At 44.8% G+C, this 243,793-nt stretch overlaps 1 protein-coding gene across 2 annotated transcripts; it reads right to left on the bottom strand.

Annotated features, from left to right (window-relative positions):
* Positions 1 to 16,192: 16,192 nt before the first annotated feature.
* GFRA1 (GDNF family receptor alpha 1) lies at positions 16,193 to 235,256 on the bottom strand (the record flags this gene model as incomplete). 2 transcript variants are annotated; one of them, XM_081231365.1, is made up of 10 exons in its annotated part: positions 16,193 to 16,348; positions 17,296 to 17,349; positions 42,394 to 42,575; positions 52,220 to 52,354; positions 55,284 to 55,393; positions 83,186 to 83,522; positions 176,666 to 176,680; positions 232,785 to 232,868; positions 234,032 to 234,325; positions 235,202 to 235,256. In XM_081231365.1, 10 exons carry the CDS (start codon positions 235,239 to 235,241, stop codon positions 16,193 to 16,195), a joined length of 1,407 nt encoding a protein of 468 aa, XP_081087491.1. The 2 variants fall into 2 exon arrangements, with proteins under 2 accessions (XP_081087491.1, XP_081087492.1); XM_081231366.1 differs by lacking the exon at positions 176,666 to 176,680 and having other exon boundaries at positions 235,202 to 235,241.
* Positions 235,257 to 243,793: the final 8,537 nt, after the last annotated feature.

Genomic DNA, 243,793 nt, shown 5'->3' with positions numbered 1-243,793 from the left:
CATAAGGTTTTTTACAGTGTGCATCATTTCAATCATCATAAAAGGCAAATAAACTAGTTTTGAGTTTGACTAGATTTGAAACTCTTTTAACTCTTCACAAAAGATTAAGGGAACATCAATGAACTCCTATACAATGTCGATTAAGTGACAGGAAATGAGTAGATGTGTAAGTGGCTCTTTTCTATCAAGTCCTGGAGCAATGCCATCCAACTGGCTGGGTAAACGTGCAGACACGTCACTAGGGTAGGACCCTGTCTCAGAAGAATCTAGTGTATGGTAGGAAAGGACTCAGATGTCCTTTGAAGACTTCACCCTCTCCTAGCAAGATAAATGGAGGGGATATATGAGGCATTGTAACCCAGAAGACTCTAAATCCCATTAATAAGAACCAGCTGTCCATTGGATGTCATAGACTCTGTTGCGTGTTCCAAATGTCGATCTGATGGAATGGCCTCCCTGTTGTGAACCAGGCTCTCTCCTGCCTCTGTGAAGTCTGCATGCTTCAGGCCAGGACAGAGGGAAGAAAGAAAAGAACGTAAACACCCAGGAGGGGAGGGATTATATTTCTTTGTTTCCCAAAGATAGTGTCTACCACATGGCAGGCTGCCAGTGAATTTGATAAGGGTAGGAAGGAAGGAGCCTGGGGGAAACTCCGTTCATACATCCTTTCAAGACCAAGTCTACATGGGCTCAGATCCCCACTCTGTGCCTAGCCTGGGTCCCAGTGTCACCTTCATTTTTGACTGTCAGTGTCATCACTAATTTTTGTTGTCATGATCTTTATGGCAGGAGCCATTGCCAACACGGGAACTTGACAGCAACCCCCTGAGGTAGGTTCTATTATTTATCCCACTTGACAACTGGGGAAACCAAGGCTCAGAGAGGTCAAGAACTTTATTTCTAGAGTTTATACTCTTCAGCACCCATTCGTGATACAAGAGGAGCCTATCCTCACTTTTGGGGGGTGTTTAAAGCCTTGCTGGGGAGGGGAGGTTCATGTACACAGAACTAAGAGACAATGCAAGGTCACATGTGAGCACAGGAGTGAGTGAGGTGGGCTGTGAGAGCTGTGGGCGCCCCAAAGGTGGAGAACTCCTTGTAAATTGGAGTGACTTGGAAGGTTTCCCGGGGGAGTGGTGGGATGGGTAAGAGGCGGCAGTAGGTGAAGGTGGGAGGTGGATGGATAGAAGGCAGTGAGGGGGCTCTGCTTAGTCAGGACAGCAGGGGAGAAAATTGAGAGGTAGCTGGAGCCAGAGGCTGGTTACCGTGGAGTTTCGGAGAAACTGTCCAGGCTGGACAGGGAACAGCTGGAGGCTCAAGGCAAGTGAGATCCCTCCCCTGGGGTGGGGGTGGGGGGCAGGGGTTGGGTGGCGGGGAGGCAGCGGGAACAGAACAGCAGGGTGGACAAAGGGAAGGCAAAGCTGGGCTGGCCAATCAGGTATGGAGCCCGGGGGGGAAGGAGAGGGACAGCCATCACCAAGAGTGCTGGGGTTTGAGGCCAGTCACTGGTCGGGGGTGTGCAGGCACCACACATAACACAAGAAGTTTGGATGCCTTTCTCCCCACCCTCTGGGAACCTGTGACTCCCTCACATGTCCTCTGCAAAGGGGCCACCATTCACCCCACTGCTTAAGCCCAACCTGGGAGCTATGCTTGTTCACCTTTCACCGCAGGCATCGAGGCCCATCACTCCTACATCCCAATCCCTTCCACTTGTCTTACCCACTGAACGTGCCCCACCCTCTCTTGCACAGGCCCTGTACCAGCCCTGACTGTTCTCTCTGTCCCTTTGCTGGCCACGTGGGTATGGGGAGCCCTCCTGCCTACAGCACTGTGCCCTCTCCCGGTGCATGGGGTCCCTACCCCTCTCCAGCCTCCCCATCTCTCCACAGTCCCTCCACGCCAGCCTCCAGCCTCCAGCCTCCCTGGACTGACTTTTCTTGAATGAATGAATGCATCACATTCATCCCCACCTCCCGACCTTGACACCACTGTTGCCCTGCCTGGAGCACTCCTTCCTCACTTCTGGTGCCTTCTTAACATTTAGGCTTTATATCTGAGGACACCTCCTCAAAGAGCCATCCTCTGGTCACCCAGGTTAAAGCCACGTCCCAGTTCCTTTCATCATCACACCCTATTTATTTCAAAGTAATAACCACTTCCCATGTATTTAGTGCTTTACTGCATGCCCACACCACAGGCACCTTGCCTGAATTAGCTCACATAGTCCTCAGACCCACCCTGTGACGTACATGCCATTATCATCCTTATTTTACAGATGAGGAGACCGAGAGCACTGGCCAGCTCACATTTTATTTGTTCACCGTCATAAATTCTCCTCCCACGACTGTGTAAGTAAGCCCAAAGAGAAGAAAGGCATGTCCTCTCCCATCCTCCACCCCATCCCCTCTGCTGGGAAGGATGCTTGGCACAGAGTAAGTGCTGACCTATGTTAGGAAACCCAGTGGGTCAGAGGAGGTGGAGGGAGGAGGACTCCTTTGTGGTCAGGCTGGTTCGAGGGGGGTGCTGGTTCTTCCCAGGGAGGTGGGAAATACTGGAAGCGAGCGGGGATGTAGGGAAGACAGCCCTGGGTCGTCACTGCAGGTGGCAACTGAAGCCCAGCAATGAAGGGGCTCTCCAAAGAGGGCAGGGCAGCAAGAAAGAGCAGAGGCACAGAGACCGAGCCTTCCCGGGCAGGGGAGCCACTTGTGAAGATACACAGGCAATTTGGAGTCAGAACTCAAGAAAATGTCACCATTTCATTCATTGCCTAAAAGACATTCTGTTTCATTGTCGGTAAATCCCAAATTAAGACAAAAAATCCAAACACATACATTGATTTTTCACATTACAAGAGGATCACCAGTTTAAAACCTCAGGTTTCCTTAAAGACCTGATCCCTCTGTGGCTTTGCAAAATGATGTGATTTGCAGGAAGCCACTTCTGGAGCCAGGCGGTTGCAGGATAACACCTGGGTTATAAGGCAGACCCTCGAGCTGAGCTGCTGGGGTTTGAATTCTGGGGTCTTCTGGACCTAGGGCACTTTGCCAAGTTACCTAACCCCTAAGTTGATCTCCTCATCGGCAAAACTGGGACAGCGGCACCTGTCTCAGCGCTGCTGCAAAGATCCAAAGGGGTGGTCAGCATTACCTAGAAGAGTAAGTACTCAGTGAATGAAGGATGCAGGGAAATACAGGTCTTCTACTGGAGATGTGCAAAGGCAAGGGGCAAACAGGGACCAAACTAGAAATGGAGTCGATACGGGGGGTGGTGCTTGGGTAGTGGGGTGCTGTGGCAGCCCTGGAGGTCCCGGTTGGCGCCTGAGCTATCTGGGCTTTGCGGGTTTTGTGTGAGCGCTGAGTTCTGAGGGTGAGGCCATGCTGAACGCAGGGGCTCCCTGCAGGGTGGGGCAAGGCCAGCTCATCAGTACCTAGAGGTAACCGGGTCCACCGGAGGACAGCACAGGCACTGCCCTCGTCACCCCCCACCCCAAAAACACACCTTGGTCTTGGTGTGCAACCTTGAGGCATTTTATTGAGGTTGCCACCATCCCCAGCAGGGAAGCCACCATCCCCTCTGCTGCATTTGTTCGTCCATCACAGCTGAGGCTTCTGAACAAGTGAACAGCACAGAGCAAGATCGCCTAGCAGACAGGCGCTAAGGGTCTGGATCTGGCTATCCCTAGATTACAGAAGGCGTTATTCAAAGAACACTTAATACCCTCTAAAAACTGCCTTGAAAAAATCAGTGGAATTAAAAAAAAAGACACTCTAGATGTGCTCGGCGAAAGCTGAGAGTCCATTAAAATAGTTTGCAATTCCCCAGTGAGCGGGAAGATGCTGGCAAAGAGACAGGAAACTAAGGAGGTCACACGGTGGGGGGATGAATGAGAGCTGCCGAGCTGCAGGGACTCCTCTGCCACTCACTCAATAAGGGCCTTTCTGGGCCTCCATTTCCACATCCATAAAATGGGGGTGATCAACTAGTTCCCCACACGCCAGTGGGAGAATGGAAAGAGAACGTGTGTGAAGGAGCTTGGCAAACTGTAAAGCCCTTGCAAGTTAAGGAGATATTGTCTGAATACCCTAGGGATCTTCCAGGGACAGAAATGTTTTGGAAGAATGAAAACAAAGGGGCTTTGCATCAGAGTGCGGCCGCTTTCCTGTTCTGATACTGGTACCCGCAGACAGAGGGAGGGGGTCAGGGATTTGTCCTCAACGGACTGGAAGGGAAGCAAACTTAGATGAGGAACATGCATTGCAGGAACCACCTTTTTCTTTCTGCCTGTTGTCCATTTTCTTCTCAATTTGGTAACATTTTCTTTCTGAAGATCCTTTCCTGGAGTTTGGAATGAAATCCTGGCAAACCAAGGAATAAAACCCACTTTCCATCACAGATCTTCGTCTGTCCACTTCAAAAGTAGTCGCCCCGGTCCTGAGATGAGAGCAACAGTTTGATAGAAGTGCTCCAGGTGAGGGCTGCCAAAGCGATGTGCTCTCTTCCCCTACATCTTCCAGCTGTCGGGCAGAAGTGGGAGAGGTCAGCATTGAGGGCAACATGGGTACGAAGGACTACATGGTTTTCCTGAGCCAACCCCCCTGCCAGGGGTCTGCTTCCTGCCCTCACCATGTCCCCAGTGGCAAGAGTTCCGGTTCTCTGGGGCCACCATCACTGTACTGAAGACAGAGGAGGTCCAGGAGTGACAGCTGCCGGGGCGGGGGGAGGTTCTGAGGAGGGTAACTGGACGCCCCTCAGAGTTGGAGCTGAGTCAAGTGCTTCCAAAGTTGCACAGTAACAGGCCAGCCATGTTTTTCTGGGCACAGTCTGTGGGTAAATTAGATCTTTAAAGCAGTTAGGCAGGCTTTTGTCACTTGGTGTTAACTGCGTATGTTGCAACGACTTTAATTGGTTTCATGTCTAGAGTGAGGGACCGAGATGGAAGTGGGACTCTCAGGGGAGCAGTCCTGGCACTCAGATGGCTTGTCACATTTCTTTTTTAATCTGCTGTTCTTTTCCTTAAGGCGAGGGAGGTAATGTAATTATCTTTTGAAGACAAACGCACGCTGCAATATGCCAGCTTGGGCTGCTCTCATAACACAGCCCCAAGTGTGGGTAGAGGGAAATGAAGTGGGGATGCGGGTGGGTCTGTGAGCTTCCAACTCAGAAGCCAGGAGAGTTTTCCCCACAAGGCTGCAGGGCAGAGTTTGAATGGGCACTGGCATCAAAAAACTGAATTCTGGGCTTCCCTGGTGGCGCAGTGGTTGAGAGTCCGCCTGCCGATGCAGGGGACATGGGTTTGTGCCCCGGTACGGGAAGATCCCACGTGCCGCGGAGCGGCTGGGCCCTTGAGCCATGGCCACTGAGCCTGCGCGTCCGGAGCCTGTGCTCCGCAACGGGAGAGGCCACAACAGTGAGAGGCCCGCGTACCGGGAAAAAAAAAAAAAAAAACCAAAACCAAAAAAACCCTGAATTCCAGTCCCGCTCTGCCGCCCTTAGCTGTATGACTTTGCATCAGTCACTTGCCCTCTCTTGCCTCAGTTGCTTTCATTGCAAAATTAGATTAATTCTACCTGGGAGTTGTGAGGGCTGAATGAGATCATGGATGCAGAGCCCATCCATCCTGGTGTGGGGGGAATGTAGTGAGCACCCAGTACCACCAGCTGTTATTGTCATGAGTGTTCTGAGGGCACTATCCACAGGGTGGGCTAACCCTTGACACACCTGCCACCAAAGGAGCTGACCCAGTCTCCCCTTGGGCTGTGTGAGCCCTGCGCAGAGAGGACTCATCCTGTGTCACCAACCACAGAGTAAGCAATTATTTAAAAATCCTCCTATGCACACAGTGTACACAGAGCCCGTGAGGTGCTTCTTCCCCATATTGCAGCAATTAATCTCTGAAGAGGTTCTGCGGGGCAGACACTCACCCTGCGGGGCTTTGCTGGACTCAGTAGGAAACTTTAGTCCTGAGCCTGCACTGAGCCACGGCCGTATCTGCCTCTTTCTTCCAAAGAGCAGGGGCCAAACCCTGAGCTGGGTTCCAGCCATTGCACAGTTCAGCTTACTTTATTTTTTATTCTTTAAAATGATTGGTAAAAAAAAAATCCAGACATGGTAAAAAAAACTGTTTCTAGATAGTATCTATCCATCCATTCGTCTCTTCATCCATTCATTGTCTATCTATCCACACATCTATATCTCCTATCTATCTATCTATCTATCATCTATATATCTATCTACATCTATCATCTAGATATGTTTTTTAAATGTATACAAGTAGGACTATATTTTTCATTGTTCTGTACCTTGCCTTTTTTTTTTTTTTTTCGGTACGCGGGCCTCTCACTGCTGTGGCCTCTCCCGCTGTGGAGCACAGGCTCCGGACGCGCAGGCTCAGTGGCCATGGCTCACGGGCCCAGCTGCTCTGCGGCACACGGGATCCTCCCGGACCGGGGAACGAACCCGCGCCCCCTGCATCGGCAGGCGGATTCACAACCACTGCGCCACCAGGGAAGCCCTTTGCCTTTTCACTTAATATACCATAGACCACTATCTGTTTCAGTGGATGTACATCTACTTTTTAAAATAGTTGCATAGGGCTTCCCTGGTGGTGCAGTGGTTGAGAGTCCGCCTGCCGATGCAGGGGACACGGGTTCGTGCCCCGGTCCGAGAAGATCCCACGTGCCGCGGAGCGGCTGGGCCCGTGAGCCATGGCCGCTGAGCCTGCGCGTCCCGAGCCTGTGCTCCGCAACGGGAGAGGCCCGCGTACCGCAAAAAAAAAAAAAAGAAAAGAAAAGGTTGCATAATATTCCCTTATCCAGATGCACCATGAGTTCTTTCACCAGTTCGCTGTGGATGGACATTCAAGTCGTTTCAAGTGTTTTGCTATTGCAAACTATTCTGCCATGAAAATCCTTTTGCATGGATCTTGCCACACTGTGTAAGAATGCAGGGTAAATTCCTTACAGTGGAATTGTTGGCTCAAAAGGGATGAAAATTTAAAATTATGATACATATTGTCAAACAGTTTTCTAAAAAAGATTGCCCCTTTTTTTGTGTGTGTGTGCGTGTATGTGGTACGCAGGCCTCTCACTGTTGTGGCCTCTCCCGTTGTGGAGCACAGGCTCCGGATGCGCAGGCTCAGCGGCCACGGCTCACGGGCCCAGCCGCTCCACGGCATGTGGGATCCTCCCGGACCGGGGCACGAACCCGTGTCCCCTGCATCAGCAGGCGGACTCTCAACCACTACGCCACCAGGGAAGCCCAAGATTGCCCTTTTAAATGTACCCACCCAAGGTTTTCTCAGGACAAGCGCTCACTTTATCTTTGAAAAATGGTGAATTGTCTACCGGCCTGGATGGGAGAACTCTTCACGAGGGTAAAACCCATCAGTGCAGCCAGCACTGCCAGTTTATGTGACATTTATGGATACTCCTGCTCGTATCTTTCACATCATTGTGTTTTTGTTTATGCTTTATTTATATCACCAAACACAAGCAGTCTTGTATCTGGTTTCTGTCACAGTTTTTATTCACTTTCTTGGCATTTCTCTCAGGGTTTTATTAGTCATTTCTTGTTCCAGCTCCTAAAATTTCTATCACCTGCACGCTGAGGTTTGGTTGTATTAGGGAGACGCTCAGAATACTAAGCACTGTGGGAGGAAATTTCAGGTCCCCAGAGCACTGCTCCCTCCCCCTTTCTGTTTGATGGTTCAGGGGACATCAGAGTCCGTCCCTTCCTGGGGCCAGCCCACTGCTGCTGGCATGAGAGTTTCACTTCCCTGCGACTGAGCTTAGAGATTTCGGCTCAGCAACCCAGAGCCGGGTAAGATGTTGGGATCCAGGTTTTGCTGTACCTTTGAAATACCAAGCCCAGCTCCAAAGGCTCACAAACTTTGGATCCAAGCTGTGGAGTCTGGCAGAAGTCATCCTAAACTTGGTCAATTGAAAGCAGCTCAGAAAGCAAGGGAGTAGGAAAACCCAGTTGAATGAAAAATCACAAAGAACAAAAATGTTCTACAGAATCTCTAGTGAAACACAGGCTTCTGTCCTACAAAGCAAGGTCTTCTTGGGGTCGAGTGGGCTGCAATTTTCAGTCTGAAGCAAACGACAATGGTGACGTTAATTACGGTGATTTGGGTTTTAATAATTGGCCTTAAAAATCCTGGAGGTGATAAGGTGCCAGAAATGATAATTTCCCCAGGGAAGTGGGGGAGTCATATTTTGAGCAACCACGATCATGATGTTAATTCTAAAAGAGAAAATCTGGCCTCATGTGATATAAAGTGATTCTTCCTTGCCAGGCACTGAGCTGGATGCCGGAAATAAGAAAATGGCTTAATCTGTCTTTACTTTTTATCAAAACACTTACTATTTCTAAGTTTATACAAATAATTCAATACACATATGACAGTAACTAGAGAACCCACCCACTCTATCCTCTCAATATAAAATTGCATGTTGAAGACATGAGATAAATATCAGCCGTGGCCCTACACTAGAACCTAGTTCCTTTTGGTATTGCACATACGAGCTGTTGGGCTGGGTCTAAAGCAGTGGCTTCAACAAGGCGGGCCTTGTTGCGGCCTCCCCCTCCTAGGGATTTGACTTTGTCTTTGGCAGAGGGGAGAAGTTGCCACTGGTATCTAGTGGGTAGAGACCAGGGATGCTGCTAAACATCCTACACCCACAGGACCAGACACCCCTCAATGTCTTGACACTGGGGATTTCTAGTATTTGGAGATTTCAATATCACTTTCCAGTGAATTAAGATGAAAGAAGAAGACACAATAATCATTTTTTTAAGAAAGAAAACAATGTTTATTAGGATATTCTGGGGTGAGGGAGACGTTTGAAGGGACTACGTACGTACATTCTGTAATGCTTAGGCAATATGCTAACAGAAAATTTAAACATCACAAAACTACTTCCAAAGTCCAAAGAACAAAACGTGTACTTCTGCATGGAGACGGTCTTCCGTGGGTGATGGCAATAAAGCACTTTGCAAAACAGCTGCGTGAGGAAGCCGCGAGGGAGGGACCCCAGGAGAACGTCCAGGGTCCTCAGGAAGCAGACACACGAGATGATGAAATAAACGCGTTATCTTCTCCATGTGGAAAACTCAGGAAACACACAATATAAAATGGCGACCGGAAAGAAAGCTGCTCATCCGTATCCTCCCCTAACTGGGGGCTTCAGCGGGGCTCACTCCACCCCTCACCCCAGCTCTGGCGAGGCTGAGGGTCTGAACCCCTCTCGCAGGACGGAAATCTAAAATGATCCTAAACACCAGAATCCTTCTTCTCTTCCACCCGTATTGTTAACTTGCATAAAACAGAACAAACAGAACTGAGACGTACCCTCGGGTTAAGAGTAAGAATGCAACACCGTCCAAAAGATACAGCAAAACAACCCCACTTCCTACAGCTCACACAGCTTCTCAGCAGGAGCTGGATTAAACAAGAGAAAATAATTTCAATATCAAGGGAAAATGAACAGAGGATGAGAAAACTCTGTAAAGCAAACTCTGGTAAAAAGCGTTTCCCCACCTCCCTTGGGGGAGAGAAGGGAGAAAAAGAGAAAAGGCAGATAATTAGGAGAACTATAAGGCCCTGCATTTCGGGTTTCTGAAACCATTTCTTCAACCCTCTGAGGACAATCAGCTATTTCTGAATCCAGAAAAGCACATCAGAAGTGTCTGATTACTAGAAGACCACAACCAAATAAGGCAGGGCAACCTGTGATTTGGTTCTATGGCTTCCATTCTCCTTCCTCCCCACGCCCCCCCTTTCAGAAATGCCTTCAGCTAAAGCTAAAAAATAAAAAAAACCAAATTCTGGATCAAGCATGCTTTGCATGCCAGGAAGGTAAAGCTGGATCATACAGCCCTGAAGCAGTTGCGACACAGAAAGAGAGAGGGAGCTTTATCGATAGAGCTTTAAGCGCCATTGGTGCCAAGAAAGCCGAGTACCTTCCCCTGGACCTGCAGACGCCCGGCCGGCTTGCTGACAGACGACAGGCCTTTACCGACTTCTAACAGCCTGCGTTTCCTACACCCGGGGCATCTACTGGGTGTTCCAATTCCTCATCCTACTTTACTCTGGTTCTAAGATCTATGTTATGTTTGGTGGACAGCTCTGCTGTCTCCCATTCCCACTAGCACCATGGCTGGTCCCTGACAGCTGGGACTTTCACTGGCCTACGGGCCTGGCTGTGCTCACGACCCTCTGAGGATCAGAGGGGTGACCCCACTGGGTTCTCCATGATGGCCTTGCGGGCACAGGCTGAGGGTGGGTGTATCTGCCTGCTTCACGATGGGTAGGCTGGGTGGGTTGTACGCATGTGGACTGGGACTTCCCTCTTAGAGACTGAGTCTGAAAAACAGCTTCACGGACTATTTATAAAGAGAATTTAGATTCTCCGAAGGATATCAAAGTGAAGGATTCTGCCAACCTGGAAACGACGGTTGTTCCCCTAAGCTGCTGTCAAAGGGCCCTAGATTCTCAAGTTACTCGTGCGGGAGCTTCGGCTCCAAATGGAGCTTCATTCAAGTACAGTAGGTGTTCCGTAAGTGTGCTGAATTGTTAAGCACCTGAGTTCACTTCTCAGGATGCTGGCAGAGGCTGCATCCCTGGGGCTGGTCAGGACTGGTAGGGTGGTCCATCTTTCCTGCCAGCATCCTGCACTTGAGGCAGATTAAAACATCAGCAGACTCACTGGCTAATCTCCCACAAAGTCTACCCCATTTGGGGTCCCGTCCTTTCTGGTGGATGCCGTGAGCCTGCTGGAACTGGCTGGTCATGCTCAGCTCTTCTGGGAACAAATGCTAGTTTTCCATCTCTTGGCAGGGAATGCATCAGACAAAGCCGCTTTGATCCTAACACTTTTTTTCACCCTTTCTCCCAGGTCACCCTCAATAACCTCAGGAGGACACCTTCAGCATCGATGCATAACAGCTCAGCGCCGTTAAGATGATGCAAATGGGCCAGTCTTTGCTACTGTATTTCAGAATGAAACCCTTCAATGTCCTAAAGTTTTTCATTCACCCGGAAGTGTTTAATTTCCTACTATGGGTCATGCTTTCTGCTAGGGAAGCTGTTAGGGTGAGCGGGAAGAGAGGTTCAAAAGAAGAAAGGGACTGATGGTCTCCGGCCAGTCTCTTGGCACGTCCCGCAAAACGAAAAGTGGGGATTGGTAAGACAGCCGGACCTGGGATGAAGAGAAGAAAATCAGAGAAAACCTTCTATCGATGCTGGTGCTGGGTTTGGCAGCTGCCCTTGAGCAAAAATAAATTCCCTGTGGCAGTGGAACAAGATGCTGCTATGGGCACCTGCCAGAGGCAGACCGCCGAAGTCGCAGCTGCGCTGGTCAAATGAGCCTGGAGTCCTCAGGGGGCTGGGAGCTCGATGACTGTTACAGGCTGCGGTTCTCTGCAGGCAGTTTATTGAAACAGGGCTGGCGTGCCTTCCCCACCCCTCTGGGCTGGGTCTCAGAACAATCAGACGTGCAGGTGGTGCATCCCGCTGAAAGACCCAGGCTGTCTCTGGGAGGGAGGAGAAGCTCGTCAGAGAGCTCTGGAACTACAAAGGGATGCTTGGCGAGTATGCAGGAGACAAGACAATCCCAGAGCTAAGAAGGGGGAGCTCAGGGGAGGGCTGGCTGGATGAACTTTCTACTCTGGGATTAGCATCATCTTCAGATCGCCTGGCTCCTCAGAGACTTCTCTGTCTTCAAAAAGCCAGGGTTACGTGTAGGATGCGCATCTGACAGAACAAGAATTAATTTGGGTAGGACTAAATTTAGAATGATTCCGATGAAGAATTGATGGGAAGGGACTCTGTTAAATACTTGGGCAATAAGAAACAAGGGTGGGGACTGGGGTTATCAATAACTGATATACGAGAGAAGGGAATCCGCCAATGTCTTAAGATAACGACCCTTGGGAAATGAAATGTCCCACTGAATACATCCCAGGATGGAGGCACTGGCAAACCCCACAGATTTAAGGCCTCTGCAATGAGAATATATTTCAGAGGTACAGTCGTCTTGAAGAATTCTAGACAACAGAGTTCAAATAAATGGTCACTTGAGAATAAAAGCTGTGTCAAAGTCAAGAGGCATCAGATCTACACACGAGATGCTTATCTTAGGGATGAGAGAAAAACATAGCTTGTAAGGATATCTAACCAAATTCCCAGCTGTTTTGCTGTTTTAGAATTTCTAAAAAGAACCTCCTTCCTCTGCCCTCCAGATATTAGCTCTGGCACACTTCCTCCAAAGGCACTGGTGTCTAATTCAAGGACCTCTGGATGTTTGGTTGGGACAAGTTTTCTGTTCGGATCAGACTGCATGCTCCATTCACCAATGGCACATGGTCTCTTGTGGTACCTTGATTTTGCTTCATCTCTTCAAACTCCCCGAACTCAGTGCAGACAGGCACTTTGGCCAACATCATGTTCAGGCCCTTGGTAACTGACTCGTGTGTGCTGTCATTGGTTTTTGGTCTTTCTTGAAACGATGGGTCTGGCATGGTCTCATTTGTTTTATCAAAGAGCAGAAGCAACAAAGATCGCGGGGCTATGAATCCAAGAGCTCAAGAACAGCTTGAAAGAGAATGAGAAAATGTGCATGCATTTAAGCAGGTCATTTTCTGGCCCACAGTTTGACTCCAATAAGTCGTGCACGCCTGACTACATGAATGAAAACTTACTTTCCAAAAGACAGCTCCTCCGAGGCCACTGTTTTGTAAATAATAACAACAGAAATACATTTTTGCTGGATTCTAAGAACAGAACTTGCTAATTATATAAACTCGCACTGCTCTGACATGTCTTTTCCCAAGCACTTAACACTGATTTAGAAATGCTTCCTCTCTCCCACTTTCCTAGCTCAGCAGATGGAGTGTTTGGGAGGGTCTGATTCAGAGTACAAAGAGGCAGGTGGGAAATGGGGATGCAGCTGGAGACAACCCATCCTTGGAGCATGTGCAAGAGAGAAGCAATCTTAATATAGACTAGATCAAAGGCCACAGCAGTTCTGGAGGAGCCCTGTCCTATATTTGTTTTCCTTGAAGAAGTAGCTTCTACAACATTTTTTACTACAGGATAAAGAATCGTTAAAAAAAATTTTTTTTAATGGAAACCACACTCCTTTCACACTTTGGATACAGTTTGCTATACTTAATGAAAAATAATCTATGTCATTCTCAACTTACACTTTTTTTTTACTAGAGGCTTGAAAAAAACCAGATATGGAAAAATATATTCAGGTGGCATTCTGCATTCCCTCTCTTTACTGCACCCTTCTCCCTTCATGTGCTCTATATAAAAAGATACTCCAACACCTCTCGGTCAAAGATATCCAACATCAAGGGGACTGACTGTGCTTCTAATCGGTTTGGCAATCTTGCCTTTTTTTCTCTGAAATGAGTAGAGCACAACTAGACTTGATTTGGGAGCCATGGTCTCCATGGATGTAAGTTACTGTTTTTGTGCCCAAATCAACTACAGTGAGATGCCTTCTCCAACAGGCCCAAACCTCAGCAGACAGCCCTTGTATTTTGGTGGCACCTTCCATGCAGGGCCTGTAGGACAGGAAGTCGTGAACCATGTTTTGCTTTTAGCACTGCCAGAGGAAGCTGGATAGGTACAAGGTTTTGCCTGCTCCAGTACTGGGGCAAACGATGGTGTTTCTGGGGCACCGTGTTAAACTGAGATCACCCCGAATGGCAGGAACACTTGCTTGGCATGGTTTAATAAGAATCTCCCTAACAAGTTGTCATGGAACATCCTTCCCGCTGTTTACTTAAGCAGTAATTTATTTTCAAATCGACGATTTGGTAACTCTCATATGCTTCTATCTCTGAAGAAAAATGAGATCTGTGTTGGTGAAAGATGAGGCTTTTCAAAATTTAATTTATGTGCTGCGCATCCATGTGTTCTGCACTGAAGGCTACTCTTGTTAGCGCTGATAACTCCTATTTTCTCTTTGGTCATCTGAAGCTAATTAGAGCTGCTGTTTATTACAGAAGTACTCAATAGCTTTCTACAGTAGATTACATAGAATCAGACCTCTATGCAATTAGTCCCATGTAGACACACAGAGATACCTTAATTAAAACAAAATATGCTCTGTAAGAGATATGCTTTCACAGATGACTGGAATTCCAAGTATTTTGACATGTTTAATGTGTTTATTCAAAGGAAGACGTCTTTAGGAAACCTTTCACTAATTGAATTTGTTTGATGAGTTCCCCTTGAAAACATTTTGAAGTGAAAAAACTCGGTACTTAGTATATACATTTATGTTTATTAACATTGGGATATAAATGTACTTCAAACACCAATAGAGCTAAAAGGCTATGCCTTCATCTTGGGTTTAATAGATTTCCCACCCTAGCAATTTGATTAATTCTTACAAGGCAAACATCCGTGGGCAAAGGGAATCAGGATGAAATGTGCACTGTGGGTCTCCCCACTCCACCCCTCTACTGATATGGGAAGAAGGCGAATGCTTCCAATACTCTATTGAGTGCAATCTCCCCACCTCCATTCAGTTTCAAAGAAACATGGCTACTAGCACTCGATCCTTGTAGATTTCAAATCTCACCATTTCAACCAGACTTCAAAAGTGCACTTTTGAGTCTATTCGTTTAAGGAAAAGAACGATAGAAGAGGACGTGCAGTAACAAGCCAAATGCCTTATAGCCAGAGCCCTGTTTTGCTCTGTGTCTCTGTGCCAATCAACTCAGCTCCACAGACCTAATGGTGACCCTCTGGATCCACAAACCTTTTTTCTTTTTTGCAGGGTCAGTCACAGTCTGTCATGGAGGACACAGAACACGGTGCAAGCAGACTCCCCATGACCTTCAGACCAAACTGCTCTACACAGCAGCCAAGCCATGAAAGATGGGAGTCAAGACAATCCTTAGGAAAAGAACTGGGTACCCTGGCATGGATCTGCTTCAGAAGAAAGGGCAGCAAGTCCCAACCCCCATCCCAGTCAAGGCTGCGTATATCAAATAACATGAACACCAAGGTACTGGTCTGTGTCAACTGGCAAGGGTGCCATTGGACATTGTAGAACATTTACGAGTGGCTGCTGGTTTCCTCACAGGTATGCACGCTTGCGTTTCAAGAAATGATAAAAGACAATGCTTGGCTGCTCTGTTTCCTCCTGCCTGTCCACAACAACATGATGCAGAGGCTGCTTTGGAAGAGCTGTCTTCGTGAGCATCGGAGCTAACACTACTTACGACAGGAAAACAAGCTCCATGTATTTTGTATTAAACCACCAGTAAAAAAAAATGAAGACAATGTCATTACTTTCAAAATATAGAAAGCCAGTAGTTGAAATCATTTAGTAGTAAAACTTTTTTCTACATATAACCTCATACTTGTAAAGAGTATTGGAATGATGTTTCAGCTATATTTGACTCTTGTTAGTTTAAGGGCTTCTCACTCAGGTAAGGCTTAGGAAAATGTCTCAGTGATCAAGGTTCTGTGAAGTCTCATGCCCACTCTCACTCTCTATTTTGACTAGAAGACAGACACTACACTGGGATGTGACAGGTATTTTTTTGTTTTTGTAGGAGAGTGCAGAACTGTTTACAGTACATAAACTTAGCGCAGAAAATACTAGTACATATAGAAAAGTGAACATTGGTACAAGCTTGTTTGCACAAAGTCCATCAAGATTGTCTTGATGAGGATCTTCACTTTGTGACCAAAAAAACCTGGCATCCATGTACCGCGGCAATCATGTCATCAGAAATAAAACCTATTACATGAGATATGGAAGATTCTTTAGAAATACTAACTCCTTCTCTAGCTAGTGAAGGCCAGAGTTAAATTGTTAAAATCAACATCCTCATCGTCCTCTTGAAAAACATGGCCCCAGTTTGCTTTACAGCCAAATCAACAAACTGTCCCTTTACAATACAGCATGCCCCAAAGCCTTCTGGGTTTGGAATGTAGCATTGTATCGGGCATCCCATATAAGCCCTAAGGATCACAAGAAGCTTTCTTAGAGGAAAAAAAAAAAAAGAAAAGAAAAGAAAAAAGTTCCAGTTGGATGAAACTGTTTTAGCAGTGTCTCAACTGAGTTCCTAAAACTGGAATTTCAGATATACAAGAGGACAGGAAACAGATAACTTGTTTTTTGTCTTTTTACATGTCCATATTGTTTTTTAAATGCAGCTACGATGTGTCAGCCAAAGATAAAGATAATAGGGTGGACAGGGCAGTTACCACCAGGACCAGCAGTGGGCTCAGACTGCAGCTTGGAGGAGCAGCCATTGATTTTGTGGTTATGTGGCTGGAAGCCCCAGCAAGACCATCCTTTTCGTAATCACGCTGTAAGAAAGAATGTTTTCATTATCACCCACTGCGTGTGTTCGTTCTATCAAGGCATATTTTAACCGCACTCTTTCTCTCTCACTGCTCACCAAAGCTGACCCGAGATTTTACCCCCACTCCCAAGGTCCCCCAGCAACTGTGCAACATGGAACCATTCTCCTTCTGGGTACCAATGACTGAGGAGGGATGCTTGCTGTCTCTCTCCGTCATGAAGGAGGGCAGGAAGAATCATCTTGGGAAACTTGCCCAAGCAAGTGTGAGTTCATGTAGAGATGGGTCACAAATCGCATTGGAGACTGGCAGAGAAGGCAGTAGCCATTCCCTCCATCGGCTGGTTCAACCATGGACTTCATAGATGAAGGATCTCGCCCTGCTTGTCAGAGAGTCCTGACCAAAACCCAGGCTCCCAAATTCCCAGTCAGCACAGCTGTCCTTCCCCAGGATTGATTCCTTCATCTCCATCCCTAGCACCTGCTCAATCCCATAATGCCACAGCCCGCCACAATGAGCTAGGATTGTGACAGAATCATCCACCCTCTCACTTGTAGATTGGGGAATGTAATGTGGCCTGCCTTGGCTACTTCTGGGTTGCTGTGGAGGGCAAAGGACATCTGGTAAGGAGTGAGAGTGGTTATGTATCTTCTCTGTGCCAGATGAATTTATGTGACTGTGACCACAGAGATTATCATGGTACTGGGACAATGGTATCTGTGCTGGTCCAGTTCTGAGATGAGGATCCTGGGGTCCACACTTGGTTCTCACTTTGGGCACTACCATCTGAAGACTGCACCTGGCTCAAACGGCAGAGGGACACTGAGGGTGACTTAGACTTTTTCTGGACCTGAAACCTTCTTGTCTTTGAGCCCTTCACATCATATCCTGTTCCAGGGTCCCAAAGGCTCTGTTTCTATAAGTGCAGGGAGACTCAGAAAGAAACAACTTACGTCAGAAAGACAGAGGTGTGGACTGCCCGACATATTGGATTTCAGCTTCTGTGCCTGGAAAGAGACAAAAACGCACACACACAAAATCACTCATACGTACTATGGAAGAGTAATTACTGATGATTAACTGCCTAGGGCCGTGCCATTTACCGAAATATGTGAGCCACAACTGTGAGCCCCATATAGAACTTAAATTTTTCTCCTAACCACGTAAGTGATAACAGGTGAAGAAAATTTTAATCACATTTTCTTTAACTCAATATATTGCCATTTCAACATGTAATCAATATAAAAGATGATTAATGAGATACTTTACATTCTGTTATTTTCATACTACTAAGTCTTCCAAATTTGGTGTGTTTGACATAGTACGTCTCAGTTTGTACCCACCTCATTTCAAAGTCACTGCACAGATTACAAAAGAAAAAATTTTGAAGTCATTTACATTTTGAACTCATTTATAGTTCTGAAAGTTAATGTTTAGGAACTGCCTTCTAGGTAAAAATGGTACAATAAAAATCCACATTTATTAGTAATATAAAGATAGGTCTTCCTGAAGCGTGTGTGTTTATTCACTTGTTTATTAGTTGTTCCAGTCCACAAACACTTACCAAGCTATTTTCCAGGGCTGGGCATACAGTGATATGACAAAAAAGGATGTGGTCCTGGGCTCATGTGGCTGCCCTCTAGTGGGAAAACCACTCAGTGCTTGGGGGCTAAGGCACAGGGCAGGGACTCTTTCAGACAGGTCCCCTTCCGGAATCGTGAAGGGCATTACGGACCCCAGATCCATCCATCTTAAAACTGCTTTAGGTGGTCACAAAGCAGCGAGCTGATCTCCCTGTGCTATGGGGCTGCTTCCCACTGGCTATCTGTTTTACATTTGGTAGTGTATATATGTCCATGCCACTCTCTCATTTTGTCCCAGCTTACCCTTCCCCCTCCCCGTACCCTCAAGTCCATTCTCTAGTAGGTCTGTGTCTTTATTCCCGTCTTGCCCCTAGGTTCTTCATGACCTTTTTTTCCCTTAGATTCCATATATATGTGTTAGCATACGGTATTTGTTTTTCTCTTTCTGACTTACTTCACTCTGTAGGACAGACTCTAGGTCCATCCACCTAACTACAAATAACTCAATTTCGTTTCTTTTTATGGCTGAGTAATACTCCATTGTATATATGTGCCACATCTTCTTTATCCATTCATCTGTTGATGGACACTCAGGTTGCTTCTATGTCCTGGCTATTAAATTGAGCTGCAATGAACATTTTGGTATATGACTCTTTTTGAATTATGGTTTTCTCAGGATATATGCCCAGTAGTGGGATTTCTGGGTTGTATGGTAGTTCTATTTTTAGTTTTTTAAGGAACCTCCATACTGTTCACCTAAAGGGGTGGGATAGGGAGGTGGGAGGGAGGGAGGCTCAAGAGGGAAGAGATATGGGGACATATGTATATGTATAGCTGATTCACTTTGTTATAAAGCAGAAACTAACACACCATTGTAAAGCAATTATACGCCAATAAAGATGTTTAAAAAAATACATGTACATTACCTATGCAATACAAATAAATACATATTTTATTGAAAACTGCTTTAGGGCAGTTACAAGTTCCTGAGCTGTGAGGGCTTTAAGCCCCCTATTTCCTCACAAATGAAGCAAGTTTCCACTGGGTTTCTACCTGAGAACTGAGGTGGAGGGAAGGTTCCATTGCTCAAACAATTACAATAAAAAAATGCTAACCCAGTGCAGCTCTCTTGTTTTGTAAAGGAAAACAAATTAGAGTGCACGGAAGTTAAGTGACTTATCCAAGGGCACACAGTGAACTACTTTAGAGTCAAGATTTAGATAAGTCTCTGAAACTCCTGAATGGAACTGTGCTCTTTCCTGCTTTACAGTTTCTCCCAGGCAACCCTGGCATGCTTGAGTCTTCATGCTCCCCCTGCCCCCAAAATCCACACAAATAATCCCTCCCGTAACCCCCTGCCCCTGAAACTAGGAGCCCTTTGGCATAGAAAGACCAAGAACTCATCTGTCGACAGGATGACCCTGGTTAAGCAAAACACCTGAACCTAGGAGTATCTGGGCAACCAGCTCTGTGGGAATGCCCTGGCAGGCTGCCTACTGCAGGACAACGTTTGCAACTTGTTGAAGACGTGCTAGCCTGAAATGATAGCATGTTCACCCAAGGAGTAATTTATTGACCATAATGCTATGTTGGAGGCGTCATAACCTTTACCTCTATTTGCACATGCCCACCGTGAATGTGAAATAGAAACATTTAAACAGGCGTCAAGAAAAAGACACTGTGAAGCATCCCTGGGCTGTTCAAAGGCCACTAAATGTTATGTATAAGAAGATCAGAGAGCAAATCAGAAGAGGAATTGAGCCTTACTCAAAAGCCTACTTTTAATCTATATTAATAGCAAATCTGGTCCATTGCACTGTAACCTGTAGAGAATAATATGTAGAACTTTGCACATTTTATTTCTGTTCAAGGTTGGAATTGTGCCAGACACCAAAATGGCCCTAAAACATCACATTCTGTCTTTTCTAGGCAGTCATCTACAAAAGACAACCCTTATTAAGGGCCTTTGCCTAACTAAGAAGTTCACTAAAACGTGCAGAGAAGGCAGCCCGACTTCTCGTCTGGGACACATTTATTTCTTCAAGTTGTTTCTGTGCTGTGGTCACAGCTAAGCTCCACCCCAGTGTCCTAGACTGCAGTGACCTCTAAGAGATCCAAGGGCTGGTAGGCCTCCTCTTACTTTGTTCTATATGATTAGCACCAGCATGCAGTGTATCACTCATCATCTATACCATCTGAGACACTCACTAGCTACACTTAGTCACTTCAGGAACCTGTTAATGTACTAGTAAAATGCCCATCTATTACATGATTGTAAAGGGGGCTTCCACCAATGGACTAGAAAAGGTCTCTATCTGAACCAATTTTCTTAAGTGGACTCTACATCAACATAGGTAGATTCTGGTCCTCAGTGGTCAGTGAGAGTTCAACTTTGTACAGGATTAGAGTCATACAACCGGGTAGACATGCTCTTGCCTCCCATCTGAGAATGGCTGGGATGACTGTTGGATCACACAAGAAAATACACTGAGACCATCTCCAAGTCTGTGAAGGCTCTGGGATCTTCTTCCCCCAAAGCAGGCATCTTGTTGGCCTCTATCTAAAGCAAATAATCAACCCCTCTGGTTTTGTCTCCCTGTATCTCCACTGGCTTTACTTAAGGTGGAGGCGGCAGCTCCAAGCTCATCTGGCCTTGAGAACCATTCTGGTGGGCAGAACTGGATGAACCGCTGAGTGAATGTAACCGTGCACCACCAGGCCTCTGCCAAGGCTCTGAGAAGACGCCTCCTCTCCTGTCAAACCTTTTCCTAACCCAGCAGAAGCACCTAGCACTCCAGAGGCTTAGCGGTCCATGCACACTGGCCTCAAAAGCCTCTGCCTACATAGCGTATTAACACTGCTTCCCATTGAGAGGTCTGGGGGGCCGGGAAACCCCCCAGAACTGCAGAGGCAAAGAAGAGCAGCCCCCCAGTTCCGCCAGAACTTTGCATGAACCACACTAACATCTGTGAGTGTGATTAGAAGGCAAAGAACAGATGTTATTGGTTGTTGGAATAGCAGGCAGCACCTGGGGAAAAGAATCGAAGGGTTGCACATAGACATGAGATCTTTTAAAATCCCACACCAAACCTGGGGTATATATTACAGAATGAGGGCCAGTGGGTCTGCTGCTTGGACCGAGTGGCATTAACTGGGTGTCCAGTGACTCTAAGGGTTCGTAAGCTGCAGATGGAGGGGCAGAGCCTGGGGATCCAGACCTACGTATGTCTAGCTGGTGGCATGCTTGTAAGTCCTGTATTCAGTCTGAACCCCTCGCATGACCACCGAGGGTCAGAAATCTACCTATGCAGATCCAAAGTCCACTTAGGGAAATCTGGCTCTTAAAGCCCCTTGTAGAAGCCTGAGCAACCTGCTGTTTCCACATTTTAAAGGCTTTTATCCTGAACGTTTTTTAAAACATCAAGCTATCGCTGTCTTGCTAGTCAGGTCTGATAAACGCAAGAAGATAAAATTATAGGGCATCTCTCACCTTCAACTATTGCAAAGAGTATTTACATATTTTAAACATTGCCTCCGTTGAAGAAAATTGGGACTGTCCCAGGAAAATTAAAAAAACAAAAAGAAAACAAAAACTTCTGAGACCTTGCAAGGTATAAGGCAAGTTAGAAACTGGAAGAGCACCATTGCCGAGCCCCAAACGGGTAAAACCAGGGGTGTAATAACGGAACAAGTCCTGTCTACACGCTCTACAGCCCTGCTCGTTAAGAGGATAGGCAGGGGTCCAACATAGAGCCTGGCCAGCCCAGACCTATCTAGGCACCAACCCTTACAGTTTGTGGCTTTAAAATATCATATCTCCTAAAAAGGAGAGAGGGATAAAGAAGAAGAGAAGAGAATGGATTTCAATTTTTCTAAAAGTCAATTTTAACCATTGTTACAGCATGTTGAAAAATGAATTATTTAGTCCCTTTTATGAAAGCGGGTTTCATGACAGCTAACTCATAGTTATGCGGTTATGGGAGAAGCTGCCTGACTCCGAGTTGGGGGAAACACCACCACCAAAACACAGTACCACAAGGTTTTCATCTTGAGAACGTGAAGAGGATACTGGAGAAACCATCCACAAACCAGTAGCTTTGCTGTCATTCTGGAAAACCAGGGAACTTGTTCTTTAGGCTCTTCATAAGCCTTGTCCCTGCAGCAGTCTTATAAAACTGTCACTGGCAGGAATCCCCAAGTCTAGGGATGTTGCATAACAGAATTTCCATGGCACTGTAACTGTGGCCAGACCTCCCCAGTCCCTGGCACTAAAGGGTTAATAAATGCATTAGATGCCGTGAACCTCTGTTACTCCCTTGCTTTTTTACCCCTGTGATTAGCATTTGGAAAGCCTGCCTGGTGCCCACTGCTCTCCGGTACAGAATGCCCAGGCACACATACAGTTCATAGCTCTCAGTCCAGCCCACTCATCGGGCACCGTGTACACAACACGTTCTGCCCACGGTGGGTTCTCCCCAAGCCTCGGGTCAGATCAGGCTTTGGAGCTGCACACTTGCTCTCTCTCTGCTTATGGAATTGGAGACTTAATAGCATACCCACGTGCAGTCTGGCCTTTGCTGCCCCAGGACTCCATTTCTGTAGAGAAGCCAGTGTTTCATCTTGGGTTTTTAGGCAGCTGTCAGCCAGCAGGGCATGGAACGTTTCACTACTCTCCTCCATGTAAAAGAAAAGCCAGTTTCTGCTCTCTACCTCCAGAAAACAAAACCAGAGGAAGTTGCTCAATCCAACAGCAACAGATTGTTCAGGCCGCAGCCAAATGGTCACAATTAATGATGCTTCTGGTTCTCTTCTCTCTTGCTTTACTGATTAGAGAGATTTGCTATATTAAGAACCTGTTTGCTTAATGACAGAATACAAGCAATAAACAGAAATACACAGACTGTAAAACGCAATCAACTCTGCTCTCCAGTACTAAGTACCGAGCTGCATCCATCACACTTGTCAATATCAGTTTATCAGCATATGAGCCTCTTCTGTAGCATAAATGGGACCTTTGCTAGGGAAAACCATTGCATGAGTTCTTTCCAAAATAGTCGAGAACTCAAAGCCATTTCTCCGTTTAAATCTACGCATCTTACATTTTCTTGTAAGGCAAAACATAAGAAGGCTGTGTACCTGATTTGAAGGATAACTGAGCAGAGTAATCCGTTGTTACTTTCTCATTTTTCACTTTGCATTTTAATAAAATGGATTCACCAGATTATAGACTTTTATAAGTAGAACTTATTATATAACAATTCTGTTGTGCACTAGACACATATTTGCCCAAATTAATTTCTACGTACGCAAAAAAGACAGAAAAAAGAAGTTGCCTGCTTAGTGAATCCAAGCTAAGGAATGGTTGTGTGCTCAGTGCACTGTAGTCTTATACTGTTTTCAGCTTTTTGGATTTCGCCTGTTGGATTTGGGACAGCCAGGGGAGGTTTTATTTCTGGTCTGGTCACAAGCAATTGGCCAGTCTTTCTAAAATCCTTGTCACTGTCTATTTTGAAACTCACCTTCCCGGTGAGTTTTGCTTTTCCTGTGAACTTGGTAGCAACCACTGGTCTGAATAATGTGTAGTCAAGTCAGTGCTTAAAACAAGTGGATACATAAATGAGGTGTACTTTGAGCCGCTGGGCGTGGGTGTTTGTCTCTCAGAGCCTGTGTTCGGCTCTGTTTCCTCTAAGCCAATTTCTGCCAGCCCCATGGGCTCTGGCACAGGCTGGGGAGGGGCTGAGGGGCTATGAGGAGGGACAGAGTGAGACGTGGGTGGTGATAATTCCTGGGCAGCTTTCCTACCATGTCTCATCTACCTTCTCCCTCCAAGACACTGTGACTACATATTACCTGAACCTCAGGCAAAAGGCTTTCATTACATTAAGCTCTAAGAAGACCTTGTAAAGATGTTTCACCCTGCACAGGTTTAGGAAGGCCCACTGGGTACCAAGTTTAGTTAGTCTGGCAGTCTCTGGGCAGGTCGAGCCTGGTCATAAAAAGGGGTGGGGAGAGGACTGGAGGCCTGAAGTCACGCTTCCTTAGCCCCAGGAAGCACAGGCTCAGATCTCAGATGTGCTGTTTAGACAAGGCCTCCATGAAGTGAGGCCAGATTGTGTGTGTGTGTGTGCGTGTGTGTGTGTGTGTGGTGGTCATAGTCTTAAAGGTGATATGGATTCCTGTTCTAGAGTCTAGAAGGTCTTGGATTCCTGGCACCTGTGAGTTGTTCCAAGTTTAACAGTGCAATTTAGGTTGAGCTTAGGGCTAACCCTAGAGTAGAAACTTTTTTACCTGACAACACTGGGGGCTGGGCCCTTAGGTCACTGGTCAATTGAGAAATGATGTTAAAGAGAAAAATCATTAAATCACTTAAATATTACACATTTGTATCCAGTTTTTTCATTTAGAAGCTTCTTTTTTTAATTATTCTGGTAAGAACACTTAACATGAGGTCTACCCTCTTCAATTTTTAAGTGTACAACACAGCCCTATTATCTACAGGCAGAATGTTGTACAGCAGATCTAGAACTTACTCATGTTGCATAACTGAACCTACATACCTCCTCGTGTCCCCCTCCCCCAGCCCCTGGAAACCAAAATTCTGTTCTTTGCTTCCATGAGTTTGACTATTTAAAATACCTCATACGAATGGAATCATGCAGTGCTGGTCCCTGTGACTGGATTATTTCACTAAACATAATGTCCTCCAGATTCATTCATGTTGTTGCATATTACAGGATTTTCTCTTTTTCAAGGTGAATAATATTCCATTGTATGTATTGTATCAAACACTTTAATTTAGAATTTGAACGTCATTCACTGATTTTTGGATACGTGATCAAGGCCACTTTCTTAAAAAGGTCTTTTTTTTTTTTTTTGCGGTACACGGGCCTCTCACTGTTATGGCCTCTCCCGTTGCAGAGCACAGGCTCCGGACGCGCAGGCTCAGCGGCCACGGCTCACGGGCCCAGCCGCTCTGCGGCACATGGGATATTCCCGGACCGGGGCACGAACCCGTGTCCCCTGCATCGGCAGGCGGACTCTCAACCACTGCGCCACCAGGGAAGCCCTTAAAAAGGTTTTCTAAAGAAAGAGTTTGCTGATTGGAATTCCCTGGCTTATGTCCTGCACGAGCTACACCTATCATTTACAATCTAAAATTTCCAGTTTTTGTTTCATTAAAACAGGAATGGCATTTGTTTGACACCCACTGAGGAATCTCAGTGCAGAATCTTTCTACATTTTTACAATTTTTCTCAGTCTTTTAGAGTTGTCTGGGCCACACCTAATCAAAGGTATTTTTTAAAAGGAATTTGAACTTTTCTAATGTATTCAACCTAGTTTTCATTGAAACAACTTTCTTACTTTTGTGCTCCTATTTCAATCATTCATGTAATATTTAATTAAATTATGTAAGCAAAATACCAAATACAACAGCACCCAAAGGTCTGAGAACAAATGCTCCTGAATCTTTTAAACCTGTGCCTCCACTGGAGAGAGCAAGGGGCCCAGGTAAGCAGGAGGAGAGAGCCCACTAGCTTGGGGCATTCAGCCTGCCTTGGGCATTGGATGTTTACAGGGGAATGGCAGAGAGGCTGGCTTCTGTGGTGAGTTGGTGGAATGAGGGTCAGTTAAGAGAGCTTCTACTATGATGTAGAACTTGCTCTTGGTACCAGATTGACTGATAAGGTATGTTAAAAAGACCACAGGGTTAGGAAGGTCCTGGTCCTAGCTTTTCAACCATCACCTAGAATGACAATAACCCCGGCCCTACTACTGCCTACCTCACGGAGTTGTGCGAATCAAACGTGATACTCGGGGCGGAAGTCCTTTTAAAATCCAAGTGGCTGTTGATGATCTCTTAGCCTCTCTGCGGTCCCTATACTGGATGTTCTTGGATTCAGGCAGGGGTGTGAAAAATACAAAAGATTAAGCTAATTTGGCTTGTGATAATGTGATACTGAATAGAACTGGCTCATGATCTTCTTTCCTCGGATTTAAAAATGAATGCAATGAAAGAGATACAGTCCTGTAAGATACATCAGCGGTCCTCCATTAGCTAAGCAGTCCCTCGGGCATGCCTGTCAGTCTCCCGCACACCATAAAAGGATGTCTGCAGCCCTGTGCTTGTAATTTAACACTAATAGCAGGATGGCAAGTAGCGTTGTGCGCAGACACTGTCTACAGCAGGGAGCTTAACAGGGCGCTTGGGCTGGCCTTTCTTCTTTCCCTAACTCCACAGGATCATCTTACATCTATTTTGCTTTTCCCCAAGTTGGGGCGAACACAGGTTGCCAACTACATTAGAGAACTGTGTGTTTTCGTTCATGGTTAACTTGCTTGATTAGTAAACGATTCAGACAAGAAGCAATTATGAGCTGCGTTTTAGAAAATTATGCCCAATTAACAATAAGATCATGCCAAACACTGTGTGAAAGATATTTTAGGTTGGGGTGGGGGAGGGGTTTTGTAGAGCAAGCATTCAGTGATCATGGTGTAATGGTAACTAGGGGGATGGCCCTAAAAAGAAACGTTTGTTTTCTCAAAATGTGCATCTGGAAACGCAAGTGTGCAGAGAGCAGCAGAAGAGATTCATCGTGGTCCCTGACGAGAAGTGCACGAAGCTGATCTCATCAGACACGCGCCCTCATCACCATCAGATAATATTTATTAAGCCTCTCATTCTCTTGTGCATTTATGTGCAGCTGAGAGCAGCCCTGTAATGGCTCTGTGACTTATGGTGGTAACTAAGGTTTGATATAAAATGCCAGGTCTGGAGACAGCACGGACCCAGGGCTTTTGTTCACTCTCTGGGTGGGAAGATGGAGCACTTGTGGTGCTGCAAGAAACAAGGGGAAAGCAAAAAATTTAAAAACTTAAAAAAAATGTACTTTTAGTAGACAGAGAAAAATATTCAAGAAAATAGAGGAAAACCAAATAGACTAATAATGATCATGACTGTGCCGATTACTCTTAAGAATAGCCTCCATTGGTAATGATCCCATCCGCATTTTACTGAATACTCCCCAAGGACTCATATGACTTTCTGGGGGGGGGCGGTACTCCCCTTTTGTACAGATCAGGAAGCAGGGGTTTCAGAGAGGTCGGGACCTGCCCAAGTTTCCACAGCCCAGAGTGGCTGCGCTGAGATTTGAATCTCTTTGACCTCAGTCTCTTCGACTCTAAAGCCCATGCATACTGACTCTGCCAGATACGGTACCATTATCTCTCATAAACCTTAGATCAACCCTTAGAATAATAAGGGTAATCAGCCTGGGGTCACACAGCCAGCAAGGACAGAGCCAGCCGAGGCAGCCTAGAATCAACCAAGGAGTCAGAGGTCAAGCCAGGGCTGGTGATTTTCACTGCCCCGACAGCCTCCACAGATGAGCACCCCGCATGTCGTATCTGAGGTCCCTGCAGCCCTCAGGGTGGCAGGGGACGGCCACCCTGGGGAGAATTCCCGCAATGTCTTCTCAGTGCTCACCATCCTACACTTCCTCTCTAGCCTTGTCCACGACGTGACTCCCCTTGGGCCTCAAACCTGAGGAGCACATGGGAGGGGAGCCCTTCACTGAACCTCACCCCCAAGAGGACCAGAGCCATTTTCCTCCCACAGTTGTGCTCCACGGCTCAAGTGCAGAGCAGAGTCTATTATTCAGGGAAGCACGGTTGGTTAGAAGTCCTAAGGATACAAGGTCAGTAGGGGATACAAGAGATTGGATTTATTTATAGTATGTGACCTACGTGTGCTCAGAGGTATTCTCGTAGGTTGCCCAGAACGAGAGCATGTTTATAGCCAAGATGGTGCAGACGTCCTATTCCTTTTTATTAAGCATGTTTATTATGCAGCAGTTGGGTTAAGCAATTGTCCAACTGCTGAATTACGATCCCTCTGATGGGCCAGCCTCACTACCCTCTGGACCACAGGGGCGGGTGGCCTAATGGCTTTTCCCGAAATGCACTGAGGGGGCCTGGTCTTCCCGTCCCCATCCTTAAGTGGTTATTCTCACTTTTTGAGAAAAGTAGAAGAAAAAAAAAAGTTTAGGAGAAGACATCATAAAAGGGTGATCATAAAAATTGTTTCAACCACAGGGTCCACACCCTATACAGCACCCAAGTTCATTTTCCAGATGAATTTTGGGATAAAAGTCACCAAATTGTCCCTCAGTACTCAGGCTCCTTCTGTCTCATGGTCAGCAGAGACGAACCAGGAGGATAAAATAATGATAAAAAGTTACCGTACTGGAGGCTCAGTTACTATGCTGAAGAATTTTAATTCGTTTAATTATCACAACCCTCCCAGGTGGTTGTGCTCATCATTCCCACATTACAGACAACAAACCCAAGGATTAAGGAGATGAAACTACTCTCCATTGTAGTCCACAGGAAGGCTTGATTTTATTGTAGAGAGAAGTCTGGTCCTTCAGTATTTTCTACTCTTAAGCACAACAGCCTTTTTCCTAAAAAAGCAACTTTGAGAAATAACCATGCCACTGTTTGCCTACTGTCTGCATGATCCCTTGTCAAGCATCGGAACAGCAAGGCTTGAGTTATATTACCTGAAAGTGAGCTTGGTTTTGGAGTAAAACAAATGATGGTGCTGCCTTGACTCTCCAAAGGAACTCAAAATCACTAAGTGCTACCCTCACCCTGATATAATGTAGGGGGTGCCGTGTGCTGGGGCCGGGAATAGGTGCAGACAACAGCTGAAGCCTGGAGCAAATGCCTGTCCCTGGCCAGCAAGAATACCCTCCAGCTGTGGCCTCACTGCTGAGATGACCGTGACCTGGCAAAAGATACCCACATGCTGCTGGGACGGACAGCCTTATGCTGTTCTCAAGCAACACCACACTTCGACTAGAAATTCTCTGGAGCTGACTAAGAACGGTGAGGCAACTAGAACACTGAGTGCGAGACAGAAAAGGAGGGAAGCTCGTGTCATCTCGGGGTGATGCAGGAGAGGGGCTGCAGCCCCTGCCGGTGACCTCTCCCGTGCTTCCTTCTCAGGCGGGCAGCTCAGAGCCAGCCTCCCCGCCACCCACATCACAGACACAGCTGCATGTAACACAAAGCAGAAACAGACTGTGGGCCCCAAGTCCCAGGACTGCACCTTAAAGAGGAAGGAGCCCAGCCACATGGGACTTCCTCTGACTGTTGCCATTTCTCTGTAACAGAAACGGGGCTCTGAGCCAGAGCTGACTCGCTCAAGAATCTCACTGCACCCAAGGATCCTGGGACCGCATCCCCAAGGTATGCTCCGTATGTTCCATGGTTACCGTGTTTGTGTACCTGGCTCAGGGCCTCCTATTTATTGATTTTAGTGGTAGGACAATACACCCCGGAAAATCCCAGAAATATAATAACGTGAATTACGATTCCAGTGACAAGATGACACAGTGCCTTCTCCCTGATGCTATATGCCAACACTTTTATTTAAGCGTAATGATAGTGTACAATTATATGATAACGTAGGTCTCCCCATTTTGCCACTTACTTCACAGAATGGTGAAGTAGGGGTTATTTGGAGGCATAGGTAAGAGACCTGATTAGAGTTAAGAGTTGGGGTTGAAGTGGTGAGATCAAAGGGCCATTTGTAAAATAAAGAACCTTCTTAAGAGAAAACCAATTCACTCCCTGTTCCTACTGAAACTCTTCTGGCCTGGTTGCTGTTCACCCTGTGGGGGCAGTAGGCTTATTCCAGCTCTAGGAGATTAGGGATAAAAGAGGAAAAAAGAAAAATTATAACTCAGAGATACTGCACTCTACGTGCTTAATTTGCAGGGCTTTGTGGTTGAGAAAAATAGATGCCGCGATCTGCCTTTGTTGAAAAGGTGACATTTGGGTTCATTAAAGGTGTACAATAGATTTTCATAAAGGCTATTTTTCTAAGCCATTAAATTGGTTTTTAGGGACTTTACACTCTCCTTCATTTGAACAATTATTAAACTATAAAATAGAATTGTACAATTGCTAAAACCGTAATCTGAAATTTTACAGCCAGGTATAAAATGCTATATTATTAAACTATAATGAAGATGCTCAAGCCCATTACAACTTTTTAAATGAATTATAAAACCCTTTGCTGCTGGTAAAATATCTTAAATTACAGTATTGTGTATTCTAACAATATGTTGAACCAAAGTTTGCTACAATGCAAATATGCCACTCACAAAGAAACCGTTACTTGAATTAAGTTTGCAGAAGCCCGAAACCTGATAGCATCTGATTCAGCAAGGCAGACAACACCTGATGTTTGCAGTCTGGGTGAGATAGCTGGTCCCCTGAGGGAGGTGCCTTTCCCCACATTCCTTCGACCACAGAACCAGCCAACAGTCAGAGCCTCTCATATTCAAAGGCTGTACAGGTGACACTTAGCAGGGCCCTGGGGATTGAGGAAATGCTTGTGGTAATAGCAATCTTCTCCCCTTCAAGTCACCCCATAGGTGAGATTTTTTAAATGTCAGATGTTTAGTTGCTGAGTACCTGCCACTTACATGTATGTTACAGGCTGTCTGGTGTCCCTCAAAAATTCATATGCTGAAGTCCTAACCTTTAGCACCTCAGGGTGTGACTGACTATGGATGGAGACAGGGTCTTTAAAGAGGTGATTAAGTTATAATGAGGTCATTAGGGCGGGCCCTCATCCAATCTGACTGGTATCCTTACACAGAGAGGAAATTTGGACACACAGACACCAGGGTGCACACACACAGAAGAAAGGCCATGTGAGGGCACAGCAAGAAGGCAGCCATCTGCAAGCCAAGGAGAGAGGCCTCAGGAGAAACCAAACCTCTTGACACCTTGACCTTGGACTTCCAGCCTCCAAAACTGTGAGAAATACATTTCTGTTGTTTTAGCCACCCAGCCTATGGTACTTTGTTATGGCAGCCCCAGCAAACGAATACAATGTATGACACTGCACTCTGTGATATAGGGTGATATGCAGATGTACCTACTAGGAAGCCTGGCCTCCGAGATGAAATTCCTGGTTTTTGGTACCAGTTATACCCTGCAAGTTTCCGTTTCCAACAGGGTTTGAATACACAGCTGAAAATGCCTCTTGGCATCCTGGATTGTATGGCAGCCTTCACAGAGTAATACCCAATTTTGAGCTCTGAACTCAAGCACTCTCCTGGATGAAGGGCTTTGAAAACACTCTATAAGCAGTTATTTCAAAAAGTGTTTTTACAACAGCCTATTTCCTCCCAGGGCTAACATGGGTGGATTCTGGGACGTAGCTTCCCTCCGAGCTCATCTGCTGGCACCTAAAGCCAGGAAGATTAAATCCCAGGAGGCCACTGTCAGTCTCTCCATTGCTGCGAGGAGCCAGGCCCATCACACAGGGCCCCAGGGCCACTTGGCAGTCTGGTCCTGAGCTCCGTCAGGAGGCTGCCAGGGGAGCCCAGAAGCAGCCTGGGTGGTGTGCCCTGTGGCTTCGCACTTCTGCTAAGGTAAGACCCTCCCACAGCTCATTTCTCCCAGGACTTAAACTCGCTCTAAGCAGGAGAGCATTATGTGAAGGAAATGCTAGGTATAGCCAAGATTTGGAATTTTTTTTATGAAACGAAAACAACAGTGGGTGCTAGAAAACACTGTGTATTACACAGAAATGATGGCAACCTCACAAAAACCATAAACAAAATGCCACAAAAAACACGCTGCACCAAGACCGTTTTCTTAAACAAAAGGCCCAGGAAATGGCATCTGGAAGCCACAATCATTTAGATTCAGTGCATGTGCTGAAGGCTCAGTGTTGACCTGTCTGGTCAGCAGTCAATCTCAGCCCCTCCTAAAACTCCCCCATCCTCAAAGTCCATGCATGAGAAACCCAGCTGTGGTTTGGTATAAGCACTTCCATCTACTGTGGTCGTCCAGCAAAAGTCTCCTTTGACATGTCACCTGCAGGGTACTCATCTGGGATGCCGGATGGGGGAAAACATCACTCAGACAGGGTGAGGGTGGGAGGTCCCGAAGGCCGCGGGCTCCTGCGGGCCCCTGGATGATGAGAACCAGGTCAAGAGCCTCGGTTTACACCACGTATGTGTCTACCCCGGGTGTCACTCTGAGGGGAGTGTTGCCTTGGGGAAATTAATTTAAGTGTCCCCAGTTGGGCATCACGTGCTCACCAGAGCCCCATTTCATTGTTCGTGCTGGCATGAATTAGGAAAGATTTGGTCCGATGCACCCGTCTACTCTTCAATCTCCTGAAGCTCCTCATCACACAGGAGAAGGAAACCTGAAAAGACCCTTACATGCCTCCATTTTCCACGTTAGCAGAAAGAAAAGGGGGTTTTTGAGGCAGCCCTTGTTTCCCAGGCAGTGGTCTTCAACCAGGGGCGATTTTGTCCTGCAGGGGACGTTTGCTGTGTGGCGGGACATCTTTGGTTATCACAGTCGGGGAAAGGGGCTCCTGGCATCTAGAGGGCAGAGGCCGGGGTGCTGCTCAACATCCTACAAGGCACAGGGCAGCCCCACAACAAAGAATTACCAGGCCAAAGGGCAGTGGGGCTGAGACTGAGTAAGCCTGACCTGGAGAACCGTTCAGTTCATAGCCAGGAAGTCACTAAGCAACCTTTATTGAAGTTTCCACGATTGGTAGTGAGGTGTGTAGCCCATCTTCAGCAAAGATGCCAGGGAAGCAAGTGACTTCCCCGGGAGAGGCATCTGACACTAAACTATATTTCAAAACCATCACTGTGACAAGGCCTCACATTTTCTCATTTAGTCTATAGGTACAAAGCCCTATAGCCCTATAGGTACATAGGCCACCAATATCAAAAAAAGCCATTGGAAAACAGGACTCACAAGCAATGCATAGTTTAGCCTGGCCCCTTGGAGCACTTCTCTGTTACTAAAGGTGGGACAAAGGGGGCCAGCGATACCCAAGTACTAAAAGCCCTTTGAAGCTTACAGCTAATAAAACTTCCTTAGGGCGGAGCACTGCCCTGAGAATGCATGACAAGTAGGATCACAGTTAATCCTCATAATACCCGAGGAGGCGCTCTTACTGCCGTCCTCATTTCACAGGCGATAAAACTGAGGCAGAGAGGATAAGTAATTTGCCCCAGGTTTCGTGGCTGGTAAGTGGTGAAGTGAGCCCATGCTCAAAATTTCAACTCCAGCTTCCTTGTGAGAAGTTTCACGGTGTGTCCCTAGAATTAAAATTAAAATCCTGCTAACTTTTATTCCCGGTTCCTAGGAGATAAGTTCTAAATCCTTGGAAGTTCATGAATGATAGGAGTGTTTTGATTATGGTTATGGTTATGGTTCTGTTTAGACCAACCGTGGGTCAAGGGGTTGGGGCTTTGCGCCACATGAGGTCAGCCTGATCTCCTGACCTCCAGGGAGAAAAGAGGAACCAAATATTGCGTTCAATCACATGCCCAGTGGATCAATCAACCATGCCTAGATAATGAACCCCAATAAAAACTGGTCACTGAGGCTCAGTGGAGCATCCTGGTTGATGAACACACTGATGTGCTGGGAGGGTGGCATGCCTGAATTCCATAGGAATTCCACAGGGAGAGGGCATGGAAGCTCTCCTCCCAGGCTTCAGCTTAAGTGTCTCTCATTTGGCTTACCCTGATTTGTATCCTTTAAAATAAAACTGTACTTGTAAGTATAGTGCTTTCCTGAGTTCTGAGCCATTCTAGTGAATTGAACCTGAGGGCATCATGGGAACACCTAAATTTGTAGCCAGTTTGTCAGAAGAGCCTGGGGACTCCTGAAGTATAGCTGGCATCTGAAGTGGGCAGTCTTGTTGGGGACCGTGCCCTTAACCTGCGGTATCTGTGCTAACCAGGGGGCCAGTGTCAGAAGTGAGTTGTACTGCAGGAGGCCAGCTGGTGTTAGAATAGGCATCATTCGCTTCCTTTATGCTCGTTTATGAACCGGCCGGGCACCTCAATCTGCCAGATGTTTGACAAGAATTTAGGGACTGATTTCGTCTCTATTGAATGAATAATGTTATCCAGAAACAAAACAGTAAAATGCTCTGATTTAGGTATTACAGTGTAGCCAGTTAAAATGCATAGAGGAAAAACATGCTGCTGTTCTCTTTCTCTTCTGATCAAGCCTCTCTGTGTCTCAGGTCTATTGTCGGAGAAATGGGAATAATAATAGTACTGACCTCATGAAGCTACTGTCAAAATTAGTTTATATGTATACGTATATATGCACACATACACATATATATGTATATATATAATGTGCTTACAATAGTACTTGACCCATGGAAAGTACTATTTGCATATTTGCTTTATCAATACAAAACCACAAAAAGCAGAGGTGATGCAAGTTACTGAAGAAAATAGCTCTAGGATCTGTCATACGATTAGATTGTTTGTAATGTTTCCCAAGGTGGGGTTTGGGAACCAGTGGTGTATATGACGTTATTTAGGTGGCATAAAAACATTTTTATTGCTTTCATTTTAATATTTATATAATGACTTTTTAACATAGAGAGAGCTATTACATTGATTCACGTTTCACAAATGTTATTAACAGTATATTTCGATACTGAGTTTAAAGATGAATATTAAGCAAACAATAGCACTGGTGGAATGCAATATGGGAAAGCCTGCAAGTTCCTGGTCTTTGAGGCTAAGAGGCGGGGCTAGCTCTCAAATACCATCTTTTCTGCAAGTAAGAGTGTTTCCCATTTACAATTGTGTCACCTCTTCCCACTGTCAGCACTAGCTAAAGAGATATGGCAATGGCCTCTGGCAGGTGGTCATACTCTGACACCCAGGCTGGACCGAGACCTGACTATTGTCACAGCTCCAAGTTCATGGCACCAAGAATCTGATTGTTAGGAGGATCTCTTGAGAGACTCCTGGGCATGGAGAGATGGAATCTGAAACAGTTCTAAGCCCAGTTCAAGACCTGATCCTTTCTTTATTGTCTTGTGGTTTCCTTTTCTTCTTGGCCTGGTGTCCATAGAATATCCCACCCCTTCCCCTCCTTCCTTGGGACTTTCTACAATGATCACATCTTAGAACCAGCAGGATATCACTCGGTTCAAAGCCTTCTTACAAATGAAGGAAGCCAAACCTAAAGAGCTCCATCTTTTCCATCCATGTGCCCCTACCCCACCCCCCATCCCTGGGAACAACCTTCCTATATGGCCCCAGGGTCCACAGTTAAAGCTCTAACGTGTGTCACCAACCACGATAACAGTGGTGTCCACTTCCAAGTGCAGAGGGCTGGCCAGTCATGCTAGGCCCTCTGCATACTGGCACTCGTTCTTTAATCCTCACAACAAACCCCAGAGGTGGGTGATAGCTTAAAGGAGACATTCAGAGACGGTAAGAAACGTGACCCAGGTCACTGAGCAATAGGAAGTGAGCTGGGAACCTCAGTCAAGTTCAACCAACTGCAAAGCTCATGCTCCCCCCCCCCGCAAAGCAACTCCTAGGCTGTCAGCCACAGGGTGAAATGGAGGTACTGGAGGGTGGCTTTAACCACTGGCAAGGGTGGCGTGAGTACAGGGGATGAGAATCTCCGCGCTAGGGGCCTGGTGTGGAAGTAAGCGCCTCGCCCCATCTCCTCCCAGCTTCCCACCTTCCCACCAGTCAGCCTGTGCAAAACCCCACCACCCTGGCCTGGCTCTCAAGTACTCTTGTCCGGAGCCAGAGCTCCCCATTGGTCTGCTAGCGTAAATTGCAAGAAAAACATCTAGAATATTGATTAAGTGCTTCACGCTAGAAGATTTAAATTCACCTCCTGTATTTCCAGGATTAGCTGACGAATGGGGTCAGCCTGCTGGCACAAATGATTTACAAAAACACCCACGGGCAGCTTTCCTTTTTAAACTCAACACTGAAAATTTTCACTTGGTCACAGCCAGTGGAGTCCTGGGTATTCAGCAGGTTTGGATAATCACCTTCTTGCCACATGGAGGCTTGTGGGGTTTGGCCCTGGGAAGAGCTTCAAAATCATTTCCAGTCTGGTCTGGCCCTATCCAGTACAGATGGACTCTGCTTAGGTCTGATGAGGTACCGGGGCAGTGAGGGGGTAACACATGCTGTTCCTCCAGGATGGAAGGTCTTGTTTCAGATAGAGATTTTTGCAGTATTCTAATATTCAGTGTTCTAATTCAATATTCAAATATTCTTCATATGTAGGAGTTAAACAGGTTATAAGCAGGTGTTAAGGAGCCAAAGTGCCTCTGCCCCCTGCCCCTGCTACCAACCTGTAAACGTTGTGCTACAACATACAAGTGCCCAGTGCATTTCTATAAGCTTCAGACTGTACTTGGCCAAGAGAGGGATCGTACTGAGGCTTTCCTGGGAGGCCAGGGAGGTACAGACCTAGACTGAAATCCACTGAATCCAGGTTCTCTGCTCCAGGAAAGATGCCCACCTCGAGGCGTTTGCCCCCATGGCCCACAGATGGCCAGCACTGTTCCTCTTAGGGCTAGCACAGTCTGACTGCCAAAGTAGGTGACATGATTAAGGCGGGTAAAGGGACAGGGAGCCTTTGCATCGCTAACTTTAGCAGTAAGCATTCTTGTAAAAGCTATTCATTTGGACCCTGCTCACATCTCTTTTATGACTGAGAAAGCTGCTTTGCGAATTCCTTTTTCTATAGAACGCTGCTTAAAAGTCCCATTAAGATGAGGGGAGGAGACTTAAACTTGAGATCCACAATTGCTGTACCTCCATGTCTCACTCATAGATATGTTTTATTTGGTTCACAAAAACACTGACTTTGGATGTGGCTCCCCCTGTTCCCTGGAGCCCCCAGTAAGTGCTCACAGCTACCTACACCCTTCTGCCAGCCCTGCTCTGAGTCCATCAGACTTTCTCCTCTCGGTCACACGTCACGTCTCTTCCTGAGGCAAAGCACAGAGACAGTGAAAACTTCTCAGGCGTCCTCAGCCTTATTCCCAAGGCTGTATTCCCCAAGTTTCTACAACCCTATTTGAGCATGGAAATCAAGGGCCTAAAGTCCACTTTAAGAGGTCTTCACTTTAAGCCACCAGAGTTAAGTGATGTATAATAATGCAAAATAGAGATTTTTCCAACACCTACACTTCCCAGATTTACTTTAAATAAGTGACAAGTACAGTCCATTTGATTTAAATATCCTGGGCTTTCTCCAGCTACCAGACCACTCAAGTGCACAGAAGATGAAATAATTGGTAGGATTCTTAATGTTTCTTTGTCTTGTGACCACTTTGTGCAAGTCAAAGGGCTATGCCAGCAATAGCACAGCCTGCGTCATGCTTGTTACTAATATGCCTGCCAATTAATCCTGACATGGGAGCTTGGCTGGTTACCCCAAACCTGGTATTTTATCATCTCAGGGGGTTAGCTCTTGGACTTTTCTATGACATTTTATACTAATCAACCAACTTTCCTTTTTTTAAAGCTGAGCCTTTCACAGGAACTGCAGATGAGTCCTATATACACCACACGCAAGGCCACTCATTTTCCCCAAACAGAATTGTGTTTGGTTTGTTGATAATTACACTTTGAAGCCGATTTTTGAAAATGTTTATTCTTATTTCTTCCCTTCCAAGGGGAAATCTATCTCAAATGTTAAGACAGAAACCCAAGTCCCTCAGAGTTTTCTCATATTATTGTATATTTAAAAATATTACAAGAGGGTGCTTCTCGAGGGTAGTGAACTTTAGAGCTGCCAAAGGTCGTTGACTTGCTCCAAATCTGTTACCAATGGATCCCAAGCTGGTTTAACTCAGTTCTATTCTGAGTAATGACACATATGGCTGGGACAAACGCCACTCTAAGATATTTCTAGGACCCCCTGGTAAATAGTAATTTATCTGAAGATAGCCAGGCAGGCAAAGGAAGGACAGATGGGAAGAATAAGTCTCCTGGGAGCCCTACGTTGAAGCAAGAGTCCTAAATCAATGCCAGGGACCACGTTCTCATAGGCTAAGTCCACTCTCATCACTCACCCACTCACCCCAATCTTCTGGCTTCCAATGATTCTTTCAACCATTCTTAATATAGGTCATTCTAAAGAGATAATCAAGCTGCAACAAGTTTTAGTGGCAAACTTTCAGTCTTTCCCCTATACCCTGTCTGCTGGGATTTCATCATGAAGCATCCCAGCCTACAAGCTTTCTGTTTTTCCCATCAGTCGAAGCACCCCCTTCAGGAAGCACTGGGACATATGGGTCTCTCAAATCCAGCTTCTCCCTTCCTCTTTTACTATTATTCCCCGCCCCCAGATTTATTGAGGTATAATTGACAAGTAAAAATTGTATTTACTTAAGGTATACAACTTGATGTTTTTGTTTTGTTTTGTTTTTTTGCGGTACGTGGGCCTCTCACCACTGTGGCCTCTCCCGTTGCGGAGCACAGGCTCCGGACGCGCAGGCTCAGCGGCCATGGCTCATGGGCCCAGCTGCTCTGCGCCATGTGGGATCTTCCCAGACCGGGGCACGAACCCGTGTCCCCTGCATCGGCAGGTGGACTCTCAACCACTGCGCCACCAGGGAAGCCCTAACTTGATGTTTTGATATATGTATACATTGTGGCAGGTTTACCGCAATCAAGCTAATTAACATATTCATCACCTCACATAGTTACCATTTTGGGGGGTGGGGTAAGAACAACTAAGATGTACTCTCTTGGTGAATTTCAAGTATATAATATGGTACTGCTAACTATAGTCACCGTGCTATATGTATCCAGATCTTGTTCAACTTGCATGTCTGAAAGTTTGTACCCTATAACATCTCCCCATTTCCCCACCCCCAGCCCCTGGTAACCACCATTCTAGTCTCTGCTTTAAAAAGTTCAACTTTTTTAGAATCCACATATAAATAAGATCAGAAACCTGGAGGACATTACACAAAGTGAAATAAGCCAGACACAGAAAGACAAATACTGCATGACCTCCTTTACTATTCTTTTACTTCTTTCTCTCTGTCCAGTCCTAATTCAAAGAAAGAGCCCACGTTGTCCAAGGTCATGGAACAAGGCAAAAAGTACACTGGCCTCAGAGTCAGAAATCCTAGCCCCACTACAGAATTACTGTGTGATCTCAGTTATGTTCCTAGCCTGTCCCTACCTCATTTGCTTCATCTGTAAGAGAGAAGGATGTTTATCATACCTGACTCGTGGGCTGTTATGAGGACTAAAGGGCACATTGCATGCGAAATGTTTTGCAAAATGAAACACACTATATACCTGTTAGTGCAACTCACACCAATGTTCCCTAGTGTAACACCCCAAGCAAGGCACAACACCACCATCCATCTCTTGCAAAGGGCCAAATGGCCAACTGACTTGGGATTAAGCATCACATGTGACATTCTGGAGCATTCACTCTGCCCCAAGCACTGAAACATACCCCCATTTAATCCTCTTAATCTAGCAGCAAGGCAGTCGTAACATTTTGTAGATGAGGAAGCGGAGGCTTGGAGAGGTCATGATGCTGGTAAGGGCAAGAGCCTGGGTCTGCACACAGGCTTCGCTGTAAAACCCAAGCCCTCATCCCCTGCCTCATGTGTGCAAAAATGAGCTCAGATAGGTAGTCATCTTAGGAGGTAAGGTGAGGTTTTGTGGAACCCTTAAGAGCTCCCTAGAAGTAAAATGCTGTTTAGCTCCAAGATGATACTAACAGATGGAGAGATATACCATGTTCTTGGATTGGAAGAATCAATATTGTGAAAATGACTATACTACCCAAAGCAATCTACAGATTCAATGCAATCCCTATCAAATTAACAATGGCATTTTTTACAGAACTAGAACAAAAAAATCTTAAAATTTGTATGGAGACACAAAGGCCCATAGCCAAAGCAGTCTTGAGGGAAAAAAACGGAGGTAGAAGAATCAGACTCCCTGACTTCAGACTATACTACAAATCTACAGTAATCAAGACAATACGGTTCTGGCACAAAAACAGAAATATTGATCAATGCAACAGGATAGAAAGCTCAGAGATAAACCCACGCACCTATGGTCAACTAATCTATGACAAAGGAGGAAAGGATATACAACGGAGAAAAGACAGTCTCTTCAATAAGTGGTGCTGGGAAAACTGGACAGTTACATGTACAAGAATGAAATTAGAACACTCCCTATCACCATATACAAAAATAAACTCAAAATGGATTAGAGACCTAAATGTAAGACCAGACACTATAAAACTCTTAGAGGAAAACATAGGAAGGACACTCTTTGACATAACTCACAGCAAGATCTTCTTTGATCCACCTCCTAGAGTAATGGAAATAAAAACAAAAATAAACAAATGGGACCTAATGAAACTTAAAAGCTTTTGCACAGCAAAGGAAACCATAAACAAGACCAAAAGACAACCCTCAGAATGGGAGAAAATATTTGCAAAGGATTAATCTCCAAAATGTATAAATAGCTCATGCAGCTCAATATTAAAAAAACAAATAACCCAATCAAAAAATGGGCAGAAATCCTAAACAGACATTTCTCCAAAGAAGATATACAGACTGCCAAGAAGCTCATGAAAAGCTGCTCAACATCACTAATTGTTAGAGAAATGCAAATCAGGACTACAATGAGGTATCACCTCACGCCAGTTAGAATGGGCATCAGCACTGTTGGTGGGAATGTAAATTGATACAGCCACGATGGAGAACAGTATGGAGGTTCCTTAAAAAACTAAAAATAGAACTACCATATGACCCAGCAATCCCACTACTGGGCATATATCCAGAGAAGACCATAATTCAAAAAGACACATGTACCCCAATGTTCACTGCAGCACTATTTACAATAGCCAGGTCATGGAAGCAACCTAAATGCCCATCCACAGACGAATGGATAAAGAAGATGTGGTACATACATACAATGGAATATTACTCAGCCATAAAAAGGAGCGAAATTGGGTCATTTGTAGATACGTGGATGAATCTAGAGACTGTCACACAGAGTGAAGTAAGTCAGAAAGAGAAAAACATATATCACATATTAACGCATATATTTGGAACCTAGAAATATGGTAGAGATGAACCAGTTTGCAGGGCAGAAATTGATACCCAGATGTAGAGAACAAACGTTTGGACACCAAGGGGGGAAAGCAGCAGTGGGTGGGGGTGGGGGTGTGATGAATTGGGAAATTGGGATTGACATGTATCCAGTGATGTGTATAAAGTGGATGACTAATAAGATCTTGCTGTATAAAAAAATAAATAAAATTAAATTAAAAAATTTAAAAAAAATGGGCAGAAGAACTGAATACACATTTTTCCAAAGAAGAAATGCAGATGGCCAACAGGCCATGACAAGATGCCAACATCACTAATCATCAAGGAAACGCAAATCAAACCCACAATGAGATATCACCTCACACCTGTCAGAATGTCTATCGTCAACAAGAACACAGATACCAAATGTTTTTGAGGATGTGGAGGAAAGGGAATTCTTGTACACTGTTGGTGGGAATGTAAATTGGTGCAGCCACTGTGGAAAACATTATGGAGGTTTCTCAAAAAAAATGAAAAACAGAACTATCACATGACTCTGCAATTCCACTCCTGGGTATATATATGAGAAAAACAAAGACACTAATTTGAAAAGATACATGCACCCCAATGTTCATAGCAGCATTATTTACAATTGCCAAGATGTGGAAACAACCTACGTGTCCATCAACAGATGAATGGATAAAGAAGATGTATATATATGTACAATGGAATACTACTCAGCCATAAAATAGAATGAAATTTTTCCATTTGCAGCAACATGGATGGCCTTGGAGGGCATTATGCTAAGTGAAGTAAGTCAGACAGAGAAAGAAAAATACTGTATGATATCACTTACATGTGTAATCTACGAAGTACAGCAAACTAGTGAACATAACAAAAAAGAAACAGACTCACAGATATGGAGAACAAGCTAGTGGTTACCAATGGGGAGAAAGAAGGGGGGAGGAGCAATACAGGGATGGGGGAGGGGCAGGCGCAAACTACTGGGTGTAAGATGCTCTCAAGGATGTATTGTACAACACAGAGAATATAGTTAATATTTTGTAATAACTGTAAATGGAAAGTAACCTTTAAAAATTATATGCAAAATTTTTTTGAATTTAAAAATTAAAAAGAAAAAGCCAAGAGCTCCTTCCTTTTCTATATGTTGCTGCTTTGTACAGAACACTGAAAAAGCATAATAAATAAATATAGCTAACTCAACTCCACCACCCTGCAAACAGAAAGCTTAAGGATTCATCTGCCCAGCCCCCTCATTTTATAGGTGAAGACACCAAGGCCAATACAAGTACCTTGACCAAAGCCCCAGCCCTTGGCAATGGCAGAGTCAGTTCCGGAGCCCATCCTTCTCTCCACTCTAGACAACATCACGGTGTCCATCTCTCATGGTTAAAATGCACTTTGGAGACTCAAACCTGAGCAGCATTCTATCATTCTCCCTCCATCTCTAAATGCATTTCAGAAAATGAATGTGTTCCCCTCAGAAGTAAGCACCGACAGGAAGTTCAGGCCCCTGCTCTTACCTGTAAATTTGCACAAGGTGGTAAAACATGAGTGGGGATTTCATTCTCAGAGCCTGCTGGCCCCAGGGGCTTGTTCTTGACCCGGAAGGCTGTGGTGGTGGTGGCAGTGGTGGTCTGAACTGGGAGGGCTGGCTGCCACACGGTCACATCTGAGCCATTGCCAAAGGCTTGAATTGCATTTTCTGCAGTAAAACAGGAGGAAATCCAATTTTAAAGTCAAGCAGCAAATGTAACAGACAGTCTACATGAAGGCAGAGAGGCACACTAGAAATTCTGATGAGAGCACTGGACTCTGTGAACAAAACCCATCCATCCATCCACCCTCCACATGCTGAAAGCCAGCCATGGGTCAGGTGCTCAAAAATTAATTCATTCATTAAACCCTGAGCTGGACACATAGCTATGCTCTAAGTGCAACAAATATGTATTGTGTCCCTATTCACGTATCAGGTGTGGAGCAAGATCCTTAACCTGAAACACCCATCAGTCGAGCCTTTTGAAAGCCAGACTCAGACCTGTTATTTGGGATCAAAGTCACTGTTCCATCTTCCAAGAAAATGCTTGGGTCAAAATTCTATACTAAAAGCAAACTATTTCGTGTTTTTTTGTTTGTTTTTTGTATTTTCTTTTTTTAATTTAATTTATTCTTTTATACAGCAGGCTCTTATTAGTCATCCATTTTATACACATCAGTATATACATGTCAATCCCAATCTCCCAATTCATCACACCCCCACCCCCACCCCAGCTGCTTTCACCCCTTGGTGTCCATGCGTTTTTTTCTCTACTTCTGTGTCTCAATTTCTGCTCTGCATACCAGTTCATCTGTACCATTTTCTAGGTTCCACATATATGTGTTAATATACGATATTTGTTTTTCTCTTTCTGACTTACTTCATTCTGTATGACAGTCTATAGATGCATCCACGTCTCTACAAATGACCCAGTTTCGTTCCTTTTTATGGCTGAGTAATATTCCATTGTATATATGTACCACATCTTCTTTATCCATTCGTCTGTCGATGGGCATTAGGTTGCTTCCATGACCTGGCTATTGTAAATAGTGCTGCAATGAACATTGGGGTGCATGTATCTTTTTGAATTACGGTTTTCTCTGGGTATATGCCCAGTAGTGGGATTGCTGGGTCATATGGTAATTCAATTTTTAGGTTTTAAGGAAACTCCATACTGTTCTCCATCGTGGCTGTATCAATTTACATTCCCACCAACAGTGCAGGAGGGTTCCCTTTTCTCCACACCCTCTCCAGGATTTGTTGTTTGTAGATTTTCTGATGATACCCATTCTAACTTGTGTGAGCTGATTGCTCATTGTAGTTTTGATTTGCATTTCTCTAACAATTAGTGATGTTGAGCATCCTTTCATGTGTTTGTTGGCAATCTGTATATCTTCTTTGGAGAAATGGCTATTTAGGATTTCTGCCCATTTTTGGATTGGGTTGTTTGTTTTTTTAATATTGAGCTACATGAGCTGTTTATATATTTTGGAGATTAATCCTTTGTCCGTTGATTCCTTTGCAAATATTTTCCCCCATTCTGAGGGTTGTCCTTTTGTCTTCTTTATGGTTTCCTTTGCTGCGCAAAAGTTTTTAAGCTTTATTAGGTCCCATTTGTTTATTTTTGTTTTTATTTCCATTACTCTAGGAGGTGGATCAAAAAAGATCTTGCTGTGATTTATGTCAAAGAGTGTTCTTCCTATGTTTCCTCTAAGTGTTTTATAGTGTCCGGTCTTACATTTAGGTCTCAAATCCATTTTGAGTTTATTTTTGTGTATAGTGTTAGGGAGTGTTCTAATTTCATTCTTTTACATGTAGCTATCCAGTTTTCCCAGCAGCACTTATTGAAGAGACTGTCTTTTCTCCATTTTATATCCTTGCCTCCTTTGTCATAGATTAGTTGACCATAGGTGCGTGGGTTTATCTCTGGGCTTTCTATCTTGTTCCATTGATCTATATTTCTGTTTTTGTGCCAGCATCATATTGCCTTGATTACTGTAGCTTTGTAGTATAGTCTGAAGTCAGGGAGTCTGATTCCTCCAGCTCCATTTTTTTCCCTCAAGACTGCTTTGGCTATTCGGGGTCTTTTGTGTCTCCATACAAATTTTAAGAATTTTTTGTTCTAGTTCTGTAAAAAATGCCATTGTTAATTTGATAGGGATTGCATTGAATCTGTAGATTGCTTTGGGTAGTATAGTCATTTTCACAATATTGATTCTTCCAATCCAAGAACATAGTATATCCCTCCCTCTGTTGGTATCATCTTTAATTTCTTTCATCAGCGTCTTATAGTTTTCTGCATACAGGTCTTTTATCTCCCTAGGTAGGTTTATTCCTAGGTATTTTATTCTTTTGTTGCAATGGTAAATGGGAGTGTTTCCTTAATTTCTCTTTCAGATTTTTCATCATTAGTGTATAGGAATGCAAAAGATTTCTGTGCATTAATTTTGTATCCTGCAACTTTACCAAATTCTTTGATTAGCTCTAGTAGTTTTCTGGTGGCACCTTTAGGATTCTCTATGTATAGTATCATGTCATCTGCAAACAGTGACAGTTTTCCTTCTTTTTTTCCAATTTGTATTCCTTTTATTTCTTTTTCTTGTCTGATTGCTGTGGCTAGGACTTCCAAAACTATGTTGAATAACAGTAGCAAGAGTGGACATCCTTGTCTTGTTCCTGATCTTCGAGGAAATGCTTTCAGTTTTTCACCATTGAGAATGATGTTTGCTGTGGGTTTGTCGTATATGGCCTTTATTATGTTGAGGTAGCTTCTCTCTATGCCCACTTTCTGGAGAGTTTTTATCATAAATGGGTGTTGAATTTTGTCAAAAGCTTTTTCTGCATCTATTGAGATGATCATATGGTTTTTCTCCTTCAATTTGTTAATATGGTGTATCACATTGATTGTTTTGCCTATATTGAAGAATCCTTGCATTCCTGGAGTAAACCCCACTTGATCATGGTATATAATCCTTTTAATGTGCTGTTGGATTCTGTTTGCTAGTATTTTGTTGAGGATTTTTGCATCTATGTTCATCAGTGATATTGGCCTGTAGTTTTCTTTCTTTGTGACATCCTTGCCTGGTTTTGGTATCAGGGTGATGGTGGCCTCGTAGAATGAGTTTGGGAGTGCTCCTCCCTCTGCTATATTTTGGAAGAGTTTGAGAAGGATAGGTGTTAGCTCTTCTCTAAATGCTTGATAGAATTCGCCTGTGAAGCCATCTGGTCCTGCACTTTTGTTTGTTGGAAACTTTTTAATCACAGTTTCAATTTCAGTGCTTGTGATTGGTCTGTTCATATTTTCTATTTCTTCCTGGTTCAGTCTTGGAAGTTTATACCTTCCTAAGAATTTGTCCATTTCTTCCAAGTTTTCCTTTTTATTGGCATAGAGTTGCTTCTGTGGTGTCTGTTGTAACTTCTCCTTTTTCATTTCTAATTTTACTGATTTGAGTCCTCTCCCTCTTTTTCTTGATGAGTTTGGCTAATGATTTATCAATTTTGTTTATCTTCTCAAAGAAGCAGCTTTTAGTTTTATTGATCTTTGCTATTGTTTTCTTTGTTTCTATTTCATTTATTTCTGCTCTGATCTTGATGATTTCTTTCCTTCTGTTAAGTTTGGGTTTTGTTTGTTCGTCTTTCTCTAGTTCTGCTAGGTGTAACATTAGATTGTTTATTTGAGATTTTTCTTGTTTCTTGAGGTAGGCTTGAATAGCTATAAACTTCCCTCTTAGAACTGCTTTTGCTGCATCCCATAGGTTTTGGATCATCGTGTTTTCATTACCATTTGTCTCTAGGTATTTTTTGATTTCCTCTTTGATTTCTTCAGTGATCTCTTGGTTATTTAGTAACGTATTGTTTAGCCTCCATGTGTTTGTGTTTTCTACATTTTTTTCCCCAGTAATTGATTTCTAATCTCATAGCATTGTGGTCAGAAAAGGTGCTTGATATGATTTCAATTTTCTTAAATTTACTGAGGCTTGATTTGTGACCCAAGATGTGATCTATCCTGCAGAATGTGCCATGCGCACTGGAGAAGAAAGTATAATCTGCTGTTTCTCGATGGAGTCTCCTATAAATATCAATTAAATCTATCTGGTCTATTGTGTTATTTAAAGCTTGTGTTTCCTTATTTATTTTCATTTTGGATGACCTGTCCATTGGTGTAAGTGAGGTGTTCAAGTCCCCCACTATTATTGTGTTACTGTCCATTTCCTCTTTTAGAGCTGTTAGCAGTTGCCTTACGTATTGAGGTGCTCCTATGTTGGGTGCATATATATTTATAATTGTTATACCTTCTTCTTGGATTGATCCCTTGATCATTAAGCAGTGTCCTTCCTTGTCTCTTGTAACATTCTTTATTTTAAGGTCTATTTTATCTGATATGAGTATTGCTACTCCAGCTTTCTTTTGATTTCCATTTGCATGGAATATCTTTTTCCATCCCCTCACTTTCAGTCTGTATGTGTCCCTAGGTCTGAAGTGGGTCTCTTGTAGACAGCATATATATGGGTCTTGTTTTTGTATCCATTCAGCAAGCCTGTGTCTTGTGGTTGCAGCATTTAATCCATTCACGGTTAAGGTAATTATCGATATGTATGTTCCTATTACCACTTTCTTAATTGTTTTGGGTTTGTTTTTGTAGGTCCTTTTCTTCTCTTGTGTTTCCCACTTAGAGAAGTTCCTTTAGCATTTGTTGTAGAGCTGGTTTGGTGGTGCTGAATTCTCTTAGCTTTTCCTTGTCTGTAAAGCTTTTGATTTCTCTGTCGAATCTGAGTGAGATCCTTGCTGGGTAATTTGGTTGTAGGGTCTTCCCTTTCATCACTTTAAGTGTATCATGCCACTCCCTTCTGGCTTGCAGAGTTTCTGCTGAGAAATCAGCCGTTAACCTTATGGGAGTTCCCTTGTATATTGTCATTTTTCCCTTGCTGCTTTCAATAATTTTTCTTTTATTTTTGCCAGTTTGATTACTATGTGTCTTGGTGAGTTTCTCCTTGGGTTTATCCTGTATGGGGGACTCTCTGTGCTTCCTGGACTTGGGTGGCTATTTCCTTTTCCATGTTAGGGAAGTTTTCGACTATAATCTCTTCAAATATTTTCTCGGGTCCTCTCTCTCTCTCTTCTCCTACTGGGACCCCTACAACGCGAATGTTGTTGTGTTTAAGATTGTCCCAGAGGTCTCTTATGCTGTCTTCATTTCTTTTCATTCTTTTTTCTTTATTCTGTTCAGTGGCAGTGAATCCCACCATTCTGTCTTCCAGGTCACTTATCCGTTCTTCTTCCTCAGTTATTCTACTATTGATTCCTTCTAGTGTATTTTTCATTTCAGTTATTGTATTGTTCATCTCTGTTTGTTCTTTAATTCTTCTAGATCTTTGTTAAACATTTCTTGCATCTTCTCGATCTTTGCTTCCATTTTTTTTTCCGAGGTCCTGGGTCATCTTTACTATCATTGTTCTGAATTCTCCTTCTGGAAGATTGCCTATCTCCGTTTCATTTAGTTGTTTTTCTGGGTTTTATCTTGTTCCTTCATCTGGTACATAGCCCTTTGTCTTTTCATCTCATCTTTCTGTGAATGTGGTTTTTGTTCCACAGGCTGCAGGACTGTAGTTCTTCTTGCTTCTGCTTTTTGCCCTGTGGTGTATGAGGCTATCCAAGAGGCTTGTGGAAGTTTCTTGATGGGAGGGACTGGTGGTGGGTAGAGCTGGCTGTTGCTCTGGTGGGCAGAGCTCAGTAAAACTTTAATCCACTTGTCTGCTGATGGGTGGGGCTGGGTTCCCTCCCTGTTGGTTGCTTGGCCTGAGGCGACCCAAGATTGGAGCCTACCTGTGCTCTTTGGTGGGGCTAATGGTGGACTCTGGGAGGGCTCACGTGACGGAGTACTTCCCAGAACTTTTGCTGCCAGTGTCCTTGTCCTCACGGTGAGGCACAGCCACCCCCCACCTCTGCAGGAGACCCTCCAGCATTAGCAGGTAGGTCTGCTTCAGTCTCCTATGGGATCACTGTTCCTTCCCCTGGGTCCCAATGCACATACTACTTTGTGTGTGCCCTCCAAGAGTGGAGTCTCTGTTTCCCCCAGTCCTGTCAAAGTTCTGCAATCAAAGCCCACTAGCCTTCGAAGTCTGACTCTCTAGGAATTCCTCGTCCCGCTTCCAGACCCCCAGGGTTGGAAGCCTGATGTGGGGCTGAGAACCTTCACTCCAGTGGGTGGACTTCTGTGGTATAAGTGTTCTCCAGTTTGTGAGTCACCCACCCAGCAGTTATGGGATTTGATTTTATTGTGATTGCTCCCCTCCTACCGTCTCATTGTGGCTTCTCCTTTGTCTTTGCATGTGGGGTATCTTTTCTGGTGAGTTCCAGTGTCGTCGTGCCGATGATTGTTCAGCAGTTAGTTGTGATTCTGGTGTTCTTGAAAGAGGGAGTCTATTTAGTGTTTTTTTAGGTACCACATCCCTAATTATGATACTGGGGTAACTCAGTGGCATTCATAGAAATTTGTCAGCCAGTAAAATCAAACAGCAAAAAAGTGTGATTCACTACCACAGAGCACCTACTATGAGCCCAGCATTGCTCAAGGTACAAACGCAACCAGTTTCTTTAAAAGAAAAATCTATCCCCAACCTCATCAATGATATATAGTGAAAGTTTAAGATTATTTTTTCCCTTTTTGCTCCCAGTCGTCCAAACAAAATCTACATAATTAGGAAGGAGCCCCCCTGTTAAATGAAAAGTTTAAAATGTAAAACTTTAAAATCCTATTACAATTTCATGGGATTAGATTGTTTTTATGACACAAGTAAATTGGTTGTGTGTTGTTCTCCTCCCTAAGATGAATAAAAAACAGTTTTTAATCAGGTCTTCGGGGATTTGGCATGGATTTAGGAATTTTTTATTTCATATTCATTGTGTAAGATATCAAACTCTTCCATTTGGGACCTGAATGTGTAAATTTTTAATATATGACTCTTAGCTGGCATTTTTCGATATACAAGACAGAATAATTTAAGCCTAGTCTTCCTCTTAGAAGGGACATTTTGTTCTAAAATTGTTGTCCTTTAAGTTCAGCAAATTGGAAGCTTGTTTTCTGAAACTACATTTTTTAGGCTGTAAGAAACTGCTTCAAATTAATATCAATGCTTCTAATGCTCCCATCCATGTTACATGGCTTAACGGGTGGGAGGATGGTAAAGAAAGAGGTACTTGGGGGACCAGTTTCCTTAAATGACCCAGGATAACAACAAGAAAACAGCAAAACCTTTTTTTTTTTCTTGTTAAGGCATGTAGATTCAGGAAACCCATGTCATTTGTTGAAACTGTCTGTGATTTCCAGCGTGTTTGCCTTGCCATTTGGGAAGACTGTTTGTCCACTTGCTCATTCATTTGTTCAAGTGTCAGTGGAACATCTATTGAGTGCCAGTCACTGCTCTGTGCTGGGAATCGGCAGAGGACAACAATGACAGCAACGAGAGACACAAGTCCCTGTCCTCGTGGAGGTCACATTCTGGTTGGGGAGGCAAATAAGTAAAGTATATAATACATTAGGCGGTGAGAAATGCTTGGAGGAAGATGATGCAGAGGTGGGGTTCAGGGAGCACCAGGATGGGAACGGGGAACTGGAGTTTCGATGGAGTGGCCCAGGAAGGCGAAGGTGGCACCTGAAAAAAGACTTGAGTGACAGTAAGTGATGTCTCATCTCTGCCCCCAGACCATTCTGCTCTCTTCCCTTCACCTCGGCCATGCACTTTGGCTTGAAAATAACTGTCTCCTCCCCAATTACCAGAAGTAAACAGCAGGCTGGAATCATGCTCACGATAGGGGAATTGGAGGGTTTTGGTTAATTTGAAGGGAGCAGAACTGGGTTATTGCGTTTGGGTTGGAATCTACATATTCCAATTCCTTCTCCTCTAGGGCTGTTGCAAGAGACTGAATTTACAGCCCTGTGTCTTTGATAGGCTGTGCTCCATCTAATCAAAGTATAAATGGAATGACTATGAAAAATTCTGGCTGGCTTTGGTCACTGGTGAAGACCAAACGCATTTATTTTTATTGAAAAGTCGTTAGCAATAAGATACCATTATCCCCTTCACCAAAATGTTATTAAGCGGGGACAACTTTAATTTCTCTATGAGGCAGTGGTTTTCCAGCCCAAGTGAGTATAATCTTTGTTCTCACACTGACCTCTATTGTCATTGCTTTATCTTCATTAAAACTTGGATTCTGCCAGAAGAGTGTGCAGGATGTGAAAAAGAGGATGTGTGTGTGTGTGTGTGTGTGTGCATGCGTACGCTTATATATATTTCTTTTTTTTTTAGTCAAGACCAAATAAAAGGCTTAAGGTGTAGTTCCACGGTATGCCCAATGTCTTCGCAAATGTCTCCATACTTTAGACTAGTTTTATGGGTTTAAATTTCACTTAAGTGTCCAAAAGCTTGTTTCAGTTTTAAGATGATCAAAGCATTTGGTTATAGCCAAGTACCTACTGAGCAAATCACTAAGGTTTGTCTTTTCAGCAAAAGAAACAGTTGAGGAGGTTTTAGAAGTAACACTAAAAAGCTTTCCCATGTGCGTGCAGTAAATAGTTTGCTAATTCTTCAGAAATCACTCAGAGCACCATGGAGAAATTGTCACCTGAGGGCACAGTGCTCAGAGGGGTAGGTGAACCTTGGTCCACACTTCCCACTGGGAAGTCATACCTGGTCCCTGATGTGCAGGCACGTGTTCTTGTCCATCAGGCCCTTCAATATCTGGCCTGACACAGAAGCCCTCAGGGCACAGGGGGCTGCAGAGGAAGGAACTTGGGCTTTGGATCCTATCTCTGGCACGGCTGGCTTAGGCAAATACCAGCCATTTATTCAACTGTGAAATGGAGATAACACCTGCATCTCCTAGGTGCAGGTTACAGTCAGTGCGACAATGTATACGGTACAATTCTCACAGACTGAATTTGCACATAGAGCAGGCACCTGATAAATTAATGGTGGCTGCCACCGCAAAATGCGAGTAAGGTATTCAAGCATCTCAGCTGGATCATCGCCTAGAGCGTGCACATCTCGGTGGACAGAAGGGAGACCTGGCACAGTGCTTACAGAGTTCATCTGATGAGGCCCATCGCTCACACCCGTACATTTCTCTCTATCCCTCTCCCTTTGGGAAACATGTTTCCAAGTTGCCTAAAGGACCCTGCAATAATAACCAGTACTGTTCCCAAGCAGAGCCCACCACCACCCGCCCCCCCCCATCCCCTGCTCAGCTCATCTCATCTCCGGAGATAACCGACCTCCTGAAGCTCCTGGCTGCATCACCAGCCAATCTCACTCAAGAACCGTTGCTTCTTCTCGGAGCCAACCCTGAACATCCCGGGGGCTATTGATGTTAATATTCTAATTTTTCTCAGAGAGCCCTTGGAGGCCTACCCCCATCTAACTTGTCTGAGCTTCTCACATTGTATATTCTGACCAGGTTTTAAGAACTGCTGGAACTGACTTGGGGTTGCTTGCCAAGATCAAAATCTCATCTGTGGGTAGAAATGTTCTTTCCCACACAATGTACCCTCGGTTATTTCCATCTCTCACTCTCCTGGGCCTCTGGACTCGCCATCTTAGCAGCACCTAGTTCATCACTTGCTCTGGCCCTGCTGCATTACGTAGTGAGGCCACAAGGAGCTGGATGCACCGGCAGCGATCAGGAAAACAAGGGACACACACAGAGAGAGAGAGAGAGAGAGAGAAGGCAGACACAAGAAACACAAAGGGCCAGCTTGAACTTAGAGGGGAAAACATGTTTGTGTGTTTGTTGCCTGTTTTTTTGAAACTCACTAAGACATGTGTTGTCCTTGAAGAAATTCAGAAATTTCAAGCACTCCTCCAGGTCGTTTCCACTGTTGTTGCAGTCACACCAGGGGGCCACGCTGAGGCTACTGGAGTCTATGTAGTTGGGGGTCATGACTGTACCTAGAAGAGTAAAAAACAAGGCGTTTTATTCTTGTGTGATGGTATAAACTTTCCTAGAGCCTAAAAAGAAACGAATGTTCCTCTGACAGTGGATGCACCGTGGATAATTACAAACATTGTGTTTGCTGAGTGGAAAATTAGGTTAAGCAGTGCTTTTTCTTGGCAATTTATCTTGAGCACATAAAATAATTTACACATTTACTTAAAAAATTCTAACAGAACTCCTTGAGCTGCACTTAGGGTGTTTTTCGCTGCACAAATGGTATGGATGTCATGGAATATGGGAGAAGTAACTTAGAATGCATGAGCTGCCAAATCCCTTGCGTTTTCTTGAAAATGTCATTAATCTTCATAAATAGATAGAGCTGGTTTTACACACCTTAAAAAATCCTTTTAGGGCTTTGCCTCTACTTCCCTCGGAAGCAATAGGCTCCTTCAGAGTAACCCAGAGAAGCTTAGAAGCTATCCTTATGGGTTACCCCACATTCTGGATGTATACAAGGAGGCCTCTGCTCACTAGACTCTCAACTGATTTCGTGTTCCAAGTTGTGATGGAATTGTAAATAAACAATGGAAACTCTCTAAGCCAATGGCTCCTACAGTATTGTCTTAAGAGCCCTCAAAAGTCTTCAAAGAAATGCTTGGTGGTTGCTCTTGCCTACATCTTCCTGTGTATTCATTGTTCTTCTGATGAGTTCTGTACTAGCACAAATAAACAATGTGTTTATACTTAACACGACCCAAATGTCTTCTCCTGGGTGGCTCACACCAGGCAACGCCTACTCATGCCAAGAAGCCTTCTGTTTTTATACAGTTTGTGGAATTAAGAAGTAATAGGCAGTCCAGTGAGCCACAGGATATATTTGGTTCAGAAACAGAAAAAAAATTCTTTTTAAGCTCTTCTGGGTCAAGGGCATATCTTCTTTGTCCTACATTCCTTACTGACTTGAACTAAATAATGTCCCATTATACTTTGGGATGAAAACATCAACCCACGGCAGAGAGAAGCTTCTAACTTTGGGTGAGAAAGAAACGGGCACCCCAAACGCTGAGTGAAGAGGTTAGAGTATGTCTACTAAGCACCCACTGTATGCCTGGCACCAGAATGGATCCCTGACATTTGGAAGAAGTAGGAACAAGCTTTGTCCTGAGAGAAGTTAGAACCCAGTGACCAGAGTGGAGGGAAAGAGCTGGACCCAAGAGAGAAATAAATTTTGGTGCATAGAATGCATTGTCTCAACCAGTTATTCCCTTAAATAATGAGGATTTCATCATCCTCAGGCCAGAAACACCTGGCAGCCCTGAGGCTTGGCGCCGTATGGAGTGTTTCATGAGCATGTGCACCTAGAAGGTATGGACTGAGGTGTAAATAGTGATTATATCCTGGAGTGGGGTTGTACATCTTTAACATTGTCTCCTTTGGGTTTGCTGTATTTTTTTAAAAAAAAAAAAACTCTTTACAGGGCTTCCCTGGTGGCACAGTGGTTGAGAGTCCGCCTGCCGATGCAGGGGACACGGGTTCGTGCCCTGGTCCGGGAAGATCCCACATGCCGCGGAGTGGCTGGGCCCGTGAGCCATGGCCGCTGAGCCTGCGCGTCCGGAGCCTGTGCTCCTCAACGGGAGAGGCCACAACAGTGAGAGGCCCGCGTACCACAAAAAAAAAAAAAAAAAGAAACTCTTTACAATGAGCACTCCTTACTTAATTCAGTTATTTCTTAAACCTGTAATTCCACAGTTGACAAATAATCCTACTAGGGACTACTTTATTTAAGAAAAGGGGAGAGTGAATGCAAATTTGGAGGGCTGACTTAAGGAAGATAAGCTCATGGGACCCATCCATGAGAATGATCAATAGCTGGTGAATGGTATTACCCAAGACAGCACAGGTATCCTTGCAAAAAAACAGGTGGGATGCGTGTGCAGGCGCCTGCAATATCCCTGCATTAAGTACAGTCAGTGATTTTCCCAGTGGCTCTTACTGAAGACACTGTGGTGACAAAGAATTTGGTCTGTTCTGTCACTCTTGGTGGGACTTTCTTTCTGCCTGGTGACTTGTGTGACCCTGGCAGGTGCTCACACCGTGGCTGAGCCATCAGGCTTCTGACAACCGTGATTTCCCTCATCCTTCCCCAGCCTTCATTACGTGTTCCTTCTCAAATGACAATCGTGAGAGAGCCCCGCCAGCGAGGCTTCTGCAGCCCTGGCACCCAGAGCCCTTCCTTTCCTCCTGCTGCCCCCGCTTATCCTTGGGTACAGATCTGCCTCTTTCTGTCCCTCTTCCGACTTGCACTGGTGCCTTGTTTATTTGCACTGTTCCCCTGAAGGCCAAGAACCTGGTTCCTCTAACGCCTTAGGTCTTGAAAGACGGAAAACGCTATTTCTGCTATGTCTGTTCTCAGGGGGAAAAATTAGGCGAAACACTCCCTACCCACCAGGAGCTGAATTACCCAGAATATTAATGGCGAACAGGACCCCCGGTATTCAAGGATTTTCTTTCCTAAGGGCCATTTCTGGAAAACAGCCTCTCTGACTTCCCCAGACTGAATGACTTCCAAGTTCCCTCTCTCCAAAGTTCCCGAATTCAATTAACTTGGTTTGACTTGCTCTTCTCTTCCATAACCACGCTTTCCCCCCTACTTTGTTCTGTGCCGTCAGTTCTCCAACTGAGACGCTTCCCAGGTCTTCACACTTGCTGCCTTCCAGTTCTTTAATAATCCCTGCTTCCTGCCTTTGCGCATCCATTGCATCCACTTTCCTCCTTTTTCTTCCCTCCTTCTTCAGAGGCGAGTCCTAAAGGACCCAACATCAAAACACCAGCACAGAGCATTCCTAGATTTTTACCTCCACAGGGAGCGGCAGGCTACAATGGAAGGAGTCTGAGTATTTGTAAACCAGCATGTTCTCCCATCCCATGTCTCCCCAGTCTTACCAATAAGCCCCGAGTAGGCGAGGAGGCAGTCAGCGTAGTTTTCCTTTAGACAGCTGCTGACAGACCTTGACTCCGGCTGGCAGTTGGTAAAAAAATCCGCCAGGCGAGATCTGCAACAGGAAGAAAGTAGGGGGTGGGGAATAGGTTTTAAAATAGCCTAAGCTTCTGGACAGACATAACTTTTCTTTACTCCTTTCTTGATAGACCTTTTTCCACACCAAAAAATACAGAGAATGTGAACTCTTAACATATTAGCATCCTCTCTTATACGTGCCCCTAACCGTCCCCTTGCCCACCTGTGTGGGCGTCTTGCAGAGATGTCTTCAGGGCCTATAACTGGAGAAATCGAGATGCTTTGAAGTTTCCATTCAATATTTATTTCTGACTAGACTTATTTGCATCTTTAGGAAATATGCTTCTCCACACACTCACCGGAGATCCACTCTGGGGAAATATTTACTTTATACAGAAACATGTCCCTGGCATCAAAATAGGATCCTATAGCCCAACTGCTCCTGTAATTACTAGTGGCTTTAAAAATACGTGTATCTGTCATCTAAGTCATCTCTCATCCACCACCCCAGGGAGGAGGCGGTGGTTTATTCCAGCCAAGTGGTACTGAGGAAGAGCTCGCCTTTCCAGAACTGAAGGGAAAGGCGCAAGGGACAGGGTGACGCTGGCTCAGGGTGCAACTCCACTGTCTGACTGGGTGTAGGGGGTCCGCTGATCAAAGCGAAGCATCTGTCTGCAGTTTGCTAAGCCTCCAGGGGCCAGCGCAGTGCACCCAGAAGGCCTGGGTGGTGGTGAAGGTGCAGAAATGAAGACAGGGCCATAGACAGCACCGGTCTGGGGAGGAAAAGGGCTCTTTGTGGCCAACTGGCTGTTTTTCAGTCTAAAGAGGATATTGTTGGAGAAATCCTGAATGAGAGCTGGGGCACCTCTGAGGTCATCCAAGCAGACCACAGCTCTGTTTCTATGTGAATAACACAATGGACTTCAAGAGAATTTAAATTATCTGGCAATTATGGGAGACAATGGACGTTTGTCTTAGCTTTCTTCCCTTTAGCTCACCAGAGTTGCCAGCCAACATATCCAGGGCTGTTTTCACTTCTATCCACCCAAGAAACTGTATTTACTTAGCATACTTAATGATATAAGCAAGCTTGCCTGGGTAGAGCTGAGCAAGGTAGGATGTCTGGAGAACACAGAGGTTTGTAAAAGGCCTGTAGGATGCACATTCTGTGTCCCTTTCCTACAAGTTTAACTGGAAGGGGATTAAAAGGCCTGATGAAATTATCTAAGTTCACAGCACATTGAAAAGGATGGTTCGTATGGGATTGGTCTCTCCTTGAACCCTTGTAAACAAGGCGTGTCTGAGCTTCCCTACCTCTGCCAATCTGTACATCCCGTATGTCGTGTGCCTGGTTCCATCACTGTGACTCCCTGGGGCAGGTGTTGAAGCTCTGCCTTATTTTCTTTGCACAGCACCTGACACTCCTCAGACAGGCCCTTTAGAACGCTTCCCAAGCAGGGCCACGTGCTGAAGCTAAGTGGCTTGGCAAAATCCTCCAAATGAGGCCCGTGCGTATGTCTGTGTACGTGCCTGGATCTCTCCCACGGTCTAAACCTAGTTGGTGTTTTCTGACTCTAACTGAACACACTGAAAGGCATAAAACCTGGCCATTTTCTGTAGCCTGGTTAAAGGATTTATCTTTCAGAGGAAATCCCTAAAGGTGACTCAGGCTTACTCAACTGGCACCAATGGCATCCAGCTTGGATTGAGTGTTAATTTCAGAAGAGTTTCCCTGGTCATGAAAGTTAATGATCTCATGGCATTGGGCTACTAACTTTGCAAAGGCCAACTGTGGTTCAGGCAGCTGCGACTCCAGTTCTGCACACAACCTGATCAGCTCCCTGACCTGGCAGCCCTGCGCTCCCAGCTGCCCCGCAGAGACGGTCGAAGGGTCGCGCCGTCTCCGAGTCTCCTGTTTCTCGTAGCCTCTTGAGCAGACTATTAACTGAACAGCACCGTGATGCGGATTACTATCCTCCAGCGCAAGGCTAATGCCACCAGATTCATTTTACTTAACCACCTCAGAACTGACTCACAATTGGACTCTGGAATGAAAGGCTAATTGAGTCAGTCTGCTGCAGAGAACATAACCCTGATTGGGAGGATAAAACTAGATATACTGCTCTGAGCATCACCCCAGACAGGCTGGTTTTGGAGAGAAGATTGTCAGCACAGATCCCGGTCCTAAGACAAAACCAAGCCAGTGGACAGCAAGGGTTTTAAAATAATCGTGAGCACATGCAGCATAGCTAAAGCACTAACATTTCCCTGGTTCCTTCACCTTTGACCCACCTCCCCCTGCCATTTATACTTGGAGACAGGATGGCCACTTTCTGTGATTCACATTTTACAGATAGAAAAACTGACGTCAGAAGAAGTTTGTACAGTGGTTCCTGGAGCCAGCTCATTACGGGCAGACTGGTACCTTTTCATGAATTTTGCGAGTTGGTTAACATCACAGTGGTAGCTTGAAAGTGGCCTTGGTGGGAGTATTTACACAATGGTAATCAGCAAGTGCTACAAATCAGGGTCTTGTGCTGCTCTTGGAGAACCAGTTGTTACATATTTACTGGCACAGTGTTCTTTAAAAACCCGCATGATGTAGTCAATCCCAGAGATGAAGGATGTGTCAGGTCTTGGGAGTTGGGTCCCAGCTCTTCCAGGACAGGCTTCCTCTCCCTTTGTGTCAACTGGCATGTGAAATTGTGTCGTAAATTAACCTCCAGTCTCCAGTATTTTCCAAAGAGAGAAAACAGTCCTCCCCAAAGATCCTCACATCCCAGCAGCACAGTCCTCTGAAATCTCTCAAAGCAACGTGTGCAAATGATTACATGCATTGACAAAGCCTCTGACTTCCTGCCCGTTCCATTCACTGAATGATGGGTCAAGTGCTTGTGATAATAATGATGAATAAGTTCCCTGTGCCTGAACTCAAATAACCTGCCATCTAGAAGCTGAGAGAAACAAGTAAAAAGATTATAATACTACAGTGGCTAGCTCTTGATAAAAGGTAAGAAAAGCTGCTAAAAAAAATAACACAACGTGGACTTCTCTGGTGGCGCAGTGGTTGGGAGTCTGCCTGCCGATGCGGGGGGGTGCGGGTTTGTGCCCCGGTCCGGGAGGATCCCACGTGCCGTGGAGCGGCTGGGCCCATGAGCCATGGCCGCTGAGCCTGCGCGTCCGGAGCCTGTGCTCCGCAACGCGAGAGGCCACAACAGTGAGAGGCCCGCGTACCGCAAAAAAAATAATAATAATAAATAACACAACGTGAATGAAGTATTTAGTATATATTAGGTATGCCTTCATACACTTTATATTTTTTCCTGACAACTCTAATAAGGTAAGGGCTATTACTTTGTTTTCCTAATTTTACAGAGGGGGAAACCGCAGCTTGAGAGGCTGTAATATTGAGACTGAGACTTGGAGGATGACTGAGACTTGGAGGATGACTGAGACTTGGAGGATGACTGAGACTTGGAGGACGGCTAGGATCCTTCAGGAAAAGGTGGAAGAGGGTACTCCGGGCAGAAGGAAGCAGTATGTGATAAAGTAACCACATTCTTAATAATGATGGAGTGTTTGTGCCTGCCAGGCACCGATCTAAGTGTTTGGCATGTATATTCACATATTTAATTTTCACAACAACCTTAGTAGGTGATGCTATCAGCCTCATTTAACAGATGGAGACACTGAGGAAAAGAGAGGTTAAGTAACTCCTTCCAGGTTGTAGAGCTCTGTGCTGGAGCTGGAATGTGACCACATTCAGTGGGACTCCAGAGCTGGAGGACATTCTCAACCACGACACCTAACACGTGCATCATCCAGAAAATTGTCAGTGGGTCACTTGAGATGGTGGGACCATGGGAGGCAAATGGCTGAGTGACAGAGATGGTGCTGGCAAGACCACCAAGGGCCTCGAATGACCTAAGAGTTTGGATTTTATCCTGAAAGCAGTGGGAGTCACAGAAGGATTTTAAACAGAGAAGTAACATGAGCAGATCTGCAGAGGAGGAAGGCTCTTGGGTGTCTCAGTTACTAAGGAAAGATTTGCTTGAGACCTCTTCTGTGTCCCCCCTGCTCTAACAGCGATGAGAAGAGCAGGAGCAGGACACCGGCCAAAGGCAGGAGGGACAGTGGTGTTGGAGGCTGCAGCCAGCGGAGAACTGAGGGCCAGCAGGGGAGGAGGGAAGGAGGATGCCCTGAACGGTGGGTGTTGCTAGAATGAAGGTCAAGACTGCAAAAAGGAGGGGCCAGAATCAGGGTGTGAACAGCTCAGTAGACAGGGGTGCCGTGGAATGTGGAGGGGGACCCAGGAGAGGACAATCTGCAAGGAAGAGAGTGAGGTGGGCTGTGGGCGTGCTAAGGTCATGGCGCCTTGGGAGTCAAGCGTCTAGTAGGTTGTGCGAGCCCCGGACCTTCATCTGTCCAGTGGCCAACCAGCCCCAGCATCCCAGGACTGCCCCCTGCACACGACCTCCTGCCCACCCTGGGTTAAGAATCACGCCATAACCTTTCTCAGTGGCTTCCTCCGCCTGGGCTGCAGTGATGCAAACAAGAAAGCTTACATGGCCAGTGTGGGATTAACAAAGAAATTCCACAACTGCATTTCTTCTGGAAACATGAAATCTCCATGACTACAGCAGTGATGAACCTGATTGTTTTTCTCTAAGAAAATGAATAGGCACTAAAGTAGAAATGTATCTCCCTGCGAAAGAGAAATTTCCCACCCTTAAAGAGAAGAAAAAGGCCGGCAAATGCCAAGTTGGCCTTAGGAAATCTGCTGAAGAGAAAACAGTGGTTTATGCAGAAAATATCATATTAAAGGAAGCATGCTGCTAACTGGAAATAGAAAAATGATTATAATGATAAAATCTAGGCGCGTCTTAAACAGCAGATGGTCTTTTGACAGTGGGGGGAAAATCATTTACCTACTTTTTCTGTTACCATTTTTAGGAAAATAGTGGTATGGCGAACAGGTAAAAAACATACTAGTAATGCCCAGTTTCACTCATTGTGGATTATTCTAATCCTTTAAATGTTTTTTTTTTTTCCAGGGCAAATCCCATACTTGGACACAAGCTGTGTGGTTTGCTGGAATGGAGACCTGGACAAAGAACTGTGAGATCCTGAAAGAGATCCAGGCTCTGACACTAATAAACCAGAGTTCCTGAACACGATGCTTGACTACTTAGCTCTTGGATTTCCCTTCCACTTCAGAAAGACAGTCTACTGGACACTTGAAGCTACTTGGAAAAAAAAAAAATCCACTTGTTTTTGAAGCATTCTTATTTTCATCCATGATCCCATTCCACCATTACACATGATTTCGTGCCAAGGCATCTGGTTTCCTTTGAGTATAGAGACCAGATCTTTCGAGTGGATCCCCTCGTCTCACATGCGAGAAGGCTGAGGGCCAAAGAGGTTAAGGTCCTGTTCACTGTCATATGGTAAGTGGTGGCAGAGGGGCCTTCACTGGAAGAGGAATCGCCAACTGCCTGTAACAGCCCTAGAAGGAGAGAGTGAGGAGGGTGCTGGACTTTACCCTGGGAGTGAGTTAAAGTCGTCAAGGGTCTAATTGCTCTGTGCCTCCCACCGTCTAACCAGCTTTTCTTCAGAGCCTTCTTCCTAAGGTTCCACTGATTTCACAGCCTCAGCGAGTGCTTTGCCTGCAATGCTGGGGCTCAGGAGGGGCCAGAGGGTGCAGACAGACTCTGCCCAAGAGGGTGGGGAGTCTGTCAATGAAGGAGGCTCCCCTTTATTAAGGAGTCTTTGGGACAACACCACTGCCCACACAGGACTGCAAGGCTTGCCGATCCACTAGCAACTGAGACTTGGAACAGGATCCATTTATTTATTTATTTATTTATTTACTTATTTGCGGTACGCGGGCCTCTCACTGTTGTGGCCTCTCCCGCTGTGGAGCACAGGTTCTGGACGTGCAGGCTCAGCGGCCATGGCTCACGGGCCCAGCCGCTCCGCGGCATGTGGGATCTTCCCGGACCGGGGCACGAACCCGTGTCCCCTGCATCAGCAGGCAGACTCTCAACCACTGCACCACCAGGGAAGCCCAGGATCCATTTATTAATCTGCTCAGGTAAGAAATCACTGGCATTTTTCTCTGAATCCAACGTGAATGTTAGGGCTTTAAAGTCTTGGTCTTCAACTCAAGCCATTTAGTTTCTGAAAGCTTTCTCAATGGGTCAGTTAGAGGAGCCCAAAAATGACAGGCCTGGGAGTGACACACATCTATTTCTAATCCCAGCCCTACCTTCCATGGTTAAATACCTTAGTAAGGTATTTAACATCTCCAATCCTCAGTTTTTTCACCTGGAAAATGAGGCCAATGGTATCTAGAGGTGCCTTAAATGGTTGCTGTGACACCTAAGTGACAATTATATAAAGCACCTCGCTCAGAGCCTGGAATACTCGTTGCCCAATACATGTTTACTTCACATCCCTTCATCTTTTCTCCCCAATTTCTGGTCCATTCTAATGTGAAGCCCTTGCAACAAAAACATATAGCAAGCTCAGCACAGAGAAACATGTATCTTTATCTTCTGCTGGTCCTTATAGTACATACAGGCAGACCTCAGAGACATTGCGGGTTCAGTTCCAGACCACTGCAATAAAGCAGATATTGCTTTAAAGCAAGTCACACGAAATTTTTGGTTTCCCAGAGCGTATAAAAGTTATGCTTCATTAAACCACAGTCCACTAAGTGAGCAATAGCATTATGCCTAAAAAAATGTATGTACCTTAATTAAAAATACCTTATTGCTAAAAATGCCAAAACAATTGCAATAATAACATCAAGGATCACTGATCACAGATCACCATAACAAATACAGCAATAATCTAAAAGTTTTAAATATTACAAGGATTACCAAAATGTGACACAGAGACACAAAGTGAGCAAATACTGTTAGAAAAATGGTGCTGATAGACTTGCTCAATGCAGGGTTGTCGCAAACCTTCAATTTGTACAAAACACAGTTCCTGCAAAGTGCACTAAAATGAAGTATGTATTTAGAACAGGTTAATCTGTGTAACTGAGGGCTGTAAGTCTGACCAAAACAAATTTGATGAGTCCGAAGCCAGGAATCCTGAGGTATTACTTAAAACCTCTCAGTCATATGAGCTTATAGAATAAAAGCATTTTAAGAAAAGCTACTTTTTCCCAGGCATTTAGGGGGAAAAAACATACTTTTTAAAATGACTAAATATCAGTAAGTTTGTTAATACTGCTAATGTTTTATGCAGAGTAAAATCAATTAGAAAAACATGCTGCCCAAATCAGCCCTGGGATGACAAAGCAAGAACACTGGAATGGTAATTTTCTGGAACAGTGACACAAAACAGATTTTTCCTCTTTCTGTTTTTAGAAAATTACCTTAGCCCTTCTTCTCCGGCAGCCTACTGGGGAGCACATCTGGAAAGCATCCTTCAGCAAATCAGAGCCTATGTTAAACATATTTTGCAGGGGGTGTATTCTTGCTTTGCTGTCTCCCACTTTGGACTGTACATTCTGGCTTCCCGAAGCAGAGGCCCAGTGTTTGCCAGGGGCAGGCTGTGAAGCTGGGGGGCTCGGGCTGCTCTTCAGAAGGATCAGGTCCTCCCGCTGCCTGGGAGCAAATGTGACCTCTCTGGAGCACCGGCCCTGGGGCAGGTTTGCACGCCCCAGGCACAGATGCTCAAAGCTCCACTGTGCTCCTCAGCCCCTTAATGTGGGTCCCCACTCCTGGCGGGATGATGAAAGCCTCAGCCAACGATGTGCTTCTTGGTGACTTAGCCAGACCGTGGCCACATGCTGTTGGGAAATAGAGCTGTGAGGTCCGAGAAGCCCTCAAGCCTTGCCTAATGCTTTTGTTTCCTGGGACAGGAGGGCCCCTGTGACCAAGTCGAAATCAATGCCTGTTTTCCCCCAAATCCCTGCTCAGCCTCATCCAGATTCTTAGGGAGGTTGCAGCTCATTTAACCAAATGCCCCACACCTGCGCCCCTCACCCTGGGGAGTCCCTGCTCATCTGGCTCCTTGGCAGCTCCCGGCCTAGCACGTGGGTCACAGGAGGCTGCGGTCACTGCCCTCTGAGCTTGACCCACAGGAAGATGGAATGCAGGTGGAGCCACGCATCAGTTTAGCCCATGTGTCCTGCTTGGGGTCTATCTCTAAGGGTGAGGGCTCAGTGAAAGCAGGCTGCAGGGCAGAGATGCGATGCCTCTGATCACAGCAAACTGCAGCAGCCCCGCCCCACCCCCCACCAAGGGAAGCCCAGGTCAGCGTCAGATCAATCTCGGCATCTCCCAGGAAGTCACCTTGCATGAACACTGACAGCCATCCATCAACATCTGCAGAGAGGCTGACACAGCTTGACAACTAACCTCTACGTGGCAAATCTGGAAAGCAAGTTATGGTAATTGGCAACGGAACCCATCCCAACCTACCAGAGGCTCCCTGCAGCCCCTGATGGGATGCCCCAGAGCTGCCCTTCAGCTGGGACTCCTCCCTTCCCCTCCCTCAGCACATTTCTCCAATGCACACGCTGATGGCCACACTCTAAGCAGACTGTAAGTCATCATGGGAGCACAGACACATTGCGAACAACCCTATGCTTCGTGGCCAAGTCAAGTAAGTTGTTTCGTATTATCCATGCTACAGCACGTCTCTAGCGCAGAAAATGTAGCTTTGGTGGTACTTGCTTTTACAGGAAGAAACTGAGGGAGAAAAGAAATAGGGGTTTTTTCTGGATGATGAAATTATCATTAAGCTCTCAGGTATCCAACAGCTGTCTGTGACAAAGATGCTAAAACTCTTTGAGTAAATCGTATCCAATAAGTTTTCTATAACTCTGCAGGGAATCTTTAGTAATCAGTTTTGTGACTTTTGGCCATGAGGAGAAAAAAAGATAGAAATCTAGATGTTCAACCAATCTTTCGCCAGTAGAACCACACCTTAAAACTCCAGACCAACACGTTGTGAATTTACTTCATGTAGAATTGTGCAGGTTCCTCCACCTTCAGGAGCGAATTACAGAAGTTGCCTTACATTCATCCTGAAATCTAAGAAGCTCTAAGTCAACTGCTCAGGTACCCAGGGCAGCAAAGGTCACCCACCATGCTTCCATTTACTTATGCCCACTCTTGCTTCAGAAAAAATTTTGAGATGGATTTGAATGTAGCTTTGATGCAACAGAATAAATGTAAAAATTAGCAAGGGTATTTGGGGCCAAAGAAAGATAAGACAGAGGTAGAGGTGCAGTCAGTACAAAATGTACACCTGTCTAGATGAAAGCTAAGTACTTGGCTCTATGCTTTCTAGAAACCACTGGGAAGAGCGGGGGAAGTAACTAGTTCCACAATTCATGATATACCGAAAATCAGAAACAAGATAGATTCTCAGAAGAAAATCTACTGTGGGAGGCTGAACAATGACCCACGAAGATGTGTACACGCTAGGCCCTGGAACCTGAGACCTAAGGCTATGTCACCTGACATGGTAATAGCACCTTTGCAGATGTGATTAAAGTTGTGGGCCTTGAGGGGGGCAGATTATCCGGCACTATCCAGGTGGGCCCAATGGAATCCCAAGGGTCCTTAAAAGTGGAAGAGGGAGACAGATAAGGAGGTGAGAGTAATACAATGGGAGAAAGACTGGACCAGCCTTTGCTGATTTGGAAGATGGAGGGAGGGGCCCTGAGCCAAGGAATGAGGGCAAAAGACAATAAAGTATATTTGCCCCTAAAGCTTCTGGAAGGAACTCAGCCCTGTGGATGCCTTGAGTTCAGCTCAGTGGGATCGGGGCAGTACTCCTGACCTCCAGAACTGGAAGAGAATATGTCTGTGTCACTTAAAGCCACCGCGTTTGTAGTAATTTGTTACAGCAGCAACAGAAAATGAAAACACTATGAAACGGCAGTAAAGGTTTTGCAGATGGAATCTGAAAATGGGCCAGGACTCCGATTTCAATTCAACCACTTGCTAACCATGACATTTGGGGCACGTACCTCAACTTTTCTGAACCTTAATTTACTCTGGTAGAATGACAGGAAGTCCTTCCAATGGTGCCTGAAGGATTACGTACGTGTACCTGGCACCTAGCACCTGTTTACAACTGTTCCAGCTTCCTAGATGAGGACGGGGCTCATCAGTGCTGCTGTTTCCTGTTCTGCTCTGACCTTGAGACCTCTGTGAAGCCCTAGGGTAGAGATGACCACACTGGTATTTCCCTTAGAATCCATCTGCTAATAACCTGGCAGATGAAATGCTTTGTCCTGAGGTCACTAATTCACCTGTTCAAGGTCTGTATGTGCTCGATAATCTCACGATTAACATCGGGCTTACACCTTCCATCAGGACCGAAGAGAAGCAGAGAACTGAGTTCTACAGGACAATGGACTCAAACCCACGGAAAAACAGGTCAAGGCAATTCTACAGGTCACTACATATGATCCCTATACGATGGTCCTCTGCTGGCCCGGTTGGCGTCAGGCCTGTGTAAATTTAAGGAGGTGCTGTCTGCAGCCTCAGAAGCAAATGTCAAACCATGATGTTTATCGCTAGAGAAACTGAACTCTAATTACTTCAGGGAAACTCAGGTAAATTCTAGAAATTATGCCAAATGCTGCCTGGCCTTCTTCAGTCAAACCTTGCTTCTTCAAGGGTTCCCAGAAGATGAAAAATTAAAATTACACAGGCTCTCTTGACTTTACTAATTTGCAAAACTCTCCCCCTTTGCCCCTACCCGCAATGGACAGCCCTGTGGTACCTGAGCCCCAAGCTTCAAGCTCTGCTCAGCCGAATATTAATTTATCTTCCACACATTGAAGGAGTCTAGTTTCTGTGCCCTGGGAGGGCGGGGTGGTGGGGATGGCGGAAGACACATGGATGTCTGAATGGTAACAGCCTGCACTTGCACAAACAGACTTTAAGCAGAAACATATGAAAAGAAGATCTCCTATTAATCCTTAATAGGGTTTCAGACTTCCTAAGGAAAATTATGTTCAATAGTAAATACACACTAGGTCATTTTTCTTCCAGGCAAGTTGTTTTAAGGTCAACAGAGACTTTGAGCTCAGCAAACAACTAGTCCCTAATACCTTCCTTCCTAGATGGGGCATCGCTCAGGAGATGGAATTGTGGTGTTACATGTCAAAAGAATAAATCACTTATTCCACTGCCATCAGATGATAATTCCCCCCCTTTTTCAGAAAATCCATACTCTCGGTAGCGATCCCTTCTCATGTTTAACATCCTCTTGTCAACAGCACCCTTCCACCCCACTCCATACCCCATTGCACCCCACCATCCCAGTTTCTAGGTTTTACCTAAAGCTCTCAGCTGCATTTAAAACTACATTCCTCCTTTTTTTCCCCTGTAGGGCAGAGCAGCTGTTCTCCATGGTTCGCATAAGCCATTTTCTAATAAACTGTCCCCTCAACCACTCTACTCAAACAGGGCTTATTTAGACCCATTCACAGTGAACTCAAGGGTCTCCTCTGAGCCCTCCCACCAATCCCCTCTCTGGGTCTGAGCCCCATGGAGGGTGTAGCTTTGGCCTGTCAGCCCACACCTCCCCTCCATCACTTTCTTTCTCACATCTTCACTTTGATGATACACTGCTTGCACCATGAGAAGGTGAGCACCTGGGATTATGCCTGGTATAAAGCAGATGTTCAGAAAATATGTGTTGAATGAGTGAGTGAATAAATGAATGAATGAATCCAGCGCCACACACTATGGCTCCCATCACCTAGAGACCAATACTCATTATGGACATCTTGGCGTTACGGTTGGGCACAGAGGAGGAGAAACAGCAGCCCACGTCTAATGACTCCAGACACTGCATGAACAGCTATGTTCGTCTAGAGCCGGTCACTGTGCCTGATGCTTCATAAGCCTGGGTCACTTAATACCCAAGAACCTGACCAGCCAGGTTAGTCTTATTTTACAGTGGAGGACCCTGGGGTTCAGAAAGGCCAACGTCCAGCTAAATTCACGGAGCTGGTAAGAGTTAGAGCCCGATTTTGAAAAGAAGACCACAGACTCTCCAGCTCACACTCACCCCCACAGCAATGAAAGAACTGATGTTCCATCTTTTACTTTTAGTTCTGGGGCATATGCTGCCATTTTGCTGTGAACTGTGCACACAAGAAGCCGAAATCTGATTTAGGGGGATATAAGTGATCTTTACTAGGCCCAATAAAGTGTCATGACAGAATCCATGGGCATTCTTTTGGTTTAATAGTGCTTGCAGTTTCAAAACATAAAAAAAAATATATATCTGTCGTGACTGTTCAGTAAGGCCCAAATGCAATCCTACGACACAGCCGTGTTCATCTCGGCCCAGCCTGTCCCTCACTGAGCGTCCCACCTCCCCAGGCTGTGTACACCGTCACCCTTCATCAAGAAGTGGGGGGGGGGGCTCCCTGGTGGCGCAGTGGTTGAGAGTCCGCCTGCCGATGCAGGGGATACGGGTTCGTGCCCCGGTCTGGGAGGATCCCATATGCCGCGGAGCGGCTGGGCCCGTGAGCTATGGCCGCTGGGCCTGCGCATCCGGAGCCTGTGCTCCGCAACGGGAGAGGCCACAAGAGTGAGAGGCCCGCATACCGCAGAAAGAAAAAAAAAAAAAAAAAAAAAAAAAAAAAAAAAAAAAAAAAAAGTGGGGTGGGGCTTCCCTGGTGGCGCAGTGGTTGAGAGTCCGCCTGCTGATGCAGGGGACACGGGTTTGTGCCCTGGTCTGGGAGGATCCCACGTGCCACGGAGCGGCTGGGCCCATGAGCCATGGCCACTGAGCCTGCGCGTCCGGAGCCTGTGCTCCACAATGGGAGAGGCCACAACAGTGAGAGGCCCGTGTACTGCAAAAAAAAAAAAAAAAAAAGAAGTGAGGGAAGCAAAAAGTGGGGCTCCCCAGACCCACAGGGAGAAGCCAGCAGCCCCTCAAGCACCCTTTCCTGGCTGCAGGGACCACTCCTAAGGCTGGAGACAGAAGGCACCGGGCAGGGGCTGGCCTGGCCAGGATCATCTCCTTGGGTGCCTTCCCACTGTGCCCGGCACCCATCGGCTCCGAGAAGGGCAGACACACATGTGGGCCCCTTCCCGGAGCTGACGGGTGCCAGGCACAGTGGGAAAGGGAGTGAGCCCTGAAGTCAGACCGTGGGTTCCAATCCCAAGGGCCCCTGCTGCTGTTTCAGCTCTGCATTTCCCCAAGTATGAAACACCAGCACCAACAGCAGGGTTGTGGGAGGATGAAGGCCCAGAACCCAGTGCCGGGCACAGAGTTCAGTGGTCCATCAAGGGCCGATATGAGTGTGCCATTACTACTCTCAGGGTGCTTTCAACGCCGGCCCTATCTCTCCAATCACAGCTTTGTGAGGCAGGTAATGGGGCAGGTAATGTCTCTCCTCCTTCACACGAAGGGACAAGTGCACGGGAAGCAAGTACATTCTCCAGGACCCTCAGCCAAGGAGGGTCACAACTTCAGCTGGGTTCTGGAGGCAGCTGAGGCCAGCACACCCTGCCCCAATGTGGACAAGGACACTACGCCTGGCTCCCTCAAGCGGGCGCTCTCCCACACAGCCTGGAATAGAGTCCCGTGGACAGGCAGTATTTAGTGGCACCTCTTGTATATCCAGAAAACACCCCTTCCTGCTTTCTCCGAGCCTAGGGATGCTGGGGAGCAGCCTAGAGAGCCCTGGGCCTGAGGCTTGTGGAGTGGACTCGTAAAGGTGCCCCGGCATCCAGTCGCCCAGGACCAGGGGTGCTGATCTCCAACTTGGTCCTCTAGCACCTAGCACAGTGCCTGGCGCACTGGGTTCAACAAAGACACCAACCTTCCGAGGACCAGGGTCACTAAGCACCTACAATGCAAGATGCTGTGTGTGAAGCAGTGGCTGTAGTGGGACAAGGACAAAGATGGAGATACAGCCCCGTGGGGACACTGCATCTGACCTCCCACCAGCTGCACCTACCAGCTGCCCTCTCCTTTGACCAGCAGTGAGCTAGGAGTGAAACACCCTGCATTTTTTTTTTTTTTTTTTTTTTTGCGCGGTACACGGGCCTCTCACTGCTGCGGCCTCTCCCGCTGCGGAGCACAGGCTCCAGACGCGCAGGCCCAGCGGCCATGGCTCACGGGCCCAGCCGCTCCGCGGCACGTGGGATCCTCCCGAACCGGGGCACAAACCCGCGTCCCCTGCATCGGCAGGCGGACTCTCAACCACTGCGCCACCAGGGAAGCCCCAGCCTGCATATTTATTTGTGCAGGTCAAGGCTCACGGTGACCTTGGCTCACGGGATCAGAGCACTTTTGAATCTTGAACGTCTGTGTGTGGTTGAGTAACCCGTGTCATAGCCCCACCACAGGCGCTGCCCGTCCCACGCTCCCTCCTGAGAACCAAAGATGTTCCACTTGGAAAAAGTGACAAGAAAAGCGAGTAAAGCATGTCAGCTTTCCTTATTTGAATAGCTCAGGTCAAAGATTGCTCCGAAGGTCATTTTAGAAGGAGAATTTCTATTCAAATAATTGCTTTAAAACAGTTTTGCTTTGCATTTTTTTCCAGCGTAACTCTGACAAATGAATTCCAATCTCAGGCCAAGCTCAGCCTATGGACAACAGGCTGTCTACTTCCTCTGCACACTGAGGGCAAGGTTCCACCCTGTAGTGGGGCCGGTAAATAGATACATGTTGGCCATGGCTCAGCAGCCTCCGTTTCTGAGGAGCTATCACCTGGGCAGACCTTAGAGTCCTTCACAGTGGCTCCCACAGCCCTCCAAACAGAGCCCGACCTCAGTGAAGCTGGGAAACTGCCCAGGTGTTTTCTTCTCCCCTTCCCCAACCTGGGCTAACAGTCACCTCAGTCACAGTTGTGAGGCCTCTCCTAGGTCCCCTGCTAAGTCTCAGTGCCCCACAGGGCCCATCTGGCTGCTCACTCCTTCTCATCCTCAGCTTGCAGACCCCTCGAGCAGGGTGAGGCTCATCAGCCTAGGTCATCACCTGGTCAACATACCTTAAGGCAGTGGGTTTCCAGGTGTGGACCCCAGACCAGCAGCAGCATCACTGGGAATGATCTAGAAATGCAAATTATCCAGCCCCACCCCGGACCTCATAGATAAGAAACTGATCTTGACTGCAGACTAAAGTTGGAGAACCACTGCCCTGGAGCAACGGCACCTGGGAGAAGTCCGGAACCCCCTCTTCCAGGGGGTGTGCGCATCCACTCCATGTTGATGCCCTGGGCCCTGCAAAGCCCCCGGCACTCCAGTCCTGCTGAGCCAGTGAATGGACCAACCACCCACCAGAACGCTGAGCAGAAAACTTTCTCAAACCGTATCTGTAGCTAAAAATGTTTCAACTCGAATTTTTGAACTTGGAACATGGAAGAGGCATTTCCCATTTGCTTTGGTCTACTTCCACAGAAAGGTTTTCTAGCATGACAATATCAAGATCCTTTGCTTGAGTGAACATCCACAGAGAGATGGCATTCTCTCTCCCCAGCCCCCATCCTAAGAAGTTTCAGGCTGTTAGATGCAGCCAGCTAACCCTCCAATAGGAATTCCAACTGCTGGATGCTCACAGAACTCTCCAACTGCCAGCTTCCCAGCATTTCCGATTCTAAGGGTTATGCCAGGCCCAAGGTCACTACAATCCTTTAGTTTCTGCCATGGCAAATGATGACGGAGTGGGGACAGAGAGGGGCTGCACCTGAGATGGCCCACGTTCCAAGGACCATACATTTACCTGTGACACTCTGACCAAGCCCCTACCACCGAGTCTTGGGCACAAAGTGCTTTTACAAGTCATTACAGAGTTCTGCCTGACTGAGCTGAATACGAGGCTGAAATGCTTTGTCGAGCTAGAAGCCAGAAGGAAGGTGCTGTCAGGAGGGCATCTCTCAGGGCAGGAAACCAAGCTGAGCCAGATCCCCTTGCCACACAGGCCCAGTGACAGCCGATGGGAAGCTCAGCAGCTTTCTGGTTACTGGCACCCATTTCCAACTGGAAGGGCTATGGCCCCGGCTCCCATCCCCACCTCCCCCAGCCTCACCATCCTGACATACTGGAGTGAACAGGTTGGGCACGAGGCAGCCACACACACACAGAGACTGTCTTAGTTCCAGGAGGCCACGGAGACGCTTGTGCACACACGTCTTCTAGCCCAAGATGATTCTGGTCCTAGTGCAGCAGTTCTCAAGGAGAGGTCTGGGGACGCTGGGAATCTAGAGAGCCTTTTAGGGTTCTTGAGGTCAAAACTATCTTCCCAGCCATACTAAGTTCTGATTCATCTTTCTAACTCTCAGGCTCTCAAGAGAGTACCGTGGAGTTTTTCCAGAGGCCACATGACGTGGGATACTGCAAAAGTCTGAATGCCGAGGCAGGAAGAAGAATCAAGGTGTCTTCTGGTCTGACAATAGATTTGTAAAAGTGTAAAATGATGCCATGCTTCTCCCTGAATTTTTTTGTTCTGGGAAAGGGAATGATTTTTTCAAATAAAACTATGTTCTGTTATTTATGGTAACATGTAACAGGCATCTCGGTGTTACTTTTTTTTATTTTTTATTTTTTTGCGGTACGCGGGCCTCTCACCGTTGTGGCCTCTCCCACTGCGGAGCACAGGTTCTGGATGCGCAGGCTCAGCGGCCATGGCTCATGGGCCCAGCCGCTCCGCAGGATGTGGGATCTTCCCGGACCGGGGCATGAACTCGTGTCCCCTGCATCGGCAGGCGGACTCTCAACCACTGCACCACCAGGGAAGCCCTTGGTGTTATTTTTAAATGAAGTGATAAATACATAAACACTTCTTCAGCTTTGATTCCCAATATGGTAAGTATAGATAGACTTAGCCCACAGATGCAAAAGCCCTTTGGGATCCTCAGTAATTTTAACAATACAAAGGAGTTCTGAAACTGAAAGGTTTGAAAACTACTGTTCTAATGAGAAGTGAAATACTTTTGATGAGGGGCACTTAAGTCTTACTTTGACAAGATCCAAAGTTCTCTTACTTACAATTTTTGTTTTAAAATCAATAAATAAAGAGCTAAAAACAAAATCACCTCCAGTCTCCAATTCCACACACTCTGAGGAAGGTGATGTGGGTGGTTTTCAAGAGACGCACACGTTGCACCTGAAGCAGGGACACAGCGGACAGAAGCCAGGCTCTGCAGCCCTGCAGACCCTCCGGGCGCTCATTCCAGTGGCACCACGTGGGTGACTGCAGAAGTTGCTCAAGATGGCACCTCCTCATCCGCAAACCGGGGACGAGGACAGCCCTCACTTCCCGGGGTCGTTGTGAAGTGCTCAGCACAGTGCCCGGCGCACTGCAAATGTCACATGTATGTTACCCTCTTCGTCGTCATCTTCATCACCATCATTGTCACCCACAGCTTCCTGCAATAATGTCCCTGGCTCTGAAGATTCTGGGCCCCTGAGTGCTGTACAACGGGCCACCCTGCCCCGTCTTGTGGCTTGCTTCCTAACAGGATGATCGGATGATTCATGGCACAGAACCACCCAGACTAGAGGAAAGTTCAGACTCAGTGGCACTGAGTCAGTGACTGCCCTTTGCTGGATGGCTCACGTCACTGACTCAGACACAAGCACCTCTAAGGACCCTTTATTCACAGTTACTCTGGGTCACTGAAGCAGCACGTGCCCCATGAGGCTGCCAGGGGTGTCCCCACTGCTTATTCAGTTTAAACAATAGTGAATCTAGGACTCCAGGCCCCACAAACTCGTGGCCAGCTCCATCCACGTCTCAGTGGGTATCTTTGTATGCTGATAATTGTTTATTCTAGACAGAAATGCTCTTGAGATGACACACGGTCCAAACACCTCTGGACTTTGTCTACCACCGCCTCTGCCCCCCACTCTTCCCTAATGGTGCCAACTGAAAAGATGGTGATGTACAAAGCTTAGCAACACAGCTTCACATAATGGAGTTGGAATTTCCATGGGCCGCTTACTGCTGTGGGTGCATAAAAGTGTAAAGCAGTAAAAATTTACCTCTTCCACCCCCAAATCCTGCTTTAAAGGTCTCTGTCTGCTACTGGAGCAGGGATGGCGGGCGGGGGGGGGATGCTGTATTTGGAATCATAAGCTTTCTTTGTCCTCTGTGATCAAAACTTGTGCAAAGTGTGAGGGAGAAAGAAAAACATATTTATTGAGTCTTTGCTTTGTTAGGTGGCAGGCACTGTGCTGATGCCTGTGCAGAGATATCGCATTTAATCCTCACGGCTGCCCTGTGAAGATGGAGTCATTACTTCCCTTTGTAGATGCAAAACTGAGGCCACGAGCTGCCCATGTTCTAGAACTACCATAACCAGGATGCGAGCCCAGGGTCGCCTCACTCACAAACACATTGACAGTTACTGGGGAAGGAAAAAAAAAGTCCCAACTCCAGCTTGGGTGGTACTTTTCACATGGATGGTTCTTTTAAATTCTTGTTTTTCTTGGATGTAAAATTTTCTGCGTAATTAATTGCTTTCGGAAATCACAGAGCAATTTCCCATTCACTGAGTTGGAAATGCCTCGTAGAAATGTAAGTGCCAATGTGACTGCAGGATATCTAACTTGGGGTAGTGCTTGAGTGGGGGTCTGGGGTTTTCTTGGGTGGAGCAGGACTCCAAGCCTGGCTGTGAGACCCGGGCTCTAATCATATACGACAGCCACCCGGTGAGGGGGGGCAGATTTCCCTGCACAAAAATGAGACAGCTCTGGGTCACAGGCTATGGGAACTTATGTCAACTGCAAACCATGCATGATCAAAAGAAGTCTTGTGTCCAGTGGAGGCCGGGACAGTGAGGTAACAGCCTCAGCTTAAGGGGTCAGCATGCCAGCCAGCATGGGATGCCCTTGGACCCCAAAGGATGTTGGTCTGGATAAGGGGGCAGCCCTCTAGGAATACTGGGGTCTCCCTTTCCCCCACTCTTTGCTCCGTGGATAAAGCACATTTGAAAAAGAGAACGATATAAAATGGAGGCATCCCCTTCCCTTGAAAGAAAAAAAAGAGACTGTAAAATCTGTATGGTTGGGTTTCAGTCTAGACTTGAGCGGGGAGCTAGTCTACCCTGCCTAGGAACTTCATGGGTCCTAGTACGTGAAATGCTCACTGGGCAGAGCAGAAGGGTCCCCTTTGAAGAGGAACAAGTTGCACAAAGCAGCAGAGGGGATCAACTGAGGTCTTAGACAAAGTGGCCTGAAATCTGGGTTCCAGAAACTCCCTTCAAATCCCCACCCACTCTCACTTCAGCACATCTGGGAACAATTCCAGGCTTCTCTCACCCCCATCGCCCCCCACCCCGCACGTTTTATCAGCACTGCATTCAAGATGCAATCCACAGAATGGAAGTTTTCCTATGATTAATGAAATGGCCAGAGGACAAGGAGAAGGTAGGAAGGCAAACACCTGGATGACCCCACCCTGGTGACATAACCATGGGTTTAGAGCTGGTTGTCGCTCTGTGACAGGAGAGAATTCATCTCCCATGAGATACACAGCCAGGTCCCTGATATCTGCTGCCTGGGGGGAAGTGAGGGTCAAGGAATCTAAACTCCAGTGACACTTCAGCAGGGAGTTGCGGAGTCCAAGCAACCAGGTTCGTGGGAGCTCCTGGGTGACCGTCACATGACTTACACACCTAGGACCCTCGGGTCAGACAGACTGTGCTCAGTGAATGTGCCTGAGTAAATGACTGAGTTAATAATAAGAAGACAACGAGTGTGGTCTGGAAAGATCTTTTTTCCTGTTTGTAGAAATGACTCTTGCAATCAGTAAGCTGTCACAGAGAAACCACTCTATAAGAAGCAATGAATGCTCAAAAGGAAATTAAAGTAAGACCTTAATGACCACATATTACCTGAGTAGCTTGTTTTCTTTCTTAGTGTTTTAAGTGATGCCAGGAGGCTGTGATGGACATTATGTCCTAACGCTCTGTGAAAACTATCTTTAAAACTGATGCTGTCTTAGTTACTGAGCCATAAAGAGCGTCCAGATCCGAGGCTGGACGGGATTATCATTCTGCCTGTCTGGAACTAAAGGTAGTAAGGCTGAACGGGATAAGAACATTGTATTCTTGTCGTGAAAGACAATCGTTTGGAAAGAATGAGAGAAGCCAGATTTCGGAGTTAGCAAGATCCGGCTGGTTCCCAGCTCCTCCCTGTGGGCTGAGATCACGGGTCCCGTGCCTCTCGTCATTAAAACCCAGTAAACAGGTTGTTGTTCCCACATCTTCCTCAAATCCACAGCCCTGGGCCTCTGTTCCGTTTCTACCCCTGGTGGTCTCTCCCATGCCTCTCGTCCTTCCAGCCCTGCTCAGATGACAGCTTCTCCAGGAAGCCTTGCTGACCCTCCAGGCCAAGGCCAAGGCCAAGTTGGCTGTTCTTATCTCTGACCTCCCGCAGCACTTTGTACCTTCCTGACCACAGACTCCCACACCAGGCTGTAATGACTGTATGTGCACCTGCCTTCTTTTCTGCACGGCCAGTGAGGAGCCAGGTCTTTACTCCTGGCACAGTAACTGCAGACCAGCTAGTTGGATGGAGGGATGGATGGGTGGATGGATGAATGGATAGATTTCCTATGTGCTAACTCTATTCTCCTGGTCACCCCTCATCTGGTCCACGGCAAGCACATCCTATCTGGCCTCCTGGCCTCTCCCCACATCAATCCTTGCCCCACACTGCCACCTGGGCACTCTCTGAGGTCCAGCTGATCATATCTCACTTCCCCTGCCCCTTGTAGGATAAAATCCAACACTTCAACATGGCACTGGAGGCCCTCAACCTCTTGCCTTTATATCACACTATTTTTTCTCCCTCTGCCTCCAGGACAGACCCCAGACCCACACCTCCCACTCCCTTCACTATGTCCTCCCAAAACTGAGTGCCTTCTTTCTGCTTTAAGTTCCCTACTTCTCACCTGCTGAGGTCCAGTCTGAATATGGGTCCTGAGATCCTCCACTATGACACCTCCTCCCCCAAAGAAATATGGGGCTCTCTTTGGGCTTTCTGGGCGGATACAGTTCCATTCCTTTTCCCTCCACTTTCATACTCAAAGGCAGTAAAAGACAGTTCTGCTGTCAAGACTCCATGTGTCCATGTGGTTCTAATAACTGGCAGAATGTACAAATGTAAAGGAGTGTCTGAATCTCTCTGTCTCAGGGCCAAGAGTGGCCAATGTGATTCTGGTGAGGACGTGGGCAGGTGAGGGAAGGGGTGAGGGGAAGCGAGTGGAGCCCCTGAGCTTGAGCAGGCACCGGGAGGGGCTGGCTGGGGACAGTGAGAACGCTGAGTCAATCTGGACAGGCGTTTTTTAGCAATAGGCTCCAGCAGAAACAGACAAATGGCTTCACACCCATCCCTGCCAAAGGAGAGATAAGGAAAGAGATAGGAGGCAACAAGATAAGAGCAAATTGCAGGGGGTTCCCGGTGAGCTCAGACCCTGCTTAGCTGGTGCTGAGTGGATGCACAGGCTGGGGGTGGAGGTTTGTCAGATCCACCGGGAGGCGCGTTCCTCCCCCAATTCCGGAAGATGCTGGAGGACATCCGTGCTTTTTGCTTAATGAATCACCGTACACACACAGGAGCCCCCTACCTCACCAGGAGTCCAGGGGGCCTCCAACCAAGAGATGGGGGGGCCGGGGGGAGCAGGCAGCTCGCGCAGGTGGGGCGCATTAAAAAATGAGCGATTCTAGGCTTCCCTGGTGGCGCAGTGGTTGAGAGTCCGCCTGCCAATGTAGGGGACATGGGTTCGTGCCCCAGTCCGGGAAGATCCCACATACCGCGGAGCGGCTGGGCCCGTGAGCCATGGCCGCTGGGCCTGCGCGTCCGGAGCCTGTGCTCCGCAACGGGAGAGGCCACAACAGTGAGAGGCCCGCGTACCGCTAAAAAAAAAAAAACCGAGTGATTCAGCACTCTGCATCGCTAAAGACACCCATGTAATCATTTGAAATGAAAACTGCTCAAATGAACTAGAAAATGTTCTACTTGTATTTTCTCATATTCCCGAACCTTTCTTTCCATGGTTCAGAAGTTTGCATTGTCTAACTGCTGATTTCCATTTGTGAATGAATCAGCGTAAAATAAAATTGAGTGCCAAATTAATCTACCCTTCTAGTTTTAGGCATTAATTATCCTCTGAGCCATTTTCTCCTGCACTTTGCCACATGTCAAGACAGGCCCAGATACAGGGATGTAGAATCCAGTTTTCAACTCAGGAATGTAGCCCAAACAGCAGAGGATGTCCCTGATCTCTAAGAGCCACAGTTTACTGTGCAAAAGAGGACTGATTCCAAGCAAAGGAAATACATTCCTCACCTTTTAAAGGTGCACTAACACTGTCAGACCAAGTAAGTTCCTGGAGAAGAAATCTGCTGAATGGTCTTGTGACGTGTGTCCCTAGTGGTCCCAGTTAACAAATTAACAACAACATATTTCCTCTAAGTATAATAGGGTCAGCCTCAGGGTGGAAAATGTGGTGCTGTCTAGGGCAGAACTTTGAAAATTACATAGGCTGTTCTTCTGGAGCTACACCAAGGGAGGTCTTCCTGGCTGGGCTAAAAAAAAAAAAAAAACCCAAAAAACCAGACAAACAAAAAAGAAAACCAAAAAAACCCACCACCACCACCACCACCAACAAAAACAACAGGTCTCCAGGATACAATTATAGGATCCTTAGTCCCTGGGGAAACATAGAACCATATGTACTTGGTCACTGGGTCAAAGCTACCGCTCTTGGAAATAATGAGGATACAGAGCCTGGGTGCCGGGAAGAGCAAGGAAATCCTGGTGGGGGAGGGGCTGGGCAAAGAGGCCTTGGAGACAGAGGGCAGAGGCCCTGATCCTTCCCTTTGGAGATTCAGCATTATCAGAATCTTTCCAAAAGCTATGAGGTGCCCTTGACCGAGCACTGTTTAAGCCTTTAAAAAGCAACATGGGGCTTCCCTGGCGGCGCAGTGGTTGAGAGTCCGCCTGCCGATGCGGGGGACGCGGGTTCGTGCCTCGGTCCGGGAGGATCCCGCGTGCCTCAGAGCGGCTGGATCCGTGAGCCATGGCCGCTGAGCCTGCGCGTCCGGAGCCTGTGCTCCGCAGCGGGAGAGGCCACAATGGTGAGAGGCCCGCGTACCGTAAAAAAAAAAAAAAAGCAATATGGAACAACATGGATTGACCTGAAGGACATTATGTTAAGTGAAATACAACAGTCACAGAAGGACAATTACTGCATGATTCCACTTTACATGAGGTATCTAAAATCATCAAACTCGTGGAAGCAAAGAACAGAATTGTAGCTGCCAGGAACTAGGGGGAGGGGTAAGCAGGTAGTTTCTTTTTTTTTTTTTTTAATTTTTATTGGTGTATAGTTGATTTACAATGTTGTGTTAGTTTCAGGTGTTCAGCAAATGAATCAGCTACACATGTACATATATCCACTCTTTTTTAGATTCTTTTCTCATAGAGGCCATTACAGAGTATTGAGTAGTGTTCCCTGTGCTATACGGCAGGTTCTTATTAATTATCTATTTTATATATAGTAGTATGCATATGTCAGTCCCAATCTCCCAATTTATTCCTCCCCCACCCCTTATCCCCTGGTAAGGTAGTTTCTGATGAGTGGGAATAAAACTTCAGTTATACAAGATGAATAAGTTCTAGAGATCTACTGTACAACATTGTGCCTATAGATAATACCATATTGTGCACTTAGAAACCTGTTAAAAGAGTAGATTTCACGTTGTGTTCTTCCCACAATAAAACAAGAAAAGAGAGAAAATGCAAATACAACACTCAAATCCATCTAGGATACAGTGCCAGGAAAGGGAGAGTCTGAGATACTGTGTGCTCAAGTTGGAAGGCCGGCTCTGGCGGGAACCCCTTAGGACCCAGCCCCCAGGGCAATATGTCACGCTTTGGGAAATAGTGGCTGCATGCTGAGTATGAACTAAGAGTTGTTACTCTGCACCCAAGATGCAGCACCTCTGCTGCAGGTGCAGAATGACCAAGAAGGGCACAGTCACCAAACCACAAAGCAACCTCTGGGCTGTCCCCAACAGCAACACCATGTGGCAGCAGCTAAACCCACAGCTCAGGCAGCCTGGCCAGTAGCCTCAGGCTCCCTCTTTTCCTGGCATTGGAAGCAGAACAGGTTTTGGAAAATAACTCTAATTCGTAGATGAAAACAGGAGGGGGCATGCTCAAGAGAAAGATGCTAGCCCTTTTGGTAATGAAGAGCAGCAGAGGCGCCTGAGTGATTAATGAGAAAAATTAAAGAGCTATGAACATATCTGTAGCACCCTGAGCCCGAGCCCAAGTGCTGAGCTTAGTTTGGATGTCAGAATTTGAGGGAAAGGAGGAGAGGCACAACTTTAAATTTTGTATATATAACCACTTGCATCGGGAATAAAGGAATATGCTTCCTTTAGGACCAAACCCCATCCTGACATCCTTCCAGGTGCTAAGGAAAGCAACCGGAGGACAACTAGCACGGGAGACACTGCTTCAGGGGAAGAACTGGAGCCTCTTAACTTCATCACACCCTTCTAATAACACCTCCGCGTTTGCTTTTCTGAAGACAAGCTTGGAGGCCTAAACAGTCAAGCTCTCGCCTGTCCCCAGCCACCCCAAGAGGAAAGAAACCTGTCAGCTTCCCTAAAAGGGAAAAGGAGAAAAGAAAACAAAGTCAAGAGGAAAAGATAAAGTTGCATCTCCTCTGTTTGAAGGCACAACGCAGGAGAGAGGTTTTGCACAGAGGCACCGCTGGACCCTGGGGAAGGAAACCTGTGTGCTTCGAGTTGGAAAACATTAAGGGCGGGGAGGTTTCGATGAGCTTCAGCAGCTCTTTGATAGTCCCTGGTGTTGAGATGGCAATGGAGCATTTGAAATGTGAGCTTTCACAGAATATGCTTTTTAGGAAGCGATTTTCCCTCTTGCTATCCCTTCGCTCTGGGGATATTCAAATTGGGCCTTTAGTCATCCCATTGGGGGTACCTCCATTCCTCCAAATGGGTCTGGGTCAGAGCAGCTTTAACATGAAACCCTGCCGAAGCCCCAGCTGCTGTTCCACGTAGTAGTAACTACAAGGGCTTCACCGAGATGGATTGAGAAGAGATGCCATACAAGGCATACAATTAAAGACAAGGTTAATAAAACCTGGTGAAAGAAAACACTGCTAGCCTACCTAGCGGCTTAAATTACATTTACCACATCTGACAGGGAGGGGGTAATCATGAGTAATAAGCTCAGGCTCTGGAAAGAAATTACGGGATAAATAGCTTAAGGACAGGTAACACCAGGGGAAGTCACTGATTCACCTTCCCAGAGAAGACGCGAGATGGTATAAAATCCACCAATCACACGGAGGCAAATTTCACTTGGGCGGGCCCTAGAGAGTCTAGGATCTGGATTCCCAAACATCCCAGAGCCAGGATGCAGCACAGAGCACTTCTGTGCTGCAGGCAGCAGCACAGAGACTGCTTCTGGTTGCAGCTTCCAGTCCAGCCCGGCTTCACCCCACTGCCTGGTGGCTGTTGTCACCACAGCCCGACCTTGGTGTGACCAGGCACAGTCGTTAGGTGAGGGCTGTCCTATTGTCCCCTGTTCCTTTCTGCCCCATCAGCTGAGGCCACGCTATGCTACTTGGGCTGCCTCAACACAACCAGTTCCTGGAACCAGTCTGGTCCCCAAACAGGACCCAAACCATCCCATTATCTGCAGATTCCTCCTGCCACCTACTCAGAACACCCCAAGTTCCCAAACTTCCAGCTGTTTCTCACCACAGCTTAGCAGGGAAGCAATCTGATTCGACGAATTCACACCAACTCTCCAAGGATTCTCCCTTTTTAGAGAGCAGGCCAGGTAATGCAAATGGACCCCTCACGGTGGGCTCTGAGCCTGCACAGGAGGTGTCAGGAGACTCCTCTGGACCTCACGTGCAAGACAGACCTCGTGAGAAGAGAAGGAAAGGCTCCACCACCATGCTCTCTCCGCCTGCCAGCCATGGTCCAGTGGACGGAGGGCTCACGCACTGCTCCATTCCCTCCCCTGACAGCAGCCTCCCATCTCCAGGCTTCCTGGCTTGGACCCATCAGTGAACAAGATAATGTCTCCTGTAGAGACAGGGAGAGGCTGTCTGGCTTCAAGCCAAGGAAGACCCTGGAAAGTCCTGCTTTTAGCAGAGGGATTCCTCTGCTCAAAGACTAAAGGGACACAGGAACTTGGGGTCTTCAGAGGACAGGTCTTCAGATTCTCTGTCCCCTGGCATCCTAATGCCAGGCTAAGCTCCCACAGCTTCTCCCTTGGTCCTGTCCTCACCACATTCATCTCGAGCAGGGGGTTCTTAGAGTCCCTGGCTGATTGGCTTCCCCAGGTTATAGCTGCGAGGAGGTCCTGCCTCTTCCTCCTCAGGATCCTTAGAGCACAGTGATCCCTGATCCTAGCCCTCAGTTAAGAGGGTCTCAATGGAAGAGGGGCGTGAAGGTGAGGAAGAGTCTTTGGAGAAGCTGCATTGCCTGAGCACCTGACTCCTCCCAAGACAAGCTCAGCCATCTGAGTTCTTCCTCAGATAGCTTCCAACTTGGAAAAAAATGGAGGGATATTACTCCCAGAAAGTCTTCAGCACGAGGGAGTTCTACAGATAACAAGGACTTTTATTTTTCTTTGGTCACTATTAGAGCTAGTCTAAGGAAAGAATGGGACTCCATCCTATAAGAATAAAACTTAAACTGACAGAACTCACTCAGCTTACCAGAATCCTCAAACTATCAGTTTTTTCCCTGCCCTCTGCTCTTTAGAAATGGGAAACTTAGAAGAAACCAAACACAAAGTCACACCCTCATCTGCTTGTCCACCTGTGAACATTTATCAAGTGCATAGGATTTTGTCAGTGATGGCATTTGAAGATTCCTGGCTCTATCCTGGGGGCAAAGTACAGGTGTTGTCCGATGATGCCCCGTCTGCATCTCTAACTCAAAATCCATCCTGTGCTCTGAATGCAGCACCAGCATTGCCTCAGGCGGCAAAGAGTCAAGTCTCTGCTTATCAAAATCTACTTGCTTCGATCAGCAATGAATTCAACCCAAAGTTCTGGAAGGACTCGCATCAAATTGCTGACAGTGATGGCTGAGGGCAAGAGGAAACTTCCCTTTCCCTCTACTAATTCTATATTGCTTTTTTGCTTTTTTTAAAAAAAAACACATAGAATATATTCATGGAGTCCTTCAAACATTAAAATAAATCAATAAATGGCCAAAAAGGAAAAGGAAGTGACTCTTTTCAACAACACAGCAAGGTTTCGATGGGGGCTGAGATCCAGAAGCATGGAAGGCATCTATTCTCAGCCACATCGTTGACTGAATGGCCCAGAACAGACCCAGGCATTCTGGAAGTTCTCCTCTTCGGGGCTGGACACAGCTCCATTCCTCCCTCTCGCTGCTCTCTTCCAGTTTTCTGACCTTGATGACAAGAGCTCCCGTATTTCCAGCACCTGCTACCCCACTTACTTAACGCTTTTGACCTCTGGCAGCTCTCAGGTCTAACAGAGGGGTCACATGCCTTCAAGCTCACCTGGGCTCAGGTGACCCTCTGCACTTAAAAGTCCTATTGACCTCATTCCAGCACCTCTCAAAGCTTTCCTCAGGTTAAAGACGGGAACCTTCCTCAGCACAAAAGGCTGATCAGCTGCTGAAGAACCTCGTGCTGGAGGCAGAGGTCAGGTTTTGGCCCATCCATCCCAGTGACTCCCCTCCCCCACCCCCCTGCAGAAATTCAGAAAATAGAAGCCTGGCCACTGAAGCAGCAGAAAGGTTCTCTCCACCACCTCCTTAATCACCAGGCTGCCGGCACGCGCTTACCTGCAGATGTAATTCGTCTTGCAGGAGTCCTGCAAATTCAAGCAGTTGGGCTTCTCCCTCTCCTCGTAGGAGCACACCGGCACGATGGTCTGCCGTCTCCGCTCGGTGCAGGCGATGTCCCGGCAGGAGCAAAAGAGCATCCCGTAGCTGTGCTTGGCCGGGACCTTGTCGAAGAACTGCCGGAGGGCCTTGTGGCACTTGCGCCGGTTGCAGACATCGTTGGACATGCTGGTGGTGCACGGTGTGATGTACGCGGACCTGTACTTCTTACAGGTGTCGTCCAGGTTGCAGGCCTTGGCGGCGTCCAGGCAGTTGTTCCCTTTCGGGATGTGCTCCACTGCAAACGGAGAGAAAGGCAGGCGTGATCACAGGGCTGTGTGCTGGGGCTGCTCTGCTTTCAATGAGATCTGGCCATTCACCTGGCAGCGCTGGCAGCGCTGATCAACTCTGTGTCTTGAAACTAATAACGAGTTCATGACAGTGAGAAAGTATCAGGGGCACAAAGGCTGGGAGCCCACGGCAGCACACAAGCACCTAGCATTGTCTCAGATGTATAATTAGGAGGTACTGAGTAAGGCCAAAGGAGCTCAGGCACCTGCCTGACTACATATAAACAAGGCAACAGGAGAACAAGTTTCCAGCTCCTGGTTGGTAAATTGAAATTAGGATAAAAGAAAAAAGCAACAAATTATATACTTGTTTATTATATAAATATAAAATGATATGCTGAATGTAAGTATAATTGCCATGTAATCCTCCAGGAATATAATTATGTAATAAATGCACATAGTACATGTTAATTACTACATGATTACAGAGTAATTGCATGGTTATTTGAGCCCAGAAGACAAAATATTATGCTCACTCTCTAAACAGGAAGAAGCAACTACATCAAAGCTGTATTTAAGTTCTAGCTCACAGGCCACTGGAAGAAAACCAGAATAAATTACATAAAAATTTGCAAACCTCAATTACCATTTAACTTACCGCATAGAAAATGTGGGATCTATGAGTACTGAGGTTGCAGATTAGAAAAATTCAGTTAGTATTTTGGATAGAATTTCAATGGGCTTACAAACCATACGCCTTAGGAATCTCACAAAACATATGTTGCCTTCTGTCCAAGCCCTCTGTGCTCATGCTGTCAGAGAAACCAGTGCTGTCCACTGCCAGGCTGCCCACTGAGAGGCCTGGAGAGAAAGCACGGAAGAGGCAGGGCTCACTGGGGTGGGCTGGCAGGGCCAAGGCTAATGGGCAAAGTTAAAAGATGAATGGACAAGGGAAATTAAGCTCATTTCCCATAATATAGGTCTTACCAAGTGAGGCAAAGTGATGGAAAAACCTCCTAGAGCCAAGTTATGAGACGGCCCATGGAAAATTGATAATTAGGTGTAGCAGGGACCCTCCAGAGACAGCAAGAAGGCAGCAGACAAGCACCACACAATCGTGGGATTCAATCCCCAGCAAGTTCCTGCTCAGGCCTCAGCCCCTTTATGGGTTCTGAAACCCCCTTTCATTCTCATTATGAGCCCAGTTGATGGGGACCATGAAAGCATTTGAGAATTAGCAAGAGAGGAGACAGAGTCTAGCTGGGTTGGGTGGGACCAAAAGACAGGGCAGTGCATTTAGTATCTAAAAGGCACATGGGATATTCCGCCTTAAATAAAAGAAGGAAACCTGCCATGGGCAACAACATGGATGAGCCTTGAGGACATTATGCTAACTGAGATAAACCAGTACCAGGAGGACAAATACTGAGTGGTTCCACGTATATGAGGTATCTAAAACTCTCAAACTCACAGAAGCAGAGAGTTGAATGGTAGTTGCCAGAGGCTGAGGTGAGGGGGAAATGGGGAGTTGTTATTCAAGAGGTATAAAGTTTCAGTGATGCAAGATTAATAAGTTCTAGAGATGGGCTGTACAACATCACACCTACACTTAACAATACTGTATTGTGCACTTAAAAATCTGTTAAGTGGCATTATTTCACTCTTTTGGATGGCTGAGTAATATTCCATTGTATATATAAACCACACCTTCTTTATCCATTAATCTGTCGATGGACATTTAGGTTGTTTCCACGTCTTGGCTATTGTAAACAGTGCTGCTATGAACATAGGGGTGCATGCATCTTTTTGAATTATAGTTCTGTCTGGGTATATGCCCAGGTGTGGGATTGCTGGATCATATGGCAGCTCTATTTTTAGTTTTTTGAAGAACCTCCATACTGTTTTCCACAGTGGCTGCACCAATTTACATTCCCAACAACGGTGTAAGAGGCTTCCTTTTTCTCCACACCCTCTCCAGCATTTGTTATCATAGACTTTTTAATGATGGCCATTCTGTCTGGTATGAGGTGGTACCTCATTGTATAGTTCTGATTTACATTTCTCTAATAATTAGCCATGTTGAGCATCTTTTTACGTGCTTCTTGGCCATCTGTATGTTTTCTTTGGAGAAATGCCTATTTAGGTCTTCTGCCCACTGGGACCTAGAGATTATCATACTAAGTGAACTAAGTCAGAAAGAGAAAGACAAATACCATATGATATCACTTATATGTGGAATCTAAAATATAATACAAATCAACATATCTACAAAACAAAATCAGACTCACAGATATAGAGAACAGATTTGTGGTTGCCAAGGGGGAGCAGGGGTAGGGGAGAGAAGAAATGGGAGTTCTGGATCAGCAGATGAAAACTATTACCATATAGAATGGATAAACAACAAGGTCCTACTGTACAGCACAGGGAACTATATTCAGTATCCTGTGACAAACCATGGTGGAGAAGAATATGGAAAAGAATGTATATATGTGTAAGGTTGAGTCACCTTTCCACACAGAGGAAATTGACACAACATTGTAAATCAACTATACTTCAATAAAATTAAAAAAGAAACCTGTTAAGAATGTAGATCTCATGTTAAATGTTCTACTAAAATAAAACAAAATTTTATACAAGAAAAGAAGAACAGACACAACAAGTCCAACATTTCAGGAAATGAAAAACTCTCCCTGGTCTACTGATGGTGTGCCTTGCTTTCAGAAAACCCAGTATGCTGGAATCACAAAGATATACCCTGGCACCATAAGCAGTATTTTATGATGCCCCAGGTGTGTGTTTCTGCCTATGACATCTGAATTCAACAATTTAATGGGGAAGGCAATAAACAAGACATTCAGTCCTTCTTAGGTGAGCAGTGCAGGAAGCCAGCAGCTGCACGTACATCCTGCTGGTTTAACAAGCACACCTGGTGCATTTTCTCCAACATGATTTTCCCAAAGTGGCTTCTCTCCTCTGTTTTCACACTCAGGCACTTCAGGACTCAAGGAGTGAAATATTCACCATGTGTCCTGACAGATCACCAGGCTTTGGTGACACTTCTAGCCTTTTCCTCTTTTGAGACTTCCTAATGATGTGCTGTTGGGCCCACTGGCAACAGTGATTGATATTCCTGAAGGTCTACAGCTAGCTAGGAGATTTCTAAATTATGCATTTTGGGATGATAATCTAAAATAAATTAATATGACCAAATTCGGGATCATCTGGATTAGGCCCTTAAGGCTGGATATCAGAACACAATTTCACTTGCATTGGTGTTCAATGGTATTTTATGATCTCTGGCTAAAAAGAAAATAGAGGCACACAGGTTGACTTAATACTTAAATGATGTAGCCAGGGATATATGAACAAACGGTTCATGTAAGTTCAAATGGAGAAAAATGACAGAAAAATTAAGTCATCACATGGCACCCAGTAATGTAGGCCTGTCAAACTCAAAAGAACTCATGCTGAAACAGAGAACTACATCCTGATTGTAAGCACCAACTTAGTTTCAGCAAAATAATATCATTCCTCATATTAAATTTGTTATTAATTTGTATTTCATTGTTTTAAAAGTTTTGTTCATATCTAATTGGTGTGTGTTGCCTTTTTAATTGTATAAAAGCAAAGAAGAAGAGCTGATAGTTTTATGTTTATAAACTTCAAATAAAATTATAATAAAAATAAACGTAACACATGAGGTCCAGAAAATTTATTTCTCTCTGAAAGTTCTCTATATAATACACAAGTTTTAAAAAATTGGCCTGGAAAAAAGCTCCTTGACATGGGTCTTGGCAATGATTTTTTGGATATGACACAAGCAATAACAACAAAAAATAAACAAGTAGAATTACGTCGAACTAGAAAGCTTCTGCACAGCAAAGCAAACCATCAACAGAATGAAAAGGTGACTTATGGAATGGAAGAAAATATTTGCAAATCATGTTCTGATAAGGGGTTAATTTCCAAAATATATAAAGAACTCATACAATTCAATAGTAAAAGTAACAGTAATAATAATAACCTAAGTAAAAAAATGGGCAAAGGATCTGAAGAGACATTTTACCAAAGAAGGTATATGAAAGGCTAACAGGTACATGAAAAAATGCTGATCGGTAGGGAAATGCAAATCAAACCACAATGAGGTATCACTTCAGGCCTGTTAGAACAATTGTCATCAAAAGAGATAATAAATGCTGGTGAGATGGTGGAGAAAAGGGAATCCTTGTGCACAGCTGCTGGGATTGTAAATTGGTACAGTCACTATAGAAAACAGTATGGAGGTTCCTCAAAAAATTAAAAACAGAGCTACCATATGATCCAACAATTCCACTCCTGGGTATATATCCAAAGGAAACAAAATCACTTTATCAAAGAAATATCTGCACTCCCATGTTCATTAAAGCATTATTTACAATAGCCAAGTATTCACCAAGGAATAAACAGACAAAAAAATGTGGTATATATTTTTCAATGGAACGCTATTCAGCCATAAAAGGAAGGAAATACTGATGTTTGCAACAACATGGATGGACTCGGAGGGCATTACGCTAAGTAAAGTAAGTCAGACAGAGAAAGACAAATACTGTATGATCTTACTTATATGTGAAATACAAAAAAACAAAAATAAAAAACAAACTCATAGGAAAAAAAAGGCTCATATTTGTGGTTATCAGAGGCAAGGGGAGAGGGTGGGGGAATTGGATGAAGGTAGTTAAAAGGTACAAACTTCCAGTTATAAAATAATTAAGTACTGGGGATGTAATGTAAAACATATAACTATAGTTAACACTGCTGTATGATATATTTGAAAATTGCTGAGAGAGTAAACCCTAAAAGTTCTCATCACAAGGAAAAAGACATTTCTTCTTCTTTTTTTGTATCTATATAAGGTAATGGATGTAAACTTATCATGGTAATCATTTCAAAATATATGTAAGTCAAGTCATTATGCTGTATGCCTTAAACTTATACAGTGCTGTATGTCAATTATATCTCAAGAACTGAAAGACAAAAAATTGACCTAGTGTATGCCTGCTTTGTTAAATAATGTTTACTTCCTTTTCAAAGTTGTTAAAACTACATAAAATACTAAATAATTGTTTTCCTCTTGGTATTATCGAAAAAGAAAAGCAACATTTCAAAGGAAAAGTTTTGCATGAAGTGGGAATAGGATGAATGGTTTAATGTCCAAACCAATCGCTCAGAGTTCACTCCATTTAGCACCTGGTGTGCCTTGGCCTCACTTTGAGCTGATTCTGTTTTCATCAATAAATGACACTGCCAGAGCACCATCTCTTTATCATTATTTCAGAGCCTGTGACAAATTCCAGAATGCACAACCTGGCACATTCAGAGAGGCAAGAAACTACTAACTGATTTCCAGATTACAGGTAAATGTGTGACTTCCTTTTTGCTTATGATTCTCATTCACACAAAACATTCTCATAACCATTCCCAACTTGATATACGAGGCCAGCACTACCCAAATAGCAGAATATGATGAAGAAAAAAGAAGAAAATTACAGACTAATATTCCTTACAAATATAGATTCAAAATGTTTAGTAAATAGGATTTAGCAATATGTTAAAAGGATAATGTACCATGACCAATTAAGGTTTATCCCAAAATGCAAGGTTGGTTTAATATTTAAAAATCAATGTAATTCACCATATTAACAGACAGGAAGAGAACCATATGACTATTTTAACAGACAAAGAAAAAGTATTCAACAAGTTTCAACACTCATTCCATAATAAAAAAAATGCTTAGCAATCTAAGAATAGTAGAGAACCTTCTTAATCTGATAAAGAGAACCTATGAAAAATGTATAGCTAAAACCATATTTAACAGTGAAATACTGATTCTTTTCTGCCTAAAATCAGGAACAAAGAAAGGATGCCCATTCTTATCACCTATAGTCAACACTGTACTGGAGGTTGTAGCCATTGCAATAAAGCAATGAAAAGAAATAAAAGGTATTGGAAAGGAAGGCATCTCTACTTATAAATGACTTAGAAAATCCTAAAGAATCTACAAAATAACTACTAGAACTAAGAAGTGAATTTATCAAAATCAAAGGACATAAAGTTAATATACAAAAATCAATTGTATTTTTATAAGCTATCAGCAAAAATACTAGAAAACAAAATTAAAAGCATAATTCCATTTATAATAGCACCAAAAAAGGGGCACTTAGCAATGAATTTAACACAATATTTGAAAGATCTCTACACTGAAAACTAGAAAGAACTGCTGAGAAAATTAAAGAAGATGTAAGTAAATGGAAATATATACCATGTTCATGGATCAGAGGACTCAGTATTGTTAACATGTCAATTATCTCCAAATCATAATGTGTTCTGGAATTGGCAAGCAGATCTTAAAATTTATATGGAGGAGATCCTAAAACTTATATGGAAGTGCAAAGGACACAGCATAGTCAAAGCAACTGAAAATGAACAACAAAATTGAAGGACTTTACACTGACCTCAAGATTTACCATAAAGCCAGTTATCAAGACAGTGTGGTATAGCATAGGCACAGACAAGTGAGATAATGGAACAGAAAACAGAACTCAGATTAAATATACCCACATATCTGATTGTTTTACAAAGTCACTAAAGAAATACAACACAGAAAGAAATCTTTCAACAAATGGTTCTAGAATAATTGAAAATCAATGTAAAAAACAAAAACAACAAAAACACTTCAATTCCCACTTCACACCATGTATAAAATGTAATACAAGATGGATCACAGACTTAAAAGCTGAAATCACAAAGTTTTCAGAAGAAAACAAGATAATCTTAGAAGCAGGCAAAGGTTTCTTAGAGAGGGCCACAGAAAGAAACAACATTAAAAAAAACAGTAAGTTAGATTTCATCAAAGTTAAAAATTCATCAAAAAACAATTTCTTAAGAAATAAAGAAAAACAGACATAACACAGAGAAGAAAATATTTGTAAAACATGTATCTGACAAAGGACAAGTATCTAAAGTATATTTAGAATGCCTAAAACTCAATCATAATAAACAGCCCAATTGAAAAATGGGTCAAATATTTAAACAGACACTTCACAGAAGAAGATATATGAATGGTCAGTGAGCACATGAAAAGTATTCAACATCATTAGTTATCAGGGAAATGCAAATTAAAACCACGATGAGGGCTTCCCTGGTGGCGCAGTGGTTGAGAGTTCGCCTGCCGATGCAGGGGACACAGGTTCATGCCCCGGTGTGGGAAGATCCCATGTGCTGCGGAGCGCCTGGGCCCGTGAGCCATGGCCACTGAGCCTGTGTGTCTGGAGCCTGTGCTCCGCAACGGGAGAGGCCACAACAGTGAGAGGCCCGCGTACCGCAAAAAACAAACAAAAAAAAACACGATGAGATACACTATATACTGGTGGTTAAAATTAAACTCTGACAACCCCAAATGTTTACAAAGACGTGGAGCTCCTGGAATCTCATATATTCCAATGGGAATGTAAAATGGTCCATCCACTTGTGAAAATTTGGGGCAGATTTTTATAAAACTACACATATACCTACCCTATGATCCAGCATTTCCACTTCTAGGTATTCATCCAAGAGAAATGAGAACATATGTCCATAAAAAGATTTGGACAACAGTATGATAGCGCTATGTTGATAATAACCAAAAACTAGAAACAACTCATGTATCCATCAGTAGGAAAATGGTAAGCAAACTGTGGTCTATCCACATAATGGAACACTACTCAGAAATAAGAACAGATGAACTATTTATACACACGATAGCATGGATGAATCTCAACAACACAGTTCTGAGTGAAAAAAAAAAAGCTTTACACAAAAAGTACACATTGAATAATTCTATTTACATGAAGTTCTAGAATAGGTGAAACTAATTTACGATGAAAAAAATCAGAAGAGAAGAGTGGTTGCTTCTAGGGGATGGAGGTGGGGATTGGCTGGGAAGAGGCAAGAGGGAACCTTCTGGATCGATGGTAAAGTTCTCTAAATAGAAGTCTGGGTCAAAACTCAGAGAATGGTACACTTAAGGTTTGTACATATAGAAATTTCACCTCAAAAGGAAAAGAAATAAACAAATATTAAAAACTTGTTAACGGTATATATGCTGAAGCACTTAGGGGAAGTATACTGACATCTGCATTTTTAAAACTTTGATGAATTGATAGATGAACAGAAGGATGGGTGGATGGATACTCACGGAGCCAACTACATTCAAATGTAATCGTAGACGCTAGATGGTAGGTGGACGTCAAATTTGTTCCACTTTTCCGTGTGTTTGAAAATGTTCAAACAAAATATTGAAAGAAATTGATTCATGGGGCTTCCCTGGTGGCGCAGTGGTTGAGAATCTGCCTGCTAATGCAGGGGACACGGGCTCGAGCCCTGGTCTGGGAAGATCCCACATGCCGTGGAGCAACTAGGACCGTGAGCCACAACTACTGAGCCTGTGCGTCTGGAGCCTGTGCTCCACAACAAGAGAGGCCGCGATAGTGAAAGGCCTGCGCACCGCGATGAAGAGTGGCCCCCGCTTGCCACAACTAGAGAAAGCCCTCGCACAGAAATGAAGACTGAACACAGCCATAAATAAATAAATAAATAAATAAAAAGCCAAGCATTTGAAGCCCTTTAAAAAAAAAAAATTGATTCATGTATACCCTATTCTTTCTTTCTTTATTTATTTTGTGGTACGCGGGCCTCTCACTGCCGTGGCCTCTCCCGTTGCAGAGCACAGGCTCCGGACGCGCAGGCTCAGCGGCCATGGCTCACAGGCTCAGCGGCCATGGCTCACAGGCCCAGCCGCTCCACGGCATGTGGGATCTTCCCGGACCGGGGCACGAACCCGTGTCCCCTGCATCGACAGGCGGACTCTCAACCGCTGCGCCACCAGGGAAGCCCATGTATACCCTATTCTTAAAAAAAAAAAAGTCTCACATGCACAGAATATGTAAAACCACTCTTAGCACCAATTTCACCTCCCTTCTTAGTGTCCTCACAAACTCACCTCCAACTCTCTCTCAGGTATCCTGCTGTAATGAAGTTCAAAATAAACACTCCTGAAATCACAGGACAGATAAATTAGAGTTGAGTTTTTACTTGGTAAGAAGGTTGATCCCCCATGTGTATTAAATGCGTCCGCCAGTGCACAAGACTGCTACCTTCAGTGACTTGAGGGCAGAGGGAGGAACGGCCAGAAGGATTCAGTTTAGGCCCCTGAGTCACACCCAACTCCCCATCAACTCACACACGGCCTGGAGGAGGAGCAAGCATGCCCCTGGTGTATGGTCTGGGCACGCACGCCTTCTGGCCTGCGTGGGAAGGCTTCTGGACAGCTTTACTGTAACTCTGAGGGCCATCCTCTCCACAGCTCATTTTAGAGCTCAGCGTTAAAATGCTGCCCCCCCCCACCTCCTCCTCCACCTGTAATCTCTCCCTCCATCTGCTGTTATGCATTCTTTTTTTTTTTTTCATTGCGGCCCCTCCCGCCGCGGAGCACAGGCTCCGGACGCGCAGGCCCAGCGGCCATGGCTCACAGGCCCAGCCACTCCGCAGCACGCGGGACCCTCCCGGACCGGAGCAGGAACCCGTGTCCCCTGCATCAACAGGCGGACCCTCAACCACTGCGCCACCAGGGAAGTCCTGTTATGCATTCTTTAACTCGGTAGAATGTCTGGGATGCTGTCTGAAAGGGAAGCATTCTCAGAATGAAGGCTGTTTACTAGAAATTCTTTCTTCTGGGGGGCGTATGCGTGTGGGTTTTGAGGGCTAATGAACTCCCTCCGGCACCCGCCCAGCACTGTGGGATGGAGAAGGCCGTTTACCCAGCTTTTCCTTTCAAAGTTACACATAATCGTGCTGTTACTTTGCAGGTTACATATTGCTTTCTCTATCATCATTCTAAGCCTCTCTGGCTGTGATCACATCTAATGTGACTTGTTTCCTGTTTTCTTGGGCATGGGAGGTATAAATTTCACAGCGACTGGAGGGCCAGCTCCCAGATCATGGAATTAAAAAGGGTCAGGTGCAATGAATTAGGGGGCCGGGGGTTTAAACATGGTCCAATTATCTGAGTGTCTTTCCTTCGGTGGCCCTCAGTTTCCCCATTTGTAAGATGATATATCTAAGGTCCGTTTAAGCCTCAAGGTTTTTGATTTGATGATTACAATGTAAACTGCCTTTTCTGATTATAAAATCAAGTATTTAGGAAAAAACTTGATCAGGGACAGAATGTAAAAAACAAAAAGCAAAAACAACCCAGCGCTCGATGGCACTGACCTCTCAGCTGTTTGCTGCTCCAAAGAGTATACATGGACCAACGATTTCAACCCTGACCTACAGGCAGAGCAAGTGTAAAACATCCCTCCAACAACAGGGAGACGTGGAGGTGTCAAGGATGAATTATGCACTGGGAGAAGCTTTCACATTCTAAATTCCTCTGGAGCGAGGAAGTGCCTTGATCCCAAGTACAATCCTCACACTGTCCCAAATCAAAGAGGCTATCGCTATGGCTGGCAGCCCCTCATTATTTACACTTAGAAAACGCCACTGTTATTGGCAAATGCCAGGGCCAGCTAACCAGTCAAAATGATTTAAGATGAAACACAGATGCAAGGATCTAGAAATCCATTTCTACAGATTAGGAGGTAGAATAGAACAGTAACTATATTAAAATTTGCATGGCCCGCATGAAGATGTGCTTTATTAAGCAGAAAGTTCACAGGAGACAGTGAGAGACCATTGTTTACAAATGCTTGCCAATTTCCGGGTATCTTTTCTGTCTTTCTTTTTAGGGCTGCAGAATTGAGTTCACAACCCATTTTCCCTTTCTTTCTGACTTGATTAATTGCCATGTTAATATAACTACTGTTCTTCTCCTAATAGGCTCCCTCTAACGTATTATCCCAGCAAATAAAAAATGGGTAAAAAGCTCCAAGATCTTCACAGGGGGTAGGTAGGGCAAGCTTTTCTGGAAGCTCACATTTACAGTCTGGTCTTCTGCTATCCACGTGGATCAGATGGCAAATCTGATCATACAGGTTGTGACCCTTGTAATCGATCCTTCAAGAGCTTGGCCTTTCCCAGCTGGGGTGCTAAAAAATTACATTTAAAAGGCACACGTTGGCTCTTTGGAGCCCATTTTGTCATTCATACACCATTTCAGACACACTGTATTACACGATGATGAATCTCCTCCTCACCGTTTTTTTTTATACCTTCCACAACTGCATTAAGCCTCAAGCCATACCCAAGTTTTCTCTGGGATTCACAGTGACTGAATTATTCTGAATACCTGTGAATCTGGAAATAATTACTCTGTCTGGTGAAGACAGCCTCCAGTGTTCACAAGTCATGGGCTCACCCCAGGCTCACTCACCCCGAGTTCACCCATGAGAGCTTCCACTTCCATAAGTACACACTGTGCCCCCCGCCACCATCCATACCTTAAAAAATTAGATGCCTCCTATAAGTGGTAAGTCACGTGCTTGCTGCTGCAAAATGATTAATAGTGCTGTCTCAGCAAATGGGATCATTACATTTTTAATTAACCTTTCCAACCTCCTCTACCTTTTCCTTTTGTTATACGTTGGATCTCTGAAGTTTCCTACTTGTTTATGTTCAACTAGGTTTGAAACAAAGGCATGAAAAATGATAGCAGGTGATGCAGGAGCTGGTGCCCAGGTGAGATGCCTGGTGAGGTGCGGTACCTCACTGTACATGGGATAAAGGGACAGGCGCTCGGAACTCGATGGCTGGGTTCCCACCTAATTTTTGTCTTGGGAGCTTAGCGTTATATAATGGCCTTGGCTACCAGGAACCTGGTTTTTTAAAATCTCTTTCAACCTAATTATAATTACTGTGTATAAATCATACAATGATCAATTATAAAAATCTCGGGTTCATAAATATTTAACTTAGCATTTAAATCCACACTGCAGGAGTGCATGAAATTTCCAAGCTCATCTCTTTGCAAACAACTGCTTTATTACAGTTCCAATGCCAGTTACTGAGAACTGAACCAAGTTTGTCTTGCAGCACACTCGGGCACATATTTGAGCATAATGCCTTTCCGTGTATTAAGATGGCACAATTTAGTTATTTCTAAAATAGGCATGCCTCTCATTAAAAAGATATTTTGCAAAGTCTTCTATCGCCATCTTTTAATTCCTCAAGTATGGAGAGGCACAATTACAATATTAGACATAAAAACACTCATTAAAATATATTTTATCTAATGTAAGATTGATTCAAGATAATTGAGGTTAGATTTGTTTGGAAAATATATTGTGACATGTGCAAATGCTGATGCAAAGAGGAAATGATCTTCTACGAAGACTCAAGCAAAACAGCTAAATATTTTCCAGCAAAATCATAAAGCCATAATTGGATTTCAATTTAGTAATATTCAGCCTAAGACAGGCCATTTTTAATAATCTAATTATGTGTTCGGGAGCCTACCCCAGAACTCAACCACTGCTTCAGAACTATTAATTGTACCCCGTGTTGTTGCATCTTCAACCATGAAATTTGCTATTACATGTAGGACTGACTCTCATTTATGAGTATTTTTTTCCCAATCTCAGATCATCTTTATAACATCCCCAAATGCCTACTCCTTTAATTTTCCAAAAGAGAAATCTTTTAGTGACTTTCTCTGGACCAGAACACTTGATCCTAACTAGCTCAGATTTGTGGTCCTCTTACAGACAAAAGTTACCATGAGATAGATCTACAAACTATCTTTATGAAGACACAAAGAGCAGCCCTTGCTTTTGTCTGATTTTCATTAATTAAAGGTATTTAATTACTAACATCTCATTAGCAATAAAATAAATGAGTTCTTAACTACAGGAAAAGATCTGCATGATAATGTAAACCTAATTCATTTTATGGGGTACAAACTAATCCACTAATATTCAGCCTGTGCAAGCTTCACTGATATTTAGCCATTTCAACAGTAATGTGCTAAACACATCCTCAAAACTGATGCTCCTTCTTCCCAGAGGAAACAATAAATGTGGGCCAACCAGTAACCATGAACCTAAGTTCCCTGTCACTTTTCCACCAACGTATCACCAACTGGAAGGGAAATATGGAGTGGTTTGTTTTTAACAGTTTTCTAAGTTACCATAAAAATAAAAAGGTAGCTTTAAAATAATGTGCCTGAACTTTTAAACTAGCATACCTAAATTTAGAAATTTCTAAGTGTGTGCCATGCAAAGTCATTGCTCCGAGAAGCTGGACACTTATCCCAAAGAGGCTGCCAACACTCTAGACGTTTCATGGAACTCTTCCCTAGAAGCCCAAGGCATGTTCTTTGGAATACTCTGAACAGCAGCAAACCTCTGTATCAGGGATGGATTTTCAAAGTCAAATGTCATTTAGCACTAAGTGTGGTCATGAAAAAAGTGATGATGTTGCGCAATCTTTAGGGGTAGAAAATAAGTGATGAATATACATAAGGATTTTTTCATATGGGGCAGCTACAAATTGGCCCTGAAAATAACCAATGAAGTGGTTCTCCTAAAAACGTTTTGAGCCAATGCTATCTCTGGAATAAGTGTTTTGCTTCTCAAGTGACTACTTTGAAGGACAATATGCATTTGCATGTATGTGCTCTTGCTAGTCTTATTATCCATACTCATACTGTACATGTGCTGTGTTTCTCCAATGAGCCAGAGCACAAGGATGCTACCAGAAGGTAGGATACAGGCTGAAATGTCACCTCCACTATACAGTCTACAAAAATTGTTCTGACCCATGATATATATACAGAGAAGAAAAAGTATGCATTCTAGAGCCAAAGAATCAGCTGAAACAATGAAAAATGAACAGGTTGAAGATCCTATTAAGTAGCCTGGATGATGCCGAGATAATAATGAATCATTGATGATGTTGACGGTTGTCAGGGCCCTCACAGTGCAGGATTTCAGCAAAGATAAGCTAAATATCAGGCCTTTATTTTTAGTTAAAGAGCATAAAATTCAATGCCTTTCTTCCCACGAGCCTATTTACATACCTGCTGTGCTACCTATTTGCCTTCACCTGCTTCCCAATTAATACCCCATTAAGCCGCTCCACCTGCAGTGGCTTTACCTTCGCCACAGCCCTGCAGCCATCACTCATCTGCTACAGCTCAATTGTTTCTTTGGGGAAGATAAACAAAAGCTGCATGAATAATAATGGCAGGGCTTTGTATTTACAGGGTGTGCATTCTCAAAAGACAGTAGCCAGAAGCTGAGGCAGATTTCAGGGAGAGAAAGCCACTAGCTGGGCAGAATGTCTAGAATGAGTGTAGCCACATTCCAGAAGATGATGGGGAGAAGGAATGTGCATCTTCATTAGTCAGATTTGTGAATCTGGATTATATATATATGTATATATTTTTAAATGATGTTTTTGCTTCATTCAAGAAGGTATCTCATATCAAGTTGGGTTAATAAAATCTTGTTTGGTTAAAGGTTCTTAGGTGACCTATTTTAATGAAGATTAGCATATTATTTTTCTTTTTTTGCAAATAGGTTTTTTTAACATCTTTATTTGAGTATAATTGCTTTACAATGGTGTGTTAGTTTCTGCTGTATAACAAAGTGAATCAGCTATACATATACATATAACCCCATATCTCCTCCCTCTTGCGTCTCCCTCCCACCCTCCCTATCCCACCCCTCTAGGTGGTCACAAAGCAACGAGCTAATCTCCCTGTGCTATGTGGTTTACAAACAGGTTTTAAGTGTTTGAAAAGTTGGTGCCTTCAAGCAGTGACCTAACCCAGGGGGCATCAGAATCCCTTGAAGAACAAAGTTTAAAAAAGCAAGAAAAAAACCAAAACACACAGATTCCTGGGTTCTTTCTGTCCTACCCTCTGAGAATCTGTATTTTTACAAAGCTCCCAGGTACTACCAATGATAAGACTTGGAATTCCCTGGTCTTCAGTTAAGTCATTCTTTTTACTGTCTACCTGCACACCCACTTATTTTCCTGATAAATCTAGGCTTTCTGGTCACATTATCTGGAGTGCAGTCCCTAAGAGTTGCCTTCTAGTGGGTGGTTCATTCAGGCCTCACTCCATGAAGATCTTGCTGAGGAGAAGACTTTCTTCGCCTGTGTTCCCAGTGCAACTTCATAATTAACCCCAGACTAGATTTGCCAGGTAGTCCCAGCCCAGGTTCTTCTAAGGTGGGCTAAGACAAGGCCCCTCCCCCATCAACCCGCCATGGCCTCCTGTGAGCTGCAGAGGAAGCAGACGGCAGGACAGGCGTGTGTGTGCCCATCTATGTGCACCTCAGTGGACCTCTGGGTTTTATTTTAATGGTGTGTTGGCAAGTGTCCCTGCTCATTGCATTTCTAGCTTTAAGTTGGTTCCAAATGCATTCACACATTTACCCTTCTGAGCCCCAGTATAACTCTAGTTACATCCCCATTTGAAGGACTACACCAGTTAGCTCAAGGATTAAGTTTAAAGCCCCAGAATTTTTACATTAAAATTCCTTAGCCAGGACCTCCATTGTGTCTGTGCAACTTAATCTGCGGCTCTGTCTCTGGCAGGATTTGCAGAGTAAATATAGCTATCTCTGCACGGTGTTCGGTGGGCACCAAGCCACATCTCCTCCCCGGAGGCTTTCTCCCATGTGGCTCCTGTCCATGGGATGCTCTAAGGCTGCTGAGGCAGGCTGAGGCAGTGGGTAACCCAGCACTCTTCAGACTGCTTCTGGAATGTTTCTTTCCTCAGTTTCTCACAGGAGCATATCAGCTACAAAGTGGTTGTGTCACTGATGTACGTGGTGTGTCCCTGAAGTACACATAAATTAAGAACCCTGGGCTAAATGAGAACAATCCCAGCTCCTAGAGCCTGATATTTCCACTTAGCTATTTGCTTAGTAGAAACAGGTATAGTTTAGGCAAAATGTATGTGTTCTACCCCCAAACTTCTTCAAACTTCAAAGAGTGCCTTTTCTGATAGAGATCTGGACTTGCACATTAGCTAGTTTCTTTGAGAAATGGCCACTTGAACGGTTCCATTAAACCATTGGCTGAAGCCGGATATGAGTGTTGGGGGTCAAGATGATTCCATCAGCTTTATTCCTAGTGAGATCAGAATGACATTCAACACAAGTGCCAGAGTGCAGGCCAGCTGCTAATGCTACTCTCAGCACCCCTGGACATGCCAGAGGTACAGAGTCACCCTTTTGCTAGGGCATTCAGGGACAACAGAAGTGAGGAAGCTAGCCTCAGAATGGCCAGCCATGCTGCCCTTGGGTGGGGAAGGGATGGAGGAAAAAAAAGCAGCTATGAATTTCTGCCCAAGACCTGGGTCCCAAAACACCCCTGCATTCACGGAAGAGGCTCTATGTTGCAGAAAATCCTGTTTCAAGACACACGAAGAACCACAAAAAGCCAGACCTTATGTCTCTGTGATTTAGCCTTCTTACCATGATATTGTCAAACACAGGTATTAGCCTTTGACCCTTTGGGCTTAAAAAATGAGTAATGAACAGCTCCTAAGAATTTCCCTTGATGTGTCTAGAGCTGCCTCTCTTACCAGGAAAGACTGGATGGTCTCCTCTCTGTGGTGTTAGCTAATGAAAGTCCCCAGAGAGTTGAGAACGTTCCTAAGGCAAAAAATATGGTAGAACTATAGTTCCTAGAGTAGAAATGGGGACTGCTTTGAATCAGTGAGAAAGCTGGCATCCCCAGGGCCACAGGGTACCCTCCAAGAAGCTCTTGAAACAAAACAAAACAGAATGGAAGCTCACTTGGCCGTTTGCTGGGGACCAAGTTTCTCCCAGTTTCTACTTTATTTATTGCATGGGATGGATGATCTTCAATGTTAGATTTAAGAGCTATTAGTTTTAACTGAAAGGAGACCCATAGCCTAGAGTCTTCTATGAGCCCTTCAAGGATTTCACATAAGAAGTTCTGTTCAATATTAAAAGTGGGAACATATTTAGTGATGTTTGAGGGTTATAGTGGTGGCTTATGCAGTTCAGAGATTTGACTTAGAAATACATTTGTAAAAAGAAAAGCAAAAATTAAATGTAGCTTTAAGAAAGATAGGTCAAATAGCATAATAACAGAGAATCAAAGTTTGGAAGTCTAACCTATACCCTGAAATTGGAAATTAATTTCTAGTATGGTGTCTGCATACTAGGAAGTTTAAAAACAGCAGTTGTCTACATCTATTTCTGGACACCAGTGAGAGGTCCTCTTAGTGTGGTGAAGACTTTTTTAAAGTACCAATAACTCAGGAGTGCTTCTCACTGGAGAGAGAATAGAAAGGAAATTATAAATGTGACTACAAACCCCACACAGTCTTCTAAGGAAAGCGATCACAATCGCCTGCTAAAACTGAACATCACAGAGGGGAAAAGGTATCCACGAGAGACGTGTGTGTCAGTGAATACATAAAGTACATAAGTCTCACATATTTGACATCTGAAGAACAAAGCTATCCATCAATGTCCTGGCACAGATCGATCACACAGAATGCTACTGCTGAAAACCTAATCGTATGATGGTAATAATGTAGCCATAAAACCTCTGGTCTATAATTGACTGCTTCCACTTGAAGCTAACATGTCTAAAGCAGTGACTAATGTTCAACTAAAGATTTCACTTGCGTTGAATGACAATCAGTTACACCTGACACTAGTCTGGTGGATGACTTGTGCTGGATAATGGCCCAGGGATGAGCGCCAAGGGGCGGGGGGGAGAGCATATCCCCAAACAAGCGATGCAGGTACATGATGCTTAAATGTGGATCTCATATCTAAATGCCGCCTCCTTTAGATGTGATGAGGCTGCCACTTTCTGACAAAGTCATTAGAAATGTACGAGGCTGTAGAACCCAGTACCATTATAGCACGTTCCTCAGGGCATCCAGGTCTTAGTTGTTGAGTTTTGGTTAGTGAGCAGATTCCTGTAAGTCCTGGACCATAAGGGCTTATGCTCTCTCTCCTTGAAATAAGTAACCAGATGCACAGAACCCAAGTGTGGGGGACTGAGGGAGGGGTGAACAGCATTCCCATTTGGCCTTCTCTTTTTCTTTAAGCTCCTGGACCGTCTGTGATTCTGGGGTCGGTCTGGTAAATAGCTTGGTTAAATGAGTCTTCTCAGACGAGACATGTGGCTGGGCTGTTGGCAGTGAGAGCTGAAGTTTGAAAGGAAAGCTTATTGCTGTTGCTGGATGACAGAACAAAAGATGACTTACCTCTCAGCACAAATTCAGAGCCTTCCATTATACAAATAGCTATCGAAGCGGCAGAGACCATGCAGTGGGGATCATTCATTGTGGGCTTTTACCACAACCAGATTGATCAAGTTCAACGATGCCCAGCCACACAGCAGGATCAGAAAGGGCTGTATGAGACACATCTTAGTGTTTTGTTTTGTCCAGTGAAGTTTTGTCCAGTGAAGTTCACCTCCAGTGAAGTTTTTCCTGCACCACTACCACTTTGGTAACGCTTCATTTCAAATTACGAGAATTCCTCCCTTCCCTTCAACACACACACACAGGAGAGAAGCCTGCATCTTTCCATTCACAGTCCTGAGCAATAGCCCTTTATATGTTGGATTCAAGTAAAATAAAGTCATCCCAGACTTTATTTTCAAAAAACCCCAAGACACTCCCATGCCCCCAAATAGATTTGCAAGCTTCAGCTTTTCAGTTAGCCTGTAACTGTTACCCAAAGCAGAAATTTTTATGCACACTGTAAAGTTCATTGTAACTAGAAATTTTAATTAATATGTCTGGTAACTTCTAATGGACTTTTAGTATACGTCAGATTGCTTTGTGCCCTTTGATATATACTTAAAGGTAACTGGGTAGTCCTACTGATGTATTTTTAAACAGCAGACCATTGATTAATCATGTTGCAGTATTAATATAACCACTTTGTGTGGATCAAGAAACGTCAATGGTAGAAAACCCATATTTATCTACAAATTAACAAGTCTATATAGATCTGTTACTTTAAGCTAAATGAGGTGCATCCACTCATTACACTCCAACAGGGACTAGCCTCCTCATAATAAAGATTAAACCTGAAGTTGGCCTTATTTTCCCACTGCATGAAATGAATGCTTTTCACCACTTCATGCCCTGGTGCAGCTGAAGAATAGCTGCAGTAAAGCACGGGTCCACTGCCCCCTCTGACAGGCCGATATTTTTAATGCCTGACTTGATGAAAACATTTCATACTTTGGGAGCTTTAATTGCCACCACTGCCGAGCAGAATGACATAATAAATGATTGTACCATTCAGGATGGAGGTGGGGATGATCCCAGCTTTATCTCTGCTTAAAACCAGTTGTACGGTTCATATACTCCGAGTGTATGTTCATTCAAACTGAATTACTGCAAAGAGAAAAAGCTGGAGTATTTTGGAGACTTGTGATGAACCAGTTCCTGAGGCTGGGTTTTAGGACACTGGGCAAAGCACCTCTCAAACAAACAGGAACTGTTAGTTCTCTTTTATTTATTCTTTTAATACCTAGAAGTCCTAATGACTCTACTATAAAGCTTGGTTTGAGTAAAATTCTTCAGTTGTCTTTAGCATAGCATGATGAGTCCACTAACCCTCAGGCAGTCTGTGTAAACAATTGTTTGAGTGGCCGACAACCTACAAATGGCAGTGATGGCAGTTTCCAGGCTGGGCCCCAAGCCAAATTTCAGAAAGGGTCACTTTGCTCTGAGCTGATGACAAAATATCCATACATTGCAACTGCTACCTGAATGCTATTTAGATTTATGGGGAGAGAACAAGATAGCTGCTGGCAGGGCTTCTGGTCCCGGTTTAATTCTCTCTCTCTCCCCTGCAACGAACATGGCCAATTTAATTGTACCTCTCCAACAAGCAGGAAGAGCCACAGATGGGGAAATTAATACACAGGGAAGTAAAAACATGCACGAGGAGGTCACATGACCTCCAAAGAAGCCTGGAATATGGGACTCCAGGATCCAATCCCAGGCCAATGTTCTCTCCCCTCTAATGTGTTTTGACCTGCAAGTGTGATGGCTTTGCTAAAAGAGGTGAGGCAGCCTAAATGACACTGCTCTGTTGGGTACAACATCTGAATAGGGGCTCTGAATGACATTTCATTAAACCAAGTGACTCTTAAATTTTGATGAGCATAAGAATCTCCTGGGGAGCTCAGATCCCACTCCCACAGTGTCTGATTCAGTGGATCTGGGGTAAGATCCAGGAATCTGCATCTTAATACACTTCCCATGTGATTCTGCTAGACCACATTTTGAGAAATACTGCTCTGCTAAAAGAAAATAGCTTCCTAGAAAGCTAAATCCATTAATGAGATCAATTTCCTGCATCCTAAAGTACAAGATAATCCAGTAATAATCTAAGCTATAACAAGTATCCTTTAATAATTCTATCACATAGCTCATTCATCAACTCATTCATTCATTCATTCATATTTTAACATTAAGATTTATAGTGTTTATTATGAGGCTAAGCCATATAAATTTTGCCCCTATCATTCCAAGACAAACCTATCCACTCACATTCAGGTCAAGTTTGTGAATATTAACTAAACAAATTACGTGGGTATAACTGTAGTGCTGGTTACCAGTGAGGAATACAAAATAATGTAAGCTAAGCAAAAAAAGCCCCTGCTTGTTAAAAATCTCAAGGAACAAGTACACGCAAGGAATAAAATAGAGCTAGATATATATAGGGATCTGGCAGAAACTATCAGCTGGCAAAGGATGAACTACCTAAAAACAGTCCTATGACAACTGGGTATTCCCTTGGGAAGAAAATAAAATTAGATTTCTAAGACATCCATACACAAAAATAAATTCTAAACAAATGAAATAATTAAATATGAAAACAAAACTTTAAAACCTTTGGAAGAAAACGTAGGAGATTATCTTTATGACTTTAAGATAAGAAAGAAAATTTTAAAGAAGACACACAAACCCCCAAGCCATAAAGGAAATATTAATAAATTGACTGCATTAAAATTAAAAACCTAGTACAACAAAAAACATTGAAAAACACAGAACAAAGAGAAGCCACAACTAGTAAAAGATACTTAAACTTACAAAACAACAAGAGCATGATATCCAGAAATCACTTAGACCTCCTCTGAATCAGTAAGAGAGAAATTTGATGAGATTATCAATAAAAGACTGTCAAGCATAAAAATATATTGCATTAAGATAAAATTCTAAGAATGGAAAAGAACATAATTTCAAGTTCAAAGGGCAAAGTGAATAATATAAACTATCTAACTATTAAGGAATATCTTAGTAGCATATTATTTAAAAGGATGCCAGTGAGAGTCAAATCACTATACTATTTTCATTTCACTGAATTCTTTTTCAATCTTCAGTTTTATCTTTAAATATCTATATTACAATATATGCAAATTAAATCCTTTCCAACTACATAAACTTGGGTTGAAATAGTTTAGATGCCTATTAAAGAATGTATGAAGATCTACACAGTTTTTCAAAATTCTTTTAGGGAATAGCTGAGCAAAAAGAGTTTGCAGACCACAGCTATAAAGAATCTCTCACTCAGATGAATAAGATTTCCACTGTATGCTGTTTGCTTCCATTTAGTCATTATTATAACCCAGTGTCCATTGACAGAAGATGGGACAAATAAATTATGGTATAGTCACACCATGAAATACTATAAATGGCAATGAAAATGAATAAACAAGAGCTATATGTATCAGAATGGATAAATCTCAAAACAACTTCTGAAAATAAGGCAAGTTGTAGAAATATATGTACTGAATTAATAACATTTATATAAAGAAATAGCTAGAAAACAAGTGTACACACACACATATGGTAAAAACAACATGCAAGAGAATGAGAAACACCAAATCAAGAGGGGAACAGAATCCAATGTCTAAGCAGGCCCCAGGTTTGTGGGGTCACAGCATATACAATAGGAGGTGCTCTTTGAAACATGAACACAGAGTTTTGAACAGAAAATACGATGTGTTTATCACTGCACATGCTACATTATCAAGTATATTCCTAATAGGAGAGCATTTCCAATTTGAGTTGGGGTTGATGAGAGTAGAATAAATTGCTTATAATTTTACTTGTTGAATGACGTGACATTTTTTCCATAGCCTAGTTTCTGGCTCTATACCTTTCAAACTGTTTCTCCTCTACCACCCACAGACATCACGTGTGGGCACCACAGGACACATCCATGTTACTCCATGACTTCCGGTCCTGTGCCTGTGTGTCATGTTGCTGGTGAGCGGGAACAGTGGGCGGGGAGGGTGTTGCTGGAAGCTGTGCCTCCACCGGGACGTCTAGCTGTAACTTAAAAATACAGTGAAGGGGGCTTCCCTGGTGGCGCAGTGGTTGAGAGTCCGCCTGCCGATGCAGGGGACATGGGTTCGTGCCCTGGTCCGGGAAGATCCCACATGCTGTGGAGCGGCTGGGCCTGTGAGCCATGGCCGCTGAGCCTGCGCGTCCGGAGCCTGTGCTCCGCAATGGGAGAGGCCACAACAGTGAGAGGCCCGCGTACCGCCAAAAAAAAAAAAAAAAAAAAAAAAATACAGTGAAGTAACTGGGAGCCATGTAAATATATCCTGCTAAACCCAACCTAAATGCATGCCCAATGTCAGCCTCCCCTTATCCAGATGCTCGAGTATCTGAGAACAGTCCAATCCTCTGGACACAGGTGGGAACGTGTGATGGAAGAAAGGTCAGAGTGGAAAGAGACGGTGATTTCACCAGTTGCAGCTAAAATCTCTTACTTTTTCAGATTTTACAAATTTTTACTAAAACATATAATCATGGAAACACTTTGCTAGGGCCTCTCCTAGGGATTGTGGAAGGAAGGGACCAACATCTTAAGTTTCATTAGCTTCACAGTAAATCCATCCCTGGGGAACTGGGAATGATGAGGGGATCTGCAATGATTTATTTATCTGCATGACAGTGTGTGTGTGTGTGTGAGAGAGAGAGAGAGAGAGACAGAGAGACAGAGACAGACAGAGACAGAGACAGAGATCAGATGCAAATACGGCAAAATGTTAAGATTTGATCAAGTTGGGTTGGTGGGTGTTTGTATGTACATCTATGTTACTGTTTACATTTGTTCGTATATTCGAAATGTTCCATTAAGAGATAGAGACAGGGAACACAGAACCCGCCGAGCGTGCCTGCATCCTCAAGTCTCCCAGGAAACAGCGGTGGAGAGTTCTGCAGAAATGGCTGTGAGACAGCTGCTTGGCTGCAGGGGCAGGGATAACCCGACAGACTTTGTGACAGCTGTCAGTCACCAAAGGTCAAGCTCACGTGCACCACTGGCTGGAGGTGGTGGCTCACACCACACCTTTGCCTCTAAAAACGCATGGGTGACACATCCTTTTTTCCAGAAGAGGCCAGCCCATGCCCCCACTCCTGACTCTCCACAGAAAGGCTACCTGTTTTATCAGCACAAAAGCAAGCGCTAGTCCCAAGCGTGACTCTGTCACCACATGTCACTTCACATCGGCTGGCACATGTCGAAGAGTGACACAAGAAGCTGCCACGTGCCACCATCTCACAGAGCACATCGAACCTCCTTTTGTAAAACACGTCAACAGCAACCAAGAGAAAATTTCCTTTATGAACCACGATGCCACGTCGGTGAACGAGAGCGAGGTGAAATCTCATTTCCTACAAATGGAGACAACAGTGGGGGAAGCAACTCTACAAAAGGTCTCAGGTTAAAAATAGACCCTCCACTCTCCCCCTGACGAACGTTCCTCCCAGATACCCGTTTCCTGGGGACCACCGTGCAGGTGTCAAAAAGCCACACAGAGCCTTTTTTGGAATATGAGTGGTAACCAATTCTTCGTGAAATGGTGGATATTATGGGATGTGACTGTTGGAATTCTTTCCACTGTGCCCTCATCCAGTGTGATAACAATGAAAATTATTTAGTGGGAGGAGGGACGGAGGATGTTTTGAGAATTTTGCCTTTTGTCTGCTGGCGTAAACTTCAAACACTTTATTTTAATTACCAAGAATTATAAAACTTCAGGGCTAAATGTGAACTCAGAGATGATCTAGTCCAATATTCTAGTTTAAAGGTGAGAAAAAGCCACACAGCTAAGCTATGAGCACTCCATCTTCCCACAGCAAGTACATGAGCGGCTATGGGCACAGACCCTCAAACCAGACCCCTACAGTCATGGGACTTTGGACACGTTACTTAACCTCCATTCTTCTTCATCTGTTACATGGGGATATGGTATCATAGTAGGAATCTCACAGAGTTGTTACGAGGATTAAATGAGATGATATATGCCTCACACACAGACGGGCCAACAGTGCTGGTTGTTTTAGTTTTATGATTAACCAGTTCACTTACTTCTTCCATACTGCCATGATTCCACTATCACAGGACTTGTTCCAGAAAGAGCTTTACTGGGGGTTCCTACTGACAGCCTAATAAACAGAAAATGAGCATTTCCATACAGTGACTTTCGTAAAATAACTGGCTTTGATCTTAAGAAAAGAATATTAACCACGAGGAGGCAGCTTATTCAGGACATGGAGAAAAGAGGATGAGAGAACAAGGAGTTGGGTGAACCAGAAATGAGACACATGAGAAAAATGCATCTGTATATTTTCATGGGGTCAACGTTTAGCTTGATTCAAATTAAATCTCAAACACAGTATTTTTTTTTTTTTTTGTGGTACGCGGGCCTCTCACTGTTGTGGCCTCTTCCGTTGAGGAGCACAGGCTCCGGACGCGCAGGCTCAGTGGCCATGGCTCACGGGCCCAGCCGCTCCGCAGCATGTGGGATCTTCCCAGACCGGGGCACGAACCCGTGTCCCCTGCATCGGCAGGCAGACTCTCAACCACTGAGCCACCAAGGAAGCCCTCAAACACAGTATTTTTTTAAAGGAAAGAAATTGCTCTAATAACAAGACCACACCGGGTCTAAGGGTGGCTACACACATCTGGACAAAGGACTAGCTGGGCACTGTCACCACGCAAGCTCCCCACAAGCCTAGGGGGGTCACCAGTAAATTATATGGATTAGCTATCTCCAACGTTATGTGTATCTTTAAAATATGCTTCCAGGATGTTCCTGGAAAACAGTCACTGTCATGTTGGAGAAGTTATAGCAAATTAATAAGGATCTCGACATGCTTGAGAATACTTGGGGTATAACAATGAAGTCATTACTCTTTATCTCCTTGAATTCCAAGAAAGTGAGAAATAGCAGCACAATAAAAAATCTTCCGTAACAGTTGATTAGAAAATGTGGCCTGCGGATAATCAGGCTCTTGTCACACATTAAAAATCCAAATACGCTAGAGAAACTGGGATTTTTAACCCCACACAGCTTTAACACAAAGGATCACATTAATAAGATACAATTTAGATTTGCATTTTTTAATAAGCTCGGGATCAAAGGGAACGTGTAGCTGAAGGGGTATTAAGCTGTGTGCACACAAACTGCCTACTACACATCGGGGGAAGAAAACACGTTTCCCCCCTGCAGGAAGGCACCTATAATTTGAGAGGTAGAAGATGTATTCTTTCTCTGGTACATGATTACTGCTTAACAATTTCCAAGCATTTCATATCGTTCCAGTAGATTCACCTGCCAATCCACTTAAAAGACTCAGTCCATCCTAATGCTGCACCTTCCAGCACCTTCACTGAGGACATCAAAGAAGGAACTGATTTAGGACTTTTCCTCTTATGTACATTTCCAGTTATGTAAAGATAAGAATCAGTCCCTTAATTCCTCAGGGTGGGTCAGATATGAGTGTGGTTTACTATTTATCAAACCATTCTTCATTATCATTAAAAATAAACCCACTACCATTTTAAAGCTTGAAACCAGAGTCCCAGGGTCCAAGAGAGATTCACACAGAAATCCTCCTTTTTAACATGTTCCAAGTACTCCAGGAATGACCCCACTGGGGGCAGAGGCAGTCACAGCCTTCTAAAAATTACTGGTTATATATATATATATTTTTTGAGGTACGCGGGCCTCTCACTGTTGTGGCCTCTACCACTGCGGAGCACAGGCTCCGGACGTGCAGGCTCAGTGGTCATGGCTCATGGGCCCAGCCACTCTGTGGCATGTGGGATCTTCCTGGATCAGGGCACGAACCCGCGTCCCCTGCATCGGCAGGCGGACTCTCAACCACTGCGCCACCAGGGAAGCCCTACTGGTTATATTTTTAATAGTTAATATTTATTGAGGGTTTACTATATTGTCTAGCATGGTGCCAGCTAAGTGCCTTACCCTCATTATCTTCCTCTGTTCTCCCCACTTTAGAGCTGAGGAAATGGAAGCCCAGAAAGGCTAAGTGGTGGGGCTGGGATTTGAACTCAGGCAGATGCCTGACCTCTGGGTCCACTGCATTCCTGAAGGCTGCTGTTCCCTCCCCTCTCCCTGACTCGCTCTCCCCACCCCAGGCCACCACCTTCCAAGTCCTCCTCCTCCCTCCACCCTGGTGAACAAGATTACTCTAACCTTCCCAGCTATCCCACTGCTCTTCATTAAAGAAAAACCCTGGCCATACTGCATTTCCTCCAGGAAGCTTCCCAGATCGGGGCTGATCAGCCTTTCCTGACATGTGATCTCCTAGGCAAGGGACAGGGAAATGTCTCTGAGGGGTTCCAGAGTAGGGGTCCTCCCCTGGGTGTCTGCACAGTCCACATCTCCATAAGAATTGTTCTTACATTCAAAAAGCATCCCCCTAGAAGTTCCCCACCCTGACCACATCTGATTGAACCGGAGGTCACCACCTGGATCAATCAAAGAGTGTCTCCCAGAAATTTGGTGCTGGTGCTCTCTGCTGACCTCTTAAACCAAGAAAGAATATCAAGGTAAGGCTCCTTATAAGCCCCGAATATGCTTTTGGCGCCTAGGTTTCCGTAAGGCACATCTGAGTCCTTATTTCCCTCTATGAATTAAGCAGGTTGAGTTGGTTTCTGTTATCCCCAATCAAGAGGCCACTGACTGAGAAACATTCCAAAGGGGAGCCTTGATAGTTTATGCTACTGATGAGGAAGTCCTTCCCCAGGCAGGGATGCTATGAACACCCACACCTGCCACAAGGCCAAACGGGGGCGGGGGGGGCGGGCACCCATTACGTCAAAACCACTAACTCTTCAGGGGGAGGTAGCCGATGATCATTAACAGGGGATTGGAGCAGTAACTTGTCACTGGATAAAATGGGATTTAAGAATATACTTGAATGGAACCGATGAATCTGCTAGGCAGGTGAGAGGTTGCAAGCTCATATGGCAAGATGGAAGGAAAAGAGCCCATCTGGAATCTGTTAATGACACTGAAGGGGGAAAAGAGCAGGCCTGGTGGTGGGTGAGGGGAGCATGCAGGAAAATAAATATATGATGAAGACCTGGCAGGCTGGTGTGGTGGTCTTAAAATCCAGGATGTGGAGAGGCTGGTAACAAATGGTCATTCATTTATTTATTTGATTATTGAGCATCTACTGTGTTCCAGAAGCGAACCACAGCTTCTATTCCAGTGAGGGAGAAGCAAGAAAAATAAACAAATAAACAAGATATGTATTATGGAGGGAATAATATCATGGTTAAGATGAAGAGTCAATTCTACCACCCACTTTTAGGGAGAGAAGTCAAGGAAGAGCTTTCCCAGAAGTTGAGGATTGAGCCAAGCCTGGTGATTTGGAGACACCAGGAAGGAGACTATTGTGTCTAGAGCACAATGTGAGAGGGAGAAGTGGTAGGAAATAAGATAGAAAAGCTGGCAAGGGTCAGGTATGCACCAATTCATAAACATGGAGAAACCTGTGGATATTGTCCTAAGTGCAGTGAGAAATCACTGAAGGGTTCTCAGCAGGGAAGTGACAAGACCCAATTCATGTCTGCTGGGTGGACAGTGGATGGGCATGGTGGTGTCAGGTGGACCAGAGAGGAAGCAGGAATACCAGTTTGGAGGCTATTGCAATAATTCAGTACCCCACGCTGTGTAATATCACAACATCATCTTCATGACCACCATTTAAAAATCACCCAAAGGACCTCTCTAATAGCATATTCACCTACTCAGGAGCAGTCAGGTACACTCCAATTTGAACACTTTAAGGCAGTGTCTTTTATGTATTTATTTATTCGGATATTATTTCAAAATCACACACATTTGCTACAATGGTCATATGGCAAAGCTGCACTGTGGACTTCTTAACATAATTTAACCTTGTTTTAGCGTCTGCTGCACTAGATTAGCTAAGCGGATGACATTTTACTATTTAGCAAATAATTCTTGCTGAAGTTAGGCAGGGAGCAGAAGACGAATCCTTTTACTGAGGTGCTGAACTGTGTGTCAACACTGGACTGAGGACTTCATAAACCTAGTCTTATTTAATGGACAGCACAATAGATCAACCATCCATCCATCCATCCATCCATCCATCCATCCATCCATCCACCTAACAAATAAATACTCTAAGTGGTTCCAATTTTACAAATCAAGAAACAGACTCAGGACAGTTAACTAATTTGTTTAACACTACAAAGCCAGCAATCTATGGAGTTCCTGAGCCAGGAGAGCTGGTTGGAAGGTGGACACAAGGATTTTCAAAGGATGCAGAGACAGGGTGAGGAAGGGGAGTTCTGAAAAGAGGATGAAGCCTTTCTCAGAGCCCCCAGGGCTACCATTTCACCATGCCCCCTCCCTTTATACATCTTTCTGGAACTTCTAGAGTGGGAGCAGGTTACTACACAGGAGGACTAGGATATTTGTGAAAAGTGAGCAATCTCCTATGACTACCTGGTCAGGGTCAGGCCCTTCGTGGAGCAACAGGGCTTTGTCAAATCCAGCCCAACTAAACAATGCTAGAGTTCCTGCCAAGTTGGGTGTTATCTGCTGCTTTGGAAATTCAACAGCCATCACCTTAAGACATCACTTTGGATAGCTTCCTATTATTTGAGAGTTCTTTAAAACGTAGCAACTCTACTAACTGTGAAAGTAAAAAAACTTCTAGAAAATAGGAAAATATATTAACAACTTGAGACAGGCAAAGATTTCTTTTCTTTTCTTTTTTTTTTTTTGCGGTACGCAGGCCTCTCACTGCTGTGGCCTCTCCCGCTACGGAGCACAGGCTCCGGACACGCAGGCTCAGCGGCCATGGCTCACGGGTCCAGCCGCTCCGCGGCATGTGGGTTCCTTCCGGACTGGGGCACGAACCCGTGTCCCCTGCATCAGCAGGCAGACTCCCAACCACTGAGCCACCAGGGAAGCCCAAGCAAAGATTTCTTAAACAAAACACAAAGAGCACTTACCACAGAGAAAACTATGTTGGACTACATTAAATAAACAAACTTCTATTCATCAAACGATACCATTTCAAAAATGAAAGGCAATTTACAGTGTGGACTGCAATATATTTATCTCACAAAGGGCTGGTATCAGGATTTTATAAGCACTCTACAAATGAATCACAAAATGACAACCTAGTAGAAAAATGGGCAAAGCACTCAACCATGCATTCACAAAAGAGAATATTCAAGTGGCCAAATAAATATGGAAAGTGCTCAACATCATTAGTCATCAGGGAAATGCAAAATAAAACCATAATGAGATCACACTACACACCCACCAAGATGACTAAAATGAAGGGAAAAAATTTAAGAAAAATACATGAGAGAGAATATGGAGCTTCTAGTACTCTTATAGTCTGCTGATGGGAGTGTCAATCGGTACAACCACTTTGGAAAAATAAACTGGTAGTGTTAAGCTGAATATAAGCATTCTCTTATGGCCTAACAACTTTCCTCAGCAGAAATGTACATACATGTTCACCAAAAGAAACGTACAAGAATTTTCATTGGAGAATTATCTGTAGCCCCAAACTGGATATGACCAAATGTCTAACAACTATAGAGCAGATAAACTGTGATACAGTCACAGGACGGAATACTATACAGCAATGAAATGTACAGACTGTCACTCCATGCAGCAACATGGATAAATCTCATGAACATAATAAACTTGTGCAAAAGAAAGCAGCCTCAAAAAGTGCATATCACTTCCATTTATGAAATGCACAAATGGGCAAACCTAATCCATGCTGATGGGATGCAGAATAGGGTGGCTACCTCTTGGCGGGGGGGAGTGACTAGGAGGGGAAGGAGGGTGCTTCTGGATCCTGGCAACACCATATTTCTCCATCGGGTGGTGCTTCCATGGCCGTGTTCACTCTGTAAAGCTGCATCTAGCTGCAGAGTTATGGTTCGTTCACTCCTCCGCTAACTTCAATAAAAAGTTAACTTCAAAAATACTGACTCCTGACACCTGCATCACAAACACTTATTAAGCACCTACAATATACGAGGTCCTGGCCTGAGGCAGAGGGGAGAGGGAATCTGCCCATGCATAAGACCAGGTTCCCGCCCAAGTGGCCCTCCAGCTTTGAAGTCCCTGGGCCCCTCCCCCTCCCCCTGGCTGCTGCTGACTAATCTGTAGAGACTACTAAATACATAGATTATTAAATAGACACTAATCAGGGGAGACCCTATCAGTTCTTCAGAAAATGGAATCACCTTGAGTAACACAATCAACAGTGCAGGACCTTACCTGTGTTCTGGGTGGGGATTTATATACCAGATATAGTAATGCTGAAAATACTTGTTATTTTCAGCCTCCTCTTAAAGTTATACTATCGTAAGAGCTTCTCAGAACTCTTACATGTCAAGAACTTGATGTCATTTAATCCTCACAGTAATCCTATGAGATATATCTTACTATTCCCATATTTAAAATATGGAAATAGACTTAAAGCAGGTTAAGTAACTTGCCCCAGGTCACAAAGCTGGGGACTGGAAGAGCAAAACGAATTAAATGCACCCTTTAAGAACTGGTGGTGCTGTTCCCAACACAGTGACACACTCTCCCTCTAAATCCTCCACCCTCTAGTGGAGGGAGGGAAAAGGTAAACAACAGAGGCCACCTGTCACCTGCCTGTCACTCACGGAGTGCAGACAGGCAGCCCCAAGATGAGAGTGATTTGCTCCGAGTCACCTGCAAACATCTAGAGAAGACCCCGATGAAAACAAAGGCCTTTCTTCCAGAGCCCAGAAATTGATAAAACATTAATGGAATACAAAATGATAAAATATGATTATATTTCACCCCCAGATTCACTGATTTGCTGGGAAATTTTTATCAACAGTCAGATTCAAGGAAACACGGTTAACAAAGGCAAGCTCTGAAAGCAATATGCTGGGGAAAATGCGGGAAGGCACAATTAGTCCTCCAGCACCTAATGAAAAATTGAAGGTTTGGCTATCAGGGTGTAAACAGCCCTGCTTCTGTGCCACCAAATCATCACGCTAGATGCATGCTGGAATCGCGGGCAGTGCCAGCGCCATAGAGTTTTATGGACTTCGTAAAAAATAGATGGTTGTAAAGACCAACTCTAGGTTGTGAATCTGGCTGGGTAGAAAGGGAGAAGCCCTCTGTGAACAGGAAAGAAAATGCTAGAAAACTAAGAAGGCCACATTCCACACAGGCCTGGGTGGCCCAGGCAAATCGGTTTCTCGTGAAGCAGGTACTGAATGAGACTATTTCCATCTACAAATGGTCTCTTTAGTCACCCAAGGAAGCAGTGGAGGGCTCCACATTAAACCAAGCCAAAGTGTGGGGTGGACACATAGCTTTCTGAACTGTTCCTGGTTCGAGGATTTAGATGGTAGATGGGAAAGGGCCACAAAAGAATATTCCTTTTAATGAGAATAATCTATCACCACTACATCAATCGGATTAATGTAATGGGACCATTTCAAAAGGAGGAAATTACAGGTCATTAGGAGTAATTTCAAATTAAGTTACGGGTTTAAATGATTCTCTTCAGTTTTCCGAGGAATTTACCAAAAATTTTATCTTGCAGGTTTCATTCAGAAGACAAATAATATTTACATGATTTTACAAACCTTTCATGTGCAAAGAACCATGTGGAGGCCTGAATGCTGAAATACAACCAAAACTGTTTCGAACATCCGTCTTGCTCCCACCCACCTCCCATGCAGTGTTTTTCTGGTTCAATGGATCGTGCATTCCATCCCAACTTATTCTTTATTTATTTTATTCAGTGATAAAACAAACACCTCAATTTCAGGTTGTTTACAAAACGGTTTGATAATCTGCTTCCAATTAAACGGCTAAGAACTACAAAAAGAACAAAAATATAAATCATGTTAACCATCTGTCTTTGGCTGACAAAGGCAGCAAATGGAAAGGTTACGTTGATACTGTGCATTTAATCTGTGCTATTGTGGAAGGAAACCCCAATTAGGGATGATATTTCATTGCAGGCTTTACACAGTTTCCCTTTTGTTCTTTAATTCGAGTTGTACCAATTGTGTTACCAAACTAGGGGAGGGTTCATTATCTCCTCCTCCAACATGTTGCACTGGGCTGCCCTCATTTATAAATTTAATGTTGCCAATGCCGGCTAATTATAACCAGAGACTCTCAACCGCCAAATGACTCCTTGGCAGAGTTTAGCAGCAGGACTGTCTTCAAACCATCAGACAACAACAGACTCGATTGCAACCCGCGTTGCTCTCCCAGGTAGAATGAATAAGGCGGGAACTCAATGAAAAGGTGCTTTCAAAGATTACAAATTTAAGGGGAAGATTAATTCAAACATTTCCCCTGGCCTTAGCTCTCTGGGCGCCATTTGTGAGTGGACAGGGAAATCTGGAGGTGGAACATTCCGAAGTATTTTATCGAGGAAATCCTGCTGGCTGACCTGAATGCAAACTGCTCTCCCTGTGGATTCCAAAGTCGGGTTTTAGTGACTTCTTCTGAGGCTCCGATACTCAAAAGCTGCGATATCGGGGTGTCAAATGCCCAGGAGGGGCAGAGATGCTGTTTCTTGCATGTTTCTGAACTAGCCACCTGGGGAATACCCAGCACACCAGCATCCGGTCACAAATGGCAACGGGAGGCGCCATCCGAGTCACCACTCTCCCTAGAATCTAGAGTTCTGCTCGGCCAAGCCTTCATTCTTCTGAACACACTGCCCCTGTGCCTTGAGCATCACCTTTTCCTTCTGCAATTTCCTCGTCCCTGAAGAAAAAGCCTTCCCTGCCAACCTCACCATCCTGCCTTCGCCTCCAAGGAGGCTTGTCTTCCTCCCGGCCCTGCCACACCCTCACAGAGCCAATGACACTTGTCCCAGCACCTGTTTGCATGTCTGTCTGTCCTGCTACATTGGGAGTTCTTTACTACAAAACTACCTTAATAAGCTTTGTATTCCCAGAACCATATACAATGGTGATTCCTGATGAAGGACTGAAAGAACGGACGGACTGCCACACGATCCAGTTCTTCTTTTTGTTTTTTTTAACATCTTTATTGGAGTATAATTGCTTTACAATGGTGTGTTAGTTTCTGCTGTGTAACAAAGTGAATCAGCTAGACATATACATCTGTCCCCATATCTCCTCCCTCTTGAGTCTCCCTCCCTCCCACCCTCCCTATCCCACCCCTCTAGGTGGTCACAGAGCACCAAGCTGATCTCCCTGTGCTATGCAGCTGCTTCCCACTAGCTATCTATTTCTCATTTGGTAGTGTATATATGTCCATGCCACTCTCTCACTTTGTCCCAGCTTAAGTCCAGTTCTTGTCTTGAATCTCAGGGGTGGTGATGAGGGGCATCTCTGCTGTGCTCTGATGTTCTCCTGGCTTTGCACAAGCACAGCAGTTTGAACAGACCCAAGCCTTCCATTCCTCTCTGGGTAAGCTTGGCAGGTCTGAAAACCTCCATAATAGGAAGGTCCCCAATCTCTGGGTTACTCCCACTGACTAGTACTGGTGGTGTACGACTTGTCATTCTCACTTCACTAGGGACTATCCCTGAGTTGTGTGGATGCAGAATTCCTATCAGATCCACTCGCCACCCACCCCCCAACCACCAGTGGAGGCAGTAAGTATACTCTGCAAAGAGTCAATGGCCATGGGCTGGAAGGTGAGATCATCCCTCCTGGTCAGCCTGCTGCCCAGACAGCAATGCAGTGAGAGTGACCCCATGACTGAAGAGCTCCTTTGTGCCAGTGATGAAGTGCATTCAGAAATTCCATGACCAGACTGCTGGAATGTAAGCTCCACAAGGGCTGGGACCAATGATGGGCATGGTGCCAGGCTTGAAAGATGCTTGTTGAAGGAATGATTCAGGCAAAAACTTGGACGGTGGGCAAAACAGGTGGTTTTCTCTCCATTTTATTCATGAGGAAATTCTCGGGCCCGAAGAGGTTGCTCTGTACGAGTTAGAGTTGAACGTGAGGCTTCCAATGCAAGGCAGGTGCGTGGCTTAAGGTCCTGCAGGGGGGCCAGGCCACCAGACGGGAGACCATTACTTCTAGAGGAGAAGCCAGCAGTGCTGGGAAGACAGAGTCAGCATGAAGACAGTGGTGTCAAGCCAATGCTCAGCGGATGCTGGGGGCACCAAAAGCAAGGAAGGGAAGAGAGATCTGCTCTTCTTTCTCCCAGGGAGAGCCAAGCTCCCGTACAAAGCTGGAGCCCAGAGTCCAGGGGGCTACCCTGGTGCAAAGGCAGTGGGTGCCCTGGGGCGAGCTCACAGGGGTGCAGGGAGCCCCAAGCTTGGTACTAGTGCTGAAGGCCCCCCACTGACACACAGGCTCGGGCCCCCATGAGCGATGCACGTGGTCCTTCCAAGCAGGCACACACCCTGGACACCTTGGTGCCACCAAACACAGCGGCTGCCCGTCTTCCACACCAGAATATTGCACTTGAAGGAGACAGTGCACTGCATACCCTGAGATGCAGAGTGTGATACAGCTAGTTCAAAACCAACGCCAACATGTACCCCGACTGTATTCAACTATGGACGATGTAGCCGTGGACCAAAATCAGTAAGTGTAGGTCAAAATGGTGCCGGAAAAATAAACCTGTCTCCATCATGACCTCAAAGTCACTAAAATCAGGGCCCCAGGTTACCTTCTGACCCAGCCTCTCTGCAGGGGGCAGAGTAACCTGGAACCCCACTCCACCTGGCTCCTTCTAGCCTCACGGATCTTCCAACCCAGCACTTCCCAAATGTGCTCCTCAGAACTGGAGGAAGGGGCATGTGAAGAAGCTTTCCTCAGTCCAATAAACTCGGACCATCCTGCTTTAAAAGAAGTGGAGCACGATTCTTTTTTGTTTTCCTTCCTGCATAGGTCCTCCTCCTCCTGCCTCCTGGGCCCAGTCCCTCTCCCACGAGCATGTTTTGTCACTGTGGAACGTCTCAGAGCCTTCATAGGCTACCGTGTGGAGGACCCCCCAAGTGGGTGACACCGAGCACTGTGACGTGGCTCCCACCTCCCTTTGCAGAATGGGCCCCAGAACAGGGGAAGCCACACCTTCCGGGTCACAGGAAACTTCCCCACAGGACAGCACTCCTTTCGGGGTCTAAAGCTCCACGTTGCCTGGGCCCTCGGTCTGGCTGGCGGGAAGCGAGAGATCGGAAAGCTCACTTGAGCCTGCACTGCTTCTGTGTGGTTCACATGCTCCACGGACAAGTGAGGGGAGAGAGCGTGGCTGCCGGGGAGGCTGGGGCCCCAAGCCCGCCCTGCTGAACACCAGGTGCCCCCCTGCAGCACGCGGGCCACAGGCGACCACGCACAGAGGGCCAGAGGGTAGCACGTCCTCCCCCCACGTCCCCACCCCCAGAGCTGCTCTTAGATAGAATCAGAAAGCAAAAAGTAAAAAGCACCAATACTTTTGCAATTTCCAAATCATACATTAGTAATTAATCCCACCCCCCATTGATAACTGAACCCTAAAGATTTCAATACGCAGAATCGTTTTCTTTACCAAACAGAATGAGGTGAATGCTTTTTTTTTCACCAGCCAGTATATCAAGGACACCTTTCCTGGTCAACACAAGGAACCTCCGCATCTATGCCATCAACTTCACTTTACACACCTATAAGAACTGTCACTTATTCCCCAGTCCCCTGGGGCTGAACATAAAAGACTTTCCGTTTCTTTTTCTTTTGGCTTTTATTACTTGTTGCTACAAATAATACTGCAGTAAGTATGCTGGAATTTATGTTTTTATGTACCTCGTTTGTACCCTAAATTCCTAGAGACGGGATTGCAGAGTCAAAGGAAAGGATATTTTTCGTTTTAAAAGACATTGTCAAATTACTCTCCCCCAAGTGCTGTAACCATTTTATGTTCCTGCCTACACTAAAGAAGGGTGCTTAGCACTCTCCCATGATAGTTATTTGGGTATATGTCTTATTTTCACAACCAGTCAGAAAATGCCTGGTAGGCAGCAAACATCACTTATCCATCTCTGTGTAGCACATGCTTGGTGTTTCATTTCACTCACAATAGATGCTCAAGGAACGTTTGCTGGATGAATGTCAGTAAGAAATCATTAGATATCATTCAAGTGTCTGGGATGAAACCATAATCCACAAGCAATAAACTAAGATCTAGTGTTATACAACATGACAAAGGCATGCAATTATCTGTAAGAGTAACTGTCCTAAATGGGCTGGAGATCAATGACCAATTAATGGGCAATATAAGTTTCACAAAAGGATGTATTGCCTTTAACAAATCATGCCTTTCGACAACCCCCAAGTGGCAGGGACCACCAGGCACACAGCCATGAATAGATCTGAATCTCCACTCACACGCCACATACAATTCTACGCAAGCCATCGTGGGTTCCTGAACTACTTGGAAAGGAAGACACCTGTCAATAACAACAATGAATGATTAATTCTACGGTTGCAGAATCTTAATTTACTGCTCACTTCCTCATGGGAAATCCATGCAAGAGTAGAAACCAGGACATACCCAGGACTGTGTCTTCTTCTCAGCAGGTAACCAGAGAGACAGGCTGGTTTTCAGCCTGTAGGATGGACCTGGGAGGGAGAACTCAGAATAGGCATGAGAGCTGTGATGCCACCTGGGAGAAGAGAGGTGAGCGCCAGGGCCCCGTGTTCATCCATAAGACTATCCAGGTTGGGTGGGGGGCGGGGGGGTGCATCTTTCAGCACAGTCTGGGAACTTTTCTACTAGAAAACACACTCTCCATGGGCTTCTGAAACTCTAAGTTTTCTTCAGTGAGGTCACTGGAAGATCAATTTTCTAAACTGATGCTTCTGCCCTGACTCACAGCATCTGATGTGCTGTTTTTCCTGTTGGTTCTGAATCCAAGACTCTCACCTTCTAACTCCCAAACATGCAGATTCTCATTTATGACGAATCCCACCATGTTTTACAAGAATAAATGTGGAAATAGTGGCATTTCTGTAATACAGCCTGGAAACTTCCCATGTCAAGAAGGAAGCTGATGACACCTATGCCATGAAAAAGGACATCCTTTGTACAGTCTACTACTATTGTGCACAAAAATCATAGGCTAATCTGCAAATGGGTCACCTTGGCCTTGTTCAAACAAGAAGCAGCATTTAGGGCCATTTAAAACACTCAGAATTACTTTAGACCACAACCTCAGCTAATAACACCGGGCTGAGAAGGGGTTCGTTTTCCAGGTTGTTTCCTGCTTACCAGTTTTTTTCTCAAGCTCACAGCTTCTAAGCAGGATTATCTTTCCTGACTTTGTTTTCTGGGACTATCCTAAGTGCTGACCACATTATGTTTTATCAGCTCTCCCAGAATCCAAAGGTGTCAAGACTGGGTTAACCAGCAGTAGCTAGACCTGGAGTCTGTGCAGCCAGGAATGGTCTGGCCCATCTCATGGGTTAGAGCAGGAGGAGGTCAAGCCAGAGAAGGCCAGGAACCCAAGGTCTAGGTAGAGAGAGGCAGAGATCAGAGATCCTACGGAGTAGCATTAACTCTAGTCTCAGAGCTCAGAGCGTGTACTTCTCCACAAGCTTGAACACCTGAACTCCACACTAGTCACAGTCAGGAAGTGGCTGGGGGCTGAGGCAGCCCTGATAGCCTCCCAGCACTGCTCGCTTCCTGGGCAGGACTTCCCAAGCTCAGCTAGCTCTGGGGCCATTCTTGTCAAGCTCACATGGTCAGGCCTCACAGTCCATCTCAAAGTTCATCTACAGAGGTTCTGGAGAACGTGCACACACACACACACACACACGCACAAACATGGGCACTTCACTTAATGGCAAAAGCTCACAGGAGAGTAAAAATCCCATGTTTAAAACTTTCAGAAGGGTGGAGTCAAGATGGCATACTAGGAGGATGCGGAATTCATGTATCCTCACAAATAGGGCACCTACCAGGCATCAGTGGGGGACCATGGACACCTAAAGGGATGGGAGGAACCCCCAGCGATCAGCTTGCGGGATCTTGGTTCCCAGGCTGGAGGTCGGGCCCGAGCTCCTATGGTGGGAGCTCTGAGTCCAAACTGCTGGACTAACAGAGAACCTTAGACCCCAGGGAATATCAATCAGAATGAGGCCTCCCAGAGGTCCTCATCTCAGCACCAAGACCCAGCTCTATCCAACTGCCTACAAACTCCAGTGCTGGATGCCTCAGGCCAAACAACCAGTAAGACAGGAATACAGCACCACCCATAAAAATAAAATAAAATAAAATAAATTTGCTACACATGAAGGAGCAAGGTAAAAACCTATAAGACTAAATAAATGAAGACGAAATAGGCAACCTATCTGACAAAGAATTCAGAGTAATGATAGTAAAGATGATCTAAAATCTCAGAAACAGAATGGAGAAAATACAAGAAACATTTAACAAGGATCTAGAAGAATTAAAGAGCAAACAAACAGTGATAAACAACACAATTACTGAAATTAAAAATACACTAGAAGCAATCAATAACAGAATAACTGAGGCAGAAGAATGGATAAGTAAGCTGGAAGATAAAATGGTGGAAATAACTGCCAGGGAGCAGAATAAAGAAAAAAGAATGAAAAGAATTGAGGACAGTCTCAGAGACCTCTGGGACAACATTAAATTCACCAACATTTGAATTATAGGGGTCCCAGAAGAAGAAGAGGAAAAAAAAAGGTCTGAGAAAATATTTGAAGAGATTATAGTCGAAAACTTCCCTAACATGGGAAAGGAAATAGTCAATCAAGTCCAGGAAGCACAGAGAGCACCATACAGGATAAACCCAAAGAGAAACACGCCGAGACACATATTAATCAAACTATCAAAAATTAAATACAAAGAAAAAATATTGAAAGCAGCAAGGGAAAAGCAACAAATAACATACAAGGGAATTCCCATAAGGTTAACAGCTGATCTTTCAGCAGAAACTCAGCAAGCCAAAAGGCAGTGGCCAGGACATATTTAAAGTGATGAAACGGACAAACCTACAACCAAGATTACTCTACCCAGCAAGGATCTCATTCAGATTCGAGGGAGAAATTAAAATCTTTACAGATAAGCAAAAGTTAGGAGAATTCAGCACCACCAAACCAGCTTCACAACAAATGCTAAAGGAACTGCTCTAGGCAGGAAACACAAGAGAAGGAAAAGACCTACAATCACAAACCCAAAACAATTAAGAAAATGGTAATAGGAACATACATATCAATAATTACCTTAAATGTAAATGGATTAAATGCTCCAACCAAAAGACATAGACTGGCTGAATGGATACAAAAACAAGACCCGTACCTATGCTGACTACAAGAGACCCACTTCAGACCTAAGGACACATACAGACTGAAAGTGAGGGGATGGAAAAAGATATTCCATGCAAATGGAAATCAAAAGAAAGCTGGGGTAGCAATTCTCATATCAGACAAAATAGAATTTAAAATAAAGACTATTACAAGAGACAAAGAGGGACACTATGTAATGATCAAGGGGTCAATCCAAGAAAAAGATATAACAATTATAACTATTTATGTACCCAACAGAGGAGGACCTCAATATATAAGGCAAATGCTAACAGCCATAAAAGGGGAAATTGACAGTAACACAATCATAGTAGGGGACTTTAACACCCCACTCTCACCAATGGACCGATCATCCAAAGTGAAAATAAATAAGGAAACGCAAGCTTTAAATGACATATTAAACAAGATGGACTTAACTGATATTTATAGGACATTCCATCCAAAAACAACAGAATACACTTTCTTCTCAAGTGCTCATGGAACATTCTCCAGGATAGACCATATCTTGGGTCACAAATCAAGCCTTGGTAAACTGAAGAAAACTGAAATCGTATCAAGTACCTTTTCTGACCATAACGCTATGAGACTAGCTATCAATTACAGGGGAAAAAAAGTAAAAAATAAAAACACATGGAGGCTAAAGAATACGCTACTAAATAACCAAGCGATAACTGAAAAAATAAAAGAGGAAATCAAAAAATACCTAGAAACAAATGACAATGAAAACACGATGACCCAAAACCTATGGGATGCAGCAAAAGCAGTTCTAAGAGGGAACTGTATAGCAATACAACCCTACCTCAAGAAACAAGAAACATCTCAAATAAGCAACCTAACCTCACACCTGAAGCAATTAGAGAAAGAAGAACAAAAAAACCCCGAAGTTAGCAGAAGGAAAGAAATCATAAAGATCAGATCAGAAATAAATGAAAGAAGCAATAGCAAAGATCAGTAAAACTAAAAGCTGCTTCTTTGAGAAGATAAACAAAATTGATAAACCATTAGCCAGACTCAACAAGAAAAAAAGGGGGAAGACTCAAATCAACAGAATTAGAAATGAAAAAGGAGAAGTAACAACTGACACTGCAGAAATACAAAGGATCACGAGAGATTACTACAAGCAACTATATGCCAATAAAATGGACAACCTGGAAGAAATGGACAAATTCTTAGAAAAGCACAACCTTCCAAGACTGAACCAGGAAGAAATAGAAAATATAAACAGACCAATCACAAGCACTGAAATTGAAACTGTGATTAAAAATCTTCCAACAAACAAAAGCCCAGGACTAGGTGGCTTCACAGGCGAATTCTATCAAACATTTAGAGAAGAGCTAACACCTATCCTTCTCAAACTCTTCCAAAATATAGCAGAGGGAGGAACACTCCCAAACTCATTCTATGAGGCCACCATCACCCTGATACCAAAACCCAAGAAAGATGTCACAAAAAAAGAAAACCACAGGCCAATATCTCTGATGAACATAGATGCAAAAATCCTCAACAAAATACTAGCAAATGGGCCTTCCCTGGCGGCGCAGTGGTTGAGAGTCCGCCTGCCGATGCAGGGGACATGGGTTCCTGCCCCGGTCTGGGAAGATCCCGCATGCCGCGGAGCGGCTAGGCCCGTGAGCCATGGCCACTGAGCCTGTGCATCCGGAGCCTGTGCTCCACAATGGGAGAGGCCACAACAGTGAGAGGCCCGCGTACCACAAAAAATAAAAAATAAAAAATACTAGCAAACAGAATCAAACAGCACATTAAAAGGACCATACAACCATGATCAAGTGGGGTTTATCACAGGAATGCAAGGAGTCTTCAATATACACAAACCAATCAATGTGATACGCCATATTAACAAACTGAAGGATAAAAAGCATATGATCATCTCAATAGATGTAGAAAAAGCTTTTGACAAAATTCAACACCCATTTATGATAAAAACTCTCCAGAAAGTGGGCATAGAGGGAACCTACCTCAACATAATAAAGGCCATATATGACAAACCCACAGCCAACATCATCCTCAATGGTGAAAAACTGAAACCATTTCCACTAAGGTCAGGAACAAGACAAGGTTGCCCACTCTCACCACTACTATTCAACATAGTTTTGGAAGTTTTAGCCACAGCAATCAGAGAAGAAAAAGAAATGAAAGGAATCCAAATTGGAAAAGAAGAAGTAAAGCTGTCACTGTTTGCAGATGACATGATACTATACATAGAGAATCCTAAAGATGCCACCAGAAGACTACTAGAGCTAATCAATGAATTTGGTAAAGTTGCAGGATACAAAATTAATGCACAGAAATCTCTTGCATTCCTATACACTAGTGATGAAAAAAATCTGAAAGAGAAATTAAGGAAACACTCCCACTTACCACCGCAACAAAAAGAATAAAAATACCTACGAATAAACCTACCTAAGGAGAAAAAAGACCTGTATGCAGAAAATTATAAGACACTGATGAAAGAAATTAAAGATGATACAAACAGATGGAGAGATATACTATGTTCTTGGATTGGAAGAATCAACATTGTGAAAATGACTATACTACCCAAAGCAATCTACAGATTCAGTGCAATCCCTATCAAACTACCAATGGCGTTTTTCACAGAACTGGAAGAAAAAAGTTCACAATTTGTATGGAAACACAAAAGACCCTGAATAGCCAAAACAATCTTGAGAAAGAAAAATGAAGCTGGAGGAATCAGGCTTCCTGACTTCAGACTATACTACAAAGCTACAGGAATCAAGACAGTATGGTACTGGCACAAAAACAGAAATATAGATCAATGGAACAGGATAAAAAGCCCAGAGATAAACCCACCCACATATGGCCACCTTATCTTTGATAAAGGAGGTAAGAGTATACAATGGAGAAAAGATAGCCTCTTCAGTAAGTGGTGCTGGGAAAACTGGACAGCTACATGTAAAAGAATGAAATTACAACACTTCCTAACACCATACACAAAAATAAACTCAAGATGGATTAAGGACCTAAATGTAAGGCCAGACACTATAAAACTCTTAGAGGAAAACATAGGCAGAACACTCTATGACATAAATCACAGCAAGATCCTTTTGGACCCACCTCCTAGAGAAATGGAAATAAAAACAAAAATAAACAAATGGGACCTAATGAAACTACAAAGCTTTTGCACAGCAAAAGAAAACATAAACAAGACAAAAAGACAACCCTCAGAATGGGAGAAAATATTTGCAAATGAAGCAACTGACAAAGCATTCATCTCCAAAATTTACAAGCAGCTCATGCAGCTCAATAGCAAAAAAACAAACAACCCAATCCAAAAATGGGCAGAAGACCTAAATAGACATTTCTCCAAAGAAGATATACAGATTGCCAACAAACACATGAAAGGATGCTCAACATCACTAATCATTAGAGAAATGCAAATCAAAAACTACAATGAGGTATCACCTCACACCGGTCAGAATGGCCATCATCAAAAAACCTACAAACAATAAATGCTGGCGAGGGTGTGGAGAAAAGGGAAGCCTCTTGCACTGTTGGTGGGAATGTAAATTGATACAGCCACTATGGAGAACAGTATGGAGGTTCCTTAAAAAACTAAAAATAGAACTACTATATGACACAGCAATCCCACTACTGGACATATACCCTGAGAAAATCATAATTCACAAAGAGTCATGTACCACAATATTCATTGCAGCACTATTTACAATAGCCAGGACGTGGAAGCAACCTAAGTGTCCATCGACAGATGAATGGATAAAGAAGATGTGGCACATATATGCAATGGAATATTACTCAGCTGCAAAAAGAAACAAAATTGAGTTATTTGTAGTGAGGTGGATGGACCTAGAGTCTGTCATACAGAGTGAAATAAGTCAGAAAGAGAAAAACAAATACCATGCGCTAACATATATATATGGACTCTAAAAAAAAAAAAATGGTTCTGATGAACCTAGGGGCAGGACAGGAATAAAGACACAGACATAGAGAATGGACTTGAGGACGCAGGGAGGGGAAGGGTAAGTTGGGATGAAGTAATAGAGTAACACTGACATATATACACTCCCAAATGTAAAATAGGTAGCTAGTGGGAAGCAGCTGCATAGCACAGGGAGATCAGCTCAGTGCTTTGCAACCACCTAGAGGGGTGGGATAAGGAGGGTGGGTGGGAGATGCAAGAGGGAGGGGATATGGAGATATACGTATGCATATAGCTGATTCACTTTGTTCTACAGCAGAAACTAACACAACACTGTAAAGCAATTATACTCCAATAAAGATGTTAAAAAAAAATGAGGGCAGAAATCAGCATAAAACCTAAAAAAAACAACAAAAAAAAGCTTTCAACCATCAGAAAAGATTTTTAAAAAGACAATTATTCCATTGTTCAAAGGACCCTGTGCTATGATGGTTGCACAGCTCTGGAACACACTAAAAAGCATTCTGAAGGGTGATGTCTATGGTATGTAAATTATATCCCAATTGTTTAAAAAAAGACACTGACTTTGAACAGATGTTGTTTGCCAGAGCTGTGCATGCCTTGGGTGGATGGAAAATGTGACTAGCTTCACAACATCTGAATATGGATCTCCTGTCTTACAAAAGGCAAGATATACCTGCACGTGGAACAGGATAGGAAGATAGCCACTTCCTCATCATAATGGTCACAAGGCTGCTGACCACTCTAAAGTCACATGCTGCTGCTGGCAGGCGACCCCTGGTCACAGTGTGGGGAAGGCCAAGTGCCCCACTCTTAATCTCCCCGGGCCTGGATGGGGAAATCAATGTAATGACCTATAAGAGGAACACACTCATAAAGAAGGTCATTAAACACCTCTGGTTATTTGCTGGCTCTTTAGGAAAGAGAATACCATAAACGTCTGTGAAGAGGGCATAACCCCATGCTCTATTAACACATGTGATTTGGGGAGGAAAAGGACTCGTGGACACTTTAGCTAACATTTTTTCCTCCTCTGTACATCCCACTGCCCTTGTTTGGGTCCAGCATTCGCTAAGTACCTACATGCCAGATACTTGCTGGAGAAACACCAGAGGCCAAAGCACAGGCCAACACGACAGACGAGCTATTCGTTCTCAACTCAATGAAGACAGATGTTGTTCAAAAACAACCTATCCGCAGACCAAGATGTCCAGCAGCACTATGGTGCCTTCAAGGCCCATTTCATCTCGGGTTGTCAGTTGCTACGTGCAAATGCCCAGTAGCATCCTGAAATTCATGTGAATTCATGAATAAATACAATTTTCTCCTTGGGAACAGGCCTTGGCCTTTCCCACGAGGCCGCCTTCCCTGCTGGGCTGGGCTGCCTCCCTCCCTCCCGCCCCCTGTAACAGATGGCCTGAGGCAGGTCCACAGAACACAAAGCACATGGCCTCCACTTGGGGGTTCTGGGTCCCCCACCTTCTGTTTTCAGCCTGGAAGGCACATGGTAACTGTGAGGGTCACGGAGGCAGGGGGACTTAGGTGAGCCACAACCTCACACCCTCCTCCAGCGCTGGCCACAGACCTCCTTCACGTGGCCCTACTCATTTAGGGACTGTAACTCAAGTGAACCTTCAAGGGTCTGTGTCCTCAAGTTTAATCTGTCTCTCCAGCACCAGGGAGATGGCAGACATCCAATGCCACTGGACCCTAGGCAACGTCAACAGTCCTGGCTGTGGATGCTCCATAGATGCTCCCACTGAACCCCTTGGTGCTTTTTCAGCTGACACCATTCCTACCCCTGAAGAGGTCTGCACAGCACTAGATCCCCTGAGGGTATCGACAAAGGACAGCCGCTCTTCTCGGCCCCTCTTGTCACACGGGTTCTGTACGCCACCAACAGAATGCCGGCTAATTCAGACTGACAAAGCCCAAAGATCAGACTCTCCTGGATGGCCTGTCACACCCCAGCTCCTCATCACTGGCTGTCTGAAGGCACTGTATCTGTGAACATCAAGACACAATCTGGGGCTGGGTACCCTTCACTGGGCTTCAAAATTTACAGCACCTCTCCAATTCTGCATTTCCCTTTAAATAAAAATCTAACGCTGACCCCCCCAAAAAATCTCAGATTGTTTTGTTCTTCGGTAGTTTTTGTATAACCAATTAGTCTCTTTTGTGCTCTTGGCCCTGCTTGGGTTTGGGCCAGAGTGAACAGCATTTAAAATGAAGGCATTGTGTATTCACAAATCAAATAAGTTCCTGACAGCTGCCCCAGTGGCTTCCTCATTCAGTTAAATTAATGCCCAAGGCCTCAGGGTGAGTGGTCTTCTGGGGAGAATGTGGGCATTTATTTTCGGATTCCCATTTGGTGTTGGGTCTTTCAATGCCAAATCCTATTTAATGTACTCGTGTTATGTTAAACTGTGTGCAAATTTATTCTATGGACTACTTGACAGAATTCATACTATTAAAGTCAAATACGATTTGCACTTGAAAAATAAGATCTTTGCTTCACTTTCAAACAGCAGCAACCCAGTGCTGCCCTTAGCAAGTATAAGCCCAACCAGACCTGTCCTCCCTCCAAAAACCACCCCTCGTTTTCTTCCCAATGACCCTGTCAGAAAGGTCTTTTTTTTTTTTTCTTTTTGTGGTATGCGGGCCTCTCACTGTTGTGGCCTCTCCCGTTGCGGAGCACAGGCTCCGGATGCGCAGGCCCAGCGGCCATGGCTCACGGGCCCAGCCGCTCCGCGGCATATGGGATCCTCCCAGACCGGGGCACGAACCCGTATCCCCTGCATCGGCAGGCGGACTCTCAACCACTGCGCCACCAGGGAGGCCCAGAAAGGTCTTTTAAAAGTACTGCAGGGGGCTTCCCTGGTGGCGCAGTGGTTGAGAGTCCACCTGCCGATGCAGGGGACACGGGTTCGTGCCCCGGTCCGGGAAGATCCCACATGCCGCAGAGCGGCTGGGCCCTTGAGCCATGGCTGCTGAACCTGTGCGTCCTGAGCCTGTGCTCTGCAAGGGGAGAGGCCACAGTAGTGAGAGGCCCGCAAAAAAAAAAAAAAAAAAGTACTGCAGGCATTTCTGTTCCTCACTCACGAAATCATTTATACAAAATGTTTGTAATATTTCTTATAGAAACGACTGTTCTTTTTAAGTATGTCACCAGCACTATTTTCCAGTATTGTGTTTTCTCATTCTACCTTGCAAGGGACAGACAGTTCTTAATAATGGGTTATTGAATTTTATACCTGTCCTTCAGACTCTATTCTCTGGAAACACCCAGCTTCTCAGGGCTTTCAGTCCTAAAATCTCTGAGTCTGAGGTGAGTTTTGAATAAACTAGTCTAAGTTTTTTCGGCAGTTCTGTCTTAAGTACCTTGGCATGCCTTCAACACATCCTAGTGCTCAAAAATATCTTAGGAATGCTCAAAGTAGCAGACATATAAAGACTCTGCATTGCGTTATTTTGTTTTTATCTCTCAAGTATGGGTCTCCTATCATGAATAAGAAATTACTTTAAATATCCCTGAAATGGTTGGTCCACTTCCCTCCTTATAACACTGAGGAAATTGCACGAGAGAAACTCTTAGTCACAGTACCAGGCTGTAACTCACAAGAAATTATACTTTCTGCTCTCTCAGTGGTAATTCAGATCAACTCTCCAGCCACAGCCACTACCAGCATTTTCTTTGGTCCCTGAAATCACTTCTAACCAGGATAAGTCTGGGGCATTATTGTTACCCTCCCAGCCCATGAAACAATTCTGGAAGTCACTGTGCACCCGTGAAGTTTCCAGTTCCTGCATTGGTCTTGGTTTGTCTATCTGTCTCTATCTCATCTATCTCTTTATCTCTCTTACACACATACACACACACACCCTCATATACACATGAGAGAGACAGAGACGACAGAGACAGGAACAGGAAGGACCTCATGCTATTTAAACCCACTGCACTAACGCTCCCAGATCTATCCTTGTTTTGTGGGACCACTTCCCTTCTCGCCTGCATCTTCAATAAATCCCTCTCTCTCCATGAAGTCCTTTTCTGTGCATAAACATATTCAGACCTCCTTCTCCTAAAAACACCTCCCCTCAGCTCCTCAAATTGCCATCCTACTGCTGACTCTGGAGTAGGGAAGAGTGGAGTTGACACTTCAATCTCCTTTTCTTATCCGCCAGTTCCACCCATTCCTTGAACTCTGATTTCAGCCAAAACGTGCCATGCAACTTCCTCCCTTGAAAGAGTCCAACAATCTCCTTAATCTCAAATCCAACAGCGTGTTCTCAGACATATTTTCTTTAACCTTTTAATAGGAGACTGTCACCTGTTCCCTTTATGGACTTCCCTGACACCAGATTCTCCAGGTCTCCCTAATTTGCCATCTGCTCTGCAAGCCTTTCCTACATCAATACTTAGGCTAAAAACTTCCTCAAACTTGAACTGTGTCCTCCCTGCCATCACCCCCTGTCTGATTCCCATCTTTCATCACAGGTCCAGCCCCACGAGGCCTTGCCTTTGCCCCCCTCCGTCTTTCTCTCCCCTGAACAACTGTAACACTTGTTTTTTTAATATATTTTATTTAATTAATTTGTTTATTTTTGGCTGCGTAGGGTCTTCGTTGCTGCGCACAGGCTTTCTCTAGTTACGGCGAGCGGGGGCTACTCTTCATCGCGGTCCGTGGGCTTCTCATTGCGGTGGCCTCTCTTGTTGCAGAGCATGGGCTCTAGAGCACAGGCTCGGCAGTTGTAGCACATGGGCCCAGCTGCTCTGCAGCATGTGGGATCCTCCCGGACCAGGGTTCGAACCCACGTTCCCTACATTGGCAAGTGGACTCCCAACCACTGTGCCAGCAGGGAAGTCCCAACAACTGTTAACACTTTATCTGACACAGTCCTCTTACTCTCTACCTCTCTACCTCTATTCGCATCGTCCCTCCCTGGCCAGATCCTAAACTTGTTGCTGGTAGAGACTGCCTCAATCTTCTAAAAATCTCTGTGCATTTGGCCCAATGCCTGGTACATAACCCCTGCTGAGTGCTGAAGGAGTTCATTTTCAAAATTAGTTGTGACCAAAGTCATTTTTTTCCTTTCCAGTTTCTTTGTTAGACTCTCATTTGGCATCCCTGGAAGACCAAAGTTCTGTGCAGAACAATCCAGAGAACCTGGAGTTTAAAATGGAGATTTCCCAGGCTCCACCCTCATATCAGCTGAAGTGGTGGGTCTAGGGTGGATTCCAAGAATCTGCATCTTTATCAAGCACTCTATGAGACCAGACCACACTTTGAGGAAGCTTGCTTTATATTCATAATTTCAATATGGCCATTCCTACAAAATACCCATGAGAGTTAACCTCTGGATCAAGTGCAAAATTAAGTTCTGATTCATGAAATTCTTAATTCTTATTAAGAGTCCATGGTCAAAAGCCTTTTTAGGTCAGGCAGGCAAGTGTGATTGTCCATCAACAATTATGCATTAAGAGCTGACTAGGTCCAAAGAACTATTCTAGGTACTTGGACTATGGCAATGAGTTAAACAGACAAAGCAAAAAAAAGCCTGTCCTCCCGAGGCCTGACTTCTGGAGGAGCCTGGGTGCCGGTGTACGCCCCACCATGTTTGTTACCAGGTCTCAAAAGAGAACAAGGCGGGGGAAAACTGGCTCCTGAAGTTTTCCAGTAGGGTCAAACCACCAGTGTGTCCACAGCCTGTGTAACCAGTTTCCACACTGGGCAGCCCTGGCCCAATGTCCTTCTGGATCAGCTACTTCCTTCCCCAAATGTCTAGCTGCTGCTGTGTCACCCTTGGTCCTGGTCTGGTCCCACCTGCTCAGCAGGTCTTTGGAGGAAGGGCAGGGGTGCTGGCCCGTGGAGGTAAATGCTCAGTCTCCCTTCAGGTGACTACGGCCACGGGGGGCTGAGGGTGGTCAGGGCAAGCCTGAGGGGTCTGGGCAAGGGGGTCTCCTAAGGTCCCCAGAGCCTCCCTTCCACTGTCTGGCAGGCAGAGGCGGTGGGGCTGGTGCTGAATCAATATTTCATGTGTACTGGCTGCTGCTAGAGCTGTTTTATTCATCATTACTTTTATTTGATCCAACGGTTTCTTGACGCCATCCACATCCAGCATGCAGATTACATGCGTACCAGAATTTCTTTCAAAAATAAAACCCACCATGACTCTGCTACATAAACAATCTCTTAGTACTTCTGATCACTTCAATAGCTTCCCTTCGAAAACAAAACCCTAAGTGGTATTTAGAGGTGGGTTCCAGAAGGGACAGTCTAGTGTATCCTGCCCCTGGGAGATGAGCAGCCGTTTCTCGCTGCAGGCCGAGGGCTGCGTCCCATTCCCTGGCCTCCTCCTTCCTTTACTCACCTCGCACCCATTCCCTGCACTGGCTTTCCCTCGACACCAAGGAGTCCTGCCTCCAAATTCAGGACACAGGACTAACTCCAGGGCCACCATCATACTCATCCAGCACCCCTGCGATCATTAAGATTCTCCTTGACTTGATGGTTATAGTTCATTCTTTGTTTTCCAAAGGCTCGCCTGGACTCTAAACTTTAAAAAGTGAAATAAAAAGCTCCTTCTCGGGGCTTCCCTGGTGGCGCAGTGGTTGAGAGTCCACCTGCCGATGCAGGGGACACGAGTTCGTGCCCTGGTCCGGGGGGATCCCACGTGCTGCGGAGTGGCTGGGCCCGTGAGCCATGGCCGCTGGGCCTGCGTGTCCGGAGCCTGCGTGTCCGGAGCCTGTGCTCCGCAATGGAAGAGGCCACAACAGTGAGAGGCCCGCGTACCACACACAAAAAAAAGCTCCTATCAGCTTGGTGCTTTGTGTCACCCTAGAAGGGTGGGATATGGAGGGTGGGAGGGAGACCTAAAAGGGAGGAGATATTGGATATATGTATACGTATAGCTCATTCACTTTGTTATAAAGCAGAAACTAACACATCATTGTAAAGCAATTATACTCCAGTAAAGATGTTAAAAATAAATAAATAGCTTTAAAAAAAGTGAATGAATAAGTGCACAAATATTTAGCCTAGTAGGATGTGTAGGTCATTTTTCTTAGTTCTGTTGTCTAAGCCAGTAATTCCTCTCTTTTACCATCTTACAACTGCTTATTTCATTTGACATGGTACTTGCAGTCATCATGTTTTTCCACAGGGACTGAAAGTCTAAGGATTCTATAGAATTTGACCACTTTCTTTGTAATTTTTGACTCCACGTTTTACAATGTTCCTAAGACTGTCCCCAGTAGGATTGAGTTCTGGTTGCCAACAATGACAAAAAACTAATTAGTATATATTTATGGGTTTATTTTACCCTTCCTTGCTCATTTTCCCTATTCCTTCAGTTTTGCTTCCTGGATCAGTCCAAAGTAAACTATCTGAATGTAAGTTCTGGTCTTAGGATCTGTTTTGGGTCAACCCAAAATTCATGGATGAATTACTGGCACAATTCTTCTGAAAAGCTGCCGAACCCTGACTATGGAATGAAGTATTTCATTCTTTGGCAAACTGATGAAAACCTAGCTTACTTCAATTTTGTAATATTGATTTTAGACAAAATTGAAAATAGTTTGTTATACAAACTATGGTTCTTAAAATGTTGTATCTGTATTGGATTCTTTATGTGACTCTGTGACAACCATGTTTAAATTCTTTGTAATATTTGTTCCAAATCTTCTCTAGCCTTAAAATAGTGTAAATATAGCCAATATTTTATAATAACTATAAATGGAATATAACCTTTAAAAATTGTGAATCACACTATATTGTACACCTGTATCCTATATAATATTGCACATCAGCTATACTCCAATAAAAAAAGAAAAATAATGTTAAGTACTCAATAAAAAAATGAGACTAAAAATTAAAAAAAAAAAAAAAAAAAAAAGCTCCTTCTCCCAAAGCTGATCCGAACCACCCACTAATCAAAGGCCTCCAATGAACTCACTTTAAGGTTAGGATCAAGAGGTAAATGACCAAGGTTATCCACAATGTGACACCAAGCTGGTCGAGTCTATTAAGTAAAGAAGACACATCAAGGAGAATCCTTAACTACTTTTTAGCATCTACTAGGTGTGTGGCATTGCAAAGGTTAGGGGGAGGTCAACCTCCTCCTCTCTCCGGGCTACATGGCTCACAAGTGTCTCAGTCTTTACTTTCAAGTTCTCAACTGACATAATTCACACTGAATGCCTGGAATATGACCTGGACATCATAACTACTCAACAGATGGTGCTCCGCTCACCCTGCTAAACTCCTGGCTTTGGGGCCAAATCAAAGGAAACCTATACCCTCTTTGTTATTGACTGCAATAGCAGAAGTCTCTCCCACTCTCTCCTCCCCCACCCCGGTCCTTAAACATTTGAAATGCAGGCTCCAACCCAGTGACTTCGGGGTGCTCAATAAACATTTGATGGCAACTTATTCACGTTGTTCAAGGCTTTGGGAATTTTGAGTTAAAGACTCAGGGAGGCTCAGGATTCTATTCTCCAATAGGCCCCTGTTTTTTCCAACCTGATCGTAATAAATCAAATGAAACAAACTACACTGTATGTAAATTTAAACCTATCAGTTAATAAAGCTGGGCTCAGATAAGCAAGAAAACCCCCAAGAGTTTAGACGAGAAGGCACCAGATAAAGAGCTTCTCCCGAAAGCTTATCTGTTCTCCAGGGACCTTGATTTCCATGGCTGCTGTTAACCGGACGTCTGAAAGTCCTGCAAGAATTCATTTTTAATGTTAAATACTCACAGGACGCCTCCTTTTGCTAACAAACCCTGGCCAGGGCTCTAAAGTCATCCGCACGATATTTGCAGGCTAATCTTTCTATGCTTAGTTGTAAAAGCTGTCAGTTAGGAAAACCTCTCTCTCTTGACAGTCAGGAACTGCCTCCTATTTTCATGCACATAGACACACAATGAATCACAGGCTTCACTAATCCTTTAAGAGTGTTAGAGGTCCCAGGAGACTGTTGGGATGAAGGCAAACCCTGCCCTGTATTATGCTATTTCCTACTAATCCTAGGAAAATGAATGTTAATTTATCACGAAAAAGGGTTAATTATGCATTTATTTCCAACATAGGTACGTGAGATCAGGCTCAGAAATAATATTGAGTGTAATTTTCTTTTGAATGAGGATTCCATTTTAAGCATTTTTATCTAACAGACGCTAAACTCGGAGCAACTGTGCAGAAGAAAAAGAGTGGCTGGGTAATGACAAGACCCAACTATAATTTTAATTAACCTTCTGATCCTGCTTAAATATATTTTGCCTTGTAAAAAATCTGTAATAACATCTATTTCAATCTCCTCTGCTATTAGTTATTAGATTGAAAATGGATGCCTAGACTGATTTGGCAAAGCTATTCAAGAAATTTGAATTCTTTATTCTCTCTTTATTAAAGTAATAATTGGTAGCATTAAAAAACTTCTCTGATTAAGTAATTTAGTGTAATTAAATCACCAGATTTATTAGGCTTCCTGAAGCCTCATACACACAGCTGGAACGATGTTGATTGCTGGCAGATGCTGAACCACAAGCACATCTTGGCAGTAGCTTCCCTTGAACTTCCCTGCTGCTCAGACCAAGTGTGCATCGGTTTCACATGCCCTCTCCCACGGCCTCTGGGGTTCTGAAGGCCCCTGCCTACTGACTCCCTCCTGCTCACAATGAAAGAAGAGTCCTCAGGAAGGGTCACTCTGCACGTGTTGGCATGGAAAGAAGCAGAGGGAGGTGCGCCAGGGAAAAAACACTCAGATTAGCCCAAACGCAAATGTTCCACGCCCCAGTTTGGTGGTTTCGCCTCTTCCCTTCCCCTGAATCTCCAGCAGCTCCACTCTGAATGCCTTCCTTGTCCTGAGGTTACACTTTGGGACTTTAGCCTCGACTATCCTCAGCCCTGAGAACCCCCTTGGAAGATGAGACCAGGTCAACTGTTTCTGAGCCAGATGCTGCCATCTTTACAAAGCCTTTGGGGTTTTACTGGAACAAGAGCAGAAGGAATCTGGGATGACTCACAACCTTAATAGAATATGCAGTCCCTAATCTCTTTGTGGGGCCGTTTGCTCCTAAGAACTGATACACTAGAAGTTACCAGCTAAGACATGGGAGCTTTCATACCTCCATCCATCCATCCACCCACCCACCCACCCAACAAATATTTACTGAGAACCTATGATGCGCTTCCTGCTGAGGTGGTATAGAGGAGAAATAAAGGCCCAGGAATCCTCCTCTCAATAAGTTCAGAGTCTAGTAAGGAAGGTAGACACGGATCCTAAAAATTAAAGTACAACACGGTGAGGTAGTCAGTGGGCAACAGGAGGAAGCCCAGACTTAGTTGGAAGAGAGGATGCAAAGGTTTTCAAGAGAAAGTGGCACTTGAGTCCCTTCTTGAAGGGGAACAGATTCAGAGAGGGCGTGCCAGAAAGAAAGAGGAGCAGGTGTGAAAGCAGGAGGCCACACAGGGACTGGCACTTTGGGGATATTTGAGTAGTTCCAGCTGGCCTGGAGGGAAGACTGCATATGAGGAGGCTGGAGAGTTGGCCAGAGTCAGAAAGTACAGGGCCGTGTGTCCCAGGCCGAGGTGCGGGGACCCTATTCCAACAGGGCTGGGCAGCCACCACCTGAGGGTTTCAACCCCCTACCCCCTTGCTCACTGGACAGACCCACTTGCTCAGCTTGGCGCTGGAGGAAGACATCTCTAGCAGCTGTGAGAAGACAGTATTAAGAAAAGGCATGCTCAGGGCTTCCCTGGTGGCGCAGTGGTTGGGAGTCCGCCTGCCGATGCAGGGGACACGGGTTCGTGCCCCGGTCTGGAAAGATCCCACATGCCGCAGAGCGGCTGGGCCTGTGAGCCATGGCCGCTGAGCCTGCACGTCCAGAGCCTGTGCTCCGCAACGGGAGAGGCCACAGCAGTGAGAGGCCCACGTACCGCAAAAAAAAAAAAAAAAAAAGAAAAGAAAAGGCATGCTCAGAAGCCAAGAGCCCCTTGGTTAGCTGCTGCCGACATCCAGAGCTGTCAGGGCAAAATACTGATATGAGAACATCCTCAGTGGACTGTGAGCTGCACCTTTCAGGGGTCTACTTTGAAGGAGCCAATACCAATTTTGATATATAAATTCATTCACTAACACTAATATATATATATATATATATATATATACCTATTTGTGGAATATATTCTGTGTCTGGTATTGGATACATTACTCTTTTAAAACTGGAAGTTGTTACATGCTCAGTTTCTTACATCAATACACTTCTGTGTGTGTGTGTGGTGCGCGGGCCTCTCACTGTTGTGGCCTCTCCCGCTGCGGAGCACAGGCTCCGGATGCGCAGGCTCAGCGGCCATGGCTCACAGGCCCAGCCGCTCCGCGGCATGTGGGATCTTCCCGGACCGGGGCACGAACCCGTGTCCCCTGCATCGGCAGGCGGACTCGTAACCACTGTGCCACCAGGGAAGCCCTCAATACACTTTTAAAAGCACTTCCATATAGATGATTCAGTCTCATCCTCACCCACACAGCCCTGGGTACCAAGCACACCTCAGTTCCTGCGGTGGGTGCTAAGGGGCTGGTGCTTTTCCTGGTTGCTGAGCCATGCTGTCTTTGATTCCTTTACAAGAGAGGCTGGATTACAGTTCTGAGGATGTATCTGATGGAGGCATGATGGGTGTCATGGCTTCCATCTTACAGATAAAGAAACTGAGGTTCAGAGTGTCCAGTGTCACCATGGCTCAGTGATGGAGCTGAGACAAGATGCCCCTTTCAACCTCCCCTGTGCAATGATTTCTCCTGCACTACACGGCCTCTGGTACAAGGCACGTTTTATATTCCAAGCCATGTACGACGAAAGTACACCTACTGCTTTCACAGAACTGCCCTTCCAATAACTCTACACACTCCCTTTGAAGGGCACAAGAGAGACTAGTACCCCCAAAAGATTCAGAAAGATTCCCCCATTCTAAACTGAGGCATAGAATTTGATAGTTTAAAAACAAAACATTGCACTAAATACCACCCTAAACTAGAAAAAGCGTTCTGTAATGTGTCTGTTTAGTTTGGGCCGAACAGGTATTTTTGCAGGTGAAAAAAGTCTGCCAGTGACCATATCTGCCAACCCTGATCTTTTCGAATTAAGCTTCTTTAAAAAGTCGCTTTGCTTTTTCTTTGCAAACCTCCAAAGAGTGATTGTGTCCTTGTGGGCTAAAATATGATTCCAGTGTATTTCTGATCCATATAAATTTACCATGTAACCAAAAAGTCCTTTCCAGACTCAGATATATCTGTATTTCAGGAAAGAGCGCTAAGTGAATTCTAAAGAACAAAATAAGCTAATTTTGTGAATCTTCCAACTAGTCTTTTCCTGCATTTTTCTCCTTAATAACCTATAAATTTTAGTCATGAGAATCATTCTTCAGTGTCTGGGGCAGTACAACTCTTGCTAAAAGTCAATAGTCTGCCTACTTTTAAGACTTCAACATGTTGTTAGGCTTAAGCAGAGGAGGCCTTTCTTTATAAAACTCCATAATGACCTAAAACAGATTTGATTCTAGAAATTAGAATTCTCACACTAATAGACTTTCATTTAAGAAGGCTCTCTTAACTGAGAACAGACTACCAAATGGGTTAGATTTTTCAATTTTATTCCTTAGTCCATAAGTGCTAATTTCTCAGTGGAACAGTCAGATAATATACTACTGGAGATTACTGAAAACTCTAGTCACAGTACTGAATTATTAATTTAAAAGGCTATGCACCAGTGTTAATATAAATTATCTTATAAAACTATCTATAAGGGTAACATTTTAATAAGCTTTAAAACATGATTTTTCTCTCTCGATGTTGAAAGCAAAATATAATATGTAAATGGCTCTGAGAGAGGTATGGACTTATTGTATTCTTTTCCAAAAGATCTGCGCAACCATTTCCCATAACTGATGAGAAAGCCCCAACTGCGGGTCCTGCCTGCACATGTACTGTCCTAATCCATTTCAGGTGGCAGGTGCACCTCGCTCCCTCTGTCCTAGGACTCTTAAATGAAATCTCGTTCTCCCACAACCTGTTAGAAAACCTGCACACAGCATTCAAGCTTCACCTGAGCACATCACAGCGAAGAGGCAATATACAGTCAGGCCCCAAGGGAAGCAAATAAAATACCAACACTGCGGCAGCCTACAGAAATGTCAGCCTTCCTCCAGGTTAATAGCATTTGTTCTGTGCCTAGTGCAGAATGTGCACTGGGTTTTATCCTCAACATGGAGCCTCATCCTTGGGAGAAAGGGTGACTTGGAGGAAATGTGTGACTTCTTAGCTGTCTAACTACATGCCAGCTCCAAAAGATAGGCTTGACATTTATCAGAAAGCCTGAGCAAGCGGGAGCCCAGCAGGCTGCCTTCCAACAAGGACGGAGAAGGAAAAAAAATACAGTGTTAGATTACCATGCATAGATCATTAAAGGGCGAGATGAATGCTGGTTGATTTTATGCTCATTACAATCCTTGCCCGGGAGCCTCATCTTAGAATTTCCTTGCTTAGCTTTACTTTGTGAGCTAAATTAGGAACTTCAAAAAAATCAGTAAAGGTAACTGCCCAGACTTCGCCAATCCTCAGGGTCCCTATGTTTCGCCACTGTCCTGCCACGGGGAACCACTCACCCCACCTGCCTCACCCTAGGGCTGCTCCATTTTATCCTAGGTACAAAATGTAAACACCAATACAGAAATAAAAGGAAAGAATTCAGTTGCATTGCTGTCCACATTCAGGACGAAATGGATATTTTCTTGATTTTTCTCTTTTTATTAAGTTCATTGCCTTATTTTCCAAAGGGACCTGGCCGTTTCAACTTTGCAGGGCCTAAGCATTAAGTCAAAAAAGCAGGCCCACATGGGAGATGGAGTTCCCAGCTGGTCACCAAATGCCCTTCCTTTAGCTTTGTCCTAAGTGGATGCTTTACAAAATATAAGGGCTACTAATGTCTGATGCAGGCAGACAGTTTCCACCACAAATAACCCAGCAAATGCACTATTTTTTAAAAATACGACAAACAAAATCTTTAATTTATAAGCAGAAAGAATACCAACCAGTTGCCTTTTTTTTTTTTTTTTACAGCCCAAGAGTTTTAAAGCACATTTTCCACAGACATGTCAGTTGGTAAATACATACTAAAAGCCTACTATGTGCCTGTGCTCCTAGTTTTATATGGAGCAGGAAACAAAAGTACATGACATCCTTAGGCATCAGGGAGATGGGACAAAAGGCCTGCATGGAGAGTAGGATTCTAAATGGAATTCATTCAGTCCTTTCTTCCATCTTTCCCCCTTTTTCCTTCTTTTCTTCCTTCCTTCCTTCCTTCCATCTAGCAGCCATCTCTCCTTCCATCTTTCTAACCATCCCTGCAGCAATAAAATCAAGCCTACAATGGACCGGACACTGGAGATACAAAGATAAGATTCAGTGCCAGCCACCTCCTAGAGAAATGGAAATAAAAACAAAAATAACAAATGGGACCTAATGAAACTACAAAGCTTTTGCACAGCAAAGGAAACCATAAACAAGACAAAAAGACAACCCTCAGAATGGGAGAAAATATTTGCAAATGAAGCAAATGACAAAGCATTCATCTCCAAAATTTACAAGCAGCACATGCAGCTCAGTATCAAAAAAACAAACAACCCAATCCAAAAATGGGCAGAAGACCTAAACAGACATTTCTCCACAGAAGATATACAGATTGCCAACAAACACATGAAAGAATGCTCAACATCATTAATCATTAGAGAAATGCAAATCAAAACTACAATGAGATATCATCTCATACCGGTCAGAATGGCCATCATCAAGAAATCTACAAACAATAAATGTTGGAGAGGGTGGGGAGAAAAGGGAATCCTCTTGCACTGTTGGTGGGAATGTAAAGTGATACAGCCACTATGGAGAACAGTATGGAGGTTCCTCAGAAAACTAAAACTAGAACTACCATACGACCCAGCAATCCCACCACTGGCCATACACCCTGAGAAAACCGTAATTCAAAAAGAGTCATGGGGCTTCCCTGGTGGCGCAGTGGTTAAGAATCTGCCTGCCAATGCAGGGGACACGGGTTCGAGCCCTGGTCTGGGAAGATCCCACATGCCGTGGAGCAACTAAGCCCTTGAGCCACAACTACTGAGCCTGCGCGTCTGGAGCCTGTGCTCCACAACGGGAGAGGCCGTGACAGTGAGAGGCCCGCGCACCATGATGAAGAGTGGCCCCCGCTTGCCGCAACTGGAGAAAGTCCTCGCACAGAAACGAAGACCCAACACAGCCAAAAATAAATAAATAGAATTTTAAAAAAGAGTCATGTACCACAGTGTTCATTGCAGCTCTATTTACAATAGCCAGGACATGGAAGCAATGTAAGTGTCCATCGACAGATGAATGGGTAAAGAGGATGTGGCACATATATACAATGGAATATTACTCAGCTGTAAAAAGAAATGAAATTGAGTTATTTGTAGTGAGGTGGATGGACCTAGAGTCTGTCTGAAATAAGTCAGAAAGAGAAAAACATATACCATATGCTAACACATATATATGGAATCTAAAAAAAAAAGAAAGTGGTTCTGAAGAAACTAGGGGCAGGACAGGAATAAAGACGCAGATGTAGAGAATGAACTTGAGGACACGGGGAGGGGGAAGGGTAAGCTGGGACGAAGTGAGAGAGTGGCATGGACATATATACACGACCAAATGGAAAATAAGTAGCTAGTGGGAAGCAGCCACATTGCACAGGGAGATCAGCTCAGTGCTCTGTGACCACCTAGAGGGGTGGGATAAGGAGTGTGGGAGGGAGACGCAAGAGGGAGGAGATATGGGGATATATGTATATGTATAGCTGATTCACTTTGTTACACAGCAGAAACTAACACACCATTGTAAAGCAATTATACTCCAATAAAGATGTTAAAAAAAAAGATTCAGTGTCAGCCCTCAAGAAGTTACCTTCTACTAACGCACGCACCAACAGCCAAGCAGGAGACTGCCAGGCAGTGCAGCAGGTGATGTGGAGGTGTGGTCTGGGTGCAGAGCTTCACCGAGAAGAGACTTTTGAGCCGGGGCTTGAAGGTTGAGCTGTCATTCACGAGGGAAACAAGGTAGACAGAGGTGAAAAGACAGCATGATTGAAAGCACGGAGGCTGTACCAAATCTGGCTTGTCTGGGAAATGGTAAAAGTCATAGAAAATAGAGGATGCTAGAGAAGATGAGGTGGAAAGGAAAGTGGAGGGCTGACTGTGAAGAACATCAAAGGCTTATAAGAGATGTGAGTTTCCTCCTCCGGCAACAAGGAGTCACCCAGATTTCTTGAACTAGACAATTACAGGGACATATCTATGTGTGATGGCGGTGACCGTAGTGACAGTGTGGAGGACAGAGACCGTGGCCCATCAAGAGGCTTGTGCGATGGTGCAGGGAAAATAACTAGGGCCTGGGCTAGGAGAGGAGACACGGGAATGGGAAAGAGGGGAAGGACTTGAGATTGACCCAGAAGGTGGAATCCTGGATCCTAACGAGCAGCCGTGAGCTGAGTGGAGTTGGGGGTGGGGAGTGGGGAGTGGCGAGGAGGAACACAGGCTGAGTCCAGGCTCAGGACGGAGGACGTGCTGCCATCTGTGACAGGAAACAGGAAGACGGCAGGCCTGGGCTTGGGGGCAACAATGAGGCCGAGGAGGCCAAGGGAAAAGCATCAGAAATAAGGATTGGCAGGTGTTGACAGGTGTCAGAATCCAGGTGGGTAACTGAAACCAGGGTGGTAGATGGCACCACCAGGGGGAAAAGGAGGCACCAAGCATCCACTCCCGGTCTCCACAGGAACATGAGGTACCATCAAGGAGAGGGTAATTTAGGCTGGAAAATGAATCACATGGACAACAAACAATAAAATTGCTTGCTGAATATCTGAGTGCTGCCACTCTAAATTTTTTTTTTTTTTTTTTTTTGCTGTACGTGGTCCTCTCACTGTTGTGGCCTCTCCCGTTGAGGAGCACAGGCTCCGGACGCGCAGGCTCAGCGGCCATGGCTCACGGGCCCAGCCGCTCCGCAGCATGTGGGATCTTCCCGGACCGGGGCACGAACCCGTGTCCCCTGCATCGGCAGGCGGACTCTCAACCACTGTGCCACCAGGGAAGCCCTGTCACTATAAATATTAAACACCTCTACCAGCCCCTGCTATCTCTTCCTCCTGACAAATAAGTATATACACCTGTACATCTGGGAGCACCAAGGACAAAGCCAAATGTCCCAACTCCTGAGGAACCACGAAACAGGGTCCACCAAGGAGCCCAGGATCATGGCAGCCAGAGGCAGGAGGCCCTAGAGACCCCAGTCTGAGCCCATTCTGCCATATCCGCTAACAACAGGGTCCAACAGCTACTGCCACAATTGCATTTTCAAAATCTGTACTTTGGTACGTCTTTATAAGTATGCACATTAGACTTATAAAATGCACACTTTAGCAGGGATAGTTCTGCCTGCAGTGTACCTGAGGTGGAACTGCATACAGACTTTGTCTGGGCTTGGCTTCTTCCCAACTGGTAAATTGTGAAGTTTTCAAATAAAGCTGAATTATAAACACAGGGATCTCTGTTGTGCCAGGAGCCCTTCCCTGGAACACTCCAGCCCACAAGGTGTGTGTGGGGTGGGCTGGGGGGGGGCTTTCTCTCCCCCAAGACTCATACAGAATATATGGTTAATTAACTACTTCTTGATTTATTATTATTTGTCATTTACCCATATGTCAGGCTTCTTAAGAACGGGCAGATTTACACTATTCTATGGGTTACCAAGCCAGAGGGTACTCAACGACTTCATCACTTCACGAATCTAATCAGTTGTTTGGGGAAGCAATCCAAGGTTTCAAAATTGGGTGGAGGAGACAGATTCATATCCGAAGAGTAACTGTACCAAGTTCTAAAAGAGGTAGAAATGGTGGGCAGTGGACGCCCAGAAGAAGGCAGGGATTAATTCCCACCTCTGATCTGATGGGTGTCCCCCATGGTACATGTCTTTGCTAAAGTCAGTAAATACACTCAAACCAAGGGCGCCCTTAGTGGGACCAAAGAAAGACTGTCCCAGAAGGAAGAGAGGTGCGCAAATAGAACAGCATCACCCTGTGCCTTCTGCAGACTGAGGGCTTTCTCTCCTGTGCTCTTCTAGGGCCCTTCCCTTTGTTTGTTTTGTTTTTTTTTTTTTTTGCAGTACACGGGCCTCTCACTGCTATGGCCTCTCCCGCTGCGGAGCACAGGCTCCGGACGCGCAGGCTCAGCGGCCATGGCTCACGGGCCCAGCCGCTCCGCAGCATGTGGGATCTTCCCGGACCGGGGCACAAACCCGTGTCCCCTGCGTCGGCAGGCTGACTCTCAACCACTGTGCCACCAGGGAAGCCTGGGCCCTTCCCTTGATGGGGTCATCCTCTCGGGGTCACTGAAAGGAATCTTGGCTCCATCCTTTGAAGCTTCCGTGTGCACTGGAGCAGTCCTTATGTAGGTGGAGCACCCCTGTTTGCAGGAGTCAGGGCTCTCCCCAGCCAGGGCCTGGCTCCCACCTGCTCCCCCGCTTAACCATGCCGATGTGCACCAGACAGTGATAGATGCAGAGGGAATTACTCAGAAGCATGGGGTTGGCTGGCCCCCAAGAAGCTTACAGTCAAGATGAGAAGACCAAATGCAACCCCAGCCTAATCAGCTAGGCCCTCGGTATCAAATAGCTATCCTCTCAGGACTTAATTTGATTTAACACATTATGCCTACGGTAAAATGTCAGGCGCTGATATAAGCACTTTATAAATGGTAACTAATTAACTCTTCATCAAAACCTTATGAGGTAACTACTGTCATCACCGTCTTACCAGTGAGAAAACTGAGGCCTGGAGGTTCAGCGACTAGCTGGTGGTCACATGGCTGGTAAGTGGTAGAGCAGGGATTTGAACCCACACTCTTCACCATCACAATACATTGCCTTTACTCATGGAGACACCAGAGCTGGACCCTGGAGACAGCAGACACAGCCAACCCTTTGGGGCCAGTGGTCTGAGAGAATGGTCTGAGATTGAGAGGCATGGCGTGGGTCTGGAATAATGAGCGGGAATTTAGACAGAAAGAGAGGGCTGGGAACAGGCCACTCCATGCAGTAGAGGGGTCAGAAGGAGTCGGGAAAGCACTGAGGGACCCTGAGTCAACTGACTTGGCTGGAGTGTTGGGAGCATGGGGAGAGTCATGGGAAAGAAGGCAGGATGTGTCCTGTGCTCCCCACGGAGCAAAGGCTGCCTCTACATGGCAGCTGGAGACAACTAATCCCAGTCCTGAAGGCTCTGGAGAGCCACTAGGGTTTGGAAGTGAGCAGATGCTCTAGAGAGATGCATGTTCCATGGCAACAGAAGAGCAGGGTGCAGATTCTAGAGTTCCAGGGGTCATTGGCCCAGAGAGACCGGCCCTGTGCACTGTCCCTTAGAAATGAAACACAGACTCTAGGTCACCCACCAAGCCGACCTTGCAAAGGAAGCATGTTGTTTCCTGTGCTGTGACTCCTGTAACTCTGGTAATCCGCAATTTGCCAAATGAATTAGATTCCCCAAGAATCGTTATTCCTATCCATGCCAGTCAGCAAATATTTCTTCCCAAACAGATACATAATTAATTCAGACAACACCTTTTTGACTCATAGGTTTTAAAGTGCCTGGCTGAGGTGAACATTCAGGAAAAATAATGGTATTTCCAAAGGAAAATTCATACATAGCTCAATTTACAATATTGTAATAAGACTCTGCCGCATAAATTCCGCACACTGGACAGAAAACCTATTTGTGTAGCGTGTGAGAACATAAATAAAAGCCAATACTTATACTGTCCTCACAAATAGGAAATTTTCTTTTGTGAATCTATGTTCGCTGACACATATTCCAAGAAAGTAGGGTCCCGTGATAAATATTTTGGCGTAAAGGTCTTCATCAATATCAACTCTCTCATTATTCAGTTACTAAATAATAAGGGTGGTAATAATAGAGTAACAAATGACGGAAAGCAATAATTAAAGTTATGTATCAACTTTCACTCAATATTCAGACACTACAAATTTTGTCACCAACTTCTTAACTTTTTCTCCCAACAAAACTAATTACAGGCAGACCTCGTTTGATTGCACTTCACTTTATTGTGCTTCACAGATATTGCATTTTTTACAGATTTAAAGGTTTGTGGCAACCCTGTGTTGACCAAGTCTATTGGTGCCATTTTTCCAATGCTCACTTTGTCTCTGTGTCACATTTTGGTAATTCTCGCCACATTTCACACCTTTTCATTATTATTATATTTGTTATGGTGGATCTGTGATCAGTGATCTTTGATGTTACCACTAAGACTCAGCGAAGGTTCAGATGATAGTTAGATGATGGATTTTAGCAATAAAGTATTTTAAGTAAGGTATGTACATATTTTTAGACATAATGCTATTGCACACCTAACAGACTGCAGTACAGAGCAAACAGAACCTTTACATGCACTGGGAAAGCAAAAAATTTGTGTGACTCACTTTATTGCAGTGGTCTGGAACCCAACCTGCGGTATCTCTGAGGTCTGCCTGACCCTCATCCTTACTTTCTAGCTTCTATACCCAACAATGGACAACCACTGGCTTCTTTTCACCTGTTTTTCTGCTCCTTCTGTCTCCTTTTAAGGGTTCTAAGTGCTCTGTTTTGGTTTTGAATTCTGGAGTTGAAGCTTCTCTTTTTGTTCCAATTGAAAAGCTCCATCCCTTCTGGGCTTCCATAGCCCCACCACCACCTCCTCCAAATAATATTCTTTCTAGACCCTTCTATAATTTGTATCTGCAGTCTCTTTTGAGAAAGCATCCCTTTTCTGAGATCTTTATTCCATTTCTGAACGGTGTTTATAAGCCTTTTATGGATCCACCATTTTAACAGGGAAAGGCCTTGGGTTCGGAAGCCCAATCTTTTCCCTCCTTCTAAATCATCACATGCAACTATTGTCATCCATAAATAATGTGTTTCCTGGTAGAGAGTCGATTTTGATGAAGCTCTTGAGGTGGATAATAATGAACTGAAATAAGCCCATTGGACTCCACTTGTGAGAACCTAGGAACAAAGACACTATTATTCTTACGCCCATAAGAATCATCACATGCTGGGGATCCTACCTTTGTACTAGTTATGGCGGAGGCACTGCTCTCTTGTTGAGTAGCTAAGAGCAGAAAACATGGGTAGAAATGGTCTGTGAGCACAGCCATTGTGAGAATAAGAGAATAGGGGTGGGAGAGAGGCCAAAGGCCTGGGTGCCCAGCCTCTGCCCAAGGGCTGGATAAGGATGTAACCATCGAGACGACCAAGGCCAAAAGCTTTTACAGGCTCAAGTCACCAAGGGGCTTGAAAAAACTGAGGTCACTGGCCCAGTGGTGGAAAGGGCACAGGCCGGGAGTAGGAGTAAGGCCTAGCTCTGCCGTATGCCTTCATATATGTCCGTGTGCTAGAAGTCTTAGTTTCGTTATCTGTAAAATGGCCACAATAGCACACTTTTTCATAAATTCCTAAGAATTTATTTATTCTAACTTCTGCAGCAGAAGTTATAAACTAGCTCTACCTCCAAAAACATGGGTTGGAGATATAAGAAACTGAGCAAGCTCTGAAGTGCAATATCATTTGTATTAAAAAAAAAATGGGCACATAAAAATATCTTTTTCAAGGATACACATATTTTCAAGGATATACAAATATTCAAGAACACAGACTAAACACACGTGAGTGGGGGTCAGGGGTGGGGAGCAGGGCAGAGATGGGAAGTAAAGGGGAGAAACCTAGATAAACCAAAGAGAGGGGCTGCCCCTTTGACCATGCAATGACAAGTGTCTTCCATAAATCATGGAGGATGACTGACCGAATGATGATATTAATAATAACAATAACTTTCTTGCTGGCTCTGTATTTTATTTAGGAACCACAGAAAGAAAACATGTCTTAAATGTTTAGTTAAAAAGTAAACGTGTTTTAAGTGGCAGAGTCTGGACTGAACATTGCTCTGTCTGTACTCACCCCCCTGCCTCAAACCCCCAAAAGTCAAAGCTTAACTAAACAAGAACCTCAGAAAGTTGCCGAGTAAGCAGATCTGGAGAGCTCTTGATTCTGTGGCCAGTAGCAGTTACTATACTACATTGCTCAAGTTCAAGAGGCTGGATGTGAACACTGGTGGGTCTGAAGTCAGGCTATTTCACCCCACTTTCACACCAAGTGGGCTGAGCCCAGTGGATGTAGGACAAGGTGCTCATATGCCATCAACTGATAAAGGCATGAGGAGCAGGTAGGGAAAAGCATTACCGGGCTTTTCCTCCTCCCACCCCTCTCCTCTTTGGGAAAAAGGCCCAGGGCTCCTGCAGGCTGGGAGGAGATATCTAGTTTTTGGTCCTCTATCTTCTTTCACCTTGTCCCCCTCTCTTCCTTTGCTCATTCACCTATTCTTTCTCTGTGTTCACTGGGTCTCTTACTCAGATAGGGCAACAACAGCTGACACTGTTTGACCGGGCATTTTGGTGCCAAGCTCCTCTGTGTTTGGTGACCCACCAGGGCCACTGATCTGAGCATCACTGCCCACCTATCAGTCCAATTTCTGCTCGAGATCCCTGAAGGCTGGGAGAGTGTTTCCTCCATCTCAGCATCCCCAGGGACATGCTCCAATTTCTCTATCAGGACCTGGGACAGATCTCCAGATCACCAGAGGAACGTTCTTCACATCAGACCACTGCCTCCCTCGGGAAATTTACTGGAGTGAACGCCACTGCCTGGGCCAGTGCTTGGGAGCATTCCAGGGCACTGGCTGCTAAAAGTGTTTCCTGAGGTTGCATGGATCATTTCCACAAGGTGTGGTGCCCACTACACCTGGAAGCCTTCTAAGAAAGTCACTTGCTTTTGCCTAAGCCCACTACTCATGAAATGCACACTGTTGACAGACCCTTTGATTCTCCTTATGCTGTAAAGATAGGCCCGGCGGGCAGCTTTCCCAGCCTTCTATTAACCAGTTTGTGGAATTTCCAGGCATACGAAGAGCTGCCCACCAAAGTCCCCAGATGGCTTGGGGAGCCCCAGAAAATCGTGGGCTGCCAGGACCTCCTGGCAGGCTGTTAGAAGAGAGGTCCACACAGCTTGTATGGCAGCCTTCTGTCTGGATGGCAGCCTTCTCTCTAGGCCCACTTGCCAGCATCCATCAGCTTCCCCAGTTTTCAGAAATACCCTCACTCACCAAGCTGACAATGAAAGACAGCATTCCCCAGAGGAGCAATGTGTTCCCTTACTGGGCTTGGCAGGGACCTGCAGCTCCTGGATACAACGCCAAATCAATCTCCCAACAGGCTGGGGGTGGCTTTTGGCCACCAGAGAAGGCTGCCTCTCTCACAGGCCCTGATCTCCAAGAGGAGGAGGCACTGCAGCTGGGCTCCCTGGCTGGATGCCCCAGGACTAATTGAAATGTCACCTCAGAGGCCACAGCAGAGATATGAGGCCCTCTCAGTGCATCCTCCCTGCCCTGGTGTGAGGCTGGCTTGAGTTCTCAAAACAGGAGACTCAAAGAAAACTGGCCACATCAGTTACCCCAGGGTCTCGGCTGTTTAACCAGAGCCCTGGCCGTTGAACTGGGAGCTTCTTGGCCCTGGAGCCAGGACCAATGCGGAGAGCGTCCTTGGTAGGACACCCCTTTCACCGGGAGCCCACATGCCCAAGAGGCCTTCATCTGCATCCTCAGTGGCTTCTTCTACTTCTCTGTCCTGCCTCCCCTGCTCCCTTCCTAATTTCTTCAGGGAGCTCTTCCTGAAGGAATCATTTGCACACGCATTCTCATCTGAGTCTGCTGAATGCTAGCAGGACAGTAAAGTCTGGGCACCATTATTATTGTAACTATTATTGTGCCTTTCACAGTGTCTTACAGGACTGCATTGCCTTAGCTGATATCCAGGCATGGACTCTGTGTACCTCCAGGAAAGCTGCAGTTTTGAGCCTTTTAAATTTATTTTACTTTATTGTTTTTTTTTTTGGCGGTGGAGGGGGCGGTGATGGAGGAAGTACCATGGGGAATTTCTTCTCAGGGCCTTAGAACACTGGGTCAGCCAGCAGCAGCTATTCCAGGGTTTGACCATGCCCTCAACACAGGACCCCAAAATGACACCACAGGCATGAAAACCGCTGGCGCTAACTGGAGTGTCAGCAGGCACTACTGTCCCAGTGACAGTCCCCAGGAAAGAGAGACACTGCTGAGGGTTCAAATGCAGATAAAACAGTCCGGGACCACCTTGTCATTTTCCAGATAGGTTTGCATTTTACCAGTGATGAAATGTGACTCTCCACAACCCCCTGAGGAGCTAAGTGACAAGAGAAGAAAGCCACATTACTTCACACAGAGGTGGTGGCAGTTCCTAATTACTGATGCACCACTAAGCAAGGTCTTGCCAACAGCCAAATGAGCGGGGCACTTACAAAATGAGGGCATGTGGCACAACTGATTGGTTTACACATGAGTCGGTGACACTACATAATTCTGAAAGGCCAGATTCTTTATCTATATAAGTCAAAGGGGAAAGGCTCTTTAAAAAAAAAAATCCACACTTAAATGCCATATCGTTTCCCATCCAATTAACTCTGTACTCTGTATACAGACAGGGGAAAATGCTGAATGTTCATTTTAAGTGCCATCTATCCTCTGCTTAATTAATCGCAAGTAAACTCCAATTTGCATTTCGGGTGAACAGAACATAAAAGAAATCAGATTTTCCCAGCAAATGCAAGTATGGTATTTATAAGGAGTATGACTTCCCCCACAAAGAAACGGAACAATTTTAACAGCAGTTCATGTCTCAAGCCCCTGTGAGCTATAAGCAAACTTCAAGTGCTTCTTCCGCCCACCAGCCAGGCTCAATCTAATGTCCCTTCAAGCTATTAACCCAAAAACTAGAGACGACCTGTTCATACAGGGTCACATCTCCGTTCTTTTCTCAAGAACCAGTAATGTTCCTGGGAACTTTAACGTAAGAAGGTGCATTCAGATAACTGCTATTTAAATGATCAAAGCATTGCATTTCAATGGAAGATGAGGTTTCAAGGCAGCAGGGTATAAAAAACAATGAGGGCAATACTTATATTAGTTTTAAAAAAGCATTAAGTATTCTAGAAAAAGTCTTAACTCTTCCTGAATGCAAATATTCTGTGAATATTTAGTATTTGCACATCATTTTTTTCATTCAAAAATGCCCATTTGGGGTCATGAGACCAGAACCCTGGTCCAGTGTTTGCTTGGCCAGCATTTCTGGAGAACTCGGGGAGTCCCCTGATGTCACCTGCCTGCGATTTTCTCCTCCATACAATGAGTGAGCTGGACTAGGTGCTCAGTGAGGCCCCTCCAAGACTTCAGCCTTCTTCAAGGAGTTATATTCGAATTCCCCAGGCCTGAAAACTGCTATCTTATTTTTAATATTAATAAAGTCTAATTAACATAATAACCTAGGAGTCAGTGGCTTGGAGAATCCAATGAAAGAGTTCATCCAAAGGCATTTTATCATTTTATCGGGCACAAGAACACAGGGATTGACTTTTCTGTAGCAGTTTTAGCTTTTGTGTTTTATTTAGGTTGGTACTACAATATGTTTACCTTCTGTGAGCACACACCCGTGGAGGGGCTAGAGCAAAGCAGTCCACAACCTTGTCGGGCTAGGAGAGGGGGCAATTTGAAATCTAAGCATTTGTCCTATAAACTCTGTGTGAAGGCTGAGCAGACTCTAATGAGAATGGCAGCACTGAGTTAGCATTTATCTCTGAGGCACTCAAAACACAGCCACACGTATGACATCATAAGGGTTCACAGCCAAGGCTAGAGACAGAGATGCCTTCCTTCATCCTCTGACCACATTGCAAGTGCTTACTGAGCACTTACCATGTGATAAGTAAGCACTGGGTTACGCTCCAGATAGATATCTAGATGGTACACACCCCAGCCCTCTCAGATCTTATAAGCTGGTGGACCAGTCAGCCAATGAGGAGGAAACCATAAACCTATATATAATTACAAGCAGACTGGAAAAATCAGGGCAACAAGCAGAACATGGGGACCAAGAAGGGGAAAGGGAACCTCTTACAATAGGATGGTTGGGGTGGGGGAGCCTTTTGAGGCAACACCATTTAAGCCAAAATCTGCAGGGTGAGGGGTCCAGACATATGAAGAGATGCCCACAGGAGCTGAGGTTCAAATAAACAAATACCAGCGTCCCTGCTACAAAGGCTCCTGCTTATGACAAACCAGGATCCAAAAAGGTAGGCAACAGTGAAATAAGCCAGGCACGAAATGACAAATATGGTGTGATTCCACGTGTATGAGGTACATAGAATTGTCCAATTCATAGAGACAGAAAGTAGAATGCTGGCTATCAGGGGCTGGGGTAGGGGGGAATGAAGAGTTATTGTATGAGGGGTACAGAGTTTCAGTTTGGGGAGATGAAAAAGTGGTAGAGATGGACAGTGGTGACGGCTGCACAACAATGCGAATATATTGAACGCCCCTGAATTGTACACACAAAAATGGTTAAAATGGTAAATTTTATGTTAGGCATATATTACCACAATATTACCACAATTACAAGAAAAAGACAGGTGGGCAAGACATTGGGCATTTTCAAGGCACCTAAGCACGCTCCCTGGACCAGTTAATGAATCCACCTGCAGTCAGAGACTCGGTTCCGCCTCTTCACTGACTCACAGGTTCTGTGATGCAGGTTCTGAAGTTCATTCATACAGCCATTCATTGATACTTCTTGAGTGAAACATCTCTTAGGCAAGAGACATAAGGAAAGTAGTTGAAAACCACTGACTTCCCCAATTTCATTCAACGCTTTGAGTTTGATTTTCTATGACACTTTACAGTTCCCATTTTATCCAGTACAAGGCTTTTTTTCTAAGTCAAAGACAGAATTTTCTATGAACCAGAGATATAGAATAGCTATCTATTTCTCCATTTATAGCACTCCTCATTTTAGAAGGTCAAGGCAAAAGCATTAGTCCAGAGGGTTTTTTTAAGAACTCTTTTCCTGATGAAGGTGAAGACGGGCATAGCTCTCTAGGAGAAGACAAATGCCACCCCCCCCCAGGGAGGCATTTCAAACCTAATGAGAGTCCCAGGCAAGGCAAAAAGAGAAACCAGAGCTCCAGAGGGCTCCCATGTGTCAACTGGGATGCAGCTGGGGGAAGCAGTCAGGAGTCAGGCCCAGAGCTGACAGAGAAATGAACACAACAGCAGGTTCCCATCCAGTAAGAGAAGAGTTGTTCATTCTCTGTGAAGGACCCAGTGCCCACCACGACACACAGCGGGTGTACCCAAAACTTGATGGGTGTCTGAAATCAGACTTCTAGAACTTAATCGTCACCAGACTGCTCTTCTCTCAACCTAGACAAAAGAGGTGAGCAGTACACCCCTCTTGCAGAAGTTCAAGAAGAGCAATGGGCTCCCAGGAGGTCAGGTCCACCCGAAGCCAATACTCCAGACAGGAAGTGGGAGGAAGCCATTTCTTCCCACTGTGGGCTCTCTTCCTGCAGAGACCAGAAGAACGCTGCCTGAATCCCACCCCGTGCTCCACCTCCTATGTGGGAAAATGGCAGAATCTGTGTTTCATTCAATCCTTCCCCAGAAGTCTCAAAAATTCTTCCCCCAAACACAGAATCAGGATCTACCAATTCCCAAAAGCCATTTTACAAGAGGTTCTGAAAGAGACAAAAAGGCAAGGAGCTGGGAAAGAAGGAAGAAAGAAGAAAGGAAGCTGGATCTGACTCTGCCTAAGGAAAAAAAAAAAACAACACAAAGCCTTTCCCTTCCTTCCCTTTGGGCCACCAACATGCCTCGTTTATTTGGTGACAAAGCTCTGAATGTTAATTGGATGCATTAAAGGTATAATAACACAATCCAGAGAACTGTTCTGCTGTATTTTTAAACTTCCATGTGCCTGGCTACCTACAGCTGAACAAGAACAGGTAAAAGGTTTCCCTGAAATAAAACACAAGGGAACTCGAGAAGGGGAGCAGGTACCTACTTGAGAGTTCTCCGGGCTCCCATGGAGAAAAGGGCAACTGCCTGGTGCAAGGCAGTTTGGTATCAATGCAATAATTTCTGGATAGCTGTCAGTGCTAAGGTTAAAAAACAATATTTGAAGGCTTCTGTGATGACTGCCTACTGGGAGACATTTGTTGAAAATTGCTTTGCCTATCATTTAGTCAGCAAAAAACCCCCACAGTACTAGTTATGCCAGAACTCTGTTGAGTGTGCATCTATAAATGACTCAAATTGTAAGCACATAAAGCCCCCATACAGGTAGATGTAATCACCATAAAAGCCTAGAGGCTCAGCTCTGTTCTTTTACATTGATAGGCTGTATAAATTTTCACCATATGTTGCCAAATAAGAAGCATAATTATAAAGAAAGTATATTCTGAGTTTTAAATTCAACTTTCAAAAATGAAATCAGAATGACTTTTTTCGGCACAAGGTGATAAACTTTTCAGCAGCCACATGGTGAAAAACGGATATTCTAAACCATACAGCATCCTACAGCCTGACTTAATTTTAATTGTTTTCACCCTGTAAGAAGGGATAACTCACACACTGCCAGGGAAACATGACAAGGCTTTTACAAGACTGTCTCCTCCAAAAACAGTTGGCCCCTGTATCCACAGGTTCCACACTGTGGATTCAACCAACTGTGGGTCAAAAGTACTCAGAAAAAATAAAATAAAATTCCAGAAAAGTTCCAAAAACATAAACATAGCATTTACAACTATTTACATTGTATTAGGTATTATAAATAATCTAGAGATAATTTAAAGTATATGGAAGGATGTGCGTAGGTTATATGCAGATACTGTCATTTTATATAAGGGGCCTGAGCATCCTCGAATTTTGGTATCCAAGGGGAGGCCCTGGAACAGATCCTCTAAAATACAGAGCAGGGACTGTACTTGAAAACATTTTAAAATGAGCTAAAGCATTTAAAAGAAAAATAAAGGCCTGGTATTTCAGTGGTCAGGACAATGTGAACAAATCCAAGTTAGTCTGCAGTCACCAGGAGGTTAGGAGTTGTCTGGATAGCAGTGCAGAATGCAAATGAATCCTTTCTTCTGTTCCTCACCATGAGTTAAGGAGTAATTTCATTCCTTAGTGGTTTGGGGCTTTTTGCCTGCACTGATATAAAATAACCTTGTTTTGAATGCCCCGCCCCGGACCAATTCCTCTTCCCCATGGGCCAGGAATATCTATCTTAATGCAAACAAATAAATTCTCATTCCTACCAGAGACTGGGAGTTGGGGTTTGCAGGTTGGGTGTCTTGAGGCCTCTCATCTAGAAAAGGAGCTGAGGTAGGTCTCTGCATGCACCCCGGCCCAGGGGCCCCAGATGTTACGGGTAGGTCTGCCCAGAAACCACCATTCAATTACCTGCTCTCGGCACCACCACTGGCTCCTGAAAACTCCTCTAGGATGGTCCTCCCCGGGAGTCCCTACTTCCAGGGCATCCCAAGTCAGACCAACACAATGGTCTAGTGAAGGGTAAGTGAATTGTCCAAAGCAAATACAGAGCTGGCTTTGTTTGGAGGCTGAATCTACAAAGAGTCAAAACTGCAGAATCTGAGAATCAGAAGAAGCTGCCTAGTGCACCTTCACCCCAGGGGAAAACCTCTCTCTCAAAGCTGACAAGCTCTTGTCCACCCAGCCTCAGCCTGCGTGCATCCTCTTAGAAGCACGGCTTATAAAAACACAGAAAACTCCATAGGAATGTGGCTGGGTCCTCCACAGTGCTGAAGATCCAAACTGGCTGTCCCAGCAATCAGTTCTGGGCACCAAGAACAGTCAAGGAATAAGAGATGCTTTCTTTCATTCCCAACCAAGCCTGGAGAAATAGAGGCAGTCCCAGGGGAGTGTTAGAAAGTACACTTTCTATCTTTGTTTGCTTTTAGGTGGTCAAGTGAAGGCAGAAACAGCTGCCACCTAGGAATCAAACCCTACACCCTTTTTACAACTCCGCCCCCTCCATCTCTCCACAACTCCCCTCCACACACACAGCCAACCCCCATGACAAAGAGCTGTTCTTCAATCAAGCTGGGAAACCATATTCATCAGGCTAATTTTCAGAAGTTACTAAAGTGGCCTAGAAAAGTGGAAGCCAAGGAGCATCAAGATTACAAAATAAAAATAGATTTTTTTTTTATTACCAAGGCATTTTAAGAGCAATTATGTTGCTGCAGTCATAACAGCCACTTGTGCAAACAGCAGGTTTAGAAAGTACAAAAGACTCCTGCTACCTCCACACCCACTCCAGGGGCTATTAAAATTTGGGGAGGGGCAGGAAACAGAAAGGATTTTTAAGACTTTGGGGCTTTTTGAGTTGATTCCTATTAACATATTCTTTACCATTCAAAGGAAATTAAAACCAAATACACTTTGGGGAGAGGGGGTGAAAAGAAAACTATACTTTGGGGATAAAAGATAAAGGGTTTCGTTAAGTTCCAAGTTCATGGAAATGTCACCAATCCCTCACCGTCAATTACATCTGTTTTGTATTTTCCGATGTAGGCAGCAGAGAAGGACCGGTCTCCTAAGAGACACAAATCCTGTCTTTGTTGGGAAAATTGTGTGCTCTGCTACCTGAGAAGACAGGCAGAGGGATGCAGACAGTCTCTAAGCCAAGCCTAGTCAGGGTCCCCTTGCATTTGGACCTGCTTCCGGGTAGCCCTCCCCCACGTCCATTTACCTGTGCCAGCCCTGTCCCAAAGCCAACCAGCGTCAACAATCTCTGAAAAGGAAGCTCATTATAAACTCTTAAATGAGAAGCCTTAGGATGGCGAATGAGTTACTAGTAATTTTCTGTCTCTCAACCTGCTGTATATGCAGAAATTAGTTTCTAAATATTCCCATGAATTTATTTTACTATTTACAAGTTAGGTCTCTTAGGTAAATCGATGTTGCCCAAGTTGACTGATAAATAAGAATAGAAAATCTAAAACTAACCACATGAATTCTTTCCCACCAAAAAGTCAAGAAAACAAAGCCATCTCCAATGAATCATTCCTGACCCAGCTCACTTTCTGGGTCAACTTTAAACTACGCCTCACTTCGGATGAACCCAGTAGACCCTCCACGCTTTCTAATTTATCTTGAAGAAATCGAAAGGGAGTTTAAAAGGTTAATTAAAATTTCTAGTATAGCTCTTGTCGATATCTTAACTAAGTACACAATATTTAGCTGGATCAAGGACCAGTTTTCTGAATAATTAAGTATTCTGGTTGACATGGAATTACCCTATATCCATGGATTACCAATGCTCAACAATTAGAAACAAAACCACTGAGAAACTTTTTTTTTTAATGACCAACCTTTAACCTACTGATTGACACACAGCAGAGCATCAATAATCTTTTGCTATATGAATGAACTAAGAAGATACTCCAACACTTAGGAGCCCTTCTGAGACACTGGTAAGCTCACTTCATCACTCTATCGATATCTTCATCTTCATTCCCTCAACAGATTGAGAACAGTCTCTGAAACTTCTGATTCATTATGTCTGCTGACCAAACATCTGCTGTGGAGGCAAAAGAGAGCAGGGGTCAGCAGACTCTTTCTGTAAAGGGCCAGATAATAAATGTTTTCAGTCTGCAGACCATATAGTCTTTGTGGAAACCATTCAACTGCCACTATGGTGCAAAAGCAGCCATAAACAACATTTAAATGAAGGGGCTTGGCTGGGTTCCAATATAACTTTATTTACAAAACTAGGCAGCCAGCTAGCAGCCACAGTTTGTTAACCCCTGCACTAAAATAATGTTTTTGTTTCCTTCTTAGCCAAGTTTAGAAAACACATCTCCCACTGAGCCTTCTTTAGTGCCTTCTGAGAGAACTCCTTCTCTTTTTTAAATCGATGTACTGATTTAGTTCTATCTTTTTTGTTATACTCTCATGGTCAAACTGAGATACATGGCATGCCAGGCAGAGTACTGATTTTGTGTCTTTCAAACTGATAGCCTTTAAATAGTTGCTCAGTATTCTTGTAGAAGGCAAACTAAATGCTGTCTTAGGGGAGGGTAACAAGGACCACCAGTGGGGCACTCATATTCCCCTACCTCGTTCCGAGCAATTCTGCTTCGACTCAAACTTGCAAACACTATGCAGTGAAACCGAAGCCTCACCAAGGAAGGGGTTCCTTTAGGGTTCCACTTCTTACCACAAACTACTTATCCAACAACTTTTTCCATATACATCCCATACTCTTTTTAAGAAGCCATATTTGATGATGTTTTAGCACCCTCACCCCCGCGTAGATGGGTGCCCTAAGCAAAAGTCTACAAAGTCCTTTTTACCATGCAACATAACATATTTGCAAGTTTCAAGGATCTGGATGCACAGATCTTTGGTGGGCCACTATTCTGTCTACCATACTATCTTTAAAGTCTAAGAGAATGAGGAAAATAGAGACAAAGAGACAGGCATTAGTTTCTGAAGGAGAGCTGTGCTGCCAGCTGAGCTGTTCCCCACTGGGAATCCTCAGCAGACACAAAGAAAGGCAAGGACCAGCATGCTTAGCTTAGAAACCTTTTGAATAAGGCTTTGAAATCTCCCTGAAAATTCTGATTGACTTTTCAGAAACCTTCATACCACTATTTCAAAAAAGAAGCAAGTTCACAGAAATGACACAGTCCTAAGCTGTTCCAAAAACCACAGCAGTCTCAGGGTGATTAACACTTAGTCCAGAGTGAGATGAAATACACATGCCAGCCACAGCTCACCATGCCCCTGGGGATGCCATGATGGAGGAGAGGCCTAAAAGCTAGTTAAGAAGGAAAGATCCAAATTGGGGGGGCGGGAGGGAGATAGACAAGGTAAACAGTTTAGAGTATCAAAGCAGAAGCAGTTGAAATCATCATTTCTCAGAATAAGAGACTATACAGGATGAGTCTTCAAGATGATGTCTAATCCCCTCTTCTTGTAGATGAGAAAATTCAAGCATCAAAACTAACTTCCGTGATATCACACAGTGGTTAGGTATGGTGCCCCAAAAAGTCCCCAAGTCCCCTCAATGCCAGTCTACTATGACGTGAATTTTCTACTTTGTATCTATACTTTTTATAGATTTTAGAGCAACCACACTTTGGTGGCCATGAGAAAACATAAGACAAGAATTTATATACTGTTGATCCACTCAAACACATAAGCCATGACCATACAGCCAGGGGCCTCCTTGAACAGAATAGAATGCTGACATGTACCTTCAGAGTGGCCACATGTGTAATCATTTTTCTAAATGCTATAGAAAATTATTTTTCAGAATAAGGCTCACCGTAAGGCTATTAGTCATCCATTCACCCATCCACTCATTCAAACATCCATTAAATACCGACTGTGTATGAGGCCTGGAGATAAAAAGATGACTAAGATATGTCCCACCAACAAGAAGCCTGTAGTCTAGTGGGGGCGGACAGGAAATCCATTCTGCTAACCCTAACACTACATCCTATTTCAGACCCAGACTGGCAATACCACACCTGATGATTTGCTCACTTTATTTAGCAAAATGAACTTTGAATGACCTTGAACTTATTTCCAAAATCCAGAGTCATCCTCATATAACCAGCACATGCACTAGGAAAGGATATTAGAAAACCTATACTCTATATACTATTCTTTTTCTTAAGAACCAAGTTTTATTTATTTACAAAAAAAAAGAGAAAAAGTTGGAGTAAGGGGAAAGACAAGTTTTACACCAAAGTCCTACAATGTAACTCCCTTTGCTTAAAAAGTGTAAAAAATGTACATTTGTTCACAGGTACCAAATATGAAGCCCCATAGTCCTACGGTACGCAGAAACTAGAGCAGTTCTGCTGGCTCATCAAAGCATATTTCCTTTAATAAAAAAGTGAAAGTATGTACAAATTTTACCCAAAAAAAGTTGAAATCATGTGTGTGTCTGTGTGTCTGAGAGAGAGAAAAAAAAGCAGGTGGACAGCACTAGCGTGGACTAGTAAAGACACAGGTACAAGCAGTTCCACAGGAGCTAAAAAGGATGCATGACGTGAGCTTGCTGAAGTTGAGAACTAGAGGTGAGAGTTCAGGGCAGGCATCAAGGGATCCATAAGGAGTCAAGTCCACAAGATGATCAATCCCAAGACAAAAAGCAGGCCCCAGATAAAACCTAACAGGTGATGTAGATGTGCTTGAGTGAACAGGAAAAAGAAAAGTCAAATCCAAGGTTTCTTTTTTCCTTTTGCAGGGAGAGGAGAGGAGGAGTGACCAACAGAGTTACAATCCACCTGAGCACCGTGCCCTTCCCAGTCTGTCTGTAAACGCACACACATCCGGCCAACGTGTAATCAGCATCCAGTTCCCTCATGGGAGGTCAGGCCACAGGAGAATCCAGTCTTGGCTCTGCTGGTGTATGCATGCAGGCTGCATGTCTCTATGCCTACGAGAACTTCCTTCCCCTCCAGGGCAGGCTAAGATCCCAAACCTCTTAGGGAAAGTTCCAGCTCTGACTTGGTAAGGTATAAAACTATATTATTTTGGAGCTAGTGGGAAGCAGCCGCATAGCACAGGGAGATCAGCTCGGTGCTTTGTGACCACCTAGAGGGGTGGGATAGGGAGGGTGGGAGGGAGGGAGACGCAAGAGGGAAGAGATATGGGAACATATGTATATGTATAACTGATTCACTTTGTTATAAGGCAGAAACTAACACACCATTGTAATGCAATTATACTCCAATAAAGATGTAAAAAAAAAACTATTTTGGGAGGATGTGTTTCAAAAGAAGTTGTAAATTTATTAAGGATAATTTTTTTTTAATTTCAATAAAGCTGTGGTGATGCAGTAGAACAATCCTGAAGTTGAGGACCAGAAGGCCCGAGTTTGAATACTCACTCTTCCAAACGTGTGACTTTGAGTGAGTCAATAAACCTCTCTGGGTGACAGTTTTGTCACCCAGAGAGCAAGACAGCAATGTTTATCTCACAGGGTTCATTAACTCGACAAATACTTATTGAGCACTTCCACTGTGCCCAGCACTGTTCTAGACATTGGGATGTAGGGATGAATAACACAGCAAGGCCCTGGTACCTGGGAAGTTTATAGTCCAGCTGGAGAGACAGGCAAACAAGAAGTAAACAAAAAAATGAACAAATAATTTCAGACAGTATTGAGTGCTACATTCGTTTCTTAGGACTACTGCAACAAATGACCACCAATTTAGTGGCTTAGAGTAACAAACATGTATTTTCTCACAGTTCTGGAGGTCAGAAGGTTAAAATTAAGGTGTCAGTAGGGCTGTGTTCCCTCTAAGTTTCTAGGAAAGAATGCTTCCCTGTCTCTTGCAGGTTCTGGTGGCTCCAGCTGTTCCTGGCTTGTGGCAGCCATCACTCCATCACTGCCTGCATCTTCACATGGCTTTCTCTCTGTATCTCTCTGGGTCCTCTCCTCTTCTTAAAAGGATGACCAGTCACTGAATTTAGGGCCCGCTCTAAATCAAGGAACATTTCATCTCAAGATCCTTCACTAACACTATTTCCAAATGAGGTCACATCCTGAGGTTCCAGGGGTCATGAATTTCCGGAGCACTCTATTCAACCCATTCCCCATTTTGCACAACTGCTGTTAAGGAAATAAATGAGGCAATGGACAAAGTGTCTAGAGGTAAATCTTCAGCAAAGATGGCCAGGGAAGGCACCTCTGAGGAGGTGATTGCCTAACTCTAAGAGTAGCCCGCTACAGGAGGAACGTTCCAGGGTCCAAGCATCCAAATGGAGGCCTGAGGAGGCGACTGAGTTGATGTGAGAACTGAAGGTGGTAAAAGATCTCAAGGACTCGGATGCATTACCTCCCTCCCCCAGAGTGCTCAGAGGACTGAACTTGTAATCCCCTCACCAGAGAGAGTGGGTGGTCCAAGCTCAGGAAGCCCCAAACCACAGCCAGCCTCCCTTCCGAGAGCACATTAATTTATAGGCCTCTCTCCCCACCTCCCCTCGCGATGCAGGTGGTTTCCTGATGCAGGATATTAACTTTCAGCTGCTGGAGGTCCCTAACCTCCATGCTGGCCTAAAAGGTTTCATCAGGTTTGGATAAGCCTCAGATAAGGAGCTGAACTTTTGCAGGCTTATAAGAACTGCACCTCCAATCCTTCAGAGATTCGTTCATCACTGGCCTTAATCCATCTCAAATAAATTCTGTGCATACAGACGTGGTTTCCCACCATGGCTGTTTCACAAGGAAAAAGAACAGCTTTGTCTGTTCTGCAAAAGCCCCCTCTGTTTACACTATGCCCATGGATTTAATTTCTGAGATTTACATTTTAATTCTTTAAGATATTCAGGAGATAAATGGATAGAGAGGCCTATGGTTGAGGCATGGCCCTTTCCTCGAAAACCTACTTGCCTTGTTTTCCTCTCTCTTGAGCCCTTGTTTCTTTCTCTTGCCAAATTTAATTGGACTTCCTTCTCCACTCCGCTTTGCTCTCTTTTCTGTCCCGGCCCTCCCATCATCCCCACTCCTCCTTCTGGACCTCCCAGATTGGTTAGTCACCCGTCACAGTTGAATGGTGTCCCCAACCCCAAAATTCATGTCCACCCTGATCCTCAGCATGTAACCTTGTTTGGAAATAAGGTCTTTGCAGATGTCATTAAGATGAGGTCATATTGGATCAGAGTGGGCCCTAAATCCAGTGACTGGTGTCCTTATAAGATGAGGAGGGCTTCCCTGGTGGCGCAGTGGTTGGGAGTCCGCCTGCCGATGCAGGGGACGCGGGTTCATGCCCCGGTCCGGGAAGATCCCACATGCCGCAGAGCGGCTGGGCCCATGAGCCATGGCTGCTGAGCCTGCGAGTCCGGAGCCTGTGCTCCGCAACGGGAGAGGCCACAACAGTGAGAGGCCCGCGTACCGCAAAAAAAAAAAAAAAAAAAAAAAAGATGAGGAGAGGGCGCACAGAGAAAAAGGCCATGTGATGATGAAGGGAGAGACTGGAAAGATGTAGCTACAAGCCGAGGGAACACCAAGGATTGCTGGGAGCCTCCACAAGCTGGAAGAGGCAAGGAAGGATCCTCCCCGAGAGGCTTCGGAGAGAGCATGGCCTTGCCAACACCTTGATTTCAGACCCCTGGCCTCCAAAACTGTGAAAGAATACATTCCTGTTGTTTTAAGCCACCAAGTGTTTGGTTGTTTGTTACAGTGGCCCCAGGAAACCAGCAGAGTACTCAACCTGCTCTCCACCCCTCTCTCACCTGGGTCCTCCACCTCACCTGGAGCCCCAAAGCCGGACTCCAGGCCCTGCCCTCTCCTCTGGGGAGGCCCAGCTTCTGACTGTCCTCTGTATCCATGACTACTGAGGCCATGTGATCTCTATTTATATAAAGAACCCAACTAGGTTTTCTTTGTTTTCTCCGTATTTTATTATGAAGTCTTCAAACGCCGAGCAAAGTTGAAATAATTTGCAACGAACACCCATACAGTTATCACCTACATTAACCATTAATCTGGTCCCTGCAAGATGACTCTGTGATACAGTCATAAGAATTCGGACTAAGTCCAATTGTCTGAATTCAGACTCTATCCTTTACTAGATGGGAGACCCTCTGCAAAGTAAAACTACATAAGCTTTATGAAACTATTTCAGCATCTGAAAAATGGGGATAAAAATGGAGACAAATCAGTCTGTGAAACTCATAGGGTTATTCTGGGGAGGAAGGGAGTTAAAGTAAGTGCCTGGCACACTGTACTTGAGTAAGCAGAGGCCATCTTTATCCTCTGCCACCCAACACACAGCACTTTTATCGTGTGCACAGTGCATGCTATTTCTCTGCTCAAAAAGCTACAATGGCTTTCCTGTGCTTCCTAGAACAAGTCTAAATTTTGCTGCCTAGATTTTAAAATAACCAAGAAACCCATTATTCAAGCTATCTAAAATATCAAGCTGGTTTTTTTTTATGGATTGGAATTCCATCAACTCAGGGGCATAACTAATTCATTGTAAAGATCAACAACACTGATTGGTCATCCTTAAATAGCAAAAGGAATAATAGAATGAATAATAAAAAATGGGATAACTCAAGAACAATACTATGCATGTGATAGACAAAATCTTTTCAATCACACTGGGAGTGTTGGGGGCACAAGAAGACAAAGAAGTTTTTGGCTATGGATAGGCTGTGAAGGCTCCATAGCCGGTCCCATCCGATCCCAACCTTCAGCCTGGCGGGTTCACTGCCTTCTAGAAATTCCATAAACGCAACACCATGCCTGTCTTTGTCTCCATCTCCATTCAGACTGTCCTCTCTCCAAGCCACCCACCCATAGGCCTACCCTGGTCCTGCCCACTCAGGCCTTCTACCGCCTTCAAAACCATCTCCAGCCCCACTCGTTCAGCAGCTCTGCCCCTTTCCCAGGGACCCCCGTCCTCTATGACTTCCTCCAGCACTGGGAAAGGACAGAGTCCACCAGCCCACAGACTGACGGGCTTTGTTTCCAGTGAAGCCGTCAGCATTTGGAAGTAGGAAAAGTGTCTGCTAAATATCCCACGTTCCTGCTCATACCCGCACAGACAGGAGCTGCTAAATATCCGCTGATTCATTCTAAGTCCAAATACCGTCCCCTCAAAACACAAATAAATAAATAGTGGTGAAGGAAAAGAATGGAAAAAGACTTTTGGACTCACGGACAGGAAAATGATTTGGCTTGGCTGTCAACGTGACCAGCTGCTACACTGCCAACATCCCGTCTCAACTTTATTAAAGAACCTAGGGCTTCCCTGGTGGCGTAGTGGTTGGGAATCTGCCTGCCAATGCAGGGGGCACGGGTTCGAGCCCTGGTCCGGGAAGATTCCCGCATGCCGTGGAGCAGGTAGGCCCGTGCGCCACAACTGATGAGCCTGCGCTCCGGAGGCTGTGAGCCACAATTCCTGAAGCCCGGGTACCTAGAGCCCGTGCTCTGAAACAAGAGAAGCCGCCGCAACGAGAAGCCCGAGCACCACAGCGAACAGAAGCCCCCGCTCACCGCAACTAGAGAAGGCTCACGCGCAGCAACGGAGACCCAACACAGCCAAAAATAAATAAATTAGATAATTTAAAAAAAAAAGAACCTAAACTGTCAAACATAAAAGAAGTGTGTGTACATGCTCACACGTGCACATGCGTGCATGTGCACGCACGCACACCGACACACAAAATGCCGGTTCCTCTGAGCATTGTCGTTTCGTTCCACTGTCATTCGTCAAACATCTATTGAGCACCTACTCTGTGCTAAGCACTGCATCTGGTGCTAGGAGCTCAAATTAGAAGACACAATTCCTTCTGTCCGGGAGTGGGATGGGGAGGCTTAGACGGGTCATTACGACAATGTGAGAGAAGCAGCTCTGACAGAGGCGGGAGGAGGCAATGGGTAACTCCAGAGTAGACGGACGAATCCCCACCTGCTGGGGTGGGAGTGAGTCAGGATCACCCAGCACAGGAGACTCCGGCTGAGTTTTACACAGTGAGCAGGAGAAGGGGCATCTCTAGGAGCGGGGCTGCGAGGGGAGTTGAAATCTCCACCATTTCCAGGCAAACTGTCATCACAGTGGCTGTACACACTGTCCTAACAAGACAGCAGAGGACCACGTGAAAACGAGTGTCTGCTTCTCTCACACACACTGGAAGCATCAGCATCATGCTGAGGACCTACAGCACCCACCCCTGGGCCACCCATCATGGTGGCAGAACCTGGGGACCCTTCTGAGGCCAGGGTGCAGAACAGGACAAGGGTTGCTGAAAAGAGGAGAAAGCATTCCAAATAAAGCAATCAATTGATCCAAAGGCACAGAGGTGTGGATGAGCACTTTTAAGACTCAGGATGAATCGGGTAGAGCCTTCTGGGGATAAACAGGACGAGATGGGGGAGGGATGCCAGAAATTAAGGTGAGCATGGCTTGAGGAGGCCTGGCCTAGTGTCTCCTAGAAGAAAGCAGCATGTCAATGAGCGTCCACATCCAGCCATCACTGTGAGAACACGTTGCCAAACCTATTGTCAAGTATAAAGAACACATTTCTATCAACTGGCAAAATGCTTCCCAAAAGACTGCTTCAGCTAAGATCAAAAAATTTGAATGAATCAACTAGGATTGTTTGTAATGTTCTGTGGCTTCCAGCAAGCCAAGCTCCAAAGACAATGGAAATGGAGTTCCCTAACATCATGGGGTTCAAGAGCCCCCATCCCCTGACTGCTGGGCTAGAGGGGACCAAGTGTACCAGAGGTAGCAGAGGACATGGGCAAATGGGCACCACCTGTCTCCACAGGTGCCCCCATCAGTGGGCCTGAAGAATGCGGTTGTCACAGGCAGGCCTCCAAGTCAGAACATCCCCTCTGCCTGGAGGGGAGAGTGTACCAGCCTGGGCATCTGGAAAGGGGCATCAGAGAGAGAAAGCTGGGGAAAACTGGCAGGTGGGTGACAGCCCAAAGAGACAAACACGCTCAGCCTCTCATGCTCCCTCCTGCCTCAGCTGGAAACACTCACAGCCTCATAATCTGTCTCCAGGACAAACTCAGTGACTTAAAGGATGGTCTGTCTTGGACTCCAGTGAGCAGCAATCAATCTAAGGAAGGTGCAGGGAGCTTAAGCACTCAACAGCTGGGATATTATAAATAGACCAGTTGCTTTCTCCCTAGCCTGCCCAGGCTATGGAGGAAGTACAAATGCCTTTGCTTAGAAACAAGGCACTATGCAATCTGCTTGAGATAAGGCAAACCCACTTAGAAGCTTCTGGAGCTAGAACTGGCTGAGAAGTCACAAGAGCAAGCCTAGGTCTGATGTGGAGGCAGAGGAGCCCCGCGATGGACCGAACGTTTGTGTCCCCCCAAAATTCATATGTTGAAATCACATCCCCCAACATGACGCTCTCAGGAGGCGAGGGCCTTCGGGAAATGGTTACATCATGAGGGTAGAGCCGTCATGCGGGATTAGTACCCTTATAAAAGGGACCCCAGAGAGACCCTTTCCCTCCTTCTGCCTCATGAGGACACAGAGAAAAGACAGCTTTTTATGGACCAGGAAACCAGCCCTTAGCAGATGTGGAAACTCCCAGCACCTTGATCTTAGACTTGAAAGGTCCAGAACCATGAGAAATAAATGTTTGCTGTTGGACACCCCGCCCCACCCCCGTTTATGGTATTTTGTTATAGCAGCCAGAACTGACTAAGATAGGTACCTAATAAACTCACTCCTCTGCAGCAGGGTGGTTCTGTTGGGCCTGGTGTGGGTCAAGGATCTGTGACCGTGTTTCACCAGGAGTAGAAGCAAGTCCTCCAATGGGAATCAAGACATTGTATTGCAAAACCTGAAGTCAGACTACCTGCGTTCAAACTCCTGGCTCAGGTGTCATACCTTGGGAGTGGGAAAGTACAGAGAAGCAAGGGGACGAGGCTAAGCCAATCTATGAGGTAATGGATAAGAGTTAGAGACACCAGTAAGAACTCACACTTAATATAGATACAACTGGTTACATATAGAAATAGATATGCATACATACATGGGTTAGTACACACACACAGAGTTTTCCTTGCTCTGCCAGCTGAGAGGGCCTAAAAGAAATGACACCCCAATAACAACAAGCACACCTAGCACCCAGATGTTGGTTTCTAACATCATTCTCCAATAAAAGGCACCAGTGCTCCTTAAGGAAATGACAATCTAGGACAGAGATGGGAAATATACAAGCCGAACTTGGAGCATCTTCCACAATAGTATCAGGAAGTATTGAAGAAGGGCTCAAAAAAGAATTGACAAGGATATATCAAAGGGACACAGGGGGGCTTCCCTGGTGGCGCAGTGGTTGAGAGTCCGCCTGCCGATGCAGAGGACACGGGTTCGTGCCCCGGTCCGGGAAGATCCCACATGCCGCGGAGTGGCTGGGCCTGTGAGCCATGGCCACTGAGCCTGCGTGTCCAGAGCCTGTGCTCCACAATGGGAGAGGCCACAGCAGTGAGAGGCCCGTGTACTGCAAAAAAAAAAAAAAAAAAAAGGGACACAGGGCACCCAAGAAAGAACTCCTGATGGACAAGGCAAGAAAATAAAATTTGTATTGCTTTATAGCCCCAAGGTATAGAATAAATATCATGAGTCCACATTGATCTAAATTAATGATTGAATAAATTAATAAATGAAGGATAAGGGCCAAATCTCCTTTGCAGAAAAGTAACTTACGTAGATACCCTCCCCTCAATGAGGTGGAACATAACTCCCCACTCCTTAAGAGTAGGCTATGCATAGATTTCCTTCCAAAGAGTACAGTATGGAAAGGAGGGGGAAAAGTAACTTGGCAGTGGAGAAACTTGACAAACACTACTTCAGCCAAGTGTTAAAGATCAACATCAATAGTCCTAGATCATGTTGACAGTAAATGCCTTTGATATGATGTCATGCAAAGGGAGCTTTACCTCTGTGACCCTCCCCAAAACCCATAACCTCAGTCTAATCATGAGAAAAACATCATTCAAATTCCAAGAGAGGGGCATCTACAGTACAGACTCAAAATACCAGGACTCCTCAGAACTGTCAAGGTCATCAAAAACAAGGTAAGTCTTAGAAACTGTCACAGCCAAGAGGAGCCTAAGGAGGCGTGGCAACTAAATGTAATGTGGTGTCCTGGATGGGATAAGGGAATCTGAATAAGCCATGGACTTCAGCTCATAATAATGGATCAACATTGGGTCATTAGTTGTAACAAATGAACCACACTAATGTAGGATGTTAGGAACAGGGGAAATGGGATGTGGGGTATATGGGAACTCTCTGTACTACCTTCACAAGTTTTCCAAAAATCTAAAACTGTTCTGTAGAATAAGGTCTTTCAACGAAAAAAAAAACATCCAGGCTCTACCACTCACGAGTTATATAAACATCACTAGATGGATTCTACTCTGTGCCTCAGTTTTCTCATCTGTACGGTGGGATTATTGGTTATAATACCTACTTCATAAACTATGGTGGCAGATTCAACGAGACAATGTGTGTAAAGCACCTGCCCCAAGGCCTGGAATACAGGAGGTGCACAAATGTTGGCAGCACCATTATCATCCTCATCACCCCAATAAAATACAAGTTAAAAAAGAAAAACTGCTCTTCTTATTAGTGACCCTCTCAACAATAAAACTTTCCCCCTTTATTTATTTATTTATTTGCGGTACGTGGGCCTCTCACTGTTGTGGCCTCTCCCGCTGCGGAGCACAGGCTCAGGACGCGCAGGCTCAGCGGCCATGGCTCACGGGCCCAGCCGCTCCGCGGCATGTGGGATCCTCCCGCACTGGGGCACGAACCCGTATCCCCTGCATCGGCAGGCGGACTCCCAACCACTGCGCCACCAGGGAAGCCCTCCCCCTTTATGGATCTGGCAATTTTGAAACTCAAGTACCTGGGAGGAGAGGCTCTGAAACTTCACCTGAAACTCATATCCTGGGACTGGAGTGAGGGTACTGAATCTGCTACAAGGAAAAGCCCACCCCAGGCCACCTGGCAGGGAACAGGCCACCCTGCACAGCCCACGCAGAATGTGATAAAGCATCTCCGAGAATGTGATTATTTAAATATGCCTATCATTTTCCTACCTCACACACAAACACACAAAGTGAGTCAACATGAAATTAAATGGTAATGTTGTTCAGTTTGTTCTGGAAAGATGGATGCATTTCCTACATGACTTGGATATTCTACTGATTCTGGAGAGAATGGGGGATGATATATATACACAGTAAAGATTAGCTTATAGGAAGTGTGACCAGGGAACCAACCACTTTCCACCATAAAAAATGTTCATGCATTTTTCTCATTTGCTAGTTAGCATCATATGACAACTTGGAGTTTTTCCCTGGAAGTGGTAACAATAGATTTAACTTATTCACCCAAATCCCACACTCATAAAGCAAACAATATTTCATAATGTGTAACGTTACCAGGGGGACCGTAATTCATGGCTGAAGGATCAGAGCTTTATAACAGATGGGTTTTCTTGTTTTCTTTTTCTTTTTATATATTTAGTTAGTTAGTTAGTTAGTTACTTTTGTCTGCATTGGGTCTTTGTTGCCACGCGCGGGCTTTCTCTAGTTGCGGGGAGCGGGGGCTACTCCTTGTTGCGGTGCGCGGGCTTCTCGTTGCGGTGGCTTCTCTTGTTGCAGAGCAAAGGCTCTAGGTGCGTGGGCTTCAGTAGTTGCAGCACACGGGCTCAGTAGTTGTGGCTCGTGGGCTTAGAGCACAGGCTCAGTAGTTGTGGTGCACGGGCTTAGTTGCTCCGCGGCATGTGGGATCTTCCCGGACCAGGGCTCAAACCCCTGTCCCCTGCATTGGCAGGAGGATTCTCAACCACTGAGCCACCAGGGGAGTTCCCAGATGGGTTTTCTGAGGTGGTTGGGGAAACCTAAGATCCAGCCCCAGCAGTTTGACCAATACATTTGAAATATGCAAAAGAGCTTAAGTCAAGCACATTATAAATGGCAGTGGTGGCTGTCACCACAAGCCCACCTCAACAATTAATGGGCTGGGCTGGGCTGCCAGAAAGCAAACTATGATTTATTGTTCTCTTCAGATTAGTAAAAGCAATGCTATCCAGTGTGAATTCCAGTATTAATCCACATGGGAAAGAACTGATGTTTCCAAATGGCCATGAGAGTAGGTTACACTTCTGAAACCACATTTCTTTTCACCTTAATTCTCAGGCACTCGGAAACCTCTGCTTTTACCCAAGTTCTCTGGATAATACTCAAAACCTGCAGCATGGGACATTTTGTACTCTATTAACTCAAATCCACTTAAAACTGATCGAGATAGAGCATCAGCAGAAAGCCACGTTGGGTCAGGGATATCCCCAAGTCTCTCATTTTACAGATGGGAAAACTGAGGTTACAGGGCAAAGCAGCTGGCCCAAGTTCCTCAATAAAGGCAGCAACACTGCTGGGAGCAAAACTGGGATCTCCTAGGTATAGCAATATATATACATGAATGATGTATCAGTATATGTAACACAGATGATATACACTTCGGTATGTGTTGGAGAAAAGTGGCTTTTTAAAATCTGAAGACACATAGAGGAATATTTTAATGATGCCTTTGATGAGCATAATTTTCCAGCCTTAAGTCATGGCACAAGACTCGACACATGCAGAAAGTGTGGCGCTCAGTAGAGGGGAGCTGGCTGGGAAGGGGGCCATCCGTTCCCACTGCCCAGGGGCACAGAGACCCACTAAGGGAGCAGCCAGGGTCTGTGGGCAGGGTCCCATCTCAACCCGGCCTGAGCCTGCTCAGCACTCAGCCTTGGTCCTGGTTTTAACTTCTCACACATTCTGGGGCATTTTCACAGCAGCCAGTGTGGCGACTTTAAATGTAAATAAGACCAGGTGACTCTTCTGCTTAAAACCCACCACTGACTTCCTTCCTCTGATCCCCAGACTACAAGCCTGCCCTCCTCTCCTCGTTCATTTCATACAACTTCCTCTCCCACTCCAGCTTCCTTCTGATCCTGGAATACTGGGGTGTTCCTGCCCACCAGGCCACTCCCTTGCAAGTTCCCCAGCTGGTCCCCCAGATTCTCCAATAGCTCGTCTTCCTTGTTATTCTCTGGTCACCCCATCTAAAATGGCCCTCCCAGCCTCTATCGCACCATCCATGATATTTTCTTCACTGCTTGTACCCCTCTTGGAATTTGCCTTGTTTATTAATGTGCATGCTTGGCACTGAATGTTCCCGAAGCTAGACTGTGAATTCCAAGAGCACAGGGGTCTTTGCCGTCTCGGTCACTCCTTTATCCTCAAGGCCTAGAAAGTGCCTGGCACACGGTTACTGGTTACAAAATAAACGAGCACACTATGTTTGAAAGGTATCAAAAATTACTTGAGCTGGAAGAAACATTTCTCTAATAGCAAGATCCCAGCCCCGGGTGAGCACCGAGGAGGAGGGAAGGCTATGCCTCTTGGGCACAGAGTCTATAAGGGACTTCAGTTCACTGAGCAGACAATCAACTCAATGGCGAAATCTTTACACAGTGCTCACGGATGCTCTCAAACACCCAGCTGAGAGGTCGTGTTCTCATTTCCAAGCCACCCTCTTGGTTTCTGTTCGACTTCAGAATCAAGGCTAAGCCTGTGGGTGAGCATTCAAAGGTGCTTCAGTAACTTCAAGTGAGCTGTGTGTGTGTGTGTGTGTCTGTGGTCTTGACTTCATTATTAAATAATCGGTATAAAAGTGCTCTAAAACTCGAGATGCTAGACACGTGTGCACGTACACCATTTCCAATTGCATTTGATGTGATGAAGAGCAATTCTGTGGCTCTTCAGAATTCCTGAGAGCCATCCAATGGCTCACGAGCTCTGTGGACAACAGAGAATGTGGGTCAATTAAGGCTCCTTGAAAACGTGGCCCTGGATCTCATACATACAGAAGGCCCAGCTGTGGGCCCACGGGTCCTTGACAGTCCTCATGCCCTGTGGTCTAACAGCCACAGCAAGTGGCAATTTACAGATGAAAGAACCTAGATGAGCTCGAAAATGGCACAGGGTAGAAATCCACTCCCACGTGCACACACCACAGATACGGCAGAGAAAGGCCCGGCAGTAGCTGCTGCGCTGTCAGCTGCTCTAACAAGACTGATTTGTAGGGAAGTTAAAGAGAATGCAATCCAGAGGAAAGAACTTCGGTTTCCTCTGAGAACATCTGATGTCGTCAACTTGCAAGCCTGCTTCCCTCTTCTGCCCGCCCCGGTGCACGGCAGTCCAAACATGCAGGGACTCCTCTGGGCAAAGAGGCCTCAGTCACTCACCGCCAGAAGCACACATTTACAAAGCAGCATCCCCAGGCTGCCCGTGAGTCCCTGGGCAAGCCAAAGCCAGCAGGGCCTGGGTGCCCACAACATGGTCAGTCCAGAGCCACTCAGAGCTGTCCTGTGTGGATGGGCTGCAGAACCGACCCTGTGGCTTCCGTTCAACTGAAGTCACACAGCTTTCTACTGTTTATTTCTAGCACAATTCACGGCCCCTCTGTTTCAAGTTAACAGCACAATTCTGGAACAAGAGTTTAACCCCAGAAGATGCTGTGCCGTCATGTTTCAGGTTCTGTCTGTAAGACACAACACCTTTGTTTTGGTCTGATGTTACTGTCACTGGCACATTTTTTTTTAACATCTTTATTGGAGTATAATTGCTTTACAGTGTTGTGTTAGTTTCTGCTGTAGAACAAAGTGAATCAGCTATATGCATCCGTATATCCCCATATCCCCTCCCTCTTGCGTCTCCCACCCACCCTCCTTATCCCACCCCTCTAGGTGGTCACAAAGCACAGAGCTGATCTCCCTGTGCTATGCGGCTGCTTCCCACTAGCTATCTATTTTACATTTGGGAGTGTATATATGTCAGTGTTACTCTCTCACTTTGTCACAGCTTACCCTTCCCCCTCCCTGTGTCCTCAAGTCCATTCTCTACATCTGCACTGGCACATTTTACTGAGCATTCATTTCACAGGCAGAATGGCCAGAAGCAAAGGTAAGGAGGGGGTACCAGCTGGCGGTTCTTTGCCATCATTTTAGAGAATGTCTCTCTCCGTACAAAATGGTCCTGCAAGGCCAGAGCCATGTAAATAATTCACAAAAGCAAGTTCAGTTCTCCCCATCTGAAATCCTAGTAATATCTTATGAGGGAGCTGCTGTCCGCCATCTCGCAGGGCCACAGGTAGCTAGCAGCTTCCGTCTCTGGAAGATGCTATTAAGTCTCGATAGTCTGTGATTTGCAGATGATTATAACTTTTGCTCTGCATATCATTTTTCCTGACAGGCAAATCCCATCAATCGAATGGCATGACTGATTAAAAAGGAGGCAAACTTGACATAAGCAGTCTGATAAGCCATTTTTCGTATTGACTACAACTGTGAACACTCACAGCTGTGGGTAGAAAAGCCAGATTTGATACCAACCTTTTCTCTTCCTGTCCTCCAGGGGCCTCGGCACACGTGCTCCAGCAAGACTTTCCTAACTCGAGCATTTTATGTCTCAAAAGGAGAAATGCAATTCAGTGTTGGAGGTAGGGGCGCTTGCTCTCTAGTTCATTGAAAAAAATTGTCCTTATGTATATGTATAACTGATTCACTTTGTTATAAAGCAGAAACTGACACACCCTTGTAAAGCAATTATACTCCAATAAAGATGTAAAATTAAAAAAAAAAAGAGAGGAAACTATAACCAAAAAAAAAAGAGAAAAGAAAAAAATTGTCCTCCCAGCGCATCCCACTGAACCCCGAATCTGTCAAGGAAGAAAACGCACTCTGCAGCCAGTGCCCTGAGAGCACGTGCATTACACCCACAGTCGTGGCACCTTCTCAGTTTTGCTCATGGCTTCGTCTCTAGCCAAATGGAACTTATGACTTATGGCTTGTTGGGATTTATGAATTATTTATAAAAGTAGGTCTATGACTCCAGACTCTTAAAAGACAACACAAGTCCCCTCATTGTTACCCACAACTGCGCTTCTATCCGAGAGAGCAGACCGACTTTCTCCAAAACGTGCTGCATGTTTAGGATGAAACAATCGTTGTGAAAATATCCAGCCTGTAAGATTTCTTTGGAAGCTCTCTATGGGATGCCTGGATGTATTTTTAAACCGGTCTCTTTTATTCTAAGCCAGCCTGGGATTCAAGAAAGATGTGGCGGACGTGGGCGACAAACGTATTTCCCAACTTGAATATAAACAGGCAGGTGCTGCCACTTTCTCCTGGTGGTTTCAGGCTGCCATAAAGACAGGGAAAGAGGCAGTTGCCCCTGCATGTGTATCTAGCAGGTTCAATAAGACCACGCCTGTGAGTGTCCCAGAGCACAGTGACTGTGTATCCTGAGTGGGGACTAAAACACGCACTGGAAGACACAGTCTAGGTTACACTTTCCCTCTCCAGCTCCCCCACACATGGGAACGTGGCTGGCAAAACACATAAGACAGTGCACACCCTCGCCAGGCTCTTTTCAATCACTGGACAGACCGGAGGGGGTATGAGGCGTCCCTGGGCTGAAGAGCAGAAAGCGACCAGCCAGCCATGGTCTGGCCCACACCTCCAGGTCAGCGACACTTTTGCTTGACAAAGAAAGCCCCAGGTGGAGGTGGCATATGGGGCCCTGACCAAGCTGCAGCTGGCCTTGATGCAGGAGCCCCGAGGGACAGGGGCCTCCACCCAATCCCCTCCAGAGACACGAGCTCCCACCACTCTCACAAGCCCACAGCAGCCCTGCCCTTGGAGAGGCGCCCGGCCATGAGCCCCTCCCCAGTGGCTCTGCCCCAACTGTCCAGCCCCGACCCTGCCCCCAAGCAAGGTCCAGAGGAAGAAGCAGAGGCTGGACAGTGGAGGCCCAGGAATGCTGACGGCATTTCAGGCCACCTCAGGCCATCATCCTCGTGGTACCTCCTAAAGCTCCCATGATACGTCCACAGAAGAATGTAAAGCCCCATAACCCTCTGCACGCAGATGATACTCTCCCAAAAGAGTACAACCAATGGAAAAGCAGGCAGGAGGCAGTGGGCTTACCTTGCTGGAAAACATCTGCCAGGAGGAAGGAGAAACAGGCGGAGAGAGGGAGAGAGAAAGGAGAAAAATAAAATTAATAATTATGTTGAAAATGACAGTGATGATCATCACAGCTAACATACACTGACTATGCTAAACACTCTTGGTACAATATTTCCTCTACTCAGAGGCAGTGATTAAGAGCTTGAGCTCTGTAAGGGAACTGCCTGGGTTTCAATTCTGGCTGCATGCTTACTAACTCTGTGGCTTACAGTTCCCTAAACCACAAATAGATTTGTACTGGAAAGATTAAACAAATGATGTCCCATGTTTTAAAGGTTTAGATCGGTGCCCGGGACATAGTAAACATATAAAAGTTGCCAGTTATTATTCACGTTAATATTATTATTTTCACAACAATGCTATCAAGCAAGTTGTAATATTATCGTCACTTTATAGATAGGGAAACTGAGCTTCTGGAAGGTTAAGTAACTCATCCAAGGTCACAGAGGAATAAGCTCAGGATTGAACCCAAGTCTGTCTGATTGCAAAAACCATCTTCTTACCCCTTACTAAGCTGCCTGGCTGGTTTATAAATAACAACAAAAGCAACAAAGGTACACAACAGGATAAACAGAGGAAGGGCCTATGAATAAAGTTCCATATTTAAATCATAATAAGCACATTTGTATGAATTCTCCAAATTTTAACTCACAACTAATTAACACTATGTCTTCATATTAAATCCTAGGTCAAAATCTTTTAAAAGGTGAAAAAATATTAATTCATCTTTTTCAATAAATATTTGAGAAGCTACCATATGCCAAGCACTAGGTCTGGCACCAGGAAACATGCATATTAGCAAAAAGCATAAGCGAATAAGCAGTGGCTAACACCTGCCAAGGGTAACCGCTAGCATGACTTACAACACTTCACATTTGTTCTGCCTATTTCTGAGCTTTATATAAATGGACTGAATTTGTTCTGTCTGCCTTCTCTGCTCCACAGTGATTATGGGAGTCATCCATGCTGTAGCATGTAGTAGGTCATTCATTCTCACTGCTGGATAGTATTCCACCACATGAGTTTATCATAATTTATTTCTCCATCCTAATGTGGATGGATATTTGGATTGTTTTCAGTGTTGAGCAACTAGGAATTGTGATACTTTGTCCGTATCTTTTGGTGAACGTATGTGCATATGCAAGGTACTTTTTGACATCAGGCTCACCCTGCTTCTACCGACTTTCAATCACCCCAAAAGTATTCTTATCTCCTCCTACTTTCTCATCCAGTAACTTAAAGATGGAAGATAGCACTGGCAAGAATACAGACAGCACCACCCAGATGTGAGCCAGTTCCCGCCGTGCTCATGGGGTTGTAAATAGGCAAAAAACTTCTACAAGATAGTTTGACAGTATGTATGGCAATGTTAAATATACGTCCTTACCCTAACAATACCACTGCTAGGAATTTCATTTAATGAAATACCTAAAGGTCTTCAAGTACCTAAAGTCTATAAAGATGTTCATTACAGCATTGTGTATAATGGACAAACAACACAGATTGCCTATTTGTTTGTCTACAGAGAAATAAACCAAAAATAATATATTCCATACAATGGATTATGGTTCAACCACTGAAAATGGTTAAAGATTTTTATTATTTTTGAGTGAAGAAATTAGACATGGAACATGTATCCTGAACCCGTGTATGTACATGTATGAACATGCCTCAGATTCATAATCTGAATTTAAAACTGATCCGCATCTTAAAAACTAAATGAGAATTATATCATCAACATCTAAATTTGCTGTCAGTCTTAAGCTAAAACATCAGTTCCTACAAGGTCCCAAAGAGCCAAGGGGCCACAAATGGTGTGGATGAAACATGTACCTGGTGGGTTAAACAGACTGCCAGGAAAGAACACCAGTGAGCGCAGTTTTCATTCCACTGGTGCACACGTGACCCCCATGAGGGGTGTCATTCACATGCAATACACATGCTCCCCAGGGCATACCCAGGCCGTTGGCTGTAGGACAGATAAGACAGATGCAGGCTCACAACTCCCAGGGAATTGGCTAAATCACCACCCTTTCTCTCACACTCAGGAAAGCCAGTTGGGATGTAAATGGGCAATACTCGTGTCATTATGGGAAAACTTTAACCCTGCTTTAATTTATATATGCTCTACATTATTCTCTAACCTCAGTAATTCATCACCGGCATAAGTTCTGACGCAGCAGTGTGTAGAATGCCACTCAGCTCCCATGCCCTGACTGTCCAGAGACTGTGAAAAGGACCACGTGCAGCTCCCTAAATAAACCATGGTGATCACGCGCAGCTGCCGCCTGCAACGCACCGTCTGAACCACCCACCCTCTAACCAGCTCGCACACCTGGAGGAGCCCTCCTCCTCCGCCTTCAAATGTCACAGCCACTGTGAAGCTTCTCAGAGCCTATCCCCACGAGAGGAAAGTCACTCTTTCTGCCTCTGTGCTCCCAGAGTAACTTGTGCACGTTGCAATTATATGTCATATTATAATTAGTTATTTATGTAGACCACAAGCTCCTGAGAACAAGAGCTACGTGTCTTGATCACCTTTGTGGAACCTAACTGCCTGGCATGGTGTGCTCCCACACAGGAGGGAAGGACAGAGGGGCTGGTCTGTCTCAACACACATTTGGTCCAATTCCCTCATTTTATGGATGAGGAAACTGAGTCCCAGAGAAGTAAGAGATTTTTCCCCAGGTCACACATGGCGTCTGTTAAAGGCTGAGCCGGGACTACATGAGATTCATTTAACCTTAATGAAGCACAAAAGCTCATCCTTATTATTAGCAAAGTACAAATTAGAGACTTATCATTCTCCTCTAATGAATACAGACAAAAATTTCCAACATTGAAAACATCAATGAAATGAGATTAGTCTTTCAAATACGGATCTAGTCTCGACATCCATCCAGAATCCTCAACCTCCTCTCCATGGCTGTTGACAGGGAGCACTTCCTTTGAAACTCAGTACTGATTTGAGTCACTGGAAGGTATCAGCGGGCAGGGAGGGAGGAAATTCAGGCAGGGATTCAGGAATAAGATACCTTATTTCTTCCAATTCCACTACATATATCATGGTTTAGCAGACAAATCTGCATAGAGTACTATTCGTATCTTCTATTCCAGAAAACTCTCCGGATTTTCATATAAGCTATTTTAGATTTTTTAAAAACCCTTTTTCAGCTTCATTTACATTTTGCACCTTTTTATTCAAATGTAAATTTGAATAAACACTAGTATAAATATTACAATTTTGCACGAGTTATCTTGTAATTTACACTCTAAATTTATGTCTTTTGTTGTCTATGGCATAAATCATTCCATTCTTAGCATTATTTAGCTCTTTGCTCTGCAGTATAACTGCTTGGGTACCTTCTTTAAAATTTCTCTTTTCCACACTGAAACAGCCATCCAGAGCTGGGCTCAAATGATTCATGGACAGAAGAATGGAAAATAAGTGAGAAGAAGGCAGATTCTGTGCTGGTGTACCCCCCCACCCCACCCCAAACTGCAGACCTCAGAGGACATTAGTCATAGAAATACTCTCATCCTCTTCCATTCTGGTGTACACAGCCACGACCCCCAGCTCCCAACTCACAGGGACTAGTCACTTATAAAAATGAAATGGCGCCTAATTTGAGCACAGTCATCTCTTTCCAGTCTAACCAACCACTAAGAATTATCTGGGAGTCAATCACTTATAATCTCTGAACTTGAACTGACCTGGAGATATTTAATACCACTGTGTTGGGAAGGTTCAGTTAGATGATTCACACAAACATTTCCCCATCCCCCCATCCAGTGCTAAGGAGAATCACCCTGAGAGTTAGACTCAGCACCATCTTCTCTGCTCTCCCAGAAATCAGAAATCACAGAAGTAAGGAGTTGGGAGTTGCCAGTGCCCAGCCAAGCCTCAGTCAGGTTGAGCCCAAAGGACACCAGGGACATTTGTGCAGAGGAAGTGAACTACTTCAGACAAAGATCCGCTCATACTCACTTCCCAAGGGAAAAAAACCTCAACCCCAATCATTCAAATAAACAAAGAAAGCCTGTTCTCCAGCCCCACATGCACCCCCTGGAGCCATTCTGGTCCTATGTATAGATGAAAGGGCATCTGTAAATTGGTGATTCAGATGTGGGGAGAAGAAAATAAGAAAGAAAGAACTCAGATTTGCCTTTCTTAGCCTCGATGTCCAATTTCTACTGTTAGGAACGAGCATCAGGGATATTTGCCCACCTCCCCCATAGCTCCTGAGAGCTTCACACCCCAGAGATCGTTAATGCACCGGGTCCTCCAGAGACAGGAGCCATAAAGAGACTAGATTATTTATTATTATTAATAAGTTATGGCAATTAGGCTGGGTGATTCCTAAATGTTGCTGGTTAAAAACTTTCTTGAGTGCTACTCATCCACATGGCTAGTGTTTACCTCTATTAAAAATGATTTAACCACACTCTGGGTGAACCCCTCTCTTGTGCCTGGGTTAATAATTAGCAGTGCACAGAGCCACGTGGGTTAAGTGAGTTGGCTCTTCTTTATTTATCTATTGCTTTGTTTTATGAGGAGAACTGGATGGCAGTCTGATTGCCCATTCAGTCTGCTAGGAATAATTTACTATTTCAATCCACAGCTCGTAACTGTGGTTAGAGAAACCCTCACGATTATTACAGTATCACATCTAGCCCACACCCCACAGCATTAAAGATATGCCAAACAGTGAAAGCGTGCTTGACTTCCATAAGACTGGGGGAGGTAAAGCTACCAGTCCTCAAACAATGTCATCATACTACTCTCCCAATTTTGCTTTCTTTTCTAGGTTAAATTATATATGAGGGGAGTTTAGTTTCTTGAAAATGCATGCACTTAACTCCCATTTAAGAAGTCTCACCTGGGGAGATAGCTGTCTTGCGAGTCCTCCTGTGGTTTGAGCTACAGAAAGAAAATTCTCTTTCAAGTGCAAGTGCCGTTACAGTAAAGCACTGTAAATGTCACTGGGACCCAACTAACCAGGGACAAGAGAAAGGATGTAGGGAGCAGCTGGAATGAATGCTGCTTCCTTGAATGGGGTCAAGTTCACCATTAACCAAAGTCAATTCAAGATCACTTGAGCTGCCCCTCACCAAATTTCAAAAACCGGCAAGCTCTGTGCATGGCTATGAGGATTTCTAGAATTCAGTCTGTTTCCTTCTGCACATCTCTGTAAATCAAGTGAATTATTTCTTTTCAAGGTTGAAAAGTGGGGCCCACCAAAGCCTCCCCAGTACTCCAGAGTAGTTCTGCTTCAAATTGAGGAAGTCTAGGTCCAAAAATGGCAGGTGGGCTTCCCAGGGAGGGCAGGGTTCATTCCTTCTCTCCCAAATACAGTCCAGTGCCAGGTCACCACATGACTGTGGCCACTGGATCCCAGGACCTAAGACTGGGTCCCAGCCCCTCACCAGGTGGAAACTTGAGGTGAAACTTCTTGTAGCCTATGTTCTCATCTATAAAATGGGATGATAGAGATAAGCTCTTACCCTGCCACAGGAATATCATGAGGATCAAGTTAGATCATTTAATCAGTGTGAAGCACATGGACTTTGGAGTCACATAATACCAGGTTCAAATTCTTGCTAGTCCACTGGACAGCCATCTTGGGCAACTATTTAACCTCCTTGAGTCTCAGTTTCTACATTTATAAAGTGAGGATAATAAAACTTCTTTCAAAATTCATAGGGAGAATCTAGATCATAACTGTAAAGCAGTTAGCACATGTAACTGGTTTATGGTACATGCTCAACAAGTGAAAGCTAATGTTATTATAATAATAAGCAATAGAATAGGGTAGCCAAGAGCTCAGGTCCTGAAGTCAGAGCTGGTCCCATGTCTTGCTGTGTGATCTTAGGCAAATGAGTTAACCTCCCCAAGCCTTGCTTTTCTCATCAGCAACACACAGATAATAAGAGTAATTAATTTTTGTGCCATCTCATAAATTGCTATGGAGATTAAATGAGGTAAAGCATATAAGACTGCACAATAACTAGTATTCAGAAAAACTTCTATAAATTGTAGCATTATTAGTCAACGAATTGCCTACTATTTGAAGATATCACCAATTGTGACTTGTATAGGACTGTAAAATATCATAAGAGGAAAATCCATTAAAATTAAATGATTGTTTTGATTCCTTCTTGTCATCATGTAGCTACATGCCATTAAGAAACTCTAAAGCAATTATCAAATATTATTTTATGAATGAATTATTTTTAATCTTTAAAATCAGGTCCCATGACATCCTATCTCCAAACACCAAAGATCTAAGGGGTTGTGATTAGCACCCAGATGTTCCAGAAACCCAGAGCCCAGCCTTCATTTTGGGCACCACTTACCTCTCTGACATTGCCTGTCTCCTCTGGACCTGTCGTTATTTCTCAAGGCCACCACATAAGGGGCTCAACCCATCCCTGCCCTGGGGTGTGATGAGTGGAGACCCAGGGTTTAGAAGAGGTCGGGACTGCACGGGGCGGCTGAACTGAGAACCCCTTTGCTCAGCACTGTGGGTGCTACGAAGAATTTGCCTGAGGAAAGGGTTCTGCTGCTCCATTAAGTAAATTAGTGAAAGTCTGAACCCAACAAACCACTTAAGTGGAGCCCCTTTCTGTCCGAGCGCAGGTCTGTGCTCTCTTGGAGCACGGCCAGAGTCAAGGGCTCCTCCAGAGCCCGTGCTTGGCTTCAATGGCACCGTACGGGGACTGTGATTAGTTTTCTGTGTCTCCAAAGCCAGACAGCTCAGGCAGCCGCGTGGCTCATCTCCCCGCCCCTCCCGCCTCCCCCAGGCGCACCCAGGCAGCTCCAACTGCACGCAGCCCGGTGAGTCTGGGTTATTAAGGACCAACCGGAAGGCCTCACTCCCCGTCTCCAGCCCTCCGTGCCAAATACCACCGTTCTTTAATGTGGGTCTGTATCCCTCTCTCCTTTTTCTTCTCTGTCCCGTTTTGGATGCAGGACAGGGAAAGTTTTCCTTGCTCCTGGCCTCCCCTCCCCTTTTACCATGTTAGAAATGAAGACCCATACTTTGCGTGTCACTGTTATTCCTCTGAAGGCACATGGCGCTCTGTAAATGTCTCTTATTTGTGAGTAAGAAAAAAATTTTTAAAGCCCCGAAGTCTCTTCCTGCTCCATTTTCTAGGGAATGTACGACCAACATCAATCTGAGGCCCTGTGCTTGTGACCCAGCAGCCGACGGGGACTTGGGAAGGCAGTGCAAGGCCCACAAGCTAGTAAGTCCCTAACATTTTTATGACATTCTATCCAGAGTATATCTCATTCCTAGCACAGAAGAACAATGCTCTTAACTACTGAAAGAACATAAAAAAATAGATTTAGGAATAATACCTTTTATGACTGCATTCTGTGTACTGTGAAAGTTATGTTCAAATCTGCTAGTACTTTATGGAGCTGATAAAGGAGAACAGTATGGCTTCCCAGCTAACAGGGTATTTTATATCCATTTAAAATGTTTTCTCCTAAATTGAATTACTTTTTGAGTAATTATAATAAGACTAATCTGGGCTTAATGAATTCATGTACAAATACTTCAGACTGCATTATTAAAACCTCTATGATATGAAACTATATTAAACTCAATCCCTCTAGCAACCAGTGTTTTTCTTTGAAAAGAACAGCATACATGACTTTCTCTGAATTCTTTTAAATCAGCTAACTGAGAAATCATAAGAAGCCACATTAATAGCTCAAACTAAAGAAGAGGTTGGCAAACAGTATTGTTCTAATTTCCCTGAACTTATTTAATTGCACATTCATTAGAAGTCATAGAAAATACTTTTATTAAGCATCCTCATATACCAAGGGCTGAAGAATTCATTCATCTTCCAGAAGAAATCAGTTAACTATGATTAGCAATGCTATAAAACCACTATGGGTAAAAATACTAAAAGTGAGCCTGTGGATATCAAGTCTTATGTTCTAAAAAGTCTCCAAATTCAATAATCTAAATATCTGGATTCTAGTTCACACTATAGGCAAAGCCACTCATCTTCTCTGGGATTTGGTTCCTCCATCTGCAAAGTCGTTTGCACCAGATGATCTCCAAGGTCCGTTACAGTTCTTAAAGATGATGGTTTTAAGTTTAAAATTACACACATTATATATATCAAACGGGCTTTATTGCATATAGCTTATTTGTCATCTCATCCACATTAAATTACATTCACAGAAAAAGAATTCATTCCCTACAATTCACATATATCCACAAACATCCATAATACAGCTGGTTATTTCAAATTTATCCCAAGATATTGTCTCGATGGTAAAGTATTTTTCCCATTACAGATAAATTATAAACCAGCTGAAACCTTTAAGGTTATAGTTCCTTGAATCAGTTTCTATCCAACCCCCCACTCCCGCCCAACGTATACTTTCCGAAAGATGCTCTTTCACCGCCATTTCCAAGTCAACTGATTAGTTTTATCATATATGTATTCCTCGGGCAGATCTGTGAGATCCTAGTTTTAGTTGGATTGGTTACCCAGTCTCCTAAATTCAAACTAGATATACAAATGTCCAGGAGAATAAATCTCTCTTTTCCAGGTGATCATTACCAGTAAGGACAACTTTAAAGTAAACATAAAACAATGGCCATCATCATTATCCTGATGGCTTGGCAAAAATTACTGTCAGGAGAGCTCCCAGGAGCCAGAGATAATTAAAGTCTGAGTTCGGAGAAGCTGCCCCCAACATCAAGCATTGCTGATGAGAATGATTTGGGAGTAAATATGTTTCAGCAAATTGGCCCAAGTCTTCAAGGAGGAGGTTTGGCCATGTGATACTCATCAGCCTCAGTTTCAGGAGGTACAGGTTCTGTTCTAGCTCTTCCATAAATCCCCTGTATAAATGGGGACAAGTCATTGAAGTTCTCTAGGTTCCAAAGAGGGTTTGACTAGAAAATCTCTGCAGTTCTTTCCAGCTCTAAAGTTCTTTAACGAACACAACCAGGATCTTTCATTAGGAACCTCTGCTATACACCTGCACCTCACCTGCATGTCTCCTTGGTGCACGGATACACACTTGTAATTTTCTCTCTCTCTCTCCAACTAAGCTCAAAGCACTATGATTCCAGGGATATTCTGTCCATTGTAGTCCCAAAGTCCAGGGCAGAATATCAGAGCACAGCAGGCACATTTTAACATTAATGATAACTAATACCATACATCAGGCACTATTTTAAGTGTATTACAGACATTGCCTTAATCCTCTCAATCCAAACTCTTAACCACTACACTACACTGTCTCTCAATGAATGCCCAGTTGGTAGGTGTGTGGAAGGATGAATAAGCAAACATACACATTCTTTCCAAAACCCCCCAGAGAGTTAACTTGAGCTGTGCCCATAATATTTTTAATATCATAATCCCTATAAATCTAGAACTCTAACCTTCATTACCTGTGAATTTGGGGTCCAATTACAGAAAACACCTAGATGTGCCTTTACTTTTTAAAAACCTTACAAATTCTCTTTTTTAAAAAAAATGCAACTATCTCAGTAGGTTTATGGCAACCGCTAAGGTAAGGTAGAGCATGGGGAAGGGATATAGAGCTGGATAAAAAGATGAGAATTCCAAGAAGAGGGTCAGTCAGGAAAAGGAGAACAATAAAAGGACACATGGCTGAGCTACAAAGATCTGTGCAGCTGCCCCTGATCCAGCTGTCATCCTACTGGAATTCATGGAAAGGAGGGTGTGAGAGGTGGTGGGAAGGAAAGAACCAGGGTGATTGGTAACTCAGTGCAGGCAATACACATGCAGGCTCTGGAGTCAGAGTGCTTGCATTTTGATCCTGGCTCTGCCACTGACAAAGTTAGATGCCCTCTCTAAGTCTCAGCATCTCCATATGAAACAGTGGGAGTGACAGAGGCTGTTGTGAGGATTAAAGGATATCAAGCGCCTAAAGACTTGACACAGTGTCTGACACATGTAAGGTACTTAATGGAAGCAGGTAATTTGGACAGAGACTTGGGAGAAATTAAGTTTCAGGATATCATTAAGATCAATGAAATTCTTTGGCACCCTGGCCACTATGCTTGTTGTGATGAATAAAATGTATCTGCATGGATTCTAAAACCAAAAAATCAGACTCCAGTAAAATATAACAAAGTCTACTCCCCACGCCCACCAGCCTCCGGCGTGGAGTAATGCAGCTGGGGGGAAGATATGAGAAAACATCTCTAGCACAGGAGCACTCATTCTCTCCTAGTCATATGTGTTCTTGGGAAGCAAGATCAATGTTTATTACGTGAACAAACATTAAACCCTAAAAGTACTACCCCACACTCTAGATCACATAAGTGCTAGTATTTTCCTGAGGTAGCTGGGAGCAAGTAGTTAAAGGGGAACTATAAATACATCATGAACTTGTCAGAGCACAAGCCTTTCTTCTGGAAGACAGTAGATTTTTTAAAGTCACCCACTCACAGGCTCAGTAGCTAACACAGCTCCTCTCCTTCCACCATTCCACATCAGTCACGGCCGTGCACGGTAGGACCTCACATGGGACTGGGCTCTGCTACAGCGATGCCAGGCATTTCAGAGGGGCAGGGAAGGGAGAATGCTGAGGACACCTTACAAACAACCTCTGTAGTTGTAAATGTTCATTCTTGTGAAGAAGAGTCAGCAGGTAGTAAATGTGGTTACCACAGATCATACCCCACTGAGCGCCTTTTCAAAAACAGAACGGGAAGTTCATTTGGTGGTTTAAGATACTTTTAAACCTGTATGATATTATTCACTGGCTCAACACAGTCATGAAATGTCAATGTCATTTTCATGAAGGATTTGTGCAGCTGGCTTGCCCTGAAAAAAGGGATTCCATCATCTCACAGAGCTTAAGAAATTTTCATATATATATAAAAATGTATACAGTATACTATATATACATACTATATATTACATATATAATATGCACATAATATATAACATGCATATGTAACAATAAAATGTACACATACAATCGAATATATATAATATATACATAAATAAAATATAATACATAAATAATATATAATATAGTAAAACATCATAGCTATTATTCTTCAAGTCCAGAGAGCTGGGTTCTAGTTCTAGCTCTGTCCCTAACTGGTTATGGCTAGTGGCTTAGCTTCTCATGGGGAGCCTCAGTTTCCTCATTTGTAATTGAGAATAAAGCCTGCCTTAACTATTTCTTCAAGGAAAAAGTAAGACAGTGGATGGGATCACACTAAGAAAAAATAAACTTAAAATTCTTGATACTTTTTTAGTGTCCACTGGAGCTGACACACTATAATGAGCAATTAACAGACACAAAAGAAGCTAAAATTCAGACTCTACAGTCAAAGAGCTTACAGTGATAAGGAGAGTCAGACACACTCAAGGAAAAGGTACTAAATTCTACACAGGGAGGAAAACAACACGGTGAGGAAAAGAGATGTTTCAGGGTTGGGACTCTGAGCAGTGTTCAAGGACCAGGTACAATCTATGCTAGATCTGAAGGACAGTCCTAAACAAGGCCAATATCTATGGCGCCCTCATTCCTAAAGGCTTTTCTTAAACATTTCACATCACGCTCCCCAAAACTCTATGAAGTAACTATCATTCTCATCCCCATTTTACCAGTCAGGTTAATTTTCCAAAGATCCCACGGGCAACCTGACTGTAGGGCACTTCCTTGCCACCACTCCCCTTAGGACTCAAAAGGTGGAAATGAGAGAAAAAGAAGCAGCAGGATAAATGAGTCAGAAAATATGCCAGTATTCACAAAATGGAAGACTCAATATTATTAAGATACTGATTCTCTCCAAATTGATCTATAGATTCAACATAATCCCAAGAGTAATTCCACCAGACTTCTTGTGGGAAATGATAAGCCAATTCTAAAATTTATAGGAAACATAAGAATCTAGAACAGCCAAAATAATCTTTAAAAAGAAGAGCAAAGTCAGAGGACTGACACCCCTTGACTTCAAAACTTATAACAGGGGCTTCCCTGGTGGCGCAGTGGTTGAGAGTCCACCTGCCGATGTAGGGGACACGGGTTCATGCCCCGGTCCAGGAAGATCCCACATGCCGCGGATTGGCTGGGCCCGTGAGCCATGGCCGCTGAGCCTGCGCGTCTGGAGCCTGTGCTCCGCAACGGGAGAGGCCACAACAGTGAGAGGCCCGCGTACAGCAAAAAAAAAACAAACAAACAAACAAAAAAACTTATAATAAAGCTATAATAATCAAGATAGAGTGTTACTGGCATTAGGACAGACAAGTAGATCAATGCAGCAGAACAGAAAGTCTGGAAACAGAACTTCAGTTTTACAATCATTTGATTTTTGACAAAGGAGTCAATGCTAGTCCAATGGGGAAAGGCAAGTTTCTTCAACAAATGGTACTGGAACATCCATACAGAGAAAAAAAAAATTTAGACCCCCTACTTCACACCATACACAAAAAATTCATGATAGGTCACAGACCTGTAGATAAATGCTAAAACTATAACGTTTCTAGAAAAAGATAACAAAATACTCTAGTGACTTTGGAATAGGTAAATTTCTTAGACCGTATACTGAAAACAATAGCAATAAAAGAAAAAAATAAGTTAAACTTTAAAAACTCTGCTCAATAAAGAACATCATTAGGAAATGAATCAATAAGATATTTTTGGGAGAAAATATTCACAAAATCTATATCTAACAAAGGCCTGGTATCCAGAATACGTAAAGAACTCCTTCAACTCACTAATAGAAAGACAAACAACCCAATATTTAAACGCGGAAAATATTTGAACAGAGCACAAAGGAAGATATACAAGCGACCAATAAGCACATAAAAAAGTGTCCAACATTATTCGTCATAAAGAAAATGCAAATTAAAACCACAATAATATATCACTATACATTCAACAGGATGGCTAAACTTAAACAGACTCACAACACCAAATGTTGGTGAAGATAAATAGCAGCTAAAACTCTCATTCATTGCTAGGGTTGAAGTAAAATTGCACTACTTTGGGAATAGGGTCTAGCAATTTCTTATAAAACTAAAAATACACCTACACCATGATCCTGAAATTCTGCTCCTAAGTATTCACTCTAGAGAAATGAAAACAAATTCCTCAAAAACAACTTGTATGTAAATCTTCTTCATAACAGAAATAGCCCAGATGTCCAACAACAGAAGAATGGATAAACAATCATAACTACAATATATTCATCAAATAGAACACTACTCAACAATATAAAGGAACAGAAATAGTAACAATACACAACATGAATGAATGTCATTAATATTATTCTGAGTGGAAGAGGCATTACATGAAAGTACATACTGTGTGGTTTCACTAATATGAAATTCTAGAACAGGCAAGTTAATCTATGGTTAAAAAAAAATGCAATACTCCCCAAACTGATATACAGATTCAACAAATCCTATCAAAATTCCAGATTTCTTTGCAGAAATTGGCAAGCTGATCCTAAAATTCATATGAAATCATAAGGGATCTTGAATAGCCAAAATAATCTTGAAAAAGAAGGACAAAGTTGGAAGACTCCTATTTCCCAACTTCAAAACTTACTACAAAGCTACAGTAATCAAGAAACTGTGGTATGGTTATAAAGTTTAGGTACATAGATCGATGGAACAGAATTGAGAGTCCATAAAATGAACCCTTACATTTATGATCAACTGAAGTTTGACAAGACAATTCAATGGGGGAAAATAATCTTTTCAACTAATAATGCTGGAACAACTTGATATCTACATGCAAATAATTAAATTGGAACCTTATCTCATACCATATACAGAAATCAACTCAAAACAGATCAAAGAGGTAAAACTATAAAACTCTTAAAAGGAAACACAGGCATAAATCTTTGTGACTTTGGATTAGGCAATCGTTTCTTAAATATGACATCAAAAGCACAAGCAACAACAAAAAAACACAGATAAACAGATAATCTTCAAAATTAAAAACTTTTGTGCCACAAAGAGCACCATCAAGAAAGTGAAAAACCCCACAAAATTAAAGAAAATAATTGCAAATCATGTATCTGATAAGACACTTGTACCTAGACTATATAAAGACGTATTACAACTGAAAAATAAAAAGACAACCCAATTAAAAAATGGGCACAGAATCTGAATAGACATTTCTCCAAAAAAGATACGTAAATGGCCAATAAGCACATGGAAAGATGCTCAACATCACTAGACACTAGGGAGATGCAAATCAAAACCACAGTGAGATACCATTTCACACCACTAGGATGTATAAGCAAAAAGATAATACCTGTTGGCAAAGATCTGGGGAACCTGGAACACTGCTGGTGGGAATGTAAAATGGTGTAGCCATTTTGGAAAACAGTCTGGCAGGTCCTCAAATGGTTAAATACAGAGTTTACCATATGCTCTGGCCATCCCACTCCCAGGTATTTAACCCACCAAAAGGAATACATACATCCACACAAAAACTGGCACACGAATATTCATAGCAGCATTATTCATGATAGCCAAAAAAGTGGAAACAATCCAAATGGTCTTCAACTGGTAAACATTTAAATAAAATATGGTATATCCATATAATGGGATACATCAGCAATACAAAGAAATGAGGTACTAATACATGCTACAATAAGGATGAATCTTGAAAACAGTATGCTAAGTGAAATAAGCCAGTCATAAGGGACAACATATTACATGGTTTCATTTATATGAAATGTCCAGAATAGGCAAATCTAGAGACAGAAAATAAATAGTTGCCTGGGGCTACAGGGAAAGAGGGGATGAGGGTAATGACAGCTAAGGGGTGCAGGGTTTTTTTCGGGATAATGAAAACATTCTAAAATTGATTGCCTGATGGATGCACAACTCTGTGAATATACTAAAAACCACTGAACTGTACACTTTAAGTGACTGAATTGTATGGTATGTGAATTATACCTCAATAAAACTGATTTTGGGGGGGAAAAAAGAGTCCTGGGTTGTTGACCACATTTCTAACGACTGGCAACGTCGACCTCCGCTTCTCTGGGCCACGGTGGGGCAAGCCAATCTTGTAACTGCATCCAGCTCTTCATCCTATGACCACATCTAAAGAACCATGCTCGGGTACTGGGTACCGCGCTGGGCACGGAGAAAGCTGTGCACAGATGAAAGACAGCATCCCCTCTTCTCAAGGTATCACCACCTGGTGCTTCCGTCTACACCTAGCCATGCGTGGCTACTGAGCACTTAAACATGGTGAGTCTGAATTAAAAGTGTAAAAGGGACACTGATTTCAAGAACTTGGTCAGTGAAAAAAGTAAAACAGCTCAATAATTGTTTACATTGAATCACATGATGAAATGGTATTTTGGATAAACTGGGTGAGAGTAAATGTTAAAATTAATTTCACCTGTGCTTTTTTATTTTTTGAATGTGGTACAGGGAAATTTTAAATTACTTCTGTAGCTCACATTCTATTTCTCTTGGGTAATGCCAGTTTAGGTTTTTAAATATAAATAAATCACTGAAACTTTCCTGACCCCCAGTGTTTTGGAAGATTATCTTATGCAGACTTCTAAATGGTAATTAACTTTGAAGTCCACTCAGCAGTTATAAAATGCCCACTGCTCTACAATTATGGAGGCACAAAAGGTTTCTTGTTTGCTGCCCTCTGCCAATTGGTCCCTTGATCTAGAGATGAAGATGCTCGGCTTGGCCTTTTAATATTGGCGTGCCTGAGCCTTTACAAAGCACAAATGTTTCCCAAATAAGGCAGGCCCAGAAAACTTCATCTGAACTCTTTAAGACTCATGATCAAAAGAGCTGCCTTTTGAAAATGATTAAAGATCAGACTGAGATGACAGGCCCCCTATTCACAGAAAGAAAACTTCTTCTGAAAGGAGTTTCATCTAAAAGGGGCTTTGCATGTCATCCGTGAGGGTTTCCCCCTTCACCCCTCACTTGTGAACCCTGAATTGTTAAGACAGATTTTTGCTTCTCCTTCTTCGAATTCCTCTTTGATCCACACGTCCAGGGTAATAAGAACTGGGCCTGTGGGGCAGAGGCAAGCTCTAAACTTCTGGCTCTGCTGAAACTTTATGAGAAATCCAGAGGTATGTCTGTGCCCCGAGAGAGGACACAGAAATGGACCTCAGATGTGGGAGGCTCTGGAGATAAAGTGTTATCACAGAATAGCAGAGACCCTACCAATGCGTCTCGTTGCTCCTTCTTTACTCAGCCAATGCCCAAAGAACTGTGCCAACTGACCCTTTCATCTCCTGGCTCTGTAGAGTTAAAAGAGCAGGTCTGGGGCTTCCCCGGTGGCGCAGTGGTTGAGAGTCCACCTGCCGATGCAGGGGACATGGGTTCGTGCCCCGGTCTGGGAAGATCCCACATGCCGTGGAGTGGCTGGGCCCGTGAGCCATGGCCGCTGAGCCTGCGCGTCCGGAGGCTGTGCTCCGCAACGGGAGAGGCCACAACAGTGAGAGGCCCGCGTACCGCAAAAAAAAAAAAAAAAAAAAAAAAAAAAGATCAGGTCTGGAGATGAAGTAAGGTGTCCAGAGTTACAGTCCTGGTAAGTGGCACAGCCATGATTCCAAGCTGGGACTGCCTAACTCCAAAGCTAACATCCTTCTTAAGCACTGAGCAACACTGTCATCCTTTCATTCCACAAACACTACTCCCTGCTGCGTACTGTGGGATTAGAAGGTTAGGGTGACTCTTTTGAAAAGATATATGCACTAGAATCCTGCCTCCTCAAATGAGATGCTCTTAAATTCCTACACCTACTTTTGTTCAGAATCTCTAGTACACTGAAATGGAAGACAGTTTCATTGGCTTAATTGCCTCCATTCTGTGCATAATGGAAGCAGAGACAAAATATCTCAGGGTCCTTAATCTCCTCCGGGCATGCAGTGGGTGGAAGTGGGGAACACAGTGCTTCATTCCATGTCCTGTCACATTAGACCTGTTTCTTCCACATGCTGCCGAATGGAGAGCACACTGTACCATGCTTGTTCTAGCACCCAGGGCTGACCGTGCACCACGTGCAGCACTGGGCATATACAAAGATGAATACAACGCGCTCTCTGCCCTCTAGGATGTTTCTCAGTTTAAGTGCCTATCAGGTTATTTTAAAGGGTCTGTGTCTGGGGCAAAGTGTGCCATCAAGAACAAAGCTCATTTCTGGAGCTGGTTTGTGGCTCGCGATGTCTCAAATTACAGCAGTTGTTACAATATGTACCTGACTTCCAGTTTCAAAAGAACTGGCTGTAACATGGCTATTTCTAGATGGCCTGTTTCAGGGCCTGGGTAATCAAAGCCCTCATTAACCACTCTCCTCCCACCACTCCCATTATCTCCCAAGCCTGGTAGTAAGTAAGCAATTGGTTGCCTCAGAAAACCCTGGTGGTGTGATTTGGAAAGTTAAGTGAATTATGATGGAAATGTCACTGCAGGCCACCATAAGTCTGGAGTCCTCTATTTAAAGGTGCCTCAATCATCTCCAGCTGGTGACTCCTAGGAGGCCAGATGGCTCCAAAGGATGGCCAGGGCCAACACCCGCTTCTTTATCTCTGGGTACACTGGGCAGAATAACGCCCCTGCAAAGATGTCCATGTTCTAATCCCTGGAACCTGTGCCATCTTGCCTTATATGGCAAAGGGGACTTTGCAGATGTGATGAAACTAAGGGTCTTGAGATGCGAAGATTATCTTGGATTATCTGGTGGGCCCAATATAATCACATGAATCCCTAAAAGTAGAGAGCCTTTCCCTAGAGAGATGTTCAGACAGAAAAAGGATCAGAGAGATGCTGTGAGGCTGATTTTGAAGATGGAGGAAGGCAGCTCCAAGCCAAGGAATGCAGGTGGCCTCTAGAACTTGGAAAAGGCAAGGAAAGGCATTCTCCCTTAGCGGCTCCAGAAAGAACACAGCCCTGTGAATACCCTGACTTCGCTCCAGTAAGACCCATACTAGACTTCTGATCTACAGAGCTATAAGATGACAACTTTCGGGCTTCCCTGGTGGCGCAGTGGTTGAGAGTCAAACTGCCTATGCAGGGGACACGGGTTCGTGCCCTGGTCTGGGAAGATCCCACATGCCACAGAGTGGCTGGGCCCGTGAGCCATGGCCGCTGAGCCTGCGCGTCCGGAGCCTGTGCTCCACAACGGGAGAGGCCACAACAGTGAGAGGCCCGCGTACCGCAAAAAAAAAAAAAAAAAAAAAAAAGATGAAACAGAAAGTACAAACTGAATCAGAGCACTGGACCACAGAGAAGGAGCCAACACCTTGGGTTGATTCTGTATGCTCCTGTCTTTCCCACAGAACCCTCAATCCTTATTCATCTGGAACCTGCTCACACCAACAACAGCATCACACAGACCTCTTCTCATGTGCAAGGAGATTAGGGAAAACAAGGGTAGTATTCTCAGAGTCTTATTCCTAAGCCTTTGACCCTCCCCGACCCTCCTTAAGTACTGCATGATGTGTTCAATGCAGAACAGTTAGCTGGAGTGACTAATGAAGATGAGGAGGTTGCTCCTCTCCTGGCCTAAACCACAGACCTATGAGGCTTCTCTACAGACAATCAGCTGTAGGATTGCCTTTCCCCCCAGTACATACATGTTTCAAGGAAATATGTTAGTTCCTGGACACCACTGGGGCTTTAGTTCATGATGGAGGGCTATGAGGTCAGAGGGACTGGTGGGCACCCTTCTCCCTCGTCCTTTTTTCCTTAAGGAGGAGATAATAGTTTATCTTAAGCAGTTCTCACTGATAGAAATATCTGTGTTGGAGCTTCTTTGAGCCATTTTGTACTTTACCAAATCATCCATCCAAGGAAGTAGTCATCACCTATTTGACAACATTCTGGAGGTCTCAGTGTTTAATCTCATCAACCCAAAGAGTGTCACTGAATAGCAAATAGGGTAACTGAGAACGTACAGACTTGTCTAAAGTATGGTTCCTAACCAAAGGGATTCCTGATCCATCGTGATGATTCTTACCACCATTTCCTGAGTGCCTACTCTATTCCAAGCACTACATATGTATTTTCTGATTTAATCCCAATAGCATCCCCCAAAGATGAGTTTATTATCCCATTTTAGAGATGAGGAAACTAAGGCTGATAACGTGTTCTAGGTCACACTGATATTAGATGAAGGAGATGAATTCAAAATCAGTTTCTCTCATGCCAACATCCAAGTTCTTCTCACTGTGTTGTGCAGCCTTCCAAGATGGAAACTATTTGTTCCCCAGAAATTTCTTTAAAAGTGCTCCAATGAATATACATATAGAAAGGCCGATTCTCAGTTGAAATCTAGCTTCTCTAGCTAGTTCAGGGAAGGGTTCTTGGTAATATAAACGGGACTGGTTTCAACCCTAGAAATATTTATTGAGCAACTACTAGACAGAGGCCATGCATATAAACAGGCCAGAGCCCCTACCCTCTACTAAAGAAATCAGGCCTGCACACACATGTGCACACATACACACAATTATAAGACAGAAAACAAGAACTTTGATCAAAGCTGTCAGCTAGAAAGGTGTTAGAGAAATACATAGCAGCCACAGAAATTAATTCAGTAAGCCTCAAAGAGAAGGTACACTCCAAGCAGAAGCAGAAGGAAAACAAGGGGATGTGGAAATACAGAGCATCTCTGGATGAATGGAACATCTTAGTGTTCTTAAGAGAGAAGAGACGGAGAGGAAGCTGGAAAGCTAGGACAAGGCTAGATTCCAGCTTGGGAAAGAAAGACTTTGAATATGGTGTTAAGGAAAACTTGGATTTTCTATCAGTAAAATATTGTTTTACATATATATATTTTTAAATTCATTCCATGGGGAGCCATGAAGACTTCTGAGCAAGGAAATGAACTGTTTACAGCTGTGCTTTCAGGGAATTCCTGGAAGAAGTATGGGGATTAGCCATGGCAGATGGGTCCCTGTACAGTCTTCAGGACTCCTCCAAGAGTCTGTGAGGTCTGAGAGCATAGATTTCCAGTCCCAGCTTGTTCACTAGCTGACTCTGCGACATGAGTCAAGTTATCAAAACTTCCTGAGACTCAGTCCTCTCATACCTAAAATGATGAGGTTGAACTAAGTAACTGCTAAAACGACATCTATCTCTAAAATGTTAGGATTCAAAGTTATACATTTGTACACACCACAGCAAATGTGCCTTTGCATCGTAAAAAGCATGGAGATAACTAGTCCTAAGATCACTTGGATCTCATTGTGGCGTAAAAAGACATAATTTATATAAAGCATTTTTTTTCAATGTATATATGTTAAGTAAATCCAGGTGAAACCTTCTTATTCTGAATGCTACCTTGCTTAATGTTTTCCTTTCCCAGACTTAAAAAGTAGTATTACCCTTTTCCCTTTTCAAACTTAGACCTTTGTCTTAACTAAAAACAGCTGCCAACTTTTTCTGACCTCACCTGCTTAGTGAAGAAAAATAATCTGTTGGAATATACCCATAAATTTAAATTTTAACTGCAATATAAAAGCTAATGCTCTGTGGCAGGCATTACTGCACATTTCCCCAACACCCTAAATCAAGACCTGGGCACACAAACTTATTTAAAACGAATTCAACCTAGTTATGAATCAACTGCACTTCCTTCTGCAAAAAAAGACCATTTCAGAGGGATTTTCTTAAAATGTGGCTGTGTCTACAGTGGATGAGTAGATGTTATTACTGGGATCAAATTGGGACCCCAGTATGAAGAGGATGAGGGTGGCCAAGGAGAAGAGAGAGAACGCAAACCTCTCTCCTGTTCAGTGGCTCACGTTCTCTTCTCGCCAACAAATATCTGATGATTCAAACTGGCGGGAGTTTCAGTAACAGGGCTGCCCCTTTATGTCAAACTATCAAAATCTGCTATTGGGGCTTCCCTGGTGGCACAGTGGTTGAGAGTCAGCCTGCCGATGCAGGGGACGCGGGTTTGTGCCCCGGTCCGGGAGGATCCCACATGTCGCAGAGCGGCTGGGCCCGTGAGCCATGGCCGCTGAGCCTGCGCGTCCGGAGCTTGTGCTCCGCAACAGGAGAGGCCACAACAGTGAGAGGCCCGCATAACGCAAAAAAAAAAAATAAAAATAAAAATAGATCTGCTATTGGACTCTGGAAACTGTTTAAATAGACAGGTTAAAAATTAAACATAGTCCCTACTATTCAGAAACACCATGAGCAAAAACACCAGCGATTTCACCCTCCCGGGGAATATACGTTACATAGAGTAATGTGGCCACCCTCCAGGATCTTGTCTTAAATAGCTGTTGGGTGATTTAAAGAGATGAGTATTTCAGTGCCTTGACTTCTCTTGAAATATACACCATTTGAATGAATCCATTTATTGTAAATGTGAAGACATTGTGCTTAAAATTTCGTATCTCAAGAAAAGTTCTCTGCGATTTTTCTTCAAACGTTTTAAGATAGTTAAATGAGTCCTAATTAAAAAAAAAAAACGAATCCTGATGTTTAATGATGATAAAGGACTTGTCTATTTTTGTAACAAATCACCAGAACAAAAAGCTATTATGGAGTAATTAAACACCACATTCGGCATATATATGGAGAAAGGAAGAATTGCAAATACATTTTACAGCTTGTTCTGAAGTTGTCGGAAGTGGAACACATTTTAATCATTAAACTCCTCAAAGGTGTTGAAAAAAAAGTTATCCGGAGGGTTATGGGACCACCTCCAATTCTGGGGCACCAAAGGCTCAGATGTTCCAAGACCCTCCACCTAAGGGATGTCACTCGTGTGGAGCCCCATCTTGATCTTGATAAGCCAGTTCAAAGGGAGCTGGAAAGCCCACTTCTCATGTATTTTGCTGCTTAGGGAGATCTTTGACCTTTCATTAAATACAGTTTGCTTGTTCAGGTCAAAGGACAAGTTACTTTAAGTTCAGGCCTAAACCAGAATTCTAAGAAGCCCTCTTCAGCTCTTTCTTGTGATCATTTAAAAGGTGTACTTATTTTGAATTGAGTTAGTCAGATTTCTGAGTACACCTGGCAGTGTGTGAGCATATTTAAATTATAAGGATTCCCTGCCTTAGGGAGTTCCCAGGATTAATCCCCAGCATCTCAGAGCAATCCAGATTTCCCTGCACAGACACCCTGGGCAGATACTACTGCATCCTGGCCTGGTCCAGCCTGGATGCTGAGTCCCCTTGGTTTAAGGACCCAGGGCTCATTCTCCTCTCTGGTGACTCTCCTCTCTCTCCCTGCTCAGCCCTGTTAGACCAGGAGCTCCATGGAGGCACTGCCTGCCTGCTCGCCTTGCTCACCCGGCCCCTCTCACCATCTCACCCAGAGCCATGACCCATCAGATGCTCCCAATCTATTAGCATCTTCCTCCTTCAAGGGCATCTGTCTGGCCCAACTGGCTTCCTCTTTGAAAACTGAACGATCTAAATACTTTGCCTGGTTTCTTTTAACAAAACACACTTGATTTTTCACAAATTATGTATAAAAGCCCATCTTACATAAAAGGGGAAAAGAAAGAATTATCTCCCTTAGACCTCACTGAACATGGCTTTGGGGAAGAGTCTTTTATGTACTATAATCGATGCCTGGAATGGGCAGCTGCAGATCGATTCCTTTTTGGATATGGTTCCTTTTGTCTCGTTCCTCAGCCCCTGGGTTAAATGAGCATTTTAAATCTCCTTACTCTTTGGGAGAAGGTAGAAATGTACTTATATTTACAACCCTGATGAATGCAGACTTTTTGTGCTAATCCAGAACAGAGCTCTGATTACCCCACTGTCACTGATTTTGGTTACCTTTCGAGAATAATGCCCACATTGGGTTACCTTGTTCCCTGTCCAGTAAAACTTTTAAAGTGCTGGGAAGAACTTCCAGCTACGGGAACCCATTTAATTCTCATTTGGCTAGCGTCAAACCACCTACTTTTAACTGGAGAGCATCTAGGGATCTAGTGAAATGAAGGAACAAACACAAAGAAGAAACCAGCTCCAACGGGTGTGGGGAAATAGAGGCTAGAATCCTAAAATTTAGCCAGCCTTTTTCACCTGGAATGGGTATTTCTGAATCCTTGGAGTATAGCTTAAACTTAGGATACACAGCAAAAGAGACCTCACTCAAGGGAGGTCCATTTATCTGGGTCCAGTTTAGCTAACTTTTCATAGACATGGGCCTGTAAACCTAGTCATGCCCTCCATTAGATTATGCATTTAATCTCTTAATGTCCCTCTTACATATACAAACATTCTGTAATGTAAATTACACTACAGACATACAAAAACTGTATTAATCAGGGCCCCTGCATGGAGCCCCGAGGTTATGCAAGGACCTACACCACTAACCCAGAGCAGCACTAGGAAAATCACAACCTTCAGGCTCCAGACCCACTGGGTCAGGGTCATCTGTACTCCTCTCAGAGAGCGGACAACAAAACCACACCAAACCCTTGGAGCTGGTTTGCCAAGGCCAGTCACAGGAAAGAGACATGTAACCGAAATGGCCACTGTAGCTTGTCTGAAAGCTTATCGTATCCAGAGTAGCCCCAAGCTGTTAATTAAAGTTTCATTTTCTGATCCACAAGTTTCTTTCCATAAGAAATGAGTCTCCAAGTGCATATACTCTCCCTAACAATGAGTAAAATGGCGCTGACAACACCTGATTGAATATCCAAACATTTTGCTGAAGTCCTTCGGGTCACTGCACCTCCAAGCACCGAGAAACTCATGACCCACTTCCAGCACAGGGAACCCCAATCCAAACCAAGGAAACTGATCCAGCCAGTGGCTGCCCGACACTGAGTGAGGTGGGGGGAGTCCACCAGAATCAGCTCCAACAACGTTCCCTCCCCAAAGCTGACAGATGTCCATCTGTCACAGACTGAATGTTTATGAGCCCCCCACACCAAATTCATCATGTTGATGCCCTACCTCCCAGTGTGACGGTAGTGGGAGATGGGGCCTTTGGGAGGTAGTGAGGAAGAGGTGAGGTCCCTCATGCTGGGATTAGAGCTCTTAGAAGAAGTGACACCAGAGACAGCTCTCCTCCCACCCTGCCCTCTCTCTCTCTCTCTCTCTCTCTCTCTCTCTCTCTCTCCCAACCCTCCCTACCAGCATATACAAGGAGGTCATGTGAGCACACAGAGAGAAGGCAGCCACCTACAAGCCAGGAGAAAAGGACTCAGAGTGAAACCTACACCTTGTTGGCCCCCTGATCTCCGACTTCCCAGCCTCCAGAAGAGAAACACATTTCTGTTGGTTAAGGCACCCAGTTTTTGTTATGGCAGCCCAAGCTAAGACACCACCTCTATGACCTTTGTCACTGCCCTTCAGAACAGTGACAGAAGAGGAGTCCACTGAAGGGAGCGACGAAGGTCACCTCTGTTCTGACCAAAATCTATCTACGTTTGCTTTGACGTTTGTTACAAGCACATAACCAGCAGGCCATGAACATGGGTGCCCCCTAGTGTCTGCTGAGGATAACCACCCCCGCCCATGTCCCCAGTGGGGCGGGGCACCATAACAATGGGGATGCCACTCCCTTAACTGCTTCACCCAAATAACTCCCTAAGGACCCTGCAGGCAATGCCTTTGCCAGGAACCACAGAACTGGGAACAACGATACCCTTTAGCACAGAAAGGGGCCCCGGGGTGGAAAATTTTCCCTCCGTTCCCAAAAAGAAGGTTGCCAGGACCTTCTCAGATACAAAAGTAGACAAGTTCATATTTTTTCATATTTATAAAAAATTACCAAGTAAGAACCAATCACTATGAAGAAAACAAGCAAAATTCATATGGTTCCTGCCTTCCAAGAGGCAGGTGATATGAGGAAAAACAGACCCAGAGGTGGAAAAAAAAATGGTTAAAAGCAGGCAACTGATAAAAACTACTGAATAAATCCCTACTATATATACAAATTAAACATCGACTATGGGTATCCCATGTGAGGTAAGGACCAGCTGTTAAAATTAAATGCCACACTTATTTAATCAAGAAAGGAGTTGGGGCTTCCCTGGTGGCGCAGTGGTTGAGAGTCCGCCTGCTGATGGAGGGGACGCAGGTTCATGCCCCGGTCCGGGAAGATCCCACATGCGGCGGAGCGGCTGGGCCCGTGAGCCATGGCCGCTGAGCCTGCGCGTTTGGAGCCTGTGCTCCGCAATGGGAGAGGCCACAACAGTGAGAGGCCCGCGTACAGCAAAAAAAAAAAAGAAAGAAAGAAAGAAAAGAAAGGAGTTGAAGGTATAGTCTTGTCACCACCTCTGAGAGGCTCCCTGTCTTTCCCCAAAAAACTGACGCATAACCTCATCTGTGCTTCTGGAACATTTTTTATACCATCCCCCGGCACCACGTTGGTAATATCCTGTGATTATCTGTCTTCCCCACCACACAGGAAAGGTTTACTTCTTGTATGAAACTTTGTTTCAACACTACCAGCACAACAAGGTTAGTAAAAACATAACTTGAGTGCTTATTTTGAGCCAGGCTTTGGGATAAGAACTTTACGTGCATTATTTCATTTAATCCTCACAACTAACTTACAAGGTTGTGCTATTATTATTTTATGAGGCAATATATTTATACGGTCTAAAAATATAAAACACCAGAAAAGGTATACAGTGCAGTCTCCCTCCCACTTCAGTCCCCCATATGCCAAGTTCCCACACCCCCTTCACATATTATTCGTGTCTTATGTATCCATCCAGAGTTTATATATAAGCCTCATGTTTTATATAAAGGTAGCACGTTATACAAGTTGCTCTACACTTTGAAATTTTTACTTATCTTCGAGATCTTTATGTAGAAAACTATCTCATACTTTTCTTAACAGCTGTATGTTATTCCACTCTGGTTGAACCAGAAAATATTTAACCACACTTCTATTGATAGACACATGGATGTTTCTATTATTATATTCTACAGATGAGAAAACTGAGGCTCAGAGAGGTTAAGTGACCTGTCCAAAGTCACACAGCTCCTATGTGGCAGAGGAAGGACTCAAACTGGTTAGATTCAAGCCTGAACTCTTAAGCAATTTGCTGTATTTTTTGTCTGGCACAATGCCTGGTATGTGGCAGATATTCAATAAATACTTAATGAGTAGATTAATGAACCAACATACCAACAGGAAAAAAAAGAAAAAGAAAAAAGAAAAAATAGCAAGAGGAGCAACTCTGCTCTTCCTTCATCTTCACTGCTATCACTGTTCTTTTTCACTCTCTAGATATCTGCCTCCACTCCTGTATACAGCATCAGAGTAGTAGAACAAAGATTTTCCGCCATTCCTAGGTCCTGCAAAAACCTTAGTCCTGCCTGATCCCTGCACGTTATTTATTCCTACTCAAGCTCTGGATGAAGGACATCCTAGAATGGATGCAACATCACCTCTGCTGGCCAAAAGCCCCAAAGGTGTGCTCAAGAAGGTCACAAGGAGGTGGGAAAAGAGAGTCCCTGGGGGCAAACAACACCTGTGCCTAGATTCCCAGGGGTCACACTGACACATCTGAGCATCACTGCAGGTTAGACGGTCAACTTCCAGACTTCACTCCTGGGCTTCGCAGCCGGTTTTCCTCTACAATGCAGACGTCCCGAAAACCTTCAACGCCTTCCAATGTGCCAGAAAGCTGACATACGTAGCCTTGTTTTTACACTGTGTTTTACATTTGTCTCAGCCGTCCAATAAATTTAACACCGGAATTATATACAACTTTAAGTGTGTTCAAACACAGCTGATTTCTTCACAGGCTCTTTTGTGAGCAGCTGCTGGGAAGGTGCAGCATCTGACAACAGGAAAGCTGTGTCTTTCAACGTTACAGACCCCAGGGAACACTGGCCTGAAAGGTAACCTCCCTGTGACCTCACAAGGTATCAGAATGGTTTAATTTCTCTGACTTGTAAGTGTTAGGAGAACATTACAAACATCACCATCTGCACTCAGTCTCCCAGCCCCTCAAAAGATATGGAATGCCTGCCTTCAGATGGGCCAGGCTTAAAATGACTCAGAATGTGACATATACCATTCCATGTTCACATTCTCTGTACATATTCCATATACATGTGAAATTTCTGGAAAGTGAGCAACGGCCTCGAGAAACACACACCCAGCTTTCCTCTGATCCTTTGCTGTCGTGCTTGATAATAAGAGGTATTTATTCAACAAGGGCTCACAATTACAACTCAATTGGTTGTAGTCTGCTCACTGAAGAAATAATGTCCTCTCCAATGATTCTAATTTAATCCATTTAATCTAAAATCTATGCGACATTACAGATTTTTCTGACACAATATTTCAATCTCTTCCTCCGCATTTAATTTCAAACTATTGACATGCAATACAAATGGCCATTCCTTTTAAAGGCTGCAATACCAAAAAAAAAAAAACAACAAAAAAAAACTATCATTTTTGCCCATCTTGAAGGCTAGCTTGTTAGCTACAGGATTAGTATTTGCGAGTCCCCTAAAGTGAGCAACTTTTAAAGCTCATGTGTTAGCTTTTCATTTTCCTCAACTGGGCTCACCCTGAAACATGTAGAATAGAAATCAAAGCAGGAATATCATGGGCCATGTCCAGCTATATTAGAAACAAATAGAAAAATGCATTTCATCAACATGTCCAGAGAGAAAGAGAGCAAGAGACCTCAGGTAGCCAATCAATCAACAAACATGTTCATCTTCATTTGTGGGTTTCCATTAAAAATGTTTATATATATGGTTCTTCCTAACACATCATGTTAATAAATTTTGTTCGAACAAAGCCTATGTCTAAACACTGCTATGGTTTGCATGCCTTGTATTTCTCAGGTTTCACATACAGTGAAAATGCAGATCACGACAGAACAATTTCTTGACATTTTTGTCTTATTATTATCACAGTGCAATTCTAGCACGTCTTTGCCAGATATATATCAGAGGTGAAAATCTTTTTAAAGTAAATCCTTACAGAATCCCTTTCCCTTATACCAGGCTGGAAGTGCAGTGTCTACAGGTCTTTTGGGAAAAGAAATAATGGAAATTTTGTTATTGATCTCATGCAGAGGCAGTGAATCTAATGAGTTATTGTTATTTTACCAACAGCAAATATTATGTGGTCCAAAACAATAACATTCAATTAAAGAAAGAAGGCCAGATAGGCTGTAAGATAAAAACATAACTTAACAATGAATTCCTTTTAGTACTTCCTAAATGCTAATTTAGTCCGTCATACATTTAGAATGACATTCTTTTAAAAAAGTAGTTTCTCATGCCACTGTAATAATTAAAATGATTATCTTGTACTAGACAAGTATCATGGTCAACAAAAGAAGGTTACTGGTCTTCATTAAAAGATAATTTATACTTGGGTTTTTGTGGGGGTTTTTTAATCTAACAACAATAGCAAAACCTTAAGCCGACAGTCAAGTCTCCCAGGATTTTTCAAAACTTTTGTAGAGTTAAATCTGGGCAAAACCATAAAAGCAATCTTGAAAATGTTGCACAATGGAGCCCCATTAGCATGGCTCCTCATTATATTCGTTGAGGGTCATCAGACTAAAAGGTTACAATGTGTCCCTTAGAGCTTTGCTGGATCCAGGAAATCAGAGCACTTCATGGAGGGAAAAAGGGCATTTACAGCAGGTGTTTGTCTCATTTCTCTATGGTATATTATCAAAAATGGAAAGCCAATGCATTTTAAAATTCTGTATCTGGTTCATCAAGCCACCAAGAAAATCCAAGTGACTTGAGTCAGGAAGCAGCTGCCATAATCCTAAATCTTCAGGGCAAAGCTCCTACTGTTTTGCCATGGGCTGACCTTAACACACTTGCTTTTTACTCCTATCCTTGTGACCTAACTGCTCCACAGCTCTGTTCTTGCTGGATGATGAGACCTCCTAACCCCAGGCTCACTTACTCCATTTCATCCTTGCATCACCCTTCCTGTGCTTAGACAGTGCCCCACCCATCTCCACAGGCAGCGAAAATTAAGACTGAAATCTTAGACCCATGACTATTTTCTTTCCCATAAACAGTAACAAAACCACATTTACAAAGAGGTGTTTTCCAGAGATGGATTTCTCTTCAAGGGGTTGAGTCCTACCATCTCTCAAATCAAAAGAACCCGAAGAGCGAATGACTCACTTTGAACATTTGCCCTTTATGAATACTTGGGTGGGGCAAAAAGAGGGTCCTCAAATAGGTAGGAAACAACTAGAAAGGGTTTGTCTATCTACCGTCCACTCATCATAGAGTATCACAGGTAACTTTCACCTGCCTTTCAAACCCATTAGCCCTGAGCTGCTTGGTAAAGGATAGAGACTAGATCTTATGCATCTCTGCACCCTGGCAGCCCACACGAGTATGTGTAGACTGAAAGGAATAAATGAATGAAACCAGCTAACGGACAGAGTGCTCACTCTATGTCAGGGATGACACTAAGCTTTTAATCTTCAAGACAATCCCATAAGGTATGCACAGTTAAGATCATCCCGTTTTGCAGATGATGAAACTGAGGCTTAGAAAGGTTAAGATTATCCAGCTAAGACTTAAGGAGTTGGGATCTAATACCAACCCATCTGCTCCAGACCTTATGCTCTCAAGCACTGTGCTAAAGTACTTAAGAGATTAATAAAATGGCTCTCAATCCTCAAAAACAAGTCCTTACTTAAGATGCACCTATTTACAGATAATGGATAATTTATAATTTCATAATACACTGGATTTCCAAAACATGTGTGTTTTGGAAAAACAATACTCTCAGACATTGTAATGACAGAGTGTCTTTTGCCAGGAGAACTTAAAGAACTTTTAAAATCAACAACAGTGGGATAAAACGAATTCACACATTTCCAAGAACCTGTCACCAAGAGGTTCACGGTCCCCAGGCTTTGGTCCAACTCTCCTGTTGTGAGCATTTTAAATTGCCTGGAAGAGACTGAGAAAACAGAGACGACTTGGAGAACCAAATCTGTCAAAACAAGTCTCAGCCACACAATTTCTCAGTTCTTATCCTGCTTTCATTCCGATGCAAAAATGCAGCGTCTCGGAAGGTCTCCGAAGCCTCCCGGCTGAGAGTCTCAGCATTGTCCCCCTTCGCCCTGTTACCATCCTCAGCTGATCCAAGCAGCAGCTCAATGGGTATTAATCCGTATTGGCACACGATGCAGATGAGTTTGGGAACGGAATTAAAATGCATTGGCTAAGGTTCCACTTTGGCAGGAAACAAAGGCTCGTCAGAAGTAGGTACCATCTGGAACTGATAGGATGGTCGAATTGGGTATTTTTCTAAACATGGGAGTGTTTGCCATGCTATTTGTGATTGTTAGAGACAGGTGAAGACTGAAGCTTTTCTAATGGGCAGGATTTGATAGCACTGGCTAGACATCCATTTTCTCTAAAGATTAGCTAGAAATATCACTAGATTCAGATAGAAGTTTCTTCAGCATTAGAACTAGGAAAATCAACTTGCTACCCAGCCATTGTCCCTGGAAGGCAGAGAGTATTGTGCAAGTATCTGAAAAGTAGGCTGAAGTACACAATCCATAAGTAAGAGTTTTGATCTTGAAAAATGGTGCTTTCCAAAATGGAAATTGAAAAAACAAAAAGTCAATCATACAACAGCTGTGTTTACACATACAAAGTGAAGTAGAAAAACTGAAGCAATTACCCAGATGATTTCAATCAAAACATCCTCTCAACTGAAATATCCAGAAAAGTGAAGATATAATATGAGGGATTCTTATTTTTTAGATTGAATTATCCAGATAATTGCTTCATCGCTCCACTATTCTTATTTAGACATAGCCTAAAACCCATCCTGTGCATCGGCAATTGAAAATACAATTATTTGCAGATGTACATACTTAGGGCCACAAGTGTGGATGGTCACAATTATGTGCAGATGTAACTCAACATAGACCAGACACCAGTCAGGTCTGAAGTTTTGGAAACCTGTTTTGAAAATTTGACTAAAAACAGAGATCATTCCTTTTAAACTCCACCTCCTATAAAAAGTCACTTTAGGGCTTCCCTGGTGGCGCAGTGGTTGAGAGTCCACCTGCCGACGCAGGGGACGAGGGTTCGTGCCCCGGTCCGGGAAGATCCCACATACCGCGGAGCGGCTAAGCCCGTGAGCCATGGCCGCTGGGCCTGCGCGTCCGGAGCCTGTGCTCCGCAACGGGAGAGGCCACAACAGTGAGAGGCCCGCGTACCGAAAAAAAAACAAAAACAAAACTGTCTTACTTTGATTCTTTGATTATTTGAGGAAAGTATCCATGAAAACAAATGTTTTAGTAACAAAGAACCCCTTCAAAAATTGCCCCCTCTTCACTTCAGAAATATATTTCTTAAATCAACTAGAAAAATGACCTCCCTTCTAAATATCATTTCTTTTCACCTTGATTTTTGAAGTATGTGCTTTTTCCCCCCTCAAATGTCCATACTTCCCATGTATACCCTCCCAAATCTAACTTATTTTGCAATATATCTCCAACTACAGAATATATTCAAATATTTGTATCACAAAGGAGAAGCAGAGAATGCCACTAACTCAAATGCAGCCCCAAACTATAAATTCATTTTAATTAAAGATATTTGATAAGCACACATGCTGAAAGAAATGAAGAGGGGAGGGTGCCAGAAAAAGACTTATCTTTTGCAGAGAAATTAAAAATCACAGGAAGAATTCAATAAGCCTGGGAGGCCTCTTGAAACCTGCTATTTAAGTCCTTTTATCTAAACACACTGGTGAAAATTTGGTGTTTCTCATTTCCGGTCAGTATGATAACCTGAACTAAGGCAGATATACAAACTCCCCCCAACTCCCCAAAAAAGATACCATACTAAATGTAATGTAACAACAACAAAGACCCATGAAAACTAGAAAAAAACTGGGGAACTGGGCACATGCTTATAAGGCAGTAATTTTCAACTTGGGCTGCACATAGAGGCTTTAAAACAATTTCTGGGGGTGGGGTACAGGTTTTGGGATACTAGAGCTCCCAGGTGATTCTAATGTGCAACCCATCTTGAGAACAGTGTTACAGGGACCTGAGAGAGCAGCCACCGTGGTCACAGGCCTTAGACCAGGAAACTCTGAAAGACCTCCCTGCATGAAACCAGAGTCCTGGAAGATCCAGAACTTCAAAACAGGCCCAGAGTATCTCTGCTCACTGGCCTGGGGACAAGACACAGAAAGAAGCTTGAATCTTATAAGAGTGTGGAGTCCCAAGGATACCCTTTACATGATGTGTGAGTTCCAAGCCAAGGAATTCACTTCAAGGCCCATAACCCATGAAACCCATAAGGCCCAGCCAAGCAATATTAGATTACTTGAGCACCCTATGGTCTTGAATTTTGTTTCTGAAGCAAGGAGGCGGCAATTTCTGAAGGGGTTCTTTGTTATTAAAAACTCTGTCTTAGCATATGGTGTTTGTCTTTCTCTTTCTGACTTACTTCACTCTGTATGACAGACTCTAGGTCCATCCACCTCATTACAAATAGCTCAATTTCGTTTCTTTTTATGGCTGAGTAATATTCCATTGTATGTATGTGCCACATCTTCTTTATCCATTCATCCGATGATGGACACTTAGGTTGTTTCTATCTCCTGGCTATTGTAAATAGACCTGCAATGAACATTTTGGTACATGACTCTTTTTGAATTATGGTTTTCTCAGGGTATATGCCCAGTACTGGGATTGCTGCGTCATATGGTAGTTCTATTTGTAGTTTTTTAAGGAACCTCCATACTGTTCTCCATAGTGGCTGTACCAATTCACATTCCCACCAGCAGTGCAAGAGGGTTCCCTTTTCTCCACACCCTCTCCAGCATTTATTGTTTCTAGATTTCTTGATGATGGCCATTCTGACTGGTGTGAGATGATATGTCACTGTAGTTTTGATTTGCACTTCTCTAATGATTAATGATGTTGAGCATCCTTTCATGTGTTTGTTGGCAGTCTGTATATCTTCTTTGGAGAAATGTCTATTTAGGTCTTCTGCCCATTTTTGGATTGGGTTGTTTGTTTTTTTGTTATTGAGCTGCATGAGCTGCATGAGCTGCTTGTAAATTTTGGAGATTAATCCTTTGTCGGTTGCTTCATTTGCAAATATTTTCTCCCATTCTGAGGGTTGTCTTTTGGTCTTGTTTATGGTTTCCATACCGTATGCTAACACATATATATGGAATTTAAGAAAAAAAAATGTCATGAAGAACCTATGGGTAAGACAGGAATAAAGACACAGACCTACTAGAGAATGGACTTCAGGATATGGGGAGGGGGAAGGATAAGCTGGGACAAAGTGAGAGAGGGGCATGGACATATATACACTACCAAACGTAAAATAGATAGCTAGTGGGAAGCAGCCGCATAGCACAGGGAGATCAGCTCGGTGTTTGTGACCACCTAGAGGGGTGGGATAGGGAGGGTGGGAGGGAGGGAGACGCAAGAGGGAAGAGATATGGGAACATATGTATATGTATAACTGATTCACTTTGTTATAAAGCAGAAACTAACATACCATTGTAAAGCAATTATACTCCAATAAAGATGTAAAAAAAACAAAGACTCTGTCTTGTAACACAACATTGTAAATCAACTATACCTCAATTTAAAAAAAAAAGCAAACAAACTGTTTTCATGGATAACTTCACTTCTCAAATAATGAAAAGAAACAAAGAAGGGCAGTTAAGGACATGTTTTATTTAATGTGGATTCATTTGGGGGGACAAATTGTCATTCTCTGCTTAAGTGACTTTTTATAGATTGTGGAGTTTAAAAGAAATGATCTCTGTTTTTAGTCAAATTTTCAAAACAGACTTCCAAAACTTCAGACTTGACTCTGTCTATACCAAGTTACACTGCCTTCAAGTCTTTCACAGGACTCCTAGGGAAAGCCGTTGTCACTGCAGATAAACTTATAGTTGAAATATTAAAACCTACACCAAAATAACAGGAAAAAGGAATGGTACATTTGTTAATAATAACATGTCAATAGTGGCTCATTAATTGTAACAAATGTGCCACATTAATGCAAGATGTTAATAATGGGAGAAACTGTAGAGGAGGAGGCAATATAGCAACTCTCGTACAATCTGCTCAATTTTTCTCTAGATCTAAAATTGTTCTAAAATATATTGTCTATGAATTTAAAAAAGAATAAAAAAGGACAGTAATTACTATGCATAGACACTTGATGAAATAACTATTAAATGATATGCATCAGCAAAAAGAACACTCAAAAGGGTTAGCAAATAAATCAGCTTAATATGTTAGTAAATTGAAGGATGTACCAACTACTTGAAAACAATAAAACTGGTTTTGGAGGATTTAAAAACAGGCAAAAATATACATGCTGTTGTATGGTATGTGAATTATGTCTCAATAAAACTGTTACCAAAAAAACCCAAAACTGTACATGGTTGATAGCCCCGTAGCTCTATTTCCAAGTATAAATTCCGCCATATATGCACAGAAAGGCTAGAGTAAGAACATTACTGTGGCATTACCTGTAATCTCAAAAACAAAGCAATAACCTAAGTGCCCATCCAGAGTAGAATATTGTTCATGCAAATATATATGCCGTAAAGCATAAAACATGGACCAGATGAACAACAGCTCTGTGAACACGGAATTCCAGAGAGGAAGACATCTGCTCAGAAGACTAAAAGGCATTTCAAAGTTTAACATGTCCAAAATGGAACTCTAAATCCTCACCTCCCAAGGCAAAACTAGTGCTCACTCCTGGTATTCCCCATCTCAGAAAATGGTGCCGTCATTCACCTAGGTAAAGGACAGCGCCCAAACTGCCTAGAAGTCATCCCTGCCTTCTCTTTTTTTTTTTTTGCGGTACGCGGGGCTCTCACTGTTGTGGCCTCTCCTGTTGAGGAGCACAGGTTCTGGACGCGCAGGCTCAGCGGCCATGGCTCACGGGCCCAGCCGCTCCGCAGCAATGTGGGATCTTCCCGGACCAGGGCACAAACCTGTGTCCCCTGCATCAGCAGGCGGACTCTCAACCACTGCGCCACCAGGGAAGCCCCCCTGCCTTCTTTTCATCTCTCATTCCTTTTACCCAATCCATCAGTAAGTCCAGTGCATCCCTTGAATCCAACTGCTTCCTAGCACTAACCCAATGTGAGGCCCCATAGGCTCTGGAGTTGAGGCTACACAGCCTTCTAACCGGGCTTTCTACTTCTCTACCAGAGACAAGATCTACAATCAAGAGAGCTCTTTCTCAAACATAAATAAGATCATGACTTCACCCTGTCCTAAACCCTTTACAGTCCTTCCAAGAGCTTCTCATCACACTTGGAACAAAGCCAGAGTCCTTATCATAGCCCAGCGAGTCCTCTAACCATGTCACCAGCCCTTGCTGGCTCTCCTACCCTCTCTCGCTCCACTGCACTCCCACTTGTCACCGTGTTCCCAGGACCCACCGGTCCCCCACCATTGGGCCTGGGCACTGGCCGGTTCCTCAGCCTCAAAGACTCTTCTGTGGCTGTAGGTCAAATGTCTCACCAGAGAAGGCTTCCTCTGTCTAAGAGAGTGCCCACCCTCTACTGCTCTCACCCCCCTCACCCCCCACCCTCCTCTCTTTGTCTTCATCCTTTATCCCTTTATCGACTGTCTCTCCCTGGATGGAATGTGGGCTTCTTGAGGCAAGGCCCTTCCCTGGCTTGTTCCTCACTTTATCCTCAACATGTTACAGAACAGCTCCTTGGCCTAGAGAAGGCACTCAGAAATTACTTGTAAAATTAATCAATTATTCAGTGATGTTTTTGTAGACTTCAGCTTTACCTCTCATAGTTCCTCTTTAAAAAGACGAGGCGGGCTTCCCTGGTGGCACAGTGGTTGAGAGTCCGCCTGCCGATGCAAGGGACGTGGGTTCGTGCCCCTGTCCGGGAAGATCCCACATGCCGCGGAGCAGCTGGGCCCGTGAGCCATGGCCACTGAGCCTGCGCGTCCGGAGCCTGTGCTCCGCAACAGGAGAGGCCACAACAGTGAGAGGCCCGCGTACCACAAAAAATAAATAAATAAATAAATAAAATAATAAAAAAGTAAAAAGACAGGAGGCAAACTGAGGCGCCAATTATGTGTGCCATAGGCTGAATGAGACAGCTATGTGGTCCTGCACTCCTTCTAGAATGGGGCCGGGCTGGGGGTCGAGGCGGGGGGAACCAGAGCAGCCCCCACAGAGCTGGAGAGCAGGAGGGCCGTTGGGCTCCCCGTTTCTCTCGCTGCGAGGCTGGGGGCGAGTCCCTTACCATCTCCAGACCTGAGCTCCACCTACAACATGTCAGGTTTGCTCCAGTCGGGTGGCAAAAGGAGCAGCTGCTGCTCCCTGCCCGGAGCCTTAAAGGGCACGGAGGGGCTGGGGTGCCGACCGGGCAGGGGAGGTGGCCGACCTTGAGATGACCTCAAATCCCCCACAGGCAGGCCGTCCCTACAGTTCACATCTCACCTTCCACAGTTCAACCAAAAGCTCCCTCAGGCTCCTTCCGGTCCCAAAGTTCTAGAACTCATCGTTTCAAACTGTCCTGAATCCATATCTCTCCCCACAGCTGAAGGAAAATCAAAAAACACCCGAAAACAACTTGGTTTTGACCTGTGCGATTCACAAAGCATCACGCCACGGGTCATCTCATGCCAGCCGGCCAGTGAGTCTATAAAGTACCCAGGGGGTAGGAGTATGACCCCAGTTCACAGCTGAGGAGCTGAGCTTGGGAGGGTAGAGGGGCATCTAAGAGAAGGGGGGGCTTTTCTCTTTGAAAAGCAAGTGAGTGAAATCCTTAGTAAGCCAGCACTTGTGCTCTGGGGCCTCTTTTTCCCAGAGGGCTGTAGTTGGTCCTTCTCAAATGTGACAATGACGACAATGGGCTGAGAAAACCATGCAGGGCCCACAGTCCCTGCCAGGGTGCATTCCGACGTTTAGGCGCACAGGCTGAGTGTCCAGGCCTGCTCCTCCCCCACCCAGTCTAACCAGCCCGAGATGGCTTCTCCAGTCTCAGCTCGCACTGGCCTCCTCCACACCACACGGCCTCTGCCTTGCCCTGCCTGGAACGCTCTTCCCACCCAGACAAGCCTGGCCCTCATTACAGGCTCTTATAAAGCCCCACCTGCCTCTCCTTAAGAGCACTCTTTATACCTGGAGCTTCCTATGTACATGTTTATGTCTTTCTCCCCTGCTAGACTATAAACTCCATGAGGACAGGGCTAATCTGACTGTGCTCACCATTATAGCACCACGTGCCCAGCCAGGGATGGCATGTGCGAGGCTGTGAGGTCTGGAAATGCTGAGGGCCTTCTGTGACCGTGAGGGAGCTGCTGGAAGATGTCGCCCTGTGGTCCCTGGAGGGGCTCCCTCAATGCAAGGGGCAGATCTGAGAGCCAGAGGTCAAGAAGCCACGTCCTTGGTGACAGTGTTTGCCATAAACCTGCCCCTCCTCTGGATATCTTACACATCCTAAGAGCTAACCATTTATCTTTATCAGCCAAGCCTGTTAGAGGTGAGTTTTCCAACATTCATAAGAGAAAGAATCCCAACAGATGGACCTCTCTAACAAAATTGTAAGCTCCCAGCCCCATTCCGTACACTTCCCTCCTGTTCCACCTAAGTGCTGGGCATCAAATAAGTACTTAATAATTTGTTTTCACCTACCTGGCTTAGGCTGGCTGCACATTCATTCACTCATTTATTCATTCAACACATACTTGCTAAGTGCCTACTATGTGGCTTCCTAGGACGGGGGAGAGAAAAGAGGACAAGCCAGATGGGGTCCCTTGCTTTTATGCAACTTAACATTCTAGTGAGAGAAGTGGACAAACAAGCAAATCAACAACATAATTTTGGACAGTGGTAAGACCTACGCAGGCAATGAAACAGGGAGATGAAATAAAGGAGGAGGGAGGAGGGAAAGATTTATCTAGGTGGATATGGAAGACCTCCGCGTTGAAAATGACAAGGAGTCAGCCAAGTGAGGATGACATGGAAGAATATTCCAGACAACAGGGGAAGCAAGAGCAAAGGCTCTGAGACAGAACAAACTTGATGTGTTTGAGGAGCAGAACAAAAGGCAGAGCGGCTTAAGAATCTGTCCATCACCCTCCCTGGGGGGAGAACGGGACAAGATGAGGGACAAGATGAAGAGGACAGGGACCCGATTATTTAAGAATTCTTCTTCCAAGGATAGTCAGATGCCTGCAGGGACAGAGTCATCATGCCTTCAATCTCCCCATCCTTCAGGCCTGACTTACTTGGACACACTGCATATGTCAGCTGAGAGAGGAAAGAGTGTGGGACTTGGCCCCAGGACCAGTTTGCCCCCCAGCAAGCCCCTCAACCATTCTAGTCTCCAGTTCCATCACCCATCCATCCATCCATCCATCACTCAGCCAAGGGCCTGGACTTGGGGATCAGAAAAGACTCTTTCAGCTTCAATGTTCTCTAATTATTTTTCTTTGCATTGTCTTTTAAGAAAGAAACCAATCAATAGAAAACACGAACCCATCCCCAAAGGAGAACTCTCACTGAAGAATTACATTTTCAAAGCATACATCAGAAGGGCAACAAGGCAAAGTCTGTAATGCTCAAACACAAAATCTCTGGGTCTGACCCCAACAGCTGCTTTGCTCACATCGCAGAATTCTAGAGTGGTAAAATGCAGCCACGGATGCTTTCTTGCATAAGGTGCATGGAGGCGCGCCCCTGCCCCCCACCAAAAGCAGGTACCACGGCCCCAAAGTCTCCTAGTGCCGCCACGAGGAACCCCCCCCCCACCGCCATAGTTCCCTCCTGACACACAGTGGTGGCCTTGCCTCCATCGCTGGCCCCCTGCCCAGGGCAGCAGCAGTAGATCATTGCTGGCAAAAAAGTACAAGTCTCGCACCACGCTGGCCTCCCTGTTTGTGAAGAGGGCACCTGGGGGGGCCTCTGCACTCTGCTAACAACACCCGTCAGCCAGTGCTGAGAATGGGCAGTTCTTTGTCATTTAGGACAAAGTCACCTCCTCAGAGATGCCCTCCTGACGTCCCTGTGCAGTGGGGTTTCCCTCTCCCCTCTATTTGCCGTTGTATTGGTTTATCTTCTTCAGATTACTTACTGCCATCGAAACCACTTACTTGTTTGCACTCACTATGCCTCCTCCACTAGACTGTAAGCCTCCTGAGTTCAGATCCTCATCTGTCTTACCCATGCCGTGTCCTCAGGACCTCGCTCAGTGTCCAGCCCACAAAAGGTTGACTTGGTAGAACTTTGTTGATAAACAGAAGGAAGAAGTCCTCCTAAGAGCCTTGAAAAAGCATCAAAGACCACAAGGCAGGTCAGAACCGTAAAGCTCCCAAGGAAACCAGCTCGTTGTAGCCCATCAACTTTCAGCCAAGACAGCACATCTGGGGTGGCTGTGAGGAGAGCCGTCAGGATATCATACACCTCCCCCACAGGGCCGTGATGGCACAAAATGCTTAATGAACGATGTGCGGTTAGAAGCACCGGCCTGGCCCATACACTCTGCTTTGCCGGAGAGGAACAGAAGGGTCTAGCAAAGGAAAGTAACTTTAATGGGACATTCAGAGACTCAAACTCAGGTGTCTGACACGGGCAAAGAATTTCTCAAGCCCCCAGTGCTGGTCCTCTAGGAGTCCGAACACCTCAGTCAATAGAAGCTGGAAGCTGGTAGGGAGGGAGTCTGCTGAAGCCAGCATCCCACACTTGGCACGTGGAGATTCATGAGGAGGGACAGGTGGGATAGTGCCAGGTCCACATCAAGCAGAAAAGCAGAGTCACTGGGGTTGGGGGAGGGATATGTGTATGAGAGGGGCACAGGGGTGAAGGCGGACTGAGAGAGGGAAGGTTCCAGAATGGGCAGGCCAGGGAAGTACGGCTCTGCTGTCATTCCCTGTTACAAAAGGCAGCTCAGAGGAAAGGAAAAACAACAGTAGGTCTTTTTTTTTTTTTACAATTACCAAATATAAAACCCCGAGTGTAAATTTTTCTATTTCAGCGTTTCTAAACACCATTTAACTTAGTGAGTGTTTTACATCTAGGGTAAATATTTGCCAGTCACTTCTAGCCCACGTCAGAGTGCTTATCTAAAAAGCTGTTTGGTTCTGCTCCTGATAGGAAAATTCTGCATTCCACCCAGCATACCCACGTGGTGGCATGTGACCCATGAGCACTCTCCTTCCCCCAGTCTCCCAGGTGCACCGAGGACACCAGCAGCCGCTGGATCTGCGTAAGAGCACTGTCTGGAAGGTCTATCTGTGTGCGCTGCCGTTTCTCTTAATTAAGGGCAAGGGCGTGGAGGAACAAGTCCAGGACTGACCCTACGCTTAGGGTGCTACTGCATCAGCTCGGCCAGGCTGCGGCACGTTTGGGGAAATCAAGCAGCTGTGAGACAGGACCTCAGATGACAGCAGGAGAGGCCTGCGGCTCGCGCACACCACGTGGCGTGGCAGCTCGGGTTTACGGGCCGAACCAGGCATGTCAAGGGGGCAACTACAAATGCACTAAGAGGTCTGCAGAAAGCAGCCACCAACGCTGAGAGAAGTCCAGAAGGATGAGCACAGGGCCCGCCCAGCCCACCCTCGGTGCAGTGCAATGTCTTGAGGCTGATGAGTGAGTTGTTTCTTTAGTAAGAACTTCCTTCATTTTTACTTAAACACAATGTCACATAATTCAGATCCAATTCTCACAGTGACGCTGTAGATATCATCCACGCTGGACAAATCAAGAAACGGAGACTTAAAGCAGTTAAATAACTCACCAAAGTCATGAAACGATGAAGTCGGGATGCAAACCCAGGGCTGACTCCAAACACTTCAGCACGACTCCCCCCCCCCCGCCCAGACTATAAAAATACCTCCCTAAGGTTCTAAACAGGCCTCTTTCTGGTTCCCCACGCTTAAGAGAGAAGGTGAGTTCAACATGAAGCATGTTTGAGTTACAGCCAGGATAACTCACTTGGGGGGCACTACCCAGCAGGCAGCTGGATGGACATATGCTCAAAGAGGGTTCCTCAAACTGAGAGTCCAGAGACTCCAAGGGAAATACTGGTCAGAGCAAGGGACTCGGCAGGAAACCCAGAGGAGCGGCATTGGCACACAGGTGGAATCAGAGACCCTGTGAGCGCCTGTGCACTAGGCGCAGTCAGTCCAGCCCAGGCAGGTACTTGACAAACTAAACCAGAGTCAAGGGCACGGAAGCGTCTGGGAAAATTTCTGACCAAGTCCAGGGTGTTCTTCCTAAGCCTCCCTAAAATTCGAAAGGTGCCATTGTTTCTATTCAAATACAAAACGTGCTTAGACCAGAGGTACCTGAGAACCCATCTTGCATTTGGTTGCTTTTGTTCTTGACCTAGCAATCAAAAAGGCAACAAGCAGAAGAGCATGCAAGGACGTAGGCCTTAGGAGCTGGACAAACCTGGCTTGAACTCGACATCTTCCAAAAACTAGCTGTGTGGCCTTAGGCATGTCACTCAACTTCTCTGAGTTTGGGTTTCCTCTTATATAAGATGTAAATAATGCCCCAATGCCACTCTGGGCCAACACTCAGGATTAAATGAAATAATCTGTGAAGGCATCTGGTATCCTACTGCTGGGCAGCCAGCAGGCATTTCGCAAGTAATGTTTCCCACAATTGCTGTCTGGCAGTCATAGCCAGCTTTGACTCTGACCTCAGAGCTGGGAACTTGAGTTCCTGCGGACCTTCACAGCTAAACCTGCAAGCCTGAAGAGGCTTTCCATGGACATCTCAATCCTTGCTGGCAATGCCTATTTTCCTAAGGAGGAATCTTGTCACACACAAAAAAGGTATTTCAAAAAGCCGGATCCTCGGAAAAGGTACACGTGACCAACCAGCCAGCATTCAAGAAGCAGTTGCCACTAAAGCCAAAAGGAGGTCATTTCCAGGCAATGCCCTTCTAAAAGAGGATTCTAGAGGGATCTCAAACCCAGACAAAGGGGACTGAGATGAATGGGTAGTGCTCAAGAATTCTGACCCTCACCTGACCCCATGCACAATATAGTAGCAGTAAGGTCACTTTCTCTGCCCAGTGACATAGCCCCCAACAGCTGTGGAATGTCAAAAACAAGGCTGCTTGGGTCTAAAGTTACCCCTCCTCCACCATGAGAGGAAAGAAAACACATTTCTGAGTCTCTCCTTCTTTGTGTTTTGCTTATGAGGAACAAATGTCGACAAGATATAGGATACACTGCTCTGTTTGCCACCAAAATGCACAGAACATAATTTTATATGAAGCTACACCCGCTTAATTGTGATGCATTAAGTATTATGTTCATTGTTTCTGAAAGTGGGTAGAAATGAATAATTTATTTCAGACAAAGGAAACTCTTGAATATGAAATGCCTCATCTTTTAAAATTACAATTTGGAAGACAAGAATGAAAAAATACCCATAGCCAGTGAACCTTATACTGCTAATAGAAGACAATGCTTCGACTGTTTCTACTTTGTTTGCAAACATTACGTTTTTTTAAACATTCTTGAGAATGACCAGGAAAAAGACACACACTAGGTTTTCACCATGCTAGCAGCCGCTCAACACGGGGCTAGCGTATCTAATGTTAATTTTCTGTGCTGGGTTTCCTCTCCTTTCCTGCCGCCGCCGACTGCTTTGGCTCACCTGGAGTCCACTTCCCAAAGCCCTGCACCCCAGTCTCGGCCACCTCCTTCCAGAGCTTTCTTTTCTTTCCTGCATCCCCGTTCCCTTTGTTGCTCCTTTTCCCGCTCCCTCCTTGGCACTCCCTGTGCTCTGTGCCCTCTTTCTGGTTTCATCATCCCCCCAACAACTAGCACAGTGCCAGGCGCAGAGTAGGTTCTCAGAGAATGTGACTACTCTTATTTTTAGAGAAGATAATTGATGTTTTGGACTGAACTGAATTGGTGATCATCATTTCCAGTACGGCTATTGGTGTCTTTTTATTCTTTCAGAGCAGAAAAAAATCTACATCCACTCGATCTACTATTGCTGTTTCATGCTAATTCATTGGGAGAGGAGGGAGAAGGGAGTTAGGGTGCACATCAAAGGAAGCGACTGGCAGTCACTCGCCTACCATTTCCCAAGCACTTTCCAGTGTTCTTCCTAAGTGTCACCACCAATAACCTTATGAATTGGATACTATTATTATCCCCATTTACAGGCAGAGTCTCTATTAACCCAGGGTCCCACAGCTAGTAAGTGCTAGAATGTGGAACTCAAACCTGGGTGTGTTTAACCCCAAAACTCTACTCGTTACCGCTGCTATTCTGCATTTCATAATTTCCTAGGATCACCGGGACCTCATCCCCTGTCCCTCCCCAGCCCCACCCCAATCTCTGGAATGAATACAGATAGTCTGCCTGGTGGCTCTTGAGGATACAGCTGCCCAGCTCTGGGTGTGTTCTTACAGGAAATCGGCAGTAGCATCACCTCTCCCCTTTCCCACCCCAACGGTATCATTAAAACAACGTCATAAACACACCCTGGGCTCAAAGAAGGACAGAGAGGGTTTGCTTACTTCTTCGGAGCTGCTCTGTGAGCTGCGGTAATTACTGGCCGCGGGCCCAAAGGCCCTCCCACCTCATCCCTCTCTCACCCGGTTTGCCCTGGGGTTAGCGGGCATCTCTTTCAATTAAGACAACTCCCTGCATTTAGAATCTTTGCGTTTTTATTCAGACAGTCTCTTGTGTAATGTTCTGAAGCAAGTCGAGAATGTAGTGCAGAAAACTGCCAAGTGAGACCCAGGACTAGGGAGCCAGAAGAATAAAATAGTGCATAGAAAAGAAACAAGCCATACATCGAGTCCTCCCAACAGGTGGACCACAGACAGGTAGGTCAGGGCCATCTCCCCCAGCCAGGAGGACAGCTCTGGCCTGGAGATCCAAACGCCCATGCCTGACCACTGTCCCCAAATAAGAAAGCAGAAGCCCATCCTGATTTCAGGCTAGAGGGCAGCCCTGGGGTCGGGATTGGGGCTTTGCAGAAGGCAGATGGGGAGCCATTCCTCTGGGGGGTCCAAGACTGTCCACATTCCCACTGACCTCCAGGCTGCCTCCTTTCACCAGCTAGGTCACTCAGTGTCTAAGGGGCCCCACTGAACAATTTTCAATGGCACCCTTTCTCCTGTTACAAGCCAAAATGCCCCTGAGCATGAAGACTTTTCCTGACCTGGCTCCAGACCACCCTGCTTCCCGCACTCACTCCTGCTGGCACCTCTCTGCTCTGCTGTCCCCTGCTCTCCATGTGCCTCAGTCCCTTCCCAGGACCACCCTGTGAGGCCCAGGCGGCCTCACTGACTGCTGCTCCTCTGCCGGCCTTGGGCACCTAAATGGGGAGCTGTGTGCACTGGGTGCCTTGTGCATCTTTTCCCCCCAAGGAGAAGGTCTGGGAGAGAGAAGCCATCAGGAGCTAAGGCAAACAGGTACCTTCTGAGATGAGGAGTTACTAACCCTAACAGCAGACCTATGTCTTTCTCTAGTCTGGAAGCATCCAGACCCCTGTGTATGCTTTTATGACACAAAACTATATAAAGTTGAGCCATATGAAACGTGTGCTATTCTACCACACTGACCTACAAAAATGGCAATTTCATATGATTCGACCTAAAAATCCAAACAATGCTGAGTTCCATTAGCCATCATCCTTCCCTGGTTCTGCTGAGACAAAGGCCAAGCCCCTGAGCGTGGCAAACCTGCCTCTCTGCCCAACTCTTCTCCCACCACTGCTCATACCGAGGGCCCCTGCCATAGAAAGCAGCTTATTACAGCACCCTGGACACTCAGTGCCTTTGCCCATGCTGTTGCCGCTGCCTAGAATGCCCTCCCCAACCACCCCTCCTTATCAAACTCCTACCTACTCCTCAAAGCCCAGTTCAGAGTCCCCTTCAGCAAGCCCTCTCTGACCCATAACTCCATCTAGTCAGTTATTCCCTTCTTAGGGCTACATCTGAGCCTTGTAGGGAGTTTTGCTCATTCACCTACCACTTTGCAACATAACTTATTTGTTTTATACCTAGCCCTAAAACAAAAAAGAGAATTCTTAACAGGCAATGGCAGGGTCCTATTTACCTCTGAATCACCTAAGGCCTCTCACAGTAAGTTCTCAATAAACATGTAATGAATGAATTTGGCAGAAATGCCATTCCATCACACCAAAATACTGAAAATTAAGAGAGATCACAGAAACTGACCAATTCTTCTCTTCATTATATTATACTTATTTTATACATAATATATAATATATATTACATATGTATACATCATACACATACACACATATATATATATAACTCAGTACAAAGTGTCTAAGACCTCTTCATGCAGTTTGTGCTCTTGACTTTCAGGGAGTATCTCTCTGGTTATATGTATGCAAATGGACGCTGCAGCACGGGTTCTGGAGCCAGACTTCCTGGGTGAGAACGTGGTTCTGCCCATTCTTAGGCGTGTGCCCTCAGGCCAGTTCCTTACTTGGGTCTCAGTTTCTTATCTACCAAGTGGGGCTAAGAACACCTTCTACTAAACAAGGTTGACACAAGTTATTGCATGTAAAACACCTAGCTCATTATGGCCTCTCACCGCTGTTGTCATTACTATTTTTATTTCTCTTAAGGTCTCATGGGGAGGGTAACCATTTTCAATTGGGACTATGTTTAGAGTTCCAGACTGTTCACTCCTTCTCCCATTCAAATGCCACTTGCCATTCCTAAGCATACAAGAATATAATGGTTCCATCAAGGACTCTCCAGAATTCTCCAGTCTCCCGGTATCTTCTTATAAAGAGTTTATTTGAAACTCATACTAACAGGGATCAATGAAACATTTCATAAACATGGGCTTTAAGAACGCTGCTGGCCTATTCCTACAAAGAATGCAATCAATACTTATTTTCATACATAATTAACTGTACACAAAACAATCATGTACAAAAGGCAAGAGAAATAACAGTTGGCACGGTGTTTCTTAGACCATTAGGAAGGACGTAAAGGAAAGTAGTACCAGCGTGACGGAAGACAAATGAATAACATATTAGGTCACCTTAAAGTGGGACTAAACTATGTATTCCTTTCTTTACCACTGTGTAATGCTATTTATATGACAACATGACAAAAAAAAATGGCCCTAGGCATTCTGTTCTACTTTAGAAACCTTCCATCTCACACTGAAATGAAAAAAGATACAATCCAGAAATTTCTTCTCTGGTTAATATTTCTGCAGTTCCGCAGGAATGGTTTTAATAGCGTGCATGTTCTGGATTTTGCTTGTCAATTAAGAACCGATCGGAATGCAAGGCTAAATATTAAAATAATAGATACTGGCTTATATTTCAACTTGAAAGGTTTTTTGTCAAACAGTGTTTTAAGGTGGAAGACAGAGGAAGGGAAACTGGGAATTAAAGAGGTAGAGTAGGATCTAGACAGTTCCTCCTTAATAAAGGATCACGTTGGTACTTAAAATTTCATCACATAACAGTAGAAAGAGCACAGGCTTTGGAGATGCAGAAATAAGATGCGAAACTTAACTCTTCCACTTACTGGCTGTGTGGCACTGAGAAAATTAATCAACCTCTCTGATCTCAGTTTCCCTCTCAAAAATCAGAGATCATTATACCTACCTTTTAGCGTGGTTGGGGACCAAAAGGAAATAATGGCCTTGAACAGGCAGCCCAGCCCGTGCAGGGCACTCAGGGGCTCCTCAAGGAACTCCTCTCCCCACACTTACCTCCTCTTTAAAGAGACTGCAGGTCTGGAGATAACACAGCTCTAGGACTACAGGCAGAGTCCCAGAGGCAACTGTGGTTTGACCAAAAATAGGCCATTTGACCAAGTGATTAAAAGTCTGTCATATGCTAATGCTTGGACACGCGGACTGAGGGCTAATTTAGTAGGAGTAAATTGCAATTGATTTTCGAAGAAATTGCTTGTTCTCTTGCCTTTCCTCAGCTGTGTCACACTCTCTCACCCATAGCTGCCTTTGTCACAGCCAGAACCAACTGAAACACATGTCAAGGAAGATCTTTTTGAGGCAAAATGTTTAATAATACAGACATCCACACTCACACACACTATAAATATACACACACATGAACAGGCAGATATATACATATATATCTGTGCATGTGTATATACATGTTTATATAGATGTTCTAGAGGGCTCAAATTTAGAAACAATTCTGTACCATGACCGTACCCTTCTGTGTGTTTTACAAATCCCTTTGTGGTTAGAGAGCTATCCTGAGTCATTTTTATTTTTACAACAGCCTACTATTTGAAGAAAGATCAGAAAAGAGCATACCCCTAAAATCTCCTCTCCATGCTTTCCCCAGCCCAATCTGTGCAAATCCCTGGCTATGAAAAGAAAATGGTTAAAAGATCAAAGAAGATAAAAAATCATAAGAATAAAGGTTAACAGTGGCTGCTTTCACCCCTAATTTCTGATATGGTGATAGACCCTCTTAGAACATTAATTAGAATGGGAAGAGAGATGAAAGAAATGCCCAGGGGACATAATAAATTAGCCCCTTATGCAAATTACCCATTCGTTCTCATCACTGACCCAGCTAGTTGAGTCTCTAAATTACGGGAAGCGGTTAGCTTCTTTAACAAAAAAATTCCAGACAAAAGATTAATTTTTTTTTTAACCTGGAGGCTGAGAGGGTGTAAAGAGACAAATAATTTCTCAGTTTTCCTTGCAGACAATTCTGAAGGGGCCAAAAAATATGAATATCAACATTCTGGCCACTGGCTCCTGTTACCAAACAGAGACCTATTAAATAACCCTTGTTCTGAAACAATTCCGAAACAATGGACAGCCACCCACTTAACTAAAGTCGAAGGCTGTGCTTCTCACCCTAACTGTGTGAACAAAGTCTGGTATCCTAAAAGGGGCCGAGGGGCAGGTGAAGGACAATTTTAAAGGAGGCAGGGAAATGCCAGGAGATGGAGAGTTTCAAAAAAATATTTAAAAACAAACACATACCTAATTTTACTTGTCATCACTGTCCTAGACAATTTATGTTTTACTGTCCTAGAAATTTATGGAACTCTCAGTTTTCTTATCAGTAAAATAAGGGGATTGGACTAGAATGACCTCCAAAAGTCCTACGGCACCTACAATCCAGGGATTTTATTTACCCCTTTGTTTTCACACAGTACTTCTGATAATTTAATTTGTTTAAATATAATCTTATGACATGCATTTTGGCTTCTGAACTCACTCCTGGCTTCCTTTTCGCTCTACAACTATCATTTTCCCCTTTTCCTTATTTTCTCCTCTTATTTCTTATTTTATCTTCTTCCATGTATTCAAATGAGATGCTTTAAATACATTCTGGTTCAAAGTAAGGTACATATTGAATAAATCATACTTTATAAATGTTATTAATATGAAAAATATATATGGCAAGATGACGAGTTTCTCTAGCGTGAAGAAAAGGCTAGAAAGAAAAACTGTAAGCCACAGAATAATACAAGATTCAATATGCAGGCCCTTAGAGAAAGAAGGAAAATATGTTACCGGTCATCCTCATCCACTGCCCTCATTTTACAAAAGGAGGAGATGTCTCTAAGGAAGGGAAGACACTTGTCCAAGTCACCAGCTAGTTAGAGGTAAAGCTGGAAGCAGAACACAATCTCCTGACTCCCGGACCAGTGCTCTTTGGACCAAACAATCCTGGTAACTTCTCTAGAGAATTCCCCACTGTATCCCAAAGAACAAAAATGGACATCCTTTGGAAAGAATAAGCTTTGACAGCAGAAAAATTAAGAGATGGCAGAAAGAAATACTTCAGAGGACTAAGGAAAAGGAATGAGGACAGACATATTGGCTATAAATAATTTTGCACCTTGTAACAATCTTCAGTTCATGCAATTACCTGTCACTCACTGATGTTTTATCTCCCCTCTTCTGGTAACGGGACCTACAGTAACTCTATGCAAAACATTTCACTGTCTCTAAGTTCACAGCCTGCACTGGAACATTCTGGCCTCTGCCAGAAGTATCTAGACAGTGGAATGACCTGACGCTTTACTCATGAAACTTCTTGAGGTTGACAGTTAATCTAAATAATAAAATTTGCCTTTAGGAAGTGGCCAGTGACACAAGAAGACACAGATTCCTCAGGTCATAAGGCAGGTAATAAGAAAGCGTGTGTAGACTGCAACGCCATTTTTGTAAAAAAGAAAAAAAAAGATAAATATATATGTATACACACACACATATATATTCATATATATATATATATATATATATATATATATATATATATATATATATGAGAAAAACCTGAAAAGGCTTGTATCAGATGTTTACAGTGGTTATCTTTGAGAGCAGAGACTATGAGTGGTTTAAATTTGCTTTCCTTTTCTATCTGTTTGTAATTTCTTATTGTTGTACAATAAAAATGGGTCGCTGAGGGGCTGGAGAGCGAGAGGATAAAAGCCAAAAGTAGTGGTGTGTGAAAGTGAAATGTAAGTGTACTTAGCAGAGCCTGTGGAGACGGAAGCCTCTCCCAGCTTTAAGGCATGCCCTTCTCAGGGAGCAGTAATTCTCCCTGCTATGAGAGGCATTGCAAAGAAGATTTATGGGGAGAGGTTAGAAGAATGGGAATCAGTCAAGCTGAGAAGGGTAGGCTGATCACAAGAATCTTTAAACACAGGAAGAGCTCCCACCCCGGGTGATAGCCAGCTGCAGCAAACTCACCTCCGACCAAAGAGCTTAAGGAAGGATAGGGCCTCAGAGGAACAGGGGGATTCAGAGCAGGAAAAAGGAAGACCTTCCCCAAAGGGGATTTAAGACTCAAACTGGGTTATTAAGAGATAGGGCTTCCTCCAGGGCCCTTTATATATTGGATAGATTTCTTATTTCTTGTCCAAGCCAGTTTATGAGCAGGCTTCCTGAAGGCTTGGGGTTGCTATCTTTTTCAAGACATAGGATCCTTGTTCCCTGATCCAGGAATACGGTCTGCGGAAAAAGAGTCCCACTCTTGGAGTCAGGAGTGAGCCAACAACTAACACGGCCTTGGTACAGCATTAAAAATGATGGAGATTTGGGCTTCCCTGGTGGCACAGTGGTTGAGGGTCCGCCTGCCGATGCGGGGGACGTGGGTTCGTGCCCCGGTCCAGGAGGATCCCACATGCCGCGGAGCAGCTGGGCCCGTGAGCCGTGGCCGCTGAGCCTGCGCGTCCGGAGCCTGTGCTCCGCAACGGGAGAGGCCACAACAGTGAGAGGCCCGCGTACCGCAAAAAAAAAAAAAAAAAATGACTGAGATTTATTGAGGACCCATTATAGTTCAGGCACTAAGCAAGGCATTTTACATATAGCCTTTTTAATTCCCAAGAACCTGTAAGGGAGGCATTATCATCATCTCATCTTACATCCAATAAGTCTGAGGTACAATGAGATCAAATGACCTGCCCATGACAAAGTAAGCGGCAGAGCTGGGGATGCACCCAGGTGAGTGGAATTCCAGAGCACATGTTCTTTCACCATCGCGTACAAAGATGAAGAGGCGTGAAGCTGCCCAGAGCACTGGTGGGACAGCAGCCGGTCAACCTGGGTTGTTTAGACATGGGGTTGCTGGGGTGAGATAGAAGGTCGATTAATAGAAGAATCTACGAAGAGAGACTGAAACCAGATCATTCCTGGAAGTCACCAAGGTGTTAAGGTAATATCTGGCAATGGGTGGCCAGGTTGGACTGGGAGAGACTAGACACAAGGGTGGGGCCAGTAAGAAGGCCAATGCAAAGTTCAAGTAAAAGATAAGGTGGGTAGATTAAGGGAATGGAGAGAGAAGAGCAATCCAAAAGGCAGCAGGCAATTTCAACAGGACTTAGTGATGAGTCCAGTGGAAGGAGTGAGGAGGGTAGAGGAGATGCTGGAGATGATTCCAAAGCTCGTGAGTTAGGCAGATAACGTCATTATATAAGACAGGAGACTCAGGAAGAGAGGATGTAAGGAGAAAAGGGGAGGGATGATGAGACCCTTTTTGGATGTGCTGAATTTGAAGTAACTGAGATACATCCAGATGGAATCATCCAGGATTCAGCTGGAAATGCTGGTTTAGAGCTCAGGAGAGGGTGGCGTAGGAGGGGAGGCTCTGGGTCATCGTTGTACATGGTAGCTGAGGTCCCAGAGATGGATGAGGTCTGTCCAGAGAGTATGCGCTAGAGAAAGAGGCTGACACTGATCTCCCCAAAGGCAGGGCCAAGTAAAGGTTCTGGAGGTGACCCTCCAGCAGTGTGGCCCTGGCCAAATTGCTTCCCCTCTTTGAACTTCAGTTCTGTAAAAGCAGAGGATGAGGCGATCTCTAAGTCCTTTCTCTGATATTCAACCACTCATGGTTAATGAGACGCCTGCTCAGAACCAGGAAAGATGCTCGGTGCTGAGCGAACACCCGCCACGACAAGCAAATCCCCGACTTTCCAGTGGGAAAGACAGACACAGAAATAAGTCCTCTTGATAGTCTGTGATTAACAGCTATCATAAAGGCAAGAGTGAATTGCAGCATGAGAGAGTCCTGAGTGGAGGTGCCTGTCGGGGGAATGCCAAGCATGGCCCTCAGAGATGAAACCTGATCTTGGTCTTGAAGAACTAAGAGAAACCTCCCAAACAAAGGCAAAGCCAAGTGTCAAGGCACGGGAAAGTGAACGCACATGAAATACCTGGGAATGGATTCCTCAGTGAGCTTGACTGGAGAGGTGATGTGGCTTAGAGAGGAAGGGCAGGGCCAAGCTAGCCTATAAAGGAATGTACCATATGCCAGAATAGATGAAAAGGAACTTACAGGAGTTCTCAAATATAGTGACAACACAATTAGAGAGATGAGTGGAAAGGAGAGGGCCACCATATACCCCTAGCAGCTGGTGTTTACAAGCCCTTCTCTCTTATCATGATTTGACAAGACAGCAGATGATCTTATACGGCTCTTCTTCAACATACAAAAATTTTAGGCAAGTTTTTGTTTAATAGTTACACATATATGATGGTACATTAAAACAGAAATGCTAAACATGGCTCCTTATTGATAGCAGCATTCAAAAAGGGGACAGACTCAGGCTTCCCTGGTAGCGCAGTGGTTGAGAGTCCGCCTGCCGATGCAGGGGACACGGGTTCATGCCCCAGTCTGGGAAGATCCCACGTGCCGCGGAGCGGCTGGGCCCGTGAGCCATGGCCGCTGAGCCTGCGCGTCTGGAGGCTGTGCTCCGCAACGGGAGAGGCCACAACAGTGAGAGGCCCGCGTACCGCAAAAAAAAAAAAAAAAAAGGTGGGGTGGACAGGCTCAAAAGAGAGTTTAGGGGCATCTGATTCTGGGCAAGGCATTTCCCATTACTTGGGGACCAATCTCAAGATCCTAAGGCTTCCTGGGAAGGTCTAAGCCACTCCTGGGACTTGGTAGGGAAATGGTGGCAAAGCCAGAGACGTAGAACTTTGTCATTCACCAAATCAGATTTAGGATGTTCAAATCCCAGCATCAGGACCAATAAAGATGTTAAAAAAAAAAAAATCCCAGCATCACTCTTTCCCCATGATCTCTCCACTTGACTCTTGTTTACAATACCATCAACTTGGATTACATTTTAGGAAGGTCTGGCATTTCTTTATTCTTCTCTACAAAATCTAACCTCCCAATCAATACTTTTAAACATTGGAGCCCTTTTTTTCATCTCTCGCTGCCATAGACGGCCTTACATCCTCCCTCTGATCCTCCATCTTCAGGCTTTTCTCTGCACCCATTGCACTTTCCAAATTTCTCACTGCTTTGCTCTCGCCCTCCAGAGAGTCCAAAAAGATTGCAAACAGGCTCATCTTCCTTTCAAATCACTATTGCTTGCTGCTTCTTGAACGTTTGTGAAGAAGAAAAGGTGAAGCAGAATGGAGGTTAAAGAGCAGAGTTGTGGCTGAGAGACACAGATGTGAAACACCACCTGATAGGTCTGAGCGCCCACAGAGCTCTGCCCTCTTGGCTCCCAAGACACTTTCCTTGTTCTCTCCTCTCCTCCAACGTCCTCGTGCACTGGCTCACTTTTTCCGTTGTGTCCTCTAGCCCACTGCCTCGTGAGACCCCTAAAAACCGCACCAGCATCCACTCACAGAAAAGGCACTTCCTAGAGCCCTTCAAAGTGCCTTAGAGGCCAAGGCTTCTGCTTCCGCTATTGCGTTTCCAGGAGAATAATCCCTCCAACCTCCCACTGCAATTCTCACCAGACTAGGCTGCTTTATTTCCCTTCTGTAGCTCAGGCCGCAGATAACAGTTTTTAGATTCTACCTTATTTTTGTTCCCTTCCTTGTTCCCGCCATGGATAATATCTCAATATGGCCTTTTAACTGGTGATCAAGTAAACAATGGCAAAGGTGGCCGTGGGTTTGAAGAGTCCAAAGAAAATGGAAACTCAAGAACGTCAAACATGTCTTGTTCGGTGAGAGGATTCAGCTCACACTTAGTGTATGTGGATAAACATCCTCTTCCCCTTGGGCAGAGAAATCCAAATATGGAAACTCTGATTACTACCCTATCTGTAAAAGGCAAAGGCTCTGTGGTCCTGGTTTCCTCAGAGAGGCTCTCAAGACAGAGAGATTCTCATCAACAGCAACACTCATCATCCTGATCCTTCGTCCCTGTCCATCCTACAAATGCCAAACTGGATAATATGCATTACTCAATGACTTAAAACCTCTTAAGGCTCCATTTGGCTTTCCTATACCCACTTAAGGAACACAGTCACTGTCAGAGGTCAAAGCTCATTACAGCTGGAACCTAAATCCAACGCCCTTGAGATATAAAATGTAGCTCTAGACAAGACCTTCCTGGCTCTGAGTAATTCATTATGGCTTCTGGGACCTTGGTAGGCTGGGTCTCACAAACTGAGGGTCATATTTGCTATGAAAAGACGCCAGTTTGAGAGAGGGATCCAAAAAAATGAATAAGGGGGACTTGGTCCACGTGGAAGAATTTCTGACACTCACCAAAGAAATCTGGACAAGTCGGTGGTATCCAAGAATGACCAAGTCACTTTAAGTGGAGAATGAATGCAAGGATTGAAAAGAGCAAATGGAGGAGCACAGAGGAGGGCTGTTAGGACTGGAGATTTTTACTCCAATGGCCTCATTATACCAAGAAGAGAGACACCCAGAGAGGGGGAAATGAGTCTGTTGCAGCCCTATAGCTCATAACAGTTTTGAAATTAAAACCCAAACGAACCTTCCCCCTTACCTACTTCCTCACTCTCACTGTCCCTGCGGAGGTTTGTATCCTTCCAGGCGTCAGTGCAAAGACTGAGGAGTAATGCTTCCTCAGTAATGCAGGCAGCCAGCAAGAGGCACTGCCCCTCACGGTGCTAGGAAGGCCAGGTTGGTTTCTGGCACCCCATCCTAGTTCCTACTGACCTGCTCCCATGAGAGCTCAGATGGTCGTATACTCTTGTCTGTGCATCCCCGCTTCACTGCCTTCAGCCACTGTCATGGCTGGGCCAAAGGGACAGACGGCATTAATAGGGATTTGTGGTGGAAGTTATCAGCTTTATTCAGGATAATATATGAACACCTCTGATACTAAACTTGTCCCCTTATATTTTATCCTGAAACAGACCACACACACACACACACACACACACTTGTCCTCTGAACCAAAAGCATAATATAGAGGAGTGCTTCTCAAGCTTCATGTGCATATGAAGCACCCAGCCCAGGGATCTTCTTAAAATGCAAATTCTCATTCAGTAGCTCTGGGGTGGAGCCTGAGATTCCACACTTCTAACAAACTCCCAGGTGATGTCAGCGCTGCTGGTCTGAGGACCACATTCTGAGCAGCAAGGGGCAGATGTTACAAAATCTTGCAAACAAATATAGGTTTAAATTCTCGTTCCACCGATTAGGAGCTCTGTGATCTTGGGCTGGTTTCCTAAGTTCACCCTGCCTCAATCATCTCATCTCTAAAATGGAAATAACAATATCTAAGATGCACTTGATGATGACTACAGAAGTTAATGATGAAGAGATCTTAAACAGTACCTGGAACATAATAAGAGCTTAATAAATGTCAATTGCTGGCTGCCTCTAAGATTCACGAGGGCAGATATGACATCTGTCGGGCTCACTGCCAAAATCCCAAAAGCGAGAATGTATGTAGAATGGATGTCCGTGAATGAATGAATGAATGAATGTGTGTATAATACACCCACACATAATTTCAGTATTTACATACTTCCTTGGTTCTATGTCTTTCTGCAGGAAAACATAAAACATTTAGAAGACCAGAACACTCTCACCAGTACCAAACCACCATACCTCATAGAAACAAATTCAACATGAACCACCATGGTTAACCAAGAAACATACAATTTGTGATGGCTATATATACTTGAGAAAAAGTCTTAACTGTAAACAAAAAAAGTCAACATCAGTCTGGAATCTGTATGTCATTAAGGGAAATCACTGCCTTACTCATTATTTATGGGACTGTCTGAATGCAGATGTCATGAAAAACTTAGTTCGAAAACGAAGGTCACTTCCAAACCACATGTAGATTTGCAAAGAGAGACAAAACAGACTATGGGAACTGAGACCACTTTTGAAAGGTCAGTAATACATTCTCCTGTATATGTACACACTTGCTCAGGAAAAATTAGAAACAACAAAAACAGAACTGTTAACAAATGGTTGAGCTTAATCTTTTAAATCAAAGGCAGACAAGTGAGTCCAACCAAAATTCTTCAACAATCTAAGATTATCTTCAGGCGTCTCGTAAAGTAAAGTGGCATCATTTAAACATATCCCATTTCCAGGGAGGCACTGTGTACTGTAGGCAGCAAGAAGGGAATACGATTGCCACCTACAGACAGAAGTGGCACTCCCTTTGCAAGAGTTGGCCAATCATATTTTAATGTGGAAAAAAAAATTCAACAAAGTCACCTCCTTCCAACCTCTCTCAAACCACCACACAACATTACTTCATTTAGAATTACTTTCAAGTCATAGAATCATCTCTAGGCATTCTGCCTCTTCATTATCATCATCCTATTTCTAATTTCCCAGAAACACTGTGCCATTCAACGATCTACTTATACACTACTTGAGAGCCAAAGAGAATGTAAGCCAATGGATTTCAAGCAGGCAAAGGCATCAGAGTGGAAGTATAAATCTGCTTACCTGGTATGAATGGGACTACCCGGAATATATCAGACAATCTGCTGTTAACTGGTTCATATGGGGAATCTTCAAGCAGATCATTCCCTAAAAACAACAGAAAGATTGGGCTCAGATCTGGAAAATAGACATATTTCAGTCAGTTTTTGTTACTGAATCTGAATTCTAATTATGTTATAATTGTGTAACAAAAAGATGCTGAAACTTTCAAAGATTTCAAATGCATCTATTTGGCTCTGGTTATTTCTTTTCATTCCCTCTGCCTCTGTTGTCCTTGCTCTCCCCATAGTGCCATGAAAACATTGGAGAGCAACCCAGCCTGAACTTGCCAGAAAACTCTCCCACTCTTTGCAAAGGAATGAAATCAGAGAGGAAGGAACCCGTGACATCACAAGCCCAGCTTGCCTCCAGGAGCCAATAGAAGAAAGTTGGCAAGAAAGCTGGCCCAAAAGCTGGCCCTTTTTCTTACTCCCAAAAAATGGCATGCAGTCAGAAAGCAGGTACCCTGGCTATTAAACACTCAGTCTCTGAAACAGGTTTTCATTAATAGGTTCTGGAGAAAGTGGCAGCTGAGAGGTCAAATCTGTATATTACAAATTTTCAGCCTGAGACTCAGTGGAGAATGAATGCACTGAATGTTTGAGTTAGATTTACAAACAGCCACCTCTGGCACACAAGGACCAGAAAATTGCCCTTGTAATGGATGGCTATGACAAGTAGACCTTTCCTTCTCTGAGCGACTTCTGCATTAACCAAGGCTGAACTACACCAGCTGGTTTAAGACTCAGCTAATCTAAGATGACAAAAAATTTTTTCCCACATCTGCCTTTGATCAGGTTTGAGGGAGGTAAAGATAGAATAGATTCCACTGGACCTTTCATTCTCAATTCTTTATCTTATGTCAGTATAGATAGAAGGAAAGAAGAGAGGGGGAAACTCCAGGCAAGATGCAGTGCAAGCCTTTGGATTATTCTATGAAGCCAGGCCTTTAACGGATTCCTACTTCGATGTTCTGACCAAGTTTCAAAGAGGTCAGCGGGGTCCCTGGGATGTCCCTTCACCCGCTCACCGGTTTTCCAACAACCAGACCAGCAGCAAACACCAGCTGCCCACGTCCCTGGGGGCCAATGAAAGGTCCTCATTCTGCAGCTGGGGAGAAGTGAGTGGAGGATGAGGTCAGCCGGACCCCGGGCCTAGGGACCCGCCTGCCTTCAGGGGCTGGGGGAGGGGGGAAGAAGACGGTCGCGTACCCTGCAGGCTCTGGTACATGCTCCAGTAGATGCGCAGACAGTTCTTCTCCTTCTTCATACCCCGCTTGCAGCGGCAGTTGTAAAGCGACTTCTGTTTGAGGGCCTCCATGGCGCTGCGGCACTCGTCCTTAGCCTCCAGGCCCGATGTCAAGCTGAAGTTGGTCTCCTTGCCCGCCACGCACTGCCTGAGCGTGCGGTACTTGGTGCTGCAACTCTGCTCCTTCAAGCACTGATCGCTGGCTTTCACGCAGTCCAGGCGGTCCCCGCCGCTGACCTCGGCCGACAGGAGCACGTCTTGGGGGGGAGGGGAGGGAGCGTGAGTGAGGCTGGGCTGGGGCGCGGTGCGCCAGCCGTGGGGGAGGACGCGCGCAGGAGCAGCCTTCTGCGGCTCCCGGCTCCCGGAGCGCGTCCGCCCCCCTACGCCTGGGAGTCCATCTTCCCGTCCGGGCACCTCCTGCCGCTAGTCTCCCCCTACCCAACCCCCAGGGCGCCCCGAGGCTTTGCGGGCTTTTCGCGGTTTGCCCGCGAGCCAACGCTGTCCACCGCGCGTGCAGGCCCCGCCGCCCCAGGACCGACCAGCCTCAGCGGCTGCTCGGCCTCCAGGGCCGCCCTCCCGCCGTCCCCGGCTCCAGCCACTCTCTCGGCCCGGCCCGACTGAAGCCCGGGGGCTTTCGGCAGGGGAGAACGGCGGCGAGCTGGGAGTTGCACGCGGAGAGGGCGAGCCCTGATACCCGGCCCGCCCGGCGGGGAGCACCGAGATGCTATTCCAGGAAAAGTTTTCCCTTCCAAGTTTGCTCTCCTGGCCCGGTGCTCGCCCACACCCCACCTGCCCCCCCGCGCCTCCGCAAGCTCCCCGGGACTTGCAAGGGGCGTCGGGCTTGGGGCTGGAGGGCTCGGACGCTTTAATTTCCCGCCAGGCTAGGTCATTAAAAACATAGGAAACAAAACCCTAGGAAGAAAAGCTGCGGGCAAGTGTCGCGCCGCCCCTGCCCCACCCCCCAGCCCGGGGGGCTGAGGATTCAGGATCCCCTTCCCCAAAACGAAACTTCGCCGTCCCACACCCACCGCGCCCGCGCCGCAATTTTTTTCGGGGTGGGGGCTGGGGGGCTGCCTCTAGTACTCTCCAAGAAGACTCAGCGGATAAGAAAGCTAGCGGCGGCCTCGACTTACCCAGAAGCGGCAGTACGAAGTACAGGGTCGCCAAGAACATGGTGCCGGCGCGCAGCTGGTCCCCGCCCCCCCGAAAATCCAGAGCTGCCGCTGGGTCTCGCCGAGGGAGCTCAGCATGCAGCGATCCCCGGACGGCCGCGCTGCTCTGGCCGCCCAAAGTTCAGCTCCATCCAATGCGAGAGAAAACTCCCCGGTCCGTCCGCCGCTACCGCCGCCGGCGACTCAGCTCCGGGCGGGCTGCTGGCGAGAGGGCGGGAGGCGGTTCCGCTTTTAGGGGTTCAGGTCCGACCCAACCTGGAAGGGAGAGCGCGCTTTGAAACGAGAGCGGAGAGAGCTGGAGCCTCCCCCGCCCCTCGGCCCTCCCCTGCTCCCGCCTAGGGGGACTTTTTAGCGCCCGGGTGAGGTCCCACCCCCTGCCCGGGTCGGGGCGCGGGGAGGGGGTGCCGGGGGTGCATGTGCGTGTATTCCGGGGAGCCGCCTGCACGGGCAGGGTGGAGGCTGGAGAGGTCGGAGGCGGGCTCCCGAAGTCCAAGGGGGTGTCTATTGGGTCCAACCCAAGAGGCTGAACGCAAGCAAAAAAATAAATAACGTTACTTTCCGAGGGGGGCGAGCGGAGCCGGCCGCTGCCTGGAGTCTAAGCACTCGGCGTCGGCAGCTCTTTCTCGCGGAAAAAGCCCCTTCTCCCGGGAAGTTCGCCACCCCCTTCGTCGCGCCCGCTCGCTCGCTCAGCCAGCCCTCCCCACCCAAACCACCAATCGCTGTCCCCCATCGCTGTATCCCCTCCTCCCCGGGCTCGTCTCCGTTCCGAGGCAGCCTGGAGAGGGGGAACCTACGTTCCGGTTGGGGCCGAAACCCGGTTCCTGCGCCCTTACCCGCCGCTCGGTCCTCTGCTTGCTCCCTGGCGTCCGCGCCGCGCACACACACTAGCCCAGCGCCCTGGCGTCCGGCGCATCAACGCTGCCAGCCAGGCCGAGCGCACGGGCCCGCAGCCCCGGAGCGCCAGGGCAGGTGCAGCCCCGCGCCGCGCACGCCCCTGGGCCCCAAAGTTGAGGGGCGCCTACAAGACGGGTAGAGGGGAGTGGGGGAGCGGCGGCGGGTTCCCAAGCCGACAGAATGAGAAAACTCTCTCCAAATGCCACCAACCTGGGCTCAATCGACCGTTTCCAGCTGCGGCGAGAAGCCAGTTTATTTATTTATTTATTTGGGGGGGGGGGGTGTTCTCGCCCTCTCCTTCCCTTTCCAGGCTCACGTCTCTGCGCTACGAAGAAAGATGCAGTAATCTCCGAGAGCTCAGAAGACCGAGTTGGGCCAGGATGATTTCCCAGCAGAGCCCCGGCTCGGATGCCCTTTAGGGATGTTAATGTTTATTGGGAGATGCGCGGCGGGCAGCGGGTTCCGAGGCCAGAGTTCTTTGCCAGAGGCCCCTCCGCCTGCCCCTGCCCCTGCCACCCCGCAGCACACAGCCAGCCCCCTCTGATACTCGCCGGCAGGGACGCCGCAGATACACACACTCGCGGGCGGTGGGACCCGGGGCCAGATTCCGCCAGCGCGCACAGGACACACAGCGCTCTGCAGCCGGCCGCTAGCGCCGCTAGTCTCTCTGTCTCTCTCTCTCTCTCTCTCTCTCTGTGTCTGTCTCTCTCTGTCTCTCTCACACACACGAGGGCACAAGGGCTTTCTTTCTTCGTCCTAGCGCAATCAAGCCAGACCCTTCTTCCGAACATAAAGTTTTTCCCCACGTCACTCGCGGATGTGACTCAAGACTTGGCGTGTTAAAAACACACTCAGACCCAGGCCCTCGGAGCTGCGATCGCGGGATGCGCCCACCCAATCATCCACCAACGCGCTCACACTCACACATGCACACGCAGCCTTCACCTCTCTCCTTGAGCTTGTACAAGGAGACAAAAGCGGAACCCCTGACCCACTGCATTTAAACCGCGTCAGACCTGGCTTTGGGAAATTTATAAACTGACCTCCATCTTAGCTGTTTCAAAAGTAAATTTTAAAATAATAATAAATGTAAAGGTTCAACACACGCACAGCCCTTCACCCCCATCCTTGGGACCACTCGTTCTCAGCCGGGCTGCCGACCCGCCTACCGCGCCCTGAACACACGCTCCCCTCCTCACACCCCGGGCGGGGGGGCGCCCGGGACACCGAAGTCTACACTGTGTCCAGAGAGGAGTCTGGGAAACAGCCCGCAGTGGCAAGCTCATCCAGCCGCCCAGGACTTGTATTGGGGGTCTTTGCTGATGTCTAAGTTCATCTCTTAGGGAAACAGTTTGAATCAAGGGTGGGTGAGCCCAGCTGTCAAATATGCAAACCCATCGTACTAGACAATGGGCTGCCGAGGAGAGAAAAGGTCTAGGGGTGGGGCTGGGGGTAATTGAAAAGGGCAAGGGCTTTGGTTGAAGTTTGAAAGCGGGGTGTAAGAGCGGGGAGAAAAGGAGGAGGAAGGGGGAGGGCTGGGTAGCTCTCCATTCAGCTAGACATCAGCCAGGCGCGCCCCTTGGTGCTGCGGCGGCCACTCTCTTGCGTGCGGTGCTTTGTTTGGAGTTTGTCTGCACGTCAACTGGCGCCCCAAACCCCGGGGACATCCCACGGATCTGCGCTCCTGTGCACGTGTTCCTCGGGGGCAGGGATGAGGAGACTGAAGCCCCCATCAAGCACCCCCTTCCTCACGCGCGCGAACACACACACGTAGTCACACCACACACGGATTCCTTGTTCACTGTATCAGTTTACACTTGGTTGTTGAGTAAATAAAGCAAACATATGTCACATTTTCGCGACAGATGGTTCAAACCAAGGGCTACTTAAGTTCTCTTTCTCTGGCAGTGGTAACAGTCTAAGTTACAGAGTGGACGAACGGAAATGTGATTGTCTTCCAGTCAGCTTCTTCACGTTAAAGCAGTTTATTCCCATATTTTCACACACAAACTAGAGAAATCCTGGGGAGGTGGTTTTAGTGAGAGAAGTGCGGAAATGTGAATGAAGAGTTTATCTGAAGTCTGTTTCTCCATGGACACCTGAAACATAAAATCCTCTTCCATCACTCCTTTTTATAAGCAGAGGTGAATGTCTCCCTTTGGAAAACTCAGTAACTGGAATCCCAATTTTCAGTGTTTGGCCTATAGCCTATCATTGCTGACCATGTGGGATGGTTGGATGACAATGAGATTTCATTTAAGGACATCATCTGCATCTTTTTAAAGTGTTCTTTGTTTAGAAATGATCCTATGTTTTCCTACCATTCCACAGGCATCTTTTAAGTAAAATTTTAATAGCAAGCAGAAAGGGTGGAATAAAAGTTCTCCAAATGTAAAATATGGGACTTCTTTTAAAATTTTTGTAGCTTCAAGATATTTCTGGGGCTTCCCTGGTGGCGCAGTGGTTGAGAGTCCGCCTGCCGATGCAGGGGACACGGGTTCGTGCCCCGGTCTGGGAGGATCCCACATGCCGCGGAGCGGCTGGGCCCATGGGCCATGGCCGTTGAGCCTGCGCGTCCGGAGCCTGTGCTCCGCAACGGGAGAGGCCACAACAGTGAGAGGCCCACATACCGCAAAAAAAAAAAAAAAAGATATTTCTGAACTATTCACTCACACTAGTCTTCATTAAGTTCTTACTGATGATGAAAACAGACTTTTTTTTTAATAAACCACAAAGTATATACTGTGTTGTCCAATACAGTAGTAGTAGTCACTAGCCATGAGGCTATTTCAATGAAAATTAAATAAAAGAAAAATGCAGTTCTTCAGTAGCACTAGCTACATTTCAAGTGCTCAATAGCCCCCTGTGGCTAGTGGATACCATATTGGACAGCACAGGTAAAGAACATTTCCATCATCACAGAAAGTTCTGTTGAACAGCACTCATCTATAATGTTGGTGTGAAATTAGTTAATGTGGTGTATTTCTAAAGTTCCTAGAATATACTAGAACAGGGCAGGCATAAAGTGGGTGTTTTATAAGGAGCAGCAATAGTAGTTAAGGTTGTTGTGATGATGATGATGATGATGAAGATGATGATGATGTTGATCTTTTGAGAAAGTTGGAGAATCCATGAAAACACAGCCCACTGCTGTGTCTCAGAAGGAGATAAGCAAGCAAAGAAGCTAAGGAAAAGGGAATTATCTCCCAAGGATAGCTGTGTATGGAAAGATGTGGCCCTTACTCCATGCTAAGACTTCTTGTAGTAGGAGCTAAAAAAATAAAACAAAACAAACAAACAAAAAAACCTCTTCTTTGCAACTATATCCACCACCTTCTAAAAGTAAAAGTAAGAGAAATACATGGCTGGAAAGCTCTTGGAATATAGACGATAGAAATGCAGTGTGAATTACTGTATTAGTATTATCTCTGTTTCCTTGGAGCTTATCTGTTCCCATGTGTACAGGACTGATCTCGGGATGAAAGGTGACATTGAAATATCAAATATTGTTAATAATTAGAAAGGTTCATGCCATCCTCTGTGACATGTTTTCTCAGTGGGAAATTGGTTTTAATGCTACAGAATTAGGTTCAATCCACCCATAAGCACATGAAGTAAGCAATTTTCTTGCATTTCTTGATGTAAGTGTATTTTTGTAAGTTAACAGTTGAGTCATGGTGAGTATGACAGTTTTATTCCATGCAGTATTTTGTCTCCTACTTTCATTGCCTTGGCCCTATACAATATAATGCAAAATACATTCATTTTGTCAAATTATACTGCTCAAAAATCACTCAAGGTTTTTTTTTAACTCAAACTAGTCTATCAAAGTATTTGACATTAGACAGTTTGACAGGCTTACCTCCGCAGCTACACAAAACCACTCATTATTACCTAAACGTGCCATGCATTTTTTTTTTTGCTGCAACATCTTTGCCCATGCTGTTCCATCTACTTCATATACACTTCATCCTGATAGATGAATATGTGAAGATCCAGCTCAGCTTCAACAGGCCACTAAGGATAGCAAGGACTCCTGTTTGAAGAATCATTCTCTGTAATGTGTACTCTCACGGACCAGTTAGAATCTTTATTACGAAAGTTGTGACATTGCATTGTAGTTGGTTGCTATATCTGTATCTTCAAATGGAATGTGAGTTCCTTGAAGGCAGGAAGATGTTCTATTCATTTTATTTTTGCATCCCCAGCATCTAGACTGATAAATGACACACAGTCACCTCCAATAAATGTATACCGATTGCATGAATAATGAGTGAGGCTGTTTCTCATTTTCCTCTGACACAATAATTCTATTGAAAGGTTTACATAAAATCCCTTTACTATAGGAATAGTACTAAATATAAGTACCTCATGCAGTTACTGGTATTGCTGTTCCAATAATAGTATCAAATATGTATTATTCCTTTGGGCATTTGACATTTACTTTCTTTTTTTTAACAAAACCCATTATTGTAATAGAATGCTCTTTTTCTGGTTCACTTTAATAGTAACATATGACATATTTCATTTCTGGGAAATGATAGCTTGCCTTAGGTCATATTTTAAGGCATAAAGCCAGAGGCAGAGTAAAGTTCCCACCTGAAGTTCTCTAATCATCTACAAATGTGTCTCTCTCTGGGAGAGGAGGATTTAGAAGGGCCAGATTGCAGCTACCCTGGAGCCTTCATCCTCGAAGGCAAGTTTTTAAAAGCCAAGTTCACCCAAAAGTGTTAAAAATTCTTTTATAAACACATAAGACCTTGTGTAATCTTTTAGGAAAATGAGAAAATAGTATCCATCCAAACCCAGAAGCCTGGTCTAATGGTCTATATGCTGACATGATCTAACCTTCTAGGGCTGTACTTCAACATTTGCCCTTTGGCAATACAGGAAGAGCCAGTTGCTTTCAGATTTCAGAGCCCTTTTCCAGGCTGACTATATTAAGATGTGTCTTTTGAACATTATTTGCAAATGGAGGCTTCTTATTGGCTGTCAAGGTGCCTGACCCCTAGGACCCTATCTTAGGAAACCTCTCTTCCTCCTTAGTTTTTAAGTAATTTTCATTTCTTAGTAGTAATAAGCCAGTGCAAGGATTTTAATGCATCTGTGAAAGAATATTGCATTTCGTGAGAGTTTAAGTCATCTGTACTTTGGCCTTATGCCACAAAATGCATTCAAGGTGTGCAGCCCTGATGAAATAAAGTGCTTGTCGTGTCTTATTGCTTGGATAGATGGCAAAAGATACCCCATCTGCAGGGGACTTGCAAGGTTCTCTTAGTGATTGCCAAAGGTGCTGGATGAAAAGCCCTGTACATTTCATTCCTCTTCATCCAAAAAGGATGGGGAATGGCTGCACTGAAGAAACACCTTTTCTCTCCACTACTCTCCAAATAAGCCCTAAACCCTGTTCCAGTGGGACTGTTCCTTCATAAGGGCAAGAGGGAAGCTTAATCCCCAGCTTTGTCCAGTAATTAGCCTCTCTCTCTCCGGAGGCAGCAAACACAGATGCCGATCCGGATGAGCTTTGGGACGTGGAATGAAAACAGTACTGAAAACACTGACTCATTTCTTCAGAAGCCTTTTAGCAGCCTTTAAGGCAGTAAAAACTTCTGACTTCTATTGCTACTTATTAGGTCTGAAGTGGTGGGATGGGGCCTCTCCAAACAGTGATGAAGCAGGGAAGCAGCAAAGGTGACCAAAAACTTGGGAGTGAGTGGTTCAGAGGCCCCGCCTGCAACAATGCAAAGCTCTGTAGTGAAGCATATCCTTGCCCTGCCACTTACCAGGCGTCTTTCAATAAATGCCATGGAAATGCACTGTTTACCAAAACCAAAACCTCTGGCAGCCCTGCAGTAGGAGCCCACTAACACAATTAGCTCGCAGTTAATGATGAACCCCCCACCAGAACTGATTAAGCCAACAGTGCTCGTAGCACAAAAGATTTGGGCCTGTTTTAAAGCATCTATTGTGTCATCATTTAAAAGTCATTTCAAACTCATCCAAAACTGTTGCTCTGATAACAAATGTAGTGTAATGTTCTTCGAGTTGTTGATTTTATTTCCCCCTGTCAAAAATCTGACGAAAGTCAGTTGAAACTGTCAAGGAGAAAACATCACATGACCTGAGGATTTCCCCAGATTTGAAGTATATAGAAGGAATGACAAATCTGGTATATAGATTATTCTAGCACAAAAGTGAATTAAGATAGTCTAGGAGATACACTAGCACAATGAATATATGAGGCTGCCCTTGACACAGTTCATAAATTTGAGGCCATGACAAAGAATTAACATGAGATCAATTTGGTTTTGATCTGAATTGTCTGTTAAGCTTAAAATACAGAAGGATCAATAGGATGGATATTTGTGTGAGTGTTTTATCTACACATAACCCATATTAAGAGACAAAAAGAATTTATTCTTTTCCCATCCCTAGAGGATCTCTTGGTGGAAAAGCCCCTCTAGCCTTCAATATTTTGTCTCAAGTGTCCGCAGAGATTCACCTTTACTTCTAAGATTTCATTGATTGCTCAGTTGATTTGTGGTCTGATTACTTTGGTTGATTTATTTATTTTCTTGTATCTCTCCAGTAGTGTGGATGGTACTGTGATGTACACTACAAAGGATGCAGGTAAATGACCTCACCTAAGGTCAGGCCCAAATGCTTCCTTCCCAATGGTAGAGAGCCCTAATTACCCCCTAGGATTCTTCTCTCGTCCTTCTAAAGTAGTGCCTTTCAAATTTCAGGCCACGCTCCATTCATTCATCCCAAAAAACATTTGTGGAATATAAAAATGCATTACACAAAGAAGGGGTAAAAATAGTTTCAAAACAGTTTTAATTTCTGTATGTGTATGATGCCTGTATTGTATTGTCATGTAGAATATGTTTCTTATTGTGAATCATGCTTTAAAACCTTGAAAATCACTGCTTTATATTAATCATACTCTGATTCTTATGTGGACATCTGGCCTGCCAGAATAAAGACTATACTTCCGAGCCTCAGTTGCAGCCAGTTGTGGTCCTGTGGCCTGGAACCGATGAATTAGATGTAACAGAAATGATGTGAAGAGTCTCTGAGGGCCAGCCTTACTCTACATTTTTCTGTTGTCTTCTATGCTGCTGCTTGATGTGCTACATTTGACCAGACAGGTGAGAATTGCAACTAGAGATAGCAGAGCAGCAAACAGAAGGGACTTGCTTCCCAGGATGACCTTCTGGAGCAAAGCTGTCTGCCTACCCTGGACCTTCCACCTCCATACTATTACATGGGAGACAAATAAACTTGTCTTATTTAAGCCACTGTTATACTGGGTCTCCAATACAAGCAGGCAATCCTCTGGAACTAGTACATCCAATTTTTAATGAAAAAAGTGAAAGAAGAAAAAATAAATTCAACAGTTATTGCCTGAGCCTCTGTCATGGACCAGCTCCCTGCTAGGTTGCTGTGGGAAATACTGAAGAATATTGGCACTGAAGGAAAGTGTAATCTCATTGATGAGCTGTATATCTGAAATAATCAATACAGTAAAGGAGTGTAGGGTGAGTTGTCAACATAAATGGAAATAAAAAATAAAGCTCTACAGAGTCAGAAGAGATAGGTAGAAAAGAAGAAAATAAGTGGATGCATGGACTTGGGAAAAGGAGAAAAGAGAGGGTA

This window comes from Mesoplodon bidens (assembly GCF_964165515.1).
Source record: "Mesoplodon bidens genome assembly, chromosome: 1".
NCBI lineage: Eukaryota > Metazoa > Chordata > Mammalia > Artiodactyla > Ziphiidae > Mesoplodon > Mesoplodon bidens.
This window is presented reverse-complemented; position numbering and strand designations above follow the sequence as displayed.